The sequence below is a fragment of the Oncorhynchus mykiss genome, chromosome 16, assembly GCF_013265735.2.
Source record: "Oncorhynchus mykiss isolate Arlee chromosome 16, USDA_OmykA_1.1, whole genome shotgun sequence".
NCBI classification, from domain to species: Eukaryota; Metazoa; Chordata; class Actinopteri; order Salmoniformes; family Salmonidae; genus Oncorhynchus; species Oncorhynchus mykiss.
This window is the reverse complement of record NC_048580.1, coordinates 23,192,223-23,430,014: the sequence shown is the minus strand read 5'-3', so window position 1 is coordinate 23,430,014 and position 237,792 is coordinate 23,192,223. Positions and strand designations below refer to the sequence as shown.

General features: G+C 42.9%; 11 protein-coding genes across 18 annotated transcripts; 7 read left to right on the top strand and 4 right to left on the bottom strand.

The window, feature by feature from the left end:
• Positions 1 to 2,841: 2,841 nt before the first annotated feature.
• On the top strand, positions 2,842 to 25,022 carry LOC110491670 (synaptic vesicle membrane protein VAT-1 homolog). Its single transcript, XM_036946559.1, has 6 exons — positions 2,842 to 3,541; positions 6,081 to 6,288; positions 8,922 to 9,092; positions 10,600 to 10,689; positions 11,108 to 11,349; positions 22,023 to 25,022. Exons 1-6 carry the CDS (start codon positions 3,104 to 3,106, stop codon positions 22,215 to 22,217), a joined length of 1,344 nt encoding a protein of 447 aa, XP_036802454.1. The 5' UTR covers positions 2,842 to 3,103; the 3' UTR covers positions 22,218 to 25,022.
• Positions 25,023 to 25,390: 368 nt separating this feature from the next.
• On the bottom strand, positions 25,391 to 30,619 carry LOC110491669. Its single transcript, XM_021565291.2, has 6 exons — positions 30,499 to 30,619; positions 29,737 to 29,933; positions 29,341 to 29,444; positions 26,412 to 29,258; positions 25,902 to 26,110; positions 25,391 to 25,732 (listed from the first exon to the last, which is right to left on the bottom strand). Exons 2-6 carry the CDS (start codon positions 29,918 to 29,920, stop codon positions 25,657 to 25,659), a joined length of 3,420 nt encoding a protein of 1,139 aa, XP_021420966.2. The 5' UTR covers positions 29,921 to 29,933; positions 30,499 to 30,619; the 3' UTR covers positions 25,391 to 25,656.
• A 2,360-nt stretch (positions 30,620 to 32,979) lies between these two features.
• On the top strand, positions 32,980 to 39,266 carry LOC110491668 (probable phosphatase phospho1). Of its 2 annotated transcripts, none has more exons than XM_021565288.2 (2): positions 32,980 to 33,164; positions 34,972 to 39,266. In XM_021565288.2, the coding sequence occupies exons 1-2, from the start codon at positions 33,155 to 33,157 to the stop codon at positions 35,790 to 35,792; spliced, it is 831 nt and encodes a 276-aa protein (XP_021420963.1). In that variant the 5' UTR covers positions 32,980 to 33,154; the 3' UTR covers positions 35,793 to 39,266. The 2 variants fall into 2 exon arrangements, with proteins under 2 accessions (XP_021420963.1, XP_021420964.1); XM_021565289.2 differs by lacking the exon at positions 32,980 to 33,164 and adding an exon at positions 33,190 to 33,449.
• A 5,120-nt stretch (positions 39,267 to 44,386) lies between these two features.
• On the top strand, positions 44,387 to 85,996 carry LOC110492856 (gap junction gamma-1 protein). Of its 2 annotated transcripts, XM_036946556.1 has the most exons (3): positions 44,387 to 45,002; positions 46,015 to 46,069; positions 82,707 to 85,996. In XM_036946556.1, the coding sequence occupies exon 3, from the start codon at positions 82,782 to 82,784 to the stop codon at positions 84,201 to 84,203; it is 1,422 nt and encodes a 473-aa protein (XP_036802451.1). In that variant the 5' UTR covers positions 44,387 to 45,002; positions 46,015 to 46,069; positions 82,707 to 82,781; the 3' UTR covers positions 84,204 to 85,996. The 2 variants fall into 2 exon arrangements, with proteins under 2 accessions (XP_036802451.1, XP_036802452.1); XM_036946557.1 differs by lacking the exons at positions 44,387 to 45,002; positions 46,015 to 46,069 and having other exon boundaries at positions 82,819 to 82,930; positions 83,022 to 85,996.
• An 880-nt stretch (positions 85,997 to 86,876) lies between these two features.
• Positions 86,877 to 107,526, top strand: dbf4b (DBF4 zinc finger B). 2 transcript variants are annotated; one of them, XM_021565287.2, is made up of 12 exons: positions 86,877 to 87,084; positions 95,712 to 95,929; positions 96,167 to 96,376; positions 96,630 to 96,680; positions 96,881 to 96,950; positions 97,252 to 97,316; positions 97,503 to 97,548; positions 97,681 to 97,726; positions 102,915 to 103,046; positions 103,242 to 103,380; positions 103,569 to 103,705; positions 104,738 to 107,526. In XM_021565287.2, exons 2-12 carry the CDS (start codon positions 95,774 to 95,776, stop codon positions 106,389 to 106,391), a joined length of 2,706 nt encoding a protein of 901 aa, XP_021420962.2. In that variant the 5' UTR covers positions 86,877 to 87,084; positions 95,712 to 95,773; the 3' UTR covers positions 106,392 to 107,526. The 2 variants fall into 2 exon arrangements, with proteins under 2 accessions (XP_021420962.2, XP_036802450.1); XM_036946555.1 differs by lacking the exon at positions 86,877 to 87,084 and adding an exon at positions 87,221 to 87,559.
• A 4,531-nt stretch (positions 107,527 to 112,057) lies between these two features.
• Positions 112,058 to 166,549, top strand: adam11 (ADAM metallopeptidase domain 11). Of its 2 annotated transcripts, XM_036946550.1 has the most exons (26): positions 112,058 to 112,533; positions 113,014 to 113,210; positions 124,869 to 124,945; positions 125,505 to 125,571; positions 129,833 to 129,915; positions 130,048 to 130,111; positions 134,221 to 134,287; positions 134,747 to 134,880; positions 140,057 to 140,131; positions 144,523 to 144,594; positions 145,308 to 145,474; positions 146,231 to 146,315; positions 146,507 to 146,597; positions 146,834 to 146,985; positions 147,136 to 147,207; positions 148,048 to 148,140; positions 148,399 to 148,479; positions 151,141 to 151,191; positions 151,367 to 151,430; positions 151,978 to 152,083; positions 152,345 to 152,464; positions 154,408 to 154,567; positions 155,357 to 155,471; positions 161,522 to 161,612; positions 161,929 to 161,946; positions 162,802 to 166,549. In XM_036946550.1, the coding sequence occupies exons 1-26, from the start codon at positions 112,476 to 112,478 to the stop codon at positions 162,815 to 162,817; spliced, it is 2,376 nt and encodes a 791-aa protein (XP_036802445.1). In that variant the 5' UTR covers positions 112,058 to 112,475; the 3' UTR covers positions 162,818 to 166,549. The 2 variants fall into 2 exon arrangements, with proteins under 2 accessions (XP_036802445.1, XP_036802444.1); XM_036946549.1 differs by lacking the exon at positions 162,802 to 166,549 and having other exon boundaries at positions 161,929 to 162,588.
• Positions 165,706 to 181,356, bottom strand: LOC110491666 (cartilage-associated protein). 2 transcript variants are annotated; one of them, XM_036946552.1, is made up of 7 exons: positions 180,770 to 181,352; positions 170,941 to 171,090; positions 168,977 to 169,154; positions 168,170 to 168,298; positions 167,885 to 168,030; positions 166,972 to 167,049; positions 165,706 to 166,726 (listed from the first exon to the last, which is right to left on the bottom strand). In XM_036946552.1, the coding sequence occupies exons 1-7, from the start codon at positions 181,307 to 181,309 to the stop codon at positions 166,592 to 166,594; spliced, it is 1,356 nt and encodes a 451-aa protein (XP_036802447.1). In that variant the 5' UTR covers positions 181,310 to 181,352; the 3' UTR covers positions 165,706 to 166,591. The 2 variants fall into 2 exon arrangements, with proteins under 2 accessions (XP_036802447.1, XP_036802448.1); XM_036946553.1 differs by having other exon boundaries at positions 166,591 to 166,726; positions 166,952 to 167,049; positions 180,770 to 181,356.
• An 817-nt stretch (positions 181,357 to 182,173) lies between these two features.
• Positions 182,174 to 194,962, top strand: fkbp10b (FKBP prolyl isomerase 10b). The gene is made up of 10 exons (XM_021565279.2): positions 182,174 to 182,548; positions 183,122 to 183,267; positions 183,737 to 183,926; positions 187,151 to 187,296; positions 189,514 to 189,703; positions 189,844 to 189,989; positions 190,870 to 191,059; positions 191,307 to 191,449; positions 193,570 to 193,733; positions 194,184 to 194,962. The coding sequence occupies exons 1-10, from the start codon at positions 182,358 to 182,360 to the stop codon at positions 194,367 to 194,369; spliced, it is 1,692 nt and encodes a 563-aa protein (XP_021420954.1). The 5' UTR covers positions 182,174 to 182,357; the 3' UTR covers positions 194,370 to 194,962.
• On the bottom strand, positions 194,725 to 212,602 carry LOC110491663 (7-methylguanosine phosphate-specific 5'-nucleotidase). Of its 3 annotated transcripts, none has more exons than XM_021565280.2 (10): positions 212,369 to 212,601; positions 211,206 to 211,280; positions 209,340 to 209,438; positions 203,901 to 203,970; positions 203,616 to 203,662; positions 203,390 to 203,475; positions 203,108 to 203,197; positions 197,432 to 197,594; positions 196,726 to 196,926; positions 194,725 to 196,327 (listed from the first exon to the last, which is right to left on the bottom strand). In XM_021565280.2, the coding sequence occupies exons 1-10, from the start codon at positions 212,369 to 212,371 to the stop codon at positions 196,211 to 196,213; spliced, it is 951 nt and encodes a 316-aa protein (XP_021420955.2). In that variant the 5' UTR covers positions 212,372 to 212,601; the 3' UTR covers positions 194,725 to 196,210. The 3 variants fall into 3 exon arrangements, with proteins under 3 accessions (XP_021420955.2, XP_021420958.2, XP_021420956.2); XM_021565283.2 differs by lacking the exon at positions 212,369 to 212,601 and adding an exon at positions 212,196 to 212,333; XM_021565281.2 differs by lacking the exon at positions 211,206 to 211,280 and having other exon boundaries at positions 212,369 to 212,602.
• Positions 212,603 to 212,693: 91 nt separating this feature from the next.
• Positions 212,694 to 217,044, top strand: LOC110491664 (kelch-like protein 10). Its single transcript, XM_021565284.2, has 5 exons — positions 212,694 to 213,186; positions 213,583 to 214,072; positions 214,267 to 214,875; positions 215,054 to 215,203; positions 215,747 to 217,044. Exons 1-5 carry the CDS (start codon positions 212,918 to 212,920, stop codon positions 216,119 to 216,121), a joined length of 1,893 nt encoding a protein of 630 aa, XP_021420959.2. The 5' UTR covers positions 212,694 to 212,917; the 3' UTR covers positions 216,122 to 217,044.
• Positions 216,175 to 221,889, bottom strand: LOC110491660 (kelch-like protein 11). The gene is made up of 2 exons (XM_021565278.2): positions 221,279 to 221,889; positions 216,175 to 220,730 (listed from the first exon to the last, which is right to left on the bottom strand). Exons 1-2 carry the CDS (start codon positions 221,842 to 221,844, stop codon positions 219,146 to 219,148), a joined length of 2,151 nt encoding a protein of 716 aa, XP_021420953.1. The 5' UTR covers positions 221,845 to 221,889; the 3' UTR covers positions 216,175 to 219,145.
• Between the last annotated feature and the right edge of the window lie 15,903 nt (positions 221,890 to 237,792).

The following is a 237,792-nucleotide window of genomic DNA, read 5'->3' as shown; positions in this document are numbered from 1 at the left end:
TCCAATGGCCATTCTTTCCATTGACTTGTTGGTGCGCATCCTTGCACAAAGAGGATGCCATTGCCATCCATTCAGCTGCAGGTGGCAGCACAAGACAATGCACAAAGCGATGGACACAACAACTAGCGACATGTATTCATCACTCTAGAGAACTCTTTCCACTGCTCCAGAGTCCAACTGCTGCCAGCTTTACGTCACTCCATCCGACGCTTAGCATTGCGCGTGGTGATTTTAGCCTTGGTGATTTTAGCCTTTTAGCTGCCGCTCGGCCATGGAAACCCATTCCATTAAGCTCCAGAGGAACAGTTCTTGTTCTGATGTTGGAACTCAGTAGTGAGTGTTGCGACGGAGGACAGACGTGATTTTTAAGTGCTATGCCCTCCACCACTCAGCGGTCGCGTTCTGTGAGCTTGTGTGACCTGTCACTTCACGACTGAGCCTTTGTTGCTCTTGGACATTTCCACTTCACAATAACAGCGTTACAGTTGACCGGGGCAGCTCTAAACAGGGCAGAAATGTGCCGAACTGACTTGTTAGTAAGGTGGCCTCCTATGACAGTGCCACATTGAAAGTCACTGAGCTCTTCAGTAAGGCCATTCTACTGCCAATGTTTGTCTCTGGAGATTGCATGCCTGTGTGCCTGATTTTATACACCGGTCAGTAACGGGTGTGGCTGAGAAGCCACGACTTTGAAGGGTTGTTCACATATATCATATATGGTGTATGTCTTCTCTCTCCCCCCACACACCTGTAAAAACAAAGGTATTATGGACACATAATAGTACACATACCATGGTCACCTATGGGAGGGTCTAATTTCATAAGTAGCCTACATTAGTGTTGTATAGTTTTTATAGCTTAAGAAATTTGACTCTTCTATGAAGTTGTTGGTGTGTGCATGTACCGAAAGCTCACTCAACAGCTAGCTTGACATGTTGCTGGTGGAGCTACCGAATTTGAGACTTTTCGATGGCTCAAACGGTTTGAAGGAGTGGGGTCAAGTGTGTTTGCGGGCAGAGGATTACTGGTTCGAGCCCCCATGGGGACATGGGCAGTGGAGGAGCTATGCAATTAGCAGCACACTGACGTCAGTTTCGCGTGCTTGTGTGTGTTGCGCCTTGCCCACTCTTTCTGACCTATAGCAACTGGGTCGTTCCACGAGTAAATTGTGTTTGACATTTTAGGCCGTGGACACGGAGCTACAGCAGCACGCGGTAATTAACCTCTCCAAAAAAAGAGCTCACTGACGCACAAGTCTCAGTCTTGTCTAAGGGCCTCTCTTTTCTACCTTCATGTACAGACAAACCCTTTGATAGGAAAGTAGATCTGTTGAAATTCTTTCCCAAAATTAAACTTAACCAACAATGAACTGTTACTAATTTTAAGCCCAAAAGGCCAGCTTAATAAAGATAAAGTATTTCGCTACACTCGCATTAACATCTGCTAACCGTGTGTATGTGACCAATAAAATTTGATTTGATTTGATACCCGCAAGAGCAGTGTCTGTCGGTTTCTTATTTTTTTCTCATGTTATTCAATTGTTACTATGCACCTGCCACAAAGACAGCTCAAATGTGCAAGTGCCTTTTGAATTTTGACCCACTTAATCCAAAAATGTCTCCAAATTGTCACCATCATTGCAAACCCCTAGTTATGTTCTTGCTTTGACAAAGTCATTTCTGAAGGTAGTTTATTTTGTGTGATTAATGATTAATTTATGTCTGTCCGTTATGTGAACTGAACTTTCGTTTTAATATGGTGAAAATATTCCTTTAAAAAAAAAAAAAAAAAGAAACATTGAACATTATAATAGTCATATCATAATGTAAAAGCAAGTGAGCTGGTTCAACTTTTTGGGGGCAATTTTATTTTTTTAAGGTGGCTTGTTTGCCCCTCAATCAGACCCTACAAACAAGAGTGAAAAATGGCAGCCCTGTCCTGCAAGTGCCAGGCTCTCTATTAACTCAGGCATTTCCTGCCATGCCCCTTGGCCACATCTTTATCACCTAGTGACTTCCTGTTTCACAGACTGGGACAACACAAAAACTTTCATGACTGCCTTTTGCAGTTGTAGGACCCCTCAACTACAGGTTCCATTATGTCAATGGTTCCACACTGGGTCTAATTGTAAGGAACCTCGTCCTCCTCTTCTGAGGAGGAGAAGCGAGAAGGATCGGAGGACATAAACTGAACACTACGAAATACAAAACAATAAACGTGAAATTAACGAAACAGTCCCGTGTGGCGACAAACACTGACACGGAAGACAAACACCCACAACCCAAAACTGAATCCCAGGCTACCTAAGTATGATTCTCAATCTGGGACAACAATTGACAGCTGCCTCTGATTGAGAACCATACTAGGCCGAACTCAAAAACCAACATAGAAAAGCAAACATAGACTGCCCACCCAACTCATGCCCTGACCATACTAAAACAAAGATAAAATAACAGAACTATGGTCAGAACGTGACACTAATAGTCTTTTTACACATTGTAATTTAAAACGTGCCCCTGTTGCTGCAGTAGGCCTATTGTTGTTGCCAGAGAATGTCTTGAGATCAATAATAGATTGCGAAATTGGACCAAAATGTTTAAGCTTCTTGAAAATTGGTCTTCTTGTTCTCCAATGCATACCTATCTCTAGGTTATATTTTGGTCATCATCCTTTCTATTTCCCTGTTGACATAGGCCTGTAAGCCCCACGCACCTTGATGGCAACGCCACCTGTTGCTAAGCGAGCTCCGCCGACCTCTTGCTTTAGCTCCCCTCCTCTGACTAAAAATCCACTTTCCGCCCTTTAACGGTGGCCACATCCCGTCTGACTGCGCACTGCTCTCCATTGCCAAGTAGAATATCTGCCACTTTCCTGGCTAGGGTGCACGCACTCAAATCACCTCCTGGTATTACCTGTTGTAATAGGCTATCTATATTTTTTACAGTGGAATTGTGCACTGCAATAGGCTAGTTTACGAAAAAAATACAATTTTACTGCAACTTCTGTAAGGTGTTTTTTAGACTATCGGGGAAACCTAAGAAACAGAACTACCAAAGAAAGAAAAGCGCATCGGGAAAAATAGGCTATTTTTGTGATTTCGATCATGTCTGGCGAAGAGGCACCGGCACGACAGCAGCAAGAATCCGCAGAAGAGAAGACAGAGAACCCACCTACTGAGGAACCTCCATCGGAGGCAGCCCAAGAGGGTGAGCCATCCCCCGCGGAAGAGCCAGCAGACGAGCCTGCGGCGGCGACCCCAGACAGAGCGCCCGTGGCGCCCGATGAGGAAGTTTTCAGCTACCGTGCTTTGTTCCTAACGGGCTATGGAGGCTATGACAAAGTGAAGCTCCAGGTGAAAAAGGGAAAGCCGAGCCTGAAAAACGCAGAGGTGCTGGTGCGGGTCAAGGCGTGTGGTCTGAACTTCGCCGAGTTGTTGGGGAGACAGGGGATGTATGAGCTGCTGCCGTCGCCGCCCGTCACGCCCGGGATGGAATGCTCGGGCGTGATTGAAGCCTTGGGGGAAGAGGTGACGGATAGAAAAGTGAGTCTAAAAACATAGCATCATGTTTCTTTCAAGCCCTTTCTTTCTTTATGGTAGCCTATTGCTCATAATTTCTATTCAAATCAAATTCATTGGGCGAGGCCCGCCCAATCAATACATCAAACGTGGCCCTTTTTGTCCAGGCACAGAACCGTTATATAGGCTATAATATTTTATTGAGGAGGCGTGCACAAAATCCTTGTTAACAGTGCAGTATGACAGCACTATTTTGGGCGCTCCTTTTACGTGATCTATCTCTTTAATATCTTCCTTTCTGCCTTCATATAATTTTGTTAGTTATTCATGCAGTCACAAGGTTGAAACAACTGTCTCTGTATGACAGCGTTATTACAAGATAATACCATTTTTAGTTGTTTTCATCCTTGGCTGCATTATTGTCTTGATTTTAGTATCAAATATTGGGCTACTATAATAGCAGTGAGCATATTCTGTCTTCTCAATGAAAGTCACATATCCTGTGGTCAGTTGGTGTGTCTTCCTGCTCCCTATCTCGATTTGTTATAACACCTCCAAGAACCTGTTGAGAAGTGATAATCGGAGGTTGGGGTTAACAGGTTCTCCCCTGTCTCCATTTGTTCCCTCTCTGATACTTCCAGACTGTGAATATCCGAAGTGGGATGGAGATGTGAAATGAGTGATGATACTGACACTGCCATGCAGTGCTTAGAGAATTCCCCCAAGGGCTGTCAACTCGTGTGGGCGTAACACTGCAATGACATGACCCAATCTATTTGATGAAGGGCTCTGATATAATATTTTGATATCAGCAATATTTCCTTTGGCGTGTGCGTGTGTGTGTTTTGGCCCTGTGTTTGTGTGCAATTGTTTGCCGATATGCAAGGTGAGCCTATGTGTGAGTCTGTCTGTATAGTCAGTACATCATAACCCTTCACTGTTCCACAAACATGGTCAGTTACATTTGATATTTCCTTCTCCTCCCCCTTCATTTTCTTCTCCTCCCCTTGCCACACCCCTTTCCACCCTCCCTTCCCCCAAACAGATGGCTAGAAGAATCCTATAGAAGGACAGCACATTCTTTCTGTACAATTGGCCACAAATCAAATCAAATCAAATTGTATTGGTCACAAACACATGGTTAGCAGTTGTTAATGCGAGTGTAGCGAAATTATTGTGCTTCTAGTTCCAAGACACCTAACCACCACCAACAACAACAACAGCCTAGAGTCAGAGTGCTACCCGATCTGTGGACAATAAAAAGGCAGAACCCAGCTGCTGCCTTTTAGAGTATGTTTTGGGAGTAGCCTAGACTTGGACCTGTTCCTGTTTCTGTTTCTGTTTATGCTGAGCTCAGTTTTTGTCTTTTGGCCAACATGGTCTCAACAACTCACTGTTTTATCGACGTTTGTCCAAACGGCCGCTTTGGCCCAATCAGTGAAGCTATCCAGAGGTGGACTGAGGGCGTGGCTGTTTCGGGTGAGGTCACATGGGATATTTCCCAGGCTGAAACAGACACCAGATTTGGGTCGTATTCATCAGGGCAAGCATTGCAATGTTTTAAAACGTCTTGCAATGGAAAAAACAGAAATCAGCGTTTCTTACTGGACAAATCCAATTAGTCCCTCTCTGTTTCAGTCAGTTTTAATCCGTTTGGTACAAATTAATACGACCCTGTTTTAAAATCTTCAGCCTTGTTGAATCCTCTTCGCCCATCCTAAAAATACCAGATACATGTGATCAGTAATGGTGTGATCAGATTGGTCAGTGATCAAATGATGTCAACCGTTGACATATTCACTTTTCGAGCATAAAGCCCCACCCACATTTTAATCTTTTCCTCAGTGGCGTTTGTTTTTTCCGTGTTCTCTTGTTTATCTTTTTTATTCATTCTTTCCTGGTATGTGTTATTGACTGGTTCTGTGAAATACTCAACCAACACTTCCACAGAATATTCCTGAACAATGGTATATTTTCAAATAGAAGTTTCATGCAGGTTCTGTTAGGTCTCAATTGGTCATGCACCCTTTGTGCAGACTTTGAGGTCAGTGACTGCATAAAATGCAATGTGACAATGTGATCTGTGAGTCATGAGTACTTTATTGTCATGTGTTTGTGAGCAGCAGGAAGAGAAGCAACCCGTACATCTCAAGGAATCACATACAGGAAATGTTATAATATTTAGAGACCGATTGGACTACTTTCCTGCGTCTTCCGCCTCTTGGCCTCTTTCGAAACACAAATAAAAAGTCTACGGCTTGCCTGGTCCCAGATCTGTTAGACAATGACCATAGGAGTTGGGCAAGACCGCAACAATTGATCTGGCCCCAGGCAAGTAAGTCAGCAGTGCTCTTCTGACATGGGAGATTCAGCTATTGCAGGAGTGCATCTCAATAAAGACATCTTCTCCTCTCGTTCATAATATTCACATGGACCGTAAGAAAGCAACTTCCTGCTGGCAACCACCACAATATTATTTTAATCAGAAAACTTTGCCACTCAACAAATAGTTGTTAGGATTTTTGTTGTGACTTATGACCCATGTGAAATGTCCCTCTCTCAGGTGGGTGACCGTGTGTTGGTGTTGAGTCGTCACGGTCTGTGGCAGGAGGTGGTGGTTGTGCCTGCTAGCAACACATTCATCATGCCTGAGTCAATGAGCTTCGAGGAAGCGGCGGCCCTCCCCATCAACTACCTGACGGCCTACATGATGCTTTTTGAGATGGCCAACGTCAGGGCCGGACAGAGCATCCTCATCCACATGGCAGCAGGTACAGTAGTGGTGGACACACACACACATCCACAAGGGCGCAAACGCATACACACTCACACAAGTACACATACACACACGTTCTTACGAACATACACACACGCTCATGTTTACTATTTGGAATGTGACTGATTATACATCGAGTGGCACTCGTAGGTCACATACACACACACATACTATAAAAATGTACCCCTTTCCCCACCACAAACACACTCCACAGCCCCAGAATGTCCCCTCACAACCACAGTAGTACTATATAACATAGCCATTCATCTGCACCACTGACTAGGCTTAAGTCACGGCTTTGACATACTTTCCTTGACCTTAGAATGGGAGACTGCACAGTATATAGCGTAGGTGGACATACAAGTCTGTAGTGACTCCCCTTGTCCTTTTACCCTGGAACAATAGGCCTCCATTTCCATGGCAACGCCACCTCTTACCTCTGAGGATAACACTGTACGACATGCAGCACCTTAGCCAACTGACAACATAGATCGTTATCATCCTGTTGCTTTGGTAACACTCAACGTTTCACGTTGTTTTTTAGCTTCATGGCCTTGAAAAAACAAAACAAAGATGGATAAGATAAGTAGCGTTTGGTTTATACTGTACTGCAGTGTTTCCTAAACTAGTGGTCACGGGTCCCATGTGGGGTCACCTGATTTGGAAATGAGGATGCGAGAGAAACCCCCCCCCCAAAAAAAATACAAATGCTTGGTTCATAGAACCGCGGTTATGTGAGTAACCTTTGAGCTCCGTTCTTAGATGTTGGAACAAACAGAACGGTTTCTGTTTTCTTCCTACAAATTGGGCTCAACCTTTTTTGAACACACACAGACACAAAGTAGGGGCTCTATTTTAACAAACTTAGCGCAATGGTAAATCTTAGTGCTGGCGGTAACGCTGTAGGTCCGGGGGTGTGTCAGAAATATTTTTATGAGCACAGTAGCTGGCGGTGGTGATGCGAAAGGGCACGCTTCAACCAACGTGGAATAGATATTGAGTTGCTGTCTGTGCCCAGTGGGTTGTGTTTTGAGTATCCACTATCAAATAAAATACAATTATATTTGTCACATGCGCCGTGTAGACCTTACTGTAAAAATGCTAACTGACAAGCCCTTAAATGTAATACAATAAAATTAACGAGGCGATTATACAGGGGGTACCTGTAGCGAGTCAATGTGCAGGGGTACAGGTTAGTTGAGGTAATTGAAGTAATATGTACAGGTACTGTAGGTAGGGGTAAAGCGACTATGCGTAGATAATAAACAGCAAGTACCAGCAGCATAAAAAAGGGGGGGTCAATGCAAATAGTCTGGGTGGCTTGGGGGTAGAAGCTGTTAAGGAGCCTTTTGGACCTAGAGTTGGTGCTCCGGTACCGTTTGCAGTGCGGTAGCAGAGAGATGAGTCTATGACTAGGGTGGCTGGAGTCTTTGAAAATGTTTAGGACCTTCCTGGTATAGAGGTCCTGGGTGGCAGGAAGCTTGGCCCCAGTGATGTATTGGGCAGTACGCACTACCCTCTGTAGCGCCTTCCGGTCGGATGCCAAATAGTTGCCATACCAGGCGGTGAAGATGGTGCAGCTGTAGAACTATTTGAGGATCTGAGGACCCATGCCAAATCTTTTCAGTCTCCTGAGGGGGAATAGGCATTGTCGTTCCCCTTTTCACGACTGTCTTGGTGTATTTGGACCATGATAGTTTTTTGGTGATGTGGACACCAAGTAATTTGAAGCTCCCGACCTGCTCCACTACAGCCCCTTCAGTGTGAATGGGTGCGGGCTCGGCCCTCCTTTTCCTGTAGTCCACGATCATCTCCTTTGTCTTGGTCACTTTGAGGGAGAGGTTATTGTCCTGGCACCACACTGCCAGGTCTCTGACCTCTTCCCTATAGGCTGTCTCATCATTGTCAGTGATCAGGCCTACCACCGTTGTGTCGTCGGCAAACTTAAGGATGGTGCTGGAGTCGTGCTTGGCCATGCAGTTGTGGGTGAACAGGGAGTACAGGAGGGGACTAAGCACACACCCCTGAGGGGCCCCTGTGTTGAGAATCAGCGTGGCAGATGTGTCGTTGCCTCACCTTACCACTATGAAGGGGAGAGTGTGTCAGATCAACAGAATTTAAAGGTTTGCTAAAAGCTTTTAGAGCTTACATCCTGCCTGTGACAGAACAGTATGTCTAGAATACTGCAAGTGAGGCTTTTTTTGTATATGGCACAAATCACCACACCTGGGTTCAAATAGTATTTGAAGTCTTTCTACTGTATTTGAGCATGATTCAGCTTGCCTAGCAAAATGGAACCAATGAAAAGCTAAATATGTGTATGCAACCAATAAAATTAGATTTTGATTTGAAGTCCCAAAAGTGCCAAAGCTGCTGGCTCAATCAAACTCTCAAAGTGTCCATCACATCTCTCGTCCATTAAATTTAACTTCTATCATATTCCCATCCCGTCTCTTCTCCGTTATCCCGTCTCCACTCTATTAAATTTCTCCTCCATCACAAATCACCTTCATCAGGAATCACCTCTGTCACAATTCTCCTGCATCTATGTTACCCTCAGTATCTCTCATGCTATGCGTCCCTCGTTCCTCTCTCTGTGTCTTGTCCCCTTATGTCCCTCTACTGTAGGTGGTGTGGGCATCGCTGCCACCCAGCTCTGTCAGTTGCTGGAGGACGTGACCGTGTTTGGAACTGCGTCGGCCAGCAAGCACGAGACCATCAGCCAGGGGGGCGTCACCCACCCCATCGACTACCGTACACGAGATTATGCTGAAGAGATCCGTAAAATCAGCCCCAAGGGTAAGGATGGATTGGACATGCAACCTGGTCCAAGATCTGTTTATACTGTCTTGCCAACTCCTATGGTTATTGGTGTGACAATCACCATATGAGTAGGCAAGACAACGCAAATAGATCTGGGACCAGGCTAAAGGGCGGTATCATCAGTAACACTGATAAGTGCCTTTGTCATCTCCTCTTTGAAGTATACACTATACATACAAAGTATGTGGACACCCCTTCAAATTAGTGGATTTGGCTATTTCAGCCACACCCGTTGCTGACAGGTGTATAAAATCGAGCACACAGCCTTGCAATCTCCATAGACAAACATTGACAGTAGAATGGCCTTACTGAAGAGCTCAGTGACTTTCAACGTGGCACCGTCATTGGACACCAACTTTCCAACAAGTCAGTCAAATTTCTGCCCTACTAGAGCTGCCTCGGTCAACTGTAATGCTGTTATTGTGAAGTGGAAATATCTAGGAGCAACAACGGCTCAGCCATGAAGTGGCAGACCACACAAGTTCACAGAATGGGACTGCAGAGTGCTGAAGTGCGTAGTGCGCAAAAATTGTCTGTCCTTGGTTGCGACACTCACTACTGAGTTCCAAACTACCTCTGGAAGCAACTTCAGCACAAGAACTGTTCCGTCGGGAGCTTCATGAAATGGGTTTCCATGGCCGAGCAGCCTAAAATCACCGTGCGCAATGCTAAACGTGGGCTGGAGTGGTGTAAAGCTCGCTGCCATTGGACTCTGGCGCAATGGAAACGCGTTCTCTGGAGTGATGAATCATGCTGCACCATCTGGCAGTCCGACGGACAAATCTGGGTTTGGCCGATGCCAGGAGAAGGTTACCTGCCTGAATGCATAGTGCCAACTATAAAGTTTGGTGGAGGAGGAATAATGTTCTGGGGCTGTTTTTCATTGTTCGGGCTAGGCCCCTTAGTTCTAGTGAAGGGAAATCATAACTCTACAGCATACAATTACATTCCAGGCGATTCTGTGCTTCCAACTTTGTGGCAACAGTTTAGGGAAGGCCCTTTCCTCTTTCAGCATGACATTGCCCCCATGCAACTAGCGAGGTCCATACAGAAATGGTTTGTCAAGATCGATGTGGAAGAACTTGACTGGCCTGCACAGATCCCTGACCTCAACCCCATCGAACAACTTTGGATTGAATTGGAACGCCGACTGCGAGCCAGGCCTAATCGCCCAACGTCAGTGGCCAACCTCACTAATGCTCTTGTGGCTGAATGGAAGCAAGTCCCCGCAGCAATGTTCCAACATCTAATGGAAGGCCTTCCCAGAAGAGTGGAGGCTGTTATAGCAGCAAAGAGGGGACCAACTCCATTTCAATGCCCATGATTTTGGAATGAGATTTTCGACGAGCAGGTGTCCACATACTTTTGATTATGTAGTGTATCATTGCATACGATGTAAACTGTATGTCAAGCCTCTCGATCAGTACTAGTGATCCACTCGAGCAAATCAGTTTCCAATGGCATTTCTGTCTCTTTCCCTCAGGATTGGACGTTGTCCTGGACCCTCTGGGAGGCTCAGACACCCAAAAGGCCTTTAGTTTGCTGAAGCCCATGGGCACCCTCATAGTGTTTGGTAAGAGACTAAATTACCGTTGTTTGTATTAGCGTTTAACATTACTCGCCTCCTGTCATCTCAACCGGCGCTCAGTGTTTACCCACCTTTTTCTGTACCACTACATCCCTTCCCTACTGGACATTTTATAGAAGATTTAACACATTCCATTTCCAATTCTAGCATGTTCCATGGTATGTGAAATGACTTGATAACCTGTTTCCAATACATTTAAAATGTATTGGGGGGAAAATATGCATTCCAAGCTAGCTTTTCAAGTGTTTGCATTTTTTACGTGTTACAATTCAATTTGTAAAATGTGTAAAATGTGTGGTTGTGTAATTATTATATTTACAACACTTTTTTTTAACATGCACATTTCTGGTAGGGTGGTAATGTCCTCTCCATGTGTCCCTGACTTCATGACTCCATTTTCCAGGTGCAGCCAACTGTGTGACGGGTCAGAAGAAGAACCTATTGGCGGTAGCCAAGACCTGGTACAACCAATTCACCATCAACACCCTGAGGCTGATGCATGCCAACAAGGCTGTGTGTGGCTTCCATCTGGGCTACCTGAGTGACGAGGAGGAGCTCATCACCCAGACCATGACCCGCCTACTGGAACTCTATACCCAGGGCAAGATCAAGCCCCGCATTGACTCCACCTACCACTTTGAACAGGTGGGTGGGTGGGTGGGTGGGTGGGTGGGTGGGTGGGTGGGTGTGTGTGTGTGTGTGTGTGTGTGTGTGTGTGTGTGTGTGTGTGTGTGTGTGTGTGTGTGTGTGTGTGTGTGTGTGTGTGTGTGTGTGTGTGTGAATATCTATGAGTAGCTCAGTGGCTATGCATTATATACAGTATACAGTACCAGGTAAAATTTTGGACACACCTACTCATTCAAGTTTACCTCATGAAGCTGGTTGAGAGAATGTCAATACTATTTTCTAATAGTAGAATAATAGTGAAGACTTCAAAACTATGAAATAACACAAATGGAATCATGTAGTAACCAAAAAAGTGTTAAACAAATCTAAATATATTTTAGATTCTTCAAACAGTCTTGAAGAAGTTCCCACATATGCTGAGCACTTGTTGGCTGCTTTTCCTTCACTCTGTGGTCCAACACATCCCAAACCATTTCAATTGGTTGTGGAGCCCAGGTCATCCTTGGTCAAATAGCCCTTACACAGCCTGGAGGTGTGTTGGGTCATTGTCCTGTTGAAAAACAAATGATAGTCCCACTAAGCGCAAACCAGATGAGATGACGTATCGCTGCAGAATGCTGTGGTAGCCATGCTGGTTAAGTGTGCCTTGAATTCTAAATAAATCACAGACAGTGTCACCAGCAAAGCACCCCCACACCATCACACCTCCTCCTCAATGCTTCACGGTGGGAACCACACATACAGAGATCATCCGTTCACCTACTCCGCGTCTCACAAAGACACTGTGGTTGGAACCAAAAATCTAAAATTTGGACTCACCAGATTAAAGGATAGATTTGCACCGGTCTAATGTCCATTGCTCATGTTTCTTGGCCCAAGCAAGTGTCTTCTTTTGGTGTTCTTTAGTAGTGGTTTCTTTGCAGCAATTCGACCATGAAGGCCTGATTCGCGCAGTTTCCTCTGAACAGTTGATGTTGAGATGTGTCTGTTACTTGAACTCTGTGAAGCATTTATTTGGGCTGCAATTTCTGAGGCTGGTAACTGTAATGAACTTATCCTGTGCAGTAGAGGTAACTCTGAGTCTTCCTTTCCTGTGGCGGTCCTCATTAGTGCCAGTTTCATCATAGCGCTTTACGGTTTTGTGACTGCACTTGAAGAAATTTTCCAGATTGACTGATCTTCATGTCTTAAGGTAATGATGGACTGTTGTTTCTCTTTGCTTATTTGTGCTGTTCTTGCCATAATATGGACTTGGTCTTTTACCAAATAGGGCTATCTTCTGTATACCATCCCTACCTTGTCACAACAGAAATTCCACAAATTAAAGAACACCAGTTAATTGAAATGCATTCCAGGTGACTACCTCATGAAGCTGGTTGAGAGAATGCCTATACAATTTTCTCCATTGTAGAATAATAGTGAAGACATTAAAACTATGAAATAGCACATATGTCGTAATCAAAAAAAGTGTTAAACAAATCTAAATATATTTAAGATTTTAGATTCTTCAAAGTAGCCACCCTTTGCCTTGATGACAGCTTTGCACACTTTTGGCATTCTCTCAACCAGCTTCTCGAGGAATGCTTTTCCAACAGTCTTGAAGGAGTTCCCACATATGCTGACCACTTGTTGGCTGCTTTTCCTTCACTCTGCGGTCCAACTCATCCCAAACCATCTCAGCATCCCAAACTAAAGCTCAGCATTCAACACCATAGTACCCTCCTAGCTTATCATTAAGCTCGAGGCCCTCGGTCTGAACCCCGCCCTGTGCAACTGGGTCCTGGACTTCCTGACGGGCCAACCCCCGGGTGGTGTTGGTAGGAAACAACACCTCCACTTTTCTGATCCTCAACACTGGGGCCCCACAAGGATGCAAGCCACGCATGCCTCCACGTCAATCATCAAGTTTGCAAACGACACAACAGTAGTGGGCCTAATTACCAACAATGATGAGACAGCCTACAGGGAGAAGGTGAGGGCCCTGGGAGTGTGGTGCCAGAAAAATAACCTCTCACCCAACATCAACAAAACAAAAGAGCTGATCGTGGACTTCAGGAAACAGCAGAGGGAGCACCCCCCTATCCACATCGACAGGACTACGGTGGAGAAGGTGTAAAGCTTCAAGTTCCTCGGTGTACACATCACTGACAAATTGAAATGGTACACCCACACAGACAGTGTGGTGAAGGCGGCACAACAGCGCCTCTTCAACCTCAGGAGGATAAAGAAATTTGGCTTGGCACCTAAAACCCTCACCAACTTTTACAGATGCACAATTTAGAGCATCCTGTTGGGCTGTATCGCAGTCTGCCCATTGCATCACCGGGGGCAAACTACCTGCCCTCCAGGACACCTACAGCACCCAATGTCACAGGAAGGCCAAAAAAATCATCAAGGACAACAACCACCCGAACGACTGCCTGATCGCCCTGCTATCATCCAGAAAGCGATGTCAGTACAGGTGCATCAAAGCTGTGACCGAGAGACTGAAAAATAGCTACTATCTCAAGGCTATCAGACTGTTAAATAGCCATCACTAGCACATTAGAGGCTGCTGCCCTATATAGACTTGAAATCATCACTAGCCACTTTAATAATGGAACATGACATTACTCATCTCATATGTACATACTGTATTCTATCCTATTCTACTGTATCTTAGTCTATGCCGCTTTGACGTTGTTCGCCGAAATATTTATATATTATTAATTCCATTCCTTTACTTTAGATTTGTGTGTATTGTTGTGAAATTGTTAGATATTACTGCACTGTTGGAGCTAGAAACACAATAATTTCGCAACACCCGCAAAAACATCGACCAAACACTCAAATTTGATTTGATTTGAAGAGTGTTCGAAGCTGTCATCAAGGCAAAGGGTGGCTACTTTGAAGAATCTCAAATATAAAATATATTTTGATTTGCTTAACACTTTTTTCGTTACTACATGATTCCATGTCTTCACTATTATTCTATAATGTAGAAAAAGGTTAAAATAGGCCTGTTGTAAGGCAGGTCCTCACCAGACATCACCGGTGTGCCTATGGGCACAAACCCACCGTCGCTGGACCAGACAGGACTGGCAAAAAGTACTCTTCACTGACGAGTCGCTGTTTTGTCTCACATGTGGTAATGGTCGGAATCGCGTTATTGTTGAAGGAATGAGCGTTACACTGAGGCCTGTACTCTGGAGCGGGATCGATTTGGAGGTGGAGGGTCCGTCATGGTCTGGGGTGGTGTGTCACAGCATCATCGGACTGAGCTTGTTGTCATTGCAGGCAATCTCAACGCTGTGCGTTATAGGGAAGATATCCTCCTCCCTCATGTGGTACCCAATGCCACCAGCCATACTGCTCGTTCTGTGCGTGATTTCCTGCAAGACAGAAATGTCAGTGTTCTACAATGGCCAGCGAAGAACCCGGATCTGAATCCCATTGAGCACGTCTGGGACCTGTTGGATCGGAGGGTGAGAGCTAGGGCCACCACGTTGGTGGTAGAGTGGGGTAACATCTCACAGCAAGAACTGGCAAATCTGGTCCAGTCCATGAGGAGGAGATGCACTGCAGTACTTAATGCAGCTGGTGGCCACACCAGATACTGAATGTTACTTTTGATTTTGACCCCCCCTTTGATCAGGGACACATTATTCCATTTTTGTTAGTCACATGTCTGTAGAACTGAGTTTATATCTCAGTTGTTGAATCTTGTTATGTTCATACAAATATTTACACATCTTAAGTTGGCTGCAAATAAACGCAGTTGACAGTGAAAGGATATTTCTTTTTTTCCTGAGTTTATATATATATATATATAGTTGAAGTCGGAAGTTTACATACACTTAGGTTGGAGTCATTAAAACTAGTTTTTCAACCACTCCACAAATGTCTTGTTAATAAACTATAGTTTTGGCAAGTCGGTTAGGACATCTACTTTGTGCATGACACACAACTGTTTACAGACATATTATTTAACTTATTTACTTACTTACTTAACTTATTTAACTTAACTTAACTTAACACTGGATCACAACTCCAGTGGTTCAGAAGTTTACATAAACTACGTTGACTGTGCCTTTAAACAGCTTGGAAAATGCCATAAAATGATGTCATGGCTTTAGACGCTTCTGATAGGCTAATTGACATAATTTGAGTCAATTGGAGCGGTACCTGTGGATGTATTTCAAGGCCTACCTTCAAACTCAGTGCCTCTTTGCTTAACATCATGGGAAAATCAAAAGAAATCAGCCAATACCTCCACAAGTCTGGTTCATCCTTGGGAGCACTTTCCAAAAGCCTGAAGGTACCACGTTCATCTGTACAAACAATAGTACGCAAGTATAAACACCATGAGACCACGCAGCCATCATACTGCTCAGGAAGGAGATGTGTTCTGTCTCCTAGAGATGAATGTACGTTGGTGCGAAAAGTGCAAATCAATCCCAGAACAACAGCAAAGGACCTTGTGAAGATGCTGGAGGAAACAGGTACATAAAGTATCTATATCCACAGTAAAACGAGTCCTATATCGACATAACCTGAAAGGCCGCTCAGCAAGGAAGAAGCCACTGCTCCAAAACCGCCATAAAAAAGCCAGCCTACGGTTTGCAACTGCACATGGGAACAAAGATCGTACTTTTTGGAGAAATGTCCTCTGGTCTGATGAAGTAAAAATATAACTGTTTTGCCATGATGACCATCGTTATGTTTGGAGGAAAAAGGGGAGGCATGCAAGCCGAAGAACACCATCCCAACCGTGAAGCACAGGGTTGGCAGCATCATGTTGTGTGGGTGCTTTGCTGCAGGAGGGACTGGTGTACTTCACAAAATAGATGGCATCATGAGGCAGGAAAATTATGTGGGCATTTTGAAGCAACATCTCAAGACATCAGTCAGGAAGTTAAAGATTGGTCGCAAATGGGTCTTCCAAATGGATAATGACCCCAAGCATACTTCCAGAGTTGTGGCAAAATGGCTTAAGGACAACAAAGTCAAAGTATTGGAGTGGCCATCACAAAGCCCTGACCTCAATCCTATAGAAAATGTGTGGGTAGAACTGAAAAAACGTGTGCGAGCAAGGAGGCCTACAAACCTGACTCAGTTACACCAGCTCTATCAGGAGGAATGGGCCAAAATCCACCCAACTTATTGTGGGAAGCTTGTGGAAGGCTACCAGAAAAGTTTGACCCAAGTTAAACAATTTAAAGCCAATAATACCAAATACTAATTGAGTGTATGTAAACTTCTGACCCACTGGGAATGTGATGAAAGAAATAAAAGCTGAAATAAATAATTCTCTCTACTATTATTCTGACATTTCACATTTTTAAAGTAAAGTGGTGATCCTAACTGACCTAAGACAGGGAATTTTTACTCAGATTAAATGCCAGGAATTGAAAAACTGATTTTGAATGTATTTGGCTAAACTGTATGTAAACTTCCGACTTCAACTGTGTATATATATATATATATATATATATATATATATACACACTGAGTCTACAAAGCATTAATAACAACACCTTCCTAATATTGAGTTGCACCCCACCCTTTTTGCCCTCAGAACAGCCTCAATTTGTCAGGGCATGGACTCTACAAGTTGTCGAAAGCGTTCCACAGGGTGGCATGCTTGCACATGTTGACTCCAATGCTTCCCACAGTTGTGTCAAGTTGGTTGGATGTCGTTTGGATGGTGGACCATTGTCGATGCACACAGGAACATTTTGAGTGTAAAAATCCCAGCAGCATTGCAGTTCTTGACACAAACAATTTCACCTGGCACCTGTCTTGCCCATTCACCCTCTGAATGGCACAAGTACACAATCCATGTCTCAAATACTTAAAATGCATTCTTTAACCTGTCTCTTGCCCTTCACCTACACTGTTGATTTAACAAGTGACATCAATAACGGATATAGTATGTATTTGTGGCTCGGGGGCTCCTCCGTAGCAGACGCAGAGAACGTAGTATTTCATGGATTCCTGTAGTCTCACAGAGTTGACATACAGATTTCGGATCTTAATTGTATCACTTTTGTTGTGGTACATTTTCCAGCGCATCCGGTAGTTCAAATGAGCCTCGTGATTTAGATACATTCACTGGAAATCCGCATTTCTCTTTCTCTCCATGCGGGGGAAATCGAGTCATTCGGGCCAGTGCCAGCTATCAAAATCATCCTCCCTCGCTCGCTCAAATGCTAAACGCACCAGAATGAATATTAGTAAATGTCCTACTGCTGCTGTAAGCCTATATATCATATTACTGCAATATCCAGGTGTACAAAAAATGTATCTGAAATGCAGCCATACACATCAACAACCGTCAGCGTATATAGTTTAGTAACTAACACAAGATATATATCGATCTCCACTACGACATACACCCCACTGCGACAAGTGTGAAGTTGTATCCGAAATGCATTTATATATGCATTTCGGATATATATTATCGAAAAAGAGGACATCTTAAGGTTTCTGGCGAACCTAAGGTTACGAATGAACTGTCAAAATTGATTTTAATCGTGGCCTGGGGTGTTGTAGGGATTAGGGCCGCTGTCAGTATGTGTTCGATTCCGGTCCACATCCTTCTGGCACAAATAACTAAATCCCGGATTGTCTTGGTTTAGTTACACATTTTACGTAATTATAGAAAGTCCAAGGATATTTTACCCCCTGACCTTGAAAAGAAATGACCATACCAAATCATTTTATTTTAAAGACAGTTACAGTGCCTTGCGAAAGTATTCGGCCCCCTTGAACTTTGCGACCTTTTGCCACATTTCAGGCTTCAAACATAAAGATATAAAACTGTATTTTTTTGTGAAGAATCAACAACAAGTGGGACACAATCATGAAGTTGACCGACATTTATTGGATATTTCAAACTTTTTTAACAAATCAAAAACTGAAAAATTGGGCGTGCAAAATTATTCAGCCCCTTTACTTTCAGTGCAGCAAACTCTCTCCAGAAGTTCAGTGAGGATCTCTGAATGATCCAATGTTGACCTAAATGACTAATGATGATAAATACAATCCACCTGTGTGTAATCAAGTCTCCGTATAAATGCACCTGCACTGTGATAGTCTCAGAGGTCCGTTAAAAGCGCAGAGAGCATCATGAAGAACAAGGAACACACCAGGCAGGTCCGAGATACTGTTGTGAAGAAGTTTAAAGCCGGATTTGGATACAAAAAGATTTCCCAAGCTTTAAACATCCCAAGGAGCACTGTGCAAGCGATAATATTGAAATGGAAGGAGTATCAGACCACTGCAAATCTACCAAGACCTGGCCGTCCCTCTAAACTTTCAGCTCATACAAGGAGAAGACTGATCAGAGATGCAGCCAAGAGGCCCATGATCACTCTGGATGAACTGCAGAGATCTACAGCTGAGGTGGGAGACTATGTCCATAGGACAACAATCAGTCGTATATTGCACAAATCTGGCCTTTATGGAAGAGTGGCAAGAAGAAAGCCATTTCTTAAAGATATCCATAAAAAGTGTTGTTTAAAGTTTGCCACAAGCCACCTGGGAGACACACCAAACATGTAGAAGAAGGTGCTCTGGTCAGATAAAACTTTTTGGCAACAATGCAAAACGTTATGTTTGGCGTAAAAGCAACACAGCCGAACACACCATCCCCACTGTCAAACATGGTGGTGGCAGCATCATGGTTTGGGCCTGCTTTTCTTCAGCAGGGACAGGGAAGATGGTTAAAATTGATGGGAAGATGGATGGAGCCAAATACAGGACCATTCTGGAAGAATGGTGGAGTCTGCAAAAGACCTGAGACTGGGACGGAGATTTGTCTTCCAACAAGACAATGATCCAAAACATAAAGCAAAATCTACAATGGAATGGTTCAAAAATAAACATATCCAGGTGTTAGAATGGCCAAGTCAAAGTCCAGACCTGAATCCAATCGAGAATCTGTGGAAAGAACTGAAAACTGCTGTTCACAAATGCTCTCCATCCAACCTCACTGAGCTCGAGCTGTTTTGCAAGGAGGAATGAGAAAAAAATTCAGTCTCTCGATGTGCAAAACTGATAGAGACATACCCCAAGCGACTTACAGCTGTAATCGCAGCAAAAGGTGGCGCTACAAAGTATTAACTTAAGGGGGCTGAATAATTTTGCACGCCCAATTTTTCAGTTTTTGATTTGTTAAAAAAGTTTGAAATATCCAATAAATGTCGGTCCACTTCATGATTGTGTCCCACTTGTTGTTGATTCTTCACAAAAAAATACAGTTTTATATCTTTATGTTTGAAGCCTGAAATGTGGCAAAAGGTCGCAAAGTTCAAGGGGGCCGAATACTTTCGCAAGGCACTGTATATTTAATGGATAACATAAATTGGAACAAATTAAATACTAACACTAGGTTACACCAACATTAGTTTCCATTCATACAAAGTGTTGGATATTTTCCACAGTAGATTTGCCATCGTAAACAAGTAAATAGTTTATTTCTACAATACGTAATGCTTGCAAATCAATGAATCAAGTTATTTCCGGTGATAATATCAACCAGAGGGCGAACATATCTTGAGACTTTGGTTGCAAGCAGGACTAAGGTAACAAGGACATAATGAGGTGGCCAATAATGGTTGCAATTGAGATCAGATGTGTTTATGAATTTAGCGGGTATTGATGGTTTAACGAGGCATCAGCTGGCGATCATCTAGTGCCATTGATGGTTGCAATAAGCCCCTTGTTATTTGATTATATTCCAATACATTCTGTAGGCTACCCGTTAGCCTATTCATTGTCACATGATGAATGGTGTGAAAACAGGCTACTGTTTGTGTTCCTCTGGCTGAGTTGATAGCCGATTTGGCCATCAGTCGATTGACAGATGTAAGGTCTACTGTAAAACCATCAACTTTCCTCCAGTGGGGGTGCTCGCCCACGTTTTATAGTTAGGCTATGTGTAATTTGCCAGTGTAGTTATGGTCTTTGGTGTGGATGGCCCCTTACAGTAGGGGAGATTTCCATTGATAAACTGTTATGGCTGTAACCGCTGGACCACACAGGCACTGAGCCACCAATAATTTATTCTGCCTATTGCTTGCCTTGAACATATATTAAAACCATTTATTTTCCCTAACGAAAAATACATGTTAGACCCTACAAATATGTCAATTTATTATAATCCACATATGAATTCTGCTGTAGCCTGCATGTAGTCTACATAATCTACCTGAACTGGCGCCCAGTGGACCTGCAGCCTAAGGTACAATGTTGGTAAGGTACTGCATTGTATACAAACACTGCTTCCGGCTGCCCCCTGGTGGCGATTTTAAATATTTCTGTATTGCTTTCATATAATCCCTCCAGAGGCTTGCACTCCTCCTTCCACTGCCTTGAAAGGCTATGTTTACACCTAGCTCTCCTGCTTCTTTAGTAATGTCTGATATTATGTCTGCTCAACAGGGTTGGACATTGACAGACTGTGTGGGAGGCAGAGAGGGTATGCGAGAGGGGGGAGGGAGGAAAAGGTGGGGGTATTTTCAAATCCCAATTCTGTTTACAACAATTTCATTATAGACCAACTGATTTGTTTACTTAGTATTCGCCACCCCAGTGGTTTCCATTGCGACGGCTGAAAGTCTTTCCAGAGAGGATGGGAAACGTCTCTCCCCCCGCTCCTATCCACTTGACCCCCTTCTGATTGGTCAGACGGCTTGGCGTCAAAGGTTAGATTGTTTAGAGGGTGCCTCTGTGTGACAGGAAATATGACTGGTGTATAGCTAGACCTCTTGTTGCTATGCGACTGCCTGGAAGCCGGTATGGTATCCGACTCCTTTTGAAAGGAGTGAATGAATGGAATAGTCATAGGATTGGTAAAATTAATGTAATATTTCATCTAACCTTCCTATGAAACTTTGTGTCTATTGCAACTGGCATGTAGCCTATTTACGCCAGACTAACAGACTCGCCATTTGTAGTACGTGTGATGCTACATACTGTTATTACAACTAATCCAGTAGAGGCTAGGCTCATTTTCTGTGTGACATTTTCATGACATTTCCAGTAGTTCCTTGCATATTAATAATAATAATGAAATCAATATTTGACATTCATTGAAACTGTTTTGACAGCAGTTCTCCCCACAGATATTAGCTCTTTGCTATATCCACCCTAGCCTTCCTCCCTCCCTCCCCTTCCTCCCTCCCTCCCCTTCCTGTTTACACTGTCTGACGTGTCAGACTCACTGCAATTCTCAGCCCCCCCTCGGCTGATATGGGTCTGATGCCAGCAGTTGCTAGGTGACCGGCCGTGGTTGCCGTGGCGTCGGTTGTTAGGGGAAGCTTTGTTTGAGTTGCAGTGGGGTGGGGTGGGTGGTGAGCGGAGAGAGCAGGGGCAGTGGAGTCAGAGAGGCACTTGTGTGTATGTGCAGTCCCAATTAAATAGGGACAAACCCTTTCAGTATTCATATGACGGACAGAGAAGATGTCATTATCTGAGCTTGGTAAAAGGAGAGGGTTTGATGCAGATTTCCAATGTGTTATTACAAATGGGAAATAAACTGGATCCTGAACATCCAACTTTTGCACAGGAGCTAAAAAAAAGAAGGGCATCTCTCCCCCTCTCTATCCCTCTCCCCCTCTCTCTCTCTTTCAGTTGGTTGGTTTGTCGATCTGTATTTCAACCTTTCTGTCTGCCTGCCATCTCTCTTTTCTCTGTCCCTCCATCAGGTGGGTGACGCGATGAGGCGTATGCACGAGCGCAACAACATCGGCAAGGTGATTCTGCTCCCAGAGCCAAAGAAAGAGGAGGAAAAGCCCGAGTCCAACCCTGAGCCAGCAGAGACAGAGGACAAGAAAGAGGAGGAAAAGGATGAGAATAAGATGGAGACCGGCACAGAAGAGGTCAAGAGAGAGGAGAATTGAGAAAGGGAGAGTATGTATGTGAGCAGTAGACTTGAGCACTTCATCATTGGCCTTCTCTACTCCTCAGTCCATGTCTCAGAAATCGACCATTGCCTCTGTGTTTCTATCTGTTTATACGTGTGAGGTGAAGTTGCCCCTAAGTGCTGATCTAAGATCTTTATTTTTTTTAAACCCACTTTCGGTTCAAATGTAGATTCTGCTAAACACAAAGTAAACAGCCGTATCAGGCCGACTTCAGCAGCAACAACGAGCACAAGGCAAGGCTGATTTCTACGCAGTTGTTGTCAAACAGCTATACTAACGTCGGAGACTGAAGCGTAAGCCATGCACGTGCACAGATGCTCTGTGTGAGTGCGTCGTCTTGCAGCGTGCTCATCTGCGACATCGCTGGCTTTACCTTGCTACTCGTGCCAACGGCACATCGCCGAGTCTCCGTTTGACAAGGCTAGGATAAGCTGCACTTAGAACTGCGCTTAGGGGCAAATGTGTAGGGTGGTCTTGTTCTACTGACACGAGTGACTGAGTCGTGTTGCTTGTAAAATAGCTTCTCAGACACGTTGCTATGTTTCCAGTATGTTCCAAGGCCTTATGTTTCAAAGGAAAAAGTGCCCCATTAGCAACACTTCCTGAGTCACCAATGTCGAACCCTTTACTGTGCTGTGTCTCCCTACAAGTTGAATTGCATGCTCTTCTTGATTCCGCAGGCAGACACCGTATTCTTCTATGAATTGGAGGTCAAGCTTTTAAACGAAAATGTGTCAGTATTTTGCATTAGTGAATTATGGAAAGTGCGTGTGTGTGTGTGCGTGCTTGCGTGTGTGTGTGTGTGCATGTGAGCGTTTCTGAGTGATATATAGGTTTGATGTTGTTTGAATTGTGCTTTGCCAAAATTCTCTTTCGATGTCTTCGTGTCATATTTCAATATGTAAATTGTCGCTGACTTCGTGGCCACTTTGAGAGTACTACGAGACCCTTGTTTAAGTGTAGTTTGTTAGATGGATTGTTGCTTTTTTTCCTGACCTAGTGTGCCAAATTAAACACCAACTTTCCCCTTTGCCCATGTATCACAGAAAAAGAATGAAGAACAGGGCCTTCCTTCACCTTGTCAAACTGTTTGAATTGTTCTTGATTAAACAATGTCCCGGTGACCTTGTGGTAAAACAAACCAAAAATGTTTGGCACAAGCTTTTCTTGTCAACACTGCTTTCGTTTTGTGATTATCGTCGCACGGCTCTCAATGTTGAACAGTGCCTCTTCAGTATAAAAAGTAGAATAGGAATATACTTATTATATACTTAATATACTTTTTTATATTAAGTATATAAACAATCCCAGTTTGTAACTGTGTATTCTCAAGGATTGCCCCAGCCTTCCTCCAGACCAGTCAAGTTGATCTGACTTAAGAAACAGGAGAACATGGGAACACACTTGACTTTTGCGTCAACTATAGTGCTTGCTCTCTGGACACTTCCTCGTTGGTGCCATGATGTTGTATTCTACGATGATCTGCAGCGAATAGGCCTATATCATTCGCTATTATCTGTGGCCAAAATATCATATGACACATTCGCAAATAGAACACTTGATTTGTAGAATTTGTATAAGGGAATTTCCATTTTTTTCCCCCCCGTGTTTTCATGGTGAATTCTCACTGTGTTCCATTTCATAACATTGGATCCGTATCTTATGGCTTTCATGAATGACTCCAAATGGTCTTGCCGAGCTCACGGTCTAGTGTTGACACACCCAGCTGCTTGCAGATGTATACCGAACCTGGAGACTGGGGTTCGATTCCCATGACCATTCTTTCTACTGTATCTCCCCCTCTAATTCTGTTCGGACTAAATCAAGTTTGCAAATACAAAACGGGGCTCTAATTCCACTCTGCTTTCGAAACTCTAAATGGTTAATATGAGAGGAAGCAGATGTATTTTCCAGCTGTGGCGGTAACCCGACGCAGCAGAGAAAGGAAGCTCCTCTTCTCCCTGTCCCAAAACCACGCCACCACACATTCCACTCCTACTCTCCACTCTCTCTCTCTCTCTCTCTCTCTCTCTCTCTCTCTCTCTCTCTCTCTCTCTCTCCCTCTCCGGAGAGCATTCACATCTTTATTTTCACGTTAAACAAGTAAAATGAAATGTAACTTTTGTTTAGGAATGTGTCTATGATTAGAGTTTGTTTTTTCCATTTGCAATCTTTCCCCTCTGTCAGAAGTGAAAATGGAAAGGTTGGGGTTTGTGTAGTTTTCCTTCTTTCCTGGCATTAGAATGAATGAGGTATGAGCTAAGACATGGCTGGGTTTTTCTGGAAGGAATTGGGACTGGGAATCTGAGTATCTGATTCCTTTTCCCCCGGGGAGTCCTTATGACCCTGCAGGTGTTTCCACCCATTCTGAAACCTGAATCATGCTGAACGCTGATTTGCATTGTTCAGAGCCAGCGGTTTGTTGTAATACTTTTGTTGCTCAAATCCCCATGTTTGTTTGCCTATTTTTGCTTCATCCAAAAGCACAGACGGACGTACCCAAGCACTTAATATGACACGGCTAACTTTACAAGTGGTTTGTTTTATGTTATCATACACTTCCTGGATGTATTTGTGGTTTGTTTTATGTTATCATACACTTCCTGGATGTATTTGAAGTCTTTGATTGAAATCCTCTGCCGTGCTTGAACCTGTGTTTTCACCACTTTCACCAGTCCACATGAACTGGTGACACTTTCCTGACGTTTTGCCCTGTGCCTTACCTGTGTTGTACTGTACATGTTTTCTGAAATGAATAAATTGCATTCCAAAAATGACAAACGGGCTTATCTAGGCTATGCCGATTTTCTCTGTGCTTTCACGCCCTGAGCTGTCCTATATACAGTATGCTGCTTGGGATTCCGGACAATCTCAAATACAGACCAATTGCTCCCCTTGCACTTCAGTAACAGTACTGCACACAGTCCTTGAGTTATTCCGTGTAGACGCAGTCCTGGAGCTGTGGAGAGCATGACCGAGTCAGCATAAAGCATTCTTTGGGGATCTTTTTGGTTTGCTCTGTTTGTGGTAGATTTTGTAGGTACTTTTTTTTCTGACCAGTAGACCGGTATAATCCAAGTGTCACCACCAAACAACTCAAGATTTTAAAGTGGAACTCTAGCTGGAAAAGAGAGCCAAATGACATCTGAACTGATATCTGTATTTTAATCATTTGAGTCAACCAATATACAGTATGTGTTCAACATATGCGTCTTACATAGGCATTATCATGAACATTTCCTGATTGTGACTATTTTTCATAGAACAATATATATTGTGAACCTTACTTTTTTTTGTTATATAACTTTAGTGTCTACATAGGAAAATGTACAGCAAAAATAATGAATGATTACATTTTTAAAGCGCTCTTCGGTCCGTTTGAGTTTTTTATCATGTCTTGATCCATTGCAGTTGTTCAGCCCTCCTCGATACCATGAGACCTCAGTGCCTCAGCTAAGCATTTGAGATATCTGGAGTCTGGGTATCCATTCCTATAGAGGGGAGACTTATTTAGGACCACAATCTACTAAACCTATTTCAACTCATCTTTCAGGCCTACCAGGGTAAGAATCTTGGATTATGGCACTGCCACTATAGTTGAAATTAGTTTCATATTTCAATGTCATAGTTTTCATACTGTACATTGGACAAAAACCTCACCTGGAAATCCCTCCCTCGATGCTGGTCTTGTGTGGGATGCTACCCCAGGTCACACAATCCCTAGTGTCCCCTACTCTCACGTTGAAGGTGAGGCCTCGATGAAAGGCACGTTGGAGGCATGGCAGAAGCTTGAGAGTCGTTTCATTCAGAGGCAGGAAGGCATGGAACGTGCCCCCTTGGAAAGATCCCCCAGGGTTTGGATGACCTTTCTGCACAGAGGTGGTATGTAGATCACGAGGAGGCGACACACATCTATAGGTAAGACCTCATCTACACACCCTAGACATAACGCCTTTGTACGACTGTCATAAGGATTATTTAATGCCTGTCGACTGATGATCTCAGTGTTGATCACACGTGGCTCTATATCAGGTGGATTCAAATAAAGAGCTATTGTAACATGAAACATTTCGGCAGTAATAAATATGCGTGATATAAAAGTGTAGCCTAAGCAAACTGTCATTTCCAATCCCTTTGAACAATTCCCCATTCTCAAAGGTTAGACCTTACCCCTTGGATGCCATCAGGAATGTTGTAGGTTATCTTCAGCGTTGTATCCTTGTTGTACCCAACCAGACTGATGGACATCTCACTGCGGGTCATAGTCCCTCGGATGCCCACGACACCTTCCTGAGATTTAGGACGTACTCTACAGTCGGGAGGGATGTGATTCTGGCACAAGGCCCCGCCACAAGCAGTCATAGACACAGATTCCCCAGTGGTTCCACCTACACAAGATAGACTGGCCTTCACCTCGGTGTCTTTCACATCTTGTTTCTCATTGGACCGGCTTGCCCCGTAATGTTTGGCGGTGGCGCTTTGTGGATTCATTGCATGAGACTTTGTACATTCCACGCATGATGGGCACATGGCCTTTCCACCAGCCGTCCAAGATACAGATGCCCCTGCGGTTCCACATATACAGGACAAACCGGCATTTCCTTCGCTATGGTCCTTTTGGGTCTGCAGTTCCGTACTGCTAGGTATCTGGCTTTCCTCAGGCTTTGGCCCTGTCAACCTCTGAGCACTGTGCTCTGGTAATGGTGCTGCACCATAATTTCCTTCTGTAACTCTTAGTGACCTCTCTGCTTTATAGGGAGCACTGATTGTCCTGAAACTCTTTTCATCCAGGGGACCAGATGCTCCTAACCGAAGCTTCAAAACAGGCACTTTCTTCACATCTGATTGGCTCACTCCCTCCAAGCTCCCTGATGAAGCAATGTTGTTTGCAGAGGTGGTCTCCTGGTCTTGTTTGTCACTACTGGCAGAGCTCTGGTGTGCTGCTGAGGAGTTTATGTCAGCGTTGGATGCAGAATCAGAAGATGGTTTCTTAAGATCAATGGGTCTCTCTTCCATGGTCTGTTCCCCCTCTGTCCCAAAATGAAGCATCTTTTTTAGAAATGACATCGCCTCCATGCAATCCAGGTTTGGACCAAAGATTAAGATGCTCTTAGTATTTGGCATTGGAATGATTTTCACTTTCTCCCATGTCTCTCTCACAGTGGTGCATAACACCTCCACTGTCTCATTCTTCGAGTCTGACACACCCAGCTGTGTTAACAACAGCTCATGGGTGGAGAAGTCCTCGGCTACCTTGGCAATCTGCTCTTTCAGCACCTGCTGACACATCCAGACGTTGGCTGGATCTTTCCCTCTCAGATGGAGGACGACCTCATTTAATGCTTTTTTCTCTGTCATCTGCAGGTCAGAGGTTACTTCCTCTATCAGTATGTGGAAAACCTCCTTTATGTATAACCATTGAGTTGTGGGCACCACCAGCTCTACACTGAAGACTTGCCTAGTCTCTGGGTGACTGGTAGTTTCGCCTCCTTTGGTCTTTCCAAACAGGTCTACAGCTGAGCTGCTGTCCTTTCTGACTTGTTTAGTCCTAACCTGCCCTGAGAAACTGTTGGACCGTCTCAGAGTGGAAATTGACTTGGATTGTTGGACTACGCCAGTTGAAACCGCCCTGTCCACAGACATGTCCATATCATCCATTGAGTAGCCCTGGAATCCACTAAAGTTTGCTGCTTTTGTGGGTCTGGTTTCATTGTTTTGTGCCAAGTTCAGAGGGGGTTTACCAGACAAGGAAGCAGTGGACGATGGTTCATACCTTTTGAAGAGGGTGTCTTCCTGGAGATCCCTTGGACCAGAACTTGACATTTCAACCTTCTGACTCGTAATCCCTGAAATTGGTCCACTACCGAAACTATTTGTCTGGTGATCCTCAGGAGCCTTTACGTCACCCAAGCTGGACCAAGTCTCATCATCTTTAGGTGTCTCAGAACCCACAGTTCTCCCAAATGTGGCCGCCATTTTGAATTCTTTGCTCCTCACAGCCCTTTGTTTTCTAAGCTTGGTGTCAGGCACAAAGGATAGAGACGCATCTCCCGAGGGGTGAAATAACTCTTGACAGTGCTCCTTTGTTGTCCCTTGCGTGTCCATTAGGAACTGCTTGGCCTCCGACACGTCACTTCCACTTCCCACCAGATAGACATTGGAGTTGTCTTCATTGATCAGCAGCTTTGTGAATCTCTGCGTTAAGGCTTTAAAAGCCTGCTGGAGCCCCAACCTGGGGAAGCTTTCCTTAACCAACTGCTCCTTGCGAAGTTGGGCCTCTTTGTCTTGGTACAGCCAGCCCAGCTCCCCATGCGCACGCCTTAGACGCTCCACCCCTCGCCCAGTGGCCCCAGTCTTAAGCTGCAGATAGAGGGTGGTGATATCCCTGGTGGTGACGTCCAGTATCTCTACTCCATGCCTGTCGAGGATGTTCTGGTACTCAGCCGAGCAATGCTTTCGGAGGTATCGGAAGATGTCTGAGTCTATGACCATTGAGAAGTCCTCCGTTAAGGTTCCCTTCTCTAATGCCACTGCATCCTCTATGTCATTGATGTAAGATGTATGCAATGCCCCCGCCTCCTCTCTATGATTGGTGTATGATGTGTACAATGCATCCGCCCCCTTTCTATCATTGGTGTAAGATTCTTGAAGAAGGGCACGATTACTTTCAGAGGCTCTACTGGAACATTTCCCCAGGTCCTGTCCGTTGGCCTGTCCTGAGGTGTCAGTGTCCTGCAGTCTTTCTGTTTGTCCTTGAGCAGAGTTGTATCTTTTGTCATCCTTGGTGGCCTCAGCTTTAAGGGAATGGACATCTTTTGAGGTCTGTGAATTGAAAAGTCTCAGCAGACACTTGGTCAGGATTTGGACGTCTGTGTAGCGACCTTTGAAAGTGCAGAGGTCAGCATGAACGTGAAAGGTGCATTTTATGTCGCAGGCATTTTTGAGGATGTCAGATATCGATGTTTTGCCCCCATTCAATTTGCTGTAGTCCACTGTCACAGCTGTGTCCACAAAGAGCTGAAAGATTGAATTAAGAAGAGTGAGACTAGGATTTTACTAAAAAGATGAGATGTTTAGATGGTTTATTCGCAACGCTTACCTCATCTGGGTCCATTTCTTTGCTGTGCAAACTCACACTTAGCTCATATTGCTTGTCATTCACTGATAATGTGTGATTCTGATGTTCAACCACTCTCCGAGCCACTGCGTGTCATGTAGAATTTTTAAAAAGACAACAAATATTACGTTCACGTTAAACTCCTCAAGGACACACTGTATGCTACCTGAATATGCATTATAGGGTGTGCTCTATAGGATGTCCCTTATCAAGATAATTGCATGTCAGACCCATCAATCAGATAAATCAGATATGTGTGGTATACACACAAAACATCTTGTAATTTTCAGTACTTTTCCTCTTAAGGTTCTCTATGTTTTACTTATTATACTATCTACTTCCTTCATATTTTTCCCAAGCCCACCGATGACCTCTAACCTTCACTGTCCTCAAAGGTAATGAAGGCAGAGCCAGGCGTTGTCTTGGAAACCGTGACAGATGAAATGTCCCCTCCTCCATTCCTCTTCCGCAGGAAATGAATGTGGAGCTTGTCGATCAGTCTGTTTTTACTGATATCTAGGGGTAACCCACACACTCGGACCGTTCCACCCTCCTTCGCCATCCTTGTTATTTATCTGTAAGCATAGGCAAGGCCAAGGACATCCACAGTGAACAATGTTTTGCCAAATGATGAAATTGCAATCACTGATCACAACCTAATCAATTCAACCGTTTTGAAAGCGTATACAGTTATAATAGCAACTCAGAAAGCGTTCATTCTTTTCAGTATTGAAACCCTCAGGTTTCAGTCATTTCAATATCATATTATCAATGATTCTGACACGTAAATGTATACATTTACAATACATTTTTATTGCGGAAATAATTTCAGAACAAGACTACGTTAGGCAGGCCTGAATAACTGCTTCCATACATGCTGTGCGCAAAGATATGAACAAATCATAAAGCAATCTGTCTGTGTAAATCACTCCATGTTTAATTTAAAAAAAAGTTAACTATGTTGATTTGCATTGCTGGTAATTCAAGTCATGATGTTGTGGCTCGAAAAATATAGGCCAACCCATTACCTGGATAAGAGCCACATATGATATATCCTAATGCACCTTCAGACCTACTAGGCCTACAACATTGCAAATATATTTGATATTTGAGCACTTTATTAAAATCTTTGGATATTACCTTTCTTTTGTGTGCGTTTGTCCTAGATTCAAATATGAAACGTGATATGTTATCAGAGCAAAATGACGAACTATTGCTTGCAAATCTGAGAGAGGATTATTCTCGGTTCTCAAGAAATGGAAAGTGAAAGGACTGCGTGAATGAGTCAATGATGGCGTCAAAAACATAAAAACAGCAACTATTTTTAGTGAGAACAGAAAGGGGAACATTAGCGTTATCAAGTTCCCATTCGAAGTTTTTAGATACATTTTTGGGGGAATATTATTATTATTTTTTTTTAATACATCAAAGTACAATTTCCTCGACGGTAAAATAACTGACACGGTGTGAGCACACCTACCACAAGAGGTCGCCATTACATCACGGAAAGCTAATGATGGGCTCAATTCCAATGATTTATATATACACTAGATAATTCTATACACCAATTGGGGGCGCTGTGTTGAAGTCACGGTGCCTCCATCTTGGCACTCCCACCCATTACAAAAAATATTTTGGAAGCCATAGAAATGCTTTTATTAATGTCTACATTCGTCTTGACACTTTTATTCTATTACAGAAATCATAATACATACTTTTAAATTATATTATGTGAGCAAACAGTAAAATTGTCCTTAAAGTATACTTTTTTGAGATTTAAAGTATCATTTTTGATATTACTAATGTTACTGTCCCACTAAAACAAAAGGAAATATTTAAATACATGTAATTTTGAAACATTTAATTGAAATACTGTAGAATCCATTAATTCCTATGGAGGACTGCTCCTACTGGGGAATGACAAAATGGCCGACAGGTGGCTTCAAAGCCACTCGATGACCAATACATACAGCAGCATCAGCAATCCAGGGTTTATCATTGCTCAATTCACCCCCAGTGTCTACAGTGATGCACAAAAACAGTCCACAGGAAGCCAGAAGTTAAATACAATTCCATTTCAACTTTCTGTGCAGGTGAGCAGGAAGCTTGGTCATGATGAGGTTGGAAGTTTGAAACAAAATATATAGATTCGATTTTTATTTAGTCACCTGCAATGTACAGTGAAATTCTTAAGCTCTGAGCTCCAACAGTGCAATTGTGAATGAAACAATGAAACAAACAAATGTGTAATAATAACATATGTTCACATTTGTGACATTGATAAATATTAATGTCCATTGGGGTGTGGGCAGGGTAATTGGGGAGGGGGGGGGGGGGGGGTAGTGGTGGTATCTGCTAAATGACTCAAATGTAAATGTGTTCAGCATGATAAGTGTCCATTGGGGTGGGGGCAGGGTTGAGGGGAGAGAAAGTCTCCAAATTGTGAAATGCAGGGAGTCACCACCTTCTTGTGCCTTCTTCACCATTGTGTCTGTGTAGTTTGTCCATTTCAGCTCCTCAGAGATGAACTTTTGTAGGTCTCCACGGAGGCCCCTTTGATAAGGATGGAGGCGTGCCCATCCTGGTTCCTCCTGAAGTCCAATCAGTTCATTTGTTTGGCTGACATTGAGGGAGAGGTTCTCTATGTGATCAAGTGTTACATAAAGTGTTCTGTCAAACTGTCTAGTAGTCATTTTCTCATAGCATCAGAAAAGTTGTCTTAAAATCTTTGTTTGCCAAAAGGCTCCTGCTTTTTTGTTTGATCTTTAGATCTCAATTTATGACATTGAAAGAGCCTAAGAAGGTTCACTGAAACCCTTCCAACCTAAGAACTTGAGTTCCATTGACGATTAATAGTCAATATACTGTACTGTGGCCTACCATTGAACAACCTTGACCAGCACTCAATGGAGTTGTTGGCAGAGCTTGTACAATGGCACTATGTTCCACCACTTCGATGGCTGAGAACAGAAGATACAGGAGATCTATAAAACAGATTACTGTGGCCCACATGGGTACTGTTACCATGATAATGTGTGTAGGTCACGAGTGTTGCACATACATGAACAAACATAGGCACGCTGTGTTCCAACTCTACACAAATGCCATGAACTACCATTGTATAGTTTTTCAATTCTTCTACCATACGTCAGTAGGCTACAGAGGTCTACTATGCTTTATTGACACATTTTCTCATATGGTGTTTTTCTTCAGCAATATCACTAGCGCGGCAGGAAGCCTAAAGGTTCGAGCGTTGGGCCAGTAACCAAAAGGTCGCCAAAATGTGAAAAATCTGCCAATGTGCTCTTGAGCAAGGCATTTAAACCTAATTTCACCAGGGTTGCCTTTGATAATGGCAGACCCTGGTCATGGCCCCACTCTCCAGGGTGTCTCATGGGGCATATGCAAAACAAAAAAAACAGTTCCCACATACATAGGACAAATATAAGCACCCACCAAAGAGATCATTTAGGTCTATTCTATTCTATTCTATTATACAAAGAGTGTTATACCCTGTGTCAGTACATGGCTGATAGCGCGTAGCCTAATCTACGCACGTAAACCGTGTAGCCGCCTCCTATGTTGTCGCGTCACTGGGACGCAGTTGGACGTCATCGCGGCTGTCGCTCTCCTTGGTTTTGACGCCCATGGTGGGGGAGTTGGAATGCATTTAATTCATCTGCCCCCGCTACCCGGCGAGGCGAAGCAAATGTCCCGTCGCCGACACAAGAATGCGGTAGCCGGGCACCACCAACCACTCAGGACGAGGGGCACAGAGCTGACCATTTGAAAACACATGTTCACCGGTATAATTCTTTGATGTCATAATATCGTCTATCTATTCTCTCTGTTCTGCTTAATATGGATTTTGTCTTTTGATCCCCTGGCGCGCAAACCCCAAAAATGCACGGTCAATGTACCCAAATCGGACAGTGGAGTGGGTTGCGCTACGGACCTTCAAGGGTAACCTTTAGTCGCATTAATAATAGCTGTTCGGGTGTATATTTAGACAGCTTAGTCAGTGGATATGTACTATAAATAAGGGGACCAGTGTGGGAATGGAAATCAGCGTTTATCAGTCATCTAATGAGGTGCGTTGGAACAGTTATATTGGCATGTGTAAAATTAGATCTGTATTTGATTTTACGCAGGCTGTATCAGCAAAGTGTCTTTGATCGGCCTGGGAATAGCCCATAATCTAACACTGTTCTTCCAAAATGGGCAGGACGTTTTGTTTTTCTTTTGGGATTGCAATGCGCAAATGTTGCAGCACTGCGCTGCTCTTTACACTTTAATTATTGAATCTGCAGTTGCACTTCGGCTTTGCTGATGGGGCGATTTGTTCACGTAAGAGTTCTATGTTGTAACGGTCTGGGTTTAAAATGCATATAGGCACCATTGCATAGGCCTATAAAATCCAACCATGCAAACTAACAAAGCTGTTACTTTAAATCAACAAACAGCAGCAGCCAATATGCCATTTCAATGGGTTGCAACATTTACTAAGACCGTATCATTTATCACGACTATTTAGGTTACTTAGACCTAATTATTATTTAGTTGTTACTATGATTGATTTTAGGAACACTTGGGACACTAGGGAATATTGAACCAATTGACTGCTCAGCGTTGGTCCACTTATGGTCAAGATATGCAGTGTGATGTAATATCCTTGTGGCCCCGCCCTCTTTCCCCACTCCAGTCTCAGCAAGACTGCAACAGTAGTGCCTTGTGCCTGCTTGAAGCCTAGCTCTTATGTCAAAATGGCATCATTCCAAGGTTTAGGCTGTGGGCTGTATCCTAGGGGGCTCCGTGTTAATCTATTGAATGAATGTGGAGATGTTCAGCATTGGAGTATTGCCAAGTGTAGGCCTAGTGTGCTGTTTAATGATAAAGTTGTGCAGATATAATTTTTATTGCACTATAGTTTAGTAATTCAAGTGATATCTTTCAAAACAACTGGGAGGCTACATTTTTCCACACTTGCCATAAACTGCATGTGAATGTGCTCCTTGTTGTTTTTCTCTTCGATACATTCCGTTCGGTATCTCAGACCCATTTTCTTATCTCAACTCCACATCTCTTCCTTTCCTCCTGTAGTAACTCTTGAATCCCAAAGTCCAGTCCTAAGGACTTAGTCTGGGCTGGTTGTAATTTCTCCCCATTTCCGCCGCCTTACGTTGTTGCAATTTAAAGCTCATTAAGCTTGCTCAATGGAAAGTCTCCATGGAAAGGTATTTTCAGTCACAGATTTAATAACAGGTTTAATCAAGGTCTGTGCATCGACCCATAATGTGGTACTTGTACTTTTTACTTGTGGAGTCTGGACTAGAGGCATACCAGCAATGACATGACATGATGGCAGAGGGTGATAAGACCATTTTTCACATTCAGGATTCAAGATGTCAGCCAAAAGCACACCACAGTGGTTCACAAAATGTACAGTACTATTGGCCTATAGTACACCGGGGCAATATTTTTTAGCTAGGTCACAGTCTTAAGCCACAACTCAAAAGGAAGCCACTAGTAGGTTTTGACCACCATGGTAAACACTGGCATGACTCACTTTGTTCAACCGTCTCTTTCGTCCCCCTGTCCTCTTGTCTTCCTCAGGTGTGGGCGAGCCACCGCTCCACCGCTCCCCAAACATGGCTGCCTCATCTGTCCCTTCCACGGCCCCAGTCCCGTCCCCTCCCAAACGCTTCCTGGTTCTCTTCGACTTCGACGAGACTATCGTCAACGAGAGCAGCGACGATGCAGTGGTGCGCGCCGCCCCGGGCCAGCAGCTCCCCGATTGGCTGAGACACTCGTACCGCGAGGGCTACTACAACGAGCAAATGCAGCGCATCCTGGCCTACATGGCTGAGCAGGGCGTCACTGAGGACTCCATTCGCTCCAAGGTCGAGCAAATCCCCCCCACGCCCGGCCTTCTCACTCTCTTCCAGTACCTCCAGTCCCGCAAGCAGGACTTTGAGTTGGTGGTGGTCTCCGACGCAAACATGTACTTCATTGAGGCATGGCTGGAGAGGGCTGGGGCTCGCCACCTCTTCCACAGGATCTTCACCAACCCGGCCAGCTTTGACGCTCAGGGGCGCCTGGTGCTCCTGCCCTTCCACGCCCACGACTGCCAGCGCTGCCCCGATAACATGTGCAAGCAGGTGATCGTACGCGGGTACCTGGCGCGGCGGCAGCAGGAGCGCGGCGGCTGCCCATTCCAGAGGGTGTTCTACGTGGGGGACGGGGCCAACGACATTTGCCCCATGCTGGCCCTGGGGCCCCGTGACACGGCCTTCCCCAGGAGGCACTTTCCCATGCACCGGCTGCTGCAGGAGATGCAGGACGCTGGGACCGAGGGCCTTAAGGTCAGCGTGGTGCCCTGGGCTAGCGGGCAGGACGTGGTGGACTGCCTGAACAGGCTGGAGGAGGAGAGATGAGATGGAGAAAGGACACTGCAGCTAGACAGGTACCAGATTGTGTGCTGTCAGTACAAACAAATCTGGGACCAGGTATAGCACACAGAAGCAGGGTAGGAATGAACAGATTAGGGCACCTCCAAAAGTTATTGTTAAAAGTATTAAAGAGTAGGAGGAAAATGACATTACGCATGTCCAGTGTTTTTAAGCAGGTGCTAGAGATCCAAGAATATGTTTGTAAAAGACTAAAGAAGACTTGACTTATTGCAAATTATCCTCCCATGTTCTTCATTGACAACGTTTTGACCAAAGGTAGACCTAAGGGTCAAAACATTATCAATAAAGCACACGTAAGCATTGATGATAAGGAAGGATACAATACTTCAGTGTGATTGCAGTGTGTATAGTCTTCCCTTTTGGTTAGCAGTACTTCCGTAAGCATTAAGAATATACATTTTGGTTGACAGTACCATCTCTGTAAGCATTAAGAATATTAATTTTGGGTTAACAGTCCCATCTCTGTAGGCATTAAGAATATTAATTTTGGGTTAACAGTCCCATCTCTGTAGGCATTAAGAATATTAATGTTGGTCCAGTCCACTACTTTGTATGACACCTCCAGAAGTCAATGTGTCATTTGCACCTTGGGATACAAGGGTTCTAATCTTCCCACTTGGTGCTTGACGGCTGCGGTATGTGTGGGTTTTTGTTCTACCCCAGTTCTAAAACATCCTGCAGGTATAGTGCTTTATAAGTTGTTATAAGCATATATGAGCCTTCATAATGTCTTATAGTAAGGCGTAATCAATCACGATGCGTAGATCATTATTGAAATAAGATGTGTTGTTGGCTTGGGATAAAAAAAGCCTCTGCACACTCTAAGCTTTTCGAGATCAGGGTTGGTAACTATTGGGTTGAAGACAGTGAACGTGTCCAAATGCCCATACTAGCGTACTAAATAGTATGCAAAAAAAAAGTGTTATAGTATGTGAAATTTCAAACATAGTACTCCGAATGCGTCATCTAATACGCGATTGCGTTGACTCCGGCCATTCGTTCATTTTGGTACACCGCATCAATTTATCTGATTATCCGCTGTTTTCAAAGAGTGAGTCGGGAAAAAATATGGTGAATTCTAATAGATCAGACGTCGAAATGAGTATGCAGTTTAAGTATGTAGTACGCTAGTATGGATATTTAGACACAATCCATGTTCTTTACATGGTCCAGGAGTGTGAGCATTGTTTTGTCCCGGCCCAGCCTTAACACGCCTCATTCTGCTAATAAAGTAAGTGATGACTGGTTGACATAAGTTGACTAATGGAATCATATGCTCTAGTAGTGTCTGGTGCCAAAGCCAACACACACCGTGGCTCTCCAGGACAAGGCTTGGGATAGAATGACACAGAGGTAGACGCCACTGACGCTCTGGCACACACTCGCTGACACCTAATCTACAAGGGCAATGTACACCGACTTGAGATGCAAAGTGAAGCCCGTGCACCCGCGCTGCACCTCTTTGTACAGTGCACCCTCACATTGTGAGAAACCTATGAAACACTTGAGACATGAGACATTGGAATCTGTGTGTGGTCCCATGTCTATCATTCTATTGACATTGGAGTGTCTCAATCCCTCCCCCCTGCTATAACTTTCATGGTCTCCTCAGACATTTGAACCCATTGGCCTTCCTTGAACACCCCCATCTCCAGTGTTAACTCTTTCATTGAGCTCTGAGACTTGACAGGGGAGACTATTAACTAATTGAGTCAACAACACTCTATATCTGGGTTGCTATCCACCCCAGAAAAAGGCAGAGAATCAACTAATGTCCTCCAGAAATGGTTATTGGAGACTTGTTATCGAAATATAGGGGATGCCTGGAGATGGTGGTGGGTTCTACCATAAGACACCAGGGCATTCCCGTAAGCATTCAAATATGAACATCTCCTCCAGTGATAGAAATACTACCTTGGTCCAGCACACTATTTCAGTGCAACCTCACATACTGAGTCTATGTGCATGTCTATGTAATCTGAACCCAATACAAGACAAGTGTGTGCTCAGTCGTAAATCACTGTGAACAAATGGCCATGGGTTGGAGTGTTTGTAACTTTGACCCTGATGCAACAAACAAACAAAAATCCAAAAGGATTCCTTGAAAATGAACAAACCTGCATGTTGATGTGTTAATGTCATCAAAGAAAGTACCTTTGACAAATTATGAATCAGTGTTACAGCACTTACATTTGTCTCCGTTGTAACAATATAATCTCTCATCCGACCATAAGCCTACTCATAGGTCAAATACGTTCAAAAACTTGTGCTGCGCTTGATTTGGTTTGTCCGGGACAATGGAACTAATGGAATAGTCCCAAAAGTGTGAACTTCAAATCAAGGTAAATAAAGCGCACCTCAAATACTTTCAAGCATCGGTCGTCCTCAAGTATTTGAAGGTCTTCAAGCTACTGTATGTAATTGATCCAGCTCTGGTTGCCCTAAGCCTCCATGTTCGGGATGGTAGCGAAAGAAGTTGGCGAGTAGAAACAGATTTGACAACCAGGATAACGCACAGGCCTCAATAGATCCTGTCTGTAGCTTGGTCTCTCAGGGAGCGATGGACGATGTATAGAGCATTCTGTAATGGAGCAGGAATAGCTGCTGATACAAATAGTGTTTATTTGCATGTATTAGTTGCATATCAGCTACATTGCTGTGACCCATGATCAGCATATGATCAGTAAATCACATTGGAGATCATTGATTTGCTCTGTCAGACTATTTTGAAATGTTGGAGTATGATACTGAAAAGAGATGAAAGTATTTTAGTGGTTTGGTGAGAGCCATAGTGGGACTTCACTTTAGTTATCAGTTGAATATGTAATACACTATGCTGAGGATGGTGGTGTTGTTGTACTAATTCTGTGATCACTAGATAATACATCATTGACCTGTAACTTGACCTGTAACTGCAATCCAGACATTAAGCTTGGCATAGAAGAATATCCTTGTTTGAGTTTTGTGCAATAACTGGCTTTATGTTCACAGTATAGGGTTAAGTGAAGAGAACGAGAGGAAGTGTAATACTGTGAAACTCATATCCCCAATGCGTCCCGCACCTATGGGCCGTTTTCACCATATAATCTCACCTCAACTTTCACTGAAATGTGTTACACATGTTAAAGCACCACTTAAACCAGAATGGCCAGTGTTTTGGGTGCTCCTCTTGGCTAATATATGAATTTCTCTTGAAAATTACGCCTGTGTGTGTTTGTGTGTTCTGGTTTGACGGCTTGAGAAACGTCCTACTTGTTTTGACCGGCATTAGTCCTCCTGCAATACTGAACTGACTGATCCTCACTGTTCAACTTTAAGAGACGTTATGCTGCGTACTTCATGTTTTAGCCTGTTGTCTTTAATCTAGAAATCAATGAGACCATGTGTGTAATGTACCATTGTAATAGTATCAGGAATATAAAGCCATCAACAAACTGAGCAGGTTTTCCAGATTTATTTTCATCTGTGTTCACTGCATCAAGTCTTGAATAGGAAACCTAATAGAGAATGAGTCGAATATATATTTGATGAATGTAGTTAAAATGTTGACACAGTATGACCAATTGTAACTCCCTTGCTTTGGAATGTGTCAACAATTGAAACCATTTTTTAAAATTTGAAACAGCATGCCAATTAAAACATGTCCCCCCTACTTAACTATCCACTATTTATCCACTCAAATATCCTTGTAAAAGACTGTCTTCGTCATGCAAGAAACAGAGGCGTCATGCGCACCATTTTTGGACTTCACGGATGACCATGTACACCGTCTTGGAAATAATGATGTATTTGCAAAGTTTGATACCATGGGCTCAATAAGCATACCCACAGGTCTTATTTCCACAAGGTGGCGCCAGTTGAATATGTTTCTGCCAAACGACTGAACGTAGACTACAATACAGTACTAGAGGATAAACGCTAACGTAAGGGAAATGGAATCGAATCGACTGTCAGAAGTCAATGGTGGCGTTCCAGTTCGTCAAAAGATTGCTATATCATATGGATGTTGTTCCTGAGATGTTAAATTGTTCTGAAGGCATTGTAAAATCTGTTAATCTGCTCAATGTGACTGCATAAAACGCACACACACTACTACAGGTATATCATAAATCAATCAACATCGTTTTTTTTGTACTCAAAAGGGTTGATGTGTTATCACACAGTTACTTTCAAGTTACCTGTCAAAGGCGTCCTGTTTATCTCGTAACCAAGAAACCAAATGTTTAACAGTCTGTCACGAGAGACTAGGGTTCGGGTCAACAGTATTGCTGATCACATGCTATAGCATTGGTTTGTCTGAATATGACAGAAAAGGCCTGAAGCCTTTTGTTAGTGATGTAGATGACATCTGGTGTTTGTGGTTGTCCGTGTCACTTTACTCACACTGAAGTGAGTTGAGATGCTGCTGAAACTCAGCCAAGTAACCAGTTGACTCAGCACACACACACATGTGCTCACACAAGCACACACACACACACACACGTGCATTTATGCACACTTTAACGGGCGCAAACACATACACACACACTATAACAAGGACTTTTCCTTCCACTGAATTTTAGACGGTCATATCTCTGTTTATGCTTTCTTCCTCTCTCTCCCCCCCTCTCTCTCTTTGCCTCACTCTCTCTCTCTCTCTCTTTGCCTCTCTCTCTCTCTCAATTTTGATTTACATTCAGCATCACTACGTCAATGGAGATTTAGTAGTCTTTCTAACAAAGATATCGACATATATTTTGGGATGTCGTGTATCCCTGGAATTAATCAGAATTCATGTAAACATAACAGTTTTGAAAACATACATTGTCCAAACAAAATAGTTTCTTGGCACAACTTACCCTGGGTATGGGGTAAATGGAGCATATGGACAGGGTAAGTTGAGCTGCCTTGGGGTAAGATGTTCCACATCTACACATTTATGAACCGGATAAAATATTATCACCACTGCCTTCGGAAAAAAAAAGATTGAGTTCATATGGATGACAAATTGGCAAAATACTATGCATATTACTGACAAAATGTAATCATCATTTGTATAGTGTATGTTGAGCCCCAAAGCAATCATTTTGATAATATTAGCCCACATCTACAGGGATGCCATTTCACGCTGGGTTTAGGACCTCATGTTGTAGCTTATAGAGACCCAAACGGATGTATAAAACAGTATTAAAATGATCTGCTTTGGTTTAGCTACAAGCATCACGAAACCTAAAAAGCAAGAAAATGAATTTGACTCCTTTTTTTTTTTTACCTAACTTGCTTTCCACTTTTTCCATGTGGTTTCTTCCTTCACAGACTCCATGAAAGAATGACCTTTCTTTTCATTTTGTTTCAGGTTTTCTAGAAACACGGGGTGGCTCAACCAACCCTTTGGCACAACTTAACTCCCTCTCCCCTATGTGAGCTGTCTCTGACTGGCTCTCAGAAAGACTATGGATGGTTATTGACTATATGGACATGAGCATGTATTGTCAGTGAGCCTTAACTCATAGCACCGAGACCGTAACTAAAATGGTCTTTCATTTTAAGCGGGCATCGGGACCCTGAAATTGCTATTGAGCTTGCTATTGCTATTTTCTGTGTCTATTACTGTCAAATTGGCAGAATAATAAGACATGCCGCTGAATTCAATTGTCAATGACCTAGGCGCATAAGTGTATAAGAGAGGGAAATCTGGTTAGCGTTAAGCACATCAAAAACAATGACAAATTGACTCTGTTGGATCTCGACCTTCAACAAGATCACCCAGCTCCTCCCTTTCCTCCACTGTCAATATCTAGGTATCAGGAGCACAGTCAATTCTCAATCTAATACGCCCATATCCCTTCACTACACTAACGGAATCCCACTTGTCAAAGCACTTTACAAGCCAATGTTATCTGGTGATTGTGGGTAACCCCATTGATTTTGCTACATTCAATTACTCCTCCCAAGGTGAAAGATAACTCAGTTAAGGGACTATGGCATTTTAAGAGGTCACTTTGAATTAGAACCTTGTGCTTCCTTTGCCAAAACACTATCAGGCTGATTAGACCAAAAGTGTTCCCCTTTTGCATTCAATTAATTTGTCTACCTCTTTGATGCCTGTAGGCATTGGGTTGGCCAGAGGTGAAGCCAATTGGTTCTACAGAGTGTTCCTAATATGGACTCTGTTCTGTTGGCAGCAGTAGTCCATCTACAACCACGTCAAGGTGTGTGAGCCAGAGATACGATTGAGACAATATGCTCCTCTCTTGTCTGAGTTGAAGTCGCTTCTCCAATTTCTGGTGGAATTGAGAGGAAATGTGGAAACAATAGTGTAATAAGGTTGGACATTTGAATCAGCTCACTAAATCCTTGTATTTGTTGTAGTGCCTCATGTTTTTTTCAGGAAATGATTGATGCTGATGTTAGGCAACCCTGACCAGACTTGGGTCAAATACACACACTACCATTCAAAAGTTTGGGGTCACTTAGAAATGTCCTTGTTTTTGAAAGAAAAGCACATTTTTTTGTCTATTAAAATAACATAAAATTGATCAGAAAGACAGTGTAGACATTGTTAATGTAGTAAATTATTATTGTAGCTGTAAACGGCGGATTTTGAATGGAACATCTACATAGGCGTACAAAGGCCCATTATCAGCAACCATCACTCCTGTGTTCCAATAGCACATTGTGTTAGCTAATCCAAGTTTAGCATTTTAAAAGGCTAATTGATCATTAAAAACCCTTTTGCAATTATGTTAGCACAGCTGAAAACTGTTGTACTGATTAAAGAAGCAATTAAACTGGCCTTCTTTAGACTAGTTGAGTATCTGGAGCATCAGCATTTGTGGGTTTGATCACAGGCTCAAAATTGCCAGAAACAAATAATTTTCTTCTGAAACTCGTCAGACTATTCTTGTTCTGAGAAATTAAGGCTATTCCATGCGAGAAATTGCTAAGAAACTGAAGATCTCGTACAATGCTGTGTACTACTCCCTTTACAGAACAGCTCAAACTATCTCTAACCAGAATAGAAAGAGGAGTGGGAGACCCCGGTGCACAACTGAGCAAGAGGACAAGTACATTAGAGTGTCTGGTCTGAGAAACAGATGCCTCTAAAGTCCTCAACAGAAAAAGCCATATCTCAGACTGGCCAATACAAAGAAAAGATTAAGATGGACAAAAGAACACAGACGCTGGACAGAGGAACTCTGCCTAGAAGGCCAGCATCCCGGAGTTGCCTCTTCGCTGTTGACGTTGCGACTGGTGTTTTGCGGGTACTATTTAATGAAGCTGGCAGTTGGGGACTTGTGAGGAGTCAAACTCGACACTTTAATTTACTGGTCCTCTTGTATTTTACAAATGTATTGAACTATGAGTATGGCCAGGTGAACTTTGTTTTTAAGAGATTACAATGTTACAACTGAAACCATCATTTTTTTTAAACTAGCGTCTTAAAGTCTGTTCCTGACGCTTCTGTATTTTATTTACATGTATAATTTATCAGGGGAACCATTGAGAGTAGAATTCTCGATTTTACAGACAGACCTGTCCACGCTCAATTGGGTGTTGAGGTGATTGGTAGGATCAATAAACCCTGGTCTGGAAATGCCACAGGCGTGTATAGCCTACTGCACGGTTTTGTTCCAACCAAGCACCACACCTGATTCTGGCTTAGTTAAGTATGGTAGGAAATAATAAGAATTTAGGTAGATCCAAGTCAGAAACTTTGTTGAAGCTAGTCACAATAAGCACAGCACGTGCATCATGCTGAGATGTTGGGTTTTGCTACACCCTGCCCTCTTCCTCCTCCCCTCTCCCTCTCTTTTACAATAACCCACATTGATGTAAAATCACTGTAAACTAGTCAAGCCATGGTCTAGCCAACCTTAATCTTTGTTCTGGTATATTTAAAATAAAATATATATATATTATTTCACCTTTATTTAACCAGGTAGGCAAGTTGAGAACAAGTTCTCATTTACAATTGCGACCTGGCCAAGATAAAGCAAAGCAGTTTGACACATACAACAACACTGAGTTACACATGGAGTAAAACAAACCTACAGTCAGTAATACAGTAGAAAAATAAGTCTGTATACAATGTGAGCAAATGAGGATGGATAAGGGAGGTAAAGGCAAAGAAAAGTCCATGGTGGCAAAGTAAATACAATATAGCAAGTAAAACACTGGAATGGTAGATTTGCAGTGGAAAAATGTGCAAAGTAGAGATAGAAATAATGGGGTGCAAAGGAGCTAAATAAATAAATACAGTAGGGGGAGAGATAGTTGTTTGGGCTGGTATATGAAGACACAAGAAAAAAGTGTATCTTCAGAGTCAGAGGTAAGACATTTGCTCTCACAATTAACTAAAGTTTGGCACCATACAAGTGCAAGACAAGGGCTATATATATATATATATATATATAAATACATATATGTTTTAATAAACAATTTGTAAATTAAATGTAAAATGCACACTCTACTCAACTCGAATCTTTCACAAGACTATGTACTCTGACTACTGTAGCCTACATGAAGTGAGATTTTAGGCTAGTACTGTTAGCTGCTTGGATAGAGTAATCGTAGACTGGGCCAGTGAGTGCAGTACAATGTGAATAGGTAAAGTTGGTGAGGGGTTTCTGCAACTGAAGTGTCTGCCCGCACTGCTACGCTTTTCAGTTCATTCGTCTCCGGTGCTCTCGGAGGCATTGGTCACGATTGCTCCTTTTGAAAACGTCGACAATTTGTAATTGAAATATCAACTTTGTGAAATATAAACGGTGTGACTACATGTCACTTGCTTGTTATACGTTGACGGCACGCATCTTGATTTGTTTGAAGAGAAACACTTAAGCCGTTCGAAGACGCACAGACAGTCGTGGGGAATCAGAATGTAGCCAGCTGTTTAGCCAGTAGCATGCTTTCCCAACGTGAGCCAGATGTGGAGCAAGGCTTTGAAGCTGGAAAAGAAAAATAACCAACGTGCGAGTATTTTGGGACAGAGTTTCTATCCACCCAGCAGGCAATCCCGCGTTTTTTAAAAACATTTAAATAGCTAGTTGTTCGAATATAGAAATTGATTTAATCAACTTGATGGTAAGAAGACATTTGGTTGTAAGTGGGACTTTGTTGAAAACCAAAATATGACAGTAAATCGGAGTTCCTCAATCATATTTGTTAAAGCCAAGTTGACTTTTGGACAAGGTAAGACTTTTTAAGACGGCTTTCAAGCCAGCTAGCTAACTAACGTTACTTTGACAACATTTTAAATGTTTGCTTGCTTGCTAGCTAGCTAGCTATCTTTCTGACATTGTTTGGTGACATTTTGTGCAGCTCGGAATTAATGATGTTAGCTTGCACTAGATCTGTCACAGTCTCGCCCTGACCCGGGTCTGATTCCCGCATAATTTTTGATTTATAACTTTTTTGCTTAACATCAAGCTACAGTAGCTAGCTAGTTGGCGTGCTGTAGCTCTCTGACTTCTGTAGCATATATTTCATCTTATCAAGACTGACTTGTATCGGTTTAGCTAGCCTATACATACCTAACATTACTAGTGATGAATATGACTAACGTTAGCTAACAACTCATAGCTAGCTAAAACACAATGGCAAAGCATTCCAGACCCTACTAGGTCTTGGAACAAAACTTTAAAATGGATTAGACAATAAGTCACTTTCCCAAAGGAAATGTCATTTTTGAAAGCAGTTTGTAACACACACACACACACACACACACACACAGAGTCAGCAGATATTTATTCATTCACAACACCTCCAGTTAAATTAACTTGTGTGGATATGCTGTTAATGAGAGATGATACAATGAGAAACAGTAGAATGGCAGCAGTAGACTCTCAACAGGAAAAGTTCTCAAATGTGGCTGTTGCAAGACTTTTTTTTTTTTTTCTATTCTTTCTCCTCCTCACACTTTATTTCCACTTTCCAAAACTGTAGGCCTGTGCATTTAAACAAGAGAGTGGGAACGGGAGAGAGTAGCTGCAAGAAAGTGATATATTTAGGAGAATGGGAGAGAATTGGATTCTCGAGCATCCTACTAATGAAGCTTTACATGCAACCACAAATATCACTATGGCTTACAAAATCCACACGGTATCGTCTAGGGCTACATTTGCAGTGCAGTAACACACCTGTTAAGTTATAAGCCTACCTTCTATCAGCACTATCATGATTCCTGTTTGTTCTCTGTTTCCAGGTATCTGGGCTTTGAAGTTCCCCAATTGACCGACATCCAGAACTGAAATAGACAGGTAATAATGCCCTCACAATGTCGATATTTTTCTCCACTTTTAGTTTTAGAATTATTTTAGACCAATATTCAATTGATTGCAGTAAGTACCTTTCCAAGTAGTGCTTCCAGAAGTGTGTTTGTTTTGTACTGCAGTGGGATCCAGGATGAAGGGACTTGACACTTGATTAGAATTAGTCAATCTGGTTGCAGTGAATACATGTCTTCACAGTCAGGTTTGCCTTCAGAACTAAACAGAGTAATGCCACGGCACACTTCTAAAGGCACTATCCTGATCTCCCATTGATTTAAATACCAGCCTTATTTTATTCTATCTATACTCAGGGTGCCCTTAAAAAGTCTTAAAAGGTCTTAAAGGGAGGATTAACGACACCAGACTCAGGTGGACTAGTGGGTACCATTTTTATGTCTGTATGTCCAGAATGAAGGAAGTTAGAGGTAGTTTCGCGAGCCAATGCTAACTAGCGTTAGCACAATGACTGGAAGTCTAAGGGGACCTACTAGCTAATACTAGTTGGCATTGGCTGGAGAAACTACCTCTTATCTTCCTTACTCTAGGGAAGTAGATAAACGGCATCATTAGCAAAATCCCGAAGTATCCCTTTAAATTCAGTTTTTCGAAGGTCTTAAAAGATGTGACGGAGATGACTACAGTGTTTCCGTTATATTGTGCTGCTACTAAGAGAGACAGTACAGGTGCATCAAAGCTGGGACGAGAGACTGAAAAACAGATTCCATCTCCAGGCCATCCGTCTGTTAAATAGTCACCAGTAGCCTGCCTCCGCCCAGTACCTTGCCCTGAACCTTAGTTACTGTAACTAGCCGGCTACCACCCGGTTCTCTACCCTGCACCTTAGAGACTGCTACCCTATGTACATAGTCATTGAACACTAGTCACTTTAATAATGTTTCTATACTGTTTTACCCACTTCACATGTACAGTTGAAGTCGGAAGTTTACATACACCTTAGCTATTTGCATTTAAAATGAGTTTTTCCACGATTCCTAACATTTAATCCTAGTAAAAATTCCCTGTCTTAGGTCAGTTAGGAGCACGACTTTATTTTAAGAATGTGAAATGTCAGAATAATAGTAGAGAGAATGATTTATTTCAGCTTTTATTTCTTTCACCACACTCCCATTGGGTCAGAAGTTTACATAGACTCAATTAGTATTTTTTAGCATTGCCTTTAAATTGTTTAACTTGGGTCAAACATTTCGGGTAACCTTCCAAAAGCTTACCACAATAAGTTGGGGGTATTTTGGCCCATTCCTCCTGACAGAGCTGGTGTATTTGTAGTCCTTGCTCGCACACGCCTTTTCAGTTCTGCCCACAAATGTTCTATAGGATTGAGGTCAGGGCTTTGTGATGGCCACTCCAATACCTTGACTTTTTTGTCCTTAAGCCATTTTGCCACAACTTTGGAAGTATGCTTGGGGTCATTGTCCATTTGGAAGACCCATTTGCGACCAAGCTTTAACTTCCTGACTGATGTCTTGATGTTGCTTTAATATTTCCACATCATTTTCTTGCCTCATGATGCCATCTATTTTGTGAAGTGCATCAGTCCCTCCTGCAGCAAAGCACCCCCACAACATGATGCTGCCACCCCCGTGCTTCATGGTTGGGATGATGTTCTTCCCCCCTTTTTCCTCCCAAAATAACGATGGTCATTATGGCCAAACAGTTCTATTTTTGTTTCATCAGACCAGAAGACATTTCTCCAAAAAGTACGATCTTTGTCCCCATGTGCAATTCCAATTCGTAGTCGCTTTTTATGGCGTTTTTGGAGCCGTGGCTTCTTCCTTGTTGAGCGGCCTCTCATGTTATGTCGATATAGGGCTCGTTTTACTGTGGATATAGATACTTTTGTACCTGTTTCCTCCAGCGTCTTCACAGCGTCCTTTGCTGTTGTTCTGGGATTGATTTTCACTTTTCGCACCAAAGTACGTTCATCTCTAGGAGACAGAACGCGTCTCCTTCCTGAGCGGTATGACGGATGCGTGGTCCCATGGGGTTTATACTTGTGTACTATTGTCTGTTCAGATGAACGTGGTACCTTCAGGTATTTGGAAATTGCTCCCAAGGATGAACCAGACCTGTGGAGGTCTACAATTTTTTGCTGAGGTCTTGGCTGATTTCTTTTGATTTTCCCATGATGTCAAGCAAAGAGGCACTGAGTTTGAAGGTAGGCCTTGAAATACATCCACAGGTACACCTCCAATTGACTCAAATTATGTCAATTAGCCTATCAGAAGCTTCTAAATATGATGATATAATAATGATATAATATAATAATATAATTTTCTGGAATTTTCCAAGCTGTTTAAAGGCACAGTCAACATAGTGAATGAAATCTTCTGACCCACTGTAATTGTGATACAGTGAATTAGAAGTGAAATAATCTGTCTGTAAAAAATTGTTGGAAAATGACTTGTGTCATGCACAAAGTAGATGTCCTAATTGACTTGCCAAAACTATAGTTTGTTAACAAGAAATTTGTTGAGTGGTTGAAAATGAGTTTTAATGACTCCAACCTAAGTGTATGTAAACTTCCGACTTCAACGGTATATACTGTAATCTAATCAAGGCTCATCCTATATATTGTTGTAACACCTGTCCTTTGCTGTACACAGCTTTTCTATTCATATACTGGCCATTTCACACCATTATATACATTCAGTGCATTCGGAAAGTATTCAGAACCCTTGACTTTTTCCACATTTGGTGACGTTACAGCTTTATTCTAAATTGGATTCAAATAGTTTCCCCCTCATCAATCTGTTCACAATACCCCATAATAACAAAGCAATATGTTTTTCAAAGTTTTTGCTAATTTATAATAATAATAAAAAATGTAATATTACATTTACATACAGTACTATTCAAAAGTTTGGATGCCTACTCATTCCAGGGTTTTTCTTTATTTTTTAATATTTTCTGCATTTTAGAATAGTAGTGAAGACATCAAAGCTATGAAATAACATATATGGAATAATTTAGTAACCAAAAAAGTGTTTAACAAATCAAAATATATTTTATACTTGCGATTCTTCAAAGTAGCCACCCTTTGCCTTGATGACAGCTTTGCACACTCTTGGCATTCTCTCAACCAGCTTCACCTGGAATGGTTTTCCAGCAGTCTTGAAGGAGGTCCCACATATACTGAGCACTTGTTGGCTGCTTTTCCTTCACTTTGCCGTCCAACTCATCCCAAACCATCTCAATTGGGTTAAGGTCGGGGGATTCTGGAGGCCAGGTCATCTGATGCAGCACTCCATCACTCTCCTTGGTCATATAGCCCTTACACAGCCTGGAGGTGTGTTGGGTCACTGTCCTGTTTAAAAACAAATGATTGTCCCACTAAGCACAAACCAGATGGGATGGCGTATTGCTGCAAAATGCTGTGGTAGCCATGCTGGTTAAGTGAGTTCTAAATAAATCACAGTGTCACCAGCAAAGCACCATCACACCTCCTCCTCCATGCTTCATGGTGGGAACCACACGTGCGGAGATCATCCGTTCACCTACTCTGCGTCTCACAAAGACACGGCGGTTGGAACTAAAAAGGGGTAAAAGTACCAAAATTAGAAAAAATATATAGAAACAAACACGTTTGTACGTTGTGCTGGGGACATTAAAATACCACTCTAAAATGTGCAGTTCTGTCACACAACGCAATGCCACACATTCCTCAAGTTTTGAGGGAGTGTGCAATTGGCTTGCTGACTGCAGGAATGTCCACTGAGAATTTAATGTAAATTTTTCTAACATAAGCCTCCTCCAATGTCATTTTAGAGAATTTGGCAGTAAGTCCAACCAACCTCACAACTGCAGACCACGTGTAACCACGCCAGCCCAGGACCTCCACATCCGGTTTCTTCACCCGCTGGATGATCTGATTCCAGCCACCCGGACAGCTTATGAAACTGAGGACTATTTCTGTAAAGCCCTTTTGTGAGGAAAAACTAATTCTGATTAGCTAAACCTGGCTCCCCAGTGGGTGGGCCTATGCCCTCCCAGGCCAACCCTTGGCTGCGCCCCTGCCCATCATGTGAAGTCCATAGATTAGGGCCTAATTAATTCATTTCAATTGACTGATTTCCTTTATATGAACGGTAACTCGTTGAAATTGTTGCATTTTGCGTTTTACATTTTTGTTCAGTAGAGTATTGGTATTGAAGCCAAAATTTGGAACACTTAGCGTTTGTGATCTAGCTAATGATTAGCCTAAACAAATGCAGATGGGCAACCCCATGCTTCAGCCATCTATAGCCTAGCCACTATGCTACTACATCCGTTAGGCTACAGGAGAATGCTCATTGCTAAAAAGCACACCTGCCTGACAATATTAACCATGTGGGCTATAGCTCTTGGTGAAAGAGCCAGCCCTAGAAAATATGACTTTTTGCCAACATGGGCTCATTTCTGGAGGGGAAAATTAGCAGTTGTGTGGCACACTATTGTGGAAATTCTGCCACCACAACACGCAGCCCTCAAAATGAGTATTAAATTACATTTCAAGTGGCATAAAAAGGTCTTAAATCCAGCTTCATGGAACCTGCACATACCCTGATACTGTATTATTATTTAGCTAGCTTCTCCTCTTGGGTATGTTATGCGGTATACAAAGACAAAAAATAACCAGGGCTGGAAACACTTTACAATAAAAATACTTCAGTTAAGCAGGTCTCTGGCCACAGTTAGTAACTCATTTTGGCATGGATGGAATCTGTCCTGCTTGAATATTGGCAGAGGGACATCGCTTCAATTCATGCTCTCTTCTTGGGTCTATAGACAAAGAAAAGCCTTACGTTTAAATTTGCCTCTGTGTTTTGTTCCCCTATTGTCTCCTGGGCCTTAGTGAATCCCAATGACATGTAAGATTAAAAATCCTGTCGTTCGCTATGTAAACAGTGGCGGCTCGCCACAGACATACGAGCTCGTCAGAACTGCCCACCGCATCATCTAGCTCCCAACGGTCCCCTCGAAATAGAGTGACTGACTCCTTTTTCTTCAGAGACATATTTAGATTAAGTCACATTTATGGTCTGCACCATAATACATGGTTAGGCTGTTTTGATCACAAGACGACAACAAAACATCACCATATGTACTGTGACCTCCATGACATGGTGGAAGGGAACTACTTACCCTAAACTTTCGGCCCTAGTTTATATTTCCTTTCTGTTTTAGCTACTGTTTTCAACCATTTATTTTGGCTGGATGGTTTAAATCGGGTGGGAAATCATAACCTCGTAACCTATGTGGTGGATGCAGGCTTTTGTTCCAGCCAAGCAGTGATTCTGCTTATCAACTTAACACTGTCTTCCATCTTGGTAAGATTGCCCCAAACCTTGTTTAAATGAAGCAAGCCCAATCTTTAATTGAGGGAAAATGTAATGTATGAAACTCAGTGTCTGTGTCTGACCATATGTGTGCGACTCTGTCAATGATGTTTCTGAGAACATGATGAATTCTCCGTCCCTCTTTTGTCATCCCTCTGTATTTATGCTTTCTTTATCCTCCACCAGCGGGGACTTAGCCCCCAGACAACAGCTCCTTTCATCACTCTCTCACTCCCCACAGCCTGCCCTCCAGTTGGGCACCAGCCCGTCAGTCCTGCCCTTGTTCCATAGGGGAAGGCTGTAGCCCAGCTGGGCCACACCCCGCTTAATTATGGTGAGTTGTACAATATGTCCCAGAGAGAAATCTCTCTAGAGAAACGGCACAGAAAATAAACACACAAAGTGGAATTCAAATAAGTGAACCGACACCGGTCTATTAGTTATTTACAAAACTAAAATAAACCGACATTTAGGTTAATCGCTCATGACTAGGCACTTCAGATCTTCAGTGGTGGACTGAGTCATCCCTGCCCCCGACCCTAGCCTTGGCCCGTTTGCTTTTTTTAGCCGGAGCACTTGCCCTTGCGCTAGATCTGTCACAGTCTCTCGCCCTGACCCTGGTATGATTCTTGCCCTTGTTCTGGTCTAGTTTGCACCCTGGCTCTAGCCCTGTCCCTGCTCTTTACCCTGGGCTCCTGGCCCTAGCCTGACCATCGTCATGGTCTTGTTCTGACTCTGACCCTACCTGTAGTTTAGGTTCAGGGATAAGTTACTGCAAACCACACGGCCAGACCTAAAAGCACCTTACAGGCATCCCAGCGTGTCCCACATTCTTTCCTTCCAGAACAGCAGGGCATTGGGATCAATGCAAAAGGAACATCAGAAGTAGGCTTGGGCGGTATCCAAATTTTACATCCTTCTCTTATCCCTGGATTTACGGTATTACCGGCATAGCACACAAGGGGGTTCTAAAAACGCAAGAAAAGCCCAATGGCCGTCTATTACCAGAATGCTAACAAAATCAGAACCAACTAATAGCGAAATCATATAGACTCTGTTAGCTAAATGCTAATGAGCGAAAACAAACATAAACTAGGTGCAATGATAGGCAAATCCAGTTTATAAAGTTATACAAGCATAGCTAGTAGCTACCGAATGTCATTTTCGTTGAGTGGACATTTACAAGCGAAAGTGAGCCGAGGGGAGGAGAACAGAGAAGAAAAAAAACGCTAGTAGGAAGCACAAGGAAAAAATGGCAACTACAGATAACTCATCCAGAGCTCTTTGACTTCTGGCAGAAATCCATTTTAAGATATCAGAGAGCAAACATTTAGTAGTGAGTGTAGGTAGCTTCATTGTCTCATGTCCGCCGCTTAACAGAGACTCGCCAATAGATACAGTGCTTTCGGAAAGTATTCAGACCCCTTGACTTTTTCCACATCATCAGTCTACACACAATATACCATAATGTCAAAGCAAAAACAGTTTTTTAGAAATTTTTGCAAAACAAAATTTAAATATGACATTTACATAAGTATTCAGATCCTTTACTTAGTGACTGAAGCACCTTTGACAGCGATTACAGCCTCGAGTCTTCTTGTGTATGACACTACAAGCTTGGCACACCTATATTTGGGGAGTTTCCCATTCTTTTCATCAAGGATCTCATCAAGGATCTCTCTGTACTTTGCTCCGTTCATCTTTCTGTCGATCCTGACTAGACTCCCAGTCCCTGACACTGAAAAACATCCCCACAGTATGATGCTGGCACCACCATGCTTCACCATAGGGATGGTGCCAGGTTTCCTCCAGACATGGCGCTTGGCATTGAGGCCAAAGAGTTCAATCTTGGTTTCATCAGACCAGAGAATCTTGTTTCTCATGGTCTGAGAGTCCTTTAGGTGCCTTTTGGCAAACTCCAAGCGGGCTGTCATGTGCCTTTTACTGAGGAGTGGCTTACGCCTGGCCACTCTACCATAAAGGCCTGATTGGTGGAGTGCTGCAGAGATGGTTGTCCTTCTGGAAGGTTCTCACATCCTCACAGAGGAACTGGAGCTCTATCAGAGTGACCATTGGGTTCTTGGTCACCTCCCTGAAGATTCTTGGTAGTTCCAAACTTCTTCCATTTAGGCCACTGTGTTCTTGGGGACCTTCAAGGGTGCAGACATTTTTTGATACCCTTACCCAAATCTGTGCCCCGACACAATCCTGTCTCGGATGTCTATGGACAATTTCTTCATCCTCATGGCTTGGTTCTTGCCCTGCCATGCACTGTCAACTGTGGGACCTTATATAGACAGGTGTGTTCCTTTTCAAATCACGTCCAATCAATTGAATTTACCTCAGGTGGACTCCAATCAAGTTGTAGAAACATCTCAAGGATGATCAATGGAAACAGGATGCACCTGAGCTCAATTTCGAGTCTCATAGCAAAGGGTCTGAATACTTATGTACTTATGTTTTTTATTTTTTATAAATGAGCAAAAAAAACAAACAAAAACTTTTCCCTTTGTCATTATGGGATATTGTGTGTAGATTGATGAGGAAAACATTTAATTTAATACATTTTAGAATAAGGCTGTAATGCAACAAAATGTGCAAAAAGTCAAGGGGTCTGAATACATTCTGAATGCATTATATCGACTGCTATGGACTCACCAGCTCCAGCTTTCTCCCATTGTGTTATTTACAAACAAACGTGACTGGATCAACTGCTCTGGGGAACTACGGTAAGCTTCATAATGTGACAGGTGAAATGAAGAACGCGATCTGCTTTATCTCCTAACGTATTGTACAAGTTGACTGCAGGTATTAACTTAAAAGGTAGCTACAAATATTAAAATGTATTGAAAAACTTCAAAGAAAGAGAAAGACATAACTGAAGTGGCACTGACAGGATTTGAATCCTCGTCACCAGGGCGATATGTGGCCTAGAGTTTACAGCACTGCCACTAAACTAGACTCCAGCACCAGGACCAGTTATTTGTTATTTATCATTGTCGAGGTTGAGATACCCACACTTAAGTCCTGCTTTCTGAACTAAAGAGAGCAACTGATTTGAGATATATGTTTATTTGATGGATTGTCGTGCTCCTGAGTTACGGCTACAGCCTTGTCATGATTGTAACTTCTAGAGGAAACCTGAGAAACATCCCAGATGAAACACTGTTTAAATGTGTCACTGCAACCTTAAAGATCCTCAATGATGTCACCATTGCCCTTGATTCTAAGCAATGTTGTGCTGCTATTTTTATTGATTTGGCCAAAGCTTTTGAGACAGTAGACCATTCCGTTCTTGTGGGCAGGCTAAGGAGTATTGTTGTCTCTGAGGGTCTATGGTCTGGTTTGCTAACTACCTCTCTCAAAGAGTGCAGTGTATGAAGTCAGAACATCTGCTGTCTCAGCCACTGCCTGTCACCAAGGGTGTACCCCAAGGCTCGATCCTAGGCCCCACGCTCTTCTCAATTTACATCAACAACATAATTCAGGCAGTAGGAAGCGCTTTCATCCATGTATATGCAGATGACACAGTCTTATACTCAGCTGACCCCTCCCCGGATGTTGTTTTAAACGCTCTACAGCAAAGCTTTCTTGGTGTCCAACAAGCTTTCTCTGTCCTTAACCTTGTTCTGAACACCTCCAAAACAAAGGTCATGTGGTTTAGTAAGAAGAATGCTCCTCTCCCCACAGGTGTGATTACTACCTCTGAGAGTTTAGAGCTTGAGGTAGTCACCTCATACAAGTACTTGGGAGTATGGCTAGACGGTACACTGTCCTTCTGTCAGCACATATCAAAGCTGCAGGCTGAAGTTAAATCTAGACTTGGTTTCCTCTATCGTAATCGCTCCTCCTTCACCAGAGCTGCCAAACTAACTCTGATTCAGATGACCATCCTACCCATGCTAGATTACGGAGACGTAATTTATAGATCGGCAGGTAAGGGTGCTCTCGAGCGGCTAGATGTTCTTTACCATTCCGCCATCAGATTTGCCACCAATGTTCCTTATAGGACACATCACTGCGCTCTATACTCTTCTGTAAACTGGTCATCTCTGTATACCTGTCGCAAGACCCACTGGTTGATGCTTATTTATAAAACTTTCTTTGGCCTCACTCCCCCCTATCTGAGATATCTACTGCAGCCCACATCCTCCACATACAACACCCGTTCTGCCAGTCACATTCTGCTAAAGGTCCCCAAAGCGCACACATCCCTGGGTCACTCGTCTTTTCAGTTCGCTGCAGCTAGAGACTGGAACATTCTGCAACTAACACTCAAACTGGACAGTTTTATCTCAATCTCTTCATTCGAAGACTCAATCATGCACACTCTTACTGACAGTTGTGGCTGCTTTGCCTGATGTATTGTTGTCTCTACCTTCTTGCCCTTTGTGCTGTTGTCTGTGCCCAATAATGTTTGTACCCTGTTTTGTGCTGCTACCATGTTGTGCTGCTGCCATGTTGTGTTTCTACCGTGTTGTTGTCATGTTGTGTTGCTAACATGCTGTGTTGTCATGTGTTCCTGCCGTGCTATGTTGTTGTCTTAGGTCTCTCTTTATGTAGTGTTGTCTCATGTCGTGATGTGTGTTTTGTCCTATATTTTTATATAATTTATTTATATTTTTAATCCCAACCCGTGTACCCACAGGAGGCCTTTTGCCTTTTGGTAGCCCCCCCCCCCCCCCCCATGTCTTTGTTGAAGTCTTATACAAGTTGAAATGAGGGTCTTACTAAGCGAAAGGCTATCTCTCCTTTTTCCTCTCTCTTGCCATACTCCGAAGCTGTGTTAAAAATATAGACCTTTCCTAACACTTCTCATGATTTTGCTGGTGCATGCAAGTATCCCATAAATGCACAATGGCTTTTAGCCGGTCAAAATCACGGTATCTGGGATAAATAAAAAACACTGTCTTCTTGCTTTGCAAGAACGTAAAGCTGATTTTGTGCGTTCAATAAAATGTTTATAGTGGGAGTGAAAAAAACCTTAGGCTAGCTGCGAGAGGAATGTTGTTGACTTACCCTGGAAATCCCATTACAAGCTTTAATTCCTTACTGTACCTATTTAAAGTACAGTACAATTTAACCAGAACCATCATGAAGTAACACTGAATCAACATTTCACTGTAAAGTCCAGATTTTCTCTGCCACTCACAAATCATTGCCCTCCTTTGGCTTATGCACTCTGCTGGATCTCCGTGGCTTCAAATGAGTCAGCTGAAGCCCTGCTGTGTTGCACTGTCATGAAAGTAGACAAAAGGGACCAAAAAGAGGAGTAGTCGACAGATCTGGAGTAGTACCCACTCCATCCAGGGGTCTTGTCCTATCGCCCCTTAACCCCTTCTTTAGGAGCAAACGGCTGAAGTGCCTCACTCTGCAAACCATAAGAAACCGTTCGCCTTTCCTCTCAAAGTTTGGGGTCGTCTTAGAGAGGCACACACCACACTGGGTTTCTTTTTCAAGTACCGAACCACAAATAGCTCTTTTACTCGAGCTGCAGGAAGCTGGAAGCTGCTGTTGTGGGGCTTTGAGACATCCCTGTGGCACCGGGATGGGAAGGTGCGCTGTACTCTCCCGGTAACAATTTGAGTATATACGGCATCCACCAGTGCTCCGACCTCGCAACCAAGCTACAAAGACTTTGACTGGCAGATTAAGATCAGACAGAATGTCGTGGAAGAATTTCTTCGAGACCCCAGAAATGATTTTAAAATAGGGACTAGCTGTAAAATGCATTACTGCCACAAATGGATAATAATAGATATTATACCATCCGTCCCTACAGCACACTCCTAGAGGACAGCAGTCTCCGGTGTTCAGTTAGTGGACGTATTACCGTTTAGAAACCTGGAAAGGAATCAATGTCAAACATTCGATCAAGTATTAAGGCACAGTATCAACACTGTAGCCCTTGAACACTGTACTCTTATCTTTTGATTGATCACTCAAATGATGCTGTTATTTAACTTTAGCATGGTGGCGGATTTAGGAAGGGTGTTCAATCTCCACACAGAGCCACCTCATCTTTATTTTTCTGACTTCAAACTGTGGTACCATTGACTGTATCCTATCCCGCAAACCAACTTTTGTCGCCCTCTCTGAATTCTCTCGCAAAGTGAGTTTGTTGAGTGCACCAAGTACAAAATGAGAGAGAGGAGTAAGAGGTTTCAGTGAGGACATGCTTAGTGAGTGGACCGGGGAGATAAAAGGGAATAACTTTCCATAGATCTGTCCGCTGGAATGTAGTTCTGTTCAAAGGGCTTAATGGTGACCCTGTTTCAGACCATGGATAGAATGCCATGACTATTGTTTCTGCTCATGTCACCCATGCTGTTTGTGTGTGTGCATTCTTGTGTGTGTGTGTGCTGTGTGTGTGTGTGTGTGTCATGAAATCCACATGGTCCCAGTTTTTCCAGATCTTCATTTCCGCCCCCTTTGGCGATATACAGTAGAGCTTTATTTGGTTGCCAGATTTTGGCCTGTACGGCATTGGTTTGGTTCAACCTGAAGTATCTGGGTGAGAGGCTTAATCTATAATATACATTACTTACTGCTAACCATTCAATTAAGCCTCTTTAACCTCTGTTCGTGACATTTGCTGTAAATGTACATCTGTTCAACACTGATACTACATAGTCATGTATCAACCAAACCACATCATTAGAATCTACCATTAGTGAAGTTCAGAACGAGAAAATAACCTTCAGACGGGCTAAAAAGGAAGTAGATTTAGCCTTTAGTACCCTACAACATGGGGCATGTTCAGTGAAGGCTTTGCTTGGATTTTCCCCACAAACGCTCCAGTTCTGTTGCACCTCTACCAGATGTTCTTCTGACGTTCAATCTCAAAGAGAAAGCAGAGGGGGAAAAAATGGGAGATTGGAGGCATGGCGAAATACCAGAGCACCTTACTGTCACAGACATCTGTGTTTTAAGAGTCTTTGGTTATTATTATTGTGCGGCAGCAGCAGCCTAGATGATGGTGACCCAAGCCAGATGTGAAGGGTTGCACTGGACAATATCTTTCCTGACGTTGTAGAAAAGGTTTGTGTGTGGTCTAGACTTTTGGAGTCCGCTGTCCACACTCATTCAGACAAAGTCACACACATACACACACTCCTTGCGGGAACCCGAATGCACCCAGTCTGTGCCCCGAACACATGGGACGTTACACAACCCGGCCAGATGGTGCGTTTTTGGCAGGCGGCGTGACTGTTAATGAGACAGGTCATTATAGCGCCCAGGCCCCCATTCATTTCTTTCAGGGTTTAGGTACCATAGACCGCATGAAATAGCAACTAGCCAAGTGTGGTCAGACGAGATCACTCCGTGATCAAAAATGCAAGTGGATCAAAAGCCAATGTTTGTTTATCCAATGCAAAACAATGCGTAGGATAGATCTTTTGAACCATGTGCTCGTTGTAATAATTCCAGATTATTGTTTGTGCAGGGCCACACATAGCAGTTGTTCAAGGGACGGGTCAAGTGTATCCTCAAGCGTGGCCCTCTTCCCCTTTTCCTCTTTGTCTGTCTCTCTATTCCTATCCATCTCACTCATTCTCTTTCTCCCCCAGCACAGGCAATTCAAGGGTACTCACATGTGACACCCTATGAGACTAGACTCTGGAAGGGGGGGACACATGAAAACACACACACAATCTCCTCATAAATCAGGACCCTCTCAGTATTCCCGCCTTGCATCAATGACTCAGGGAGACTTTGTTGGCACTTAAGCAGCCGGCCAGGGAGAGATGGATGGATACAGTGAAGTTGGAGGTCGCTTAGGGTTAGCCCAGTAGGTCCGTGGAGTAGGACACGAAAACCTGTGCAAGCCGTTAGTGAGCTAGCATAAGGCTAACCGTAACCCACTTCTCCCTCTTGCAGCTGAGTGTGCAAGCTAACTACTCAAGCCTCCATAGTGTCGACTGTTGTTGTGTTTGCTCCTGCTGCTACTCCACACAGCGAGTGTGTTTTTGCCTCAAGCAACACTTCACCTCAGCCTACACTAACTCGAGTCGCTAATTGCAGCACACAGAAGTGTGTTAGGATGCGGCCAAGCTATATTTAAAAGCTAAAACGATGCGCACTCGCGTTTTAATTCAATTATCACGAAGGGGAAGAAACGCTCATTCTGTCGTTTTTTTTCTTCTCTCGTATTTGCTCGTGGGCACGACTAACTGTTCCCTTGATGAGGATTTCGTGGATGTTGTTTGGACAAAGCGACTGATGTCATTTTAGCACTAACGACTGGAGATGAATTAGGGACTTCACAATGAAAAGATTAACCATTCAAGATATAATTTGACTTAACACAAAATAGAAAGCCTATCATTTTCCAAATTATCCCTGAAAGATAAACAAAAACAGCGAGGATAGATATAGTTTCCGTGTGAGGTGAGAGAAGATAATAATATCAAGCCAAACAAAAAAATACTAATTTAGCCCTTTGGTGATTGTTAAAGTGTTTGTGGACAGTTTCTTCAAGCCCCAAAGTACTCCCAGGTTGCTTATTTGTGTCGTGTTAAATCTGCACTCAAATGAAAAATGTACAGCGTAAACAGTATCAAAATAGAAACCCACTCAGTATGTCAAAGTGTGTTACCGTACCCTGTAAATTCCTCAATTGAAAGGCACTCCATGAGATGTCTGAAAGTAAATCATTAAAGTGCTATAATCTATGTGCTAATGCGCTTACCATTATGAACAAGTACATGTAGGTAATGGGGTTACCACAGTCAATCATAGTTTCCATTAAATGCATGACTCGGGTGTGAATCCTATAGGGATTGTAGGCATTTAGACGGATGCCCCTTATAGGGGTTTGAAGGCAGATTCCAAATGCCACGGTGCTTATGGGCTTAAAAAAGGTCTCACCATTTCCAATTTAGTTTAGAAATAATTGAATAGCCAGGCCTTTCGTGTTTTGAGAAGGGAAGGATTTCAGATAATTATCCATATTCATCATTTTCTACCTAACCACCACCACTGCTCCCCTTGCTTGGCCAGTTATCTTTACCCCACTTCTACCCCTACCTAACCACAACCACAAACTAACTGTATTTCTTAAGATTGACAATGAAAGCTAGCTTAAATTAGTCCAACATTACATTAGCTTGCTGGCTGAGCTAGTCACGCTTCATATAAAACTAATGGGATGCTGCTAACCAACCAACCAGCTAGCTTGTGCTGCACACACAATGCTGAATACATCCACAAAAAGCAAATAGTCTGGGTAGCCAATTGACTAGATGTTCAGGAGTCTTATGGCTTGGGCGTAGAAGCTGTTTAGAAGCCTCTTGGACCTAGACTTGGCGCGCCGGTACCGCTTGCCGTGCGGTAGCAGAGAGAAGATGACTAGGGTGGCTGGAGTCTTTGAACATTTTTAGGGCCTTCCTCTGACACCGCCTGGTATAGAGGTCCTGGATGGCAGGAAGCTTGGCCCCAGTGATGTACTGGGCCGTTCGCACTACCCTCTGTAATGCCTTGCGGTTGGAAGCCGGGCAGTTACCATTCCGGGCAGTGTTGCAACCAGTTAGGATGCTCTCGATGGTGCTGTAGAACCTTTTGACGATCTGAGGACCCATTCCAAATCTTTTCAGTCTCCTGAGGGGGAATACGTTTTGTCGTGCCCTCTTCACGACTGTCTTGTTGTGCATGGACCATGTTAGTTTGTTGATGATGTGGACACCAAGGACCTTGAAGCTCTCAACCTGCTCCACTGCAGCCCCGTCGATGAGAATGGGGGTGTGCTCGGTCCTCTTTTTCCTGTAGTCCACAATCATCTCCTTTGTCTTGATCACGTTGAGAGAGAGGTTGTTGTCCTGGCACCACAAGGTCTCTGACCTCCTCCCTATAGGCTGCCTCATCGTTTTCGGTAATCAGGCCTACCACTGTTGTGTCATCAGCAAACTTAATGATGTTGTTGGAGTCGTGCCTGGCTGTGCAGTCATGAATGAACAGGGAGTACAGTAGGGGGCTGAGCATGCACCCCTAAGGGGCCCCCGTGTTGAGGATCAGCATGGTGGATGTGTTGTTACCTACCCTTACCACCTGGGGGCGGCCCGTCAGGAAGTCCAGGATCCAGTTGCAGAGGGAGGTGTTTAGTCCCATGGTCCTTAGCTTATTCATGAGCTTTGAGAACACTATGGTGTTGAACGCTGAGCTGTCGTTGATGAACAGCATTCTCACACAGGTGTTCCTTTTGTCCAGGTGGGAAAGGGCAGTGTGGAGTGCAATAGAGACTGCATCATCTGTGGATCATTAAATGTTGTATTTTTTTTCGCCTTTATTTAACTAGTAGGCAAGTCACTTAAGAACAAATTCTTATTTTCAATGACGGCCTAGGAACAGTGGGTTAACTGCCTGTTCAGGGGCAGAACGACAGATTTGTACCTTGTCAGCTCGGGGATTCAAACTTGCAACCTTTCGGTTACTAGTCCAACGCTCTAACCACTAGGCTACCCTGCCGCCCCTGTTGGTGCGGTATGCAAACTGGAGTGGGTCTAGGGTTTCTGGGATGATGGTGTTGATGTGAGCCGTGACCATTGCTACGGGTCGGTAGTCATTTAGGCAGGTTACCTTAGTGTTCTTGGGCACAGGGACTATGGTGGTCTGCTTAAAACATGCTGGTATTACAGACTCAGACAGGGAGAGGGTGAAAATGTCAGTGAAGACACTTGCCAGTTGGTCAGCACATGCTCGCAGTACATATCCTGGTAATCCGTCTGGCCCTGCGGCCTTGTGAATGTTGACCTGTTTAAAGGTTTTACTCACATCGGCTGCGGAGAGCGTGATCACTCTGTCTTCCAGAACACCTGGTGCTCTCATACATGTTTCAGTGTTATTTGCCTCGAAGCGAGCATAGAAGTAGTTTAGCTAGTCTGGTAGGCTCGTCTGGTAGGCTCATGTCACTGGGCAGCTCTCGGCTGTGCTTCCCTTTGTAGCCTGTAATGGTTTGCAAGCCCTGCCACATCCGACGAGCGTCGGAGCCGGTGTAGTACGACTCGATCTTAGTCCTGTATAGATGCTTTGCCTGTTTGATGGTTCGTCGGAGGGCATAGCGGGATTTCTTATAAGCTTCCGGGTTAGAGTCCCGCTCCTTGAAAGCGGCAGCTCTCGCCTTTAGCTCAGTGCGGATGCTGCCTGTAATCCATGGCTTCTGGTTGGGGTATGTACGTACGGTCACTGTGGGGACGACATCATCGATGCACTTATTGATGATGCAAATGACTGATGTCGTGTATTCCTCAATGTCATTGGAATAATCCCGGAACATGTTCCAGTCTGTGATAGCAAAACAGTCCTGTAGTTTAGCATTTGCTTCCTCTGACAATTTTTTTATTGATCTAGCCAATGGTGCTTCCTGCTTTAATTTTTGCTCCTACAGGACAGATGAGACAGGACAGATGAGGGATGAGCATTTCGTAGGAGTGACGTGATCTCGCGTTAGACAATGGGGTTACCCTCTATATTACCCTAGTATTTCCCATCAGGCATCAGTCAGTCACCCTCAGTTAGCTGCTGGTGTCCTTGGATGTGGGAGGGCGTTATGAAGATCCAACACATGACCCAGTTGTGAACAGCTAAAGTGTCTGTGCGTGAGTCAAAGGAAGGCAAAACATACTAGTAGTACAAGACAAAATATCGACAGGACAATTCATTTATTTTTGTTGATTGATAATTGTTTTACGGTTTTTAATTCTTTCTTTGTAACATAAGTCTATTTAATGGCTATGGTTACGCTCTGTTTGTTTGGGTATGTTTGCACTTCTAGTATGTTTGCCCACTTTGGTTCACCTGTAATGTGGGTTTTGTATTTGTTTTTGGCTGCTCACCTCTATTGTTTTCCATAACTTTGCTATGGTGTTTGCGATTTTAAACATTTTCCATTGCTGTGGATAGCCAACCAAGACAAATGGTTTACTTTGAACATCATGTTGTTATAGTAGGCAATTTATTCTGGCCACCTAAAAATGGAAGGGGAAAACCCACTGGTTTCCTGTGAACATTGAGGGAGCGTCATCACACACACAAGTTTAGTTCTTCTCTCCTCGTGGGGACCTGACATATATTTCCATTAAAAATCTCAATTTCCCTAACCCCTTAACCTAACCCTAACCTTAACCTGTAAACCAAACTATAAATAAAACTCCTAACCCTAAACCTAACCATTAAGCTCTTACCCCAACCCTAATTGTAACCCTAACCCCTAAACTTAAAATTATCCTTTGTCCTTGTGGGGACTTTTGGGGATTTTAGGTCCCCACAAGGACAGAAGAACCCCCCCCCCCCACACACACACACACACACTCTTCACTTTGACTGTTGTTTTATGTGTGGGCAGGTTAAGGTCATTTAGGCCATCCAGCCACGCCTGAAGACTTCCCTTCACTAGCATTCACGTCACCACTCCCCAGTTTACCCTCGTCAAGATCCTGTACATTAAAATAGAAAGAAACCCCAAAACACACTTATCTGAAACCAAATTGGTACATAAATTGTGTAAAAGTAGAATAAGGGAATATATAGAAACAAATAATGCCTACACACTACACTGTATGTCGTTTTTTTACAGACGTGTAAAAAGCCACTCCTGTAAACCAACACTTCTCTTTCTTCCTCACTTATCTTGTTCCTGACTATGTATACAATAGCACTGGTGAGGTCCTTTTCAATACATGCCTCCACTCTATATAGGGGGGGAGGGGTGACACTGAAAAATGTACTGTGGCTTGTGGAAGGATCATGGGTGTGTGATTCTGATTCCTTTACACTACTCTACCCTGTGGACATGAAATAATAGCAATTATGGTTAAGCATTCCTTGGTTATCATTACTCTTCCGTTTGTTTACTGTAGTGTGTGTTTAGACATTAGCAGGAAGGTCATACTATTAAAAGGCAACAAGGATAAACTTGTGTTGTTATTGGGATGACAACACCGTGTGAGACAATGACAGGGCATATGTATGCCTGTGTTGTGTTATTGAAGTGTGTGTACATGAAGTGAGTTTGTGTCTGACTGTGTGTCTGAGTGTGTGCTGTGTGTCCCAGATACATTCCTCAGTAAAGTACATTTGAAGATCAATCCAAGCCGTGTGTTTTCACTTTAGGTCTGGCTAAAGAAGTATGTACATGCTCCTTTCCCTTAGCTGCCAGAGAGGAGAGAAAAGCACTGTCAGAACGTACCAGAGGAGAAGGATGTCTTAACCTTTAGTTATAGGTGTGTGTTTGTGTGTGTGTTATTCTGATTCCTTATACTGCGCTCCCCTGTGGACATTTTGTAACAATAGCAATTACGGTTAAGCATTCCTTGGTTATCATTGCTTTTCCGTTTGTTTACTTGTAGTGTGTGTTTAAACATCAGCAGGAGGGTCATACTATTAAAGACCTGCTGTTTTCAACTCTCTAGAGACAGCAGGATAAGGTAGAGATACTCTGAATGATCGGCTATGACAAGCCAACTGACATTTACTCCTAGCTTATTGATAACCGTGATCAAATTTTCATACCACTTAATCTCTAATTGTGTCTGTAAAATGTATATAGTATGTATAAACTGGAAGTATTGTGACATTGAGGAGTATACCACCTCAGTCATCGGCTTCATCAAAAGGTGCATCAACAACGTCGTCCCCACAGTGACTGTACGTACATATCTCAACCAGTAGCCATGGATTACAGGCAACATCCACATCGAGCTAAAGGCCAGAGCTGCCGCTTTTAAGGAGCGGGACACTAATCGGGAAGCTTTTAAGAAATCCCGCTACGCCCTCAGACGAACAATCAAACAAGCAAAGCGTCATTACAGGATTAAGATTGAATCCTACTACACCAGCTCTGACACTTGTCGGATGTGGCAGGGCTTGAAAACAATTATGGACATACAAAGTGAAACCCAGCCGCAAGCTGCCCAGTGACGCAAGCCTACCAGACGAGCTAAATGCCTTTTATGCTCGCTTCGAGGCAAGTGACACTCAAGCATGCATGAGAGCACCAGCTGTTCTGGATGACTGTGTGATAACGCTCTCGGAAGCCGATGTGAGCAAGACTTTTAAACAGGTCAACATTCACAAAGCCGCGTGGTTAGACGGATTACCAGGACGTGTACTCAAAGCATGCACCGGTCCAACTGGCAAGTGTCTTCACTGACATTTTCAACCTCTCCCTGACCGAGTCTGTAATACCTAGATGCACAGCAAGCGGTACTGGAGCGCCTAGTCTAGGACCAAAGGGTTCCTTAACAGCTTCTACCTCCATGCCATAAGACTGCTGAACAATTAATAAAATGGCCACCGGATTATTTACATTGACACCCCCCCCCCCCCCCCCCCCCATTTGTTTTTTAGACTGCTGCTACTCACTGTTTATTATCTATGCATAGTCACTGCACCCCTACGTACATGTACAAATTACCTCGACTAACCTGTACCTCCGCACATTGACTCAGTATCTCTACGTACATGTACAAATTACCTCGACTAACCTGTACCTCCGCACATTGACTCGGTATCTCTACGTACATGTACAAATTACCTCGACTAACCTGTACCTCCGCACATTGACTCAGTATCTCTACGTACATGTACAAATTACCTCGACTAACCTGTACCTCCGCACATTGACTCGGTATCTCTACGTACATGTACAAATTACCTCGACTAACCTGTACCTCCGCACATTGACTCAGTATCTCTACGTACATGTACAAATTACCTCGACTAACCTGTACCTCCGCACATTGACTCGGTATCTCTACGTACATGTACAAATTACCTCGACTAACCTGTACCTCCGCACATTGACTCGGTATCTCTACGTACATGTACAAATTACCTCGACTAACCTGTACCTCCGCACATTGACTCGGTATCTCTACGTACATGTACAAATTACCTTGACTAACCTGTACCTCCGCACAATGACTCGGTATCTCTTCGTACATGTACAAATTACCTCGACTAACCTGTACCTCCGCACATTGACTTATCGGTACCCCCTGTATATAGCTTTGTTATTGTTATTTTATTGTTACTTTTTATTATTTTTTACTTTAGTTTATTTGGTAAATATTTTCTTAACTCTTTCTTGAACCGCACTGTTGGTTGAGCGCTTTTAAGTAAACATTTCACGGTAAGGTCTACCCAAGGAGGCCGAGATACAAAAATAATATAATTAATTTAATCCATGCTCGAAAGAATACAAAAAGTGCAAGGTGCTATATAAAATGTAAAAAGAAAGCGGAGCATATCTTTTGGGCCTTATTTTTACGGGGTTCTTCCTGGGAAGGAGAGGAGGAACAAAACGCAGCGTGGTTGAAATTCATGTTTGTTTTTAATAAGAAAACTATACATGAATAAACTACAAAAACAACAAACGTGTAAACCCGAAACAGTCCCGTGTTGAACAAACACTGACACAGGAGAAAATCACCCACAAAACCCAACACCAAACAGGCTACCTAAATATGGTTCCCAATCAGAGACAATGACTAACACCTGCCTCTGATTGAGAACCATATCAGGCCAAACACAGAAACAGACAAACTAGACACACAACATAGAATGCCCACTCAGATCACACCCTGACCAAACAAAACATAGAAACATACAAAGCAAACTATGGTCAGGGTGTGACACTTATGTTTTCATCAGTACTGTACAAACAAATGAAGGGTCATCAAATCAAATTTTATTTGTCACATACACATGGTTAGCAGATGTTAATGTGAGTGTAGCGAAATGCTTGTGCTTCTAGTTCCGACAATGCAGTAATAACCAACGAGTAATCTAACCTAACAATTCCACAACCACTACCTTATACACACAAGTGTAAAGGGATAAAGAATATGTACATAAAGATATATGAATGAGTGATGGTACAGAACGGCATAGGCAAGATGCAGTAGATGATATCGAGTACAGTATATACATATGAGATGAGTAATGTAGGGTATGTAAACATAAAAGTGGCATAGTTTAAAGTGGCTAGTGATACATGTATTACATAAAGATGGCAAGATGAAGTAGATTATATAGAGTACAGTAAATATATATACATATGAGATGAGTAATGTAGGGTATGTAAACATTATATTAAGTGGCTTTGTTTAAAGTGGCTAGTGATACAGTTTTTCCATCAATATCCATTATTAAAGTGGCTGGAGTTGAGTCAGTATGTTGGCAGTAGCCACTCAATGTTAGTGGTGGCTGTTTAACAGTCTGATGGCCTTGAGATAGAAGCTGTTTTTCAGTCTCTCTGTCCCTGCTTTGATGCACCTGTACTGACCTCGACTTCTGGATGATAGCGGGGTGAACAGGCAGTGGCTTGGGTGGTTGTTGTCCTTGATGATCTTTATGGCCTTCCTGTGACATCAGGTGGTGTAGGTGTCCTGGAGGGCAGGTAGTTTGCCCCCGGTGATGCGATGTGCAGACCTCACTACCCTCTGGAGAGCCTTACGGTTGTGGGAGGAGCAGTTGCCGTACCAGGCGGTGATACAGCCCGACAGGATGCTCTCGATTGTGCATCTGTATAAGTTTGTGAGTGCTTTTGGTGACAAGCCAAATTTCTTCAGCCTCTTGAGGTTGAAGAGGCACTGCTGCGCCTTCTTCACAACGCTGTCTGTGTGGATGGACCAATTCAGTTTGTCCGTGATGTGTGCGCCGAGGAACTTAAAACTCACTACCCTCTCCACTGCTGTCCCGTCGAAGTGGATAGGGGGGTGCTCCCTCTGCTGTTTCCTGAAGTCCACAATCAACAGCCATTGTTTAATAAATTCAAGTCAGAATTCAACAAAAACATAGACAATACAATACACCTAGGGTTTCAAGCTCCGGTTGATTTAAAATGTAATGATATTTAGTGATATTGAATTGTGTTTGGTTGTAAACACAACCAAATATCAGCATTTGAAGCAGATTTGAAGGAGATCCTCTGCTTGGATAGTTTCCTCTGTGGCACTGACTTGTGCATTGAAAGTTTGATTTGATTTAGTCCTATGCTTTTACTTAGATTTATGGTTGAGATGGAGACGTGAATCCAACATATATACATAATTAATTTGTAGACAAACTGGAATTAAAGTCAGACTCAGTGGCACAGATGGAACTATCCAAGCAGAATATACATCTCCTTCAAATGTTGATATTTGGTTGCGATGACAACCAAACACAATTCAATATCACGTTTGAAATGAAATAAGTTGTCTATTAACTTGTCAACAAATTATATATTGGATTCACATCTCCAACTCAACCAAAAATAAAAAAGTTAAAGAATGGGATTAAGAGCACACTAAAGTTCAAAAGGGAATACAGATATTTTGTGTCATCGCTGTGCTTCATCTAATTAGCGGAACTAAATGACCTGGATTGCAGTTAAGATTTCATTAAACGAACATGGCGCAAGTGATCAATGCCGTTTGAGATTCTGCGCAGATTATTACAGTAATTGTGGAGATCTCCACAGTCCATGACCTATGCGTGCTATCTTGAACATGCACGCCTTAAATGATTACATAAGAAGACATTTATAGTTACAGTAACCTCAAAATGTGGTCATGGATGTGTTAAGATTGAATGTTACATTAGTTTGTAAGATAGCCTTAACTTTAGGTAATTTTTTTTTACTGTATTACAACATTCAACCAAATATCAGCTTTTAAAGGAGATGTTTCTGGTTGGAATGTTCCATCTGAGTCACTGGCTTAAATGGTTGAAAGTGCAGTGATTGTCATTTAGGTGACAACTAAACCAAAAATCAGACATTTGTTTTTCCGTTGGAATTTGGTTGTGCTTTTAGATGGTTCAAAGAAAGCACAGTGATAACACATTGTAAATTCAACTATCTTTTGGCTATCTTTTTGAGTGGGTTGTAATCTCATTGATTCATGTCTCAACAAAATATTACCCAATTATGACGTGGTGTGCCCGGTGGGGTCTCTCATTTAAAACGTGTACATATACAAGTGATTAAACCAGTCATTAAACCACCATTTAATGGTAATGTGGCAGCCATATTGGATTCGGAGTCAAATCTGGGCGGGCCCTCTAACATAATTGCAAGACTAGAGGCTAAACATATCAAATCCACAGTGGAAAAAATGACAGTTTTCAGTGTATGAGTCACAGCATTTAAAAAAAAACCATGTGTAACTCTATTTGTTTTTGTCAGGCAGACCATACAGCACTGAGCAGATGTGACTTGTAAAGTTGCCTTTTGAACAACAACCAAAAAGTGAAGTTTACATTCATCATAAAAATTCATCGTTGATATTTCCGACTATTGCCTCTGTGTGTTTACAGTTCTATATTTCCAAGACGCATTAAGAGAATGTTGTGTTTTTGTGTATGTACAGTAGGGCAGAAGACAGACTACTTGTATTCCACAGTTATGCAATATCAGAGCTTGCAATTATTCTGCACTTTTTGAGTTACAAGAGTGTGTCACAATATCTATCAATTTAACCACTTTTGCAGTAAAATATTTTGAGACAACCACCCATTTCATATGGGAGACCTTAGAGATATGGAAAAACATGGTTGTGCTTTGTTATACATCTGGTAGGGTATCTAAAAAATGAAATACCTTGTTGAGAATTGGCCACTAGCCTATTCACCAGTGTGGTAGACACCAGGGTATGAGTAAAACAACCATTTCTCAAATCCCTCACAGACATTTGCTGGTTTTTCTGGAGCCAAACAAACTTGTCTCCTTTGAATCCTCAGTGCATTGTGACAATCTCTCCTCCATGAATGTGTGTATGTATGCATGGAAGCCTGTGTGTGTGTGTGTGTGTGGTTATCCATTGCCTGCTAGCTGCTCACAGCATCGTGGCGAGGTCGAGGACACAGCCCTGGATTCTCTTCCTCCTTTACCATGCAGACACATTCCGTTTCTCTCCTCTGCCCTCCCTTGCCCTCCCTCTCATTATCCTCCGTCCTTTCTCTGTTTCTCTCACACTCTCTTTCTCTCCCTTGTGATGTCGTCACTCGTTCTTGTTTTGCCTGTATGGGAAGGAACAAAGTCCTTGACTCTTGATTCAGGCGACTTTGGTCTCTGATGATTATCATGATCGTGATGATGTGTGTTGTCATCTGTCTTGCCTGTTGTGTTGTCACGCTTGCCACTGGCACAGCATTTTGCTTATGCACCAAAACGTGGTCTCGTGTCCTTGTAGATACCCATTCTGTCCTCACCCATCTATCCACACCCTATGGTATGGTTTGGTTCGTTATGATGTTGTGTCACCAATTGGGTGCAGTCCCTGGAGGCAATCCAAGCCTCACTGCCCATATCTCTGTGCACACACCTAAGGCTGCTACTGGCATGTCTACCTTCCCCTCTCCCACTGCAACATACAAACACACATCATAGGGGTGTACTCAGGACATGAAGTCAGATATCATTCTCCCCACACTTTGTATCACACCTGTGTACCTAAGGGCCCCATCTGTATATTTTGTCTGAGATGCCTCTTTCATAACTCATCCCACAGGATTAACACAACACTAGAGACTTTATCCAGATAAAGGTTCTTCCCATGTATTTTTTTATCACACCTACCATGGTACAAGTTAACTGGCGTTTCGGGGCGATATGTACTGAAAAGTTATTACCAACTCTTTTGACAGACACCTTCATATTCCAGTCCTGAGAGAACCTCCTTTGCGGTTTCTCCTGCACCTGAACACAGAGGGTTACACAACATTAAGGTGTTGACTCAGGCATCAGTGTCCTCATCTTTTTAACACACCTGCACTCCCTAGCCCTGAGGTCCCCCTATTTGCCCTTCCTTTCCACAGTAGCTAATCTCTCCACACACTCGGGTTTCACACACGCAGGGCATGCAAAGGAATCCAGTTTCTAATTGCTCGTATTTGCTCTGATTACTTAAAGGGTAGGTGAGTAACTGTACCTGGATAGAAAGGGAGAGGATGAAAAATACAGAGAGAAAAGTGATAGGTCCCACTACCATTGGTCACCACTTATCTGCAACCAGTCTCTCAATTCATCCACTCCCCCTGATCCTAGTGCCTTTTACTACCAGCTGTAGCACTAATACTATACTATAGTGACACTAACACTAAACAGTAGCACTGGAACACTCAGTAACAGTTAAAAACAACTTTGTGTACCTCAGGGTTCTGTGCTTGCCCCCCTCTTTTTGTTATTGCAAATGGATCCCTAGGCTATGTGATTTGTTATTGCAGCTTCTCTCGTCAATATTATGCTGATGTTGTCCAACTCTCTCTCCTTGCCGCAATCTGACAAATGTATTGCCTTTGCATTGGGGCATGCCTCAGTGATGCCAATTTGGCATGTCAAACTCAAAACTAATATGCTCCTACCTCCCAGCCAAGTCCTCACTTCCCCAAGATCTTTCCATGACCCCTAACAACACTATTGCATGCAATGCAAAAATATACTTTAAAAAAATATAAACACAACATCTAGTGTTGGTACCATGTTTCATGAGCTGAAATAAAACATCCCAGAAATGTTACATAGGCACAAAAAGCTTATTTCTCTCAAATGTTGTGCACAAATTTGTTTACATCCCTGTTATTGAGTATTTGTCCTTTGCCATGACAAGCCATCCACTTGACAGGAAGCTGATTAAACAGCACAACCATTGCACAGGTGCACCATGTGCTGGGGACAATAAAAGGCCACTCTAAAATGTGCAGTTATGTCACACAACACAATGCCACAGATCTCTCAAGTTTTGAGGGAGCGTGCAATTGGCATGATGACTGCAGGAATGTCCACCAGAGCTATTGCCAGATAATTTAATGGTAATTTCTCTACCATAAGCCACCTTCAACGTCATTTCAGAGAATTTGTCAGTACGTCCAACCAGCCTTACAACCGCAGACCACGTGTAACCACGCTAGCCCAGGACCTCCACATCCGGCTTGTTTACCTCCGGGATCGTCTTGAGACCAGCCACCCGGGCAGCTAATGAAACTGAAGAGTATTTCTGTCTGTAATAAAGCCCTTTTGTGGGGGAAAAAAATAATTTGGATTGGCTGGGCCTGGTTTCCCAGTGGGTGGGTCTGGCTCCCAAGTGGGTGGGCCTATGCCCTCCTGTGCCCCTGCCCCAGTCATGTGAAATCCATAGATTAGGGCCTAATGAATTTATTTAAATTGACTGGTTTCCTTATATGAACTGTAACTCGGTAGAAATCATTGAAATGGTTGCATATTGCATTTATATTTTTGTTCAGTATATATTTACTGTACTTGCTGGTCTTGAACGAAATGGTCTTGTCAAAAGGCTTTGTCGGCTTCAGACAACTATTCCTCTGCAGACCACAATCCACAAATGACCTGTTTGTTTCCAAGTAGTTACCATTTGAATTCCTTGAACCCAGTTATTTACTGTTTAAATTGCTGCACTGACATCTACACTGTTGCTTAAATACCCCTTTTATTTTGAGTTATTTTGCAAATCACCTTGAAGGACAAAGTCTGATCGAGTTAAAGGATCACCTGAGTGCTTTACATTAGAATAGTAACATAAGAAACTGTAATGTTTTTACTACACAGAGGTTGAGTGGTGAGGTGATGAACTTGAGAGCGATGCCTTTGTAAACAAGCAGATCAGCTGGCCCAGACATTTTGCTGAAACCTTCTAGGCAAGCGGCGCGCTCAATATTTCACCAGTCCAGCTCAGGTTTGAATCGCTCTAATTGGTTGTTAGCGGGATGAAGTGTCTGCAGATTTTTAGCTGCAGTAAACCACTACATAGACAGTTAGACACTCAGGGAAATGAATGTAGTTGAAGAAATGGAGAAGCATGTTGGGTGTGTGAAGCTCTGGGGAGCCTTTTGGCAGAACCGGTAGCCATGGTGAAGGTGACAAGTCTGGTCGTCGAGTTCATTTCTCTCTCCTTCGTAATTCCTCCGGATTTTAGGCCTATTCCTCCTGTCCTTCATTCTGCCTCGCAGGATCATTGTCATAAAGGTGCTCTATGTAACAATTCATAGTGATCATTTTGATTTCCTCATGGTTTTTTAAGAATAGCCTCGGGCTTGGAAATACCTGAAATATCATAAAAGCCTATTACCAGAGTGCGAATTATACTGTGACATTCGGGAGGTCTCGTCTTTTTTACACGTGACCTATGCAGGTGCAAAAAAAAATGTAGTAAATATATAATTTAACAGTAAAAAATGTGTCATGACTAAGGCATGTTTTCATGTTATTGTCAAACAATCACTGCAAAACATAGGGTACCTGCATTTGTTTGTCCACTCCAAAATAATTCCAGCATCCAAACAGGGAACCTGCTTCATTTGATGAATGGAAAGAAGACATCTGTTACAAAACACCCCAAAAAAGTGTAATGACATTCGGCGATTGTCATTGGGTCTGCACTTTTGTAGCCTGAATTCATTGAGGTGTCTTGCTGACAAAAGGACCTTTTTTTTTGTAGAAAGAAAAGTTTGGACACCTGAAAAGGTCCTGAAATACCGGACTGTCCCAGGATGTGCATCCACATGAAGAAGAAAAAATGTCAATCATGAAACGGATGTGAGGGTATTTTGATTTAGTTTAATTTGGAATAATCTTTTTATATTTACCACTGTAGCAGTACAAACTGCATTTTAAGCAAATAGGGGAATAGTTCAATTAGCATTATTTAAAGACCCCCCCCCCCTCCCCCCAAAAGTGTGACTTTGTTGCATTTAGGGGGACTCATGTCTCATTCAGGGGGGTCTGTAATTCGCACTCTGCCTATTACTTTCTCACCGTATAATTTTTTTTAAACAAAAAATATCTGTTGCAGTGACGTGAAGTACGGGGTCTTGTTTACGCTTTGTTTTCAACCTCCAACAACAAACACCAATCCTGAAGCAGAAAGACACTGCTGTTTGTATACACTGAAGTTGGCCAGGGCGGCCAGTCGCTGTACATAAGAAACTTTATAGCTTCCAACAGCATTCCAAAAAATGTACAGCCTATACAGTTTACTACTGTAGATATATCGTTGACATTTAGGGTTATTTACAAGTGTAATTGATAAACAGAGCAACTTTAGCATCCCTTTCATGAAGCCATTTTTGTTCTCTCTCAAAATCTCTCTATTTTCTTTTTGGATGTTAAATGGCTATGATCCCTAATTGATGTCACTTGTTAAGTCCACTTCAATCCGTGTAGCTGAATGGGAGGAGACAGGTTAAAGAAGGACTTTTAAGCCTTGAGACAGTCGGATTGTGTATGTGTGCCATTTAGAGGGGAAATGGGCAAGACGGGTGCCAGGAGCACCGGTTTGTGTGAAGAACTGCAACATTGCTGGGTTTTTCATGCTCAATAGTTTCCCGTGTGTATCAAGAATGGTCCACCACCCAAAGGACATCCAGCCGACTTGACACAAGCGTGGGAAACATTGGCGTCAACACGGGCCAGCATCCCTGTGGAACGCTTTCGACGCCTTGTAGAGTCCACGCCCCGGCAAATTGAGGATGTTCTGAGGGCAAAAGAAGAGGAGGGCTGCAACTCAATATCAGGAAGGTGTTCCTAGTGTTTGGCATACCTAGTGTATATGGATCTCTCTATGTATGGATAACTTACATTCTCGGGAATAGGGATGAGAGTGACAAGAGAAATATTATATATTATATATATATATTCTCAATGGCGCTCGTTTTCCAAATGGATTTGCCTTTGTCCAAGTGAGCACACAGTGGGGAAGATGTTGTGTTCAGCTTCAGAAATCACAATGTCACATTCCTGCTAGAACACCTGAGGCAAGGAGGAGGCTAACCTGCTGGGGGCTCGCAAGATAACATACAGTACACCTTTCATTTCTGAGTTTACTGAAACTCCAGTAATAGCAGTGCCCCAACCCCCTCTTTCAGGTCTTGATATGATTCAGCCTGCCCAAGGTTCCATCTGTCTATATCCATTCTTATGGATCTGAGCCCAGCAGTCTTACAAACTAAAGGTTATTTAGATTAGATTTATGTGCCAATTTTTGGGGGGGGGATTTATTATGGAGAAAAAAAAGTTTCAACATGATTTCTAAGAACTTTTTTGCTATTGATGTTAGGATAAGTTACTATCTTTCAACAATGTTCTTTGACATGGTCTTGGCTTTCTCCTGGTGAGCCAGAGTTGTTAAGTCATGTTTCAAACTGCTCTATTAATCCAAACCCTGTCAACATGAAGCCTGCCACCAGTCTTCTGTAGTCTTAGACTGTAACTGTTTGATTGACACTAGTCTGATATGAATTAAAGGCTGGTTTGTATGTGCATATGTGCATCCCTGCATTTCCCTGTTCGCGCACATGTGTGTGTTTTGATGATTGTGTGCTCTTGTGTGTTAACACAACAAATGTGTTCCAGATCACAACTTGGAAGGCATTTCTGGAGGCATCAAGTGTTAAATATGAAATTCTGTTGGGTGCCTGTTTTCAAAACTTCTGAATTTAGGTCTTATTCTCATCCATATATTTTAGACCATAAAAAGCCATGTTGGGCAGCTGACTACGGTTCTGTTTTTTTCTACAGACAACATCATCCATAAAAACACTCTGATGTGCAGAACAGAAGGCTCAATTTATATAGTGTGCTTTAGTCCAGAAATTCCTCCCGACAAAGACACTTCGGCATTTTTTGAAATACTCATCTTATCATTGTATAAAGTCAGAGGGCGTCACTCCTGGTACCTAAATTGATGACATATGTCGAGTGGAGACCATTAAGCTAGGTGAAGAAGAAGAATATTCATTTCAGTCAGTCCTGATGAGCCCTTCCCAGCTTGCTAGATTATGCTGGCAACAACAGCAGCATGGCGCTAGCTAAAACATGTTATTTTGATGGGTGAGGGAGAAATAACTTGTAGTATTGGTCAGCATCTGGATGTCACTGTGACATGCCAATTAGCTAACATTACGATAAGCTGGTGCGAATGACCAGTGCAATGGTGTTTCATTGAGGTGCTGCTTGCCGATGTGAGTCGCTTCCCACGGTGCAGCTGTATCACATGTCAGCGGCAGTAGCTTCCGTAAGTAACGCGGCCAATTTGTTCCATCCCCACTTGCTTTTATTTTGAGTAAGATAGCTCTCGGCAGCCTACATGAGAAATCATGTGTAATGCTGGTAGTAACCATCTGGATGTCACCGTGATACAGTCTAAGGCTCAATGGGGAGAGTTTGCTCTGCAAGTCGGCCATACAACAACACGGGGTCAGTGTTCTTCCTCCCGCCTACCGAGCACTGTTTTCTGGTAAAGCGAGGGAAGTAGCTAGCTAGTGTAGCCAATATCAGGCCAAGGTGACAGCTAAACCATATTGTAGTGATTTTCACCGACAATAACTACGGCAGTAACATATCCATTTTTGTAAAAAAACAAACAATAATCCAGGCTGTATCATAACCAGCCCATGATTGGGAGTCCCATTGGGTGGCACACAATTGGCCCAGCGTCGTCCGGGTTTGGCCGGTGTAGGCTGGCATTGTAAATAAGAATTTGTTCTTAACTGACTTGCCTAGTTAAATAAACGGAATAATAACACTTTCCCTAGTCCAAACTTTGTCAGACAGGTTTCAAGTTCTCGTTGAAGTTTCTAGCCATACGCATAGCCTACTAACGAGCCTTGACGGGCTCATCAGGACGATTGACTGAACTGAATGTGTTCGTCTCCATTCGACTCTCGCTGCATGACATACACTACACGACCAAAAGTATGTGGACACTTGCTTGTTGAACATCTCATTCCAAAATCATGGGCATTAATATGGAGTTTTTCCCCTCATTTACTGCTATAACAGACTCCACTCTTCTGGGAAGGCTTTTCACTAGATGTTGGAACATTGCTACAGGGACTTCCTTCCATTCAGCCACAAGAGCATCACTGAGGTCAGGCACGGATGATGGGCGATTAGGCCTGGCTCATCCCAAAGGTGTTCGATGGGGTTGAGATCAGGGCTCTGTTCAGGCCAGTCAAGTTCTTCCACATTGATCTCGATAAGCCATTTCTGTATGGGTCTCGCTTTGTGCACGGGGGCATTGTCATGCTGAAACAGGAAAGGGCTTTCCCCAAACGTTTTCCCCAAGTTGAAAGCACATAATCGTCTAGAATGTCATTGTATACAGCAGCATTAAAATTTCCCTTCACTGGAACTAAGGGGCCTAGCCCAAACCATGAAAAACAGCCCCAGACCATTATTCCTCCTCCACCAAACTTTACAGTTTGCACTATGCATTCGGGCAGATAGCATTCTCCTGGCATCCGCCAAACTCAGATTAGTCCGTCAGACTGCCAGATGGTGAGGCATGATTCATCACTCCAGATAACGCGTTTCCACTGCTCCAGAGTCCAATAGCGTCAAGCTTTACACCACTCCAGTCGACACTTGGCATTGCGATCTTAGGCTGCTCGGCCATGGAAACCCATTTCATGAAGCTCCCGACGAACAGTTATTGTGCTGATGTTGCATCCAGAGGCAGTTTGGAACTCTGTAGTGAGTGTTGCACCCAAGGAAAGACAATTTATATGTGCTACGCACTTCAGCACTCTGCGGTCCCGTTCTGTGAGCTTGTGTGGCCTACCACTTCGCGGCTGAGCCGTTCTTGCTACTAGATGTTTCCACTTCACAATAACAGCACTTACAGTTGACTGAGGCAGCTCTAGCAGGGCAGAAATTTTCCAAACTGACTTGTTGGAAAGGTGGCATCCTATGACGGTACCACGTTGAATGTCACTGAGCTCTTCAGTAAGGCCATTCTACTGCCAATATTTGTCTATTGAGATGTAATGGTTGTGTGCTTGATTTTATACACCTGTTGTGTGGCTGAAATAGCCAAATACTCTAATATGAATGGGTGTCCACATACTTTTGTATATATCGTGTACGTCATCAATTTGGGCACACGGATGTGGAACTCATCCTAAAGTGTTAGGATTCACAAGCATCCGACATTCAAAAATGAAAATGGTTCTTATTTTATGATATCACTGCGCTCTCACATGACTCTCCCTGAAATAGGCAGAATAACTAGTTAAATTGTTACAAATGTTGCAACAGTGATTTGAGAAAAAACTAACAAAGTGGTTTATTTCTCCTGCAAAAATTCTGTGCAAGGACGTCGGTCACCACTTCATCAGGTGCTTAGCTTACTATTGTAGCTAGCTTACTGACATAGCTAATGTTAGTTAGCTAGCTCTACCTGCTGCTTTAGCTGGCTGCTTATACTGTTTAAGTATAAGGAGGCTACTGCAATGACTTGCAGCAGAACAGCTGCTTCATGAAAACTCATAATAATGTTAGCAGCACTACTACAGTAGCTTGCTAGCTGGCTTTTAAGTTCCCGGTTCCCGGTTAACAGCATCGTTTCAGTGACTGGCTCAGTAGCAACCTAATGTTAAACAAATGTATGCTAGCTTTTGTGCACATTGTCAAACTTCAGAAATACTGCTCATTGAAGCACACAACTTCTTAGCTAGATGTGAAATGGTGCGACTAAGACTTCCCTAACCAAAACACGGCAAAATTATTTATAGATGTATTGTAAAGTGGTCAGATGAAGCAGATGCTTAACTACAGGACTGTTTTGCTAGCACAGACTGGAATATGTTCCGGGATTCCTCTGATGGCATTGAGGAGTACACCACATCAGTCACTGGCTTTATCAATAACTGCATCGAGGACGTTATCTCCACGTTATCTCGTTATCACGTTATCTCCACAGTGACTGTATGTACATACCCCAACCAGAAGCCAAGCTTTCAAGGAGCGGGACTCTAACCCGGAAGCTTATAAGAAATCCCGCTATGTCCTCCGACGAACCATCAAACAGGCAAAGCATCAATACAGGACTAAGATCGAATCGTACAACACCAACTCTTGACGCTCGTCGGATGTGGCAGTGCTTCTAAACTATTACAGACTACAAAGGGAAGCACAGCCGAGAGCTGCCCAGTGACACGAGCCTACCAGGCAAGCTAAATATCTTCTATGCTCGCTTCGAGGCAAGTAACACTGAAACATGCATGAGAGCATCAGCTGTTCCGGACGACTGTGACCACGCTCTCCGCAGACGATGTGAGTAAGACCTTTAAACAGGTCAACATTCACAAGGCTACTGGGCCAGACGGATTACCAGGACGTGTACTCCGAGCATGCGCTGACCAACTGGCAAGTGTCTTCACTGACATTTTAACCTCTCCCTGTCCGAGTCTGTAATACCAACATGTTTCAAGCAGACCACCATAGTAACCTGCCTAAATGAGTACCGACCCGTAGCACTCATGTCTGTAGCCATGAAATGCTTTGAAAGGCTGGTCATGGCTCACATCAACACCATTATCCCAGAAACCATAGACCCACTCCAGTTTGCATACTGCACCAACAGATTCACAGATGATGCAATCTCTATTGCACTCCACACTGTCCTTTCCCACCTGGACAAAAGGAACAGCTATGTGAGTTTGCTATTCATTAACTAAAGCTCAGCGTTCAACACCATAGTGCCCTCAAAGCTCATCAATAAGCTAATCACTCTGCGACTAAACACCTCCCTCTGCAACTGGATCCTGGACTTCCTGATGGGCCTTTTCTTGCCATAATATGGACTTGGTTAATTGAAATGCATTCCAGGTGACTACCTCATGAACCTGGTTGAGAGAATACCAAGAGTGTGCAAAGCTGTCATCAAGGCAAAGGGTGACTACTATGAAGAATCTGAAATATAAAATATATTTTGATTTATTTAACACTTTTTTGGTTACTACATGATTCCATATGTGTTATTTCATAGTTTTGATTGTCTTCACTATTTTTTTACAATGTAGAAAATAGAAAAAATTAAGAAAAACTCTTGAATGAGTAGGTGTGTCCAAACCTTTGACTGGTACTGTATATTTTTAGCAAACGAGCGAGCAGTGGCACGAATGAGTGCCAAGAGCTCACAGCCACCGCTTGCTCCTCATCATCTCCCTACAGTGCAGTGGCACACATTACTCATATTTAAGATGGTGTCAACATAATTACATTTTCATTAGTCCTTTCAAAAGTCAGCAGAAGTGATCTTCTCATAGTCGTTCGGAGTCTAAAATAATCCTAGGGGAAACACTGGTGTATGCTTGTGGAAAGGAGTAGGTGTGCGTACATACATTTTAGCGGAATGGAATTTCTCTTTATGATTCAGAGGGGCGGACTGTGCATTTTTCCACATGGCCATGACATATGGCGTGCACTCCGCCCTCGGTAATTGTAAGCATGTGTCTATAATGGAAAGGTGCACAATATGCTGCCCCTGTCTTTCGGTTGGTGGTGGTGGGGGGGGGGGGACAGTTGAAAAATGTGGGGCTCCAACGTAGCCTGCAGCACATGCACGCACACACATATACAGAAGAGAACAAAGTGCCAAATCCATCACCACCCTGTCTGGACGGCATACGGGGGGATATGTTCCAGGATCGTTTGTCTTTGTTCTCCGTTTTTATCTCATATCCTTATTTGTAGTGGAAAATTCTGATCCAACCCAACTCACTGAAAAGGTACTGAATTTCACATCACCTGGATGACCACTGTTTCATATGTTTACCTCTGAACGCTTCACTTGTGGCAACTAGGACTGTGAGTTTACACAAAGTTGGGATCCTTAACATTAAGAACACTCCCCCCACTTAATTTAAATCGCAGTTCAGTCATCACAAAACGTATTATTTTCCGTCTTATAGCTGATAGGCTATAAAAGCCTGGGGAAGTTGTGTAATTCAAATAAAAACCACAGAAGAAGAGGTGAACTTTAGGCTACTTGGTGAATTTGCAAGACAAGACATTGCGAAATGCAGATGACCAAAACATATTAGCGCACTTGTGCATGCTTCTGCCTTTCTCTCGTGCTGGACTGCCTTCTCAGTCTCTACGTTAATGATGCAAGTATGTGTTCAGTCTTCTGTCTGTTGCAGTCTTGCGAGCACGGGGCAGGCAGTCTCATATAAAATTAATTTATTAATTTATTATTTTTTAAATACCGTGACCAGCAGCATATCAATCAGTGATGTTTATTGTTGTCAGGCAAAAAATACAGAACATTTTAGGCAGAATTCTACTGTCTGAAAAGGTGCCTGATCCAGCACTTTTTGTAATTGTCTGAAATGATATAAATTCTTGCTAATGACATATTACTGTAGCTGCGTTCTATGTCTGTAAAGGGTTACGGTAGATATAACTTCACTGCCCGGCACTAGCAGTCATCAGTAGCTTTCAGGCCAGGGGTACAATGTATGAATTTATGGTTGGGTCAGAATCAACATTTTAATCATTGGTCAGTACGAAGAATTAACTAAAACCAAAAGTCCAAATCCCTATCTCCATCCATGGCTAATATGGGAAAGGGACAATTTTAGCTACCTAGCTAGTCACCGGAGGACAACGAGATGCAACAATTCAAGTTGTTTCTGTCAATGATGTATTGCTCTTGACGTGATGTGATTGAATCTTTTTTGGTGCACCAGGACCATTCACAGTTGAGCTCACTCAGCTTAGCTCAATGCTGATTGGCTATTATTATTTTAAATATCAAGGGAGGCCAAAAATGCTCGCTGGATTCCCTTGCATGCAATGCCACGGGCGGCAACAATGTCATACTCTTTTTGACCAAACAGCATCGGTTATATGGCCTACACATACAGAGACCGGGGAGGTGCTGTTTCACTCGCTTTTTCCGGTGAGATACATTCAGCCTCTTGCGAATTGAAGGAAAATGATGAAACACAGGGATACGATAGATCAATTATTGTATGTTTTAGTATTTGTTGGTTATTGGTCCATTTTTTGAAGCCTGGCTTCCATATATACATACATATATAATAGGGCCATTTTTCTTGACGTGGAATTGTGTGATTTTTTACCTTAGCGTTTTAACAGAAAACTGATGCAAAGTTGTCCATGACCACATCCCTAGTGGCAACACCTGTGGCCTGTCAATGTATTTTACATAAATGCTATCCCATCACACCTTATTCCACAAGGCTGATACCTCTCTGAATACTTCACTTGTGCAACACCTGTGGCCTGTCAATATTCTGTATTTGACATAATGCTATCCCATCGCACCTTATGCCACATGAGGCTGATATGAAAGGAGTAATAGCTTTTGTTGTCCTGATCTTGAATTGCTTTCATGTGTCAATCAATTGTATTTATGAACTCTGTATGTGTGTGTGTGTGTGTGTGTGTGTGTGTGTGTGTGTGTGTGTGTGTGTGTCCGCTATTAACCTGAGCACTATATAAGCACCTGACCCTGCCACCCCCCCCCCTTCCTTTTCTACCACAGACGGCAGTGTGTGAGAAGTGAGGAGGAGGGAGGTTCCTCTCTCTCTCTCTCTCTGTCGCCCAGACTCCCATCACAATGAGCTGGAGCTTCCTGACACGCCTGCTGGAGGAAATCCACAACCACTCTACCTTTGTGGGCAAGATCTGGCTTACCGTGCTCATCGTCTTTCGCATCGTCCTTACCGCCGTGGGCGGCGAGTCCATCTACTACGATGAACAGAGCAAGTTCGTGTGCAACTCAGGCCAGCCGGGCTGCGAGAACGTCTGCTATGATGCATTCGCACCGCTCTCACACGTCCGCTTCTGGGTCTTTCAGATCATCCTGGTGGCCACGCCGTCGCTCATGTACCTGGGCTACGCCGTCAACAAGATTGCCAGGCGTGAGGAGAGAGCTGAGGGTGGAGGAGGGGGAGGAGGACTGTCCCAGCGCAAGCCTAGGAAGCTCTACCTCGGGGCCAGAAGGCAACACCGTGGCATGGAGGAGGCCGAGGATGACCAGGAGGAGGACCCCATGATCTATGAGGTTCCCGAGGTGGAGAGCGAGACGGGGGGAGGCGACGGGGGAGGAGGCAGGGGTGGCGGAGGAGCTGGAGGCGGCGGCTGCCAGGGTAAAGGCAAGGTGCGCCATGACGGACGCCAGCGCATCAAGGAGGACGGGCTGATGCGTATCTACGTGCTGCAGCTGCTGGCGCGTTCCATGCTAGAGGTGGCCTTTCTGGGGGGGCAGTACGCCCTCTACGGCCTGGCGGTGCCCTCCATCTACGTGTGCTCGGGCCGGCCGTGCCCGCACAGTGTGGACTGCTTTGTGTCACGCCCCACTGAGAAGACCATCTTCCTGCTCATCATGTATGCCGTGTCGCTGCTCTGCTTGGCGCTCAACGTGTGGGAGATGCTCCACCTGGGCGTTGGCACCATCTGTGACATCCTGCGCTCCCGTCGGAGACCGCTCTCCGAGGAGGACCTGTATGGCCTTGGGGGTGGCGGCGGTCCCGGGGGGCCGCCCACTTTCCGCGACGGAGGAGTAGTGGGGGGCGATGGTTACAGCAGCTACCCCTACTCCTGGAACGCCCCGTCAGCGCCGCCGGGCTACAACATCGCCGTCAAGCCCCCAACACTGATGGTGCCGACTGTGGCGCCCGATGGGCAGCTGCCCTTCACCGACCTCAGCAACGCCAAGATGGCGTGCCGACAGAACCGCGCCAACATCGCCCAGGAGGAGAGGCGGCAGTACGCCAGCAATGAGGATAACTTCCCATCGTCGGGTGGCGTGAGGGACGCTCGTGGCACCCTCCAAAGGGAGATTCGGCAGGCGCAGGACCGGTTGGAGTCGGCCATCCAGGCCTACAGCCATGAACAGGGCCACAACAACCCCAGCAAGCCCCACCGTGATCGCAAGCACCGGCAAGCCTCCAAGCACACCTCCAGCAAAGCCGAAAGGGGAAACAGCAGCAATAGCAGCAGCAAGTCGGGTGACGGCAAGGGCTCCGAGTGGATTTGACATCTACAATAGATCAGCGGACTTAGTATATGCAGCGTTATCTTCTATAACACATTATGATATAGGAGTTATTGCTCCATTACTGAGTATATAGCTCCTACAGACACAACTGACGCTAGTGCCCCCTGGAGACAGGCTGAAATGAGTTTGTAACATCACTAAATGCAAATGAGGTAATCAATGTCAGCTGTATCTGATGTTACAACTGTCAGTAATTCTACGTTCAAAAGAAGGAGCAATATGCGAAAAGACACAGTAATTGAGAGTCCATTTATTTTATTTTATTTTTAAATGTGTATCGGTATAAATATGCCATATGTCGGTGCTATGACTTTATCTTTGCTTCCACAAAGAAATGGGAGACTTCTAAGCTGCATTCTTAGAAGAACTATCTGAAGTGCCTTCTTACTACTCCAAGAAAAATATTGTGCGAGTAAAAAGTGTGCTTCCTTTGCCAAGCTGCTCACAAGATGGACGCTTGTATGTGAAATGTTTCCATAGTAAAGAGATTTTAGTGGGTCACGACTGGTACCAAGAACTGGAGTCAGAGGTTTTCTCTGTCTTTCTATCCACCTGTCTCTTTAATGGCTCTTGAGCTTCATCTGGTGGTCAAAACCGTGAACAGTGCAGACATGACCACACCATATATTTTACTATGCGTTACTGCTTAAGATATGCTGTTTGAAATGTTTTTTTAAAAATTGTGAGTGTTCCAGGACAAGACATTGAGAGAACCCTTTAACCGTTGAAAGACCAGTCAGTATTTTACGAGGAACTATTTAATTGTTGCTCCATTATATGTGTGAGGAATACTATTGCCATACTATAGAAAGCATACAGAGAAGGGAGAACATTTGACAACAATTGTTTATATTTTCATAATGTGTACAAAATTGTTGTTCTGTTTTTATTGTGTTTGGGAGAGACAATTAAGCAGCACTTTGATTGGTTCAGTTACTGTATGTTTTTATATTAATGTTCTTTCATTTCCTCCGTTGATGACAATGTTCCACAGAAGAAGAAATACAATCTATGTTCAGTGTTGCTGAAGTTGTATGGAAAGGCTGCTTCAATGTATTGATTCAAGGGACATTACACACTCCAAAATCAAAAGGTTGTCAGATGATAAAATTGTTAATTTGATGTCCTCGTCCCAGGCCCATCTGTTTTTGTAGATGTCCAGTAGCTATTTGCCACAATCCCCAAAAAATGTCATTTCCAGATTTGCAGTGCTTATCTTTTCCATTTATTTTGTGCGTGGAATGTTTACTCATCTTGACATTAGGCTGCTTTTGTAGTTTGAAAACATGTCTATTTTTTAAATGATTTTGTAGTGGAATGTCCCTTTAATATGTTTTTACATTGACGTCAGGTCATGTGTGTCATCTAGTCAGCCTAGTTTCCCTACTATCGATGGTTTGTGTTCGCCTGATGTTCTGGTACGTCTCCAACCAGAGACAGTTGGTATCTTGGGGGTGAATGGGGTGGAGAAACAACTATCATTTGTAGTGACATCCATTTTGAGCGTGTGTGCCAAAACATACCACTTACATGTGGGTGGGAAATAAGAGAAGGACACCTGTTTTGGCTACTTAAAAAAAAATAAAAAAAATGCTATATGTATATTTTATTTGCCTTTTTTCCTAATTCAAATGTTAAAGTGGAAAGCTGAGAGCCCTTGCACTGTGCCAATATTTCCATTTTGGGAAATACTTTTGTGCAAAAAAAGAATGCATGTTCTGAATCATTTTTATAAAGGGAGTATGAATAAATACAAAGTTTCAAATGTTTAAGTATTTGTCTTTTGTGTTGTGTTTTTTTGTTGTTGAGTGGAATGAATTATCCTATTTACTTACTATTTCCCACCCTATGATAAATGTAAGCACAATTATTGTGAAGAGCTTGCATATGAAGTGAAAACAAGTGTTTTACCAATACAATTTATGAGGTCTCTGTGTTACACCAAAGATACTGGATATAATAACGAGATGCTTGTGTCTCTGCCCTAGCAATGGGATTTGTTGTCCACAGAGCAGAACGTTGGGCTATCAAGCTTCCGCCTATTCCTCTGGATGCGTGGATACATCTCGTTATTTGAATACTTTTTTTGAATATTCCATGAGGGGTGTTGATGTCAACCGCCTGTATTCAATGGAGAGTGAGATGCTTGCTAGTCTTATGAATATGCATAGGCCATCTCAGGGACAACTCTAATATAGAATGTTTTTTCTGAAAGTAGCTGGGATGTCATGGGCATCACACTATCAGTACACTCATAACAACCTAAGCATTACGGAACTTGTATAAGATCAAATATGCATCACATATCAAAATAGTAATAAATTTTTATCTTGACTAAACTCTCTCATTTCCCCCCACACAAAAAAACTTCTCACTTGCTTAATAATTAATGATCTGCTTAAAGTGAACAGATTTTGGGCGGATTAAACTCTCTTGCTTCGCCTCTTCCTCTCTGGTTACACTAACTACCACTATACCACTATAAAGATTATTATTATTATTATTATTAATTCTCCCATAAAAAATAACTAATGATGTAGTAAGATGAATTGATAAATGGTTCAAATGTATGATATGACAAATGTATTATTTATTTATTGAATATCTATTCTAGGGTCAGTGGTGCTATAATTTGAAATCGCATAGGCCTATCTAAAACTCTTCGCCTGCATGCCCACACTGTTTGCCCTACTTGACTTGCCGTAGTATGCCCAATTGCCCGGATGACAGGGGAGTTTGAAAAACAATGGACTGTAAAAACCGGCGGTTGTAGCTAAAAGAGCTAACTAGTGTTGTGATATAAATTGGAAACTTAAATTCGGCAAATTACAATACTAGCTAGATAATTCTGCAATGCAAGGTAAGTCAAATAATAAGCCTGTTGCTTACGTCATGTGTTTCCGCCTTTGTAACTAACGTAAAGTTAGCAGATAGCCACAGATAAAATATAAGGTAACTGACGTTAGCTAACCTCGAATGCATAGGTCCTACTAGTTTGCAAGCTACCGTTAAATGCTGAATTGAGCCCCTCTAGTTAACGTTAGTTGCCTGATAGACCCAACTGAAAATCACAGATTTCTGGGCTCCAATATTAATTTAAGCAGTACAAAAACGTGGAAAGTGCACTTACAAGCGAGAATGTTGAATACTTAACGTTACATTTGAACTTACTCTTCCGGTTTTTGTGCGGTTGCTCCGACCTTATTAAGTCGAAATGTGAAACAAATATCCACAGGAAAGTATTGTTAACCCAACTTTTAGAGCGCCAGCCAATACTGCTGTTGAAATTTCAACTGGCACATGTGCAAAACCATGTAAACACCTGCAAGACTTCGGTAAGTATAGACAGGTGGGTTGTTTAGCAAAAAAAGATACATGAGCAAAACCGACAGGGTTGGCGTAGAATCAAAGGATCGTTGACAATATGTAAACTTTATGAAATGAAAACAAATACATTTGCACAGTGAGCACTTGTCTATCATATACATCGTTAGTTGTTGTTTAGCTAGAGCATTTTAGCCAGGTTAGCATAGACGTGACAGACACAACACAATACTTGAGTTAAAGTAAAGATACCCTCTTAGAAAATGACTCAAGTAAAAGTGAGTCACACAGTAGAAGACCACTTGAGTAAAAATATTAAGTATAAGTATTAAGTAAATTAAGTATTTGGTTTTAAATATGCTTATGTACTAAATATATTTAAGTGTATATATACTTAAGCAGTGGTGGAAAAAGTACCCAATTGTCATACATGAGTAAAAGTAAAGATACCCTAATAGAAAATGACTCAAGAAAGTGAAAGTCACCCAGTAAAATACTACTTGAATAAACATCTAAAGTATTTGGTTTTAAATATACTAAAGTATCAAAAGTAAAAGTATAAATCATTCCTTATTTAAACAAAACAGGCACCACCATTTTTTAAATGTTTTTATTTAAAGATAGCTAGGGGCACACTCAGACATAATTTACAAATGAAGCATTGGTGTTAGTGAGTCTGCCAGATCAGAGGCAGTAGAGATGACCAGGGGTGTTCTCTTGATAAGTGTGAAATAGAAAATTGTCCTGTCCTGCTAAGCATTCAAAATGTAACTACTACTTTTGGATTTTAGGGAAAATGGAGTAAAAAGTACATTCTTCTCTTTAGAAATGTAGTGAAGTAAAAGTAGTCCAATATAAATAGTAAAATAAAGTACCGATAATCCAAAAAACTACTTAAGTAGTACTTGTTATTAAGTAAAAATACTTTAAACACTGTACTTAAGTATATTCCAGGCTGCATTACATCTGGCCGTGATTGGGAGTCCCATAGTGAGGGGCACAATTGGCAAAGCGTCGTTAGGGTTTGGCCGGGGTAGGCTGCCATTGTACAGTCACGGCCCAAAATTTTGAGAATGACACAAATATTAATTTTCGGTTTGCTGCTTCAGTGTCTTTAGATATTTTTGTCAGATGTTATTATGGACTACTGAAGTATAATTACAAGCATTTCATATGTGTCAGACTTTTATTGAGAATTACATCAGGCTCCTTCCCTTTTTCCACATTTTGTTACGTTATAGCCGTATTCTGAAATTGATCAATTATTTTTGTCCCTTATCAATCTACACACAATACCCCATAATGACAAAGCAAGAAAAGTTTTTTGCTAATTTATTACAAATAAAAAAACTACTTATTTTCATATGTATTCAGACCCTTTGTTATGAGACTCAAAATTGAGCTCAAGTGAGTCCTGTTTCCATTGATCATCCTTGAGATGCTTCTTGATTGGAGTCGACCTGTGGTAAATTAAATTGATTGGACATCATTTGGAAAGGCAAACACCTGTCTATATAAGGTCCCACAGTTGACAGTGCATGTCAGAGCAAAAACCAAGCTATGAGGTCGACGGAATTGTCTGTAGAGCTCCTAGACAAGATTGTGTCGAGGCACAGATCTGAGGAAGGGTACCAAAAAATGTCTTCTTCATTGAAGGTCCCTAACAATACTGGCCTCCATCATTCTTAAATGGATGAAGTTTGGAACCACCAAGACTTCCTACAGCTGGCCACCCGGTCAAACTGAGCAATCGGGGGAGAAGGGCCTTGGTCAAGGAGGTGACCAAGAACCCGATTGTCACTCTGACAGAGCTATATAGTTCCTCTGTGGAGATGGGAGAACCTTCCAGAAGGACAACTATCTCTGCAGCACTACACCAATCAGGCCTTAATGGTAGAGTGGCCAGATGAAAGCCACTCCTCAGTAAAAGGCACATGACTGTCCACTTGGAGTTTGCCAAAAGGCACCTAAACGACTCAGACCATGAGAAACAAGATTCTCTGGTCTGATGAAACCAAGATTGAACTCTTTGGCCTGAATGCCAAGTGTCACATCTGGAGGAAACCTGGCACCATCCCTATGGTTGAAGCATGGTGGTGGCAGCACCATGCTGTGGGGATGTATTTCAGGAGCAGGGACTGGGAGATTAGTCAGGATTGAGGGAAACATGACCGGAACCTACTCCAGAGCGCTCAGGACCTTAGGCTGGGGAGAAGGTTCACATTCCAATGGGACGATGACCCTAAGCACACAGCCAAGACAATGCAGAAGGGGCTTCGAGCAAGTCTCTGAAAGTCCTTGTGTGGCCCAGCCAGAGCCCGGACTTGAACATCTCTGCAGAGACCTGAAAATAGCTTTGCAGTGACGCTCCCCATCCAACCTGACAGAGTTTGAGAGGATTTGCAGAGACGAATGGGAGGAACCCACGTACAGGTGTGCCAAGCTTATAGCATCATACCCACAAAGTCTCAAGGCTGTAATCGCTGCCAAAGGTGCTTAAACAAAGTACTGAGTAGTAAAGGGTCTGAATACTTATGCAAATGTGATATTTCAACCAAAAAACATGTCATACATTTGCAAACCTTTCTAAAATCCTGTAACAAAAGTTTGGAAAAAGTGAAGGTCTGAATACTGGGGCAAACACAACACATTACTGAGTACTTAATGTTGTCAAGCATGGTGGTGGCTGCATCATGTTATGGGTATGCTTGTCATCGGCAAGGACCAGGGAATTATTTAGGATAGAAATAAACATAATAGAAATAAGCACAACCAAAATCATAGAGGAAATTTCTAACAGACACTGGGAGACAAATTCACCTTTTCAGCAGGAAAATAACCTAAAACACAAGGTCAAATCTATACTGGAGTTGCTTACCAAGGCAACAGTGAATGTGACTGAATGTCCTAGTTACAATTTTGACTTAAATCGGCTTGAAAATCTATGGCAAGACTTGAAAATGGCTGTCTTGCAATGCTCAACAACCAACTTGATAAATATTGAAGAATTTAAAAAATAATATGGGCAAGTATTGTACAATTCAGGTATGCGAAGCTCTTAGAGACTTATCACATTTTTCTTCCACTTTAACATTAGAGTATTGTGTGTGGATCATAGACCAAAAAATGACAATTGATCCATTGAGGGTGAATGGGCAAGACCAAATATTTAAGTTTCCTTGAACGGGGTATGGTGGTAGGTGCCAGGCACACCGGTTTGAACTGCAACGCTGTTGGGCTTTTCACACTCAACAGTTTCCCGTGTGTATCAAGAGTAGTCCACCACCCAAAAGACATCCAGCCAAATTGACGCAACTGTGGTGACTCAACTGTGGGGAAGTATTGTCATCAACATGGGCCAGCATCCCTGTGGAACGCTTCTCCTTGTGGAGCACACTCGTCTTTACCCACTAAATCAAATCAAAGTTTATTTGTCACGTGGGCCGAATACAACAGGTGTAGTAGACCTTACAGTGAAATGCTTACTTTTAGGCTCTAACCAATAGTGCAAAAAAAAGGTGTGTGTGTGTAGGTAGGGAAAGAAATAAAACAACAGTAAAAAGACGTTTGAAAATAACAGTAGCAAGGCTATATACAGACACCGGTTAGTCAGGCTTATTGAGGTAGTATGTACATGTAGGTATGGTTAAAGTGACTATGCGTATGATGAACAGAGAGTAGCAGGAGCGTAAAAAGAGGGGTTGGCGGGTGGTGGGACACAATGCAGATAGCCCGCTAAGCCAATGTGCAGGAGCTATGGTTGGTCGGGCCAATTGAGGTAGTATGTACATGAATGTATAGTTAAAAGTGACTATGCATATATGATAAACAGAGAGTAGCAGCAGTGTAAAAGAGGGGTTGGGGGGTGGGGCACAATGCAAGTAGTCCGGGTAACCATTTGGTTACCGGTTCAGGAGTCTTATGGCTTGGGGGTAAAAACTGTTGAGAAGCCTTTTTGTCCTAGACTTGGCACTCCGGTACCACTTGCCATGCGGTAGTAGAGAGAAGAGTCTGACTGGGATGGCTGGGGTCTTTGACAATTTTTAGGGCCTTCCTCTGACACCGCCTGGTGTAGAGGTCCTGGATGGCTGGCAGCTTTGCCCCAGTGATGTACTGGGCCGTACACACTACCCTCTGAAGTGCCTTGCGGTCGGAGGCTGAGCAATTGCCGTACCAGGCAGTGATGCAACCGGTCAGGATGCTCTCGATGTTGCAGCTGTAGAACCTTTTGAGGATCTCAGGACCCATGCCAAATCTTTTTCGTTTCCTGAGGGGGAATAGGCTTTGTCGTGCCCTCGTCACAACTGTCTTGGTGTGTTTGGACCATTCTAGTTTGTTGTTGATGTGGACACCAATTAACTTGAAGCTCTCAACCTGCTCCACTACAGCCCTGTCGATGAGAATGGGGGCATGCTCGGGGCTCCTTTTCCTGTAGTCCACAATCATCTCCTTAGTCTTGGTTACGTTGAGGGATAGGTCGTTATTCTGGCACCACCCGGCCAGGTCTCTGACCTCCCTATAGGCTGTCTCGTCGTTGTCGGTCATCAGGCCTACCACTGTTGTGTCATCTGCAAACGTAATGATGGTATTGGAGTTGTGCCTGGCCATGCAGTCGTGGGTGAACAGGGAGTACAGGAGGGGACTGAGCACGCACCCCTGGGGAGCTCCAGTGTTGAGGATCAGCGTGGCAGATGTGTTGTTACCTACCCTCACCACCTGGGGGCGGCCCGTAAGGAAGTCCAGGATCCAGTTGCAGAGGGAGGTGTTAAGTCCCAGGTTCCTTAGCTTACTGATGAGCTTTGAGGGTACTATGGTGTTGAACGCTGAGCTGTAGTCAATGAATAGCATTCTCACGTAGGTGTTCCTTTTGTCCAGGTGGGAAAAGGCAGTATGGAGTACAATAGTGATTGCATCATCTGTGGATCTGTTTGGGCTGTATGCAAATTGGAGTGGGTCTAGGGTTTCTAGGATAATGGTGTTGATGTGAGCCATTACCAGCCTTTTATGGCTACGGACGTGAGTGCTACGTGTCTGTAGTCATTTAGTCAGGTTGCCTTTGTTCTTGGGCACAGGGACTATGGTGGTCTGCTTGAAACATGTTGGTATTACAGACTCAATCAGGGACATGTTGAAAATGTCAGTGAAGACAGCTGCCAGTTGGTCGACACCTGCCAGTTGGTCAGCACAAGCCCTGGTAATCAGTCTGGCCCCACAGCCTTGTGTATGTTGACCTGTTTAAAGGTCTTACTCACGTTGACTACGGAGAGTGTACTCACACAGTCATCCGGAACAGCTGATGCTCTCATGCATGCCTCAGTGTTGCTTGCCTCGAAGCGAGCATAGAAGTGATTTAGTTTGTCTGGTAGGCTCGTGTCACTGGGCAGCTCATGGCTGTGCTTCCCTTTGTAGTGTAACGGTTTGCAAGACCTGCCAAAAAAGACGAGTGTTCAGTCATATCAGTTTTGATATCATTAGATATTTTCTTTACCTGTTTAGACAGTTTATTATTGCCTGTGCGAATTTCTGTTAGTAGTGTCTCTAAACTTTAGACAAGTCGTCAGCTTCTTGGTCCATGGCTGTGTTGTTTCGCTGTGTTTGTTTGTCTCTTTCTAGGTTTAGTATTTGCCATAACATGCAGTTGCCAACATAACGTTTCAGTTATTTCTTGATGTTGGTCAAGTTATTTTCTACTTAAGAGGCATACTTTTCATGAAGGAAGGGAATGCCATACGGATCACCTTCACCTGACCGTTACGGCCGGCATACCGGAAATTGTCTCCAATCTATTCATTTTGTCATTACAGATGGAAGTCCGATTGACTCATGGATACCAATTTTATATCTCTGCGCTAACGCTAGTTAGCAACTTCCTTCAAACTGCATGCAGACACATGAATGTTATCCATGAGTTCATCTGACTCTGGGGAAGTAGATAAAGAGCCTCATTGCATTAAAGGGAACCTTCTGGATTTTGGCAATCTCATTCCGCTACTGGACGGAAAAGATGGGGTGGGTTTCACAGTGCATAATGCGTCATTCACATTACATCTGAGCTGTCAATGGGAACTGTCCGTAAAGGAGTGATATAGCAGCGTCCCCTTGCTGTTGAAGGCTTCGTTGCAAAACTGCAGCAAGAGTCTGTCAATGGAACAGGACGTTACCATACCACAGAAAATATGTTGTTTTGTGCGATTGCTTTATGAGATAGCTAGCAACTTGGAAACAATTAACCATAATAGTAATGTTAAATAATACACATTGGCTGTTAAAATAATATATTATATGGCTGTTTCCTCCCATTTTAGTATATTGTGATGGTTATGACGTTTTGTTTTTTCTTATAATTATTAGGTGGAGGTCGCTAGCTACAGTATCTTCTACTGGCCTAGCTTTTAGTTAGTAGTGATGCGAACTTGGCTCTTTTTAGTGACTCAGATCTTTTTGACTCGTTAAGACTCATTTCGTTAGAGCACATATCTGGAGCCACCGACCCGAAGGAGAGCTTATTAATTAGTCTGCAGCCATTGCTGCCAGCAGGTCAAACGAACGACAAAGATGAACTAGTGAGTCGCTCAGAAAAACGAATCATGACTCTCGAGTCAGTGAAGAACCGTTAAAAAAATAACAATTTCACGAAATAGCTAGCTGCTCCGTAAGCTAGCTTGACTTGATAGAAAGTTAGAGAAACAAGTTGAGGAAAAAGTAACTAAGCAAAACATGTTTTATTATCACCCGAAACAGTGTGTTTCTCCTGTATTGAATGAAAAGGTCATATTTTGAAATCTCCCAAAATAATTTAAATCTCTCCTTACATTGTGAACTCTATATTCACTATCCAGAAACAGAACGAGAGAGCATGAAGATGACATATGGCGTAATGAAATACCCGGGGCATGAGGGATGAGCAAACAAATCGTGATAGCCACACACAGAGACCTGCGTTTTGAAGTCAGTTAATATTACTTTCCTGTGGATATTTTGTCACACATTTCCAACTGAATAAGGACGTAATCAGCAGATAGGTAGAGTAAGTTCAAATGAAGTTTATTCAACATTGTGACTTGTAAAGGGACGGTTTGGATGTTTTACTGTAAAACTTAGAGACTAGTGAGAAAATCCGTTTCACTCAGATTAACGTTAGATGGTGCTTTATTTACTTAACCAAAACAGTTAACTCGGGCTACAAGTTGGTTCCACATTCCGCCAACGGAATGGGAGCGAAAAATATTTTTGCCAGATCAGATTCTTCTGGCAATTCTCATACAGGAACTTCATTGCGAGGAAAGATGTTTAACATGCTTTTTACATTTGTATCACAAACCATTTTTGTGAAAATCATAATGCAATTGGCCCTTTATAGACCCATAGATACCTTATGAGCTGTGAACCGTACATGATACAGACAACATTTTGGTGCCGTCATACTCCTTATAGTGTGCTGTAACAAATGGAGTATGTCTAGATTCTGAAATGTGCATTTTCATATAAATGTATTCAACATTTAAAAATATACTAGTCTTACATAAACATCTCCAGAGTGGTCTTTGAAATTTTTCATGATATGACCCATTTTATAAACGTATAGGTAGGTCATTAACCAATCACATTCCTCCTTTAGGATTGCACATTCATCAAATCACCAGAAGAGGGAGTTCCGTTTGAGTTCCCGTTGGTGGTGCTCATAAAATGTATTATAACTTCATAATTAGTAGAGAGCCCACTCTGGAAAATGTGATGTACTTGTGAAGTATATTGTTTGGAACAATATGTCTTAAAATGAACAAAATCAAAGAGTGTAGTTTTGAGATATTCATATTAAGATATTTGTTGTTGAATATATTTGTGAAATGTATATTTCAGAGTCTAGACATACTCCATATGTTACAGCACACTGTAAGGAGTATAATGACGACAAAGATGTTGTCTGTATCATGTACGGTTCAAGGATCATAAGGTCTTACAGGAGGCATGCATAGGTCTAAAATTGCCAATTTCATCATGATTTTCGAACAAATGGTTTGTTATACAAATATATGCTAAACATCCCTTCCTCCAAAGGCATTTCCTATGTGAGAATTGCCAGAACAATTTGAGAGAGAATCACCATTCAAATCAACTAAGACCAAGGTTTGTTTGTGTTATCCATATGCCTTGGTTTGTTAGGTTTGTCCCTGCGACCAGCAGTCTAGTCATTTTTGGTGTTCGTGGACCAGGACGGGACCACCATGCAGCAGCACCCACCAGGGGCAGGAGGGTGCTTCATGGGTATGCTGTCCCCTGGCCATGGGGCAAGAAAGCTGGAAGGGAAATCTTTCTATCTGGACGCTGTGAAGAGTCGCCCTGCAGCCTTTCTTGCGGAGGCCATATCCCATCTCGGCGGGGTAGGAAAGCTGGGAGGAATTGGGGCAAATTAAGCACATTAAGTGGTGTGTGTGTCAGTCATTAGATCATTACATGCTGGGATTATTCTGTAGTAGACATGAGACAGAGAGACTTCCTATATATTTTCATTTCAGATTTTATAGTGCTAAGCCTCAAGGTGGACTCCAACAATATGACATGATTATATGATGATACATGCAATGATACTTAGCATTATTTTGTAAAAATGTTTGCAGAGAATTGAGAGTTTCCTGAATAAGGATGTCAGCTTTGTTGTGACTGGGAGCCTAGAGGGACTCCGAAGCGAGAGGTTCGAAGTGACCCGAGGTGGGTCAGACGGGATGACCGGGGAGTGTCACAGCTCTCCCCGCTCCACCAAACCGAGAGAGAGCATCATGACCAGCACCAGGCAGCAGCGTCCAGCCACTGGCACTCCCAGACCAATGGTATGGCCTTCCATCCCAGTGCCATATGACTATCCACATATGGCTGTCCACATATGGCTGTCCTATCCTACTTTGCGGTGCATTAACATCAAACCATCTGTAATATCTATTTTTATTCACAGAATATCATAGCATTTTTTTATATTCTGTTATCCATTCATGGCTTCTTGGATGTAGACCTTACTGTGTTAGAGACCTTCTGCTTGTATTAAAAGGAACTGGTATGGGGATTCTCAACGCTTTGTTTCTGCAGGTGTGTGGCAGCCGCGGGAAGGCCCTGCTAGAGAAAGCCATTAGGAATAATGTGAGTGCTTTTATTAGGTTGTTTATGTGGCCTGATTTCAAACTGTCTCCTACCCTTAGACAGGGTTAGGGCTAGAGGTTGATTTGAAAACGGGTTGTGATAGCCTTGCGGTTGGTTTCCATGTGTGGTAATGGATCTTCATTTTCCCATGCTGTTAGACCTTGTAACACGAAAACACTGTCAATGGTTTTATCTTTCAGGAACGGCTTCAGGGGAACAGTGTTTTGGCCAATGCCCGCTCCTGGGGAGTCAAGATCGTGCACGTGGACGGTATCCTTTTCACTATCAAACACATTCTCATTCTCGTCACTCATACCTTTTTAGGTTGACTAACTACTTTAACTACTCACAGTTTGCCACAGGATCACCTTGTGTTAAGTTGTCCTACTGTTTGCGTGTCAAATGTAGCCCATTAATTTCCATATCCAAGGAACCTCGTTCTTTTGTGCTGTATTGATCCTAAGCTGACAGCAGATGGCGTCAGATCATTTTCTTAGTCTAGCTTGAGCTATTTGGCTCTTACCAAGACTATGGGCTGTGTTATTAAATGTGATCCTTAATTTAGATAAAGATCTCCTGACGCATGTCCAACTGTTGACAGCGGAGAGCTCCAAGGCCAGACGCAGGAAAACTGAGGTAATGTGGTACACCAACCTGTTAGACCTCGTCTATCCTAATTATTTTTTTACAAAGAAAGAGATTGGACCTCTGTCTGCACCAGAAGCATGGTTAGGCCTAAATGTTACTTCTGTAATTTGCTTGTTTGAAATACTTGCATTAATAAAAGGTTGACGTTAACCTTTTCCCATTTTTGGGGTTTAGCTGAAAAATTCCAACAAGTATCCTGCTGTGTCTCGTGTCATCAAAGGTCAGTGAATGTTTAACTATTTTATTATTTTCGACTATGGAAATGTACTGTGCTGTCTTGTAACTCCATTTACTTTCATGCTATTGATGCTAAATATATTTTTCTGCATTTTCTTTCTCCCTTGGTCCACAGCTGGTGCCTTGAAGTCCCCCTATCTGAAGGTAGAGGATTCAAGCAGGTGGGTCCCTCTCTCCTCCTCTCCATGCACCCCCTCCGCCCTCTTCAGCTGCTTCTAAGCAATAGCTACATCCCATCTCCTCAGTCTTGGGGACAAATCAAGGCCAAGTGCAACAAGACACTGCAAGATCTTTGTGGCTCCTCAGTGCGAGTTTCCCCTTCAAAAAGCCAACTCCACCTGCCCCCCCCCCCCCCCCCCCCCCCCCCCCCCCCCCCCCCCCCACCTCCCCATGTAAAGATATCTTTCCCAACCCTTTCCCTCTCATCTCCTCTACTGAAGCTGCCTGGCCTGCACAGTGTGAGGGCTAAGGCAAGTGGGGAGCTTGGCTAGCATGGGCATTTAACATTTAATCACGACCTCCAAGAGGGTAGAGTGTGGAGGGGTGACTCGCTGCTGTTCTTGTTTAGCCAAAAGTCTGAATAACAATGGTGGGTTGCATTCCCATTGCCCTCTTCCCCGAAGTGTGCAAAATAATTGGTACAAGCCGAACAAATATACCAACATCCACCATGTTCCTTACACCAGTCTATTCCTTTGAAATCAATGAGTAAACACTATGGGGAGAAGGATAGTCGAACTGCAACCTTGGTGTTTATCAGGAGGTCAAGGAAGAGGTGGTGGTCTAGGCAGGATCGCTAACTCCTTGTAAGACATTCTGCGTTAGCGTCATAGTAGCTGAGCCTTGGAACAGAAGCAGTCCACAGTATGCCAGCTAATCACTCTGAAACCACAATGTGGGTGGTGATCAGTGATGTGCGGTGAGTTGGATGGCTGGGTCAGCACTGGCTAGTATCAAAGCCAGGTTTACTCACAAATACACCTTGATGAAGGCCAAGTTAACCATACAACAGATGGCTCCAACAACCAGAGTAACATAGGCTATTAACTGAAATTTACAAATAATTTTCACAAAATGTAATTACCAATCTAGCCAAAATACAGTGCCTTTGGAAAGTATTCAGACCCCTTTTCCACATTTTGTTACGTTACAGCCTTATTTTAAAATGGATTGTTTTCCCCCCTCATCAATCTACACACAATACACCATAATGACAAAGAAATAATAGTATTTGTTTTTTTTTTGCTAATTTATAATAAAATATCACATTTGAATACTTACGTAAATAAAGTATTTCAGTTTTTTAGCAAAAATGTCTAAACCTGTTTTCACATTTTTCTATTATGGGGTATTGTGTGTAGATTTTCTGAGGATTTATACTTTTTTAAATGTATTTTTTTACGTCCATTTTAGAATAAGGCTGTAACAAAGCAAAATGTGGAAAAGGTCTAGGGGTCTGAGTACTTAACGAAGGCACTGTACATGGCGGCATATTTCAATTTCATCCGACAAAATGACACACCGCTAGCTCGGCCATAGACCGATGTACAGTCGTGGCCAAAAGTTTTGAGAATGACACAAAAATGAATTTTCATAGCCTGCTGCCTCAGTTTGTAGGATGGCAATTTGCATATACTCCAGAATGTTATGAAGAGTGATCAGATGGATTGCAATTAATTGCAAAATCCCTCTTTGCCATGCAAATTAACTGATTCCCCAAAAAACATTTCCACTGCATTTCAGCCCTGCCACAAAAGGACCATCTTGCATCATGTCAGTGATTCTCTCGTTAACACAGATGTGAATGTCGACGAGGACAAGGCTGGAGATCACTCGGTCATGCTGATTGAGTTCAAATAACAGACTGGAAGCTTCAAAAGGAGGGTGGTGCTTGGAATCATTGTTCTTCCTCTCAACCATGGTTACCTGCAAGGAGACACGTGCCGTCATAATTGCTTTGCACAAAAAGGGCTTCACAGGCGAGGATATTGCTGCCAGTAAGATTGCACCTAAATCAACCATTTATCGGATCATCAAGAACTTCAAGGAGAGCGGTTCAACTGTTGTGAAGAAGGCTTCAGGGCTCCTAAGAAAGTCCAGCAAGCGCCAAGACCGTCTCCTAAAGTTGATTCAGCTGTGGGATCGGGACACCACCAGAACAGAGCTTGCTCAGGAATGGCAGCAGGCAGGTGTGAGTGCATCTGCACGCACAGTGAGGCGAAGACTTTTGGAGGATGGCCTGGTGTCAAGAAGGGCAGCAAAGAAGCCACTTCTCTAATGGAAAAACATCAGGGACGGACTGATATTCTGCAAAAGGTACAGGGATTGGACTGCTGAGAACTGGGGTAAAGTCATTTTCTCTGATGAATCCCCTTTCCGATTGTTTGGGGCATCTGGAAAAAAGCTTGTCCAGAGAAGACAAGGTGAGCGCTACCATCAGTCCTGTGTCATAACAGTAAAGCTTCCTGAGACCATTCATGTGTGGGGTTGCTTCTTATCCAAGGGAGTGGGCTCACTCACAATTTTGCCTAAGAACACAGCCATGAATAAAGAATGGTACCAACACATCCTCCGAGAGCAACTTCTCCCAACCATCCAGGAACAGTTTGGTGACGAACAATGCCTTTTCCAGCATGATGGAGCACCTTGTCATAAGTGATAACTAAGTGGCTCGGGGAACAAAACATTGATATTTTGGGTCAATGGCCAGGAAACTCCCCAGACCTTAATCCCATTGAGAACTTGTGGTCAATCTTCAAGAGGTGGGTGGACAAACACAAACCCACAAACTCCAAGCATTGATTATGCAAGAAAGGGCTGCCATCAGTCAGGATGTGGCCCAGAAGTTCATTAACAGCACGCCAGGGCAGATTGCAGAGGTCTTGAAAAAGAAGGGTCAATACTGCAAATATTGACTCTGCATCAACTTCATGTAATTGTCAGTTAAAGCCTTTGACACTCGTGAAATGCTTGTAATTATACTTCAGTATTCCATAGTAACATCTGACATTCTAGCTTTAAAGCGATGTCTGGTTCAACAGTAGTCTAACCTTCAAATTGCCAGGGAAAATGCATTTGGGCCTACCATTACTTGTTAAATCTGTTCTTCTGGTGAACCTCTCTGTGACAGAGTTGGACAAGTCACAGAACCCCATGTCCATTATTTTATTCTGTATGCGCACAGCAGGCCCACGGTTACGGGGAGACGCATCCCCAAGGCCCATGTCCACAAAGCAAAAGTAAAAGTCTGGATAAAAAGTATGAATTGGTGATGACGTTTCAGACAAGTAGGCAGTCCAGTACATGGTGATTGCATGTCAGGTCTTGTGTGGTGAGCTCCCGTGTGCTGCCTCTGTCTGGTCTTAACTTTCATTATAGTTGACGTTCTGCTCTTCCACTCTGATGTTCCAAACGGTACGTTACGTTATTCCAACTTGGAAGATTGTTCCGAGGTGCAATAGTGTCCAGTTGACAGGTTGTTTTTGCAAGCTAGCTAGCTTTGTTCAGTTCAAGGGATGCGAGCGCCAAATTATGTAGACACACAAATGTTGCTCAGCTTACACCAGGCAATACCCAGACAACATGTTTAGGCAATACGCATATGCAAAATATGAAATTGGCTCGAATGAAGCTACTTCCAAGCAAGGCAAAGCAGCAACACCTTTGCTGACCCTGTCCATTAACAATGACTGTAGTCAGGAAAGGCTGCACATGTAAAGGATATTAATGGATTTGAATGGCTGGAAAGAATGAATACCCTGGCACCTTTCCTGAGGTTTTGATGCAGTTTTAGCACATTTTTGAGGGTTTGAGAATAAATACCACCAGAATCATTGATAAAAAAACAGAACAAAAAATGACTTTTATTTTGATTTCATGACCGCTTTTTAAAAGTAGATTATCACAGGGCACTTGCCTACCATGACTGCACGTCACAGGTGGTGATGCTCTGCCCCTGGCCTTTGTATATCCTCTCCACCACCCCACCCGATGCTAGCTTAGGAGGCTAGTGTTTCAGCCAGGCTGATTTCCTTAATTGAACTTTTAGAACTCCCCTGACTGTTAGGTAATGTGACGAGTGCCATCAGCGAGGCAGGCATTCGGGCTGCTCCCTGGGAGCCCAGGGCTCAAGCAGAGGATACGGTTTCTTCTGTTCCACCTTGCCTTTGCAAGCAGCCCTGCATTGGATTCAGTGGACATGAATGGGGACTCAATGTGCTTCAGCAGCCCTATCATTTAAGCTAATTACAGGACCATGCCTGCTCAGCTACGGTACTGGGCCCATTCCATGAGAAATTGCACCCGTGGGCTGTGACAGCTAAACCAATGTGGTTGTTAGCTGGGTCATGTTCATTAGGACACACTGTAGCAAAACATTCAATGGGAATCAAGAATTTCTTATTGGACAGTTGGTACTCTCTTTCTGAGCGATTTCTAACACTTTGTACCTACTAAACACAACCCAGGTCTTAGTTGGGGTCTGTTTGATACAAGTCAAGTCTAAGACCTTACTGCAGTGTACAGAATTTACAGTGCATTCGGAACCTTCCAGAAGGACAACCATCCCTGCAGCAGTCCACCAATCAGGCCTTTATGGTCGAGTGGCCAGACGGAAGCCACTCCTCAGCCCACTTCAAGTTTGCCAAAAGGCACCTAAAGATCTCATAGACCATGAGAAACAAGATTCTCTGGTCTGATGAATCCAAGATTGAACTCTTTGGCCTGAATGCCAAGTGTGACGTCTGGAGGAAACCTGGCACCATCCCTACAGTGACGCATGGTGCTGTGGAGGTGTTTTTCAGCAGCAGGGACTGGGAGACTAGTCAGGATTGAGGGAAAGATCCTTGATGAAAACATGCTCCAGAGCGCTCAGGACCTCATACTGGGGCGAAGGTTTACCTTCCAACAGGACAATGACCCTAAGCACTCAGCCAAGACAATGCAGGAGTGGCTTCTGGACAAGTCCTTGAGTGGCACAGCCAGAGCCTGGACTTGAACCCGATCACATATTTCTGGAGACTTCAAAATGGGAGAAACTCCCCAAATAAATTTGCAAACATTTGGAAAAAAACAGTTTTTACTTTGTCATTATGGGGTGTTGTGTGTAGATTGAGGGGGGGAAACAATTTTTAATACATTTTTAGAATAAGGCTGTAATAAAATGTGGGAAAATTCGAGGGATCTGAGTACTTTCCGAATGCACTGAATGACTTGTTATAACAGCATGTGGTCATGTACAGTGTAATCAAACCTAACGTTATCGAAGTGTATATTTTCTGCTGTGCAATGACTTTCACCTTAGATCTAATTGTAGTATCCAATTCTCTCTCCTATTTGTTATGGAACCAGGAAATACAAGGCCCTGCACATGCAGTCCATGACCTTTCCCAATCTGTGCTACTCTGGCCGGTTCAGTCCTTTTGAGCCCCCTGCACCCCCACAGCCTGAGAGAGTCAAGGAGCAGGAACAAAACAAAGCCAGGTATAACACACTGAACAGGCCACAAGCCTAACCTTACTGGCCTTGGAACTCGGCCATTGCTTGTTTTTATCTCTACGACAGCCCAGCAATGGTGCTCTTTTGATGTTGGTGTACACATTATATGGTTCAGACAATACATTTATGCCTTTTTATACAGAGGGAAGACACTTCTAACTTTTTCCCCCCATTAAATAGACAGATAATTAAGAGTTTGAGTACAAGCCAGGACAAACCTCGAAGCCCTCTCCCACGCAACCCCTCACTTTGCCGGGCACGCAAAAAGAACCTGGGCTACTGCGAGTGCTGTCATGAACCCTTTAAGGACCAGGATGAGGTAAGACGTGTATCCGAGTCTTTTTTATTTTTTTGTCTCTGTTTTGTCTGTTAATGTCAATGTTTTTGTCTCTGTTAATGGTTTGTCTGTAAGCTTGTGTTTTGTATGCGTCTGTTTTTGTCAATGTCAATATTTTTGTCTGTATTCTATTTCTTTCACTCCTCACTACGTTAACTCTTGTCTGGCAGCACTTGCAGTCGGCTCAGCATCGTAGCTTTGTGCAGGACCGCTCCCACTACAGCCTGGTGGACGAGCTGGTGGCTGACATGGAGCCGGGCTTCGCCCCCTGTCCTGCCCCAGAGTCAGCAGCCACAACACTGCTCAGGTAAGAGCCAGGCCTAACATGGCATTGTCTTACGTCTGTTGGCGCCACTCCTACGCAAAGCTCGTCCCTCAACAGACCTGTCTTGTAAGTCATTGAACTAATATGTTGTGGAACTCCTATTCAAAATCTAATATCAGAAAGCATCTGCCATAGAAAATTAAAACGTTATTATTGCGCTCTCCTATGGCTATTTATGAAACAGGCTAAATTACACGTGATAGGGATTCAATCATTTGCAAATCAAAACAAAGGCTACCTGCAAAAATGATGGCCGCAAGGTATCTTGATCAGCTGCTTAGCTAACTTGTTGTAGCTAGCTTACTGACATAGAACTTTAGTGACAGGCTTAGCTTGTTTTAAAATACCCTGAAGTTGTAGCTAGACACGCTGTCCCAAAATGAAGAGGGACTGTTATCAGAAATTAGTCTGCTGGTTTCTCCTCGTTCGCTTAGCTACTTTGCAACGTTGGGTCAGCTGAGCGCAGCAGCAGTTGACTCCGGAAGCTACTGCACTCACTCACGGCAGAACAGGCAGCTGCTTCATCGTGAAATTGTCAAACTTCAGAAATTCTTCTCCATCCTTGAAGCACTAAACTCCTGAGCTAAAAAAATGTTTAACTAAGACTTCCAAAGAAAACGCCAACATTACACAGATGTATTGTTTTTAGCTTAGATTAATTCAGACTTTTGAGGCAGACATGGGGTTCAGCAGACAATGTTACCAAAGTAATATTTTAGAATATTATGACAGCACATTGTAGACTAACTAATTTTCATCTATCCCATTACTCTTTGCAAGATACGAGACATCGGTGCAGGCGGAATCGTCACGCTATCTGGCGTAAGACAATGCTAACACGGTTTAGAAGTACCCTGATACTATAATGCAATCCAAATTATAATTGGAGGTTGGATTAAAATCACTTAACATTGTGCCATACCATTCACATGTACCATGGTTATTTCTCAGAAATGTTCTCTTTAAAAAAATTATCTTCTAAAAGTGGTTTTGTGCTTTCTGCTACCCTATCAGGTTGGAGACTCCTCCACTTCTACTACAACTGCCCCACAGCCCCTCTGAGATGCAGACGCACAGTGAGACGGAGCACGCCATCCAGGCCCTGCTTACCCAAGGCTCACCGTCCAACACCCTGGACCCGGATCCAAGCCCTTCCACACCGAGCGTAGTCCCCCTGTCATCCCATGCCCAGCCTCTCCCCCCCTGCCCTGACACCCTCAGCCTACTCCTCCTGCCATCCCTCCCCCAGCCTCTCTCCTCCTGTCCTGACAACCACCCTCCCTCCCCTGACACTCTTTGTCAGTCCCCCACCCTAGCCCCCCTACCAAACCACTCCCAGCCCCTCTCCCCCTGCCCCAACACCCAATGCCAGCCCCCCAGCCCCTACTCCCAGCCTCCTGTACTCAGCCCTAAAACCATGTTTCCCTTTGAGCCCATGTCCCAACCCGACAGCCCCTACTCTCAGCCCCCAGTCCTCAGCCCCCAGGTCCTGCTTCAGCCCACCACTCCTCACCATCCCACAGAGGGGGAAGATATGGAGATTGACAGCCATATGTCAGCATCCGCAGAGGTGGAACCAGTCCCTCAGACTGTCCCAGGTCGGTCTCGCTCCCTTCCTCGCCTCTGGATCACTGCAGCGAACGCAAAGAAACGCAGCCGATCAGTCACTCCTGACGCCAAGGGCTGCAAGAGGATAAGGACTTCCCTGGCCAACCGTCACAAATCAAACCCCATCTGGGGCTTCAACAGTGCTGGTTGGACAAGGAAGGAAAACCAGCCCTTAGTCCCACCCACATATACTGGCAGTGGACATGAGCTTGTGGCTAAGGCCTGCTCCCTGCCCAAAGAACTAGGAACTGCAGAACAAAGACCAACCCCAGATCAGCTGGAAGTGAAGGGAATATCACTGGTGCCAACAATGACACAAGACAGAATAAACAAAGTTGGGAATGGTGTGGGCATCCGAGCAGCCAACCACTGTCACTCTGTGCCCATTTGTGGCCCGGGCCATGCAATATGTCCTTTGTTGAAGGTGGATAAGATAACCAGTTGGCCTCCAGTGGAAGTGTTTGCTACAAACCGCCATTCTTTGGCCACATCCGCTCGCCTTTCTTTGGCCACATTCCCAAGGCTTCCTGTGAAGTCCACAGGCAATCCGTCAGGTCATATGGATCATTCCATCTTCATGGACCGGGGTGTTCTACAGCAGCATGACACAGCGACTCCAAACATCAGTGCTTCTTTCCCTCCTCAGCTTCTTCACCACCCTTCAGATAGACCAACCCACTGCCCCGCCTCCAGCCAGGACTCAAACCACTGCCACTCCCAGTCCATCACCTCCATCTGTATCGAGTCTGCCCTGCTTCCCGATCTGGCCGTCCCCTCCGACTCGGACTCGGACTGGGAATGCGATCTCATGTCCCGCCTCGGCCCCCCTGCCGCCACCTCCGCCCCTTCCACCCTTTCCCTCCCGCAACCAGCGGGGAGCCACCACCAGCAGCTGGACTTGGAGCTACTACAGAGACCCTGCAGCACCTGGACGCTGCACGACACCAGCTATGAGTCGCATCTGTGCGCTGTGTTGCAGCAGCCCCTCACCCCGCTGCCGGACCCCTCTCTAGTGTTTTCCAGGACAGAAATGCAAAGTCTAGAAGTGACTCAGCACTGACTCGGGAATGACGGGAGAAGGGTTGGTTACTTGACCCATCGAAGTCCCAATACACAAACTTTTTGACTTACCTGGTTTTACATATGAAGTCGTCAAACAAAATGAACAGACATAACAACAAACATCGCAACGAATAACATTGACGTTGAAGCTTGTATTTGTCAGGGACCTACCCAAAAATCGCTGGATTATTCATGATGTATTACTGCAGAATGCCGCAATTACATCCTTATAACACTGACTTACGAGGACCTGATGAGGATCCTATGGCCTTGTGTTTCTGGGCCCATCCCTGGTCCATTAATAATTAAAGCACCCAGGCCATATTTTGTCTCATGCAGACCTTTGTCTTTCAGCAGCAATCTCTGAGAACAAGCAACGGTATTGAGAATTTAATGAGTCTCTGCTGGAAGGGGCATTACTCAATTAGTTTAAGTGCTGCGTCTGGATCGGCTCCCAGTAGCGCCGGTGTTGATGTTCAGACCGGGCTAAAGAGTTAAGTGAGTGAAGGACTCGACAGGACTCTGCAGTCCCGGCCAGAAACTCTTGATTAATCCTGAAAGGGCTTCTTTGAAGGAGATCCAACAAAAGGGACTGGATGGGTGAAAGAGATATGGGGGCTTGCCACAGTGCACTCACCACTGATGGGATCTCCACCATATATATTCCTTTGACAACTGTTTCATAATATTGTTTGCCGATATAGAGTTCCAGACATATGAGCTGTGCTTGCAGTTTTATTTTTTTCAGAGTTAAAAACTACTGATAAGTGAAGTGGGTGTTTGCAACATTTTCTGCCTCGTTGTGGTACTTTAAGCATGTGTCTTTGTCCAAGTGCAACAAAAGACTGACTCCAGCTGAGTATTTTGGGGTTTTTTCTTCACTAATTATGTTGAATATGACGTTATATCTCAAACTGAAGAATGGTTTTATAAAATGTGCTTTATTTCTGAAAGGTTTGTCAGCTTTCAGCCTTTCACTATGTGAATGCATAATGTCTCATGTTGGTTTTAACAAAATGTTTAAAAATTAAAATATATACAGTACCAGTCAAAGGTTTAGACACACTTACTCAATCAAGGGTTTTTCTTTGTTTTTACTGTTTTCTACACTGTAGAATAATTGTGAAGACATCAAAATGATGAAATAACATATGGAATCATATAGTAACCAAAAAAGTGTAAAACAAACCAAATATATTGTATATTTGAAGTTCTTCAAAGTAGACACCCTTTGCCTTGAAGATAGCTTTGCACACTCTTGGCATTCTCTCAACCAGATTCACATGGAATGCTTTTCCAACAGTCTTGAAGGAATTCCCACATATGCTGAGCACTTGCTGGCTGCTTGTCCTTCACTCTGTGGTCCAACTCCTCCCAAACCATCACATTTGGGTTGAGGTTGGGTGATTGTGGAGGCCAGGTCATCTGATGCAGCACTCCGTCACTCTCCTTCTTGGTCAAATAGCCGTTGCACAGCCTGGAGGTGTGTTTTGGGTCATTGTCCTGGTGACAAACAATTATTGTCCCACTAAGCACAAACCAGATGGGATGGTGTATTGCTGCAGAATGCTGTGGTAGCCATGCTGGTTTAGTGTGCCTTGAATTCTAAATAAATCAGTGTCACCATCACATCACCGCTTACATACTTCACAGTGGGAATCACAAGTGCGGAGATCATCCGTTCACCTACTCTGCGTCTCACAAAGACATGGCGGTTGGAACCAAAAATGTCACATTTGTACTCATCAGACCAAGGACAGATTTTCACTGGTCTAATGTCCATTGTTCGTGTTTCTTGGCCCAAGCAAGTCTCTTCTTATTATGGTGGCCTTTAGTGGTGTTTTTTTTCAGCAATTTGACCATGAAGGCCTGATTTCAGACAGTGTCCTCTAAACAGTTGATGGTGAGATGTGTCTGTTACTTGAACGCAGAAGCATATATTTGGGCTGCAATTTCTGAGGCTGGTAACTCGAATGAGCTTATCCTCTGCACCAGAGGTAACTCTGGGTCTTCCTTTCCTGTTGCGGTCCTCATGAGAGCCAGTTTCAGCATAGCGCTTTTTTTGCGACTGCACTTGAAGAAACTTTCAACGTTCTTTAACTTTTCAGTATTGACTGACCTTCATGTCTTGAAGTAATGATGGACTGTCGTTTCTCTTTGCTTATTTGAGCTGTTCTTGTCATAATATGGATTTGGTCTTTTACCAAATAGGGATAGCTTATGTATACCATCCCTACCTTGTCACAACACAATTGATTTGGCTCAAACGCATTAAGAAGGAAAGAAATTCCACAAATGTACTTTTAACAAGGCACACCTGTTAATTGAAATGCATTCCAGTTGACTACTTCAGGAAGCTGGTTGAGAGAATTCCAAGAATGTGCAAAGATTGAAGAATGAAAATATATTTTATGTATTGTAGATATGTGTAATATGTCTAATTTCATAGTTTTGATTTCTTCAGTATTCTACAATGTAGAAATAAAGAAACCCTGAAATGGGTACGTGTGTCCATATTTTTGACTGGTTCTATATATTTGCTATAGTATACTTTTAGACTGGCTTTGCTTATGTGAGTGACTAGATTCAAACCATATGTCAATGGGTCAAACCTGGGTCTCCTGTGTGCCACAAAAATGTGTCTGCTGAGGAAGCTTGGGGAGCTAACAAAGTATTTTGATACGCAGAAGACCCAGGTTTGAAACCAATTAGTCACATTGGTGCTGTGGGTCTCTGCGAGGAACAGGTTGTTCAGTGAATCGCATTCTGAATAACCTTGCCTGAGACTTGCAGAAGACTTGTGTTAGCTTCCCGAGGTAATACCTTGGAGGCTTTATCCTGGATATGGCCAACAATTCTCATTTTTGACTGTATGGTGGAATTAATTTGACTGTTATATTTTTAGGAATAAAAGTTTAAATATGTTCTATGATGGGAGTGACACTAGGATGGCAACAAATGAATTCTGTCGTTTTAATGGCCTTTCTCTATTCTGATTGTTTTGTACTCAACCAAACTAGGACCGAACTGAAAGTAATGCAGTACTGTATCAACGTATCATTTTAGACGGTATAGTGAAAATCCATACATGAAAATACTATCACACAGCCCCACTTTCACTCAACGGGCTTACACAGTCTTGTGTGCAGGAGACAAGGATTCTAACTCAGTCATACACAATAAGTACACTTCTTGATCAAGAGGTTTACAGCCGGTTACAGCATATGTTGTGGACTACTTTATAAACCCAATATGAATTGATAAAGTAGACCATATACAGTTGAAGTCGGAAGTTTACATACACCTTAGCCAAATACATTTAAACTCAGTTTTTCACAATTCCTGACATTTAATCCTAGTAAAAATTCCCTGTCTTAGGTCAGTTAGTATCAGCACTTTATTTTAAGAATGTGAAATGTCAGAATAATAGTAGTGATTTATTTCAGCTTTTATTTCTTCACATTACAAGTGGGTCAGAAGTTTACATACACTCAATTAGTATTTGGTAGCATTGCCTTTAAATTGTTTATCTTGGGTCAAACGTTTCGGGTAGCCTTCCACAAGCTTCCCACAATACGTTTGGTGAATTTTGGCCCATTCCTCCTGACAGAGCTGGTGTCATTTTTGCAGGCCTCCTTGCTCGCACACGCTTTTTCAGTTCTGCCCACAAATTTTCTATAGGATTGAGATCAGGGCTTTGTGATGGCCACTCCAATACCTTGACATTGTTGTCCTTACGCCATTTTGCCACAACTTTGGAAGTATGCTTGGGGTCATTGTCCATTTGGAAGACCCATTTGCGACCAAGCTTTAACTTCCTGACTGATGTCTTGATGTTGCATCAATATATCCACATAATTTTCCATGATGCCATCTATTTTGTGAAGTGCACCAGTCCCGTGTGTAGCAAAGCACCCCCACAACATAATGCTGCCACCCCCGTGTTTCACGATTGGGATGGTGTTCTTCGGCTTGCAAGCCTCCCCCTTTTTCCTCTAAACATAACGATGGTCATTATGGCCAAACAGTTCTATTCTTGTTTAATCAGACCAGAGGACAAGTATGATCTATGTCCCCATGTGCAGTTGCAAACCAGTCTAGCTTTTTATGGCAGTTTTGGAGCAGTGGTTTCTTCCTTGCTGAGCGGCCTTTCAGGTTATGTTGATATAGGACTTGTTTTACCTTGGATATAGATACTTTTGTACCTGTTTCCTCCAGCATATTCATAAGGTCCTTTGGTGCTGTTCTGGGATGGATTTTCACTTTTCGCACCAGAGTACATTCATCTCTTGGAGACAGAACGCGTGTCCTTCCTGAGTGGTATGACTGCTGTGTGGTCCCATGGTGTTTGTACTTGCGTACTATTGTTTGTACAGATGAACGTGGTACCTTCAGGCGTTTTGAAATTGCTCCTAAGGATGAACCAGACTTATGGAGGTCTACAACTTTTTTTTCTGAGGTCTTGGCTGATTTCCTTTGATTTTCCCATGATGTCAAGCAAAGAGGCACTGAGTTTGAAGGTAGGCTTTGAAATACATCCACAGGTACACCTCCAATTGACTCAAATTATGTCAATTATCCTATCAGAAGCTTCTAAAGCCATGACATCATTTTCTGGCATTTTCCAAGCTGTTTAAAGGCACAGTCAACTTAGTGTATGTAAACTTCTGACCCACTGGAATTGAGATACAGTGAAATAATCTGTCTGTAAACAATTGTTGGAAAAATGACTGGTCATGCACAAAGTAGATGTCCTAACCGACTTGCCAAAACTATAGTTTGTTAACAAATGTGTGGAGTGGTTGAAAAATGAGTTTGAATGACTCCAACCTAAGTGTATGTAAACTTCCAACTTCAACTGTTAATGAGTTTCTAGTATTGTGCTCTACCTATTGCAGGTATTTTATGCTGACTGCGGGCTTGTAGGGCAAGGGAGAAGGACTCTGAGGAGATGGATCTAAGTGCTGAGTGTAGACTCGGCTTGGTGAAGGGCAGCGATGGATCGGTCGATGCATCCTTTTTAGCTCACCGCTACGTCAACCCCTCCTCATACAGTTGACGCAGACAAATCTGATACCTAACCTTGTCTATTCCATTATTAGGATGTAGAACGTTTAACTGAGTGAACAGGTGAACAGTTTACTGCATTAATGTGAATTTTCATTTATTTTGAAAATTAGTTTAAATCTGTTTTGAGAAAGGTGAAGTTGGGGTAAGTATGCTTACTGCAAAAATATATATATATATTTTTTTTTACTACACTACGATGATATATTGTAGGGAAATGGCATATGCCTATGCTGCAGGCTGTTATCATGTCTTGTCTGCCCATACAGGTATCCCTATATGCAATCCAGGGGTTTGTCAATTTCAGTACTAGACCGCTGTTCAATGCAACCTAGTCCTTAAATGCAGAACAGTGTCTATGGGGCTCGTCGGACCATTTCAGTACATGGCGCTTTCTGCCAATGCATAGATCGGTGTCAAACTGCACTCACACCTATATTACTTTCCTTAGTACAATGATACTTACAGTGTGCTGGATACAGCTGCCTGACATTAATGTTGCCACTGAATCTGCAGTTTGCGTTTTCTGAAAAAGAGACGGTGCTACCTGACAGGAATATGCAACAATAGGGTAGATGAGGGAGGGAGCACTGAGTCCCACGTGTTCTAGTCAACGCGGATTCGACGCCCCTCGCTTGCAATCGCTCCAGTTCACTTTTTTCCAGCAACTCCGAGCCAAGGAAGAATGATCACATTTAACCGCTCAGCGTCACTCCCAATAGGTACTAGTATTCGCCTGTAGTCTTCCCCGGCTTTACCAGTAATGATACACATTTGATCCATATTTTATTACGGTTTTTCTTAGCCCTTTGTTGGAGGATGAATAACCTTGTCAGAATATATTTTTTCTAGATAGAGAACCCGTTCTTGGTCGTGATGTGGGTACATCGTTAATTAAAGGGGTCCCCCGCGGCTCTCTGTAATTGTCACCTGCAGTTGGTCCACCAATTTGTATATTTATTTATTTTATTCAACGGTGTTGCTCCATGCAAATCCCGGGGACTATGTGAGCATCATGCTGGCGGTGCGATGCCTGGTGTTCGCTGCAGTGAGTGCGCGGTTTGCCGTGACAGGTAAGACACTGGGGGGGTTAAAGCCGCGCTTTCTTCCCGCAAATTTAACCCTTAACGCTATACGTAGGCCTATAACTTTCCCTTCATTATTAACGGGTTATTTTGAGATTTTCCGAGCTATTTAAGTCCCATTTTGCAGACTCCCTGTCATGAGAACTACGTGGTAAAATAAGCTGCATTAACAATTTCCCTCGTAACGCGCGCCTGCCGCCTTCGAGATGGGGATGGAGTGGGAGCTGTGCTCCGAGGTTCTGTAGTGGCAGCCTACGCAGTAAATCGCGTCCATGGGAGACTGCAGCAGACATCCACAACACCACCATCACAATAGTCAATCCCGGCGATAACAGTGTGCCAATCGCTGGTTGTCGCCCGCTGTCAGTGCAGACATTTCATCATTCACGATAACAAAAGCCCTATTGATTGATCACCCTGCTTCTCTTCCCCTTTCTCTGGCTGCCTGCCTCAACCGCTCGGGTGAAGGCTGGAGCAGCTCGGTAAGCAATAGAGGCGACGGAGAGACGTGGGAATGGCAGCCTTCGGAGGAGCAGGGGGACCGGGGACCTGCTGTGGAGGAAGTCACTCAGCCTAAGCGGCTCCTGCAACAGATCGACTCGGAGGGAGAGTTGGTTCACCTCCATCTGGACACTCGAGTCAAGAACCACACCGAGGGAGCACAGGTGAGTCCTATATTTTGTATCTAGGTGACACACAAGAGAACACAATTTTCCTAGTCATTATCAATATTTGCACAGACCGGTAGGCTACAGAACTAGCAATGTCAAGCTACTTCCAATCAGGCCTAATGGGCATTGCTGAAAGGTGGTCACTGTCAGATCCAACTTTTTGGGTGCTTAAATATCCCAGTCATCTTCTGTATCCCTGTTTTGACTGCACATGAACAAAAACTATATTGGACATAGATGTGAGTGTTCCTGCCCTCTCTCCACCAAATCTCACTAATGTAGCTGAAAGTAAACTCTTCCTCAAATTCATAGAAAATGCTATCTCTATTATCTCTATTGCCTCACCACCTATAAAATCCTAAATGAACCCCTTAGGTACAGCTTTATGACCTAGCTTTATGACTTATTCCTATAGACACTTGGGGCATGTCCAAAATTATCATTTGGATGCATAGGGATGGGCGATTCTCATGAAACCAGTTTTAACCATGGCAATAGCAAATTGAGTTAGTTGATTGTTGCAGATGCATCATTGTTTTCTATCCTTCTGAAGTCTAAGACACCAATTTTATGGCACCAGGTCCTATTTCTTTTTTAAAATTATACATTTCCTCCAGAATTGTTTAATTTTTCACCCCAAATTCTCATTAACGAAATGCGTGCAGATTGAATTCTCTGGTAATTTCATACAATCTTACTTTAGATAGATCTAACTTATATCAATAAAACACATAATATGTTGCTGTTGTTTGTTCAAATCATACAAATTGTATACTCGTTGAAGTTTACATTTACATTAAACTATAATATTTGTTACGTAAAAACAGTGTTTCTCATTATCGTAACACTTTTTCAAGCTGAATTAAAAACTACCCCCCAAAATTAAATAAAGTTGGAATCCCCATGATGCATGATCTAGAGTAGTCCTTAGATGAGCACAAGTTCATTTAATTGATTCACTTATTTGCCTTCAGAATGAGGATCTTATTCTCAAACACCCCCTTTACAACACTTGACCTTCTCAAGTGGGTTAAATGCAAGGCAGTTAACCCACTGTTTCTAGGCCGTCATTGAAAATAAGAATTGGTTCTTAACTGACTTGCCTAGTTATATAAAGGTTTATTTTCTTTTACCGAAATGACTAAAATGTGGAAATTGGGAAAATCTACCGGAGCCATTACCTTTCCAACATGGAGGCATGAATGGGCTTTAGTGATGTGGTCAATTGTTTCCTGACTCATAATGACTGTCTCCTATTACTTGCAGATTCAACTAAGGGCCTCTCATTACCGAAACACATTTCTCATTACCACAGATTTTTTTTTTGTCAATTTCAGTAAGGAGAAACTTAATTTTGGTGATGATAATAAGCTAATTCTAATGTATAATCAATGGGTGTGCTGTGTTGGTAACTTAAATTATTTACTAGGACCATGCCTACATTGTATAAATGTTATTGTTTTATATTTTTTGGGCGTAACATCAGTAGGGGTTGTCAAGAAATATGGGTGTATAAACCCCATTTAATTGACTTAAAGCCACAATCTGGAGTTTGTGTTTGAGCAAATAGCAACCCTGCCACCTAAAGAAGGATATCCCCCATTTTGACATGTATACCTGTTTTAGCGCTTACCTATACAGTTGTTTGACCGTTTTTGGTCCATATCCCACATATTTAGAATTTTATTTATTTATTTATTGTACGTTTTTACCCCTTTTTCTCCCCAATATCGTGATATCCAATTGGTAGTTACAGTTTTGTCCTATCGTGGCAACTCCAGTACGGGGCGAAAGTCGAGAGCCATGCGTCCTCCAAAACACGGTCCCGCCAAGCCACACTGCTTCTTGACACACTACTCGCTTAACCCGGAAGCCAGCCGCACCAATGTGTTGGAGGAAACGCCGTTAAGCTGGCGACCGAAGTCAACGTGCATGCGCCCGGCCCCGCCAAAAGGAGTCGCTAGAGCACGGTGGGACAAGGACATCTCGGCCGGCCAAACCCTCCCCTAACCCGGACGACGCTGGGCCATTTGTGCGTCGCCTCATGGGTGTCCAGGTCTGCGAAACAGCCTGGGATCGAACCCGGGTCTGTAGTGACTCTTCTAGCACTGCGAAGAGTTATTAGGAAATATAAAATGTATGCTATAGTAATTTTGGCTTAATCTTTTGTTCTTTATCCAAATATGTGTACATAAAAATAACATGTACAGTGCATTCGGAAACTATTCAGACCCCTTCACTTTTTCCACATTTTGTTACATTACAGCCTTATTCTAAAATGTATTAAATACATTTAAATCCAATACCCCATCATGACAAAGTGAAAACAGGTTTTTAGACATTTTTGCAAATGTATTACAAATAAACAAACAAAAGACCTTATTTACATAAGTATTTAGACCCTTTGCTATGAGACTCGGAATTGAGCTCAGGTGCATCATGTTTCCATTGATCATCCGTGAGATGTTTCTACAATTTGATTGGAGTCCACATGAATTTACCACAATTGATTGGACATGATTTGGAAAGGCACACACCTGTCTATATAAGGTCCCACAGTTGACAGTGCATGTCAGAGCAAAAACCAAGCCATGACGTCAAAGGAATTGTCCGTAGAGCTCCGAGACAGGATTGTGTCGAGGCACAGGTCTGGGGAAGGGTACCAAAAAATGTCGGCAACATTGAAGGTCCCCAAGAACACAGTGGCCTCCATAATTCTTAAATGGAAGAAGTTTGGAACCACCAAGACTCTTCCAAGAGCTGGCTGCCCAGCCAAACTGAGCAATCGGTCTGGGAGGTGACCAAGAACACGATGGTCACTCTGACAGAGCTCCAGAGTTCCTCTGTGGAGATGGGAGAACCTTCCAGAAGAACAGCCATCTGCAGTCCTCCACCAATTGGGCCTTTTACGGTAGAGTGGCCAGACGGAAGCCACTCCTCAGTAAAATGCAGTGGTGTAAAGTACTTAAGTAAAAATACTTGAAAGTACTACTTACAGCGTTTTTTTTTAAATGTATATTTATATTTTTGACAACTTGTACTTTTACTTAACTACATTCCTAATGAAAATAATGTACTTTTTACTCCATACATTTTCTCTGACACCCAAAAGTACTTGTTACATTGTGAATACTTAGCAGGACAGGAAAATTGCCTAATTCATACACTTATCAAGAGGACATCCCTGGTCATCTCTACTGCCCATGATCTGGCAGACTCACTAAACACATGCTTCGTTGGTGAATGATGTCTGAGTGTTGGAGCATGCCCCTAGCTATTAGTAAATAAATAAACAAGAAAATTAAGCCATCTTGTTTGCTTTTTGTAAGGAATTTTAAATTATTTATAATTTTACTTGTATTTTTGATGCTTAAGTATATTTTAGAAATTACATTTACTTTTGATACTTAAATATATTTAAACCAAATACTTTTACTCAAATAGTATTTCACTGGGTGACTAACTTTTACTTGAGTCATTTTCTATTTAGGTATCTTTAGTTTTACTCAAGGATGACAATTGGGTACTTTTTCCACCACTGGTAAAATGTACATGACAGCCCGCACGGAGTTTGCCAAAAGGCACCTTAAGGACTCTCAGACCCTGAGAAATAAGATTATCTGGTCTGATGAATCCAAGATTGAACTCTTTGGCTTGAATGCCAAGCGTCACATCTCGAGGAAACCTTGCACCATCCCTACAGTGAACCATGGTGGTGGTAGAATCTGGCTGTGTTTCAGCAGCGTGGACAGGGAGACTAGTCAGGATCGAGGGGAAAGATGAATGGAGCAAAGTACATAGAGGCCATTGATGAAAGCCTGTTCCAGAGCCCTCAGGACCTCAGACTGGGGTGAAGGTTTATCTTCCAACAGGACAACGATCCTAAGCACACAGCCGAGACAAAGCAGGAGTGGCTTCGGGACAAGTCTCAATGTCCTTGAATGGCCCAGCCAGAGTCCGGACCTGAACCCGATCGAACATCTCTGGAGAGACCTAAAAATAGCTGTGCAGTGGCGCTCCCCATCCAACCTGACAGCTTGAGAGGATCTGCAGAGAAGAATGGGAGAAACTCTCCGAATACAGGTGTGCCAAGCTTGTAGCGTAATACCCAAGAAGTCTCGAGACTGTAATCGCTGCCAAAGGTGCTTCAACAAAGTACTGAGTGAAGGGTCTGAATACTTATGTAAATGTGATATTTCAGTTTTAATTGTTTTATACATTGACAAAAATGTTATGATAAGGCTGTAAAGTAACAAAGTGGTCTGAAAAATATAAAGACAAAATACAAGATTCTGAAAATATTGTGTTAATGAGAAATGACAAAATAAACTAATTTAAACATAACTGAAAACAATTATATTTTAACTCAGGCCTTTTCATTCAGTGAGCAATGTAAAAAAATAAATAATTAGAAATAGTTGTTATTTTTCGGGACTTTGAAAACTGTTAGGGTATTGAGCATTTTTGCATAGGTACTGTAGTTGTGGAAAAATGCATTATATCTGATCAATATACATAACAATCATTTTGAAATACATAACTGCAGATCCTAATTTTAGTGGTCCAATAGGAATTATGGTGGAAAATGTGTTTCTGTTTTGTCAAGTGCCAGTTTTGTGAGAATCAACCCTGGGAACTGGGTGCCATTTGGGATTCAGAACATTATGTGGAGCTGCAGTAGAGATATAACTATTAAGAGGCTTTATCTTCTGAGCAGTAGAATGTAGGCATTGTTCTGCAGACGTTCAGTGTGTACTGAAATGTGATATCGGTTAGGTTATTTACAGTTATGGGGAGAATATATGTTGCTTTAAAGAAGGGTGGCTTCCTCTTAAATGCAAAATGGAGAAAATAAGATCTAATCAATGAAAGATGCTTCAGGGAAGAATTGTTTTCTTCTCTAAATGAGATGAAATAATCACATTTTTTGCCGACTTGGTCTCAGACCTCCTTCATTAGTCAATGCCAGGCAGAATAATTCTCTCATCAATGATTAAAATCCCATTTGATGTAGAAGAGGGAGACGAAATGGAAAGATATTAGTCTAATAGTGTGTCACAGTGCTGGACCACGACTGATGAGACTCGTATTAATAGTTTAACCTAGAACGAGATCTGCTTGTGCTGTATAGTTGGCAAGATGGCACAAACAGATCTGGGACCAGGCTACTATAGTTAATAGCTACTAAAGAAGCCACTCTAAGAGGAGACTTGTCTTGTGTGACATAATGCTAGTCAGGTTAGCCTTTATTGCCACTTTTATTGCCTGGTGTATTTTCAAAGAAGCTAATGTAAGGTCAATGGCTTGATATGGTATTGTCAGGTGTTCCCATCTTGGATGGTACAAGATGCTTTTAACGTTACTCTACTTTGGTTGGTAGATCTGTATTAGTTGCCATTTGAAAGCTTACAAATGTGGATTGATGTTTCTCACCCCTGGTTTAAACCGAGGCAGGTGGCATGATACTCCTTGCCCTATCGATGCCCCGAAAAGTGCTAATTTCAGAAGTTCTGACCATGAGTCTTCACTGGCCAGGCCTTCACTGTAAATAATAATTTGTTCTTAATTGACTCGCCTGGTTAAATAAAGCTTAAAATGTATATACAGTACTAGTCAAAGGGTTTTTTCTTTTCTTTTTACTATTTTCTACATTGTAGAATAATAGTGAAGACATCAAAACTATGAAATAACACATGGAATCATATCGTATCCAAAAGAGTGTAAAACAAATCAAAATATAGGTTATATTTTAGATTCTTCAATGTAGCCACCCTCAATCAGCTTCACCTAGAATGCTTTTCCAACAGTCTTGAAGGAGTTCCCACATATGCTGAGCACTTGTTGGCTGCTTTTCCTTCACTCTGCGGTACAACTCATCCCAAACCATCTCAATTGGGTTGAAGTTGGGTGATTGTGGAGGCCAGGTCATCTGATGCAGCACTCCAACACTCTCCTTGGTCAAATAGCCCTTACACAGCCTGGAGGTGTGTTTTGGGTCATTGTCCTTTTGGAAAACAAATGATAGTTCCACTAAGCGCCAACCAGATAGGATGGCGTATCGCTGCAGAATGCTGTGGTAGCCATACTGGTTAAGTGTGCCTTAAATTCTAAATAAATCACTGACAGTGTCACCAGCAAAGCACCATCACACCTCCTCCTCCGTGCTTCATGGTGGGAACCACACGTGTGGAGATCATATGTTCACCTACTCTGCGTCTCACAAAGACACGGTGGTTGTAACCCATAATCTCAAATGTGGACTCATCAGACCAAAGGACAGATTTCCACCGGTCTAATGTCCATTGCTCGTGTTTCTTGGCCCAAGCAAGTCTCTTCTTCTTATTAGTGTCCTTTAGTAGTGGCTTCTTTGCAGCAATTTGACCACGAAGGCCTGATTCACACTGTCTCCTCTGAACAGTTGATGTTGATATGTCTGTTACTTGAAGTCTGGGAAGCATTTATTTGGGCTGCAATTTCTGAGGCTGGTAATTCTAATGAACTTATCCTCTGCAGCAGAGGTAACTCTGGGTCTTCCTTTCCTGTGGCGGTCCTCAAGAGAGCCAGTTTCATCATAGCGCTTTATGGTTTTTGCGACTGCATTTGAAGAAACTTCTTGACATTTTCCGGACTGACTGACCTTCATGTCTTGATGTAATGATGGACTGTTTATTTGATATTGCCAGAATATGGACTTGATCTTTTACCAAATAGGGCTAGCTTCTGTATACCATTCCTACCTTGTCACAACACAACTGACTGGCTCAAAAGCATTAAGAAGGAAAGAAATTCCACAAATTAACAAAGCACACCTGTTAATTGAAATGCATTCCAGGTGACTACCTCATGAAGCTGGTTGAGAGAATGCCAAGAGTGTGCAAAGCTGTCATTGAGGCAAAGGGTGGCTACTTTGAAGAATCACAAATATAAAATATACTTTTGGTTTGTTTAACACTTTTTTTTTTGTTTACTACATGATTCCATATGTGTTATTTCATAGTTGTGATGTCTTCACTATTATTCTACAATGTAGAAAATATTTAAAAAATAAAGAAAACCCCTTGATGAGTAGGTGTGTCCAAACGTTTGACTGATACTGTATATAATTGCCCATAATTGTGCCCTGACTGTCCAAAACTGACTAGAGCTGAGCTGACATTGACCCCAACCGCCCCAGCCTGCTTGGTCAAAAGGTCATAGCTGTTGTCACCACCAATCATTAAAGGAAATTAAATGACCTTTTTCCCAGGAGGGAGTTCACTGTCAGTCATTTCAATTCTAGTCAGTTTTGGACATCGATAGCTAGTACCCCTGTCCTCCACACACACTCTTTCCATGGTGCTGATTCATCTGACCCCACCTGATACCCCATGGCAGCCACCCGTGGGGCTCCCTCCCTCTCCTGCCTGTCTGCGCCCCTATCACCTTTCTACACCTTTACCTGGTCTCTCCCATTACCCGCTCTATCAATACTATCTGCCAATCATTCAGCGAGGCAGGAAGATTCACCGTTTTGAGGCAACCTTGAGTGCCCTCCACCACCGGGCTGCCCAGCGCTCGTGTGTAACCCAGACGACCTTCCTGAAACTCTGCCTTTGCAGTGTTTCTGTATGAGGCCCTCTTTTACCTCGGTCAAATTGCTGAGCTACGACCCCCCCCCTCCTAGATCCTAGATAAGTACTCCCTACTCCAAATCGCTTTATAATTATACTAAAGTCTGATTGCCCTAAAGCTGGTACAGTATTTCGGATAACTTATGCCCATTCCCTAGAAGTTAATGGCAAATAGGAATGATAATTGAGTAACAGGCTCAATGTTTAAAAAATAATAATAATAATCTCCTCCTACCGTTTCATTCCTTAGCTAGATAAATAGCAACTGTCTTTTTAACTTTTTACAGAGAAGACCGTTAAGGTCAGATACAGTACAGCAAAACGACTCGCTGGAGTTATTAGACAGAAAGTCTTTGTGTCAGCACCTCTGCAGCCATTAATATTCAGGTAGCAAGGCTCTCGACTAAGTGGACTGTCACAAACTGGGTTGAGATGCAAGCCCGTCTTGATTAGGCTGTCTAGGTTTGGCAGTGCCCCACTGCCGCTGTAAATTGAACTTATTTCTAACGCCTCCTATTTCTAACGCTTTCCACCAGGTAGGCACACACACTCAAACACACACTCTCACCAGCAGCAGCCTCCCGCACAGTATGTCCTTAGCCCCAGCCACCGAGGTGGAGTAAGGGGCCCACTGCTAGACCAGGGGTTGCCAACCGGTTGATCGCAAGCTACCAGTAGCTCGCAGCCCACCTATGAGTAGCTTGCCAAACAATTCTTAATTAAAGAACATGCCATTTTCAAGTGTTGCATCGCAAACTGTCATAAATACATCTCACAAGTATCCGACAACGCATATCTGATCAACGCAACATTGACATTATCACACCCATAGTAAGCCACTATTTGCTTAAAAACAAAAGATCTGCCAGTTCATTTCCAGCAATATTTCCCCGGTCTTTCTGTGTGGTGCGCGCGTTTGTTTATCACTCCGTGTGTAGCCAGCCAGTTGATGTGATAACGGTCTCGTGGGTTGACAGAAATACTTTCCCCAAAATCTTCTCAATTAAATGTTGCAAAAAACTGCAAAAAAGGCTTGTCTGGCAGAAGTATATCATGAATATAATTTGTACTTATATTAGTTATTTTCAAAGTTTGCCATGAAATGAGCAGCAGCAGTAAAGAACCATCGCTAGACCGGAACATAAGATTGCATGTTCCTCGCTCGCTAGACGCGCAATTAAAGGGCCAGATGTGCAATTGAATCGGAATTACTCTCAAAATCAACATTTTGTTCGTTTTTTCACCAAAACAAAAACCATAAGGTCTTCTGATGTAATTTAAGCATTGACATAGACTCAGAACATCAAATTTCATTGTTTCTCAATGAACAATTGTAAATAAACCTAAAACCCGAGAAAATATAATTGGGGGATATATAAAACAGAATTTGGGAGAAAAAAAATCACAGATTTTATATGGCCCCACTTAGTTGTCTATTAACTATTTTTTTAACCAGGTATATTGACAGAAAGCATAGTGCACTACTTTCTCTTGTACACTAAGGACCCGGGGAAGAATTGCAGGGGAGATGAGAATAATGTGTCTATGTGAAAGCAAGAAAAAAATGAGTAGCTCCCGACATGTTTTATTTTTTTTTTAAAGTAGCTCTCATGCTAGAAAAGGATTGGAGACACCTGGGCTAGACAGTGGTATTGAGTATTGATAGGTAAAGCTGTTTTTCTCTCACTACCTGGAACAGGGTTGGGAGTTGGGACATCAATCTTTATCTGACAGTGTTATTGTGGCTTTGATGGTACTCTGTCCTTCTATTCCTTTTTATTTTTTTGCTCTCTGTCCATCTTTCTCACTGTGTTGCACTCTTTCTTTCTCTTCCTTTCTTTTGCGCTCTCTCGCTTTCTCTCAACCCTCCACAGAGGTACATTTTTGCCAAAACTATAAGGTATTGAATGATTTGTTGAAGACAATGAATGACTTGTGGCATGACAGATTCTGCATCTTGTCATCTAATGGAATGTGAATGAGTGATGATTATTCAGAAACTATTCACACTGCTTGACGTTTTCTACATTTTTTGTTTGTTACAGCCTGGATAAAACATTTATTAAATTGTTATTTTTTTTGTCACTGGCCTACACATAATGTCAGTGGAATGATGTTTTTCAAAATTTTTACAAATTAATAAAAAATGAAAAGCTGAAATGTCTTGAGTCCAATAAGTATTCAACCACTTTGTTATGGTATGCCTAAATATGTTTGGGAGTAAAACATTTGCTTAACAAGTCACTTAATAAGTTGCATGGACTCACTGTGTGCAATAATAGTGTTTTAATGTGATTTTTGAATGATTAGCACATCTCGGTACCCCACACATACAATTATCTGTAAGGGCCCTCAGTCGACAGTGAATTTCAAACACAGATTCAACCACAAAGTCCAGGAAGGTGTTCCAGTTCCTCGCCAAGACTGATACCTAGTGGTAAGAAATTGCAGACATTGAATATCCCTTTGAGCATGTTGAAGTTATTAACTACACTTTGGATGGTTTATCAATACACCCAGTCACTACAAAGATACAGGCGTCCTTCCTAACTCAGTTGCCAGAGAGGAAGGAAACCGCTCAGGGATTTCACCGTGAGGCCAATGGTGACTTTAAAACAGTTACAGAGTTTAATGGCTGTGATATGAGAACTGAGGATGGATCAACAACATTGTAGCTGCTCCACAATACTATTCTAATTGACAGAGTGAAAAGAAGGAAGCCAGTACAGAATACAAATATTCCAAAACATGCATTCTGTTTGCAACAAGGCGCTAAAGTAATACTGCCAAAAATGTGGCAAAGCAATTCACTTTTTTGTCCTGAATACAAAGTGTTATGTTTGAAGCAAATCCAATACAGCACATTGCTGAGTACCACTCTCAATATTTTCAAGCATGGTGGTGAATACATCATGTTGTGTTTATGCTTGTAAACGTTAAAGACTCTGGAGTTTTTTCAGGGGGGAAAAAGGCAAAACGAATGGAGGCAGGCAAAAACCTAGAGGAATACTTGGTTCAATCTGCTTTCCAACAGACACTGGGAGATTAATTCACTGTTCAGCAGGACAGTAACCTGAAACACAAGGACAAATCTACACTGGAGTTGCTTACCAAAAGGACAGTGAATGTTCCTGAGTGACTGAGTTACAGTTTTGACTTAAATCTGCTTGAAAATCTATGGCAAGACCTGAAAATGGTTGTCGAGCAATGATCAACCAATTTGACAGTGCTTGAAGAATTTTGAAAAGAGTAATGGGAAAATGTTGCACAATCCAGGTGTGGAAAGCACTTAGAGGCTTACCCAGACTCAGCTGTAATCGCTGCCAAAGGTGATTCTAACATGCATTGCCTCATGGGGTTGAATATTTATGTAAACAAGATATGTTAGTGTTTTATTTATTTTTACACGTTAGCATTTTTCTTCCACTTTGACATTAGAGTTTTTTTGTGTAGATTCTTGTAAAAAAAAGTACAATTAAATCAATTTTAACCCCACTTTGTAACACAGCAAAATTTGGAAAATAAATGTATAAAAAATAATGTACTTTTTACTCCATTCATTTTCCCTGACACCCAAAAATACTCATTACATTTTGACAAGAAAATGGTTCAATTGACGCACTTATCAAGCAAGAGGTCATCCCTACTGTCTCTGATTTGGCGGACTCACTAAACACAAATGCTTTGCCTGTAAATTATGTTGGAGTATGCCCCTGGCTATCGGTAATAAAAAATCAATTAAAAATGGTGGTGTCTGGTTTGTATATTTGAGCAATTCCATTTACTTTTCATAATTAAGTATATTTAAAACCAAATACTTTTACTCAAGTGTAGTATTTTACTGGATTACTTTTACTTGAGTCATTTTCTATTTAGGTGTCTTTACTTTTACTCAAGTATGACAATTGAGTACTTTTTCCACCACTGATTTTCTCTCCCTATTGTGCTTTTCTCTCTCTCTCTCTCTCACCCCCACTCTCTCTCACTCTCTCACATACACACTCACACCTCTCTAACTTTTCTCCCTCCCTCTCTCTCTCAGCCTGTCCATCTAGCCCAGAGCAGTTTCCTGGTGGAAGCCTTTGGCAAGTCTTTCATCCTGGACTTGGAGCTGAACCAGTGAGTTGACACACTGCTCTGACCATCACTAGCATTCTATACAATACAGGATTGTGTTCAATTCAGCTTTCTATTTGGGACATTTTTCATTCAATTAATGAATAAAAACAATGTCGCCTCTGTGGATTTGGCTGAATACAAAAAAAAAAGGAATTTAACCCAACCCCGTTACAATCCATCTAGGGTTTCTTCACTAGAATGGAATGTCTAAAACATTGTAGATGGTAACATTTTGAGGCTCATAGACTAAAGCTAAATCACGGCATATACTCTCCTCCTCCTCCTCACCAACACATTGGACACATTATTCTAATGGATTGTGGTCATGTAGCGCTCCTCACTAGCTCTCAAAGCGTCTTCACATGGCGTAGAGATAACTGGGCCCATCCTTCCACCACCCCCTTTCTACTCAATGCCTCCATCAATCCAATTGGATTTGTATAGTGCTTTTAACAAATGTGTTTTGTATGCGCTTGTCTCTTGTAATGATTATGCCTGTATGGGAAATGCCATTGCTCGCTCTCTCTCTCTCTCTCCCTCTCTCATTTTTCCCCCCCAGCAATCTCCTGTCTTCGGATTATGTGGAGCGGCACTTTGACAACGAAGGGAGGCCATCTCAAAACATGGTAGAACTTGTTTTCGTCCATCCGTCCATCCACTAGGGTGTAGACATGAAGGTTGGCTGATGAGTGTCTAGTATGACCATCAAACGCACACCTAAAGCATTCAAAGATGACTTAATAGTGGCTTATAAGTGTGCTATAACACAACACAGCAAAGATTATGACGCAGGACTAATGATGTGCTGCTCGTTGGCATAGACTTTATAAATGCGTCACACTGATTGTCATTATAATGCTCTATGACCCTTGAGTAGAAAGTGCAATTATGAAGCATTATGTCACTGTACATTATAAGTGATTATGATTATACTTGTAATGCATTACGACTATTGGTATATGGAATTATGAGCCTATACCAGTCTTTATGTGTGTCTATAACTATGCTTATATGTATTATTACGCCTGTGTGTGTGTGTGTGTGTCAGAGGACTTCTTTGGAGGACTGAGAGGTGTCTTGTTCCTGCAGACATGAATAGCTAGTACTGCGGTGCGGAAGTTGAATGAAATTGGAGAGATGCAATTACGCCGGTCGTTTTGCAAGGTCACTGTCTAACCCCTTTTAAGGTGCCCTAGATGGACTTAACCGAGAAATTATTCGCGGCTAGAAAGTGCAACGTCATGTACTTGTTTAGTTCTTATTTGGTCTAATCTTAATTTCTCCGTTTGTCCTGTCGTTTTGTCCTCGAGTGTGATGGTAAATAAAAACAGTTTGAGAAACACTTGAGTAGCTTTCTGCCATCTTGGAATTGGCACTTTCCCCTCCTATTTTGTCCACCTCTCTCCCTTAGTTGAGACTTGGTAGCAGTATTTGATAGGGCTGTAACAAAACAGGGCTGTTTTATTCTAGTTTGTCAGTACCAATTAGCATCCTTCATTCTCATTGGCTGTGTCCTTGGATAGGTGTGGCATCTCATTCAACTCCTCCCTTAATGGGGTGTCCCCTCCTCTCTTCTGTTCACGAACAAACAAGCTGTTCTGCAAAGCCAGCAGTGCTGCTGAGTTGCCCTTCATTCAGATATTAGCTACATTTCCACCTCGTTGATCATGCAATGGCAAGTGCATCGCAGGCTCTAGAACAAGAAGTTCCAGGCTGTATCACAACCGGCCGTGATTGGGAGTCCCATAGGGCAGTGCACATTTTGCCCAGTGTCGTTAGGGTTTGGCCGAGGTAGTCGGTCATTGTAAATAAGAATTTGTTCTTAACTGACTTGCCTAGTCAAATAATAAATAAACAAAAACTATTAAATGAGTGAGTGTGTGCATTTCTACTGAGCGTGTCCTCCGCAGAGTCGCCCTCTCCTCAGGGTTCCAGACTGTGACCTTTTAGTTCCATTTTGCGACTATTTGACTTGGCTGTGCGGGTAAACATTTTAGCTGGTTGTATCGGTGCGAGCTGCACCTTCTACATGGTCACCTCACTCAAACCTTCCATTTTTGGGGCTGCTAAAACCATGATTTGGTCAAACAGTAAAATGCGTTATCCTCATGATTCCTGTATTTTACGTGTCTGCCCTGCTGCTGTGCCTGTTTCGGTGGGCCTGCTGATGTGCCTGTTTCAGTGGGCCTGCTGATGTGCCTGTTTCGGTGGGCCTGCTGATGTGCCTTTTTCGGTGGGCCTGCTGATGTGCCTTTTTCGGTGGGCCTGCTGATGTGCCTATTTCGGTGGGCCTGCTGATGTGCCTGTTTCGGTGGGCCTGCTGATGTGCCTGTTTCGGTGGGCCTGCTGATGTGCCTGTTTCGGTGGGCCTGCTGATGTGCCTGTTTCGGTGGGCCTGCTGATGTGCCTGTTTCGGTGGACCTGCTGAGCCACTCGCCTCTCCGGGAGAAAGAAATGCGTTTTGATTGTAAAACATTTCAAAATGCAATTGCATTTTACCTACAAACAATTCCATGTTTGTAGGTCAAATATTTATTTCTCAATATTGAGCTCAGTAGCAACTATTTTACAAACAAGATATTTGATATGGCTTTGAGATACATTTCCATTTTTTATTAGGACATTTACTGTTAGATTTGTACATGGCTACTAGCAGTGGGTATTATATTTAGATTTGGCGATCAAGACGATGTGTGTTGAGTTTTTCTCTTCCTCAAGTGGTGAATTAGCCCCAAATGAATTAGCCTATGATATAAGTGTACAAGAAAATTTGAAATAACATTCTGAAGCCTTATTTTCGACAGTAAAATATAACAACAATGGCCTACTTGTCAAACCAACATTCATGACAATCACTGGATTAGGTTGCACATCAAAGTATTGAATCATGTGGAAATATGCATTCCTGCATGTTAGACGAAACAGATTATTTCTTGAATAGCATCTCAGTAGTCCATTATACCTGAATGACTTGAATGATCCTCCCCTTCATCCTGCCTCTCCTCTGAAAGTGTGTGTGTGCGTATGCGTGTATGTGTCCAGCCTCTCCTCCTCTGGAAGGACACTCAATCCACCTCGTTCACTAATGGCCGCGGTAGAGTGTGAGCCAATCTGATTTCCTCCACTTACCCTTGTAATCCTGCCCTTTTATTTATTTATTTATTTGTTTATTTATCTCAGTCCCGTGCTAAGTGCTCTGACTGGGCTTCCTTTCTAATTGGTATTGAATGGCCCCAGGGTCTCACCCACTAAAGACACAGGAGAAATTAAGCTAACGCTAAGCTAGAGTTTTTTATGGCTAGCTCATGCTAAACCGCTACCAATGATACTTTTAACTAAGCCAAGATGGGACATATGGTCCTTTTTACAGTGGAAACCATAGAAGCACAGTTGGCAGGACAAGGAACAACATGGGCAGAGCCAAGCAAGAGCTAACGTGATCCTATTTGTGCATTTTATCATGTATTTGCTCATTCCTGTCAGTGAACGCCTACTCTCTGAAGTGTGCATGTGCAAGCCAAGAACTCTAACTTCCATTGCAATACCTCTGAACAAAGCCCGTTTTTAAAAACTTTTAAAGGGTCAAATCTGCAAAACTTATTGCTCTCTGTTCATAACCGATTTTAGTTTTGGGAACAGAACTGTATTAAGATCAAAAGTTTCATCTGTGAGAAAATGTGCGGAATGTTGGCTCAGTTCCATCTTGCGCCATCTTCTGCCTGCGCACGCACACACGCTGAACCTCATATCATCACCATATTTGGTGGTGAGTGGAAGCCCCCACTGAATGCTTCAGGTTTTTACTGCTTGCACGTTAAACCGCTACAGGAGAGAAATTAAGCTAAGCTAAGGTTCATTATGGCTAGCTCGCACGCTAAGCCACGACAAGAGATAAATTAAGCTAAGCTAAGGTTCATTATGGCTAGCTCGCACGCTAGGCCACGACAAGAGATAAATTAAGCTAAGCTAAGGTTCATTATAGCTAGCTCGCACGCTAAGCCACGGCAAGAGATAAATTAAGCTAAGCTACACTAAGGGTCATTATGGCTAGCTCATATAAAATCCTGCCTTCATTCTGGAAAAAGAACTGGACGGTTGCATGTTGCTGGAAAGGGATCGACCATGTTGCTTGTGTGTTTCAGACCAGTGCAGGTTAAGGAAAGAGCAGAGGAGAGGAGGCCGCTGTAGTCTATTGAGACGCAGCGTTGGTCTGTCTGGTTGGTTGGATACAGTTGGAGTAAAGTTTGACCAAGCGGGGAAAAAACACTAGCCCCGGGTTGTTGCTTGAACGGTCTAAATAGTTATAGTTCGCTTCACTTGAATGCAGCTTTTCTTCTGTTGTTTAGCGTGTGAGACGACAGTGGGCTCAGATGACAGTGGTGCATAACTTATTGGTGTTCATTACACTGACTGAGTGACACGCACACACACGCACAGACAGACACGGATGTTTTCCTATTCTAATACACACACACACCACACACACGCACACACACGCATAGACAGACAGACACGGATGTTTTCCTAGTCTAATACACACACACACACACACACACACACACACACACACACACACACACACATCTGATTCTCAACCACACCTGTCTGGTGATGAAATATAGTCTCTGCTGTCCTTCACGCATCATTAGCCACTGTAGGTGTAGGTTCTCTCTTCTGATTTATAGTAGTTACTGATACAGCTTTGTTGACCAAGCAGCTCATTCAGACCCACTCTTGGGGGGTGTTGCTTCACATTTAATCAGTGGTGTTGATTGCATTTTCGTCGTTGGTTAGCTCACTCTATTTCATTGACTTGTGCCTTTGTTTCTTTAACTTGGGAGGGAAAAGTAGAATTAATGCTGAGTGAATGGTTGTGTGTGTTTACAGGGAGGGGAACACTGTTATTACCACGGGCGACTGAGGGGGGTACCAGGCTCGTGGGTTGCTCTCTCTACCTGCCATGGATTACGGTGAGTCGAGGCTATACCCACCCTCTGCCCATTCCATGCCTCACTGTTTTGTCTCTATCTGCAAACCCTACCAGAGTTCCCATTTTGTTACTACAAACTCTACTCTTGCTTTCTCTCTCTCTCTCTCTCCAGTGGGATGTTTTCCGATGGGAACTTCTCCTATGGGATCGAGCCTGTTCTCAATACCGGTGGGGAGGTGAGTATGAGTAAGGGAAGAGGATGGAGGGGTGGGATACCCTTAGATGAAAAATGGGGAGCTGCCGGTGGATTCGTCTCGGAAGTGTCTCCAGCCCACTGCTCAGTAGAGAGACCGCGTGTTCTTTCTCTCTCTCTCTCTCTCTCTCTCGCTCTCTCTCGCTGCATCGGACTCTTTCAACTCTCTTTCCCTCTCCGTTGTTTACCTCTTTCTCTCTCCCTCTCTCACTCACTGGCAGCACAGACAGCGATACTCCATCTGTGCTGTGCAGTGCCAAAAGTATTGCATTGATACACAGTCCCATGGTGTGTGTGTGAGAGAGAGAGAGAACTAATTAACTATACTAAGACTGGAATTCAATAAAATGCACCGTAGCAATGTTTGTGCAGGTGTCGTCCTTTACAAGCTACTGCCTGCACGCGCACGTCTTATTCTGAAACCTGGAAGCCTATAGTAAGTTTGGAAGTGCTCGTGGACTTTTCAACTACCCCCCCCCCCCCCCCCCCCCCCAAAAGAACGTTCTGACTATGTTTGTCCATGGGGGGAAAAACGAGTTGCTGTGTAAAAGCGAAGGACACAATGTGGGCTTGATGGAATTGACAGCTGAATCTATTTGTCTTATTCTTTTATCTCTTCCCGTGTATCTCCAAGACCATTCGGTGCGGACTCGTTGGTCTATCTATCTATGGCTTTAACCTCTGTCCCGTCTGTCTCCTTCTATTCAGGATGAACTATAACCCCCTGTTTGCCATTCAAGCCAAAGCCATTTTATACAGTGCCTTGCGAAAGTATTCGGCCCCCTTGAACTTTGCGACCTTTTGCCACATTTCAGGCTTCAAACATAAAGATATAAAACTGTCTTTTTTTGTGAAGAATCAACAACAAGTGGGACACAGTCATGAAGTGGAACGACATTTATTGGATATTTCAAACACTTTTAACAAATCAAAAACTGAAAAATTGGGCGTGCAAAATTATTCAGCCCCCTTAAGTTAATACTTTGTAGCGCCACCTTTTGCTGCGATTACAGCTATAAGTCGCTTGGGGTATGTCTCTATCATTTTTGCACATCGAGAGACTGACATTCCTGAATCCCATTCCTCCTTGCAAAACAGCTCGAGCTCAGTGTGGTTGGATGGAGAGCATTTTTGAACAGCAGTTTTCAGTTCTTTCCACAGATTCTCGATTGGATTCAGGTCTGGACTTTGACTTGGCCATTCTAACACCTGGATATGTTTATTTTTGAACCATTCCATTGTAGATTTTGCTTTATGTTTTGGATCATTGTCTTGTTGGAAGACAAATCTCCGTCCCAGTCTCAGGACTTTTGCAGACTCCATCAGGTTTTCTTCCAGAATGGTCCTGTATTTGGCTCCATCCATCTTCCCATCAATTTTAACCATCTTCCCTGTCCCTGCTGAAGAAAAGCAGGCCCAAACCATGATGCTGCCACCACCATGTTTGACAGTGGGGATGGTGTGTTCAGGGTGATGGGCTGTGTTGCTTTTACATGCTTTTTTGCATTGTTGCCAAAAAGTTCAATTTTGGTTTCATCTGACCAGAGCACCTTCTTCCACATGTTTGGTGTGTCTCCCAGGTGGCTTGTGGCAAACTTTAAACGACACTTTTTATGGATATCTTTAAGAAATGGCTTTCTTCTTGCCACTCTTCCATAAAGGCCAGATTTGTGCAATATACGACTGATTGTTGTCCTATGGACAGAGTCTCCCACCTCAGCTGTAGATCTCTGCAGTTCATCCAGAGTGATCATGGGCCTCTTGGCTGCATCTCTGATCAGTCTTCTCCTTGTATGAGCTGAAAGTTTAGAGGGACGGCCAGGTCTTGGTAGATTTGCAATGGTCTGATACTCCTTCCATTTCAATATTATCGCTTGCACAGTGCCCCTTGGGATGTTTAAAGCTTGGGAAATATTTTTGTATTCAAATCCAGCTTTAAACTTCTTCACAACAGTATCTCGGACCTGCCTGGCGTGTTCCTTGTTCTTCATGATGCTCTCTGCGCTTTTAACGGACCTCTGAGACTATCACAGTGCAGGTGCATTTATACGGAGACTTGATTAAACACAGGTGGATTGTATTTATCATCATTAGTCATTTAGGTCAACATTGGATCATTCAGAGATCCTCACTGAACTTCTGGAGAGAGTTTGCTGCACTGAAAGTAAAGGGGCTGAATAATTTTGCACGCCCAATTTTTCAGTTTTTGATTTGTTAAAAAAGTTTGAAATATCCAATAAACGTCGTTCCACTTCATGATTGTGTCCCACTTGTTGTTGATTCTTCACAAAAAAATACAGTTTTATATCTTTATGTTTGAAGCCTGAAATGTGGCAAAAGGTCGCAAAGTTCAAGGGGGCCGAATACTTTCGCAAGGCACTGTATATACCCATACAGTATACGGTTCTGGTCCCAGCCATACATTACGAAACCCCACAGAGGACACCATCCTTGATGTCTGTAGACAAATAAGCCATACACTTGGCTCTAACATGATTATGCACTGTGTGTGTATAGTTCATCCCAGAGCCATTTAGTTCAAACGTGAGTAGTGGGGGAAAATACATTCACTCCCAGCCTTGGATGTTAGGGGCAAGCAGCACCAGTATAGGATGATATAATATGTCAACCGACGTGATATTAGGGCTTTGTCCCAGACTCCACAACATTGTGGACCTCTCCTTTTGAGAGATCCGTTTCGGCTGCGAAACAGAGTGGGAGGAGAGCGGAAAAGTGAGTGTGGAAGAAAAGGAGAGAAAAGCGAGGGGGAGGATAGAAGAGGCTGAAGGCTATTCCATTAGGACGACAGGCAATCGAGGTACGGTACACAGCTCCATTACATGGACTGGAACGATAGATCGATGTGGCCTCTCCCTCCTGAATATCAGATGGCCCCCCACCCCCCCACCCCTTTTCCCCAGATGGGTCATTTTCATGAAGTATTCAGCTCCTCTGCTCAAGTTAGACTCTCCATGCAGCCATGAAATGCTCGATGATGCCATCCTGAAAGCCCAGCAATGGATCAATTATGCATAATGGCGCTTTGCTCTCTTTATTACGAATGCGCTATGTGACCGAAAGTATGTGGACACCTGCTTGTCGACCGTCTCATTCTGAAATCATGGACATTAATATGGAGTTGGTCCCCCGTTTGCTGCTATATCAGCCTCCACTCTTCTGGGAAGGCTTTCCACCAGACATTGCTACGGGGGACTTCCATTCAGCCACAAGAGCATTAGTGAGGTCTGATGTTGGGCGATGAGGCCTGGCTCGCAGTCGGCGTTCCAATTCATCCAAAAGTTGTTCGATGGGGTTGAGGTCAGGGCCAGTCAAGTTCTTCCACACTGATCTCGACAAACCATTTCTGTATGGACCTCGCTTGGTGCACGGGGGCTTTGTCATGCTGAAACAAGAAAGGGACTTCCCTAAACTGTTACCACAAAGTTGGAAGCACAGAATCTCTAGCATGACATTGTATGCTGTAGCATTAAGATTTCCCTTCACTGGAACTAAGGGGCCTAGCCCAAACCATGAAATTCAGCCCCAGACCATTATTCCTCCTCCACCAAACTTTAGAGTTGGCACTATGCATTGGGTCAGGTAGCGTTCTCCTGGCATCCGCCAAACCCAGATTCGTCTCTCGGACTGCCAGATGGTGAAGCGTGAGAGAAGGCTTTTCCGCTGCTCCAGAGTCCAACGGCGACGAGCTTTACACCAATCCAACCGACACTTAACATTGCACATGGTGATCTTAGGCTTGTGTCCGCTTGCTCGGACATGGAAACCCATTTCATGAAGCGCCCGACGAACAATTATTGTGCTGACGTTGCTTCCAGAGGCAGTTTGGAACTCGGTAGCGAGTGTCGTAACTGAAGACAGACTATATGTATGGGCCTCGACACTCGGCGGTCTCGAGTGCTGGACAGGGTGGCAAAAAGAGAGAGGGGGGGGGGGGGGTGATCAGTCAATAACAGTTATAGCACTTAACCATTGTCAACCAATATGTCATAAGAATGGTGGGTACTAACCTTTTCTGTATTCACAACTGTAATTGGTTCTAACTCTGTTGTGGCTCTGTGTGTACTACTGTAGAAGCAGAATGATCACGTGGTGTATCGAATGGCTGACCTGGACCTGCTACTGTCACTACAATGTCCAGGTAAAAACCTTTAGCTGACCTTTAATAACCCATCTGACCTCTGTGTCCGTCATCCCCTACCTTTTGCCTGTGTCTTTTTGGGGGTGCATGTCAATAGTCTAAATTGGAGTTTTCTCCTCGCCGCCTCCTTTCCTCTTGTCTCCAGTTCTAAAGCCTTAAAATACTCTGTCTCTGTGTTAGTTTTTGCTCTGCCATAAGCTCCCCTGCTTCACTCACCTTTCCACCCGGCCTCCCTCCACCACACTGTCTGCAGGATATTGATTTCCTCTGTGGATCATTTGACAAAAATGGACATGGCTTCATTGAGAGAAGGGACTGGTGGGTGTGCACTGCTCATATCACCTCTTCTCCCTCCTACCCTGTTCTCTCTCTCTCTCTCTCCTCTCATCCTCTTCTCTCTCCCCTTCCACACTCCTACCCATTTCCCCCCTCCCTTTCTCTTTTTCCCCTCCTTCACAGGTTGCTCATTGAACAGCAGTGACACTGAAGGGAACTCTGTAAATGACAGTGACCCTGCTGGTGATGATGGTATCTTGTCGGAGCCGGAGGAGCCCGTCTTCACAGAGGAAGGGTTGAGCCGTTCAAAGAGACAGGTGAGGAACTGATGTCCTGATAAGCTGGCACACACATACACTCATGCATGTGCGAACACTATATACACACACACACACACACACACACCTGTAAACACCCACGGTTGCCACACACACAAATCTACAGTGTTGCCAAATACACACTGCTTGCAGAGACACTAACTAAAACTGAGAACAAGCCAATAATGTAACGCGACACAATGACACAACACAGTCAATGTTTTACAATGCAACACATTTAATCTCACACGGAACACAATCAATTTATTATCTTTATGTGCTCACAAATATCCCTTGCGTATTGGCTGATGTGTAGCAAGAGTAGAATGCCCGAGTAACCAGAGCCAGCCACCGTTATATCACTTTCAGACACAGCGATTTAATAGCAGATGAATCGAGGCTGAAATCAAAGTGTGGCTGCCCTTCTCAAGGACAAGAACTTGGGCTATAGAGTTTCATCTGCAGTAGCTGCAGTACATTCCAGTAGGGTTAGTAAAGGTATGTGTTCTCGACTGAGGTGAATACGGTTGCATCTGAAATGGTACTTTATTCCATATGCAGTGACCAGGGCCCGGTTTCCGAAAAGAATGTTAAGGCTAGGTCCATCTTTAGAAACTTCGTAGGAGCATGGTTAAATCCCGAGACCATCTTGTTAACGCTGAACTTGAAAACACTCATCATCTAACGCCTGCCTCAGACCACTCGCAAGAACAGCTAAGTGCGTCGTCAGATGCTGTTTTTTTTTCTCCCCCTCCCGCGTCACTTCACACCGGGGAGATCACTTGGATTGTCGGTCTCTCTTTGACCGCCGACAGGCTTCAGAACGACGCTGACTACAAAATACAACGTTGCCATTGTCTTTGCAGTTGACGTATAAAAAGATGCTCCCAATGAAAACCACGATGACTGCAATGAAGTGTACATGCTGTAGGCTATAGGCCTATTTCAATCATATTGAAATACATGTCATGTCATTTGTATCTTAGTTTGTACATAATGTTTCTGCAACCGTATCTCACGGCAGAAAAGAGCTCCTGGATATCAGGACAGCGATCACTCACCTCGGATTAGACAAAGAGCTTCTGGATATCAGGACAGAGATCACTCACCTCGGATTAGACAAAGAGCTTCTGGATATCAGGACAGAGATCACTCACCTCGGATTAGACAAAGAGCTTCTGGATATCAGGACAGCGATCACTCACCTCGGATTAGACAAAGAGCTTCTGGATATCAGGACAGAGATCACTCACAGAGATCACTCACCTTTCTCCCCCTCCCGCGTCACTTCACACCGGGGAGATCACTTGGATTGTCGGTCTCTCTTTGACCGCCGACAGGCTTCAGAACGACGCTGACTACAAAATACAACGTTGCCATTGTCTTTGCAGTTGACGTATAAAAAGATGCTCCCAATGAAAACCACGATGACTGCAATGAAGTGTACATGCTGTAGGCTATAGGCCTATTTCAATCATATTGAAATACATGTCATGTCATTTGTATCTTAGTTTGTACATAATGTTTCTGCAACCGTATCTCACGGCAGAAAAGAGCTCCTGGATATCAGGACAGCGATCACTCACCTCGGATTAGACAAAGAGCTTCTGGATATCAGGACAGAGATCACTCACCTCGGCTTAGACAAAGAGCTTCTGGATATCAGGACAGCGATCACTCACCTCGGATTAGACAAAGAGCTTCTGGATATCAGGACAGAGATCACTCACCTCGGATTAGACAAAGAGCTCCTGGATATCAGGACAGAGATCACTCACCTCGGATTAGACAAAGAGCTTCTGGATATCAGGACAGAGATCACTCACCTCGGATTAGACAAAGAGCTTCTGGATATCAGGACGGAGATCACTCACCTCGGATTAGACAAAGAGCTCCTGGATATCGGTCTGTGCATATTTGTAAACAACAGCTGGTGCACGAAATCTGAGGAAGTCTCTAGATTTTGCTCGCTTGAAGTAGAGTATTTTGTGATAAATTGCAGTCCACACTACTTGCCTAGAGAGTTCTCAGCTATACTTTCCGTGGCTGTTTATTTACCACCACAAACAGATGCTGGCACTAAGACCACACTCAGTCAGCTGTATAAGGAAATAAGCAAACAGGAAACCACTCACCCAGAGGCGGCGCTCCTAGTGGCCGGAGACTTTAATGCAGGGAAACTTAAATCAGTTCCACCAAATCTCTATCAACATGTTAAATGTGCAACCAGAGGGAAAAAAAATTCTAGATCACCTGTACTCCACACACAGAGACGCGTACAAAGCTCTCCCTCGCCCTCCATTTTGTAAATCCGACCCCAACTATATCCTCCTGATTCCTGCTTACAAGCAAAAATTAAAGCAGGAAGCAACAGTGACTCGGTCTATAAAAAAGTGGTCAGATGAAGCAGATGCTAAACTACAGGACTGTTTTGCTATCACAGACTGGAACATGTTCCGGGATTCTTCCGATGACATTGAGGAATACACCACATCAGTCACTGGCTTCACTTATAATCAATAAGTGCATCGAGGACGTCGTCCCCACAGTGACTGTATGCACATTCCCCAACCAGAAGCCATGGATTACAGGCAACATTCGCACTGAATTAAAGGGTAGAGCTGCCGCTTTAAGGGTGCGGGACTCTAACCCGGGAGCTTACAAGAAATCCTGATATGCCCTGTGACGAACCATCAAACAGGCAAAGCGTCAATACAGGGCTAAGATTGAATCATACTACACCGGCTCTGACTCTCGTCTTATGTGGCAGGGCTTGCAAACTATTACAGACTACAAAGGGAAGCACAGCCGTGAGCTGCCCAGTGACACGAGCCTACCAGACAAGCTAAATCACTTCTATGCTCGCTTCGAGGCAAGCAACACTGAGGCATGCATGAGAGCATCAGCTGTTCCGGACGACTGTGTGATCACGCTCTCCGTAGCCGACGTGAGTAAGACCTTTAAACAGGTCAACATACACTAGGCTATGGGGCCAGACTGATTACCAGGACGTGTGCTCCGGGCATGTGCTGACCAACTGGCAGGTGTCTTCACTGACATTTTCAACATGTCCCTGATTGAGTCTGTAATACCAACATGTTTCAAGCAGACCACCATAGTTCCTGTGCCCAAGAACACAAAGGCAACCTGCCTAAATGACTACAGACCCGTAGCACTCACGTCCGTAGCCATGAAGTGCTTTGAAAGGCTGGTAATGGCTCAAACCAACACCATTATCCCAGAAACCCTAGACCCACTCCAATTTGCATACCGCTCTTTTGCACTCCACACTGCCCTTTCCCACCTGGACAAAAGGAATACCTACGTGAGAATGCTATTCATTGACTACAGCTCAGCGTTCAACACCATAGTACCCTCAAAGCTCATCACTAAGCTAAGGAACCTGGGACTGAACACCTCCCTCTGCAACTGGATCCTGGACTTCCTGACGGTCCACCCCCAGGTGGTAAGGGTAGGTAACAACACATCTGCCACGCTGATCCTCAACACTGTAGCTCCCCAGGGGTGCATGCTCAGTCCCCTCCTGTACTCCCTGTTCGCCCACGACTGCATGGCCAGGCACGACTTCAACACCATCATTAAGTTTGCAGACGATACAACAGTGGTAGGCCTGATCACCGACAACGACGAGACAGCCTATAGGGAGGAGGTCAGAGACCTGGCCGGGAGGTGCCAGAATAACGACCTATCCCTCAATGTAACCAAGACTAAGGAGATGATTGTGGACTACAGGAAAAGGAGCACCGAGCACGCCCCCATTCTCATCGACTGGGCTGTAGTGGAGCAGGTTGAGAGCTTCGAGTTCCTTGGTGTCCACATCAACAACAAACTAGAATGGTCCAAACACACCAAGACAGTCGTGACGAGGGCACGACAAAGCCTATTCCCCCTCAGGAAACGAAAAAGATTTGGCATGGGTCCTGAGATCCTCAAAAGGTTCTACAGCTGCAACATCGAGAGCATCCTGACCGGTTGCATCACTGCCTGGTACGGCAATTGCTCAGCCTCCGACCGCAAGGCACTTCAGAGGGTAGTGTGCACGGCCCAGTACATCACTGGGGCAAAGCTGCCAGCCATCCAGGACCTCTACACCAGGCGGTGTCAGAGGAAGGCCCTAAAAATTGTCAAAGACCCCAGCCACCCCAGTCATCGACTGTTCTCTCTACTACCACATGGCAAGTAGTACCGGACTGCCAAGTCTAGGACAAAAAGGCTTCTCAACAGTTTACACCCCCAAGCCATAAGAACCCTGGGTAACCAAATGGTTACCCAGACTATTTGCATTGTGTGCCCCCCCTATTTATGCTGCTGCTACTCTCTGTTTATCATATATGCATAGTCACTTTTAACTATACATTCATGTACATACTACCTCAATTGGCCCGACCGACCAGTGCTCCCGCACATTGGCTTAGCGGGCTATCTGCATTGTGTCCCGCCACCCGCCAACCCCTCTTTTTACGCTACTGCTACTGTATGTTCATCATAGATGCATAGTCACTTTAACTATACCTACATGTACATACTACCTCAATAAGCCTGACTAACCGGTGTCTGTATATAGCCTTGCTACTGTTATTTTCAAACGTCTTTTTACTGTTGTTTTATTTCTTTCCCTACCTACACACACACCTTTTAATTCACACTAATGGTGAGAGCCTGTAAGTAAGCATTTCACTGTAAGGTCTACTACACCTGTTGTATTCGGCGCACGTGACAAGTAAACTTTGATTTGATTGGTTCTATTTAGCTACTTTGGAGGCTGCTGTCTGTAATGTGTCTCAATATATTTCATGACGTGTAGTCTAACATGTGCGCAATGATGTCCCAAATTGTTGGTAATGTCATAGGTGGTAATATCTCTCTAGAAGCTGAACTTTCGTCAGTGTTGGGAAATAATTATAGTGTTAAGGTACATTTTGAATGGAGAAAGCTGATCCAAGAGCAGCGCTTCCCTTTCTTTCGATCACTTGAAGACGGTTCTCTCTGCGTTGCGTTTTACATCTTCGGCCGTTGTAGGAAAGATGCTTCGTTAAAACACTCATGTGCCTAAGTTCCATCGCTATTGGGAAACTGGGCCCTAGGGCCCATAGGGTGCCATTTAAGTTGTACCAGACTGAAGTGAAGCAGCACTTTCTCCCCCCCCCCCACACAGGTCAGACGAGGTCAACGCACAGTCCAGACTGAGACCAAGTACATCGAGCTGATGGTGGTGAACGATCATGACCTGGTACGTTCACGTCGACATACAGTGCCTTTGGAAAGTATTCAGACCCCTTGACTTTTTCCACATTTTGTTACATTACAGCCTTATGGATAAAAAAAAAGAAATCCTCATCAATCTACACACAATACCCCATAATGACAAAGCAATAACAGGTTTTTAGAAATGTTAGCAAATGTATTAAAAGTAAAAAACAGAAATACCTCATTTACATAAGTATTCAGACCCTTTGCTATGAGACTCGAAATTGAGCTCCGGTGCATCCCGTTTCCATTGATCGTCCTTGATGTTTCTACAAGTTGATTGGAGTCCACCTGTGGTAAATTCAATTGACAGATCTGGGTAAGGGTACCAAAACATTTCTGCAGCATTGAAGGTCCCCAAGAACACAGTGGCGTCCATCATTCTTAAATGGAAGAAGTTTGGAACCACCAAGACTCTTCCTAGAGCTGTCCACCCAGCCAAACTGAGCAATCAATGTCCTTGAATGGCCCAGCCAGAGCCCGGACTTGAATCCGATCGAAAATCTCTGGAGTGACCTGAAAATAGCTGTGCAGTGACGCACCCCTCCAACATGACAGAGCTTGAGAGGATCTGCAGAGAAGAATGGGAGGAACTCCCCAAATACAGGTGTGCCAAGCTAATAGCGTCATACCCAAGAAGACTCGAGGCTGTAATCGCTGCCAAAGGTGCTTCAACAAAGTAAGAGTAAAGGGTTTGAATACTTATGTAAATGTGATACTTCTGGAGGTTTTTTTATTATACATTTGCATAAATCTAAAAAACAGATTTTGTTTTGTTATTATATGGTATTGTGTGTAGATTGATGAAGGTGGGGAAAAAACTATTTAATACATTTTAGAATAAGGCTGTAATGTAACAAAATGTGAAAAAAGGGTCTGAATACTTTCAGAATGAACGGTGGGCTAGGCATAAAGAGTACCTTCAGAATGTTTTCACACCAGACTGAATTTAAAATGGATCAAATTGAGATTGTTTCACTGATCTACAAACAATACCCCATAATGTTAAAGTGAAAATATGTTGTTTTTTTTAAAGCTGAAATGTTTTGAGTCAATAAGTATTCAACCCCTTTCTTATGGCAATTCTAAATAAGATAAGAAGTAAAAATGTGCTGAAAAGTCACAGAATAACTTGCATAGACTCACTCGTGTACAATAATAGTGTTTAACATTTATTTTTTGATAGGTGGGTAAAAAAACAAAAAACAGACATTGAATATCACTTTGAGCATGGTGAAGTTATTAATTACACTTTGGAAGGTGTATCAATACACCCAGTCACTACAAAGATACAGGCGTCCTTTCTAACTAGTTGCCGGAGAGGAAAGAAACCGCTCAGGGATTTCACCATGAGGCCATTGGTGACTTTAAAACTGTTACAGACTTTAATGGCTGTGATGGGAGGAAACTGAAGATGGATCAACTTTGTAGTTACTTCACAGTACTATCCTAAGTGACATAGAAAAAAGAAGGAAGCCTGTACAGAATAAAAATATTCCAAAACATGCATTCTGTTTGCAACAAGGCACTAAAGTAATACTGCAAAAAAAAATGTACAAAGCAGTTCACTTTTTGGCCTGAATACAAAGTGTTATAGTTTTGTCAAATCCAATACAACACATTACTGAGTACCACTCTCCATATTTTCAAGCATAGTGGTGGCTGCATCATGTTATGGGGATGCTAATCGTTAAGGACTGGGGCGTTTTTTCAGGATTTAAAAAAATTAATGGATTGGAGCTAAGCACAGGAAAAATCTGAGAGGAAAACCTAGTTGTCTGCTTTTCACCAAGCACTGGGAGAATAATTCACATTTTCAGCAGGACAGAAAACCTAAAACACAAGACCAAATCTACACTGGAGTTGCTTACCAAGAAGACAGTGAATGTTTCTGAGTGGCCTGGTTACAGTTTTGACTAAAATTTGCTTTAAAAACTATGGCAAAACCCGAAAATGCTTGTCTAGTAATGATCAACAACTAATTTGACAGAGCTTGAAAAATGTTGAAAAGAGTAATGGGCAAATGTTGCACAATCCATGTGTGGAAATCTCTTAGAGACTTACCCAGAAAGACTGTAATTGCTGCCAACTGACTGGGGGTATTTTATTTTCCATACATTTTTTACAAATGTTAGTATGTTTCTTCCACTTTGACACAGTATTGTGTGTGTTTATTATTGACAAAAAAAATGACAATGAAATCAATTTTAATCCCACTTTGCAACACAGCAAAATGTGGAAAAAGTCGAGGGGGATGTGAATACTTTCTGAAGGCAATGTACATCATTCTATTTTTATTGGAAATCGAAAAGTTAATCGAATGGCCACAACTTACTCGGTTCATGTTGTCATAGAGTGCACTGACATGCCCTACATCAGTGATCATCAGCTCCTGGAGAGCAGCACGACTGCAGTTTTTTTTATCACACCTGATTCAACTAATGATGATCTGAATCAGGTGTGTCACTGTTGAGCAAAAAACCTATAGTGGCTATTGTTAGAGAATTTCCAGCCATCTGGTGATTTTCACTACCTATACGGTTCTCTATTTGAAGTAGAAAGAAGAATCGATATAAATTAAAAAATTAGACATGTTAGCACAATGAAGGCTGAGCCCATGTGAGTGTACAAAGCTGGATTGACATCGAGTTAGCCATTAGACATGTAAAAAACAGAACGTAAGCAGAATCCATGTGGATGAGGCAAGGTAGACCAACAAGACGTGACTGGTCTGGGCCAAAGCTGATCTTCTGAAGGCTACTGGACATGCTCATGGGTTCATCGTACGTAGACAACAACAGGAACATTAGCTAATCAGTTATAGGCACTATTAGACCTGCAGTAGGAGTGTGCATGTCTGTGTGTCACGCCACCAATATAATCTACAGTTGAAGTCGGAAGTTTACATACACTTAGGTTGGAGTCATTAAAACTTGTTTTTCAACCACTCCACACATTTCTTGTTAACAAACTATAGTTTTGGCAAGTCAGTTAGGATATCTACTTTGTGCATGACACAAGTCATTTTTCCAACAATTGTTTACAGACAGATTATTTCCCTTATAATTCACTGTATCACAATTCCAGTGGGTTAGAAGTTTACATACACTAAGTTGACTGTGCCTGTAAACAGCTTGGAAAATTATGTCATGGCATTAGAAGCTTCTTATAGGCTAATTGACATTATTTGAGTCAATTGGAGGTGTACTTGTGTATGCATTTCAAGGCCTACCTTCAAACTCAGTGCCTCTTTGCTTGACATCATGGGAAAATCAAAAGACCTCAGAAAAATTATTGTAGCCCTCCCAAGTCTGGTTCATCCTTGGGAGCAATTTCCAAACGCCTGAAGGCACCACGTTCATCTGTACAAACAATAGTACACAAGTATAAACACCATGGGACCACACAGCCTTCATACCGCTCAGGAAGGAGACGCGTTCTGTCTCCTAGAGATGAACGTACTTTGGTGCGAAAAGTGCAAATCAATCCCAGAACAACAGCAAAGGACCTTGTGAAGATACTAGCGGAAACAGGTACAAAAGTATCTATATCCACAGTAAAACGAGTCCTATATCGACATAACCTGAAAGGCCGCTCAGCAAGGAAGAAGCCACTGCTCCAAAGCCGCCATAAAAAAAGATAGCCTATGGTTTGCAACTGCACATGGAGACAGAGATTGTACTTTTTAGAGGAATGATGAAACTGATGAAACAAAAATAGAACTGTTTGGCCATATTGACCATCATTATGTTTGGAGGAAAAGGGGGAGGCTTGCAAGCCGAAGAACACCATCCCAACTGTGAAGCACGGGGGTGGCAGCATCATGTTGTAGATGGCATCATGAGGCAGGAAAATTATGTGGATATATTGAAGCAACATCTCAAGACATCAGTCAGGAAGTTAAAGCTTGGTCGCAAATGAATAAATGCATTTGGCTAAGGTGTATGTAAACTTCCGACTTCAACTGTATGCCCTAATGTCTGTGCCAATAAGAAAGGACGCAAGATTATGGTGGCCAAGGCTAGAAGGTATCAATCACTTACATAGAAGTGGGGTGACTATGTTATGTAAGGGTAAGACTGTATTAAAGCAAAGTACTAAGAATGGAGAGTCAGTTCTTCCATGGAGTTGCTCGGCTTTGCTACTTTTTGTAATAAACTCTATTTGAATTCGCAAGCTCTGGTATCTGAGAAATATTTGATTCAATATTTCCACGACTCTATCCAAGAGCAGGAATAAGGATCACTGTCCTACGTAATTAAATATTTGAGGTTTTGGTTGTTTATTTATTGTAATTGGTCACTATGGATATCTCTGTTTCTCTCCTCCCACCCACCCTCTGCTCTTGGTCCTTCCCTCTGCCCTGTGCTGTAGTTTGTGCAGCTGCGTCGGTCGTCGTCGCAGACGAGGAACTTTGCCAAAGCGGTCGTCAATATGGCAGACGCGGTGAGAGCCGTCTGCCTCTGCACACATGCAGACACACACACTAGAGGTTGACATTACCTCGGGTTCATGCAGGCTCTGCAGGACTTCCTCAGGAATGGGAATGAAATCCTAATGTCAAGTTTGGGACAGGATCAACAGTCCTCACAGGAACGGGCAGTACAGGAATAATTTTAAACATACTTTTTTTAGGAGGACATGTCAGGGTTATAGAATTGTTGTTGGATCAGGACAGTCCAGGAAAAAAATGGCACTCCCGTGTCAACTGCTAACACACACACACACACACACACACACACACACACACACACACACACACACACACACACACACACACACACACACACACACACACACACACACACACACACACACACACACTCACTCCATATCCACTTTTCCATTGTTATGTTTCCTTGTTACTGTCCGTATTGATCGTCAGGTTTATATCAGTTATGTTGATCATCTATCTAATATACATCATAATCAGTTAAAATTGCGTAGTTGTGAAATTTCTTTCAAATTAACTACTGTTCATTACATCATAGTGTTAGTGAAGTAAATCATGTGTAGTAATCTCTCGTGGCAGCCTTAACATTCAAATGTTGACCAAAACCGAGTAGCTGATTTAGTTCTGGGTGCCACGATTACATGAATAGTTGTTCTGGCAATGGTTGACTTAGTTGCTCATTGTCATCGTGACTCTTTGACCTCAGATCTACAAGGACCAGCTCAACACGCGGATTGTGCTGGTCGCCATGGAGACGTGGTCATCCCAGAACATGGTGTCTGTGGGCAACGACCCCTTGCTGACCCTGAGGGACTTTATGAAGTACAGGAAGGAGAGCATCAAAGAGCGCAGCGATGCCACACACCTCTTCTCGTGGGTTCTCCCCTCATAACACTTGAACCCATACAGACACAATATAATACACACAATAGTCATATTGCCGGAATACCAATGTCCATTCTAGACTTCTATTTCATTCGGTGCTTGATTGATACTGCCTGACGTAAGTGGACAGGGGGAATGTCCAAAGCAACTGTTAAAAGCATGTTATTCAGTGGTGTAAAGTACTTAAGTAAAAATACTTTTAAGTACTACTCAAGTAGTTTTTTGGGGTATCTGTACTTTACTTTACTATTTATATTTTTGACAACTTTTACTCCTGAAGAAAATAATGTACTTTTTACTCCTTACATTTTCCCTGACACACAAAAAGTATTGATTACATTTAACAGGACATAATTATGGCACCTATCAATATAACGCTTTGTCATCCCTACTGCCTCTGATCTGGTGGACTCACAAAACACAACTACTGCGTTTGTAAATTATGCCGGAGTGTTGGAGTGTGCCCCTTTCTGTCCGTAATGAAAAAGAACTTGAAAATTGTGCCATCTAGTTTGCTTAATATAAGGAATTTGATGTATAGCTTTTACTTTGTACTCTTTCTCAAGTATGACAATTTAGTACTTTTTTTGTTTTTTTTTGTTCTACCTTATGTTATTTCTAGTACTACATTGCTAATCATTACTGCGTTGTTGGGTTTAGAGCTGGCAAAGGCATTTCACTGTTCTTGTGCACCGTACATTCAAACTTGATGATAGCTCCTGTTAATCCCTGTGTGTCCTGTAGGGGGAGGACCTTCCAGAGTAGCCGCAGTGGCACAGCCTACATTGGGGGTATCTGTTCCCTCACGCGGGGAGGAGGAGTCAACGAGGTCAGGCCTTTTTTGTATTTACAGTCATTGACTCACCCAACTCCACAAAAGAAGCCTATTAGGGCAGTGCTATTCCAATTCGGAGTACAAGACTCCTGAGGCGTAGCCGAGTGAAACCGCCTGTTTGGAAGAAGCTAAATATACTGCTTGTGTGTGCGTTTTCTCACTTGTCTTGCATGTGTGTGTTTTAGTACGGCAACGTGGGTCCCATGGCCATCACGTTGTGTCAGAGCCTGGGGCAGAACATTGGCATGATGTGGAACAAGGAGCGCCCTACGGCTGGTAAGACCTGCATTCATCCACTTCAATAACTTCTGTACACACTGTCGCAGAAAATAGGACGCAACTCAACCTGGCGCAATGTAAACAGCATAGCAGCTTCTTTTCAAATTCAATCAAATGTTAGTTATTAAGCCCTTTTTTAACATCAACAGTTGTCGCAATGTGTGTAACAGGAAGTACAAAGACCCTGGTCTTGTCCCCCGTCATGTGACGTCCTTGATTCTCTGGCCCTATAGGGGACTGCAGGTGTCCCGACCCATGGCTGGGCTGCATCATGGAGGACACCGGCTACTATCTTCCTAGGAAGTTCTCACGCTGCAGTGTGGATGAGTACCTTCGCTTTCTCCAGCAGGGTGGGGGCAGCTGCCTCTTCAATAAGCCCAGCAAGGTAAGCTCTGGCTGCGGTTGGTTGGAAATGGCGCAGGGAAGGTGGTGGTGGAGGATGTTCCATTCTGGGGAATGCCAGAAAACATTCAAACAAAGGCATTGTTTTTGTTTCTCGTGTTGACTCCTGTCCCCCCTGTTGTGTTCCTTGTAGCTGCTGGACTCTCCAGAGTGTGGCAATGGCTTTGTGGAGGTGGGGGAGGAGTGTGATTGTGGATCCCATGTGGTGAGTCCTACAGTAAAAACCCTTAAGGGCTTCTGAATGCTTCGGGTCGGGTGGTGCCTAGCCGAAATCGGTTAGGCGAACCGAACGAGCGTGCTTGCGTACTCCCTTAAAAGACCTTCGCTTGGGCCTCCCTCCTGCAAGGCTGACTTAGGTCGTCAGGTGAACAGTGTTTCCTCCGACACATTGGTGCGGCTGGCTTCCGGGTTAAGCAGGCGGGTGTTAAGAGGCGGTTCATTTTTCGGAAGACTCATGACGCGACCTTCGACTCCCGAGCCTGTCAGGGAGTTGCAGCGATGAGACAAGTTCGCAATTGGGGGGGAAGAAAAATACAAAAATAACACTTTCGCTTGAAAAACAAGAAAAAAGCAGCAATAGTACTGTTTGTTTTTTGAGATGCTGTAGCCAGTATACACTTCCTCAAAATAGTCAGAAATAATCTAAAATAACTAAAGAAATCTGTCATTCTTTTTGTAGTTTTTCGGAGGAGATCTTAGTCGTGCAGTTTTATATCCAACTAAGGTGTTTGGTGCATTATATCCCAAGTGAAAAAATTTGCATGAAACCAAATCGTCTATCGTAGAATTACATCACACTTCATTAAAGAATCCCTACTGTTGACCAATGACCAACAAAGGGGCATAGACTTCTGTGACCGAATTATTTTTTGTGTACATGAACAGCCTGAAAAACCATTGCTGAAGACAATTTTTTAAAATGTTTTAATCATCATAATATATGCACAAACTGTTCCGAACTGTTTTGAATGGGAAGCATGGCGACGCCTTTAGCCTCTGCGTTTAGTATTGTGTGTTGCTACAAGAGTGTGTGGTATGGTTGCAGGAGTGTGCGCGGAGCGGAGGAGCCTGCTGTAAGAAGTGCACCTTGACCCACGACGCCATGTGCAGCAATGGCCTCTGCTGTAGAGGTTGCAGGGTGAGTACTTACTCTTAAATACACCAGCATTATACTTGTACATGGGTCCACCACTAAGATGACTGTCTTGTTAACTTGTTGCAACTAGACATTTTCCAATTATTATTATTTACTTTTAACTTTAATCAGCCACAGTTTGATTGGCATTTCTGACCGAAGTTTTACGTTACTCTATGCAGTTGTAATTTTCATGTATAATTACCGTCGCCTTTACAATCAAATCGGTGCTGTGAAAATAGTGATGACTTTGTGTGACAGTACGAGCTCAGGGGGGTGACGTGTCGCGAAGTGACCAACGACTGTGACGTCCCGGAGACGTGTCCCGGAGACTCCAGCCAGGTGAGACGGCTAATGCGCTAAGTCAGTGTTCAGGATACCCTCATTTTGTACACTACTATTTTACTCGCAGCGCAAAGCCAACGTGAATATACTGTACAATCCCACACACTGCTTGGTTGCAAAGTTTTAAGTTTTGCAATAACCCCTAAAAAAAAGTAAGCTCTTAGTGTGGGAACTTTTGTTCTTACTAGATGTGCAAGTATATCCTTTTCAAATCAAATGGTATTGGTCACATACACATGGTTAGCAGATGTTAATGCTAGAGTAGCGAAATGCTTCTAGTTTCCGACAGTGCAGTAATGTCTAACAGGTAATCTAACAATTCCCCAACAGCTACCTAATGCACACAAATCTAAAGGGGTGAATGAGAATATGTACATATAAATACGTATATGGATGAGCGATGGATGGTATAATATACAGTATATAGATATGATATGAGTAATGTAAGATGGAAACATTATTAAAGTGGCATTATTTAGTGGTATTGTTTAAAGTGACTAGTGATCCATTTATTAAAGTGGCCAGTGATTGGGTCTCAATGTAGGCAGCAGCCTCTCTGAGTTAGTGATTGCTGTTTAACAGTCTGATGGCCTTGAGATAGAAGCTGTTTTTCAGTCTCTCGGTCCAGGCTTTGATGCACCTGTACTGACCTCGCCTTCTGGATGGTATCAGTGTGAACAGGCAGTGGCTTGGGTGGTTGTTGTCCTTGATGATCTTTTTGTCCTTCCTGTGACATCGGGTGCTGTAGGTGTCCTGGATGGCAGGTAGGTTCCCCCCCCGGTGATGCATTGTGTAGACCGCACCACCTTCTGGAGAGCCTTGAGGTGTAGGGCGGTGCAGTTGCCGTATCAGGCTGTGATACAGCACGATATGTAGGAGTTTGTCAGGGTTTCAGCCTCCTGAGCCAAATTTCTTCAGCCTCCTGAGGTTGGAGAGGCGCTGTTGTGTCTATGTGGGTGGACCACACTGTCTATGTGGGTGGACCATTTCAGTTTGTCTGATGTGTATGCCGAGGAACTTAAAACTTTCCACCTTCTCCACTGCTGTCCCTTCGATGTGGATAGGAGGGTGCTCCCTCTGCTGTTTCCTGAAGTCCACGATCATCTCCTTTGTTTTGTTGACGTTGAGTGAGAGGTTGTTTTCCTGACACCACACTCCGAGTGCCCTCACCTCCTCCCTGTAGGCGGTCTCATTGTTGTTGGCAATCAAGCCCACTACTGTTGTCGTCTGCAAATTTGATGATTGAGTTGGAGGCGTGCATGGCCACGCAGTCGTGGGTGAACAGGGACTACAGGAGGGAGCTGAGCACGCACCCTTGTGGGGCCCCAGTGTTGAGGGTCAGCGAAGTGGAGATGCCTACCTTAACCACCTGAGGGCGGCCAGTCAAAGTCCAGGACCCAATTGCACAGGGTGTGGTTGAGACCCAGGGCCTCCAGCTTGATGATGAGCTTGAAGAGTACTATGGTGTTGAATGCTGAGCTGTAATCAATGAACAGCATTCTTACAAAAGTATTCCTCTTGTCCAGATGGGATAGGACAGTGTGCAGTGTGATGCCGATTGCATCGTCTGTGGACCTGTTGGGGCGGTATGCAAACTGAAGTGGGTCTAGGGTGGCCGGTAAGATGGCGTCGTGGTCGGATTTGCCCGAGGGCAGGGGAGGGCTCTGTATGCATTGCGGAAGTTAAAGTGGCAGTGATCGAGTGTATTACCCTTGCGAGTACTGCAATCAATATGCTGATATAATTTAGGTAGCCTTGTTCTTAAATTTGCTTTGTTAAAATCCCCAGCTACAATAAATGCAGCCTCGTGATATATGGTTTCCAGTTTACATAGAGTCCAGTGAAGTTACCGGATGGCCGTGTTGGTGTCTGCTTGATGGGGAATGTACAGAGCTGTGACGATAACTGACAAGAATTCTCTTGGGAGGTAATATGGCCGGCATTTGATTGTAAGGAATTCTAGGTCGGGTGAGCAGAAGGACTTGAGTTCCTGTATGTTGTTATGATAACAGCATGAGTCGTTAATCATATAGCATACACCCCCGCCCTTCCTCTTCCCAGAGAGGTGTTTATCTCTGTCGGCTCAATGCATGGAGAAGACCACTGGCTGAACCGATTCCGACATCTCCCGAGAGAGCCACGTTTCCTTGAAACAGAGAATATTAGTCTCTGATGTTTCTCTGGAAGGTAACCCTTGCTCGAATTTCGTCTACCTTGTTGTCAAGCGATTGGACATTGGCGAGTAGTATACGCCGCTTCGTTTGCCCCTTCTGCAGCGCTGTTGTTTTGGGTCGGCTTCTGTGATTTAGATCCATTGTCCTGGGTGGTGGTCCAAATAGAGGATCTGCTTCGGGAAAGTCGTATTCTTGGTCGTAATGTTGGCAAGTTGCCGTCGCTCTTATATTCAATAGTTCTTCCCGGCTGTATGTAGTAAGGCTTAAGATTTCCTTGGGTAACAATGTAAGAAATAATACTCTAAAAACAAAAAAAAATATGGCATAGTATCCTAAGGACTCGAAGCAGGGCGACCATCTCTGTCGGGGGCCATCTTGGTGGTAGGCTGCTCCTTGCTGGGATGTAGACTACCATACTTTGACTATGTACAATTGAACATGTCAATGAGGCTAATTTATACACTCTGTTGTTCCTCTTCTGCAGTGTCCTCATAATGTCCACAAACTGGATGGTTACATGTGTGAAGCTGGCCAGGTAACTGAATCCAACATAAAGGCTTTTATGACCAAATTTTTTGTCTGGATCTGTGTCTTTTTTGTTGTTGTAGATATACAAATAATACTGTACCTCTAATACATATAATACTCTCTTGTACTCTCTCTCGATCTCTCCTCTCTGTCTATCTCTCTCACTCTCCTCTCTCTCCCAGGGTCGTTGTTTCGGAGGTCGCTGTAAGACCAGAGATGGACAGTGCAGAGGTCTCTGGGGCCACAGTGAGTAATAACAAAGATTATCTATATACTGACGATATACTGGTCTGACCGCTCTAACAATGGAAATGACCATCCAGGCTGTATCACAAACGGCTGTGATTGGGAGTTCCATCGGGCGGCGCACAATTGGCCCAGCATTGTCCGGGTTTGGCCGGTGTCGGCCGTCATTGTAAAATAATAATTTGTTCTTAACTGACTTGCCTAGTTAAATAAAGGTTGAATATTATATATATTTTTTTTTAAATACAATACAATAAAATATTCACCTCCATACAGAAATCTCAATTTGGGCTGCTTTTCTACTTTTAATGTTACTGCCCTCTGCTGGATATGTCAGGAATTGCAAGGCAGTGCAATTTATAGGTCCACACTCATTTATATTATAGGTCCTGAAATACTCACAGTTGTCATGTTATAATTCACACCACACATTTATGATGATGATGCCATGACATTGCCATCAGTTAAGTACTGCAATAAAGTATAGTGAAGTGAAATAACATGGTGCTGCAAAACGTGTGTGTGTGTGCTTTTGCGTGTGTTTCAGACTCAGCCGACCGTTTCTGCTATGAGAAGCTGAACTCCGAGGGCACAGAGAAGGGCAACTGTGGCCGTGACGCCAGTGGCCAGGGCTGGGTGCAGTGCAACAAGCAGTGAGTGACCACAGACCTCTTTAAACCTCACACTTTCTTATGTACACCGTGTACCTCACTCTCAAAGCACACGCCATGTTTGACACATTGTCCTGGGCAGAAACTTCTCTCTCTCTCTCTCCCCCCTCTCTTTTTCTTTCTCTCGCTCCCTCCCCTCTCTCTCACTCACTCTCTACTCCCTGCCCCTCTATCTCGCTTTCTCTTCTTCTTCCGCTCTCTTTCTCTCCCTCCCTCTGTATCTTTGTGTCCTCCCCCTCTCAGGGATGTGCTCTGTGGGTTCCTGCTGTGTACTAACATGTCTGCTAAGCCGAGGTTTGGAGATCTGCAGGGGGACCTCACTAGCCTAACCATCTACCACCAGAACAGATACCTGGACTGCCGGTGAGCCCGAAAGAGAGAGAGAGAGAGAGAGAGAGAGAAAAAGTGAGAGTGTGTGAAATTAGGAGAGCAAAAACAAGTGTAAGTGACAGAGGAATGAGGTTGAGGTGAAAGTGATAAGGGGAGAAGAGGAAGAGTGATAAAGGAGAGAAAGAGCGAGGTCAACTGATCCTGTAAGGAAGGAAAGGATGTGAGTTAAACAGACACCTCGCTATCTGCCACAGTGATCAAATAGGTTTGATGGACTGTTGTTCAGTAACCTTACCGTGTGTGTGTGTGCTTAAACATTTTTACACTCCTGCAACAGTAAGGATTTCTTGCAGTTGTGTTAATTCACATGATGTTCTCGTACACTGATTGCTTGCAAAGTTACTTTTATATTTCAAAATGCCCTAGTTTTAATATTTTTGAAGTATAAATATGTGATACATAAATATTCTTAAAGTATAATATGATGCCAGTGCTTTTATTTGGGCCGTAGCTGTCAAGAGCGCAGTATCAGCACCTCTAATTTCTGGTGAGTTACGCACCAGTTTCTCTATAAATCAAAGTAGCCTATCGTCGGACTAGATTCACACACCGAGGCAAAAAAAATGTAGATCAAAACGGGATCTGCATTGAATAGCGATAGTGAGCGGGCATTAATTTCCTGATAACTGGTTTGCGGCTAGTCTGTCAATCTGTGCGTGACAGTAGACCGTTCGAGATTGTGCCAACCTAAATGCAACATGACGCACTCTTCCAAATTGTCAAATTAGGGTTTGTAAGGTCATGGAAATTAGTTTCCTATTTTTTGTGAATGCACACTTTTACGTATCAGTCATCATTGGAATGACTCTTCAGTGTCTGTCTGCGTGTGCCAGTCGGAGTGGGCCGTTGCCGGAAGAGCGAGACCTTTCAGCAGCAGGTATAAAATAATGACAGACAACAGACTACAGACAACAGATTATCTCGCGAGTTTTCTATCTCTAACTAAGCATTAATGTGGTTGTCGCCTTTCCACCGGCTCTATAGTAGAGGGCCTAAATAAATCTGGACCATTTGGATGATAGGGATTCCCCTCAGTTAAACAGTAGGCAGCGATGTAATTGCGGCAACATTACAAATATTCCAATAGCCCAACTGGCAAATAACTTGCTGTGCACAGATCTCCCCTGAAACATGAATATTTGAGCCTTATATATAAACACATCTAGTTAGATAGCCTATCTTACTTTGAAGTAGCCTACCGTTTCCGTTTAATCCCTGATTCATTTCAATTAGGGAATCCTTTTTTATAAAGACCAAAGTATTTGGTTGTAATGTTGCAGTATTTTATATGAAGGGTAGCAACCATCCTCCAGGATAGCTTAAGGGCTTTTGTTCAAGATCTTGTCTAACCACATTGAAGCCTAAACATCAGCTGCTCAACAGGACCTTGGTAAGCAGACTTGGGTGTTTTCAGGGCTGGATCAAAAGCCAGGCTTGCACATCCAGGAGCTGCACAGATAGAGAGTTGACCAACTGTTGACATGTGACTAACAGTGCAGTTCTACTTGGGGGGGGTGGGGGGGGGTTTAAGTGCCTTGATCAATGGCACAACGGCAGGAGATGGAAGGCCTACGTGGGATCAGACACGCAGCCTGCCAGTGTAAAAAAAAAAGAAGCTTACTTTTACATGTAGGCTATAATAACGGTAATACAAATTTGGTTGAAGGTCATGGAGAACTCATGGAAAAAGTGTATGAACCTGTAACAGTGAATAATCAGAGATCTCTATAGCAAAATGTAATTTGCGAATTTCGGTGGGCATAGTCTGATGGACCGACGTGGAGAAAGACAGCTCCTCCACCTCTTTCATCCCAAGTCAACTTCTTTCATCCCAAGTCGAGCACTGGACATACCAATATGATGAGCGTTGTTCAGTTAGTGGCCCATTCTAACCACCTGGTCCTGTGTTGGTTCAGTGGCGGCCACGCGGTGCTGGAGGATGGCTCGGACCTGGGCTATGTGGAGGACGGGACGCCTTGCGGTCCCAACATGATGTGCCTGGACCGCCGCTGCCTCCCGGTGCCCACCTTCAACCTCAGCACCTGCCCCGGATCCAGCATCTGCTCCCACCATGGGGTGAGTTGGCCCGCCATGTTGTGGCGTCACTTGGGGAGGTTTGGATTAACAATGTGTTGACCTGGGTCGTATTCATCAGTCACCAAGCAAAATAAAACAGAGGGACTGTCTGTACTTTAAACATTTTGCTATGGTGTGCCCTACTAAACACACACACCTGAATTCAGAGTTGTTTGGGTTGAGTGTAGGATTTGTATCTCGATACTACTAATATTGGTTGTTGTTCATGATATGTATTCCAAATCAAATCAAATGTATTTGTCACATACACATGGTTAGCAGATGTTAATGCGAGTGTAGCGAAATGCTTGTGCTTCTAGTTCCGACAATGCAGTAATAACCAACGAGTAATCTAACCTAACAATTCCAAAACTACTACCTTATACACACAAGTGTAAAGGGATAAAGAATATGTACATAAAGATATATGAATGAGTGATGGTACAGAACGGCACAGGCAAGATGCAGTAGATGGTATTGAGTACAGTATATACATATGAGATGAGTAATGTAGAGTATGTAAACAAAGTGGCATAGTTTAAAGTGGCTAGTGATACATGTATTACATAAAGATGCAGTAGATGATAGAGTACAGTATATACATATACATATGAGATGAATAATGTAGGGTATGTAAACATTCCTTAACTGTTCTGATAATACTATTCATGTTAATTCACACAATTCATTCATTGATTGTTGATGAAGTCATGTTCTTGTGGTTTTGAAATGCTGTTAGATTGTGTTGTTCATTTTTATTGACCCCCCCCCCCCTCTCTCTCTCCCCAGACCTGCAGTAATGAGGTGAGGTGTATTTGTGACGCGGACTACACTGGGAAAGACTGCAGCGTCTATGACCCAATCCCTGACCCCACCCCTCCAGAGGGCCCTGAGAAATATAAGGGTTCGTACCTTGCCACTCCCTACATTCTACATTAGTATACTATCTCCCTACATTAGTATACTATCTCCCTACATTAGTGTACTATGTCTCAAAACATCCCTGAGAATGTCTCAATGTCCATGAGGTGGGGATTATCATTTTTCACTTTTATTAACAATGTATTGGTTTAAATAGACCTGAAAAATCAACACCTGTTGCTTTCATGATTACTGAAGAACACAGAGAAAAAAGAAACATTTTTTTTTGAAAGAATGATGTTTAGCAATAACAGTTTACCAATGCAAATGAATAGTGACTGTTCTATTATTCTAGTGCAGGCCTCAATGAAAGTTTTCAATTTGGATAACATGGAGAACTACCTTGAGAAGTGCTGGAAAATGAGCACGAGCACTGGCAACCTCAAGAAAAGGACTTTGGCATTGTGAAATCATGCAGAAGTCCCTTTATGAAACACACAAATGAAATTGGCGCAGTACAGTGGGAAGGACAGTAGATACACATTTGGAATGAACATGTTTTGTTTATTGGACAATTCTAGAAGCCCCAGTGAGGTTTTGGGATCAAGACATTGTTTCCTTCTCTGACTGAGGCAATTGAAAAAAGTTAGCGCAACATTTGAAAAGAGGGGCAATTAAATAAAGAAATCAAATGACATTGAGAGTGGATTTTAATTAGCTCGACTGGAATTGCAAATGACCTTTTCAATTCCACTTTCAACAAATGAAACAAGAAGCAGACAGTTTGATAGACGTCTTCCATACATACCCATTTGATCAGACATTTTGATGTAGAATTTAGATAGAAAATAAGTCACTGACAACATGACGGTTATATGTGAGTGCAATTTAAATTGTTGTTGTTAAAATATATACACTGCTCAAAAAAATAAAGGGTACACTAAAATAACACATCCTAAATCTGAATGAATGAAATATTCTTATTAAATCCTTAAATCTTTACATAGTTGAATGTGCTGACAACAAAATCACACAAAAATGATCAATGGAAATCAAATTTATCAACCCATGGAGGTCTGGATTTGGAGTCACACTCAAAATTAAAGTGGAAAACCACACTACAGGCTGATCCAACTTTGATGTAATGTCCTTAAAACAAGTCAAAATGAGGCTCAGTAGTGTGTGTAGCCTCCGCATGCCTGTATGACCTCCCTACAACGCCTGGGCATGCTCCTGATGAGGTGGCGGATGGTCTCCTGAGGGATCTCCTCCCAGACCTGGACTAAAGCATCCGCCAACTCCTGGACAGTCTGTGGTGCAACGTGGTGTTGGTGAATGGAGCGAGACATGATGTCCCAGATGTGCTCAATTGGATTCAGGTCTGGGGAACGGGCGGGCCAGTCCGTAGCATCAATGCCTTCCTCTTGCAGGAACTGCTGACACACTCCAGTCACATGAGGTCTAGCATTGTCTTGCATTAGGAGGAACCCAGGGCCAACCGCACCAGCATATGGTCTCACAAGGGATCTGAGGATCTCATCTCAGTACCTAATGGCAGTCAGGCTACCTCTGGCGAGCACATGGAGGGCTGTGCGGCCCCCCAAAGAAATGCCACCCCACACCATGACTGACCCACCGCCAAACCGGTCATGCTGGAGGATGTTGCAGGCAGCAGAAAGTTCTCCACGGCGTCTCCAGACTCTGTCACGTCTGTCACATGTGCTCAGTGTGAACCTGCTTTCATCTGTGAAGAGCACAGGGCGCCAGTGGCGAATTTGCCAATCTTGGTGTTCTCTGGCAAATGCCAAACGTCCTGCACGGTATTGGGCTGTAAGCACAACCCCCACCTGTGGACGTCGGGCCCTCATACCACCCTCATGGAGTCTGTTTCTGACCGTTTGAGCAGACACATGCACATTTGTGGCCTGCTGGAGGTAATTTTGCAGGGCTCTGGCAGTGCTCCTCCTGCTCCTCCTTGCACAAAGGCGGAGGTAGCGGTCCTGCTGCTGGGTTGTTGCCCTCCTACGGCCTCCTCCACATCTCCTGATGTACTGGCCTGTCTCCTGGTAGCGCCTCCATGCTCTGGACACTACGCTGACAGACACAGCAAACCTTCTTGCCACAGCTCGTATTGATGTGCCATCCTGGATGAGCTGCACTACCTGAGCCACTTTTGTGGGTTGTAGACTCCGTCTCATGCTACCACCAGCATTCAAAAGTGACCAAAACATCAGCCAGGAAGCATAGGAACTGAGAAGTGGTCTATGGTCACCACCTGCAGAACCACTCCTTTATTGGGGGTGTCTTACTAATTGCCTATAATTTCCACCTGTTGTCTTTTCCATTTGCACAACAGCATGTGAAATTTTTTGTCAATCAGTGTTGCTTCCTAAGTGGACAGTTTGATTTCACAGAAGTGTGATTGACTTGGAGTTACATTGTCTGGTTTAAGTGTTCCCTTTATTTTTTTGAGCAGTGTATATTTGAGAGAGAGTAGATTAATGTATAGTTGGACTCCAGTACCTATACATTGGACACAGAATATATATTTGTGACAACATTTTTATTCAAAATTGCTAAAAGGAAAATCAAATTTAATGAACCATGAAGAATGGAATAAAAAGCAAAAATCCCTTGCAATCTGAAACTAACAGGATTTTAAAAGCCCTCTTTGCTGGGTGGAGATTATTTATGCAGAAATGAAGTAATAGGTGTTTACATGCCACACTTACCACTGTCTCAATGAGATTTTATTTCTATTCGATTGCTTGAGCTGATGACGGGTGCATTCATGTAGTCTCAACCCGGTGCTCGTATGTAAGGTCCACCCGCCTGTCTGTATATGATTGTGATATAAATATTGATTTAAAAGTCCTGAAATGGACAGGATGCTTACCAAACCTGCTATCCAGCTGGCCACTTAGCTCATATCCTTCAGCACAAGGAAAATAAACCAAAAATCATCCGACTTGCAAACTGACTTTAACTGATAGTCAGAATCGATACACAAATATTGATATACAGTGTCTTCAGAAAGTCATACCCCTTGACCTATTTCACATTTTATATTACAGCCTGAATTCAAAATGAATTACATTATTTTGCCTTCTCATCTATCAACACACAGTACCTTATAACGACAAAGTGAAAATATGTTAGAAATGTTAGCAAATTTATTGAAAATTAAATTCAGAAATATCAAATTAACATACATTAAGTATTCACACCCCTGAGTCAATACTTTGTAGGAACACCTTTTGGTAGCGATTACAACTGTGAGTCTTTCTGGGCAAGTCTCTTTTTGAGAGCTCCCCACACCTGGATTGTGCAACATTTGCCCATTTATTATTTTCAAAATTCTTCATGCTCTGTCAAATTGGTTGTTGATCATTGCTAGACAACCATTTGTAGATCTTGCCATAGATTTTCAAGTAGATTTAAGTCAAAACTGTAACTCAGCCACTCAGGAACATTCACTGTCTTCTAGGTAAACAACTCCAGTGTAGATTTGGCCTCATGTTTAGATTATGGTCCTGCTGAAAGGTGAATGCATTTCCCAGTGTCTGGTGTAAAGCAGACTGAACCAGGTTTTCCTCTAGGATTTTGCCTCTGCTTAACTCTATTCAGTTTGTTTTTTTTTATCCTGAAAAACTCCCCAGTCCTTAACAATTACAAGCACACCCATAACATGATGCAGCAACCACTTTACTTGATCATATGGAGAGTGATACTCAGTAATGTGTTGTATTGGATTTTCCCCAAACATAATACTTTGTATTCAGGACAAAAATTGAATTGCTTTGTATTCAGGACAAAAAGGAGGGTGGTGCTTGGAATCATTGTTCTTCCTCTGTCAACCATGGTTACCTGCAAGGAGACACGTGCCGTCATCATTGCTTTGCACAAAAAAGGCTTCACAGGCAAGAATATTGCTGCCAGTAAGATTGCACCTAAATCAACCATTTATCGGATCATCAAGAACTTCAAAGAGAGTGGTTCAAATGTTGTGGAGAAGGCTTCAGGGCACCCAAGAAAGTCCAGCAAGCACCAGGACCATCTCCTAAAGTTGATTCAGCTGCGGGGATCGGGGCACTGCCAAAACAGAGCTTGCTCAGGAATGGCATCAGATAGGTGTGAGTGCATCTGCACGCACAGTGAGGTGAAGACTTTTGGAGGATGGCCTGGTGTCAAGAAGGGCAGCAAAGAAGCCACTTCTCTCCAGGAAAAACATCAGTGACAGACTGATATTCTGCAGAAGGTACAGGGATTGGACTGCTGAGGACTGGGGTAAAGTCATTTTCTCTGATGAATCACCTTTCCGGTTGTTCGGGGCATCCGGAAAAAAGCTTGTCCGCAGAAGACAAGGTGAGCGCTACCATCAGTCCTGTGTCATGCCAACAATAAAGCATCCTGAGACTATTCATGTGTGGGGTTGCTTCTCAGCCAAGGGAGTGGGCTCACTCACAATTTTGCCTAAGAACACAGCCATGAATAAAGAAGGGTACCAACACATCCTCCGAGAGCAACTTCTCCCAACCATCCAGGAACAGTTTGGTGACGAACAATGCTTTTTCCAGCAGGATGGAGCACCTTGCCATAAGGCAAAAGTGATAACTAAGTGGCTCGGGGAACAAAACATTGATATTGTGGCTCCATGGCCAGGAAACTCCCCAGACCTTAATCCCATTGAGAACTTGTGGTCAATCCTCAAGAGGTGGGTGGACAAACAAAGCCCCACAAATTCTGACAAACTCCAAGAATTGATTAGGCAAGAATGGGCTGCCATCAGTGTGGCCCAGAAGTTAATTGACAGCATGTCAGGGCGGATTACAGAGGTCTTGAAAAAGAAGGGTCAACACTGCAAATATTGACTCTTTGCATCAACTTCATGTAATTGTCAATGAAAGCCTTTAACACTTATGAAATGCTTGTAATTATACTTCAGTATTCCATAGTAACATCTGACAAAAAATAGACATTGAAGCAGCAAACTTTGTGGAAATTAATATTTGTGTCATTCTCAAAACTTTTTCAAAACTTTTGGCCACAACTGTACAATGTTGTTGATCCATCCTCAGTTTTTTCCTATCAAAGCCATTAAACTCTTAACTGTTTTAAAGTCACCATTGGACACATTGAGAAATCCCTGAGCGGTTTCCTTCCTCTCCGCAACTTAGTTAGGAAGCACGGCTGTACCTTGGAAAGGACTGGGTGTATTGATACACCATTCAAAGTGTAATTAATAATTTCAACATGCTCAAAGGGATATTCAATGTCTGCTTTTTTTATTTTTTTAACCCTTTTTAACCAATAGGTGCCATTTGTGAGGCATGGGAAAGCATCCCTGGTCTTTGTGGTTGAATCTGTGTTTGAAATTCACTGCTCGGCTGAGGGACCTTACAGATAATTGTATGTGTGGGTTACAGAGAGGAAGTAGTAAAAAAAATCATGTTAAACACTATTATTGCGCACATAGAGTGAGTCCATGCAACCTATTATGTGACTTGTTTAGCACATTTTTCCTCCTGAACATATTTAGGCTTGCCATAACAAAGGGGTTGAATGATATTTCAGCTTTTCGTTATTTTTTTATTAATTTGTAAATATTTTGAAAAACATAATTCCACTTCCAAATTACGGGGTATTATTGTTTGTTGGCCAGTGACAAAAAAACTCAATTGAATACATTTTTAATTCAGGCTGTAACAGAACAAAATGTTGAAAAAGTCAAGGGGTGTGAATACTTTGAAGCCACTGTGAAACTACTAAATACTCCTGTGTTTATAATGGATTAAAAAACGCAGCACTGTTCAGTTTGTGTGTTTTTCCGAGAGAAATTCCCCACCTCGAAACAGCATCTGTTATTTCCTTGTAGTTTGGTCCTGAGACATGCACGTAAGACAGAAAAGGGTTGAACAGGCAGAAGTATCACGTTGTCCTCTTCTCCACCTCTTTCTCCCGGCTCTCTAAACTGTTCAGAAGGTGTACAGCGTTTCTTCTGGTTCTCTGAAGTCTGCTGGGTGGTCTTCTTTTTTTGTTGTTGGTCCTCCCCATCTTTTTTACCCCCCCCTCTCCCCCCCTCCCTCTACGCAGGTCCCAGTGGCACCAATATCATCATAGGCTCCATCGCAGGGGCAATTCTGTTGGCAGCTATAGTCCTAGGGGGGACCGGATGGGGATTTAAGTAAGAGTTCTATCTGGAATGCCTCTGAGTGTTGCAATTGTATGCTATAAGGTTGACATGCTTGTAAGCTATGCCAGCATACTATGCTATCCAAGTGATTTTCTCAAATGGTAGGTTAAGGCAGTCCTGTACTGTTGTCATTAGAATCCTGATTCTTTGCCTGTCTGTTCTTGCGCTAAGTTTCTAGCAAAGCAGGGACTGCATGTGTTCATATCACTACAATATGACCCAAAAATATAGCCAAAAGGTAAATTCTCTCTCTCTCTCTCTCTCTCTCTCTCTCTCTCTCTCTCTCTCTGTGTTGCCATGGATACAGGAACATCCGAAGAGGAAGGTATGACCCCGCCCAACAGGCTATGGTCTGATGGGAACTCATCCCAAATTACCCCCCATGTTTCATTCACCCTAGTCCCGAATCCTATAGTCCCTCATCCATATAGGCACCTATCCTGCTATCTCTATCCTAACCCATTTCAATTAGGCTAGTCCCACTATCTCTAGTCTCTTATCCTAGTACCCAAATCCTGGGTGCTAGTTTGTAAAGTTTGCTTAATTTTTGTATTACAATTCAATATAAAAATGTACTTTCCATGTACCCTATCCACGCCTGTTAAATCCCATTTCACACCCTAGTTTCTTACATATGTATACTATATAATACCACTATTTCACTGGGCTCCTCCCAATGGACTTCACTACCATTCATATGGACAGTTTTACCAGATACAGGTTGAGGCCTAGTCCTGGACTAAAATGCACTTTCAATGGAGATTTTTTAAATCGAGGACTAGGCTTAATCTGGGTCTGGCAAACCGGTCTATAGTGTTTAGCCGCTATCTGTATAGGCAGTTTGCGTTTTGCGTCCCACAGCCACATATCACACTGTCGTGTCAGCCCACACTGGCTCTGTATGGTTGACTTCGATTGGCTGTCCTGGATACCCAATCAGATGAGGCAAATAAAAGCTGAACAAGTATTTTTGAAGTGAGAGTGTCGGTTGTCAATAGTACATCACACAAATAATTACAAGCATTAAGCCGATGGATCGCCTATGAGCAGTGGGCCCTCTCTTTGACACAGCGTATAGGCCTTCTTACACTGTGGTGTATTCCGTTGCTTTTAACTTCTCAAACTCTTTTCCTTTCCTTCTCCCTCGCTTTCTCTTCCCCTCCTCTTTTTTTCTTTCTAGATCTGGAGGGGGATGAAAACATCTGTCCATTTGCTGTCCTGTCTTCCTTGCCCTGTGTCCTGTCCACTTTGAGGAGAGAAATCCAAAGGTGTCTTCCGTTCTCTTCAACTACAACTCTCACAATTCTCCCTGTCACGGTTCCTTTCCTTTTCCATTTTCTGTATTTCCTGTCAATCTTCCAGCCACAGACGTCTCACTTTTTTGCCTTCGGTAAAGGTTTAACCTGAAATACATTCCCCGAAACCTTGACCGATAAGGGCCCCACATTGTGTCACATAGAAATAGATACATTTGTGTTTTATCACCATGTTGTGTGTGTCATATCCGAAATGTATGTTTGTCCCCATTGACTCCCCATAGTTTTCTTTTTCTATGAGGATGTTAGACCAAGCAGTCCAGGACATGTATACTCTCCATACAAGTGCTTGTACTGAAGTTATATCAATTTTGACTTAGTCTTTCCTGCCATTTAGACTTTTCTACTGGACTATGGCGCTTTAAAAAAATATTTCCTGCGACGAGGGAGGAAGAATGAATCTGATATCCTATGTAGGGCTGCTCGTAAGCTTCTATCTCTAGTTGCAATTTACTCGTGGGGTCGTTCAACAAGCTGACAAATACCATACAGCCTACGACAACCATGTAGGATGTATGGTCAAATAATAATAATAACAACATATGGGACCCAGCGGGCAAAACGGGTTGAAATTATGTCATTACAACCTGAACAGAAATGTTGACAGTTTTGTCCGCTTTGTAGATCATACAATACGTCTCGTCTCCAAAGACAGTTATCGTAGCTCTTTGGTTAGTGATGGTGACATGACGGCATGGTTGGGTTAATTGCGTACTCTGCTTAGCTAGGCATTTCTATTAACATACCAACATAACCATCATTTATATTCTTCTAGTATGTTGCTCTCCAGTATCAAACAGTAATCTAGCGTTAATCAGTTATCCAATCGAACATAATATGCATAAACGTATGAATGTGTAGCTCAACCTTGCGAGTGGGCGAATGCTTGTCGCAATCTCTGTCTCGATATCAAGTGTACGTTTTGCACGGAGACGGCTAGCTAGATGAAATAGTCTATTGCACATACACATCCAGACGTCAAATGTGTATTGTACTTGTATAATATGTAATCCATATAGAGATTGAGTGTGAATACATACATGTATGCTGAATATGGGTGCTTTTAGTACATCATGTATATTCTAGGCGCTCAGATGTTTTCGACAGCTGGGACATAGTCGTAGCTGCTCAAATGAAAGCACATGTTTGTGAGTGGACTCAAATCGTTCCTCTTTTTCAGTATCTTGCATCAATGGGAGATTCCGTATACGCAAGAAGTTTATATATTTGAGCTTCATTACAATGGTATTTGTATTTACATTGACATACTGTCATTCAATTAAGTACTTACAAAGTCAAATCAAGCGGCCCTTTGATTAAAGGGACAGTACACCCAATTTTAGTGAAATTTGCCTTCACCTAGAATCCCTTGACTACTTTCAAAGACAGATGAGCTTGAGTAAGAAAAACAGTGGTAGCTTGTGTGTGCCGCTGTCTCGCTCCTTCCTCTCAGTAACTAATGACTATTGTTTTAGGTTCCGAGTGTATTCTGCGTGTCACCAAACACAGACCTACCTCTCCATTACAGGTTCTGGTCATGTTTAAAGTTACACTGCCAGCCTAAAGTAGCATCAAGTATACTTGAACTCTTATTTAATCTGTATCTCTATGTGTATTCAAAAATGTTAGTCAAGAATGGACATTTCAGGAAGCTTACCATCACAGTCCATTTACTCTTGTTGTTCGACTCATAGGATATCGCAAACAATTGTTCGCTTTTAGACTTGAATGTAAATACTTCCGGTGTATAAAACAATGTGTATGACCTTTTAACATTTTTTTCATACCGTGGCCTGTTGGTGTTTTTGTGGAGGCGTCTCTGTCGTATGTTATTGTATAGTTGCCAGTGACTGAATTCGGGGAGTTCCCTGAATGAAAATTTAAGCCTGAGCCTGTTCTCGGGATCTTCCTCTTGCCTTTTTGTTATTTTATATGTTTAATGTAGGCTGGCTGTTCAAATTCGCGGTTGTTAAATAGGCTACCGTGTCGTTTGTTTTTAATGTAGGTATTTTACATTCCATGGGTAAGATGACAAAATAGCCTTTTTAAAAGTTGAACCGGGGACAATTTACAATGCCACTGTCGATGAAAACACCTAGCGGGTTAGGAACAGACAACATCTTTTAATATCGATCCTCCTGCCTGAAAGAGTAACTGTTGACATGTCTGGTTCTGGCCTCATTTGCTGCTGGCCTTTCGTGTGCCTTGTTCATCCTGACACGGCCTCCTTAAGATCTGCCTTGGAGGCCAGTGAACCTTTTCTCAGTTCAACAGGATACTCGATATGCTCTTCTTTTTTTTTTGTAGAAATAAGAGAATGCCGGTTGATATTAAAGTTATCCCCTATGTAAGATTCCTACTAGTCACACCAAGCCTTCCAGGTTAAGTCCGGCTTTACAGTTAAAATGATACAGTATGTGGTCGAGCCAATGGTAATTGGGAAATTGTGATATAATGACGACGGACGTCAACAAATAGGCTTACCAGTTCACATATTTTGCCCTGTTCTTATTCAGGGCACTTGTTCACAATAGTGTTGCTTGGTAACCGTATATCCCTAAAAGTGTGTAATGTGTAAACAGGATAGGGATATAGAAAATAAATGAGGAATGATTTTTATTTCCGTTCCACCTTTACACTGACACACAATTACCCTTTTTCTCAGGCTACTGTCCGTTATGCTGTTTGATAGACTAGCTATGAAGATTTAGTGGAGCTTTGTCGAAACTATATTTTGTAAGTGATCAAATATGGTGATTCGTTTGTTGTTTTGGGACCATTAATACACTGAGCACTGTGTTATCGGAAATTCTTGAATTTAATAGACCGTTTAGGAGTTGACCAAAAGACTGCTTTGGGGTTGACAAAAAGGTTGTTTCGGGTTGACCAGAAATGTGGAGACAGATTAATACAGGCGATGTGGTAGACCTTAATCAAGAGATAATAGCCAAATGGCCCTCTGTCATCCAAATGTTTGATCTCTTTAGTCTAATTTCTAGTTTTTCATTTGACCCCCACACAGTCTTGGCAGACTTACCAACCCTCCTGAGTGGAGCACTTAACAGCCTTTGTATGAGTGGAATAGCATTGGTGGAATAGCATTGGCTGTACATATAAACATAATCCATGTGTATTTGTACAATATATGCAGAGGTATTCATAAAACCATTTGTATTGGACTGACCTATCAAATACCAGTGTACTTAGATAACCTGCAATATCTTTAAATAGCAGACTTGGAACCACAACAGTGAAAATGTGTACATTTTGTGTATAATTAACTGTGCATTGCTTCCCGGCCTAGTGATTCCAGGATACGTATTGCATTTCTATAGAATAGCGTCGCTTTGAGGTTATTTACTTTTGGTGTACTGTTTAGGACTTGAGTTCGACTTATCCTTTTTTCCATGTGTGATGTGTGCAAATTCTCTAGTTTTATTTATTTATTTTGACCTCCCTGCAACTGTATATTTGAATTACAATTCTGGAACAGATATCGATTATTGACTTCATATGTTTTTTAAGACCTAATAGGAACAGGTGATAACATTTTAACGATGAGAAATTGGGGAAGAGAATGAAGAGAAATAAAAATTGAAGTGTGAAAACGCATTGTCTTTCTGTTTTTATTCATCATTAGTCAAGAACAAACTCTTAGGAATCACCAACGTCCCCTTTAGCTTTGGGTTGTGACCATCTAGCCAGGATTGATTCCTGATAGTCTCCAATCCCTTCAAACTCAACATCAGAGGAGTCCTCCATGGCAGCTTCTTCTGGACCCAAAAAGTCCTGTAAAAACAAGGTCCACACACAACCGATACTGTGAGTCAAGGTCTGTGTCATCAATCGTAAGGATTATAGACAACCTTTTTAAAGGGAAATTCAAAACGCTGTGTTGTGCCTACAACCCTAACGACTCATTGTAAGACATTTCAAGAATGGATAATCTTATGTTATAGCGTTACAGGCACCATATGAAATGACGACTTCTCATTGAAGTTCCCCTTTAATTACCTTAAACTGCATTATCCTACCTCAGACTGCAAGTAGTTCTCTGCAAATGCCAGCATCTGTTTCAGCAAGGTGGTATGGTTGTAGTACCTCAATGCTTCCTGTTGAAACGGAGCCAAATTATTCTTTCACGTTCACTTTGGACACGATCTGCAAGTCGAGCTTTACCTTTTCATAAAGCTTGTCAGACTCAATTCCTTGCATTTTTCAATGAATCACTGCCCTAAAAAAAGTTAAGTATAACACAACAGAAAATGGAAGTATCTACAGACTGAATTATTTCACATCCTTGTGATTTGGTCTTTTTCCCATAATGCCTGAGTCGAGGCAAACTGTGTTTCTGTGCTTATGTACAGAGTGGAAGCCTGCGCTGAGCATTTGCATTCCTAGATCACCATGGTGATTTTGAACAGAGCAAGGGATTGTCCAAGTCTAGGATTCCTATTACAGGGCCGTGCTAGGTCGGAGACTGAGCAGCGGAAGGCCTAATTCCAAATCAATCCCTAGCTGCCTATGTATTTCCTTCCTGTCTCTGAAGTTACTAGTCCAATTCCGTTTCTCCCCAAAGTGTGCACTCATTTACTCCCACGTTTGGTTTTGGGGAAGCCTAGGAGGAGCACTACAGGTTGTAAGAAAACAAGCGCAAAATCCCATAGTTGAGAAGGCTGGAATAGTGAAAGCAGTTTAATAGAAGAAAACCTTGCTTTCATTTATCCAAATATATACAGATCTGTAAATACCTCCAATGAAGGCTAACAGGAAGGATGCATTGGCTGTCTATTTCAATTGGTCTTTACAGTGATTCCTCGCAATCTATCTCCTCGCCTTTTTTTCAGCCATAGTAGGTCCTTTGTGACTTCCTTTTCCAATGGGTTTAAAGAAAGAGGTGAGAGGATGTGAGGAAAGTTGAAAAGATGAATAGAGCCATTCTCTCACCACTCTGGGTGTGAAGCTGTGGTCATCCAGGCCCCACTGCTCTCTGTAAGACTGGTAGTATAACATATTCTGCCTCATGACCTTGTCCTCGGGGTCAAAGAGCACGTAGCTGGACGCACAGGGGGCTGCACTGCGGGCATCATTTACTGTATTGAGAAGAGAAGAATAACTTGTCCTTTAATTTGGACTCTTTTGTTTAGTCCCGATACATAGGCTTGACATCATTGTTAATCAAAGTAAGATGGTGGATAATATCTACATTATATGACTATGGTTGGTACTTACACTTATAATAAGCAAATTGCAGGTAGTGATACATAGTGGCGATGAATTTCTCCACAAAGTAGCCGCCAACATTTGGCATTAGGTTTTCCTCACACTTCACCTCGCATCTCAGTGCGTCAACATAGGCATCTGTGAAAGAAGGTGGCAAAAAATGAGTTTAGTCATTCAAAGTCATAACATAACTAATTCAACCAGAATTGAGGCTACTCATGTGTTTATATAATCTGGGTCTGTATAGCCAGCCCTGACTGCCAAATATAAGCAACCTTTGACCTTGACCTCCCTGAGAGACCACCATCTCTGGCACCTTAACTTAAAACCACTCTCACATTTATAGACCGAGCTATGGATGCAAGGACTGACCATCCATGATATCAAAATGATACGTCTAGCCACGTTTTGAAGCTATACCGTGTTTTGTTTTCAATTACATTGTATCCAAACAATGGAACGTTACAGGCTAATATGTTGGATTCTGGTGGGTTACGACAATAACCTCATGAGGCATTTAGAAGTTATACTCTTCAAGAATCAATAGGCATATATCATTAATTTAAAAATCCAAAAATCCATGTACCAATCGCAAATTGCCCCCTTTTTTTAATAGAGCTTTTCTTCCATTTCCAGATTCTAAGATTGCAACTTTGTTTGGCCCAGACTTTGTTTTGGAAAACACTCAGCTTCTCACTATTTATTTTTTTAAATTTTAAATCAAACATGTATATTGCACATTCTTGTAAGGAACCCTGGTTTTACCCGGGTCTGCCTTCAGTGTTTTTGGGTCTTAGTGAGGCAGCAGTAGCCTACCTGCCAGTGTGGGGTACAGGTCTTTAGTTTGGGGGAGGTCAGCGTCGCAGGCCCCGTGGCACATGGCCTGACACAGGCTGTACTGCTGGAGGTACTGGCTGAGGGCCTGCTCCATGTGACTGATACTGCTGCTGAAGTCCTCAGAGTTGAACAGGGTGACCGCTTTCAGGAAGCTAACCTTGGGGGTGACAAGGTCGTGTGGATGTCAGGGGTTGGGTGTCAGTTTCATTTCATTTTAGTTAATTCTGGAAGAACACTGAAATTTGCAATTACATGGAATTGATCCCAACCCCCCACCCTGAGTGACAGAGTAATGTGAATATTAGTGAATCTGTAGTGACGGGGTATTGTGAATATTAGTGAACCTGTAGTGACAGGGTATTGTGAATATTAGTGAACCTGTAGTGACAGGGTACTGTGAATATTAGTGAACCTGTAGTGACGGGGTATTGTGAATATTAGTGAACCTGTAGTGACTGGGTATTGTGAACCTGTAGTGACGGGGTATTGTGAATATTAGTGAATCTGTAGTGACGGGGTATTGTGAACCTTTAGTGACGGGGTATTGTGAATATTAGTGAACCTGTAGTGACGGGGTATTGTGAATATTAGTGAACCTGTAGTGACAGGGTACTGTGAATATTAGTGAACCTGTAGTGACGGGGTATTGTGAATATTAGTGAACCTGTAGTGACGGGGTATTGTGAATATTAATGAACCTGTAGTGACGGGGTATTGTGAATATTAGTGAACCTGTAGTGACGGAGTATTGTTAATATTAGTGAACCTGTAGTGACGGGGTATTGTGAACCTGTAGTGACGGGGTATTGTGAATATTAGTGAATCTGTAGTGACGGGGTATTGTGAACCTGTAGTGACGGGGTATTGTGAATATTAGTGAATCTGTAGTGACGGGGTATTGTGAATATTAGTGAACCTGTAGTGACGGGGTATTGTGAATATTAGTGAACCTGTAGTGACGGGGTATTGTGAATATTAGTGAACCTGTAGTGACGGGGTATTGTGAATATTAATGAACCTGTAGTGACGGGGTATTGTGAATATTAGTGAACCTGTAGTGACGGGGTATTGTGAATATTAGTGAACCTGTAGTGACGGGGTATTGTGAATATTAGTGAACCTGTAGTGACTGGGTATTGTGAACCTGTAGTGACGGGGTATTGTGAATATTAGTGAATCTGTAGTGACGGGGTATTGTGAATATTAGTGAACCTGTAGTGACGGGGTATTGTGAATATTAGTGAATCTGTAGTGACGGGGTATTGTGAACCTTTAGTGACGGGGTATTGTGAATATTAGTGAACCTGTAGTGACGGGGTATTGTGAATATTAGTGAACCTGTAGTGACGGGGTATTGTGAATATTAATGAACCTGTAGTGACGGGGTATTGTGAATATTAGTGAACCTGTAGTGACGGGGTATTGTGAATATTAGTAAACCTGTAGTGACGGAGTATTGTTAATATTAGTGAACCTGTAGTGACGGGGTATTGTGAATATTAGTAAACCTGTAGTGACGGGGTATTGTTAATATTAGTGAACCTGTAGTGACGGGGTATTGTGAATATTAGTGGACCTGTAGTGACGGGGTATTGTGAACCTGTAGTGACGGGGTATTGTGAACCTGTAGTGACGGGGTATTGTGAACCTGTAGTGACGGGGTATTGTGAATATTAGTGAACCTGTAGTGACGGGGTATTGTGAATATTAGTGAACCTGTAGTGACGGGGTATTGTGAATATTAGTGAACCTGTAGTGACGGGGTATTGTGAATATTAGTGAATCTGTAGTGACGGGGTATTGTGAATATTAGTGAATCTGTAGTGACGGGGTATTGTGAATATTAGTGAACATAGTGACAAGGTATTGTGGATTGATATTAGGTTGGGGTCAGATTGTAGTGGATTTTGTAGTACCTTTTCCCACCTCTCCTTTATGCTCACCTCATAGGGGCGTTCCTCGTGGTCAATGAGCGCGCCCTCCAAGTCAAACTCTCTTTTGTATTGGTTCATGTGCCGTGTCATGACCGGGTCCTCTGGGTTTCTCTGTAGATAGGTGTGGGCTGACGCCAACGCCTTCTGGAGGTCATCCGTCTGGGAGAAACATAACACAGGCCAAGTGGTGAAGGCCCTGTTGGAATACTCAGAAAATGGGTCCTTCCTTCATCCATATCTCTGATCTAACATTAAGACAATTGGTGATAGCAATGCTGTAGATTAGAACGCTTGCTAGCATCAATCCAGTCATGTCAGATCAATGATGACTTCAAGAAAGGGAGGAAAATACAATTTGATAAGTATTCTAACTGCAGTGGGACAGATACTGTATGTAGACAGGTGGAATCTCAGTTGTTCAAAGCGGTTTCCTCTCTTTGTGTCTTTTCCATCATTGGAACTGATGTGGTGTGTGGCAGGACTTTGGGCTACTTTGAGCTGTCTAGTACTTTTGCTTTAGACCAGTGGTCACCAACCTTTTCTGAGTCAAGATCACTTTCGCAAGTCAAAAAGCATGCTGAGATCTACCGCTCTTTTTTTTTAACACGACTTAAAAAATGGACATTAGCCTAATAAAAACAGTTATTAAAAAACATATATAATAGTTTGTTTTTATTGAGGAACACAAAGAAAGTACAAATAAAGTAAAATGAAAAGAACAACAAAAGATCTGTCAGTTACCTTCATCATATTAGTTACATTGACATACATTGATCTTTGAATTAGACCTTTTTCCAAGTACGAAACCCATTTCCCCCAGTATTCTTGACCTCTCACCTCTTGAGTTCTTAAAGCAAAGGTCATACGCTCCATGTGGTGTATTTCTTCTACAATGTCTATCCATTGTGTCACTGTGGGAGGGTCTTTTTGTAGCCATTTCCTAGTGACAGCCTTTTTACTGGCTGCCAGTAGGACCTTCAAGAGGTACTTTTCTCTATTGTTTAAGTTATCAGGTATTTCACCCAAGTACAAAGAAATGAATGTTTGTTCTATGTCAAATCCCATTATTTTTCCAATATTAGATCTTATTTCGCCCCAGTAAGTGTCGATTGCGGGGCAAGTCCAAAAGATATGAGAGTGACCCACCCTCAATAGACAGCATTCTCTCCAACAAGGTGTAGGGAGCCAGACTGTTTTCATTTCAGTTTAGGTGTTATGATGAAACGTATAACATTCTTACATCAGGAATTCTCTCCATGACCTTGAGTTGGTGGAGCTTTGTTGAGTCTCTAAGATGTTCAACCATGTTTCATCAGTTATTTCAATGTTAAGTTCCTCCTCCCATTTCTTTTTAATATGGTTTGTAGAATGTTTCTTTGAGGATTGAATACCCAAGTAGAGATTTGAAATAGGTTTTTTGTTACCCCCCAGTTTGTATGCGTTAGTGAATACTTGGATTAATTGTTGAGGTGCTCGAGGGTCAATCATTTTTATCTCCCTTAAGAAATACTGTCGAACTTGTACGTATCTGTAAAAATCTTGTTTATCCAAGACATGTTTTTTACTTAGGTCCTGGAAGTTATCTAGGTCCCCATTCCTTATAATTGTACTGAATGATGTGATACCTTTCTGCGTCCATTGTTTAAATCTGCTGTCCTGTGTTGCTGTATGCAGGCCAACTCAGCAGTTTGATCTCTGTCTAAATTATTTTGCTTAACTACCCTAAACCATGTCTTCAGAGAGAAATGAATCCACTGATTTTGTCTATTGTATATTTCTATTACCATGTCCTTATTTCCCAAAACTGACTGTATGGGTATCTCTGTGAAAGTAGTCTCAATGTCTTTCCATTTGGATTCGTATTCTGAATTGCACCAACACACCAGATGTCTCAATTGGGCTGACACAAAAATAATATTTTAGGTTTAGTAAGGCCATACCCCCACAGCTTTTTGGTAATTGTAATGTTGCATATCTAATTCTTGGTCTCTTACTGTTCCAGATAAACCTTGATATCCGTTTATCCCATTCCCTAAACTGTTTAGGCAGGATTTCTATGGGCAGTGATTGGAACAAATACAGTAACCCCGGCAGGATGTTCATTTTGATTGTTTCAATTCTACTATTAAAATCTAAGGGAAGTGAATGCCACCTATCTAGGTCATCATATACACTGCTCAAAAAAATAAAGGGAACACTTAAACAACACAATGTAACTCCAAGTCAATCACACTTCTGTGAAATCAAACTGTCCACTTAGGAAGCAACACTGATTGACAATAAATTTCACATGCTGATGTGCAAATGGAATAGACAATAGGTGGAAATTATAGGCAATTAGCAAGACACCCTCATTAAAGGAGTGGTTCTGCAGGTGTTGACCACAGACCAAATCTCAGTTCCTATGCTTCCTGGCTGATGTTTTGGTCACTTTTGAATGCTGGCGGTGCTTTCACTCTAGTGGTAGCATGAGACGGAGTCTACAACCCACACAAGTGGCTCAGGTAGTGCAGCTCATCCAGGATGGCACATCAATGCGAGCTGTGGCAAGAAGGTTTGCTGTGTCTGTCAGCGTAGTGTCCAGAGCATGGAGGCGCTACCAGGAGACAGGCCAGTACACCAGGAGACGTGGAGGAGGCCGTAGGAGGGCAACAACCCAGCAGCAGGACCGCTACCTCCGCCTTTGTGCAAGGAGGAGCAGGAGGAGCACTGCCAGAGCCCTGCAAAATGACCTCCAGCAGGCCACAAATGTGCATGTGGGGGTTGTGCTTACAGCCCAACACCGTGCAGGACGTTTGGCATTTGCTAGAGAACACCAAGATTGGCAAATTCGCCACTGGCGCCCTGTGCTCTTCACAGATGAAAGCAGGTTCGCACTGAGCACATGTGACAGACGTGACAGTCTGGAGACGCCGTGGAGAACGTTCTGCTGCCTGCAACATCCTCCAGCATGACCGGTTTGGCGGTGGGTCAGTCATGGTGTGGGGTGGCATTTCTTTGGGGGGCCACACAGCCCTCCATGTGCTCGCCAGAGGTAGCCTGACTGTCATTAGGTACCGAGATGAGATCCTCAGACCCCTTGTGAGACCATATGCGGGTGTGTTTGGCCCTGGGTTCCTCCTAATGCAAGACAATGCCATTAGGTACCGAGATGAGATCCTCAGACCCCTTGTGAGACCATATGCGGGTGTGTTTGGCCCTGGGTTCCTCCTAATGCAAGACAATGCCATTAGGTACCGAGATGAGATCCTCAGACCCCTTGTGAGACCATATGCGGGTGCGTTTGGCCCTGGGTTCCTCCTAATGCAAGACAATGCTAGACCTCATGCTAGACCTCAACTGGCCCGCCCGTTCCCCAGACCTGAATCCAATTGAGCACATCTGGGACATCATGTCTCGCTCCATCCACCAACGCCACGTTGCACCACAGACTGTCCAGGAGTTGACGGATGCTTTAGTCCAGGTCTGGGAGGAGATCCCTCAGGAGACCATCCGCCACCTCATCAGGAGCATGCCCAGGCATTGTAGGGAGGTCATACAGGCACGTGTAGGCCACACACTCTACTGAGCCTCATTTTGACTTGTTTTAAGGACATTACATCAAAGTTGGATCAGCCTGTAGTGTGGTTTTCCACTTTAATTTTGAGTGTGACTCCAAATCCAGACCTCCATGGGTTGATAAATTTGGTTTCCATTGATAATTTTTGTGTGATTTTGTTGTCAGCACATTCAACTATGTAAAGAAAAAAGTATTTAATAAGAATATTTCATTCATTCAGATCTAGGATGTGTTATTTTAGTGTTCCCTTTATTTTTGTTGAGCAGTGTATTTTCTTGTTAATGTGATCGTAATTCATGCAATAAAGTTTGGATGTATCTTTTAGTAAATTTACTCCAAGATATTTAATGGATGAAGAGGTCCAGGTGAAGTTATACCTACTCTTCAGCTCTTCCTGTGGGGTATAATTATATACTAGGGCTTTGGTCTTGTGTACATTAAGCACACACCCTGAATATGTTCCAAATGTTTGTAAAACATCCATCAATTAAGGTACACTTGAGCCTGGGTCTTTAAGAACAAAAACAGTTCTGGAGGAATGAGGTTTGTGCAGTAAAGTTTCTGAGTTGGATGACAGTTCGAAACGATTTTTCCCAGTCGGATTTTGTTTTTTTCCCCTCAAGAGTTCCCAGTTGTCTTGAACGCACTGAAGTCGGAGATTTCCAAGTTACCAGTTGTTTTGAACACGTCATTAGTCTCAGAGGCGGCAGGGAGAGGGCATCAGAGGGTCCGCCTCTCACGGTCCCTGCACTCTCTTTCCTCTCAGGTGAGACTGACCAGAGAGGGGGAAACTCGAGTCGCACTGCATCCGACTCAGGCACAAAGTCATGTTGTTCCTATGTCCAGAGAAAGTGAAATACCTCGATATAAAATAGACATGACAAGCTGCTAATAATAATTCAAAAACACAGGGCTATTGATACACTTGGCTACTCATTCAGTGGGGATAGGTGGAGTTTGAACCATTTAATTTGTCTGAAAATACAAAATGGAAACGCATTGCCTGCGCAGGGCTTCTGACTCAAGTGCACCTCCCAGCAACTACACAACACAAAAAAAAGGAGCAACAAGCCTTTATGCCTTTGTCGTTGGCCTTTCTACAGAAATGTTTGGTGATTGACTAGGAATACCTCAAAGGACTTGTTGGCAACCACTGCTTGAGACTATTGATATGGCAGCAAGGATGGTTTATTTCTGAAATATCACATTTTGAGGGCAAACGGATCAGATAATATTACAACCTTGGCACATCTGTGTTTGGGAAGTTTCTTCCATTCTTCTCTGCAGATCTTCTAAAACTCTTATCAGGTTGAAGTGTCGCTGCACAACTATTTTCAGATATCTCCAGAGAAGTTTGATGGGGTTCAAGTCCGGGTTCTGGCTGGGCCACTCAAAGACTTGTCCCGAAGCCACTCCTGTGTTGACTTGTCTGTGTGCTTAGAGTCATTGTCGTGTTGGAAGGAACCTTCGCCCCAGTCTGAGGCCCTGGGGGCTCTGGAGTAGGTTTTCATCAATGATCTCGCTGTACTTTGCTCTGTTCATCTTTCCCTCGATCCTGACTAGTCTTTCAGTCCCTGCCGCTGAAAAACATCCCCACAGCATGATGCTGTCACCACCATACTTCACTGTAGGGATGGAATTGGCCAGGTGATGAGCGGTGCCTGGTTTCCTCCAGATGTGACGCTTGGCATTCAGGCCAAAGAGTTCAATCTTGGTTTCATCAGACCAGAGAATCTTGTTTCTCATGGTCTGAAAGTCCTTTGGGTGCCTTTTGGCAAACTCCAAGCGGGCTTTCATGTGCCTTTTACTGATCAGTAGCTTCCGTCTGGCCACTCTACCATAAAGGCCTGATTGGTGGAGTGCTGCACAGATGGTTGTTCTCCCATCTCCACAGAGGAACTCTGGAGCTCAGTCAGACTGATCATCGGGTTCTTGGTCACCTCCCTGACCAAGGCCTTTCTCTCCCGATTGCTCAGGTTGGTTGGGCAGCGAGCTCTAGGGAGAGTCTTGGTGGTTCCAAACTTCTTCCATTTAAAAATTACGGAGGCCACTGTGTTCTTGGGGACCTTCAATGCTGCAGAAATGTTTTGGTACGCTTCTCCAGATCTGTGCCTTGACACAATCCTGTCTCAGAGCTAAGGACAATTCCTTCGACCTCATTGCTTGGTTATTTGCTCTGACATATACTATCAATTGTGGGACCTTATAAAGACAGGTGTGCGCCTTTCCAAATCATGTCCAATCAATTGAATTTACCACAGGTGGAATGCAATCAAGTTGTCAAAACTTCTCAATGATGATCAATGGAAACAGGATGCACATTAGCTCAATTTCGAGGCTCATAGCAAAGGATCTGAATACTTATGTAAATAAGGTATTATTTAAATGTTTTTATACATTTGCAAACATTTCTAAAAACCTGTTTTCGCTTTGTCATTATGGGGTATTGTGTGTAGATGTTATTTTAATCAATGTTATAACAAGGCTGTAATGTACAAAATGTGAATAAAGGGAAGGGGTCTGAATACTTTCCGAATGCACTGCATCTGTCCTGCAGATTAATCGTGGTTAACACAACAGGTAGAACCTGTTTTTTATTTTATGCTTGCGGTAAGCAGGTGCAAGTGTGAAACACATGTTAGTTTGACTTTCGTCATGTAAAAACTGGCGCATTGGCATTTTCCACCCCTTGCGCCAGGTTTGTAATTTTACCTTCCTAGCATTAGCTCGCTTGCGCTGAGGTGGAAGGGGTGGAATTATTTTTGGTGTGTCCTTATAAACGTGCGCCAATATGCCAATTTCAGTGAGCCAAGAGAGGATATTTAAGACCGACCAAAAACTGGTCTCAGCAGTAATGCAATTGGTTATGGCATTGATTTTGTAAAAAAAAAAATGACCTTCCACTTTCCTCTATTGGACCTAACTGTCAAATCGCGGGAATTCAGCTGGCTTTCTGGGGTGCTGAATCCACTTGTAGCCTATATTTGCCTGTTTGTTTGTTTACCTTTTCATGTGGCAAAGTCACTACTGACCTTATCAACACCGATAGTAGGTTATTTTTTATTTCACCTTTATGTTACCAGGTAGGCCAGTTGAGAAGAAGTTCTCATTTACAACTGCGACCTGGCCAAGATAAAGCAAAGCAGTGCGACACAAACAACTCTGAGTTACACATGGGATAAACAAACGTACAGTCAATAACACAATAGGAACATCTATATACAGTGTGTGCAAACGTAGTAAGATTAGGGAGGTAAGGCAATAAATAGGCCTTAGTGGCGAAATAATTGCAATTAAACACTGGAGTGATACAGTGCCTTGCGAAAGTATTCGGCCCCTTTGAACTTTGCGACCTTTATCCACATTTCAGGCTTCAAACATAAAGATATAAAACTGTATTTTTTTTGTGAAGAATCAACAACAAGTGGGACACAATCATGAAGTGGAACGACATTTATTGGATATTTCAAACTTTTTTAACAAATCAAAAACTGAAAAATTGGGCGTGCAAAATTATTCAGCCCCTTTACTTTCAGTGCAGCAAACTCTCTCCAGAAGTTCAGTGAGGAACTCTGAAGGATCCAATGTTGACCTAAATGACTAATGATGATAAATACAATCCACCTGTGTGTAATCAAGTCTCCGTATAAATGCACCTGCACTGTGATAGTCTCAGAGGTCCGTTAAAAGCTCAGAGAGCATCATGAAGAACAAGGAACACACCAGGCAGGTCCGAGATACTGTTGTGAAGAAGTTTAAAGCCGGATTTGGATACAAAAAGATTTCCCAAGCTTTAAACATCCCAAGGAGCACTGTGCAAACGATAATATTGAAATGGAAGGAGTATCAGACCACTGCAAATCTACCAAGACCTGGCCGTCCCTCTAAACTTTCAGCTCATACAAGGAGAAGACTGATCAGAGATGCAGCCAAGAGGCCCATGATCACTCTGGATGAACTGCAGAGATCTACAGCTGAGGTGGGAGACTCTGTCCATAGGACAACAATCAGTCGTATATTGCACAAATCTGGCCTTTATGGAAGAGCGGCAAGAAGAAAGCCATTTCTTAAAGATATCCATAAAAAGTGTTGTTTAAATTTTGCCACAAGCCACCTGGGAGACACACCAAACATGTGGAAGAAGGTGCTCTGGTCAGATGAAACCAAAATTGAACTTTTTGGCAACAATGCAAAACGTTATGTTTGGCTTAATAGCAACACAGCTGAACACACCATCCCCACTGTCAAACATGGTGGTGGCAGCATCATGGTTTGGGGCTGCTTTTCTTCAGCAGGGACAGGGAAGATGGTTAAAATTGATGGGAAGATGGATGGAGCCAAATACAGGACCATTCTGGAAGAAAACCTGATGGAGTCTGCAAAAGACCTGAGACTGGGACGGAGATTTGTCTTCCAACAAGACAATGATCCAAAACATAAAGCAAAATCTACAATGGAATGGTTAAAAAATAAACATATCCAGGTGTTAGAATGGCCAAGTCAAAGTCCAGACCTGAATCCAATCGAGAATCTGTGGAAAGAACTGAAAACTGCTGTTCACAAATGCTCTCCATCCAACCTCACTGAGCTCGAGCTGTTTTGCAAGGAGGAATGGGAAAAATGTCAGTCTCTCGATGTGCAAAACTGATAGAGACATACCCCAAGCGACTTACAGCTGTAATCGCAGCAAAAGGTGGCGCTACAAAGTATTAACTTAAGGGGGCTGAATAATTTTGCACGCCCAATTGTTCAGTTTTTGATTTGTTAAAAAAGTTTGAAATATCCAATAAATGTCGTTCCACTTCATGATTGTGTCCCACTTGTTGTTGATTCTTCACAAAAAAATACAGTTTTATATCTTTATGTTTGAAGCCTGAAATGTGGCAAAAGGTCGCAAAGTTCAAGGGGGCCGAATACTTTCGCAAGGCACTGTATATGTGCAGAAGATGAATGTGCAAGTAGAGATAAGACTCCAGCTTCAGTGAGTTTTGCAATTCGTTCCAGTCATTGGCAGCAGAGAACTGGAAGGAAAGGCGGCCAAACGAGGAGTTGGCTTTGGGGATGACCAGTGAAATATACCTGCTGGAGCACGTTTGTGCTGCTATGGTGACCAGTAGGCTGAGATAAGGCGGGGCTTTACCTAGCAAAGACTTATAGATGACCTGGAGCCATTGGCTTTGGCTACGAATATGTAGTGGGGTCCAGCCAACGAGAGCATACCGGTCGCAGTGGTGGGTAGTATATGGGGCTTTGGTGACAAAACGGATGGCACTGTGATAGACTACATCCAATTTGCTGAGTAGAGTGTTGGAGGCTATTTTGTAAATGACATCGCCGAAGTCAAGGATCGGTAGGATAGTCAGTTTTACGAGGGTATGTTTGGCAGCATGGGTGAAGGATGCTTTGTTGCGAAATAGGAAGAGGATTCTAGATTTAATTTTGAATTGGAGGTGCTTAATGTGCGTTTGTTTATCCCATGTATAACTCTGTTTTTGTCGCACTGCTTTGCTTTATTTTGGACTGGTCGCAGTTGTAAATGAGAACTTGTCCTCAACTGGCCTACCTGGTTAAATAAAGGTGAAATAAAAAATGTGAGTCTGGAAAGAGAGTTTACAGTCTAACCAGACACCTAGGTATTTGTAGTTGTCCACATACTCTAAGTCAGAACCGTCTAGAGTAGTGATGCTAGACGGGTGGGCGGATGTGGGCAGCGATCGGTTGAAGAGCATGCATTTAGTTTTACTTGCATTTAAGAGCAGTTGGAGACCACGGAATGAGTGTTGTATGGCATGGAAGCTCGTCTGGAGGTTTGTTAACACACAGTGTCCAAAGAAGGGCCAGAAGTATACAGAATGGTGAAGTCTGCGTAGAGGTGGATCAGAGAATAACCAGCAGCATGAGCGACATCATTGATGTATACAGCGATATACTGTTATAACGATATACTCTATATTTGGAAGTAGTAATGGTGAGTGGACATTTCCCATTTTTGTTGTTTCTGTAAACTATTTAACACATTAGGTTATAATGGACTAGTAGGAGTTGATGACAATGCAATGCATAAAATACCATATACACAACTTGAGGCAAACACATATTTAGGTTATAATGGACTAGTAGGAGTTGATTATGATTGGCCAATGAGGGGTTAAGCCTCAACACACAATTTGTTTATTCATCAAAACTCAGGCCTTTTGCGCCACCGCCAGCTACTGCGCTCATAATTCTGGTTGTGAAAATAGCATAAATATATATTTCTGAGCCCAAAATGTGACTTACCTGGACATAAGCAAAGTACATGTAACGGTAGGGCAACCTATTATCGAAATCATCCATAACCTCTTTTCTAGGGTAAGGGAGCGACAGGGCAGGGAAGTGCATCCTGCACTTTTTCAGGCATGATGCCCGCATCAAAATGCGCCAGAAGATCTGCATATCCCCGGTGCTGCTTGCCATGACAGGCTCCTGTAGCTGTACATGACTGGCATTACAGTTTCGTATGCAGTATGTCACGCTGTCTTTCAGAAGTCGATGCAGGCGTAAACTTAATTCAATGAATTTGATACAGTCCGACCAATTTTCTGAGGCATAATTGTCCAAGCCTTGTGCATACGCAGACTCGATTGGCATGAGCTCCTCTTGTGGGAAATGTCTAAAGTTGTAGTTGTCATACTGCGCGACCACTACAGTGGCAATAAAACACAAAGAGATTGAGAAAATAATTCCTTTTACGCGTTGGAGATTGGCGACCATGATAAATGCATTCATCCAAGTTGCGCATTTGTCTCTGGCCAATAAAACGGGATTGTGTTTTTCCATTTACTTTCAGGGAGAGGTGGGCTGGCAAACCGTTTAGGGGTCTTGGGGAATTCACGAGTTGGACAGTTGTAGCCCGTGGTCTCGGATTTCTAGCTGTCATAACCTCCAGCAGTCATATCGGAACACGTTTAGTTGTTCATTTAAAACGCATTCCACGTGCGTAAAAATATATTTAGCCTAGTTTACAATTCCAGTAGCTGAATGTGAACGAGGGTCTCTTCAGGCTACTGGGCCAATGGAGATCATTTTGCCTGAGATCAGCTTGTTGCGTGACAGTAGATAGGTATACATCCTATTTAATCCATCTGTTTAGGATATTTATCAAAGTAATTAAACTCAATCTATCTTTAAGCATACCATTGCCTCTACCAAGAGGTCTGAATGGCTTTCGGAGGTAGTGCACTTCCCTTGACTGTAGAATAGCTGGTTCAGGACCTGGCTATTCCCCCTCAATGAATCACTGCAATGGTTAGTTGCCTTATTAAATAAAGGTTAAATAAAAAATGGTAGCATATCCCTATACCCTATAGGAAAAGTCTATATGAACACTCCTGACCTGAAAAACTAGATATCATTTCAGAATTGGTTAAACATTAGATTTTGGTCATTTGTTTTACTGGTCAAGAGTGTCGTTACAGCCTCTCCCTAGCCAATAACTTTCAAAATGTCTTTATGCTTCGAGCCACATGCTCTGACAATGCTCATTGCACATGCGTTTGGCATTGATTGTTTGCATAGGAGAGACCTATAGGACCACTGACAGTGAAGCCAGTCATAGAACGGCCGCTGCTCATCTACGCGCTGAGTCTGAGCAATCCCACTGCAAACTGGAGACTGTCCACGTTTACAACATTCCTTGCCAAGAGGGAGAGAAGCCCCCCCCCCCTTCTTTAGGAAAAATCCTGTGCAACTCCGTATACAGGGTTTAGTGTAGTGTAGAAACGAGTGAATGAGTGTGTTTCAAGACTGACGCAGGCCTATAAATTACATGTAAAACTAGTTGAATACTTTTCTATCGAGTTAAAATCAGGATTCGTTCTTATTTATAATGTTTGCAAGCAGTCTTTTACTTTTACTGCTGAAGGCGTGTACGTACATTGGATGCAATCCCACGATTGGAGATGTAGTCGTGGACAGATATTCGATACCAATACTTTGTCCCAGAGAAGTAAAAAGTGGGGATTATGTTCGTTATCACTACAATGTGACATTCCAAGATGGAAAAACATTTGATTCGAGGTAAGATACAAATAGTAATCATCTTTGTCAAGATTTTTAAACTCTGAATAATAATGTGTTGATGTCCGTTAAGTTTTGTTGATGTAGCCTTTCTTTTGCAGAAATTGTGTGGCACACAGTGGGTTATTATAATCATCTGTAGTCTAGTATATTGTACAGTACTGGTTCCAAAAATGCGTGCATTACTTTGTAGCCATCTATCCTAAAATAAAGACAATTATGTTATTATGTGTCCGGCTATTGTGTATCGTACATATTATATATGCAATAAAGCTAAATAAATTATATGCAAAACATGGAAATTATTTGACTGCAGCTTGCCTTTCGTATAGCATAGGTAGGCTACAGGCTTTGCAGAATGGAACGCAATCACGGCCATCTTTTGAAATGGTTACAAACTAAACGCAGTTGAATGAACTAAGGTACTCATTCGCAAAAGGAATAGCAATTATTTTAATGCATCAACTTCATTACAAATGAATGCCAAGAAATAGCCTACTGCCCTATTCTTTCTGCATAGGCCTACTATTTGCTGTCTAACGCTGTCATCCTTTCATGTCCTGGCCTGCTCAGCTATGAGAGGGGAGCTGCGTCGGTAGGACAGACAGGCCAGGGCCGGCTCATCGCTGGCATCGACAAAGGGATCCTGGGCATGTGCGTCAACGAGAAGAGAAAAGTCACCGTGCCCCCACACCTTGCCTATGGCAGCCTTGGAGCAGGTACTCTACACCGAGTTATATCTTTTACTTTACCCTGTAATGGCCTTAATTCAACAGAAAGAGAGCTAAAATGGCCACCACAGTGGAATTTGGTGATTTCAATTTGACAAAATTGGTATATACTTGTCATAAGTGTTTATGAACTGCTTCTAATGCCTTGGTGCCTAATGTTTTATAATGAACTTGCGTTATTAGCCATTGTATCGCCATATAGGAAAATAAATAACTTGATTTAACATTATAAAGCCTTACAAATGGTTATAACAAGGACGAGTAATGTTACAATATTAAATTCACTGGTAGACAATTACAGCACCCTCATATTGAGGCATTATCAAAAAAAATAAAAAGTCAATAGACATTCAAAACATATTTATGCATCTAAAAGGCATATAAACATTTAGACTTTTTTTAATCCAATTGTCTATTTGAATGTATTATCGTACTTTTACTACTTATCCACTGTCAGGTGATGTGGTCCCTCCCGACAGCACACTGGTGTTTGACTTGATGCTGTTGGACATGTGGAACAAGGCTGACCTGGTTGTGACTGAAACCGTCAGCAGTCCCCGGGACTGCAAACGCTCTGTGAAGCGCACAGACTTTGTGCGATACCATTTCAATGGTACCCTTCTGGATGGGACGCCCTTCGACTCCAGGTGAGTCCACTCCTGGACAGGGAGTGAAAGCATGAGGGTCTGGGTGGACAGATGCTAAGGGACCCAGTGGTAGTGTGGGCTGAATTTTGACCCATTGTATTTATTTTATGAATAAATGCATTGTGAAATCAGGGTGACATCTTATTTAAAGGGTACAGACATAAGGACTTCATAACTCATCCATAAGCCATACATAACACATGTCAACAACCACAAGTTGACATAGGATGTTTTACGTAGACCGACAGAAGTGCCTTCAGAAGGTTTTCACACCCCTTGACTTTTTCCACATTTTGTTACAGCCTGAATTTAAAATGGATTACATGTAGATTTATTTGACACTGGCCTACACACAATACCCCAAAATGTTACATTTTTTTTATTTTTAAAAGTAATAAAAGTATGAAATGTGAAATGTGTTGAGTCAATAAGTATTTAACCACTTTTTTATGGCAAGCCTAAATAAGTTCCGGAGTGAACATTTACTGAACACGTCACATAGTAAGTTGGATGGACTCACTGTGTGCAATAATAGTGTTTAACATGATTTTTGAACGACTACCTCATCTCTGTACCCCACACATACAATTATCTCTACATCATTCAAGTATGTTGCTCCAAGAGGTGTTGAGTGTTCTAGTCTCAGTCCTGACTTAAATTTGCTTGAAAATCAGAGACAAGGTTTGAATATCACTCTCCAATGATTCCCAACCAAATTTAATGAGCTTGAGCAATTTTGACAGAAACAATTGATACACAGTTGAAGTCGGAAGTTTACATACACATAGGTTGGAGTCATTAACTTGTTTTTCAACTACTCCACAAATTTCTTGTTAACAAACTATAGTTTGTGCAAGTCAGTTAGGACATCTACTTTGTGCATGACGCAAGTAATTTTTCCAACAATTGTTTTCAGACAGATTATTTCACTGTATCACATTTCCAGTGGATCAGAAGTTTACATACACTAAGTTGACTGACGTTAAACAGCTTGAAAAATTCCAGAAAATGATGTCATGGCTTTAGAAGCTTCTGATAGGCTAATTGACATCATTTGAGTCAATTGGAGGTGTACCTGTAGATGTATTTCAAGGCCTACCTTCAAACTTAGTGCCTCTTTGCTTGACATCATGGGAAAATCTAAAGAAATCAGCCAAGAACTCAGAAAAAAATTGTAGACCTCCACAAGTCTGGTTCATTCTTGGGGAGCAATTTTCAAATGCCTGAAGGTACCACGTTCATCTGTACAAACAATAGTATGCAGTATAAACATCATGGGAACACGCAGCCGTCATACCGCTCAGGAAGGAGACGTGTTCTGTCTCCTAGAGATGAACGTACCTTGGTGTGAAAAGTGTAAATCAATCCCAGAACAACAGCAAAGGACCTTGTGAAGATGCTGGAGGAATCCGGTACAAAAGTATCTATATCCACAGTAAAACAAGTCCTATATCGACATAACATGAAAGGCCGCTCAGCGAGGAAGAAGCCACTGCTCCAAAACCGCCATAAAAAAGCCAGACAACAGTTTGCAACTGTACATGGGGACAAAGATCATACATTTTAGAGAAATGTCCTCTAGTCTGATGAAACAAAAATAGAACTGTTTGGCCATAATGACCATTGTTATGTTTGGAGGAAAAAGGGGGAAGCTTGCAAGCCGAAGAACACCATTCCAACCATGAAGCACGGTGGTGGCAGCATCATGTTGTGGGGGTGCTTTGCTGCAGGAGAGACTGGTGCACTTCACAAAATAGATGGCCTCATGAGGTAGGATATATTGAAGCAACATCTCAAGACATCAGTCAGGAAGTTAAAGCTTGGTCGCAAATGGGTCTTCCAAATGGACAATGACCCCAATCATACTTCCAAAGTTGTGGCAAAATGGCTTAAAGACTACAAAGGCAAGGTATTGGAGTGGCCATCACAAAGCTCTGACCTCAACCCTATAGAAAATTTGTGGAAGAACTGAAAAGGCGTGTGCGAGCAAGGAGGCCTACAAACCTGACTGTCAGGAGGTATGGGCCAAAATTCTCCCAAAACATTGTGGGAAGCTTGTGGAAGGCTACCCGGATTGTTTGACCCAGGCTAAACAATTTAAAGGCAATGCTACCAAATATTAATTGAGTGTATGTAAACTTCTGACCCACTGGGAATGTGATGAAAGAAATAAAAGCTGAAAGAAATCATTCTCTCAACTATTTTTCTGACATTGCAAATTCTTAAAATAAAGTGGTGATCCTAACTGACCTAAGATAGGGAATTTATTTACTAGGATTAATTGTCAGGGATTGTGAAAAATTGAGTTTAAATGTATTTGGCTAAGGTGTATGTAAACTTCTGACTTTAACTGTATGTTCCCCCTAAGAGTTGTGCAAAGTTGGTACATCCCTATTCCAAATAATGGTTGCCAAATGTGCCTTCACCAAGTATTAACTCTGGGGGGTGGAGACTTATCCAATTACGATATTTAACTTTTATAAATTTTTTACATTTTACATTTGTCTTCCACTTTGAAAATGTGGAGTAGGTGGATCTGGTAAAAGATAATACAAACAAAAAAACATGCATTGTAATTTATTTATTTCATCATCTTTGAAATGCAAGTGAAAGTCCATAATATTAAATTGTGTTTAGGCGCCATTTAGATTTTGGCCACTAGATGGCAGCAGTGTGTGTGTGCAATGTACAGTTCGATCCAGTGAAGCATTGCAATACTGGACAATTTTTTGCATCAAGTCTGCTCAAATGTGCAAAATTGGTCAATTGATACATTTAAGTACATAACTATAGAGAACATACACAAATCATATGGTAATACAAAATATAAGTTTACACACTCCCAGGAATGTCATACATGATCTGTAGGATAAAAAAAAAAATGTAATCCTCTTTTTTGTTGTTGTTGATGTTATTATAAGGCAGCAAAATGTGGAAAAAGCTAGAGGGGGTGTAGACTTTCTATAGGCACTGTACATTGCAATTGACGTTTGATACTGTGACATAATGAAAACTACAACTTGTGTTTGTCCTTTTGTCGATACCCTTCAAATGAAGTGTTGCTACATTCGACAGTGTCACATTTGGCCACTGCTGAAGCTGACAACAAATAACAGTCCTGTCTGTGTGTGTGTGTGTCTGTACTGTGTTATCCAGGTGTGTGTTAAGAGGAGGAGGAGGAGGATGTGTGTGTTTGACTTTGCGCTTGTGTGAGCCCTACGTAGCTACAACAAGGGGCAGACCCACGACAGCCTGGTGGGGGAGGGCTGGCTGATCAAAGGCATGGACGAGGGCATACTGGGCATGTGCGTGGGGGAGACCAGAAACATAATTATTCCACCCTTCCTGGCCTATGGAGAGAAAGGATCTGGTAAGTACAAGAATGGAAGGAGGGGATACAGTTATGCGAGAGGTGGGAGGGTTGTGAGATTATTCATGTTTTCTTTTTACACGGGTCGTATTCATTAGGCAGCGAACGGAAGAAAGCGGGAGAGTCTTAAACGGGGAGGAACTACCTGGACTTGTCCAATAAGAAATGCTCGTTTTCGTTTGCTGTTGCAAACCGTTGTACTACGGTGTGTCCTGATGAACGTAAAGTAAGTAGCCTTGCACGAGCCAAGGGCGGATCACCTCATAGGAGCAGGAGCCCATCTCCTGTTTTTGTTGGGTGAGGAAGCTTGATGTATAGTACACCCCTTGAACGGGACGCTAGTCAATCGCATGTGCAATTTTTAGTATTTCGTATGACTCGGACGATCGAATGCCAACCTTCCAATCTCAGGGCGGACACTAACCACAAGGCCACAAATGAATATGACCCTGGATAAATTTACGACCTGTTTTTCCAAACTGGTAAGAAATCATTTAAATAAATAGATTGTGTTGAAGGGTTTAATTGATTCCTCTACCTGTTTTAATCAGCATTGACATCTCTACCTATAGGTCCACGTAAATAGACTGAAAAACAGTCTGTAAACAGCAGTCAGATTCAGTGATCCCTCCCATGTTGTATTTGCCACCTGTTTGATTGATTGATCTGGTTGGTTTATTTAGTAACACCCAGTCTATATGTATCCAAAGTCCAGCTTCTATGTAAGCTCTGTTGGAATGCATTTATGCTGCATTTCCAATGAGGATTTACCCCAGTGTTTTACCCAGGGCCTTGCCTTAGCTTGGAGCCAAGGCAAGGCCCTGGTTACTTTTCAGCTGTCATTTACATAACAATTGTGAACTTGTACACCTTCTCACAAAGCAACAGACTTGAATGATGTCGAGGTTGTTGATTCTGTTCGCCACAAATCTATAGTGTCTTTAAAAAAATGTTTAAAAAAGGTGTGATTTATATAAATTAAAAAGGTGTAATTTATGTCAATTATTTCATAAGTGGTCCTTTTTTTTCTCAATAATATACATTTTTTTCCTTTCCTTTACATTACAGAAACAAACTTATACATACCAACAATAATTTACAGACACATACAAACAATGACGACGTCTTATCTGCCCCGACCTGCATTATTGCTTGCCACTTGGTCTTAAATTGTACCAATTTGTTTTTCTTAGTTGCCCATGCTATTTCAATATTTAAATAATGAATCATTTGACTCGTGGCTATTTAACAGTCTCTCGGTCCCAGCTTTGATGCACCTGTACTGACCTCGCCTTATGGATGGAAGCGGGTTGAACAGGCAGGGGCTTGGGTGGTTATTGTCCTTGATTATCTTTTTTGCCTTCCTGTGACATCCGGTGTTGTGTGTTGGTGTAGGTAGGTGTCCTGGAGAGCAGGTAGTTTGCCCCCGGTGATGCGTTGTGCAGACCGCACCACTCTCTGGAGAGCCCTGCGGTTGTGAGCGGTGCAGTCCGACAGGATGCTCTCAATTGAGCACCTGTAAAATTTAGTGAGGGTTTTAGGTGACAAGCCACATTTTTTCAGCCTCCTGAGGTTGAACAGGCGCTTTTTTTCTTCTAAGAGATTGTCAGTTGGATATGCTCTCTGCAAGGTTTTGTAGATCTTTCCTATCATCTGAATGTACTTTTCTGACTCAAATTAAGATTCCCTCAAGGTTACTCTGATGTCCAAAAGATTTCCAATCATAATTTTGTGATATGTAACTTTTAAGTTGCTTGTATTTGAAACTATCTACATTGGTCAGTCCAAAATGACTTTTTAATTCTGCCGTGAAAATAAATGTATTTCCTGTTACCAAGTCATTTATGGTTTCTATGCGGGCCAATTTAGCGATGAATTCTGAAAAGCTGTGCGAGGTTGTGTTTCTAGGGAGTGATATTGGTTCTTGTAAAAATCTGTTTCATTTTCTACCACATCCTTATAGTGTTGTTAAAGTTAGTTTCACACTCTTGATGGAAACACAAGAACACTAGAGCTAACATTAAACACTGGTGACACCCTGGTGTGGGGGTAAGTCGAATTGGAAAGGCACCATTACCATTTCTGCATGTTCAGTGCTGTTTCATTGTTTGGTGCATTTGCAGCCGTCAATCAGCATGGATCCCTCTTTAGACGACCAGACAGACATACTGCTTCTCTGTACAGCCTTTTTTGACTGACTGCTTCGATCTCCTTCAGGTAAAGAGATCCCGTCCCAGGCCACCCTGGTATTTAATGTCCTCCTGGCTGACCTACACAACCCCAAGGATGACATCACCGTGGAGAACCAGGTGGTGCCCGAGGTGTGCGCGCGCAAGTCTGTGGCCGGGGACTACATGCGCTACCACTACAATGGAACCTTCCTCAACGGGGTCACCTTTGACACCAGGTGAGCAATGTCCAGTTCTCATAGGCTGCGTCACAGTAGTCTAAAATGGCATAATGAAAGACTGAAAATACTTCTTGAATGATTCCTGTTTGACAATGTCTGTCATTGCTTGTCATATCGAATCCTTCCCCTCTCTACAGCTACCAGCGGAACAACACGTACAACACCTACATTGGGATGGGCTACGTGATCTCTGGCATGGACAAGGGCTTGCAGGGGGTGTGCATCGGGGAGAGGAGGAGGGTCACCCTGCCCCCCCACATGGCCTATGGAGAGCAGGGAGCAGGTGTGGCTTAGTCCAGGGCAGATAGAGGGGCATTTTTTATTGGTAGTTACAGTAGGTTAGTTAGCTATCTTTTATTGGTAGTTACAGTAGGTTAGTTAGCTATCTTTTATTGGTAGTTACAGTAGGTTAGTTAGTTAGCTTTTATTGGTAGTTACAGTAGGTTAGTTAAGTAGTTAGCTTTTATTGGTAGTTAGTGGTCAGGGTTGTAAGCTCTCTCATTTGAATGATTTACATGGTAAAGGCCCAATGCAGTCAAAAACGTTTTTCCGGTGTTTTGTATCATATTGTACAACAGCTGATGAAACTAAAGACTGTAAAAGTGTGATTAAATATGATCATTGTTATTTCCTGGTTGAAAATACAATCTAGACAGGACCTTCTAATCGGCAGGTTTACATGGGCGGGAGTTTCGGCTTCCCTGGTGACATCACCAGGCAGTAAATTAGTTAATAGACCAATAACTGATAGTTTTCAGTTTTCTCTTCCCACTTAGACCACTCTGTCAGTCCTAGCATAATTGTTGTTTGAGAAGTAGTTTTTTGCTAAAAAAGCTATTTCTGTACATTTTATTGGAAACTGTTAAAGTAAGGTTCATTGTTACCCAGAAATTATTTGATATTGATATAAAAATGGCTGCATTGGGCCTTTTTAAATCCTATTTGTGTGGGAAGAATACACCTTAAATGTATGATTATGTATAATTATTAAGGTCATACCTGTATAAATATGATTAATTTAGTCTAAAATGTAACAGATAGCCCAATAGCTAGCTGTAATTTAGACACAACATTAAATATCGCATTTAACAATACATTATTCTACAGTTTAGTTTATATTACTGACTGAAACCCAGTTTGACCTCTCTGTCTTGCCGTACCAGGTAAGGATATACCAGGCTCGGCCGTGCTGGTCTTCGACATCCATGTCATTGACTTCCACAACCCCAAGGACTCTGTGGAGGTTCATGTGACTCACAAGCCTGAGGTGTGTAACCTGACCAGCGATGTGGACGATCTAATCCACTACCACTACAACTGTTCTCTGCTGGACGGCACACGGCTCTTCTCCTCGTGAGTACATTGACCAGGGTCGTGTTCATTAGGCACCAAACGGAAGAAAACGGATTGAAATCCTCATGTGGATCCTTTTGTATTGACGGTTTAAGTCATTTGTTGTGTACTTCATTTTAATGATATCTTATTTCTAAAACGGCCGTCGTTGGAAAGGAAATACAGATGGAAGACTATGCAGTTGACAGACATGCTCCATATGTTGTTTTTACGTTCCCTTACCTGTGTTTATGTCCCTTGTGCTCAGGAGTGACTATGACAACCTGCAGGACACGGTGCTGGGGGCGGACAAAGTGATTGACGGTCTGGACGAGGGTCTGAGGGGCATGTGTGTGGGTGAGAGGAGGACTGTCATCATCCCCCCCCACCTGGGCCACGGAGAGAAAGGGGGTGAGAAAGACGTTCATCATGGGCCATCAGGGGAGGACAGGGCCACAATAAAACACAAACAATACGCTCCTTCAACTAAGAATGCACCAGCTGGAGCACAAACACATACAGTTGAAGTCAGAAGTTTACATACACCTTAGCCAAATACATTTAAACTCAGTTTTTCACAATTCCTGACATTTAACCCTAGTAAAAATTCCCTGTCTTAGGTCAGTTAGGATCACCAATTTATTTTAAGAATGTGAAATGTCAGAATAATAGTTGAGGATTTATTTCAGCTTTTATTTATTTCATCACATTCCCAGTGGGTCAGAAGTTTACATACACTCAATTAGTATTTGGTAGCATTGTTTAACTTGGGTCAAACGTTTCGGGTAGCCTTCCACAAGCTTCCCACAATAGGTTGGGTGAATTTTGGCCCATTCCTCCTGACAGAGCTGGTGTAACTGAGTCAGGTTTGTAGGCCTCCTTGCTCGCTCGCACACACTTTTTAAGTTCTGCCCACAAATTTTCTATAGGATTGAGGTCAGGGCTTTGTAATGGCCACTCCATTACCTTGACTTTGTTATCCTTAGGACATTTTGCCACAACTTTGTTAGTATGCTTGGGGTCATTGTCCGTTTGGAAGACCCATTTGCGACCAAGCTTTATCTTCCTGACGGATGTCTTGAGATGTTGCTTCAATATATCCACATCATTTTCCTAACTCATGATGCCATCTATTTTGTGAAGTGCACCAGTCCCTGCTGCAGCAAAGCACACCCACAACATGATGCTGCCACCCCCGTGCTTCACAGTTAAGATGGTGCTCTTCGGATTGCAAGCCTCCCCCTTTTTCCTCCAAACATAACGATGGTCATTATGGCCAAACAGTTCTATTTTTGTTTCATCAGACCAGAGGATATTTCTTCAATAAGTACGATTTTTGTCCCCATGTACAGTTGCAAACCGTAGACTGGCTTTTTTATGGCGGCTTTGGAGCAGTGGCTTCTTCCTCGCTGAGCGGCCTTTCAGGTTATGTCGATATAGGACTCGTTTTACTGTGGATATAGATACTTTTGTAAATGTTTCCTCCAACATCTTCACAAGGTCCCTTGCTGTTGTTCTGGGATTGATTTGCACTTTTCACACCAAAGTACGTTCATCTCTAGGAGGCAGAACGCGTCTCCTTTCTGAGTGGTATGACGGCTGTGTGGTCCCATGGTGTCTATACTTGCATACTATTGTTTGTACAGATGAACGTGGTACCTTCAGGCGTTTGGAAATTGCTCCCAAAGATGAACCAGACTTATGGAGGTCTACTTTTTTTTTCTGAGGTCTTGGCTGATTTATTTTGATTTTCCCATGAATGTCAAGCAAAGAGGCACTGAGGTTGAAGGTAGGCTTTGAGATATATCCACAGGTACACCTCCAAATGACTCAAAGTATGTTAATTAGCCTATCAGAAGCTTCTAAAGCCCTGATATAATTTTCTGGAATTTTCCAAGCTGTTTAAAGGCACAGTCATTTTAGTGTATGAAAATTTCTGACCCACTGGAAGTCTGATACAGTGAATTATAAGGGAAATAATCTGTCTGTAAACAATTGTTGGAAAAATTACTTGTCTCATGCACAAAGTAGATGTCCTAACCGACTTGCCAAAACTATAATTTGTTAACAAGAAATTTGTGGAGTGGTTGAAAAACGAGTTTTAATGACTAAGTGTATGTAAAAAAAAAAATATTTAAAAAAATTATATTATTTTTGTCTCTGCATGGTTCGGGAAGGGCACGTAAGTAAGCATTTCATTATTAGTCTACACCTGGGTTCCATGTGTTTGATACCGTTCCATTTCAAAGTGACACCATGTTCACTCATGTCTGCACTAGTGAGACACTCATGCATAAAGGCATTTCAGGTGCAGGTCATCATTTACTGTAGCCCCACTTATTTATGTATTCATAAAGCCTCTAACAGCTGCATTGACATTAGAGAACCGACAGATGTTATGTTTTATGTAGCTGTTATAAAGGCTTTAAGAATGCATACGTAAAGGAGGGCTCCAATAAAGTATTACGCAGGTACACATACCGGTGTTGCTCTTTCACACTCACTCACTGCCTCTCCTCCTCTCCTCCCAGCCACTGGTGTGCCAGGCAGTGCAGTGCTTCACTTTGAGCTGGAGCTGATGGACCTGCAGAAGGGCGTGCCGGAGGGCTACCTGTTTGTGTGGGTGGAGGACGCCCCGCTGGAGCTCTTCCAGGCCATGGACATAAACCAGAACGGAGAGGTGCCCATAGAGGAGGTATGCCATCTACCGCACAGCTGGAATAGACTAGTAGAAAATAGGTGGATCAGACCATCAATAATATTGATGGGAGTTATAAAGTACTGTCTACTCCATTTAAGTGCAATATATTTTTTCAGTCCCAATTCAATGACATTTGTTTTATAGCTCTTGATAACTGCATACTCTGGACCGCTGGTTTAGTGCCCACCTGCACGGTGTCACACTAGTCCCAAGTGGTTGCATTAATTAGGAGTTGACTGTACACAAAAACCCACCCTTTTGAGGATTACCATATTTGATTGGGATCTCATATGCTATTTAGCTACCTAATTAGCCAAACCAAAGGGCTTCTGCAGACATGTTCATGTAAAACAACGGTCAAGCTGTCATTTGTCATGACTCACACTAAACATGGCTGCTACTCCTCTACACAACGCTCTCGTTTCTCTCTTTCGCTTCATCCAGTTTGGAGAGTTCATCATGCTGCAGGTGGCGGAGGGCAAAGGTCGTATGAAGCCGGGGGTGGACCCTGAAGAGATCATTGCTGACATGTTCAGGAACCAGGACCGCAACAAGGATGGGGTCATCGTCGCCGAGGAGCTCAAATTGAAGGTGGAGGAGGACAAAGAGAGGATGCACGAGGAGTTGTGATGAGGAGAGTGCACACGTTGGTCGTGTTCAAGGACATACATTTTGTGCAGCAATTGGTCACCGACTGAGCAAACTGACTGATCTACAAATAATAATGAGTAATTATTTAGGATACAAAGGGATTTGTAGATCAGTCAGTCTGCATCTAACGCACGCACACACACTAGTTCCAGTTCTCCGCCTTCGCCCCGAAGTGTGCACTCGTTCACTCCACCTCGTGGATTTATAATATAAAGCATTGGATTGGAGTGAACAAGTGCACAGTTCGGTGACAAGGGTAGATCTACTCGAATATTCGAGAATCGGACCACAGCCTCTCTCTCTCAGGGATGGACCACACACACACCTTAAAATATTCCAAGAGAGACCCTTTTTTAATACAGTGATCCCTTAACAGGTGTCATACATTTTAGATGGTGGGTAAAGAGTCTTACAAGAATAATATTTGTGTTGCATGATTTGGTCATGTTTGATAAAGGGATGTGAAGAGAAGAAAGAAATGAATTACGCGTTGACAAATCAACCTACCAAACCAGCACCTAATGTTCCTGATCTGATGTTTACACCAATAAAACCATTTGTAGAAAAATAAACATCTCTTTTTTTTTGCAGGATGTGATTGTCAGAGACTAATCAAATGTTACAAACTACATGCAGGGATACCTTTGAAAATGCCCCCTAGGTGGCAGTATTGTAAAGTATTTAAAACATAGATTAAAAAAACAGAAAACCACAAAATAACACATCTTGTTTTGTTCACAACTGTCTTCACCCTTCGTTAGGTCAAAAGACAAGTGTTCAATGACATTCATTTGAAATGTGAATAATAGTTAAAGCACTATTGTTTTAGGATGCCGGGAAATCTCAGCTTATATAGACATCCAGTTTGAAAGTATCTGCTTACAAGGAAACCAATACCTCTGTAAAAAATGTGCAAAATAGTGGTTAAAGGGACATTTCTCCCAAATGTCATAAATTGCATGACCATATTACATTTAGGTGAACTATCCCTTTAATTGTCAAGGAAAGCTTTTCTAGCAGCATAAGCATTTGCCACTGACAATGTTCTACTGAACTCCCACAGAGTGACTCGTGAGGTAACCATTTCATCTGTTACAGTACTTGTTCAACCAAATAAATACATTTATATACTACATTTGGTCAAATGTGCATAGGGCAGCATCCACACCTGATAATCACAAAATAATTGCGCCTCACAAATTAGAGGATGGGTATAGATATACATTTAGATTAAGACTAGTCTCATATACACACACTATCACTGATCAACTCTCTCATGTTAAAATACTTACTGGGCGATACAGTGGATGCTCGTTACACAGCCCTGCGCCTTGGAAAATAAAGTGAATAACATTCTCCCATAACAGCGTGGAGACGGCATTCACCTTTAAAAGGCGCATAGCCAACAAAGCGCGATCAGAATACTGGCCTTTAACTTAGTTACAAAATCAACCACTTCTCCAAATGGAAGGAGCTGCTCGTCCTTAGAGTAGAGACACCATAGAAACATACAGTAAATCAGTACAAACATTAGGTTAACCGAATCAAGGGGCTTCAGTGGATGGGATTTGCAGCACCAACCCCACACGTGAAACAAGGTGGTTTCATTTAAAATAATGTCACTGAGGTGTTGAATTGGTTTGAAGGTGCCTGAGGATTATTGTGGTGCATGCAGCTTTGTAAAGGTCAACAAAGGGTCAACTTCCTCTCTTTGTGATGTCGTCCATCGTGGCGGTTGAGTCCTGGCGCCTGTGCAAACGGGAAGTAACCGGACCCTAGGTTAACTTTTGGCCCGTGATTCGTTGCGTCCTCACGGCGGTTCACTTGGCTGGCGCAGTGGTGATGTAGTTGAGGATGGCGTTGGGGACGTCCATGGTTTCATCCTTGACCAGGACGATGTCGTATGAGTTGACGTATGACTCTTTCCTCTCCTCCACCTGACCAAACGGAACAACAGTCAGTCCATTTTTACATTATAGTCTCATCCAGAGCGACTTACAGGAGCAATTAGGGTTAAGTGCCTTGCTCAAGGGCACAGAGATTTTTTTTCACTTAGACGGCTCAGGAATTCGAACCGGCTACCTGATGCCCTAGTATCCAGCTAACACAATGCTTCAACACCTTACATACACTATTAGGAATACAGGTGAGCAGCACTAACAGATTGAAGGAATATTTCATGAAGTTTAGTACAGTGTACTTCTGGGAAATGTACAACATTTATCAGAAGTCAACGGTATGTCCTTTCAAAGTTCCTATACAAAACGGACTTCCTTTAAATCCTCACCACTTCCAGGTTTGCAAAAGGCAACACAAAGACAAATACAACACCCACCTGGTCATTGAGGAAGCCTATGGTGAGGGCGTGCTGAGTGTGGGCCACCCCATCGGCCATGGTGAGGTCTCCCAGAGAGTCCCCTAGCAGTAGCACGTTGGGCCGCTCTTTGAGCTCCCTGAAGTGGGCCGCGTGGAGCAGAGCGCCCTCTCTCTTGTTGAACGTGTGGATCAACTGGCCTTTGAACGCCCGCAGTACACCCTGCAGGAAGACATGGGTCACACTAGTGGTCAACGGATTGCTGAGCTTGGGGGGAAAAAACATGAGACATTTTGTGAATTTGGGCATAACGTGTCCTTGCATTGATTAAAGGCCAAAAATGCTATAAATTGGTTGAAGTGATTAGGTAAACAAAACCAAAGTGTGGATTGCTGTATCTCCCTGTCCATAGACTGCTTTTAGGACATATGTAATTTTGTAATGTGTGTGAACTATCACTTTAGCAGTTCCATAGGCATTAGGCCAGCGTTTCCCAAACTCGGTCCTGGGGACCCCAAGGTGTGCACATTTTGTTTTTTGCCCTTGCACTACACAGCTTTCTCAAATAAAAAAGCTTGATGAGTTTGTTATTTGAATCAGCTCTGTAGTGCGAGGGCAAAATCCAAAACTTGCCCACCCGTGGGAAGTTTGGGAAACGCTGCATTAGGCACACATCATACTACACATAATTAGACTCGATGCTAGACTGGTTTCAAAAGAAACGTACGCTCTGGTCAAAGTCCATGTAGTTGGAGATGACGTGGACGTTGGGGTGGAAGACGTGGTTCTGCCTGATCACTTCCTCCAGGATGTCCCCCAAGCCAGCCGAGAAGATCAACAGAGGAACCTGCTGCTCCTGCAGCCGGTCGAAGAACACCTTGTAGCCCTCCCTACAGAGACAGGGAAATATCATCATTGCTAATTCTCCTCTTCTTCAGTATCCCATTTTCCTGCCTTATTTACCCCCCACCACTGATGTAACCGATAAGGATAAAGACAATCCGTTTCCACTAGCATTTCTAGTAGCACTAAAAATGCTAACACGAAGATGTTGGATCCAGCTAAATAACCAGCTAATTGACTTAAAACAATCCACACCTCCCCTAGGTAAATGGAATATAAGGTTAACGAGCCACTGAACACGCCGATTTGCATGTGCTTTCCTGTTGCTCATTAGAAAAACTAGATTTCAGTCTTGTAGGTGTGTTTGGATACTGATATTCGTCCCCCGTGAGACACTGCAGCCTATTTCACTTCCTCAAAATCCCCAGAACGAATCTGAGAAATCTGTCATTCGTTTATACATTTTTAACGCGGATGTTTTAGTTGCACTATTTTACAACTAAATAAAGTTGTTTGTTTGGTGCAGTATTTCTCAAGTTTATAAAAAATGTGTGATGTGTTGTCTTATGTAAACAAAGTCGAAACTGCTGGGCAGGTCTGTCTCTGTATCGGATAGAGAGCAATCGCCACCGCTGTTCACCCCATGTTAGTGGGCAACTGGATGTTGTCAAATCAAAACCCCAACCTTCGTTAACCCATTGTGACGGCCGACTGTTCCAATATCCGTTTCAGACAAGATTGACTGTATGACCAAAATGATCCTATTTACACTTTGTAGTCAATTCTGACACTAGAAAAACTTTGACTTATATAGGCTGTTTTCAAAGGGATTTGTTGCATTTTTTGTTCAAGAGCACATAAAGAACATGTACCATACATACACAACGTATCCTTGCAAGGGAGCGTAATTACATTCACATGTTAATAAAAGGTACATTTTGGCTATATAGAGCAAATATTTCAAGTGTCTGAATAAGAATTCAATTTGGATTAAGCCACAGAAAGACACCAGAAACGACAGAATAAGACCAGTACGATATGTCAGGAACTCTGACCAGACACATTCATACCTATGCTGTCTCTGTTCCAAGATTGATGGAATTCTCTCCATGTCAGCAAGTACCCCGCATAGACCTAACCACATATCTTTTGAGGGTGTAAGTTCATTTTTTTCACACATTTCCTTGCTGCTGCTAAAAGAGAATCTATCAATTGAACTGGAGAGGACTGGAGTGTATCCACAGGAACAATACCTAGGAGGAGATGATATGGGTCTGGTTGAATAATAATAGCTGTGATGTCCTGTATGACGTGGAGAATTTCAGACCAAAAATACTTGATTTTCAGACATTGCCAAAATATATGTGATCAAGTACCTATTTGTCCACACTGTTTCAAAAACAATCATTTTTTTCATTGTATTAAGTTTATCAGGGCTCAAAAAAACGATCTAGTACTTGGAATTGAAACTCCGTTGTTCGGTTACATGTGGCTTTATATAGCGTTTTCCATATTCCCCCAACTCTCCTCTGATATCTGCACCTGTATTTCCACCTGCCACGAGTTCCTAAAATAATCTAAAGATAATATAAGCATGTTAAGGATCTTGTGATAATCATTTGAAACGGTTCCAATGTTTTCCCCTTGATAAAGTAATTCAAATCATCTCGTCAATAGGAGTAATCAGCTCAGTAATTGTTTGTAACAATGAATTGCCTTACTTGAAGGTACCTATAAAAATTTTGGGGGGGATATAATGAATTCCTCCTGGATTTCCTGAAATTATTTCAAAACTGAGCCTTTGAATAGTTGAGACTCTACAAAGCCCTCTTCCCATTCCCTAAATCCTTGGGACATAGTAACAGGAAGAAAAGGCTGGGTTGTGGAATATAGGCGAGTGTCTAGACATGTCATTACTCAGTTTATATTGGCGTTGAACCTCCCTCAATGTAAGAGTAATAATTGGGTTTTGTTTCATCCTGTCAATAGAAATAGGGTCTGCTATAAAGAGAAGACATGTCACAATATTGACTCATTTCAAGCCATGACAAATCGTTTTGGTTGTTGAATCCATGATGCTGTGTGATTAAGTTGGGCCGCCCAGTTATATGATTTAAGGTTAGGGAGGCCAAGCCCACCCAATTCTTTGAACTGCTGTCGTTTTTTATAACTAATACGAGCCTTCTTATTTTACCATAAAAATGTGCCTATTGCTGCATTTAGGCGAGTAAAGGTTTTTACAGGAAGCATTGAAAACAGATAAAGCGTTCTTGGTAAGATGTTCATTTTCACTGAAACAACCCGACCTGCTAGAGATACACGGAGGGGCATCCAACGGTCTTGATCTTCAGTGATTTTACTAAATCACACGGGGGTAGCTCAAAGTCTGACGTAATATTAACACAAGTAATGCATGCTTGTCTTTGATACTTGAGGGTGCATCACCGAATGTCACCATAGCAATAGTTTTACCAACGATCATTTTACAGCCTGATGTAGAACTATTATTCACCTATTAATTTGAATATATTTGGAATCGTCGTCTCAGCCTCTTATGTACGGGATGACATTGTCTGCATATAGAGATATCTTGTGTTCATTTGGCCCCACCTGCAAACCATGAATGTTTATGGCACTTCGAATAGCTTCTCCTTGACGATTTGCTCATTGTAGTTTTAGCAGATGATTTTGGACTTGAATATGTCAACTCTATCCATTTTTTTTAAAAAGCGCTCCCCATAACCAAACTTCTTTAACGTTGCTGAAAGAAAGACCCAGTCAACGTGGTGAAATGCCCTTTCTGCATCTCGAGATAGTATAACTGTTTGTTTGAGTTGGGTTTTAGAGTAATTGATCATATTCAGATGTCGTCTTGTATTCGACGTTGAGCAACGTACTTTAATGAACCCGGTTTGATCTGGATTAATGAATTGTGTTACTACCTCCAACTATTTTTGTTAAAATCTTAATAAGGATTTTAGAGTCACAATTTAGTAAATGTACTGGTCTATGGGAACCACAGTCTAGTGGGTCCTTACCTGGCTTCTTTAATAGGGTGACGGTTGCTTTGATTTGTTGCTTTTTAATGGCAGTCGCTCTTTAAACTTCAAAATTGTGAACTATCGCTTTTAATACTGAGCATAGTGTGGGTGTGTTGGGAGTAGAGTGAAGTTGCCCCTTGACGCTGACATTGGGTCAGCATTTTCCCAACTTATGTTTAAGGTTAGGATTGGGGGAGAGGAAGCTGATCCCTGTACCTAGGTGAGACTTCAGCCTGTTACCAACCCTTAGTCAATATTTTGGAAGAAAATGTGTTTAACCAGATACAATGCCATTTCACAGTAAACAAATGAACAACAGATTCTCAGCAAGCTTATAGGGAGGGCATTCAACATGTACAGCACTTACACAAATGACTGATGATTGGCTGAGAGAAATTGATAAAAGGATTGTGGAAGCTGTTTTGTTTGACTTCAGTGCAGCTTTTGACATTATCGATTATAATCTGCTGCTGGAAAAACATGTGTGGTGGATCAACAGTTACCTGTCTAACAGAACTCAGAGGGTGTTCTTTAATGGAAGCCTCTCCAACATGAGTCAGGCATTCCCCAGGGCAGCTGTCTAAAGCCTGTGTGTCTATGTATGCTGATGAGTCCACACTATACACGTCAGATACCACAGAAAGTGAAATCACTGCAACACTTAAGAGCTACAGTCAGTTTCAGAATGGGTGGCAAGACATAAGTTAGTCCTGAATAATAAAAACAAATTAAGTATTGTATTTGGGACAAATCATTCACTAAACCTCAACTACATCTTGTAATAAATCATGTGGAAATTGAGCAAGTTGAGGAGACTAAACTGCTTGGTGTAACCCTGGATTGTAAACGGTCATGGTCAAAACACATTGATGCAACAGTAGCTAAGATGGAGTGAGGTATGTCCATAATAAAGCAATACTCTGCCTTCTTAACAACGCTATCAACATGGCAGGTCCTACAGACCCTAGTTTTGTCGCACCTGGAATACTGTCCAGTCGTATGATCTTGTGCCACAAAGAGGGATTCAGGAAAAGTATACTGACCAAAAATATAAACTCAACAATCAACAACGAGTTACAGTTCATGTAAGGAAATCTGTCAATTGTAATAAATAAAGTCCTGATTCTATAGATTTCACATGACTGGGCATAGGCCCACCCACTGGGGACCCAGGCAATCAGAATGAGTTTTTCTTTATTACAGACATAAATACTCCTCAGCAACCCTCCCTCCCCCGACAATCCCGCAGGGGAAGAATGTGGAGGTTGGCGTGGTTGCATGTGGTCTGCAGTTGAGGCCGGTTGGACGTACTGCCAAATTCTCTAAAACGACTTTGGAGGTGGCTTATGGTAGAGAAATTAATGTTAAATTATCTGCCAACAGCTCTGCTAACTGCACGCTTCCTCAAAACTTGAGACATCTGTGGCATTGTGTTGTGTGACAAAACTGCATATTTTAGAGTGGCCTTTTATTGTCTCCAGTACAAGGTTCACCTGTGTAATTTTATTTTACTAGGCAAGTCAGTTAAGAACAAATTCTTATTTTCAATGATGGCCTAGGAACAGTGGGTTAACTGCCTGTTCAAGGGCAGGGGCAGAACGACAGATTTGTACCTTGTCAGCTAGGGGATTTGAACTTGCAACCTTCCGGTTACTAGTCCAACGTTCTAACCACTAGGCTACCCTGCCGCCATTTAATCAGTTTCTTGATATGCCACACCTGTCAAGTGGATGGATTATTTTGGCAAAGGAGAAATGCTCACTAACAGGGATTTAAACAAATTTGTGCACAAAATTTGAGAGAAATAAGCTTTTTGTGTGTATGGAACATTTCTGGGATCTTTTATTTCAGGTCATGAAACACAGGACCAGCACTTTACGTTTATATTTTTGTTCAGTGTACAATTGTTCCAGGACAGGGCAGCACGGCTGGCCCTTAAATGTACACAGAGATCTAACATGAATAATATGCATGTCAATCTCTTCTGGCTCAAAGTACTGGAGAGAATGACTTCATCACTGCTTGTATTTTGTGAGCGGTATTGACATGCTGAATGCACCGAGCTGTCTGTTTAAATTACTACCACACAGCTCGGACAACCATTTATACCCCACAAGACATGGCACCAGTGGTCTTGTCAAAGTCCCCAGGTCCAGAACAGACTACAGCAGGAGCACAGTACTACATAGAACCCTATTCCACATCAAGTAACTTATGCAAGCAGTAAAATTAGATACCATTTTTATTTTATTTTTTAAGGTTAAAAATACACCTTATGGAACAGCGGGGACTGTGGAGACACACACACACACATATCATAACATGCGCACTATACACACGTGCACATGGATTTTGTGTTGTAAATATGTGGTAGTAGAGTAGTGGCCTGAGGGGACACATTTCATGTGTTGTGAAATCTGTTGTAATGTTTATTAAATTGTATAACTGCCTTGGCAGCAGCTAATGGGGACTCATAAATACTTCACCCTGGAGTGTTCAGAGTCCTACAGTGATCTGACCTGAGCATGGCACTGGACTGCTTCACTGCCTGAGCCAGCAGGTCCCTCCTGATCTTCTGTTGGATCAGCAGCTCATGGACACTGGTCCACCTGCAATGAAAAACTCAGGATGCTGAGTTAGTGTTCCACTTAAATGACCACTTAGAGACCTAAAATACATATGAAAAATGGAAATTAGATTCAACTGTACGGTAGACACTTTTTGGCATGAAACCAGAAAGAGAGGCTGAATATGTTTAGGTGTAGTGTGAGGTGGATACTGCCAGTCTGCCAGCCACTAACCACTCCACCATGTGAGGAAGCTTCTCCTCAACGGTGCGAGTTGCGTCGATCTCAATGGGGTAGTAGGTATTCAACAACTCCCTAATCTACATGGAAGGGAAAAGCGTGCGAGAGACACACAACAAAATATCTCAATAGAGAATTGACTTTTTCCTACTGTCTCATCAGAGGAACACAGTACATTAACTTTCTCTGAGTCCTCTCCTGGTTTTGTGATTGTACTCACCATTTTCTTACAGGTGTCATTGATGAGCAAGTCGTTATCCAGTATATCTTAAACAGCGGGAAAGAAAATGGTAAGGGACAATATCTAATTGCACTTCAAAATAACTACTTTTGTAATCACTTGTTATAATGGGATCCAGGGTAGTGTTCATTATGGCACGCAACAGAAAACGTTTTGTAAGGGAAAATGAGTTTCTTATTGGACAAATCTAGGACCCTCGGTTTTCTTCCCTTGGTGCCTAATGAACATGACCCAAGTCTTGGTGATGGGGACCTGTGTACTCACTGTGAGTGGTGGGGCACCTCTTCCCGTTGTGGGCAAATCTGCTGAGGGTCATGTCAAAGTCCGAGATCACCTGTTGATACCAGGCATTGCTAAGAAGGGAGTCCTTTCCACTCATACACATTCACTGAATTATTATTATACATCAGCTTTAATATTGCAGGGTGGATTGTGGGTTCTATCAATTGAATTGTTTGCATAACTTATAATCCCCCTTGTTTTTTATTTATTTATTTATTTATACCCCCACAACCCTTCCTCCCCTGATGGGAGTAAACTAACGGACAACAATACTTCTACTGCTACTTACAGCTATTTTCACATGTAAAGTACAGGTAATCATGCATATATTCTGAACTTTTTCTGCAAGTGCTGGATTTTCACCCACAGCAGCCAATCCACTATTCATTGTGATCTTAACTCCAACCTTCCGATGTCCAGATTAACCCAGCTTTCCCAGTATAACGCCATTTTGCTATTTCCTTTTGCAATACATCCCTCCATTTTACTTTGATGTCTTTCGAGGGTCCTGAACCTCCCTATTTGTAACATTTCTACCGATGTTGCCCTAAAAATATATACTTTACCCAAGAGTATAATGATATTTCCCATTGACTGATCGTAGTTTTTCAGATTCCCTATCAATACAAACTGCAGGTCCATCAAAACTCTATTATGACATAACAACCATTCCTGGACCTAACTCCTTAAGCGAGCCACCAAAGGACAGTACCAGAGAAAATGCTCTATTGATTATGTTTCCTTGTGGCAGAGTCTGCACTACGCTGACTGTTAAAATGCCCCATATATTGAGCATTGTGTTTGTAGCAAGTATTTCACATAACAGCTTAAATTGAAACTGATTGATTGATGTGTCAATTGTTGTTTAATATATCAGTTCAGAAATCCGATGCCATGGTATTGGGACATCAAAGACCTGTTCCTAACTGACTTGAACGTTATACGGTATTGCTGTCAATGACTTTAAGTGGAACTGGTACATTTGATTTATAGTCATTTTAAGCCATTTATGATTTTTAAGAGGTGGCAGAGGCTAATTATTTAGTTTCTTCTTTAAGTTATGGTCTCTTCCAATTTTGTGTCAGAGCCGCTCTGAGTTGGTTATAATTTTGTATTGAGCATACACCTCCATACACTGTTGTTAGTTGCTTGTGTGACATCATTTTACCACCCTTGTTTAAAATATCCTTCATTAATGGGGCGGCAGGTAGCCTAGTGGTTAGAGAGCTGACAAGGTAAAAATCTGTCGTTCTGCCCCTGAACAAGGCAGTTAACCCACTGTTCCTAGGCCGTCATTGTAAATAACAATTTGTTCTTAACTGACTTGCCTAGTTAAATAAATAAAAAAATATCCTTCTGTACATTTTTTCCCCCAAAACATATTCTGTCAGTACATTGGAGTTTAACCATATAATTTGCTGTAATATTAGATCTGCCATTGTCAATCCACCGTTTTAGTGTAAAAAGGCGTTTCCCTCTCCATAGTTTCAACATTATCTATTTTGCTAAGTTTCCTATCAAAGTTAATGATTGCAAGATCGCACAACTTTTCCGGGATATGTACACCAAGCACGTCGACTTCACCATTTAAATCGGGAGACAACATGGCCATTTAAAGTCTATCTTTTAGAGACCCAATCCATTAACAGTACACTTATCATAGTTGGGTTTTAGACTAGAGAAAGTATCCGGGTCCTCAAGAGAACTTGAATCATCGGCGTACATTGATACTTCTGTCTCTAATCCATACATTTTTACCCCTTAATATTATCATTAGATCTGATTTTTAAAGCCGTTCAATGGCCATAATAAGTAGGTATGGTGACAGAGGGCAACCTTATTTTACGCCTCTTGACAATTCAAAGTTCTCAGAGAATGAATCGTTACTTATTATTTTACATAAAGGATTGTTGTACATGACTTTTACCAATCTTATGAGAGATTCTCCAAAATGTATCAAATCCAGGCACTTAAACAGATTCTAGACGTAGAGAATCAAATGCTCTCTCAAAACCTACTATAAATATTACGCTTGGTTTCCCTGCATTCTAATCATTTTCATTATTTCTAGGAGGTATCTAATGTTGTCTCCCATATATCTTCCTTGTAAGAATTCTATGAGCAATACATTTAGCCAATATTTTTGTGTCGCTACATTTAATGGTGAGGGGCCTCCCTACTTAAAAAAAATAATAATAATTATAGACGGCGTCTTTGTATTGGCCCTCTGGCTCCTGCTTCAGTAGCAGGGAGATCAGTCTCTCTTTTTGTGTATCCGACAATTTGCCATTTATACAGTGCCTTCGGAAAGTATTCAGACCCCTTTACTTTTTCAAATCAAATTTTATTAGTCACATGCGCCGAATACAACAGGTATAGATAGACCTTACAGTGAAATGCTTACTTACGGGCCCCTAACCAACAGTGCAGTTTTAAAAAATACAGATAAGAATAAGACATAAAAGTAACAAGAAATTAAAGAGCGGCAGTAAAAAACAACAATATATACAGGGGGGTGCCGGTACAGAGTCAATGTGCGGGGTTAGTTGAGGTAGTATGTACATGTAGGTAGAGTAAAATTAAAGTGACTGTGCATAGATGACAACAGAGAGTGGTAGTGGTGTGGAGACGGGAGGGTGCAAATAGTCATGGGTAGCCATTTGACTAGATGTTCAGGAGTCTTATGGCTTGGGGGTAGAAGCTGTTTAGAAGCCTCTTGGACCTTATCCACATTTTGTTATGTTAAAGCCTTGATTGATTAAATCATCCCCCCTCCCCCCACTCAATATACACACAATACCCCATAATGACAAACAGTTTTTTTTGTTGCTAATTTATGAATGTGAAATATCACATTTACATAAGTTTTCAGACCCTTTACTCAGTACTTTGTTGAAGCACCTTTGGCAGCAATTACAGCATTGAGTCTTCTTGGGTATAATGCTACAAGCTTGGCACACCTGTATTTGGGGAATGTCTCCCATTCTTCTATGCAAATCCTCTCAAGCTCTGTGAGGTTGGTTGGGTAGTGTTGCTACAGAGCTATTTTCAGGTCTCTCCAAAAATGTTTGATCAGGTTCAAGTCTGAGCTCTGGCTGGGCCACTCAAGGACATTCAGTGACTTGTCCCGAAGCCACTCCTGCGTTGTCTTGGCTGATGTGCTTATGGTTGTTGTCCTGTTAGAAGGTGAACCTTTGGCCAACTCTGAGGTCCTGAGCACTCTGAAGCAGTTTTTAATCAAGGATCTCTCTGTACTGCTCCGTTAATCTTTTCCTCGATCCTGACTAGTCTCCCAGTCCCTGCTGCTGAAAAACATCCCCACAGCACCGTAGGTATGGTGGCAGGTTTCCTCCAAACGTGACACTTGGCATTCAGGCCAAAGAGTTCAATCTTGGTTTCATCGGACCAGAGAATCTTGTTTCTCATCGTCTGAGAGTCTTTAGGTGCCTTTTGGCAAACTCCAAGCGGGCTGTCATGTGTCTTTTACTGAGGAGTGGCTTCCGTCTGGTCACTCTACCATAAAGGCCTATTGGTGGAGTGCTGCAGAGATGGTTGTCCTTCTGGAAGGTTCTCCCATCTCCACAGAGGGACTCTGGAGCTCTGTCAGAGTGGCAATCGGCCTCTTGGTTACCTCCCTGACCAAGGTCCTTCTCTCCCGATTGCTCAGTTTGGCTGGGCAGCGAGCTCTCGGAAGAGTCTTGGTGGTTCCAAACTTCTTCCATTTAAGAATGATGGAGGCCACTGTGTCCTTGGGGACCTTCAATGCTGCAGATTTTTGGTACCCTTCCTCAGATCTGTGCCTCAACACAATCCTGTCTCGGAGCTCTACGGACAATTCCTTCGACCTCATGGTTTGGTTTTTGCTCTGACCTTATTGCAGTGTACAGTATTTAGCCCATCTCCGTGACTGCATCACCGCTTGGTATGGAAACTGCTTGGCATCCGACCGCAAGGCGCTACAGAGGGTAATGCGTATGACCCAGTACATTACTGGGGCCGAGCTCCCTGCTATCCAGGACCTTGATACCAGGCAGTGTCAGAGGAAGGCCCTAAATTGTTAAAGACTCCAAATTGTTATAGACTGCTCTCTCTGCTACGGCATGGCAAGCAGTACCGATGCACCAGATCTGGAACCAACAAGACCCTGAACAGCTTCTAAACACCGACTGCTAAATAGTTCACCGGAATATCTGCATTGACCCTTTTAACAACTCTTTTGACTGATCACATACGCTGCTGTTACTGTTTATCACACTGCTGCTACTCTCTGTTAATCATATATGCAGTCACTTTAACTATACATTCATGTACATACTACCTCAATTAGCCCGACTAACCGGTGCGCCCGCACATTGGCTAACCCGAACTATCTGCATTGTGTCCCGCCACCCACCACCCCCCACCCCCTCTTTTACGCTACTGCTACTCTCTGTTTATCATATATGCAGTCAGTTTAACCATATCTACATGTACATGTACATCTACCTCAATTAGCCCGACTAACCGGTGCCTGTATATAGCCTCGCTACTGTATTTTTTCACTGTCTTTTTACTGTTGTTTTTATTTCTTTACTTATCGATTGTTCACGTAATACCTAGTTTTTACTTATAAATTGCACTGTTGGTTAGGACCTGTAAGTAAGCATTTCACTGTAAGGTCTACCTGTTTTATTCGGCGCATGTGACAAATGAACTTTGATTTGATTTATTATCTCTCCCGTTGCCTAGTCACTTTATCCCTACCTACATATCTACCTCAATTACCTCGTACCCGAGCACATCGACTTGGTACTGGTACCCCGTGTATATAGCCAAGTTATTATTACTCATTGTGTACTTATTCCTTGTTATTATTTTTACTATTTCTTTTTTTCTCTCTGCATTGTTGGGAAGGGCCCGTAAGTAACCATTCCGCTGTTAGTCTACACCTGTCGTATACAAAGCATGTGACAACACTTTTTTTATTTGAACAGTTTTTCCATCCCCGATGCCCAGCTCAAAGACTAGACTTGCTATGTAAATGCGTATACCATTGTAGCTGTTTGCGAGGCGCACCAAAATTGAGCAAGGATGGAAAGACTTGATATGCCAATGTCTAGTCCTGGCTGATGGAGCTCGGATACCCCCCTTTCCCCACAACACACACACGCTGGTCCACCGTGGAGACCATTCTTCCCCGGCACCTCGGTGCAGTCAGACCATTATGATTATGCTGTGCCGTCAGGGCCACAGTATTCTGCCCCCTCTGTTATTGTGTGAGTGCGACCCCTCCCCTATCGTCACGGACGGTACTCAGAAGTGTTTGCTAAATTTCTACTCATACACACAAACACTCTTGTGGGGAGCTATTGCAGTGTGCTTTTTTGGGCTAGGTCTAAGTGACCTTTGACCCTGTATACAGTACTTCTGGCCAGTGGTTACCTGGAGGGCATCTGGCCCGGCTCGTTGCATGGCCTGTATGGTCTCCTCCACTCTGCTGCGGTCCCTCATCAGCACAGAGGCCTTGGCCAGCTCTGGGATCTAGGGAACAAGGAGAATACAGGCGTTGGATACCTGTACCAGTGGGGACCATTCCATGTGGGGGTTGAGGAAGGAAGGGCCAAGGGACAGAGGGGTGGGGGGACTAGAGTCAGTAGATTATACTACAAGGCTCTACACTGCTAATTCATGAATAAAGTAATACATTTACTACAGTACCAAAACATTCCTATGATGAAGCTTAAAACAAATCGTCCGGAAGTAAATCAATCACTGGCCAGAAGTAAATCAACAGGGCAAATCAACACTATTCAATTGGAATGAATGGATTAGTGAAATGTGTTCAGTATGGACAATAAGATGAATGCGGCTCTATAAAATCGCAAACAAATTGTACGAGGCTATTTCTGAATTAAAAAGCCTGTATTTCAACCTCCCGAAATCTCACACATATATCTTTAGTAGAGTCTGAATCCAAAATAATAATACAAATCCCACACGTGCTATTGGTGCTATTAAACTGTAGGGGGCGCAAAAGGACAAATGTAGAAAACAGGGGACAACGCTAACCCACATAGGCCCACTTGATTACACTGTGGTTAGTTTTGAGATACTACTCCCGCCACCACGTCAACACCTTATGTATCATGCATCACTCTGCATGCTGAGCTAATTGCTTTAATTTACTAATCAACTACGAAGCCTGCATTTCTTCAAATGTAGCTGATTTCTTCCAAATGAGTAATACTAGACTACACACAAAGACCTCTTTTTACTACTACAAAGATGCTACACAGCCTAGGTTGACTTAAAGAGCCAAATAGGAGGGTAGGATACAATTCTTCCAAATCCACACAGTTTGCAGTTATTAATTTATTATAGACCCGGTCTCGGCCCGGTTTCCCAAAAGCATCGTAAGGCTAAATTCATAATTTGAACCTTCATAGGAGCATTGTTACATTTCCAAGCTGTTTCCCAAAACCATCGTTATTAACGTTGCACTTGTAATCTAAAACCTGCCTCTGACCACTCGTAGAATAGCTAAATGCGTCTTTCGACACTTTTTTTTGCCCTCCCGTGTCACTTTATACACAGAAGATTCCGCCAAACATAGAATCTCCGTGATCGCCGACAACTTCAGAACAAAGTTGACTACAAATACAAATAATGTCTTTGCAATTGATACAAACAACTATATTATATTATGTATTAAAATTAAAACCGAGATGACTGCAATAAAATAAAGGTAGGCTATAGGCCTATTTCAATCATATTTCATGTTCAATAAATGTAGTTATATTTAGCTACTTGTAGGCTACTGTCTGTAATCTCAATATATTTAATGATGTGTAGCCTAACATGTGCGCAATGATGTGCCAAATCGGTTGATTTAGTGAATTTTTATAGCGTAAGCATTAGAATAAGCCACCTCAATATTTGCAGACGGGGTAATATCTCTCTAGCAGCTGATACGTCGTCAAGTATTGTGAAATAATTCAAATATTAAGGCCTGATTTGAATTGAGGAAGCTGATCCAAGTGCATGACTACCTTTCTTTCGATCCGATCAGTATCGACACATGCTCCAACGACATGCGTTTCCCAAATCACCAAATACAGTGCATTCTAATAGGCTACAAATAGTGTGGAATTCGAACAGTTTAGATGCATTTGTATTTACAAAGGAGAGACTGTCAGACAAAATGCATGAAGTTACTAAATAGCAGAGATGGATTTGGATGAATAAATTGTACTAGGCATGGGTAAAGAGGAGAGCAGTGGACAACAATAGAACAGAAAGCTGTCTGACCTCAGACTTTGTCAGCTGGTGCCAGATTGCTAGGGCAGTCCTTACTGGCAAATATATCCAGGGGATGTGGTATATCTGAGCCAAGAACCAGAGAGAGAGGTATTAGCTAATTAATGGAATTCATGGAACAGGAGACATCGTCACCCAGTCACTGATGTCTCAAGGCAGAGCGGAAAAAAACAATGCTTAAGCTTATCCAATTTATATTAAAAGTGCATTTCCGGCACTTTTCAACCTCATTCATCAGCTCCAGCACCAAACCAGTGTCTACATATGTGAAAACAATGTGTTTCTATGATCTGTGTTTAAAAAGATAAGGTTAAAAAAAATGATTCTCTGTGATAAAGGGTAGGATTAAACTTTTTTTTTTATGATTTTCAAACCTGCAAAGGGTTTCTATCCCAAGGGATGGTATTATCTTGCTCCGCACGTCTCCGCGAATCTGTTTGAAAATCACTGTTTTAAAACTTAACTTTTGTTGTAGACTAACAGTGAAATGCTTACTTTAAAATATATATTTTTTACATTTTAACTTTATATATCTTTATACAAAACGTAGAAATGTACCGTTTTTACATATGTTGACACTGACAATGTTCTAGAGATAATGAAAAAGAGGATTGAAACGTCGTGGAGTTACCGTTTAACAGTCGTTCTACTCAAGATACCCTGAGTAGAATGACTGTACTCTGTGCCCCAATACAAAACAAACATTTGCCAATATGAATTGAGATAATGTAAATTACTTCTGTCAGTAATAACATGACTACAGGCATGTACATAGCTAGCTAGATGTAATAACTAGCTATGTGTGTTCTCTGTAGTTTGAGAACATTTTGAATAATTTCAATATGTTTGCAATAAATTATATTTCCCTCACTTTTTAACACCCTTCCTTGGTAAATATGGCATTATTACGTTGTGTTCATCATTCCAATTCAAAACAATATAGTAAACAACCGTAGCTAACCTAGCAAAGTGTGTGGTTACCTTGCACTGCTATCCAAAATAACGCAAACCAACGAGATGTTTCTCTCGGTAAGCCATTAGAACTCTTGTGTCCCTTGTTTTTTGTTGTGCAATCTTGCCAGCAGTGCATAGGAATAGCCAATGGCAATGCTATCTAGCTACGTTAGATATTTAACAGGCCAAGAGACACTTACCATTTTCAGACGCTGGCTAGCTAACTAGACAAACTGGTGTGCAATGAGCAACAAACATACGTATTTGCAATACATCAGTGAAAGGTTGGTTTGAGTAAATGCTACAACTAATCAGAAAAAATAATACTGTTAGCTAGCTAGCTTGCCAGCTAGATTTCTTGACATGTCAAAATCTTGTTGCACCTGCAGTCCTCCCTCTGAAACAGACTAACGTAAACAGTGGTTCCCATACGTTGATTCAAAAAAAGTAGCTCGATATCGGCGGTTGTTGAGCAAATGGATGTCACCTGAAAACTGAAGCAAATTCCAGAATAATTCAGAATATACAAAAAAATGTCATCTGTTTTGACATATTTTATTTTTTAAATATAGAATGTCAGTTGTAAGTTAACAATTTCAATTTAAATATTTTTATTGTACATTTTATATTTTGGGGCTCTTAACTTTTTTGTTTTAGATTATTTCATTATTGGATCACGTTACCATGGTAAATTGATTGCTTTGTATCAACAGAGAAGTGGAAGAAATGCCATTGTGATATATCAATGTATGGATGTTCTAGAACTCAACAAGAATGGAAAGCAAAGTTCTCTCTCTATCACATCAAACATTTCACAAACTAAAAAGTCTGCTGAAGACAGGCAAGAGTCTAGAACCTTAACCAAATTTCAAAAGGAGAAGACTACCGGTGCCATGGCCTGCAACATTTTCAATGAACTACGCCTGGAAGAGAAACTCTGCGATGTGGTCATCAAAGTCGAGGGAGTTGAGTTCAGTGCCCACAAGACTATCCTGTGTGGATGCAGCTCGTATTTCCGGTGAGAGGCTTGTCTGTGGTGATTGTACCATAAACATGAAAACAAAAATAACTTCAACATTCTAAATATGAATTGACACAGATGAAGAATGGAGACTTTAGCTTCAATCCATGCCCAAGAGAGAGTACCAACACTAACCCAGTTTCCCAACATGATTGAGCCGCCTTCTGTAAATACATTTAATTCAGATTAATCCTAAATTTGTCTTCATAGACACATCTTCAATTATTTCTGGACTATGGTTAATGCTTAATCAAAAGAGTTTCATAGGCCAGACACATGTATCCAACTCTGGACAGTTAAATTTTTTGAGAATTGGTTTCCTTATTCTGGGTCTGTGATGTGTGAAACTGTCCCTCAGTGAGTTGTCAATGTTTTGCCTTTTCCCCTCTGCAGTGCTCTGTTCACCAGTGGCTGGAACTCCTGCGAGAAACGTATGTACACTATCCCAGGTGTATCTCCTGAGATTATGAGGATGCTCATCGAGTACGCCTACACCCGGACTGTCCCGGTCACGGCGGACAACGTGGAGTTGCTGCTAGAGGCAGCAGACCAGTTCTCCATCCTGGGCATCGTGCAGGCCTGCTGCCACTTCCTGGAGACCCAGCTGTGTCTGGAAAACTGCATCGGCATCTGCAAGTTTGCCGACTTCTACTCCTGCCCGGAGCTGCAGCGCCGAGCACTGTTCTTCATCCTGCACCACTTTGAGGAAATCGTCTGCTGCTCCCAGGAGTTCCTGGAGCTGTCTCTGGCCCAACTCCTCGACCTCATCAAGAAGGACAACCTGAACGTGAGGCAGGAGAACACTGTGTTTGAGGCCATCCTGCGCTGGATCGCCCACACTCCTGCCAGCCGCAGGCACTGGATCTCTGTGCTACTGCCAAAGGTGACGGTCCACTTATAAAATGGTCACTGATCAAAGGCCTACTTTTGTTCTCATACTGGGCACCTATGGAGCTAATAGCAACCAAGTGAAGAAGACACAAGAAGCGTGTTTTCTTAGTCTTCCATACCTCTCTGGTTTGCTTTGAGTGTTTTTCAACTGTATGAAATCCCTTACATTTAATTCTGTCCATCTAGGTGCGAATGGCTTTGATGAATGCTGACTACTTTATAAACCATGTGAGGAACAACTCCCTGGTGAAGGGCAGCGATGAATGCAAACCCATCATCCTCAACGCCTTAAAGGCCATATACGAACTCAACATGCACGGCCCCTCCATTTCCAGTAATCCGCTGAGGCGACCTCGCCTGCCCTACGCCATCCTACTAGCTATCGGCGGCTGGAGTGGAGGCAACCCGACCAATGTCATCGAAGCATACGACACGAGGGCCGACCGTTGGGCGACCATAGCGCAGGAAGAGAGCCCACGGGCTTACCACGGTGCTGCGTACCTCAACGGCTTCGTCTACTGCTTAGGCGGCTTTGACAGCGTGGAATACTTCAACAGCGTCCGCAAGTTCAACCCCATCACGTGCACCTGGCACCAAGTTGCACCGATGCACTCGCGGCGCTGCTACGTCAGCGTGACAGTGTTGGACGGCTGCATTTATGCCATAGGCGGTTTCGATGGCTACGGGCGTCTTACAAGTGTGGAGCGGTACGAGCCTGAGACAAACCAGTGGACCCTGGTAGCACCGATGCACGAGAAGAGGAGCGATGCCAGTGCCACCACACTGCATGGCAAGGTAGGCAGAAGTTGATTAAGTGATGCCTGCCAATACTCGTGTGGCAGTACGAAAGAGTAATTGGTATTAAACCGAAAACAGTAAATGGCAAACTAGACTACTAGATTGCACCTCACAAGTAAAAATAAATAAATAACAGTTGTGATGTGTCAATCCTGTGGGGTTCTCTGGCGTTCAGGTGTACGTCTGTGGAGGCTTCAATGGGACCGAGTGCTTGTTCAATGCAGAGAGCTACTGTCCCAAGACTAACCAATGGACCCCGATTGCCCCTATGAGTCGCCGCCGCAGTGGGGTCGGCGTCATTGCATACAAGGATCACCTCTATGCAGTAAGTTACACACACAACATGAGTCCGAGCAGCACTTCTAGTCGGAACAAACTAAGTAGTCATGTCTGGAGGACTAACACTTTTGTAATGTGTTTTGGTCTGTACATTCAAAACACTTGTCTCAGGACAAGTTCAGGGGTGTGCAGGCGCTTTACTCATGGTACAATTCAGTGGGAGATATTCAGAATTGAGTATTAAAACAAATTGCAGAAACTACCTGGAGCACTGAGATGGCCTTTGGAGACAATGGTGCTCGGCTCCTCAGTGAGATTGATTGCGGTGTAAAACTACCAGTCTGGAATAGATGGAGACGTCAATTAGCTCAATAGTCTCAGGCTGTCAAGCAAGTTACATTTTGACGGTACAACTTGAATATAAGCAGCTGTTCTTTTATGAAACTTTTCTTTACATGAAATGTAAAGTTTATAATGAATGTATATGTGGCTAATTAAACATACAGATGAATTGCCTCTAGCTTCTGTTTCTTTCTCACAACATTTTAAATCCAATTAGCCTCAGACTCACAAGATTGTTCTACCCTAGGTCGGAGGCTTTGACGGCGCCAACCGTCTGAAGACCGCAGCGGTCTACAACCCACTGGACAACACCTGGCGCGCCTTGCCCACCATGTTCAACCCGCGCAGCAACTTTGGCATCGCCGTGGTGGATGACCTGCTCTTCGTGGTGGGCGGCTTCAATGGTTTCAACACCACCTACAACGTGGAGTGCTACGACGGGAAGACAGACGAGTGGTATGACGCCCACGACATGCCCACTTTCCGCAGTGCCCTCGGTTGTTGCGTCGTGCCCGGCCTGCCTAACGTGGCACAGTATGCTGCCCCCCGCGACTCCCCAATGTTGCTCGCTGACGAATGGAACACACCTTCCTCCAAGACCAGGCTGGCCTCAAACCTATAGACAAGTACATCCTTCCCATTCCCCACTCTAAGACTCGAAAAAAAGAGAGGATATTTTGCTTAGGAAATAAATATATTTAGATAACTGTTTGGAGTAAAACATTTTAGCTGATTGTTTGCATTATACATCTGACATACCAAAATAAAACATATTCAGAATCTTCACAGACAACAGATATAGGCCGCCTAAATATATGAATTTTTTTTTTTTTTAAATTGCAAATGGCGGTATTCTCAGAGCTCGTTCTGCATTTTAAAGCAAATACACACAAAGCAAAATATGTCCTTTACAACTTCAAATTACTGTACAAAGAATGAAACCAGAAGGAATATGGGTTCTGGACACCTACAATAACACGCAAGCTCAGATTCACTCTGCATTTATGGAAGAGGAATAACAACTGGTGGGAGATTCACTGCTTTCACCATGATAAAGGACTTTCAGTATCAAATAAAAAAACATCCCAACTGGAGACATTTACAAAATCAACACCGACATAGTATACTACTCTGAATCTAACTATCCATGGAGTGCATTTATGAATGTACATGGTAGAACATAATGATGATCTGAATCAACAGAACTCTGGATTGTTTTACCTGAAACACAATTGTGAGGTACTGTGAATAAAATGGTGTTGAGGAATGTAAGCCACTACGTAACACAATGTGCCTCCGGCCACAATGACCTTAAAAGGTTAAGTCTTTGACAATATAAAACACACAATTACCTGAAAACGTTCACAATGCACCGAGTGAGTAAATACATAATTACAGCTTTTCCCATTTCCAGACAAGTTTCCAGAAAAAAAAAAAGTTATTAAAGCGCCAGATAACATCAGGGCTTGAAGAACATTTCACATACGTCGGTATTGTAAGCACAATGGAATGCTAATAAAGTCTTTGACCTTGATTTCAGGTTAACGAACGAGACAAATAATGACTGACAGACATTTCATTGAAGACCACCTGAGTGTGTCATTAAACTTTCCTGTGCAAGTGGGGTAGGTATAATCTGCCTTCCTGTGAGGTAGTGGAGTTCATTATTTCTAAATAGAATTACTTCCAGGTTATGCTTTGGCATTGGGGGAATTATAAAGTGAAATTGTAGCGTAAGGTCTTCACTGCCCTACCAAGCAAAAAGGCAGTAACTGCTCATTTGGTCAAAAACGAGTTAGTCATTTTTGCTACATTAAATACATGCTTAATTATGTGGACAAGTATCCTGCCTCTTTTGTATTGTGCTCTGGAGAAAGTGGGGGTCATGTTAGCAGTAACTACATAAGGTTACTGTGAAACTAAGGTAAATAAAAGCCATTTTTTTCCTCAGTTCCACGCTATGAGCAGTTACTGCCTTTTTGCTTGGTAGGGCAGTTCAAGTGAACCACTTTTGTAAGCGGGCAAAGTAGATAGGCTTACTCAAGTGCAATTAACCGTGCTTTAGGAATGTCACAATTGAATGGAATGGAGAAAGGAGTGCTCTCAACGACTCCTGAGAAAAGGTTAACGTTAAGTTACTGTAGATATCATTTGGCCCAAGTTACAGAGGACACTTGTGCCCTTTAAATTATTATTCTGCTCCACCTATAATTTTCTAGCTCTCTTTTGCCAAAGATAACAAAAAACAAAACCAGATCCAACCGGTCAAAAATAGATTGAGACTTTCCAAAATGAAGTGCTTTTTGTTCCTCTCCTATTATTTACAGTGCATATTTAAACAACACAAACAAATCTGGTGTTACGAGTCTCTTTCCAACATTCAAATGGTACAGAACACATTGAGCTATCGTAACACATATATCTAGTGCAAAACAAAGCCATGGAGGAAACAGGCCGAAGATTGTAATGAAGCAAGCGAAAGGAGTAGCCTAAAACTGAAAGGAGTAGCCTGTCTATACAATGCACTCAATAGATGTACATTAAAGCAAGTCTTTAAAAACCTTCCCCTTTGTGTGGGCCGTAGCATCTCACTAAAGCCAGCACATAAAAGGTGGTCATGGGAACCATCACAGTGTCAGATGGAATGTCAGTCTTAAGGTCGAGTTCCTGGCCGACTACAAGCGTAAGTGTTGCATTGCATCAACCAATAGTTCCGTGCCACGTCATCGACTGTGCAGTCGGGCATCAGATTGCTATAGCATGTGATGTGGTTAGCAGATGTGTTAAATACCTAATCAGGAGTTGTAAGATCTGGCATGCGTCTAATGTAGTTGGACAGGAACTCCCATTTACAAGCTAGAATGGAGCATTGCTAGCCTGGTCCCAGATCAACTCGTCAGGCATTGACAGCAACTGAGTTGGCATGATAGTACTAACAGGCAGACACTAGAGCATTGCTGCGTCTAGACTTTAAAGCAGTGTTTGCACAAACTCGGTCCTCAGGTGCACATTTTGTACTACACCACAGGAGGTTGTTGGCACTTTAATTGGGGAGGACCAGCTTGTGATAAAGGCTGGAGTGGAATTAGTGGAATGGTATCAAATAACTCAAAACAAGTTTTCCAGGTGTTTGATGCTTATTCCATTGCGCCGCTCCGGCCATTATTATGAGGCGTCCTCCCCTCAGTAGCCTCCACTGCACTACACAACCGATTCAAATAATCAACTCATCATCAAGCTTCGATTATTTGAATCAGCTGTGTAGTGCTAGGGCAAAAACCAAAATGTGCACACTTTGGGTTCATCGGGACCAGGTTTGGGAAACGCTTCTCTAAAGCATATATTAAGAGAGGATTAAGAGAAGGCATATTTAAGTAAGGCCAAAAGCATACATAAATAATGTCCTTTTTACATGGCGTATCATTCCATTGTCTAGTCATACGTTTATTCAATGCCAATTGTCACATACAACTGCCACAGACACTTTCTCTCATCGACAAACCTGAGCCCAAAAAATTAAAAGCAACCCCAGAAAAAAGCGTGGCAATATCAACAAACTGCATATTAGACAGGAGGGACAGTACTGAAAGGAGAATGGGAATCGGACACTGAAAACGCTGCCGCTCGTGGGAGGACGGAATGGAGTTCAGCACTCGATCTGCGACTGCAGCTGCCTGCGCAGGGTGAGGGTGCGGCGGTGGAGCTGCTGCATCTGCTGCATGCGGTCCCGCTGCCGCGCCAGGTTCTGTGGCATAGGGTAGCGCTGGCAGCCGTACAGGAAGCGGTAGGGGATGCGTACATGGCAGGCGGTGGCGCGGCAGCGCGGCTGGGGCATGGGCGGCAGCAGCATCCAGCGCTTCCGCTCGCCGCAGTAGCGGTAGGCCTCCTTGCGGTACTGCTTGTCCACGTCGTCGCTGTTCTTCCAGCCGCCGATCACAAACACGTCCTCGCCCAGGTAGCAGATGGCAGTGCCCTCGATGCTGGTGACCTCAGGCGGCAGGCTCTCCAGGATGTCGTCCGAGATGCGAGCACTGATCTTCTGCTTTGCGGTCTCGTCCTGCACGGCATAGCTCTTGGGGCAGCAGGAGGCAGTGTGGTAGAAGTTGGTGGGCGCCACCGCCATCTGGAACACACAGTAGTTGTCAATGAGCGGCAGGGAGTCCACCTCCTGCCACTGGTGGCTCTCGGTGTCGTAGCGCGTGGTCACAGTCTTCAGCCCGTCCTCGTTGTCCGTGTCCACGGGCGTGCGTGCCGTCACATATACATAGCGATCCTCCACGCTCACTGCCTTCACGTCGCGCAGGATCTTGGGCGCCGACTCAAGGTTGTGCCACTTGTCCTGCTCGGGCTCGTACACGCTCACGTCCTTGAAGCCCGGGCTGAAGTTGCCGTGGCCGCCGATGCTGTACAGGATGTTCTTGATGCAGGTGAGGCCGAAGGAGTGCTTGCGCGTGGTCAGGTTACTCACCTGTTCCCAGGTGTTGCGGTTGGGGTTGTAGCGCTCCACGGTCTTGGCGAAGCCCGGTTCCATGGAGCCTGCTACGTAAACGTGGGAGTCCGTGGTGGCGATGGCGTGGCCATCCAGGTGGTTGTGGATGTGGGGCAAGTTGACCCAGCGGTCCTCGTACACAAAGTAGCCCACGCACTCACTCAGGTAGTCGCCGCCCTCAGACACCCCGCCCACCACCATGATCACGTCCATGTTCTGTCCGAAGCGCGGCTGGAAGGCTGCCATGTGTGACGCCCAGAACTCTAGGTCGACTGACTTGAGGTTCTCAAAGCGAATGGCGTGGCCCTCCACGGCCTCAGACACCAGCTGCAGGCAGGCGGCGTTGTTGGCCACCAAGGGCTCCTTCTTGACCACCTGGGTCAGGTAGGTGGGCATGATCTGGGGAAGCCGGAGGAGACGAAACAGCTCCTCAAAGTGCTTCTCGCGCTCCTCAGCGTTGCGCTGTACCCATTTGACGATAGCGTCGAAGAGCACCTCCTCCGAGTCCACGGTGATCTCGGCGTCGGACAGCCAGTCCCGCACCAGGTGGAAGGGGAGCGTGTAGAATTCTTCGTCCTGGATGACCTTGTGGAAGTTGCGTCTGATCATGTCAGCAGCACGCAGGGCAAGCTGGTCCAGCGTGTACATGTGGGCCAGGCTGTGCACCGCTACGCAGTTAGCCAGGCTCAGCTTCTTTTTCAGGAACTCACCGCAAAAGTCTTTCAGCTGCACCAGCAGGAACCTGAAACAGTCAATGTACTAATGAAGCATCACATTTATTCAACCTTTATCAATATAGCACTCAGACTACCAGTAGTAGTTAGAGCCATACCGCTGGATCTGGTAGTGGTTATACATTTTTTTATTTAAATAAAATCATAATAGCCTAGATATAGATCTATAATAGAGCATTGGAATTGCCAAAGCTTAGAAACTAGAATTTTCCCCAAACCAACGTTTGTTCTGTTCTGTTTGGTGAGCCAATCCTGCACCTGCAACGCAGCCTTCATTGCACCCAATACATTTGAAAGGGGGTTGGGGCAAGTGTCTTTTCCGGCTTTGACAATTGGCTCAATGTGAAAATAAAATATCTAGCTATGTTTGCTTGTTAGGGCACAAATTGAACAACAATGAAAGGACGGCTTTAGGCATTCACTGTAATAGGAAAACTGTGTGTTTACAGTAAACCGCCAATAAGAAAGGGCGGTTGCCTATTTTGGCGACTATTAGCTATACAAACAGTAAGTTAGTGCTACCCGATAGATGGATAACTAGTGCAATCTGTATTACCTGTCAGCTAGTTCCAATACTTCGTGAACGTTGGCGGTGCTCACTCGTATTTCACCAGTGTACATGAATTGTATGACGCTTTCCACTGTCTCTGGGTCGGGCCCCGTTTCAGAGCTCCATTCTTTCATATCTACCCGCCCGGACAGCGACTCAGAAAATTGCCCCCCCAGTAGAGGGGTGAAATAGTCCGTCGATGCAGCCAGAACCGAACGGTGGGCCGTGAACTCGCAACTTTGGACCCTTTCGCTGGCTGCCCCGCTACTGAAGGCCAACGTCACATCGCAGAACAACCCGGTCTTCCTCTGCTCATTCTGCCGACGAGACAGCTCTGAGCAGTGGGTTGAAGATGTAAAATCTTCGGCCTCCTCTGAATCTCCGTCCCCCGCGAGTACAGTGGGTGGGCTGGTTCCACTGCCGCTGCTTCTGTTCGAATCCTCCGGGTTCGGTGCTGTGGCTGCCATATCGGCAGAATAAGGTTTAAACCTTAAAACAATGTTATGCAAAAGCCTGGGAAAGCAGTCGCACGCACATACAACGCAAGTAAACAAACACTCCAGAATGGACATGCGTAGTTGATGGCAAGCGGTATAGCGCTTTCAAGACAACTAGGAACTCGGAGAAAAAAAACGATGTCAGATCGTGACGTCAGTCATCTTTAGGTCAGAGAAGTCGGAGCCCTAGTGGTGCATTCAAAACAACGGGAACTCGAAAAAAAACTAGGTTTCATTTTTCCGACTTGGAATTCCGAGTTCGACGACCGTTCAAATAAAAAATCTATGTGGCAAACTTTATTTGTCACATGCGCCGAATACAACAGGTGAAACAGTGAAATGCTTACTTACAAGCCCTTAACCAACAATGCATTCTTAAGAAAATACAACAACAAAAAAAGTAAGAGATAAGAAAAACAAATAATTAAGGAGCAGCAGTAAATAATAATAGCGGCGCTATATACAGGGGATACTGGTTCAGAGTCAATGTGTCAATGTGTGTTCTTCAGGGATGAATCCCAGTTTCAACTGTACCGGGCAGATTGCAGATGCCTGCATGGCATCGTGTGGACGAGCAGTTTTCTGATGTCAATGTTGTAAACATAGTGCCCCGTGTGGCAGTGGGGTTATGGTATGGGCAGTTATAAGCTACGTACATTGAACACAACTGCATTTTATCGTTGGCAATTTGAATGCACAGAGATACCGTTACAAGACTACCTGCCCTCCAGGACACCTACACCACCCGATGTCACAGGAAGGCCATAAAGATCATCAAGGACATCAACCACCCGAGCCACTGCCTGTTCACCCCGCTATCATCCAGAAGGCGAGGTCAGTACAGGTGCATCAAAGCTGGGACCGAGAGACTGAAAAACAGCTTCTATCTCAAGGCCATCAGACTGTTAAACAGCCACCACTAACACTGAGTGGCTGCTGCCAACACACTGACACTGACTCAACTCCAGCCACTTTAATAATGGGAATTGATGGGAAATGATGTAAATATATCACTAGCCACTTTAAACAATGCTACCTTATATAAATGTTACTTACCCTACATTACTCATCTCATATGCATACGTATATACTGTACTCTATATCATCGACAGTATCCTTATGTAATACATGTATCACTAGCCACTTTATACTATACTATGCCACTTTGTTTACATACTCATCTCATTTGTACATACTGTACCCGATACCATCTACTGTATCTTGCCTATGCTGCTCTGTACCATCACTCATTCATATATCCTTATGTACATATTCTTTATCCCCTTACACTGTGTACAAGACAGTAGTTTTGGAATTGTTAGTTAGATTACTTGTTATTACTGCATTGTCGGAACTAGAAGCACAAGCATTTCGCTACACTCGCATTAACATCTGCTAACCATGTGTATGTGACAAATAAAATTTGATTTGATTTTTTTTTTTGAAGATCCTGAGGCCCATTGTCGTGCCATTCATCCCTTGCCATCACCTTATGTATCAGCATGATAATGCACGACCCCATGTTGCAAGGATCTGTACACAATTCCTGGAAGCTGAAAATGTCCCAGTTCTTCCATGGCCTGCATACTCACCAGACATGTCACCCATTGAGCATGTTTGGAATGCTCTGGATCTACGTGTACGACAGTATGTTCCAGTTCCTGCCAATATCCAGCAACTTCACACACAGCCATTGAAGAGGAGTGGGTCAACATTCCACAGGCCACAATCAACAGCCTGATCAAATCTATGTGAAGGAGATATGTTGCGTTGCATGAAGCAAATGGTGGTCACACTAGATACTGACTGGTTTTCTGATCCATGCCCCTACCTTTTTTTAAGGTTTCTGTGACCAACAGATCTGTATCTATATTCCCACTCATATGAAATCCATAGGTTATGGCCTAATTAATACTATATAAACTGTAACTCAGCATGTTGCGTTTATTTTTTGTTCAGTGTAGAATAGACATCAGAATTTCACTACAGTCAAGCATCAGTCGGCTACTAAGCCTAACCTTAACCACACTGCTAGCCTATGCCTAATCTTAAATGAAGACCAAAAAGTACATTTTTGTAGGCAATTTTTACTTTGTGGCTGTGGAATCTGTCTTTGTCGTTATGGGAGATAATGGAAACCCAGTGAATGAGGTGCTTGTTGCTAGCGCTACTGTTTGCATATACAGTGCCTTGCGAAAGTATTCGGCCCCCTTGAACTTTGAAATGTTAAAAAAGTTTGAAATATCCAATAAATGTCGTTCCACTTCATGATTGTGTCCCACTTGTTGTTGATTCTTCACAAAAAAATACAGTTTTATATCTTTATGTTTGAAGCCTGAAATGTGGCAAAAGGTCGCAAAGTTCAAGGGGGCCGAATACTTTCGCAAGGCACTGTACATATTCAAGTTGTTGTGAAAGTGAGAACACAGATACAGCATGTCGAGATTCAATTCTACTGTAGAAATACATGTTTTTTTTGTCAGTGCTATCAATTCTGTTCCACTAGAGTCCAAACATTTCCCTCCGTGACGTCAACGGGGAGTTAATGCAATTCTGCGCAGGCACACCGTCAGACAGCCCTTCTTCTTCGATGGGGTTTAACGGCGGTTGGCATCCAATGTTAACGATGCATTATCGCCACCAGTTGGGTGGGGTATTGAATAGGAAACAACATTTTTAAAAACAGCACGGGAAAGGGGGAAAACGACATCATACAGAATTAAACATGTCAACTAAGAGAAACTCATCCCACTTCTTCAATCACAGTCCACTCCAATACACATCCCTACGCAAGCTCAAGGGCTTGTGATGGCGGAACATTCACTGACAGGATTTCTTCCACAGCCTCGGCTGTGAAATCACAAAGACCCCAAAAAAACATTCAGCAGCGTTCACAAATGATTCACATTTTCTTAGACCTCTTCTCCGCTTGTGCTGTACAGTTGATGACCGTTGCAATAAATAATACAAATTGCACCTTTTTAACATTTTTAACCTTTAACACATTCACTCTCCCTCGGTTGTTGAGAAACCTTCACTGGTCATGGTGGCTGTACTACCATTGTTTCTTCATCGCCACTCGTTCCTTCCCATCTTCTCACCACCTCCAGATAGGAGACACGCTGGACACTCCTTGCCACCTCATTCTCCTTCACACGAACAGGGCACTCCAGGAATTCAGGCGCATGTTCACCTCCACAGTTGCAGCATTTCACTTCATCTGGCGTACGATACTCTCCCCCTCTGCACACACTTGACACATGGCCAAATCTTTTGCATTTATGACACTGAAGGGGCTTGTGCACAAAAGCTCTCACAGGGTATCTCATGAATCCTAACTTTATATGAGAAGGTGAGAGACTCTCCGTCAACAGTAGCATGGATGAAGTTAATTAATTTTCTCCGTCCAACATACAGGCCAGTCGACGTGCACCAACCACTCCATCGATGCCTTCAGTAATATCCTCTGACTTTATTTCTTGAGCCGCCCCAGAAATAACCCCCTTGATAGGCAACTTGCTAGTCTAGTAGTTTCCTATGTTCCACCACAGCTTTACTTCTCCTGTTTCCCCTTTTTCTTCGCCACTGTAACCTACTCGTTCTCACTTTCTGTGCTATTAGCTTCACCCGACTCACCAGCAGTTTCAAACAAAACCTCAGCTTCCGTCATCTTCCAATCGCCTCATCGGACAGCCCTGTTTGTCTAGCACGCTTCTTGAGTATGGCGCATGAGATTAAAGGCGCACGCATACTAGGTTCGGTTTGCTCCTAGCAGATGCTAAGCGGAACGTCTGTGCCTGGCATACTCCTTTAAAAGACCTTTGCTGAAAAACTGAAAAAAAAGCATCAATATTACTGTCTGTCTTGAGACGCCTTAGCAGCAACATACCCAGTATGCACTTCCTCAAAATAGTCCAAATTAATCTAAGTTAAATCAAGACGCCTGTAACAAACTGACAGTCTTAACCGCACAATTTTTACATCTAACTAATAACCTTTTCAGACATATGGAATGTGCCGCCTTGAAAGTGCCTCGGCTACGGCATGTTTATTTGTCTGTAAGAGTACAATGTGTCTTTTTAAATAATGACTGGGATCCAACTGAAGTTATTATCTGAGACTGGACATACTTTTGATTTAGCATTGTTCCTTGCTCAAGCAATGGACACTGCCCACAAGGATGTTAAAGAAATCCCAGGGAAAATGTGTGGACAGGGCTAATGTGACTTGGAAACAAGCGACAGGCCAGGGAAGTGTGCACAAGCTAGGCATACGTCAGAGAGAGAAACCAGCATGAGGTGAGTATGTGAAAGTATGTTGCAGATGTCAAGGTGATCACATGGCAAGTGAGTGCTGTTTTCAGGATGAAAAGTGCCATAAGTGTGGCAAATAAAGGACATATAAAACGAGCCTGTAGGGTTAAATCCCCTGCAGAAAGGTCCAGACAAAAAGGGGGAGGGAAGCAAAAGCAAGAAAAAGGAGCAAAAAAAAATGGATGAGACACATCACATCAGTGGGGAAGCTGAACAAAACAAAGAGGTAGAAGAGGAAGAGGAAGAAGAGGATACGTTTACAATGTACAGCATGTCAGATAACATACCAAAAGTGGCGAGTTTGATGTGGATACAGGGTGCAGTGTAACCATGATCAACAGAGTTGTGGGACAGTGCAAAAGTTCCAGACTTAATGACTTGTTCTGTGCATCTCAAAACGTACACAGGTGAGAGGCTAGACCCAATAGGGGCAGCTGTTGGGTTACGTCAGGGCTGGATAAAATAAATGAAAGTAGACTGGGGAACAGTAAATCAGATTGATGAGGGTCAACAGTGGACTGGAAGAGGTGTTGACAAAGCATGAGAATGTGTTCAAAGAGGAACCTGGAACATTGAACGTCTCCCCAGCTAAAATCTATGTCGGCACGAAGGACAATCCAAGGTCTTACAAACCAACACATGTGCCTTATGCCATGAAGTCAAAGGTAGAGGCAGAGATTGACCGTCTCTTGAAAGAGAACATTATCGAACCAGTCAAATTCTCAGAATGGGCAGCTCCCATAGTGCCTGTTTTGAAACCTAACAATTTTGTGAGAATCTGTGGGCATTGCAAACTGACTGTTAACAGACTATCCTCGTCCGAGCAGTATCTAGTTCCAGAAACAGAGGATCTATTTGCAAATCTGGCTGGTGGACAGAAGTTCACAAAGTTAGATATGAGCCATGCATATCAACAGGTCACTCTGGATGAGGAATCTAAGATGTATTGTACAGTAAACACACGAGAGGTTGTTTCTGTATAAACGTTGACCTTTTGGTGTCTCCAGCAGTCCTGCTATTTTTCAGAGGACCATTGAGGGCGTACTTCAAGGGATTCCATATGTTGCCATTTCCTTTGATGACATCCTGGTGACGGGGAGGAATGACCAGGAGCATCTGAGCACGATGACTGAGGCACTACGGAGATTGGAGAGTGCGGGCCTGGCGTCTCAAGCGTAGGAAGTGTACCTTCATGGGGAACGTGACAGTGTTCCTAGGACACAGAGTGAACGCCATGGGTGTCCATCCGCTCAATGATTAGGTACAAGCAATCCAGCACGCACCTGCTTCTAAAAAATGGGACTGAGGTTAAAACCTTACCTGGGACTGATAAACTATTATAACAGGTTCTTGCCAAACGTGTCAAGTGTTAGCACCTCTTCTTACACTGCTGCGTAAAGCGACAAAGTGGCAGCGGGGATAGAGCAGGGAGGACTTCGTTTGTAGAATCAAAGAAACTGATGCAGTCATCGGTTGCGTTGGTTCACTTCGATACTCTTGTGTGATGCGTCACCCTACGGGGTAGGGGCAGATCTGTCATACCGTATGCAGGACGGAACTGAGAGACCAATAGGGTTGATGTCGAGAACTCTTCACCCAGCAGAACATAACTATTCCCAATTAGACAAAGAGGGGTTAGCAGTAATGTTTGGGGTTCAGAGGTTCCACAAATACATATATGTCAGGAGGTTTACCGTACGTACAGATCATAAACCTTGACTGTCTCTTTTCAATGAAATGAAGGCAGTTCCACAGATGTTGTCAGCGAGAATCCAGAGGTGGACAGTGACGTGAAGGGCCTAAGAGCATGGCCTCGTTTTCAAGGCAGGAAAGTACCATGGGAATGCAGATGCCTTGAGCCGTCTTCCACTGCCATACACGCCCATTATAAACAGCTCAAGAGGACAGAGTGCTGATGTCCGTGGACACAGACAAGGCACTCGTCACTGCAGAGTAAGTGATATCCTGGACAGGTAAAGAGACGATACTGTCTAGAGTTAGAGAACATGTGGTAAGGGGATGGCCACAACAAACAGAAGGGACTCAATTCACACCAGTGTCAGGAAAACCAATGTCAGGAAAACAAAGTTGAGCGTACAGGGTAGTTGCGTTTTGTGGGGAGCACCAGTGATTGTCAGGCTATCCTACCGCAGCTACGTCAGGATCACCCTAGGGTCTCATGTATGAAAGCGTTGGCTAGGAGTTACTTATGGTGGCCACAACTAGATCAGGAGATAGAGAATCTAGTCAGACTAGAATCTAGTCAAGACTCTCCTGCTGAGTTGTTATTAGGTCATAGACTACGCTCCACGCTGGACCTATTCTATCCAGACCTGAAAAGGAAAGTTGAACGCAAACAAAACAAACAGAAAGAGAACCGTGACAAAAATGCCAAGGGCCGAAGTTTTGGAAAGGGGGACCCTGTCCTTACCGGAAATTTCAGTCATGGGCCAAAATGGCTTCCTGGATTCATAGACTCAGTGACTGGTCCTGTTTCCTACAAGGTAATGTTGGGAGATATGTTGATCAGATTCTTGCCAGACGGGATGGAACAACAAGTGAGTTACCAGTTGTGATGGCGAAGGACAGGCTGTTCTCTAGCTATCCAAGTGCTTCTGTGGTGTACGTTCCACAGACAGAGACTGCAACAGAGGAAAAAGTTGACCATGAGAAAAACCCAGAGTCAGATACTCTGAAACCCGGCTCAGAACCAGCTGGTGGATTTTCCACCGTTGAGAATGAACACTACCCCTAGTGTTCGTCGTTCACAGAGGCATGCAAAGCTTCCAAGCCGCTTAAAATACTTTGAACTCTGAACAAGAGAAAAAAATAGAACTGTGACAAACTGTTTTTAAAAGACAAAAGACTCACAGGAAAAGAGACTCAAGAGTTAAATACTTAGTTACCCAAGCATGTGAAAAAATAAATGATTGTGAACATGTGAAATGTTATGTTTATTGTTTACACTGACTTGTTTAGATCGTAGAGTACATACGTTTATAAGGATGTTTCCGTTAAAGTAACTTTACTTCATAATTAGTTCATTAACACAATAGAGGAGTATAGGGAATGTCTTGTGTTGTACATGTATATCCTAAAAAAAAGGTTTATTCGGGAAGATGTTATATTTAAGCAATAAGGCCCGAGGGGGTGTGGGATATGGCCAATATACCACGGCTAATGGCTGTTCTTGTGCACGATGCAATGCGGAGTGCCTGGGTACAGCCCTTAGCCGTGGTATATTGGCCATAAACCACAAACCCCTGAGGTGCTTTATTGACATTATAAACGTTTTACCAGCGTAACTAGAGCAGTAAAAATAAATGTTATATTGGCCATATACCACAAACCCCTGAGGTGCCTTATTGACATTATAAACGTTTTACCAGCGTAACTAGAGCAGTAAAAACAAATGTTTTGTCATACCCGTGGTATATCTGAGCGTATACCACGGGTATGACAAAACATTTATTTTTACTGCTCTAGTTACGCTGGTAAAATGTATACCCGTGGTATACGCTCAGATATACCACGGCTGTCAGGCCTCAAACCACCCAGTGTAAAATGACATCTTAAGAAGGGTGGAATGTGGTAATGTGGTATTAACGTCATTACACATACACACCACCAGGTGATGTAGCACTGGAGTACCGTTTGAGTATTGGAATGTACCCCGATGCACACGTGGAGTGCAGCTGCCTGCCTGTTACACCATGCTCCTAGTTAGTAATAAAGTAATCAGTTCATAAAGAGCTACTCCCTCACTGCTTCCAAGGCATGAAGAGCTCCATGGGTTAATAACCACATTTGGTCATAATATATGGGCAAACCACTGATGGAGAAGTATGCAACAAGCTTTAGCGCATTCGGTGCAAGCATGCAATTACTCTCACTGCCACCGGTGTCAAACATAGTGCCAAAAATCCAAATGACAAATCGTACATTTCTCAATCTCACTGCCTCAAGTCCCCAACAGAACATGGACTAGTGTACTCTACCTGCTACTGCATAAAGTAATGCGCTAAGAAACCAAATAATTCTGCCACGACAATTAAATGACTCTTCTCGATATCTCACCTCTTGTTCACTTTATTTTTCCGCCCCCTTCATTTCAACGTCTTTGTCCTTAGTTGCCATCTCTTCCTTCGCCCAGTCACGGTGCCATTTGTCTCATCCTTCACTCTTTCTTTTAGTCAATGGCATCGAGCCCTTTGGTCAGCCGAGACCGCTCTAAGCTATTAGACTAAGAAAACAAGGGGGAGAATGTCATTATTCACTTAATGGTGAGGAATAATTGTTGACTCCTGTAACGTGTACGCTAGGAGTCGGGAAGCAAGTTCAGGGAGTGTATTTAATTAATAAATTAACACGGAATAAAAACAAGAAACAAGGGTAGCATACAGACATGAACACTGGAATAGAAACAACGCCTAGGGAAAGAACCGAAGGGAGTGACATATACAGGGAAGGTAACCAGGCAGGTGATGGCGTCCAGGTGAGTCTGATGAGGTGCTAGTGCACGTAACGATGGTGACAGGTGTGCGTAATAATGAGCAGCCTGGTGACCTTGAGCGCCAGACAGAGAGTATACGTGACAGTACCCCCTCCCTGACGCGCGGCTCCAGCCGCAGGACGCCGACCAGAGGGAGGGTCCTGGGGACCAGGCCGACCTCTTCTGCTGAGGCGCGGCAGCCTGACGGGCCGGCTGAGGCACCCACAATAGCAAGCGACACCCGGACTCGAAAATGCCTACACTAACCCCCCAAAAATTCAACACTCTCCGATGCTTCCTTTTGTCGAAGCGTTATTCTCTAACGTGTAAGCTGGGATTCGGGAAGCAAGTTCAAGGAGTGTATTTAATAAATAAACATAGCCGAAACACAGGTAGCATACAGACATGAACACTGAAATAGAAACAACGCCTAGAGAAAAAACCAAAGAGAGTGACTTATATAGGGAAAGTAATCAGGCAGGTGATGGAGTCCAGGTGAGTCTGATGAGGCGCTGGTGCGCGTAACGATGGTGACAGGTGTGTGTAATAATGAGTAGCCTGGTGACTTTGAGCACCGGGCGATGGAGAATACGTGATAGACTCCATGATTGTGGTTTACCTGATACTTCACACAAAATGTATATCATAATAACGTAAGCCACAACTGTGGTGGGATCTCCTTCTACAATTGTGTAGAAGGAGGAAACACAAACATAACATCTTAATTGGGCCACCAGAACACCTTCAATGCCAGGGTTGGGGTCAATTCCATTTCAATTCCAGTAAATAAAGTAAACCAAATTTTACTCTTTAAAAAGCACTGAAGAGAATGGGAATTCAAATCAGAATTTCAGTGCACTTCCTGAATTGACTGGAATTGAAATGGAATTGACCTCCACCCTCTTAAATTCACCTTGGCATAGATTATACAAGTGTCTGGAACTCTATTGGAGGGATGTGGCACCATTCTTCCACGAGAAGTCCCACCATTTGGTGTTTTGTTGATGGTGGTGTAAAACGCTGTCTCAGGCACTGCTTTAGAATCTCCCATAAGTGTACAAGCCCCCTAAGCTCCTTTGAGACCCCTCTTTCAAAGTCACCGAGATCTCCTCTTCCAGCCGTGGTAGCCAAAATAATAGGCCGTTGGACATTTTTATACATGACCCTAAGCATGGGACGTTAATTGCTTAATTAACTCAGGACCAACACCTTTGTTGAAGCACCTGATTTCAATATACTTTGTATCCCTCGTTTACTCAAGTGTTTCCTTTATTTTGGCAGTTACTGTACCTGTATGTTTTGCTGTGTTTTGCATTTTTGTTCATTTTCTATTTGTTGTGTGTTTGGGAGTGTCCGGTTTCCCTGGGATATGTGCTGTCACAATGCATATGATGCACCCATCTGTAGGCCAATTTAGAAACGGTCAAATTAGTCCATGAGCCAGACCCCCAAATGTTGACCGTTGGGCTCACACGGGCTGAACATATCTCTGTGATATATCTTTTTTGAATTACTTCAGTACCCATAATTGTATCTGCTTCCACGCCATTATGTGATGTCATGAAAATGCATCATAATGGCTGCATCATAATGCTTTTGGTTAAAAAAATCTCAAACTATATGGCTCTGCAAAATGGTTGTTGGAGGTGTCCACTCACATATCAACAACTGCATATCTCAAGGCCCGCTGCCCTGTTTCCCCCACTAACAATTACATCCTTCCAAACAATGCTGTCAAATAAGGCAAGGCTCATAATGAATCAAGTAAGCACTAGGTTTAAAACATAGGCAACAAACATGAGCTGGTAGATTAGTTGGCCTATTCTGGAAAGGGGGAAATATAGGCTACAGTCCCACCTTGGATGTTCATAACGGACATGCAGGACAATAAATACATAGCCTACTACTATACTGTTTTAATATAAATAACAAAACAGAGTCCTTGATGACAAAGGAGGCCCAGAAGAGGTGAGCCTAACTTCTGTCTTTCTGTGAGGCTCAGCAGGGACTTTGTTGAGGTTCTACATGATTGGAGAGACACGTTGTTGTCCATTATAATACAACAACTTTGAACACTGAAGGATTAGGAATTCAACGGAAACATACTGATAAAGGACATTACATCACAGCAATGGCAGAGACATGCTCACCACAGTCCACATACTCCACACACCCAACCATGAACTTACAGTGAGCTGTTGGGAGCACTTCTCCACTCTCTACTGCTCCATGGTTGCCCACAGCTCCACCATATTCTCCTTCATCTCCCTGCAGTGCTCAATCATCACCTGGACCATGTTGACCAACTCCATCTACCCTTTCCTCCATGGTTCTCCCCTGGACCTCCAGGCTCTCTCTAATCCTCCATCACCCTTGGCGACTCCTCCCTGGCCTTGGTCCACAAGTTCCTGGTGGTTGGGGGGGCTGAGGTTTCTCTGCTCCTGGATTGAAACATTTATAACAGGGTTCGAGGGCCACCCAAAACATTTAGTTTGGCCTGCCAGAGGCTTCCAGGATGATATTAGCCTACACTAATGTTCAAAAGTTTGGGGTCACTGAGAAATGTCCTTGTTTTCCATGAAAACATACAAGAAATTAGTTGCAAAATGAATAGGAAATATAGTCAAGACGTTGACAAGGTTATAAATAATTATTTTTTGTTTAAATAATAATTGTGTCCTTCAAACTTTCCTTTCGTCAAAAATCCTCCATTTGCAGCAATTACAGCCTTGCAGACCTTTGGCATTCTAGTTGTCAATTTGTTGAGGTAATCTGAAGAGATTTCTCCCCATGCTTCCTGAAGCACCTCCCACAAGTTGGATTGGCTTGATGGGCACTTCTTACATACTGTTAGCAGTTGACATTATTCTTTAATAACACAGACCCCAAAGCAAATCAGGGGGAGGAAAATAGGTTTATTCAAATAGGACAAATCGTGCTTGGAAGTAGATGGTCATTATCCCCTGTCCTCAGTGATGCACTCCAGTGATTCTCTCCTGTGGTTCTCCCCTGTGATTATCTCCCAAGAACGAAGGGACAGGATCTAGTTTTATAACCCAGCCCTAGCCTGTGGTTGACCAATTAGAAGTCATTGCGGTACAACTGGGCCAATGGCCAAATAACAAGTATCCTATTTCAGGCTCACTGTATAGACAAATTCCTCCCATGTCTCTGACCCGTTGATAAATAATTCCCTGTTACAGAAAAAACAATATTTCCATTGATCGTTAATTATATTGACTTTTCGTCCTCTTGACCTCTCGTACTCTGTCTCTGCATTGTGTATTTATCTTCAAAATATTCTTATAGTACCATACGGTCAAGCTGCTCCCACAACAGATCGATAGGGTTGAGATCCAGTGACTGTGCTGGCCACTCCATTATAGACAGAATACCAGCGGACTGCTTCATCCCTAAATAGTTATTGCATAGTTTGGAGCTGTGCATTGGTCATTGTTCTGTTGTACGAAGAAATTGGCTCCATTTGGGCCGTTCACAGGGTATTGCGTTGCAATATGGAGTGATAGCCTTCCTTCTTTAAGATCCCTTTACCTTGTACAAATCTCCCACTTTACAACCACCAAAGCACCCCCAGACCATCACATTTCCTCCACCATGCTTGACAGATGGCATCAAGCACTCCTCCATCATCTTTTAATTTTTTCTGCGTCTCACGAATGTTCTTCTTTGTGATCCGAACACCTCAAACATAGATTGGAAAAAAGTGTTATGGACAGCCCAATCTTCTTCTGTCCAGTGTCTGTGTTCTTTTGCCCATCTTAATCTTTTATTTTTATTGGCCGGTCTGAGATGTGGCTTTTTCTTTGCAACTCTGCCTAGAAGGCCAGCATCCCAGAGTTGCCTGTTCACTGTTGACGTTGAGACTGGTGTTTTGCGGGTACTATTTCATGAAACTGCCAGTTGAGGACTTGTGGGGCATCTGTTTCTCAAACTAGACACTCTAATGTACTTGTCCTCTTGCTCAGTTGTGCACCGGGGCTTCCCACTCCTCTTTCTATTCTAGTTAGAGACAGTTTGTGCTGTTCTGTGAAGGGAGTAGTACACAGCGTTGTACGAGGTCTTCAGTTTCTTAACAATTTCTTGCATGGAATAGCCTTCATTTCTCAGAACAAGAATAGACTGACGAGTTTCAGAAGAAAGTTATTTGTTTCTGGCAATTTTGAGCCTGTAATCGAACCCACAAATGCTGATGCTCCAGATACTCAACTAGTCTAAAGAAGGACAGTTTTATTGCTTATTTAATCAGTACAACAGTTTTCAGCTGTGCTAACATAATTGCAAAAGGGGTTTCTAATCATCAATTAGCTTTTTAAAATGATCAACTTGGATTAGCTAACACAACGTGCCATTGGAACAAAGGAGTGATGGTTGCTGATAATGGGCCTCTGTACACCTATGTAGACATTCCATAAAAAATCAGCCGTTTCCAGCTACAATAGTCATTTACAACTTTAACAATGTCTACACTGTATTTCTGATCAATTTGATGTTATTTTAATGGACAACAAACAAGTTGTTCTTTAAAAAACAAGGACATTTCTAAGTGACCCCAAAACTTTGAATGGTAGTGTATATCAACAGATTTTTGGGGAGTCTTTTTGGGCCGTGGCTCAATACTGAATTTATATTTTGGTCCAGGAGGTTTCACCACGTTAGGTTTACAAATCATAGGAACGCTGCAATGTTATGTTACAGTAACCCCCTGGCATATGGTGAATCCAATCATAAAACATAACATCAGTTTACCTGTTGCTGAAGGTCACCAGTAGATCTTGGCTCCTCAGTTGGCTCATGACATTCATCAATCATCTGAAAGCAGCACAAAGCAACTCAAAATTGGAAAATGAAAATGCTACAGACGTTCAGCTGTTCATACAACATACTGTAGATACTTTCAGATAAATATTGTTTAGAAAATCTTTATTCCACTTCAGTAATGTTAAAGGGGAAATCTGCAGTTCAAACAGTAACAAAGCTTTCACCCTGCCGCTGTTTTGGTAAAAAGCTGAGGGATGGGGCTAAAGAAATTAACCACTCTCAAATTCATAAACAGAGCTATGGATGCAAGGAATGACCATCCATGATATCAAAAGTATATTTTTAACCATGTTATACAGAGCTTGTATAAAATTACATTCATATCAAATCTAATTGTATTTGTCACATGCACCGAATACAACAGGTGTAGACTTTACCGTGAAAAGCTTACTTACAAACAACACTGAGTTTTAAGAAATTAGAATTAAGAAAATATTTACTAAATTAACTAAAAGTAACACAATAAAATAACAATAATGAGACTATTCACAAGGGGGTACCGGTACAGAGTCAATGTGCGGGGGTACAGGTTAGTCAAGGAAATTTGTACATGTAGGTAGGAGAATAGAGACTATGCATAGATAATAAACAGCAAGTAACAGCTGTTTAGTAGCAGCATTTGATTAATTGTTCAGCAGTCTTATGGCTTCGGGGTAGAAGCTGTTAAAACTTCTTAGGGTTAGGCATCCTGCTAGCGGGACAACTTCCGGTGAAACTGGAGGGCACACAATTCAAATAAATAATCATAACAATTGTGGATATTAAACATTTAGGTACATACAAGTGTCTTATATCGGCTGAAAGCTTAAATTATTGTTAATCTAACTGCACTGTCTGATTTACAGTAGCTATTACAGCGAAAACATGCCATGCGGTTGTTTGAGGACGGCGCCCCACGTCAAAATATTTTTCCACTGTCACAGGTTTCATAAATTCACAAATAGCGATTAAATATCCACTTACTTTTTGAAAACCTTCCTCTGATTTGTCATCCAAAGGGTCCCAGCTATAACATGTAGTGTCGTTTTGTTAGATAAAATCCTTCTTTATATCCCAAAAAGTCTTTAGTTGGCGCAATCGATTTGAGTAATCCACTCATTCAACATGCAGAGAAAGGAATCCAAAAATCTACCCCTAAACTTTGTTTCAACAAGTCAAAATAAATGTCTATATACTCCTCAGATACCCTAAAATGTAATCAAACTATAATAATTCTTACGGAAAGAAGTATGTTCAATAGGAAACCGATTTTAGCAGGTGTGTCTTGTCTTCATGGCACGCCCAAACATGAATTTCCAAGACTCTGTCCCTGTACTAAAACTGATATTTCTTATTTGTTTTGGAAGTTACAAGCCTGAAACCTTGAATATAGACTGCTGACACCCTGTGGAAGCCATAGGAATTGCATCATGGGAGCTAGAATTCAGTATGCCCCTATACTTTGCATTGTAAGACCATGGTCTCTCTCAAAAAAATCTGGTTGGTTTTTCATTGGATTTTCTCCTTCCATATCTATTGTGTTATAGTCTCCTACATTATTTTAACATGTATACAAACTTCAGTGTTTTCTTTCCAATGGTACCAATTATATGCATATCCTGGCTTCAGGGCCTGAGCAACAGGCAGTTTACTTTGGGCACGTCTGTCAGAAATTGAGAAAAAAGGGGCCTAGCCCTAAGAAGACCCTTTTTGACCTAGACTTGGCACTCCGGTACCGCTTGCTGTGCGGCAGCAGAGATAACAGTTTATGACTTGGGTGACTGGAGTCTGACAATTTTTTGGGCCTTCCTCTGACACTGCCTAGTATATAGGTCATGGATGGCAGGAAGCTTGGCCCCAGTGATGTACTGGGCCGTACGCACTACCCTCTTGTAGCGCCTTACGGTCAAATGCAGAGCAGTTGCCATTCCAAGCGGTGATGCAACCAATCAGGATGCTTGATGGTGCAGCTGTAGAACTTTTTGAGGATCTGGGGACCCATGCCAAGTCTTTTCAGTCTCCTGAGGGGGAAAAGGCATTGTCGTGCCCTTTTCACAACTTTCTTTGTGTGGTTAGAGTGTTTTGCCAGTAACCAAAAGGTTGCTAGATCAAATCACTGAGCAGAAAGGCAAAAATCTGTCGTTCTGCACCTGAACAAGGCAGTTAACCCACTGTTCCTGGCTGTTATTGTAAATAAGAAGTTGTTCTTGACTGATTTTCCTAGTTAAATAAAAAATAAATATATATATGTTTAGAGTTAGGGGTGCTGGGTGGGAGTTGATCAAATATTTGTGTAACCTAAATACAGATAGATTATTTTCCGAAGCAGTCATTTTCATTCCAAACTGTTTTCCCTGCTAATTTATTTTTAAATATTGTGAAAGGCCAGGCAATTTTAGC

Excerpts from the sequence above, each read along its gene's own strand:
- LOC110491670 (XM_036946559.1), top strand. The coding sequence starts at position 3,104 with ATGTCTGGCGAAGAGGCACCGGCACGACAGCAGCAAGAATCCGCAGAA. Across the intron at positions 6,289-8,921 it reads CCTCATCCACATGGCAGCAG|GTGGTGTGGGCATCGCTGCC; the intron begins GTACAGTAGTGG and ends CCTCTACTGTAG. Across the intron at positions 10,690-11,107 it reads GGGCACCCTCATAGTGTTTG|GTGCAGCCAACTGTGTGACG; the intron begins GTAAGAGACTAA and ends TCCATTTTCCAG.
- LOC110491669 (XM_021565291.2), bottom strand. The coding sequence starts at position 29,920 with ATGGCGAAGGAGGGTGGAACGGTCCGAGTGTGTGGGTTACCCCTAGAT. Across the intron at positions 26,111-26,411 it reads TTCCTGATGGCATCCAAGGG|AAAGGTCATCCAAACCCTGG; the intron begins GTAAGGTCTAAC and ends ACCTCTGTGCAG. Across the intron at positions 25,733-25,901 it reads ATCGAGGGAGGGATTTCCAG|GAATGGATACCCAGACTCCA; the intron begins GTGAGGTTTTTG and ends TCCCCTCTATAG.
- LOC110492856 (XM_036946556.1), top strand. The coding sequence starts at position 82,782 with ATGAGCTGGAGCTTCCTGACACGCCTGCTGGAGGAAATCCACAACCAC.
- dbf4b (XM_021565287.2), top strand. The coding sequence starts at position 95,774 with ATGCAGCAGCACCCACCAGGGGCAGGAGGGTGCTTCATGGGTATGCTG. Across the intron at positions 97,549-97,680 it reads TGTGTCTCGTGTCATCAAAG|CTGGTGCCTTGAAGTCCCCC; the intron begins GTCAGTGAATGT and ends CTTGGTCCACAG. Across the intron at positions 103,047-103,241 it reads CAGGAACAAAACAAAGCCAG|ACAGATAATTAAGAGTTTGA; the intron begins GTATAACACACT and ends CCCATTAAATAG.
- adam11 (XM_036946549.1), top strand. The coding sequence starts at position 112,476 with ATGCTGGCGGTGCGATGCCTGGTGTTCGCTGCAGTGAGTGCGCGGTTT. Across the intron at positions 144,595-145,307 it reads TCGTCAATATGGCAGACGCG|ATCTACAAGGACCAGCTCAA; the intron begins GTGAGAGCCGTC and ends CTTTGACCTCAG. Across the intron at positions 155,472-161,521 it reads GGGCCCTGAGAAATATAAGG|GTCCCAGTGGCACCAATATC; the intron begins GTTCGTACCTTG and ends CCCTCTACGCAG.
- LOC110491666 (XM_036946552.1), bottom strand. The coding sequence starts at position 181,309 with ATGGAAAAACACAATCCCGTTTTATTGGCCAGAGACAAATGCGCAACT. Across the intron at positions 171,091-180,769 it reads TGTACTTTGCTTATGTCCAG|ACGGATGACCTCCAGAAGGC; the intron begins GTAAGTCACATT and ends TGTTTCTCCCAG. Across the intron at positions 168,031-168,169 it reads GCAATTTGCTTATTATAAGT|TAAATGATGCCCGCAGTGCA; the intron begins GTAAGTACCAAC and ends TTCTCAATACAG.
- fkbp10b (XM_021565279.2), top strand. The coding sequence starts at position 182,358 with ATGTTTGCAAGCAGTCTTTTACTTTTACTGCTGAAGGCGTGTACGTAC. Across the intron at positions 183,927-187,150 it reads GGGACGCCCTTCGACTCCAG|CTACAACAAGGGGCAGACCC; the intron begins GTGAGTCCACTC and ends AGCCCTACGTAG. Across the intron at positions 187,297-189,513 it reads CTATGGAGAGAAAGGATCTG|GTAAAGAGATCCCGTCCCAG; the intron begins GTAAGTACAAGA and ends GATCTCCTTCAG.
- LOC110491663 (XM_021565280.2), bottom strand. Across the intron at positions 203,971-209,339 it reads CCGGGCCAGATGCCCTCCAG|GTGATCTCGGACTTTGACAT; the intron begins GTAACCACTGGC and ends TGGTATCAACAG. Across the intron at positions 196,328-196,725 it reads TAGGCTTCCTCAATGACCAG|GTGGAGGAGAGGAAAGAGTC; the intron begins GTGGGTGTTGTA and ends CCGTTTGGTCAG.
- LOC110491664 (XM_021565284.2), top strand. The coding sequence starts at position 212,918 with ATGGATGTTCTAGAACTCAACAAGAATGGAAAGCAAAGTTCTCTCTCT. Across the intron at positions 214,073-214,266 it reads TCTCTGTGCTACTGCCAAAG|GTGCGAATGGCTTTGATGAA; the intron begins GTGACGGTCCAC and ends CTGTCCATCTAG. Across the intron at positions 214,876-215,053 it reads CCACCACACTGCATGGCAAG|GTGTACGTCTGTGGAGGCTT; the intron begins GTAGGCAGAAGT and ends TCTGGCGTTCAG.
- LOC110491660 (XM_021565278.2), bottom strand. The coding sequence starts at position 221,844 with ATGTCCATTCTGGAGTGTTTGTTTACTTGCGTTGTATGTGCGTGCGAC. Across the intron at positions 220,731-221,278 it reads GTATTGGAACTAGCTGACAG|GTTCCTGCTGGTGCAGCTGA; the intron begins GTAATACAGATT and ends TGACTGTTTCAG.